At 46.4% G+C, this 253,034-nt stretch overlaps 4 protein-coding genes and 1 long non-coding RNA gene across 5 annotated transcripts in view; all 5 read left to right on the forward strand.

The window, feature by feature from the left end:
* LOC144497631 (uncharacterized) overlaps nt 1-23,475 on the forward strand; it is a 73,974-nt gene extending 50,499 nt beyond the window's left edge. Inside the window, exons 9-14 of the mRNA XM_078219073.1 lie at nt 1,529-2,007; nt 2,096-2,191; nt 2,285-2,518; nt 4,138-4,160; nt 5,288-5,403; nt 22,916-23,475. Coding sequence (XP_078075199.1) covers nt 1,529-2,007; nt 2,096-2,191; nt 2,285-2,518; nt 4,138-4,160; nt 5,288-5,403; nt 22,916-23,463 — 1,496 coding nt within the window. The 3' untranslated portion in view covers nt 23,464-23,475. The remainder of the gene's footprint in view (nt 1-1,528; nt 2,008-2,095; nt 2,192-2,284; nt 2,519-4,137; nt 4,161-5,287; nt 5,404-22,915) is intronic.
* A 33,017-nt stretch (nt 23,476-56,492) lies between these two features.
* LOC144497632 (uncharacterized) lies at nt 56,493-138,358 on the forward strand. Its single transcript, XM_078219074.1, has 13 exons — nt 56,493-56,922; nt 57,012-57,107; nt 60,271-60,504; nt 61,614-61,636; nt 62,767-62,882; nt 83,817-84,401; nt 97,169-97,252; nt 109,269-109,750; nt 109,839-109,934; nt 113,417-113,650; nt 115,297-115,319; nt 116,453-116,568; nt 137,545-138,358. Exons 1-13 carry the CDS (start codon nt 56,512-56,514, stop codon nt 138,138-138,140), a joined length of 3,096 nt encoding a protein of 1,031 aa, XP_078075200.1. The 5' UTR covers nt 56,493-56,511; the 3' UTR covers nt 138,141-138,358.
* Nucleotides 138,359-139,403: 1,045 nt separating this feature from the next.
* LOC144496811 (uncharacterized) lies at nt 139,404-148,355 on the forward strand. The gene is made up of 3 exons (XR_013498428.1): nt 139,404-139,620; nt 145,854-146,329; nt 147,134-148,355. It is a non-coding gene; the product is annotated as an uncharacterized LOC144496811 (long non-coding RNA).
* A 17,830-nt stretch (nt 148,356-166,185) lies between these two features.
* On the forward strand, nt 166,186-194,338 carry LOC144496798 (zinc-binding protein A33-like). The gene is made up of 6 exons (XM_078217349.1): nt 166,186-166,632; nt 166,721-166,816; nt 169,998-170,231; nt 171,341-171,363; nt 172,495-172,610; nt 193,516-194,338. Exons 1-6 carry the CDS (start codon nt 166,222-166,224, stop codon nt 194,106-194,108), a joined length of 1,473 nt encoding a protein of 490 aa, XP_078073475.1. The 5' UTR covers nt 166,186-166,221; the 3' UTR covers nt 194,109-194,338.
* Nucleotides 194,339-213,857: 19,519 nt separating this feature from the next.
* On the forward strand, nt 213,858-235,895 carry LOC144496783 (zinc-binding protein A33-like). Its single transcript, XM_078217325.1, has 6 exons — nt 213,858-214,292; nt 214,381-214,476; nt 214,570-214,803; nt 216,394-216,416; nt 217,544-217,659; nt 235,187-235,895. Exons 1-6 carry the CDS (start codon nt 213,876-213,878, stop codon nt 235,732-235,734), a joined length of 1,434 nt encoding a protein of 477 aa, XP_078073451.1. The 5' UTR covers nt 213,858-213,875; the 3' UTR covers nt 235,735-235,895.
* Nucleotides 235,896-253,034: the final 17,139 nt, after the last annotated feature.

Consider the following 253,034-nt stretch of genomic DNA (forward strand, 5'->3'; position numbering starts at 1 on the left):
GTACAACCACCCAGATCCCTTTCCACCGTGAATACCGAGGTAAAGTATTCATTAAGCAGCTCCGCCATTTCTAACGGTTCCGCACAAACTTTTCCCCCTTCACCTATTAAGGTTCCTATGCCTTCACATCTCATCCTTTTACTCTTGACATATTTGTATATGAAACATTTTACACCAGAATCACAGACAATATCTCTGCAATAAAACAAGATATTGATTTCCAATCCACATTGATCTCTCTACCTCCACCTGCCATTTTCCCAACTTTACAAAAATGCCTGTTAATGAATCTGATCCATCGGAAAACTTCACAGCCTGTGGTTTTTCTTGCTGGAATAGCGCGAGTGTAGGAGGAAACTCTTCAAATTCAATCCCAATAGGATGTCGTTTTACCCCCTCCCATTTCACATTGGTCTGTCCCACAGTCCTGTCCCCACACCCTGTGATGTGTTTCCTCTTTATCAGGGACTGGGAGGGCAGCACTGTCTGAGACGAAGGAGCAGCGCTCCGAAAGCTTATGGTATTTGCTACCAAAGAAACCTGTTGGACTTTAACCTGGTGTTGTGAGACCTCTTACTGTGAGACACCAATACACAGACCCCAAAATTCCCGAGACAGAGTTTGATTAACTCTGCATTTTTTTATTTCCGAAAATGAGCTCAATGTTCTCAAATAGACACAAAACAAACCATGTCCATTCTGTGCGGTTTAAAGTCACCGTGTAATTCAAGCCTCCCTGTGAATGTATCAACTCTCTCTCCCTCAGCCACTCCATGTGACAGCGAGTTCCACATTCTCACCACTCTCTGTGTGAAGAAACTTCGCCCAATATTGGAGGAGAGATTCCAGATCATCATCAAGTTCCCTCATCAGCAAATTACTGCGGATGCTGGAATCTGACGAAGAGACATCCAGACTCGAAACGTTAGCTCTGTTCTCTCTCCACAGATGCTGTCAGACCTGCTGAGATTTTCCAGCATTTTCTGTTTTTGCTCCGTCACCAGTTGATGTTTCTCTGGGTCCGGGTCCCCGGGAGGGATTCATAAACATTTATAAAACCGCAAGTTTTTCTTTCGAGAAAATAAACCAAACTTCACAGATCGAACCCGCGAAATATCTTCCCGATACCTGCTGTGTAAAATGTCTCCTTGACACTTATGGTATTTGATGTTTTAATGTGAGCGGCTGCAGTGATGAACACAATTCAGTTTCTGGATCCGGATTTCACACCGAGTTTCACCAGAGTGGTTTTAATCGGCAGTGGGTTCAGACTGAAGAAAAATGCGATGAAATCTCGATCCCTCCCATCTCCACCTCTTCTCCCCATTCTATCTCTCCAAATCTCTCTCTCTCTTTCCATTGGCAACATCCCCGGGAGCCCAACCCGCCGCCGACAGAGTTCAATGGTTCCCCTCCGTTATCCTTCAGACCGCGCCAGTTTTTATCTCCAGTGTGAAAGTGGAGAGGACATGACCCACTCTGTAGTAATAATTCCCTGAGTGATGCAGTGAACTTTATCGGGAAACAGCTGAACTGAGGATGTGCAGGAACATCGAAACTGAAAGCGGTTTGAATCAGGAAGTGCTGAGAATGACCATGGCTTCCAGACAACAGCTCCAGAGTTTGACCGAGGAGACAATTTGTCCCATTTGTCTCGATTTCTTCACTGATCCAGTTTCACTGGATTGTGGACACAACTTCTGCCGCTCCTGTATCACCCAGTGTTGGGAAAAGAAGGAGATAAACTCCTGTCCGGAATGTAGAGAGGAGTTTCCGGAAAGAAACCTCAGGATAAATCGGGCCTTAGCGAATCTGGCCGAGAAAGCTCGACAAATAAAGCTGCATCCGAAAGAGAAGAAAAGTAAACTTCACTGTGAGAAACATCAGGAAGAACTGAAGCTGTTTTGTGAAACTGACAAGAAATTGATCTGTCTGATTTGTAGAGATTCGCGGGAACACAGAGATCACCGCTTCCTGCCTATCGATGAAGCTGTTGAAATCTACAAGGTAAAAGGGAAATATTATTTACCTGATAGTTTGATCACATTTTCAACATCCAGCACTTTCATTCTGTGATTTTCTCTCCCAATCCCAGGATCAGCTGAAATCTTCCTTAGTTTCTCTCACAGAGAAGAAATCGGCGGTTCTGGAAACGGAACAGAAACAGAAAGGGAAGATTTCTGAAGTTAGGGTAAGGTCTCCCTGTGCTGATTTTCTGGGATCTCGGTTAGTTTTGTTCCCTTTATCAGGGGACATTAATTATGTTTCACATTTCATTGGGTAGGAACAGTCGAGCAGTCTGCAGACCCACATCACATCCGAGTTCACTAAAATGCACCAGATTCTCACTGAGAAAGAGCAGCGTTTACTCAGAGATCTCAGGGAAGAAGAGGAGAGGATTCTGGAATCAATTGAGAGAAACCTTCGAGAGATTCAGGAGAATTTAAATTCTATTGAGGAGAAACTCTCAAAGTTGCAGAAACAGATGGAGCAAAAAGACGAGTTGATATTTCTGAAGGTGAGGGAATATATTGCGGCTCAGTTCAGGGAAACTTCACAGTCACTAAATAACTGATGGTAACTGTGAAATTAATATAGGATTTACTGAAAAATACGAACCGAATTGAACAGAATTTTGTGTCTCTTCCTGAACGGTTTTCCTGTAGTCTCGGATCGAACGTCTCCCACACTGTCTGCAGATTCCCGGGAATACCTGTGACCTCCTAAGAATGAGTTTTCTTGATCTTCACACTTGCTTTGTGATTATTTCCGTGTTTAATTTCCTCCTGGAGCTCCCATTGTAATCCAGTTCCATGTTGTGAGTGTGTGGGTGTGTCTGGTACGGTGTGTGAGAGTCACTGGGGCCGATTGTCCCAAAACAATTCGAAGTGCTGAATTTGCGTAAAAACTGGAGTAACTCCCGCTGGGTTTTTTGTAGTGGGATTTTCAAAATGAATCGCCTCAGCGAGATTCACGCTGAAAATCAGGGAGCGGGCCCCATTCCCGTTGGAGAGGCCGGCAGCATAGCGCTGAGTGGGAAACTGCACATGCACCGATCTGTCAGAGCGGAGATCGCTGGCCAGCCCCGCGACCCCGCATCCCTGTCCCTTCGACCCCCCTTATTCCCTGATTGCTGGCCTCCGGGACCTCTCCGGGCATGCGCCGATGTCTCTTCCCCGCCCCTTCCGCCAACTGCCCTGTCCGCACCGATCTCCCTGAACACCAATCCCGCCAGTCCCCAACCCCCCAACCTGGATGGCCAGTCCTGATCACCCTCTTCCCTTCCTCTGCCACCGATCCCTGCGCAGAGTGGCAGTGGGACTCACGCACCTCCCCACCCACTCCCACCGATCGCCCTGACAAAAGGCCCCACCCTCATTGCCCTGCCCCCTCTGACCCGCCCCATTGGCACTGCTCGATGCCCAGTGGGCATTGCCACTTTGCCCCTTGGGCATTGACAGGGGGCCAGGCTGGCGCTGCCAAGCTGGCACTGCCCAGGGTGCACACCCCTTACCCCCGACCCCCTGTGGGGGCCTCCATGGCCTCTGTTCCTTCTGGTGGGGTCGAGCCGCCTGCTCCCCGTTAGTGGGAGCTGTTGTAAAACCCGCTGGAGTGAACCACTCCTGGCAGGGGGAGACACAATAGCGGGTCCGGAGACTCTAATCCCGGACCCACTAATTAGATGTAAATAGCAATTTTAATCTGGAAATCAGCTCGGCGGAGCTGATGACACCACAAATCTTCGTCTGGCAGATGCGTGGAGGCCGTGGCGCCGAGCGGGGAGCCCGCTAAACAACCTCCACTGATGTCCCCCAGCCTGTTGCATTGCTGGAGCATCGCAGTGGGCTGGAGAATAACCCCCACTGTCTGTCAGCAGGACTGATATCCAGTTCCAGTTCCATGTTGTGAGTGTGTGGGTGTGTCTGGTACGGTGTGTGAGGGTCACTGTGTCTGTGAGCGGGACTGATGTTCAATTCCAGTTTATTTGACTCTCCACAATCTTCCTTCCAAAATGCATCACTTTACATTTCCGTGTGAAATCTCATCTGCTCTGAGTCTGCTCATTTCACCAGCCTGTCGAACTGCTCCTGAAATCTGTTACTGTCACCCTCACTGTTCCTGATTCATTTCTTTCAGGAGGAAGCTTGTCGGGAGAGAAGGTAGGACATGTTCTTTACTGAAACTCTGCAGTTTGGTGAATAAACTCAGTGAAGTGTTATTATGTATTTATTTATTGTTTGTTGTCACAACTTAAAATGGTTGGTCATTAGTTCCCAAGACATCACACACTGCAGGAAATGATAAGCTCCGCGTATACACACTGACGAGAGCTTTATGATAACTCACTTTATTACAGTGATTTTACAGAACTGTTCTGCCATATTGTAATAAATAACCGGGAAGTGTAAATAATACAATCTGGTTCCCAGGCCGGAAGTGATCACTTGCCCGATGTTGGCTGTTAGTGTCTGTGACCTTCCCACTGACCCTGAGAATCGCACGGTCCATGTTTCCAAGGAGTGGGTCACCCATGTCCCTGCATGGAGCCTGACCAACCCGAGAAAGTCTCACATGAAAGGGGGGAACGGATTCTAATTTTATGCGAAATACAAACTGGCTCTGTGGCATGAACAACCACAACACTTGTATTTATATAGTGCCTTTATTGGAAATTAATATCCTAAGGAGTTTCACAGGAGCGTTATAAAGTAAATTGACACAGAGCCAAATAAGGAAATATTAATCTGGATGACGGAGATGGATTTCAGAGAGTGTCTTAAAGGAAGAAAGAGAATTAGAAAGATAGAGAGGATCAGAGAGGGAATTCCAGAGCTCAGGACCTCGGCAGCTGAAGGTCCAGCTCCCAATGGGGGAGTGACTGAAATCAGAGATGTTCAAGGTGCCGGAAGTAGAGGAGCGCAGGATTCTGGGAGAGTTGTGGGCCCAGGGATTGCAGAATTGGATATTCAGCTTTGGGATGTTTTCAGCCTTTGTCTTTGTTCTACAAACTTTGTTTATAATACAGCAAGCGGACAGGCTAAATGTTAATCACTTCCTGCAGTGTGTGATGGCTGTTATCAGGTTTTGAACCTTTTTCAAGACATGGCTGTTTCCATTCTCTGCCCTTGAATTTAAAAGTTATTCCTTTCTCAGTTAGAGAAACAAGATTAACATTTCACTTTGTACATTTTCTCTATCATCAAAATGTTGAAAACTTGACCATTTAAATAGGTTCTAAAATCTTCTAACAAAGACAAATTCATAGCATCATTTTTACCATTAACAGGATTGGTGATGAGAATCACAAACTCTCAGTATCTGCTGCCGCCCTGTCTATCAGGAAGTACAAAGACCTTTTACAGTACAGAGCATGGAGAGAAATGATAAACTTCATTAACCCCGGTAAATCTCATATTAATTTTCCTGGTGATAAATCCAGTTGTAAATATATTGAATGGGCTCCAAAGATCCAGATTAAATACTCACATTTCCGGTTGTTGATACCTGGAGTCTCCCCATTCACATATTTCTCTTTCTGTGGGTTCCTCTGGGTAAGTGTCGGAAGCCATCAGCGCTGTGTGTCAAAGCAGTGAAGGGATCTGTATAACCAGAGGAATAGAGCACCAATCTCAGGATGTGAAATGGAATTTCTCTCGGAGACTGGACTGGTCTCGTCTGTCATTCTGAGAAACATTTTTTTATCATTTCTCAGGAAGACACACAGGCATTAGAGAGCAAGTGATAAATGACAGATAATCTGTTTGGTGAAATTGGACACATTAATCAAGAGGAGGGACTGCAGAAACTGCGAGTCTGCACTGGATAAGAGAGGGAGTGTGGTGATCTTATTGAAATGTTCAAGGTTCAGAATGAAAGGGAGGTTAAAAACATCCACATGTTGAACACGGTCACAGAGTTTAGATCAAAGTAGGTATAGCTTTTAAATCTAGAATAGGGAGGGTGACAGGGCAGTTTGGATCGAGTGAGGTTGAGTTTTTTGAGCGAGTCCATTGAGGTAGTGAACCAGTGAACCCACCGCTCACTCTATGAATTTGATCAGAGGCCCAATCCATTCTGAGGGCTGATCTTCAGAACAGTATCACTGTCCAGTTTCCCACTGGTTTGCAGTGTGGGAAAAGGTTCTGTCGTTCCTGAGGAGGGAACAGGGGACAAGAAATCCTCATGAATATACAGCGGGGGTGAGAGAGAGAAAGGAGCAGTGAGCAGCAGTAAGAAAAATAACTCACCTCCTGGTTGCAGAGAAATCATCAAAAGCTCCCTTCATTCCTGCAGTGTGAGCCTAAACACTTCAGAACCAGTGAAATAATTTTGACGAGAGTGTAGAAAATGAGAAAACCAATTTCCAAACAACAAGATCACAGGAACAGCATTGTGATAATGATGAAGTTTTCTGTTTTGATGATGTTGTTTCCGGTATAAATATTAGGCAGGAAACAGAGCAAATAAACTCCTTACTTCATTTCCAATGGAGTTTCCAGTGGTCCCTTTAAGACCAGGGATTAAACCATTATATGGATTGTTCGTCTGGGTGGGGCATCACCATGCAATGGAAGATCAAGATTGTATTCAGTCTCCAGTTATATCAAATGTCTCCAGTTTGTACAGACAATGTGACTTCTCCTTATGTTTAGTGTGGGGACACTGGGTACCTATTTTGCTGCTGCTACATTATTGTGGGGGTTTTGATCTCTGCCATTCTTTACATTCTGATCAGTCATCTGACCTGCCATTCATCTTTGCTCAGTTATCAGCTTTTTCCATGAATTTGAGCCTTTCTTTAACTTCTTTCGTGAACCACAGATGGTGGATCCTCCCATTGGGGATTTTCTGTCCAGTAGGAATATATTTATTCCGAATATTCTGAAATATCGTCTTAAATATCTGCCATTGCTTCTCTATCGATATATCCCCAAGCCTGGGGACCCAGTTCACTACAACTAGCTTAGCTTTCATGACCAGATAGTTGCTCCGATTCAAGTTTAAAATACCGATCTTAGATCCTCTCTTTTCCCTTTCAAACTGGATTTCAAATTCAATCATATTGTAGTTGCTGCTACCTAGTGCTGCCTTCACTCTGAATTCACTCATTATTCCTGTCACAGTGCACAAAGCCAAGTCTAATATAACCTACTCTCTGGTTAGTTCCAGAACGTTCTGCTGTGAGAAACTTTCTCGAAAGAATTCTGTGAACTCCCCATCCAGGAAACTACAGCCTGATTTTTCCGGTTTATATTTAGATTAAAATCGCCCATGATTATTACTGTCTTTTCATCTGTGACCCACATTGTGGCTACTGTTGCGAGGATTGTAGACCACTCCCACTATTGACTTCTTTCCCCTCCTATTCCTCATCTCCAAACCAATTTTATATCCGGATCTCCTGAACCGAGGTCATCTCCAGCTATTGCACCAATGAGGTCCTTGATAAACAGTGCAACCCCTCCACCTTTACCGAGCTTTCTATCCTTCTTAAATGTCATTAAATGGTATCCTTTCCTGCTGCAGCAATGTCTCTGTAAAGTTATCAGATCATATTCATTTACTTCAATGTGTGTTATCAATGTGTTTACTTTGTTATGAATGTTGTGTACATTCACATACACAGCTTTTAGTTTTATGGTTTTATTATCTTTGTACCATCGAGTCTTGACTATTGGTGTATTCTTAGGTTTTATCTCTTTGTCTATTCCTGCTATTCTATGATCCTCATTTCCCATATTATTATGATGGTTTCTTGCCTTGAATCTACCCCTGGATTTACCACATATACGCAAGGTGGATTCTTCACCCTCCAAGTTTAGTTTAAAGCCCTCTTTACTTCCCGAGTTATGCAATTTGCTCGAACACTCACTCCAGACTGTCCCAACAATCAAGCAGTGTGCGGAGCAGCAAGGTAGCACTGGTTAGCACTGCTGCGTCACAGCGCCAGGGACCTGGGTTCGATTCCCGGCGTGGGTCACTGTCTGTGTGGAGTTTGCACATTCTCCCTGTGTTCGTGTGGGTTTCCCCCGGGTGCTCTGGTTTCCTCCCACATTCTGAAAGACGCGCTGGTTAGGTGCATTGACCCGAACAGGTGCTGGACTGTGGCGACATGGGGAATTTCACAGTAACTTCATTGCAGTGTCAATGTAAGCGTTACTTGTGACTAATAAATAAACTTTAACTTGACTGCCATTCGGTGGCCCTAACATCCATCATTATGAAATGCTTTGAAAGTTTAGTCATGACACAAATCAATTCCGGCCTCCCAGATTGCCTGGATCCATGATAGTTCACTTATCACCGCAACAGGTCCACAGCAGACGCCATCTCCCTGGCCCTGCACTCAAACCTGGATCACCTAGATAACAAAGACACCGATGTCAGACTCCTATTCATTTACTACAGCTCAGCCTTCAACACCATTATTCCGACAAAACTCATCTCCAAACTCCGTGGCCTATGGCTTGGCTCCTCCCTCTGCAACTGGATCCTAGACTTCCTTTCGTACAGGCCACAATCAGTAAGGATAGGGAACGACATTTCCTCAACGATCATCCTCAACTCCAGTGCTCCATAAGGCTGTGTTCTCAGCCCCCTACGATACTCCCTATACACCTATGACCACGTGGCCAAATTCCCCTCCAGCTCGATTTTCAAGTTTGCTGATGACACGACCATAGTGGGTCAGATCTCAAACAACGATGAGACGGGCTACAGGAAAGAGATAGAGAATCTGGTAAAATGGTGTGACGACAATAATCTCCCTCAATGTCAGTAAAACAAACGAGAGTCATCGACTTCAGGAAACGTAATAGAGGACATGCCCCTGTCTACAACAACAGTGAGGAAGTGGGAATGGTCCAGAGCTTCAGGTTTCAAGGTGTTCAGATCACCAACAACCTGTCCTGGTCCCTCCATGCCAACGCTATAGTTCAGAAAGTCCACCAACACCTCTACTTTCTCAGGAGGCTGAGGAGATTCGGCATGACCACCAGGACTCTCACCAACCTTTACAGATGCACCATAGAAAGCATTCTTTCTGGTTGTATCACAGCTTGGTATGGATCCTGCTCTACCAAGACTGCAAGAAACTACAAATGTAGCCTAATCCATCATGCAAACCAACCCCCCCCCCCAATCCATTAACTCCGTCTGCACTTCCCGCTGCCTCAGTAAAAGCAGCCAGCATAATCAAGGACCCCGTGCACCCCAGACATACTCTCTTCCACCTTCTTCCGTCGGGAAGAAGATACAAAAGTCTGAGAACACGTACCAACCAACTCAAGAACAGCTTCTTCCTTGCCCTCTTTTTAGGTGCCATCAGACTTTTGATTGGTGGTTTCATATATTAAGCTGGTCTTTCTCTTCACCCTATCTGTATCCTATCCTTTCCTTCTCTCATATGTACTCTATGAACAGTCTGTTTCATCTGTGCAGCCTGCAAGAAACAATATTTTTCACAGTATAAATGTGACAATAATAAATCAAATCAAAACAACCCCACTATCCCCAATACTGGTGCCAATGCCCATGATCCAGACACCAGCCTTTGAGCATTCATCTTTGTCAGCTCATTTTCCCTCTGCCAGTTTACATGTAGCTCAGGTAATGATCCAGAGATTATTACCTTTGAGGTTCTGCTTCTTAATTGGTACCGAGCCTCTCATGGTGACGATGCCCTTTACAGATATCCCAAATATCCCTGCTTGCGTGACCACTTCCCTCCAACCTCAGTGTTCCCACCCAGCCCACAATATCACCCTGATTGAACATTAGTGGAGTGGACCAGGACAATGTTCTTTGTTTGTCCTGTCTATGTCTTTGGTACCTACACAGACCATGCCAACTGGATCCTCCCACTTACAATGAAAATTCCTCTCCAGCTCTGAGCACATGCTCTGAATCCTGGTACTGGTCAAGCAACACAGCTGTCTGGGCTCTCGCTTTTGCTGCAGAGAACAGTATCTGTGTCCGACACTATATTGTCCCCGAGTGCCACCACATTCCTGTTTGTTATCCCCCACTTGATAGGCTTCCTGTATCATGGTGCCATGGTTAGACAGCTCATTCACTTTGCAGCCTTTGCTTTCATCCACACAGATTGTAAACACCTCAAATCTTTTCAACAACTGCAAAGTCTGAGGCTCCTCCATTACTCTCTGCTCAGTCCCTTTACCTGTCTCACTCTCGGTCACATCCTCCTGTCACTCACTGCTGACCAAAACAGATGGCCCTATTCTCAGAGGTGTGACCATATTCCGGAACAAATTGTCCAGCTATTTCTCCCATTCCCTTACATTGTGCAGTGTCTGCAGTTCAGCCTCTAACTCACTAATTCTGATCTGGAGGTCCTCCAGCTGCTTACACTTTCTGCAAATGTGTTTGTCATGGAACACCTGGACGTCCAAAATCACACATTCCTCAGCTGCAACATAACACCTGTCTTGCATTGTTCCTCATGTTATCCAGTTAAATTTAATTAAATTACTCACTTAATTAACTTAGAATAATTCCAATGATAACCACATTTCTTTCCCCTGTGCATTTCATTCCCGCATGAACCTAATTCGCTGCTCACTCAGTCTCCATTCCAGTCCAGCGCAGTCACCTGTCTCATGCACCTATTACTGGCCGTGCATTTTGAAAGGTGGGTCTTACTTATCGACTCTCTGATGAGTCACTTGCGAGTTTTACTTCCTGCTGCACTGATTAACACTCATGAACCAACTGCTTTCAGGTGATTGACAGATAACTGCCACTCCAGATAGTTCTCTCGTTTACATAGAAACGAGAAGCAGGTGTAGGCCATTTGGCCCTTCTAACATGCTCTGCTTTTTATTTTGACCATGCCTGATCATCAAATTCAATATCCTGATCCTCCTTCTCCCCATATCCCTTGATCCATTAGCCTCAAGATCTATATCTAATTTCTTCTTGAAATCACACAACATTTTGGCCTCAACTACATTCACTGGTAGTGAATTCTACTGATTCACCACACTCTGGGTGAAGAAATTTCTCCTCACCTCAGTTCTAAAAGGTTTACCCCTTGCCCTCAAATTATGACCCCTCGTTCTGGATTCCTTCAGGATTGGGAACATTCTTTATGAATCTACCCTGTCTGACCCTGTTAGAATTTTATAAGTTTCTATGAGATCCCCTCTCACCCTTCTAAACTCCAGTGAATATAATCCTAACCGACGTAGTCTCTCCTCATATGGCAGACCTTCCATCGCAGGAATCAGCCTGGTAAACCTTTGCTGTACTCCCTCTATAGCAAGGACATCCTTCCTCAGATAAGGACACCAGAACTGCACACAATACTCCAGGTGTGGCCTCACCAATGCCGTATACAATTGCAGCAAAACATTCCTATTCCGACACTCAATCCTCTCGCAATAAAGGCCAACATCTCAAAGAACAAAGAAAATTACAGCACAGGAACAGGCCCATCAGCCCTCCAAGCCTGCATCGACCATGCTGCCCGACTGAACTAAAATCCCCTACCCTTCCGGGGACCATATCTCTCCATTCCTCATGTATTTGTCCAGGCGCCCCTTAAAAGCCACGATCATATCTGCTTCCACTACCTCCCCCGGCAGGGAGTTCCAGGCACCTACCACCCTCTGTGTAAAAAACTTGCCTCGTACATCTCCGATAAACCTTGTCCTTTGCACCTTAAACTTATGCCCCCTCGTAATTGACTCTTCCACCCTGGGAAAAAGCTTCTGACTATCCACTCTGTCTATGCCTCTCATAATCTATCAGGTCGCCCCTCAAACTCCGTCGTTCCAGTGAGAACCAATCAAGCTTCTCCAACCTCTCGTCATATCTAATGCCCTCCATACCAGGAAACATCCTGGCAAATATTTTCTGTACCCTCTCCAAAGTCTCCACATCCTTCTGGTAGTGTGGCGACCAGAATTGAACACTATATTCCAAGTGCAGCCTAACTAAAGTTCAATAAAGCCAATTTTTAAACTCAATGCCCCAGCCAATGAAGGCAAGCATGCCATATGCCTTCTTGACTACCTTCTCCACCTGCATTGCAACTTTCAGTGACCTGTGTACCTGTACACCCAGATCCCTCTGCCTATCAATACTCTTAAGGGTTCTGCCATTTACTGTATATTTCCTATCTGTATTAGACCTTCCAAAATACATTACCTCATATTTGTCCGGATTAAACTTCAGCTGCCACCTCTCCGCCCAAGACTCCAACCGATCTATAGCCTGCTGCATCCTCTGATGGTCCTCACCTCTATCTGCAAATCCACCAACCTTTGTGTCGTTCACAAACTTACTCATCAAACCAGTTACATTTGGCTTCTTTACTGCCTGCTGTACCTGCACGCTTACATTCAGCAACTAATGTACGAGGACATCAAGGTCTCACTGAGTATCCGCCTCTCTCAATTTACACCCACTCAAGTAATAATCTGTCTTCCTATTATTGCTACCAAAGTGGATAACTGCGCATTTATCCACATTATACTGCATCTGCCAATCATATGCCCACACACTCAGCCTGTCCAAATCATGCTGAAGCATCTCTTCATCCCCCTCACAGCTGGGCCTACATTCATTTTTGTGAATCTTTTTCTCGTCACAAACCTATAGAAACTTTTACAGTCAGTTTTATGTTCCCCGTTAGCTTACTCCCATAGTCTATTTTACCCTTCTTAATCAATCTCTTGGTCCTCCTTTGCTGAATTTTAAACGGCTCCCAATCCTCAGGCCTATTGCTTTTTCTTGCCAATTTGTATGCATCTTACTTGAATCTGATACTATCTCTAATGTCCCTTGTAAGCCATGATTTGGGCACAATTCCCTTATCACTCCTGTACCAAACAGGAATAAACAACTTCTGGAGTTCACCTATTTGTTCTTTAAATGCTTGCCATTGCCTGTCCACTGTCTTTACTTTCAGTAATGTTTCCCAGTCCATCATGGCCAATTCATGCCTCATACCATCATAGTTACCTTTATTGAGATTCAGGACCCTGGTCTCAGAATTAACGACATCACTATCCACCTTGACAAAGAATTCTACCATATTATGGTCACTCGTCCCCAAGGGTTCTCTCACAACTAGATTGCCTTTCTCATTGCACAACACCCAGTCCAAGATGACTTCTACAAGTTACACAAGTCAGTATAACTTATTGAAGGTTAGTATCACATCCGATTTTGATTCTTAATCTATAGTTAAAAATGAAAAGGTGTCGCCATCTCCATGAGAGCACTTGAAATAGGAACAGGAGTAGGCCATTCAGCCCCTCAAGCCTGCTCTGCCATTCAATAGGATCCTGGCTGAGCTGACATTCCTCACATCCACTTTCCTGCCCTTTCCCCAAAGCCCTTGTTTCTATTCCTGATCAAGAATCTATCTATCTCAGCCTTATATATACACAAGGACTCTGTCCCCACAGCTCTCTGTGGCAAGGTGTTCCAAAGGCTCACACCCTCAACTCCACTTTCCCACCTTAACACCATAACCCATGATTCCCTCTCTGATTAATAATCTGTCTATCTCAGCCTTGGACATGCTGATCGACTCAGAATCTATAACTTTCTGCAGTTAAGAATTCCAGAGATTCGTTACCCTCTGAGAGAAGAAATTCCTCTTCATCTTAATCTTAAGCTGATGCCTCTTTTTCTGAGACTATGCCCTCTGGTCCTAGACTCTCCCATGAGGGGGAACATCCTCTCAGCATTTACCCTGTCAGGCCCCTTAATAATCCTCTATGTTTCATTGGGATTACATTTCATTCTTCTAAATTCCAATGAGTAGAGTCCCAAATTGTTTTAACTTTCCTCATGACAATCCCCCCGTACCGGGGATCATCCTGGTGAGCTTTCCCTGAACTGCCTCCAATGGAATAATAACTTTCCTTAAATAAGGGGAACCAAAACTGCTCACAGTGCTCCAGATATGGTCTCACTAGTACCTTGTACAGTAGCAGCAAGATTTCCCTGCGCTTATACTCCATCCCTCTTGCAATAAGGCCCAACATTCCATTAACCATCCTGATTTCCTGCTGCCGCTGTGTGCTAGCTTTCCGTATTCCGTGCACAAGAACCCGCAAGTCCCTTTGTGTTACAACTTTCTTCCATTTTTCTCCATTTAAATAATACTCTCTTCATTTGTTCTCCCTTCCAAATTGAACAACTTCACATTTTCCCACATTCTGCTCCATTTGCCAACTTTTTGCTCACTTACTTAACATATCAAGATCTCTCTGCAAACTGTTTCCCTCTCGCAACTTGCCTTTCCACCTATTTTTGTCATCTGCAAATTTGTCTACAGTACATTTTCTTCCTTCGTGCAAGTCACACTAAGAAATCTCACAACACCAGGTTAAAGTCCAACAGGTTTATTTGGTATCACGAGCTTTCGGAGAGTTGCTCCTTCATCAAGTTCATACAGTACATTTGCTCCCTTCATCCAAGTCATGTATATATATTATAAACAGTTGCGGTCCCAGCACTGATCCCTGTGGAACCCCACTAATTAGAGGTTGCCAACCTGAAAATGAACCCCTTATCCCCAATTGCTGTTCCCTGTCCCTTTGACAATTCTCTATCCATGCCAATATACTACTTCCAACACCATGGACTTAACCATCTTATGACTTAACCTCCTGTGAAGTATCTTGTCAAATGCCTTCTGGAAGTCAAAATACAACACATTCACTGGTTCCCCTCTGTCCAACTGCTTTAGATCTTCTCAAAAAACTGTAATAAATTCTTCGGACGTGATTTCCCTTTCATGAATCCGTGCTGACTCAGCCTGATTAGATTATGATTTTATAACTGTGCCCCTATTACATCCTTAATTGATTCCAACATTTTTCCAACAATAGATGTTAGGTTAATCGGCCGATAGTTACCTGCCTTTTGCCTCCTTCCCTCTAAATATAGCGGTGTCACATTGGCAGCTTTCCAATCCTCCGATACGTCTTCAGAATCAGAAAGGATTTTTGGAAAATTACAATATCTAATATCTGTGTAGCTACTTCCTTTAGGATCACTCCGGTGTAGTCACCTCCCTCCTCAGACACCCCTTACGGACAGCCCAAACACCTCTGGTTCCCTGACCCCAACCCCCACCTCTCTCTCTCCCCGAGTCCACAATGTCACCCTGATTGAACAACACTTGCTGACTGGACCAGGATGGCTTTCTGAGCCCAGCAATAGTGAGAATGTTTGTGGACACTATGGGTATGCAAGAGCTCCCCAAAGAGCTGGAACTATCACAGACAATGGGTCTGGTAAAGGACAGGCATTTATCCAAAGATCAGTGTTAAATTTACAAGTTGTGTTTTGGTCTTGGGATACCTTGACAATATCACAGCTGACCTGTCATTTCTACAGGAGTGTGAGATGCCACACCTCAGCACTTACAGTCCATGGTCATGATGGTGGTCTGATTGATCTGATCAGGAGGACATGATTCCTGTTCCTGCAGCCTGGATATTCTGCTGTGGAGAGGGAACTTCACCATCTCTGATGTTGTGGAGGTGATGGGCAGTCACCTCCTCATATCAGACGTATTGTACAAGAATGCTCCGCTCTGGTTATTCACTGTGTACACCCCAGCTCAAAACAGCAAGTGACCGGCCATCCTTCAGCAGCTCACACTGCTGCTGGTGAATTCCAGGCCGGTCACTCTGGACAGTGACATGAACATCCTCGATATAGCTGGACGATCCAGCAGTGCCAACAGCAAACTGTGTGTCACATCCAGTCTCATGATGAAAATGGTAAAAGACCCCAAGCTGCACAATGTCTTTGGCAGCCCAGTAGACAGAGTGCCGCGCAGATTCACCCACTCGAGGCCAGGTCCTGCCCATTCCAGGATAGAACATAGAACATAGAACAGTACAGTACAGAACTGGCCCTTCGGCCCACGATGTTGTGCTGAGCTTTATCTGAAACCAAGATCAAGCTATCCCACTCCCTATCATCCTGGTGTGCTCCATGTGCCTATCCAATAACCGCTTAAATGTTCCTAAACTGTCTGACTCCACTATCACTGCAGGCAGTCCATTCCACACCCCAACCACTCTCTGCGTAAAGAACCTACCTCTGATATCCTTCCTGTATCTCCCACCACAAACCCTATAGTTATGCCCCCTTGTAATAGCTCCATCCACCTGAGGAAATAGTCTTTGAACGTTCACTCTATCCATCCCCTTCATCATTTTATAAACCTCTATTAAGTCTCCCCTCAGCCTCCTCCGCTCCAGAGAGAACAGCCCTAGCTCCCTCAACCTTTCCTCATAAGACCTACCCTCTAAACCAGGCAGCATCCTGGTAAATCTCCTCTGCACTCTTTCCAGCGCTTCCACATCCTTCTTATAGTGAGGTGACCAGAACTGCACACAATACTCCAAATGTGGTCTCACCAAGGTCCTGTACAGTTGCAGCATAACCCCACGGCTCTTAAACTCCAACCCCCTGTTAATAAAAGCTAACACGCTATAGGCCTTCTTCACAGCTCTATCCACTTGAGTGGCAACCTTTAGAGATCTCTGGATATGGACCCCAAGATCTCTCTGTTCCTCCACAGACTTCAGAACTCTACCTTTGACCCTGTAATCCACATTTAAATTAGTCCTACCAAAATGAATCACCTCACATTTATCAGGGTTAAACTCCATTTGCCATTTTTCAGCCCAGCTTTGCATCCTATCTATGTCTCTTTGCAGCCTCCAACAGCCCTCCACCTCATCCACTACTCCACCAATCTTGGTGTCATCAGCAAATTTACTGATCCACCCTTCAGCCCCCTCCTCTAAGTCATTAATAAAAATCACAAAGAGCAGAGGACCAAGCACTGATCCCTGCGGCACTCCGCTAGCAACCTGCCTCCAATCCGAAAATTTTCCATCGACCACCACCCTCTGTCTTCGATCAGACAGCCAGTTACCTATCCAATCGGCCAACTTTCCCTCTATCCCACACCTCCTCACTTTCATCATGAGCCGACCATGGGGGACCTTATCAAACGCCTTACTAAAATTCATGTACATGACATCAACTGCCCTACCTTCATCAACACACTTAGTTACCTCCTCAAAAAATTCAATCAAATTTGTGAGGCACGACTTGCCCTTCACGAATCCGTGCTGACTATCCCGGATTAATCCGCATCTTTCTAAATGGTCGTAAATCCTATCTCTAAGGACCTTTTCCATCAATTTACCAACCACCGAAGTAAGACGAACCGGTCTATAATTACCATGGTCATTTTTATTCCCTTTCTTAAACAGAGGAACAACATTCGCCATTCTCCAGTCCTCTGGCACCATCCCTGCGGACAGCGAGGACCCAAAGATCAAAGCCAAAGGCTCTGCAATCTCATCCCTTGCCTCCCAAAGAATCCTAGGATACATTTCATCAGGCCCAGGGGACTTATCGACCTTCAGTTTATTCAAAACTGCCAGGACATCCTCCCTCCGAACATCTATTTCCTCCAGCCTGTTAGCCTGTAACACTTTCTCTTCCTCAAAAACATGGCCCCTCTCCTTGGTGAACACTGAAGAAAAGTATTCATTCATCACCTCTTCTATCTCTACTGACTCCATACACAAGTTCCCACTACTGTCTTTGACCGGCCCTAACCTCACCCTGGTCATTCTTTTATTCCTCACATAAGAGTAAAAAGCCTTGTGGTTTTCCTTGATCCGACCCGCCAAGGACTTCTCGTGTCCCCTCCCAGCTCTCCTAAGCCCCTTTTTCAGCTCATTCCTTGCTAACTTGTAACCCTCAATCGAGCCATCTGAACGTTGTTTCCTCATCCCTACATAAGCTTCCCTCTTCCTTTTCACAAGACATTCCACCTCTTTCGTGAACCATGGTTCCCTCACTCGGCCATTTCCTCCCTGCCTGACAGGGACATACCTATCAAGGACATCCAGTATTTGTTCCTTGAAAAAGTTCCACTTTTCATCAGTTCCTTTCTCTGACAGTTTCTGTTCCCAACTTATGCCCCCTAATTCTTGCCTTATTGCATCATAATTACCTCTCCCCCAATTGTAAACCTTGCCCTGCCGTACGGCCCTATCCCTCTCCATTGCAATAACAAAAGACACCGAATTGTGGTCACTATCTCCAAAGTGCTCTCCCACAACCAAATCTAACACTTGGCCCGGTTCATTTCCCAGTACCAAATCCAATGTGGCCTCACCTCTTGTCGGCCTATCCACATATTGTGTCAGGAAACCCTCCTGCACACACTGCACAAAAACTGCCCCATCCAAACTATTTGACCTACAAAGGTTCCAATCAATATTTGGAAAGTTAAAGTCCCCCATGACAACTACCCTGTGACCCCCACACATATCCATAATCTGCTTAGCAATTTCTTCCTCCACATCTCTATTACTATTTGGGGGCCTATAGTAAACTCCTAACAACGTGACCGCTCCTTTCCTATTTCTAACCTCAGCCCATATTACCTCAGTGTGCAGATCCCCCCCGAAGTGCCTTTCCGCAGCCGTTAAATTAGAATTCCTGTTTTATCCCAAGTGTTCACAGTGAGATCGAATGATGTCAGGCAGGTGTCGAGATACTGCTTTCGTTATATAGGATATTAATGGGACCATATCTGGAGCACGGTGAAAGGGTGGAGATCCTTGGAAGCCCTCTTTGATGTAGATTGTGAATAGCTGAGACCCAAGCACTGATCTTTGTGTTTCCCCACTAGTAACAGGCTGCTCACCTCAAAATGAGCATTTATCCCTACTCTCTCTTTTCTGTGTGTTAATCAGTTCCCATGTACATATACTGGCATGTACTGCATGCTAGTACATTCCACCAAATTTCATCTGCCCTAAAGTTATTTACTAACCTTTTGTGTGGGATCTTACTAAAAGCTTTCTGAAAATCTCAGTACACCAGATCCACCAGTTACACCTTATCTATTCTGCTATTACATTCTTCAAAATCTCCAACCAGTTTGTGAAACTGATTCCCTTTCATAAATCCCCATTGACTGCGCCCAAATTCACCAGTATTTTCTCAGTGTTCAGTTATTACATCATTTGTTACAGATTCTAGCATTTTCCCTCTGACTAATGTCGGGCTAACAAGTTTTTCATTCCCCATATTCTCTCCCTTCTTTCTGAAACATTGGAGTTACATTTGCACCTTCCAATCTGCAGGAACAATTCCAGAGTCTGTAGAATTTTGAAAGATAACCACCAATGCATCTACTTTCTCTCCAGTCACTACTTTCAGCATCTGAGACAGAGACCACCAGGTCTGGGGAAATTTATTTACTTCGAATCTCATTCATTTCTCTATTTCTACTATTCTTATAAGCATAAGAGCATCTTGTAGTTCCTCATTAATGCCAGTCACCTGATCCTCCATTATCTATGGGAGGTTTTTAATGGTGATCATTGACATTTGAACAGATTATTGAGAAAGTCTGTGTGTTCTGCCTTGGTCATGTCATCTAACATGAGGTTTGAGGTGTGTGTGAAACCAGTGCCTGGAGCTGTGAGGTAGTAACTTAACCAATGCACCACTGTGCCACCTCTAAAATTATTGTGTTTCTTTCAAATTATGGAATCTTATGGCTTCATCCTTTCAGTGAGTAATTAGGATTTCCTGTTGATTCATGCTTACCTCGTTCATTATTTATGTATACATTATATAGCATTAATTGTTTGCTTTATTGACTCTTTAATAGAAAAATTATTCCTCACTTCACCGCTTACTCTAATTCAGGGTCCTGGGGAGTCAGAGCCTATCCCGACAGGCACTAGGCGTTAAGCAGGGTACACCCAGAACGGGACACCAGTCCAGCACAGGGCACACACTCACACACAAAAACTGAGGGGCAATTAAACATGGCCAATCCACCTAACCCGCACATCTTTGGAGTGAGGAGGAAACCAGCGCACCCGGAGGAAACCCACGCAGACACAAGGAGAACTCAACGCAGACAGTGCCCCAGTGACCCAAGGCTGGAATTGAACCCATGTCCCTGGAGTTGTGAGGCAGCAGTGCTAACCATTGTGCCCTGATGCTGCCTCTAAAATTATTGTGTTTCTTTCAAATTATGGAACCTATGGCTTTATACCCTTCTTTCGTAACTGGGATTTCAAATTTGCTCTGTGCACCAAAAATCATTGATTGTTTTTATTCTGAACATAACGAAATATGCAGCCTCATCCAATATTGTAACATATTTGGGGCCTGGTCTGGTATCATTCCAAGAGAAACTGCAGAACTCTTGGGTAGAGAGGGATCTGGATGTCCTGGTGTACAAATCACAAAATGTTAGTCTGCAAGTAATTAGGAATATAAATGGGATGTTGGAGTTTATTGGAAGGAGAATCAAGTATAAAAATTGTGCCTGCAAGGGTACAGGGCCTTAGTGAGGCTGCATTTGGAGTAATGTGCACTATTTTGATCTCCTTACATCAGATCATGAGATCATAAGACACAAGAACAGAGGTAGGCCATTCGGCTCATTGAGTCTGCTCTGCCATTCAATGAGATCAGGACTGGTCTGATGTGATAATCCTCCAACTTCATTTTCCCACCTTATTTCCATAACCCCGATTCCATTACAGATTTAAAATCTGTCTATCTCAGCCCTGAACATATGAGCCAACCTCTACAGCTCTCTGTGGTAAAGATTCACTACCTCTGAGAGAAGAAATTCCTCCTCATCTCTGTCTTAAATGGACAACCCTTTGCTCTGAGAATATGCCCTTTGGTCCTGGACTCTCCCACAAAGGGAAACAACCGCTCAGCATCTACGCTGTCAAGCCCCCTGAGAATCCTATATGTATGTATAAGGTCGCCTCTCATTCTTCTAAACTCCAATGAATACAGGCCCATCCTACTTAACCTCGAATCATAAAAATATCCCTCCATATTTGGAATCAATCTAATGAACTTTCTCTGGACTGCCTCTAATGCTGGTATGTCTTTTCTGAGGTAAGGGGATGAAGACTGTGTTCCAGATGTGGTCTAACTAGTCACTTGTACAGTTCTAGCAAGACCTCCCTATTTTCATACTCCATTCCCTTTTCCATAAAGGTCAATATTCCATTTGTCTCCCCAAACACTTGCTGAACTTGCATGCCAGCTTTTTGTGATTTATACTCAAGGATCCCAAATCCCTCTGTGCTGCAGCTTTCAGCAGTCTTTCTCTATTTAAATAATATCCAGCTCCTTTATTCTTCCCACCAATGTGCATAACATCACATTTTCCTGCATTACTTTTCATTTGTCAAGCTTTCACCCACACACCGAAATTTTTTTTATCCCTCTGTAGACTCTGTCATCCTCACCACTTGCCTTCCCACCTATTTTTGTGTCATCCTCAAACTTAGCAATAGTACATTCACTTCCCTCATCCAAATGATTAATATAGATAATAGAAGAAATTACCATTGAATTAGAGACTGATTCCTGGGATGAAGGCGGTTATGTTATCATGAAAGCCTGAGCAGGTTTGGCCTATACCCATTGGAGTTTAGGAGAATGAGAGGTGATCTTATTGAAACATAGAAGACACTGAGAGGACTCGACAGGATTGATGCTGAGTGGATGTTTCGCTTGCGATGGCGTCTTGTACAATGGACAGTTTGAAAATGAGCAATCTCCCATTTAATACAGAAATGAGATTTTGTTTTCTGTCAGAGGGTGATTTGTGTTGGAATTCTCTACCCCAGTGAGCAGTAGAGGCCGGAGCACTGACAATATTCAATCAGATCAGTCATGATCTTGTTGAGTGGCAGAGCAGGCTCGAGGGGCCGAATGGCCTACTCCTGTTCCGAATTCTTTTGTCCTTGGAATTGATTTTTTGTGTGATATTTTACAGACTCGGATTGTGTACAATCTGTACAGTGACATCTACACGATGCTTCACAGATATCACCTCCCACCCACTCTCTCCAGTTTTGTCTCCTCCACCTCTGTCCCCTCTCCCTCTCTCCTCAACCTTGACCTTCCCTCCCACTCTTCTTCTCACAGTCTGTCTTCCCTCTCAAATTCTCCCTCCCCAACCCCGCCATCTCTCTCCTTCCACTCCCTGTCCTCTACTCACATACCCCCCACTTCTGCTCCCAAACTTCTTTCCACGTACATTCTCTCTCCCCTTTTTCCCTCCCTCACTCACCTCCCACTCTCCCTTTGTCTCTCCCTCTTTAATTCCTCTCTTCTTCTTACCTTGGGTGGCACGGTGGCACAGTGGTTAGCATTGCTGCCTCACAGTGCCAGGGACTCGGTTTCGATTCCCGGCTTGGATCACTGTCTGTGCGGAGTCTACACATTCTCCCCCACATCTGTGTGGGTTCCCTCCAGGTCTTCCGGTTTTCTCCCGCAGTTCGAAAGACGTGCTGGTTAGGTGCATTGGCCATGGTAAATTCTCCCTCAGTGTTCTTGAAAAGGCGTCGGAGTGTGGCAACTTGGGGATTTTCACACTAACTTCATTGCAGTGTTAATGTAAGCCTACTTGTGACACTAATAAACTTGAAACTCAATCTGTCCCGCAATCTCTCTCCCATTCCCCACAACCACCCCATCTCCCTGCCAGGCACTCATTTGTCCCTCCTGCTCCCTGTCCCTGCTCTCCACCCACGCTCCCTCAGCACCTTCCCACTCTCTTCCCAACTGCACCCCTCCACCTATCTTCTCATTCCCCCTCCCTATCTCTCTAGTCACTCACTCTCTTCCCTGCCTCTCCTTTCTGCTCTCTTCCCACTCCTCTCCCCTCCCTCTTGCTCCATGAACCCATCACATTTCTGCTGTTTCTCCCCCACCCCTCATTCTCCCCTCCCCCTCACAAACCTCTCTCCTCTCTTCCTCACTCCTCACACTCTCTCCCCTCCCCACCGGCTCTCTCTAAATCACTGACTGTGTTATTTTAACTTTCCCCCAGCTCCAGCCCCTCTGACTCTGGATCCCAACACAGCGAATCCCCAGCTCATCCTGTCTGAGGACCGGACCAGTGTGAGACTCGGAGATGAATGGCAGCCGCTCCCTGACAGCCCGGAGAGATTTGATTCCGGTCTCTGTGTCCTGGGATCAGAGGGATTCACATCAGGGAGACATTACTGGGAGGTGGAGGTGGGGGAGAAGACAGCGTGGATGCTGGGTGTGGCCCGAGAGTCTGTGAAGAGGAAAGGGAGAATCGACCTGAGACCTGAGTCCGGATTCTGGATTGTGAGGCTGCTTCCCGGAAGAGGTTATTTTGCCTTCACCTCCCCCTCACCGACCCCCCTCACCCTGAGTGTAAATCCCTGGAAGATCGGGGTTTTCCTGGACTATGAGGGTGGACAGGTGTCATTTTACAATGCGGACAACATGTCCCATCTCCACACTTTCACCCACATTTTCACTGAGAGAATCTTTCCCATCTTCAGTCCGGGATTGAATATCAGGAAAAACGTGGCGCCGCTGACAATCTGCGGGATTAAAGGTCACTAACAGATCCATCCCATATTTTCACACCGTCTCCCTGCCTCCTGCCAGCTGTAAACTGATGGAACCTGTTCATGTTGTGGTTATTATATAGAATTATAATTTACATTGGGGGCTCCATGGTTACATTTGTAAAATGATTCTTCAAACAAAACAATCTGAGAATCACTGGAAGAGAAACAGTTTTTCTCAAAGATTCCACAGTTCATCATTAAATCCAAGAAGGGGACAGTAATGTCTCCCTGATGTGAATCCCTCTGATCCCAGGACACAGAGAGGGCGGCGCGGTAGCACAGTGGTTAGCACTGCTGCTTCACAGCTCCAGGGACCTGGGCTTGATTCCCGGCTTGGGTCACTGTGTGGAGTTTGCACATTCTCCTCGTGTCTGCGTGGGTTTCCTCCGGGTGCTCCGGTTTCCTCCCAGAGTCCAAAGATGTGCGGGTTAGGTTGATTGGCTATGCTAAAGTTGCCCTTAGTGTCCTGGGATGTGTAGGTTAGAGGGATTAGTGGGTAAATATGTCGGGATATGGGGGTAAGGATTGGGTGGGATTGTGGTCGGTGCAGTCTCGATGGGCCGAATGGCCTCTTTCTGTGCTGTCGGGATTCCAAGATTCCAAGCAGAAACTCAACATGTTGTTTGTGTCTGTCACTGAGTGAGGGAGGCGGGATTTTGGGGAATGGAGAAGCCGATTGGTCGCAGATCCTGTCACTCTGCATGAGAGAGGCGGGATTCCAGATCCTTGGAAGGTGATTGGTTAGACCACACGTCACTTTGAGTGATGAAAACCGGTTTCCGGGGAGTCCGAAAACCGATTGGTCAAAGCGCCTGTCAATCAGAGTGAAGGTGCGGCCCACAGGGGAATTGGTAAACCAATTGGCCGAAGAGCCTTTCATTCAGATTGAAGGGCGGGGTTCGCGGGCCCCGGAAACGGATTGGCCAGAGCTCCTGTCACTCTGGGTGAAGGCTGCGGGGTTCCGGGGAATGGGGAAGCCGATTGGTCGGTGTGGCTGTCATTTACATTGAGGGAGGCGGTTCCGGGGAGGGACTGTCGATTGGTCGCTATAACTGTCAATCAGAGAAGAAGCCGGTGTTCTTGGCATCGGGGAGGCGATTGGGCCCTTAGACTGAGGGAGGCGGGTTTCATGAAGCTTAGAAGGCGATTGGTTCGCGCTCATGTCACTCCGAGCCTGAATACCGATTTCTGGAGAAACTGAAAGGCGATTGGTCAAAGCGCCTCCGAGTCATAGTGAGGGAGGCGGGATCTCGAGTAGTCCGTAAGGCGATTGGTTACAGCGTCTTTCAATCAGATTAAGGGGCGGGTTTCCGAGCAATGGGGAAGCCGATTGGCCAGTGCTGATGTCACTCAGACTGAGAGAGGCGGGAAGCCCGGAAGCGGATTGGCCGGAGCTCCTGTTACCCAGAGTCACGAGGGCGGGGCCTGTGCGAATTGGGGAGGTGGAGTGGCCGGAGCGCCTGTCACTCAGCTGAAGGGGGGCGGGTTTGCGGAACGTTGGAGGTGATTGGTTGCATCTCTTGTCCCTCTGTGCGAGGAATCCCGGTTTCCGGGTTTACTGAACTAGGATTGGTGAATGCCCCTGTCAGTCAGAGTGTGGGAGGCGGGTTTCTGCAGCATCCCGAAGCGGATTGGGCGGATGCCCTGTCACTCAGATGAGTTTCCGGAGGGGGGGGTGACTCGGCATTTGGACAGTGAGTTTTTGATTTGATTTGGTGCGTTATTGTCACATGTATTAGTATACAGTTAAAAGTATTGCTTCTTGCGCACTGTACAGACAACGCATACCGTTCATAGAGAAGGAACGGAGAGAGTGCAGAATGCAGTGTTACAGTCAGAGCTAGGGTGTGGAGAAAGATCAACTTAATCACAGCTTGGTCTGACTCCTGCTCTGACCAAGACTGCAAGTAATTATAAAGGGTTGTGAATGTAGCCTAGTCCATCACGCAAACCACCCTCCCATCCATTGACTCTGTCTATACTTTCCACTGCCTCAGGAAAGCAGCCATCATAATTAAGGAGCCCACGCACCCCGGACATTCTCCCTTCCACCTTTATCTGTCGGGTGAAAGATACAAAAGTCTAAAAATTGCTGAGAGTTGCAGCGGACATGCCAAATTTCCTTCGCCTCCTGAGAAAGTTGGTGGGTTTTCTAAACTATAGCGGCAACGTGGAGGGACCAGGACAAGTTGTTGGTGATCTGAACACCTGGAAACTTGAAGCTCTTAACCATGGCGACATGGTGACACAGTGGTTAGCATTGCTGCCTCACAGCGCCAGGGACCCGGGTTCGATTCTGGCCTCGGGTCACTGTCTGTGTGGAGTTTGCACATTCTCCCCGTGTCTGCGTGGATTTCCTCCGGTTTCCTCCCACAGTCCAAAGATCTGCAGGTTAGGTTGATGGGGCATGCTAAAATTAACCCTAGTGCCAGGGGGATTAGCGAGGTAAATATGAGGAGTTAAAGGAATAGGGTCTGGCTGGAATAGTGGTCGGTGCATACTTGATAGGCTGAATGGCCTCCTTCTGCATTTTAGGGACTCTATTTCGACTTCATCCCTGTTGATGTAGAGAACTTGTCCTCCACTGCGCTTCCTGAATAGCTCTTTCTCAAACTCTTTGCGTCCCTCCCACAATTTGCCTGTCCACCTATTTTTGTGTTGACTGCAAATTTGGCTCCAGTACATTCGCATCCTACTTCCCAAGTCATTAATATATATTATAAACAGTTGTGGTCCCAGCACTCATCCCTGTGGAACAGGTTGCCAACCTGAAACATAACCCCTTTTCCCCTCTCACTGTTTCCTGCCCATTAGCCAATTCTCTATCCATGCCAATAAACTATCTCTAACACCATTGGCTTTCTCTTATGACTTAACCTTTTGTGAGTTACCTTGTCGAACACCTTCAAGAAGTCCAGATGCAACACATCTGCCGTTTCCCTTTATCAACTCTGGTTGAGATTTCTTTGAATCATGCTAATAAATTTGTCAGACATGATTTCCCTTTCATGAATCCATGCTGACTCAGCTTGATTAGACTATGATTTTCTAAATGTGCCCTGTTACTTCCTCAATTGATTCCAACATTTTTCCAGCAATAGATGTTAGGCTCAGCAGGCTACAGTTACCTGCTTTTTGCCTCTTTCCCTTTTTGAATAGCGGTGTCATATTGGCAGTTTTCCAATACACCTTCAGAATCCAAGGATTTTTGGAAAATTACAACAAATAGTTATTTCATTTAAGGTTCTCGGATGCAATCAATCAGGGCTCGGGGACCTATCTTCTTTTAGCCTCATTAGTTTATCTGACACTACTTCTCTAGTGATGGTACATAGTTCCTCCCCCGTATTCTTTAGTATTAATGGGATGTTTCAAGTATCTTCCACTGTAAAGACTGATGATTTACCTGTTCCGCATAACTATCTCCCAGATTCATTTTCAAATTGCCCTATGTTCACGTTGACCCCCCTCTCCCTTTTCATGTATTTAAAGAAGCTCTGATTGTCAGTTTTTATATTCCTAAGCCTTCCTTTACAGCGCGTCTACACCGACAACACCCACCCAGACCCTATCCCCGAACCCCACGTATTTACCCTCCTAATCCCCCTGACCCTAAGGGGCAATTTAGCACAGCCAATTAACTTAACCTGCACATCTTTGGAGTGTGGGCGGAAACTGGAGCATGTGGAGAAAACCCACACAGACACAGGTAGAACATGCAGACTCCACACAGACCGTCACTTAAGCCGGAATTGCTGCTGTGAGGCAGCAGTGTTAGCCACTGTGCCACCGTGCTGCCCATAGGAAGTCCATTTCCGTATCCCTTTAACTGACCCCTCTGCCCAATTAATATCAGGGTAGTTGAAATCCCTCACCCCCTTCTCCATCAATTATTATTCTGTTTTTTCACTCAATTTCTAATTGTGTCCTTATATTTCCTACTCCATGTCCATTGCAGTTAATAATGTGATGGATCCCAAGAATGTTCTGGGAACTGACTTGGCATATTTTATCAAAGGCGCCATATAAATGCAGGTTGTAGTCAATTTCTGTGGTCATATTGTAAACTGTAAGCCTTCTCCAAATGTTTACTGAAATCCGCTGCCCTTACTCCAGTCAACAACACATGGCGTGGGAGTTCTGGGATTGGAGTTGAGTTGGTGACGAGAGCAGTAGCAAGGGGTTGTGTTGGTCCAGTGTCTTTACTGTAGAAAATCTTGTCAAAGTGTTCAGACAAATAGAGGAGCAACTCTACTTTCCTAGAATTTTAACTGAAGCAATTCCACTATCAAAGCATTTAAAATGATTTTGATTTGATTTATTATTGTTGCATGTAATAACATAGTGAAAATTATTGTTTCTTGCGTGCTGTACAAACAAAGCATGGTGTTCATAGAGAAGGCAACGAGAGAGTGCAGAATGTAGTGTTCCAGTCATAGCTCGGGTGTAGAGAAAAATCAACTCAATGCGAGGTAAGTCCATTCAAAAGTCTGACAGCAGCAGGGAGGAAGCTGTTCTTGTGTTGGTTGGTACATGACCTCAGACTTTTGTATCTTTTTCCCAATGGAAGAAGGTGGAAGAGAGAATGTCCAGGGTGCATGGGGTCCATAATTATGCTGGTTGCTTTACCGAGGCAGCGGGAAGTGTGGACAGAGTCAATGGATGGGAGGCTGGTTTGCATGATGGATTGGGCTACATTCACGACCTTTTGTAGTTCCTTGCAGTCTTATTATTATTATTTATATTTATGTTATTTTATTATTTATTTTTATATTATTTATATTAACCTGGTGTTGTGAGACTTCTTCCTGTGCCTACTCGAGTCCAACGCCGTCATCTCCACATCTTGCGGTCTTGGGCAGAGCAGGAAACATACCAAGCTGTGATACAACCAGAAAGAATGCTTTCTATGGTACATCTGTAAAAGTTGGCTGACATTCCAAATTTCCTTTGTCTTTTGAGAAAGTAGAGGCGTTGGTGGGCTTTCTTAACTATACTGTTGGCATAGTGGGGGTGTCCAGGACAAGTTGTTGGTGATCTGGACACCTAAAAACTTGAAGCTCTCGACCCTTGCTACTTCGTCCCCATTAATGTAGACAGGGGCATGTTCTCCTTTACGCTTCTGGAAGTCAATGACAATCTCCTTCATTTTGTTGACATTGAGGGAGAGATTATTGTTGCCGCACCAATTCACCAGATTCTCTGTCTCATTCCTGTATTCTGTCTCGTCATTGTTTGAGATCCGACCCACGACGGTGGTGTCGTCAGCAAACTTGAAAATTGAATTGGAGGGGAATTTGGCCACACAGTCATGGGTGTATAAGGAGTATAGTAGGGGGCTGAAGATGCTAAAGATGAGGTTCAGATGTTTGAGCCGCTCAGGGAGCGCAGAGAATGCTCCAGATCATCATTGTCTGCTGCACCCTGCACAACCTTGTGCTACAGACGGAGAATGTCTTTCCTGAGGGAGCGAGATGTCTCCTATGATGAGGGTAATAAAGTGGGTGGATCTCCCAGGGGCCAGGATGTCACTGAGCCACACGCAGGGTCTATCCCAGGGGAATGATGTGGCAGACAGGCCCATGTCAATCTGATAGCTTCCAGATTCCAGACACAGTAAGCTGCTGATACATCGATTGAATTTTTTTCTATCCTTTGCTGGCTGGACAGCCTCAGAATATTTTTCACTTTTTTACTGACGTTATTTTCCTCTCATGTACCTTGATTTATGAGAGCAGAATTAAATTTCAGTGGTTACCATCTTCCCTGCTGTGGGTTTGATCCTTTGCCTGCACTAAAGTATGTTACAATGCAGAGTCCTGATGCTAAATGCACACATTAGGACCTGCACAGCTCTCTGTTCCCCCACAATCTCAGACACCTGGCAGTAGAATTGTGATTTCACCCAAACACTCACAAAGTCCGTGTGTACAGCAGCTTGGAAACAATATCAAATCTAAACTCACCAGGGATACACTCATGTTACCCTGATACCTGCTCCTAATGGCAGGGGCGAGGTGGTGGGTGAACTGGCCGAGAGCTCTTTCAGGCAGAACCAGATAGATGGGCCCACAGAGAGGAGCAGCATGAGAACAACATTTGTCCCCTTGACATTGCTGCTTCATGCATATTGATGAGGGATGTTCATGTTCCTGCCCCTGATTGTCAGTCATAGGTCATAGAGGTTTACAGCATGGAAACAGGCCCTTCGGCCCAACTTGTCCATGCCGCCCTTTCTTTTTTAAAACCCATAAGCCAATCACAATTGCCCGCATTTGGCCCATATCCCTCTATACCCAACGTATCCATGTAACTATCTAAATGCTTTTTAAAAGACAATATTGTACCTGCTTCTACTGCTACCTCTGGCAGCTTGTTCCAGATACTCACCACCCTCTGTGTGAAAAATTCCCCCCTCTGGACACTTTTGTATCTCTCCCCTCTCAACTTAAACCTCTGCCCTCTAGTTTTAGACTCCCCTACCTTTGGGAAAAGACTATCCAGCTGATCTGTGCCCCTCATTTTTTTATAGATCTCTGTAAGATCACCCCTCAGCCTTCTGCGCTCCAGAGAAAAAAGTCCCAGTCTATCCAGCCTCTCCTTATAACTCAATCCATCAAGTCCCGGTAGCATCCCAGTAAATCTTTTCTGCACTCTTTCTCGTTTAATAATATCTTTTCTACAATTGGGTGACCAGTCATACATCATTAACCCATATCCATTGACATCTTCATCATGCCAATGTGTTTTGAAGTAACTTTGTAATCCGCTCACTGAGAGTCCCTTACCTGCACTGTGTTCTTGAGGTGCAACCACTCCAGATCCTCCAACCGCAGAGACCCCTCGAAGTCTCAGTCCTAAATGGCTTTAGCTTAAGTGTGAGACTGTGATCTGCCATTCTGTCTCCCACAGCAAAGATAAACGTCTTTCCTGCCTGGGCCCTATAGAGGCCTATTATTGCTGCTGATGCTTCACATCGATAGCCTGTCACTTCACAGCACGGTCCAGAACACAGGCCCATTCTACTCTTTCTCTCTCTCCTCATGTGCTTAAACCCTGATCCTTCAATGATGTCCACAGCAATTTGATTGCTTAAACCTTCATGCCAGGTCTACCAGGCAGATAAGCAAGGCACACAAATCTTCATGTGAGGTCTGAAAAAGACTTAGAAACGAGGAACAGGAGTAGGGCATTCGAGCCTGCTCTGCCATTTAATTTGATCACGGCTGATCCTCCTCTTGATGTCACACTCCCGTCTTCTCCCATACCCCATGATGCCTTTAGAGTGTAGAAATCTATTTCTTTCTTAAATATATTCAGTTATTTTGCCAACATGCCTTCTGTGGTAGAGAATTCCACAGGTTCACCACGCTCTGAGTGAAGATGTTTCTCCTCATCTCAGTCCTAAATAGCCTTCCCCGTATCCTGACACTGTGAACTCCTGTGACACACCCCCAGCCAGAGGAAACAACATCCCTGCATCCAGTCTGCCCAGCCCTGTCAGAATTATATATGTTTCAATGAGATCCCATCTTACCTCCTGTGAATGGCAAGAAGTGGGGACTTCTTTGAAGGTTCACTGGCACGATGGGCCGAATGGTCTCTTTCCATTGCGAGATCATGTTTTGATTTTTATATAATCTAATATTTGGATCAGAGAGTGTGTGTTTCTGGGGGATATGGGGGGAATATGTTGCTGGGGGGTCTGTGGGCGTATGGAGAGTGTGTGTTGCTGGGGGGCGTATGGGGAGCATGTGTTCCTGGGGGGGTCTGTGGGGTGGTATGGGGATTATGTGTTGCTGGGGGATCTGTGGGGAGGGTGGGGGGGCTATGAGGAGTGTGTGTTGCTGGGGTGGCCAGTTGGGGGATATGGGGTGTCATGGGTTTGGAGGCTTGGTGAGTTGCTGGGTGGTGAAGAAGCTTTGGTGATTACACCCACCGACTGGGTTACAAATTGGAAGTAGATTTTTTTTTAATTCATTCGTGAGATGTGGGCATTTATAGCCCATCCCTTATTGTCCTTGAACAGAGGCTATTTAAGAGTCAACCACATGCTATGGATCTGTAACAGCTGCAGGCCAGTGCGGGTAAGGATGAGCTGTGAATAATGAACTGGACTCAACCACACCAAAGATTCACCAAGTTACTGGATAGAGGTTGAAGCTTGGCACTATTTCGAAGACCAAGGATATCGTCCCCCGAGCCTGGGCAATATTTAACCCCCTTCCCCATAAACATCACAACATGACAGATTGTCTGATCATTATCATGTTCCGGCTTTTGGAAGTTTGCTGAGCACAAACTGGCTGCTGCATTCCAAGGACGAGCACGCTTCAAGAAATACTTCATTGATTGTAAAACATGTTAAGGCATCTCCACATGATGATAAGCGGGGCAGGAACGGTGTATTTTGTCACTCAGTTTCCTGTTCAGTGGGAAACACTTTCCTGCTGTGCTGCTGTTCCTCCAGCAGGTGGAGTCGTGTGCGTTTCTGCAGCAGCTCAACCCATCCCAGAACCCTGCTGCACCCGCAAAGCTTCACTCATAAATACAGTCGCTGTTCTCACATAGGAAAATGCAACAGCCTTGTTACACACAGCACCATCATCGACTTCAGAAAACGTAGTGGAGGACATGCCCCTGTCTACAACAACGGGAAGAAGTCGAAATGGTTGAGAGCTTCAAGTTTCTGGGTGTCCAAATCACGAACAACCTGCCCTGGTCCCTCCTCGCAGACGCTATAGTTAAGAAAGCCCACCAATACTTCCTTTCTCAAGGGGCGAAGGAAATTCAGCATGTCTGCGACACTCTCACCAATTTTTACAGATGAATAATAGAAAACATCCTCTCCGAATGTAATATATATAAATGATTTGGAGGAAAATGTAACTGGATTGATGAGTAAGTTTGCGGATTTGTGGATAGCGATGAGGACCATCAGAGGACACAGCAGGATATAAATCAGTTGGAGACTTGGGCGGAGAGAGGGCAGATGGAGTTTAATCCAGACAAATGTGAGGTAATTCATTTTGGAAGGCCTAATACAGATAGGAAATATACAGTAAATGGCAGAACCCTGAAGAGCATTGATAGGCAAAGAGATCTGGGTGTACAGGTACACAGGTCACTGAAAGTGGTAACGCAGGTGGAGAAGATAGTCAAGAAGGCATACGGCATGCTTGCCTTCATCGGCCGGGGTATTGAGTTAAAAAATTGGCAAGTCATGTTGCAGCTTTACAGAACGTTAGTTAGGCCACACTGGGAATACAATGTTCAATTCTGGTCACCACACTACCAGAAGGATGTGGAGGCTTTGGAGAGGGTACAGAAAAGATTCACCAGGATGTTGCCTGGTATGGAGGGCATTAGATATGAGGAGAGTTTGGAGAAACTTGGTTTGTTCTCACTGGAGTGACGGAGGTTGAGGGGAGACCTGATAGAAGTCTACAAGATTAGAGAGGCATGGACAGGGTGGATAGTCAGAAGCTTTTTCCCAGGGTGGAAGAGTCAATTACTAGGGGGCATAAGTTTAAGGTGCAAGCGGCGAGATGTACGAGGCAGATTTTTTACACAGAGAGTAGTGGGTGCCTGGAACTCATTGTCGAGGGAGGTAGTGGAAGCGGATATGGTAGTGACTTTTAAGGGGTGTCTTGACAAGTACATGAATAGGATGGGAATTGAAGGATATGGTCCCCGGAAGGGAAGAGGGTTTTAGTTAAGTCGGGCAGCATGGTCGGTGCAGGCCTGGAGGGTCGAAGGGCCTGTTCATGTGCTGTAATTTTCTTTGTTCTTTGTATCACAGCTTGGTATGGCTCCTGCTCTGACCAAGACTGCAAGAAACTACAAAGAGTTGTGAACATAGCCCAGTCTATCATGCAAACCAGCCTCCCATCTATTGACACTGACTACACTTCCTCGGAAATGCAGCCAGCATCATTAAGGACCCCATGCACCCCGGACATTCTCTCTTCCACCTTCTTCCATCGGGAAAAAGATACAAAAGTCTGAGGTCACATACCAACCGACTCAAGAACAGTTTCTTCCCTGCTGCCATCAGATATTTGAATGGACCTACCTTGCATTAAGTTGATCTTTCTCTGCACCCTAGCTATGACTGTATCAGTACATTCTGCACTCTCTCCTTCTCTATGTATGGTTGCTTTGACTGTATAGTGCGCAAGAAACAATGCTTTTCACTGCATACTAGTACGTGACAATAAATCAAATCAAAATTAGATGGGTGAGTAGTTAATCCCTCTTTGCCACTGTTGGCTCAAAGAGGAATGTTGACCAGGAAACTGGGAAAACTCCCCTGCTCCACCTTTGGCGGTGAGATCAAAAACACACACAGTTCGAACAATCATAGAATTATATAGCTTAGAAGAGGCCCTCTGGCCCATCGAGTCCGACCTACATATGAGAAACACCTGAACTCCCACCGAATAAAGAGCAAAGAAAATTACAGCACAGGAACAGGCCCTTCGGCCCTCCAAGCCTGCACTGACCATGCTGCCCAACTGAACTAAAACCCCCTACCCTTCCGGGGACCATGTCCCTCTATTCCCATCCTATTCATGAACTTGTCAAGATACCCCTTAAAAGTCACTACCGTATCCGCTTCCACTAACTCCCCAGGCAGCGAGTTCTAGGCACCCACTACACTCTGTGTAAAACATCTGCCTCGTACATCTCCTTTAAACCTTGCCCCTCGCATCTTAAACCTATCCCCCTTGTAATTGACTCTTCCACCCTGGGAAAAAGCTTCTGACTATCCACTCTGTCCATGCCTCTCATCATCTTGGAGACTTCTATCAGGTCTCCCCTCAACCTCCGTTGCTCCAGTGAGGACAAACCAAGATTCTCCAACCTCTCCTCATAGCTAATGCCCTCCATACCAGGCAACATCCTGGTAAATCTTTTCTGTACCCTCTCCAAAGCCTCCACTTCTGCCCATCTGCCAGCACTTGGCCCATAGCCCTGAATATCATGATGTGCTGATCCAGATACTTTTTAAAGGATGTGAGGCAATCCGCCTCTACCACCATCCCAGGCAATGCATTCCAGACCATCACCACCCTTTGGGTAAAAAAGTGTTTCCTCACATCTCCCCGCAACATCCTGCCCCTCAACAAGAGTGGGACATTCAGCCCATTTTTTCTTTCCATTCCAATACAGTAAGATTGCCCCTGTGCGGCAACTCCATTTACCCGCCTTAATTACAGAATCGCTTTCTACCCTGGATGTTCCACAAGAGGAAGTTCCACATTTCCATTCCCTTTTTTATGGGATGTGTACATGGATGACTGCACCAGCGCTTGTTGCCCATTCCTAATTACCGTTGAACTGAGTGGTTTGCTGGACCATTACACAGGACAGTTAATAGTCAAACATATAGCGGTGGGGCTGGTAGGCTAGACCAGGTGAAGATGGCAGATTTTCTTCCCTCTGAGGTTGCCACAAATGGCTTTGGTTGGGGTGGTACAGTGGTACATTGGTTAGCACTGCTGTCTCACAGCACCAGGAACACAGGTTCAATTCCTGGCTTGGGTCACTGTCTGTTCGGAGTCTGCACGATCTCCCCGTATCTACGTGGGTTTCCGCCCACAGTTCAAAAGACGTGCTGGTTAGGTGCAATGGCCATGCTAAATTCTCCCTCAGTGCACCCAAACAGGTGCCAAAGTGTGGTGACTCGGGAATTTTCACTGTAACTTCATTGCAGTGTTAATGTAAGCCTACTTGTGACACTAATAAATAAAATTAAAATCTATACTCCTGATTTATTGATTTAGGACGGCACGGTAGCACAGTGGTTAGCACTGCTGCTTCACAGCTCCAGGGTCCCGGGTTCGATTCCCGGCTCGGGTCACTGTCTGTGTGGAGTTTGCACATTCTCCTCGCGTCTGCGTGGGTTTCCTCCGGGTGCTCTGGTTTCCTCCCACAGCCCAAAGATGTGCAGGTTAGGTTGATTGGCCAGGTTAAAAATTGCCCCTCAGAGCCCTGGGATGTGTAGGTTAGAGGGATTAGCGGGTAAATATGTGGGGGTAGGGCCTGGGTGGGATTGTGGTCGGTGCAGACTCGATGGGCCGAATGGCCTCCTTCTGCACTGTAGGGTTTCTATGTAATTCTGTGGTGGGATTTGAACTTCTGTCCTGAGATTATTATCTGGGTTTCTCTATGTCAGCTCTGGTGACATTACCACGATCTCCCCCATAAACCAAAGATTCCTGATTTCTCTCCTGAATGACAGAGCTCTCATTCCGAAGATGATTCCCACTTATTCTGGACATGGCCCTTGTCATCTATCGCCACCTGCCGCCTCCAGAGCAACATTACAGGCAGGAAGGTCACCGGGTTCCTGCAGTTCACAGCTCATTCTACCCAGTAAATTCCTCTCTACAATTGAGCTTCTATTTCTCTTTTCTCCCCTTCCTTCTTTCCCCCAGCCCTAAGGGGTCCTTGCTGATCTTTCAATTCCCAGTTCCCACACAGGGATTATACCCGGAATGTTAACCTGGCTTCTCTCTCCACCCGTGACTGAGACCCACACCCATCAGTTTACAGCTGGCAGGAGGCAGGGAGACGGTGTGAAATTATGGGATGGATCTGTTAGTGACCTTTAACCCCGCAGCGGGGACCGAGGTTTTCCCGTCGCCATTCAGTTCCGGGTCTGAAGATGGGAAAGATGCTCTCAGTGAAAGTGTGGGTGAAAGTGTGGAGATGGGACATGTTGTCCGCATTGTAAAATGACACCTGTCCACCCTCATAGTCCAGGAAAACCCCGATCTTCCGGGGATTCACACTCGGGGTGAGGGGGGTCAGTGAGGGGGAGGTGAGGGCTGAATAACTTCTTCCGGGAAACAGCTCCAGAATCCGGGCTCAGAAAGATTAACCCTTTCCTGTTCACAGACTCTCGGGCCACTCCCAGACTCCACTGTGTCTCCCCCACCTCCACCTCCCAGTAATGTCTCCCTGATGTGAATCCCTCTGATCCCAGGACAAAGAGCCAGGGATCAAACCTCTCCGGGGTGTCCGGGAGCGGCTGCCGTTTGTCTCCGAGTCTCACACTGGTCCGGTCCTCAGACAGGATGAGCCGGGGATGCGCTGTGTTTGGAGCCAGATGTGGAGATCTCCGGGTAAGCGTTCTCTAAGGCGGTCTTCACGACACACGACAGCGCAGAGTCGCTGAGCAGAGACTGATAGCCAGGTTCCGCACACATGAGGACGGTCTCAACCGGGATATTGGGTTTATGTCACACTATCTGTAACCTCCACAACCTGCCTGGATGTGCAAAATCTCACAAGCTGTCCTTTAACCTGTGCTTAATGCTCCCTCCACTTACATTGTCTGTACCTTTAAGACTTGATTAGCTGTAAAGGCTCACATTCCAATCATTCTTCTGTAAATTGAGTTTGTGTCTTTGTGCCTTGTTTGTAATCAGAACTCCCACCCACCTGACGAAGGGACAGCCTGTTCCGAAAGCCAGTGGCTTTTGCTACCAAATAAACCCTGTTGGACTTTAACCTGGTGTTGTCAGACTTCTTACTTCGGATCCAGAGTCAGAGAGGCTGGAGCTGGAGGAAAGTTACAATAACACAGTCAGTGATTTAATTTCTTGCTGTGATTAATACAAAATCTTTCTCCTTTTTTAACATGCTCACTCGGGTTCTGAATTGCTGCCACTCGAGGGTTCAAACACGAGATCCGGATTTAAACCCGAGAATCATTGGAAATAGGAACAGGGTGAGGTGGATTGATGTTGATCACAGAGTGAGGAAGGAAGAGTCAGTGTGGAGTGAGGGTGAGAGAGCACAAGAGGAGAATGGAAGGTGCAGTAGAGGTGGTAAAGAGAGAGAGAGAAGGAAGAGGCTGCCATTTCTCTGGAGATTATTTCGTGTTTGTAATGTCCCTGGGTCAGTCATCCAGAGGCCCAGGCTAATGTTCTGGGGTCAAAGAACAAAGAAAATTACAGCTGCCCAACTGAACTAAAACCCCTCTATTCCCATCCAATATTAATATAATATAATATAATCATGGGTTAAACACCCCAACACTCTGCTGTTTGAATTTAATCGTAATGAATATATTTACAATATAAAGCTAGTCTCGGAACATAGGAACTAGGAGCAGAATTAGGCCATTCAGCCCTTCGAGCCTGCTCCGACATTCCATCAGAATATGGCTGATCCCTCCCTGGTCTCAAATCCACCTCCCCACCTGTTCCCATTTTAATAAACCCATTATTTTATCAGAAATGTGAAACCATTTAATGATTCAGACTCCACCGCGCTAAGGGGCAGCGAGTTCCACAAATTCACCACCCTCTGCAAAAAGTAGTTCCTCCTGATCATAGTTTTAAATCGACTGCCCCTCAACCTATACCTGTGACTTCTTGTGTGTGATTGCCCCGACCAATGAGGCGCCCGCTACCTCAGCCCTGCAGCCCTGCAGAATTTCGTCAGCGCCACAGGAATGCAGCACCTGGAGGGGGCTGACTGAAGGACACGTAAGAACTGACAAACCTTTTAAACATTAAAATGTCTTTAAAGTTTGCGTCTTTAAATGTTCGCAGTGTTAAAGACAGTCTGAGATGTGCGGCCAGCTTGTCCTACCTGGCCAAGATCAAGGCCGACCTGCTGTTCCTGCAGGAGTGTGGAATACCACACCTCAGCAACTACAGGCGCTGGTCGAGTGTGTGGTCCCACGGACCATCCATCTGGTCAGGTGGGAACGACTGCCGTTCATCCGGCCTAGGCATTCTGCTGCGGGGGGGCGACTTCACCGTCTCCGAAGTTAAGGAGGTGGTGGGAGGACGCCTCCTCGTAGCAGATGTCACGTACAAAAACTGCCCTCTCAGGCTGATTAATGTGTATGCCCCTGCCGTCAAGACCGAGCGGCTGGCACTTTTTGAACAGCTGCCACTGCTACTCACCACCTCCAGGCCAATCATACTGGGTGGGGACTTTAACTGTATCATTGACAAGGCCGGCCGATCCAACAGGGCCGAAAGTAAACTGGACGCTACGTCCAGGGCCCTGCTGGAAACAGTCAAAGATGCCAAGCTGCTCGACGTCTTCAGCGATCCAGCAGACGGAGGGAGGGCAGCGTAGATACACGTGGTCGCGGCCAGACGGGTCTGTCCGCTCCAGGATCGACTTCATGTTTGCATCCCGCGCGCTCACGGTCAGGTCCACCGACGTCAAGCCGGTGTTCTTCTCTGACCACTGCCTCCTGCTGGCAGACTGTCAGCTGGAGGAAAACCAGAAAGTGGGCAGGGGGTCCTGGAAGCTTAATGTAGAACTGTTGACCCCAGAGAACCTCGAGGAACTCAAGAGGGTTTACCACGGTTGGAGAACCGTGAAACCCTTCTTTGAGTCTCCATCGCTCTGGTGGGAAACCATCAAGGGCAACATCAAGAGATTCTTTATCCGAAAAGGGGTTCAGAAGGCCAGGGAGAGACGGGGGGAAATGTCCCGACTCCAGAAAAGCATGCAGGAGCTACTCCAACTGCAGTCGATGGGGGTGGATGTCAAGGAGGACCTCCGGGAGGTGAAGAGCCAGCGAGCCTCGCTCTTTGCCTCGGAGGCCTCCAAGGTTATCTTCCGGTCCAGGGTCCGCTCCGTGGAGCAGGACGAAACGTGCTCGCGCTTCTTCTTCCCGAAGGTGCACAGAGAAACCTCTGTGATCACAAGCCTGAAGGAAGAAGATGGCTCTGTAAGGTCATTGCAGTCTGACATTCTGAGGATTTGCAAATCCTTCTATGCCGGACTGTATGACCTGAAGCCAACAGACAGCACGGCCTCCCAGTCTTTCCTGTCGTCTATCACGCAAGTCTTGGACGACGGCGAGCGGGAGAGCCTGGACAGACCGGTAGCTCTGGATGAGCTGACAAAGGCAGTCGAGTCCCTTCAGAAGGGTAAAACTCCCGGTAGCGACGGCTTACCGGCTGAGCTTTACTCGGCGTTGTGGGACTTGACGGGCCCGGACCTCCTGGAAGTATACGAGAGTATGCTTCTGGAAGGCAGCATGTCAGAATCCATGAGGAAAGGCATCATTACCCTCATCTACAAGCAGAAGGGGGAAAGGGAAGAAATTAGAAATTGGAGACCTATTTCACTATTGAATGTGGATTACAAGATTCTGGCCAAGGTCATCACCAACCGGGTCAAGTCTGCTCTGGGGTCAGTGATCCATCCTGATCAAACCTGTGCTGTACCCGGCAGGAAGATCTCTGATAGCCTCGCGCTACTCAGGGATACGATCGCCTACGTGCAGGACAGGCAGGTGGACACCTGCCTCATCAGTCTAGACCAGGAGAAGGCGTTTGACAGAATATCGCACAGCTACATGATGGATGTGCTGTCCAAAATGGGATTTGGGGAGGAAATCTGCAATTGGATCCAACTGCTCTACACAGACATCAGTAGCGCAGTTTCAATCAATGGGTGGGAATCAGATATGTTTCAGATCAGGTCTGGAGTCAGGCAGGGCTGCCCTCTCTCCTCCGTCCTTTTTGTGTGTTGCATTGAACCCTTTGCCGAGGCCCTCAGAGCGACCCAGGCATCAAAGGGGTTACAATCCCAGGCAGCGGAAGGACGCAAGTCAAAGCCTCCCTCTACATGGATGACGTGGCTGTTTTCTGCTCGGACCCCTCGTCTGTTTGCAGGCTTCTTCGAGTCTGTGAGCAGTTCGAGCTGGCCTCGGGAGCCAAAGTCAACCAGGGTAAGAGTGAGGCCATGTTCTTTGGGAACTGGCCTGACACATCCTTTGTCCCCTTCACCATTAGGGTAGACTACTTCAAGGTGCTGGGGATATGGTTCAGAGCGGCAGGGGCATGCGCCAAAAACTGGGAGGAGCGCATCGCCAAAGCCAGACAAAAATTGGGATTGTGGGAGCAACGCTCCCTCTCCATTACTGGGAAGAACCTTGTGATCCGATGCAAGGTTCTGTCCGTGTTGTTGTACGTGACGCAGGTGTGGCCTCTCCCCAAGTCCTGCGCAGCAGCAGTGACCCGGGCCATCTTCAAGTTCATCTGGAGATCAAAGATGGATCGTGTCCGCAGGGAGGCGATGCACAAATCTCCAGAGAATGGAGGGAAAAGCGTTCCCAACGCCGCCCTCATCCTGATGGCCACCTTTGTGTGCGGCTGCATCAAGCTGTGTGTAGACCCTCGGTACAGTAACAGCAAGTGCCACTATTTTTTGAGGTTCTACCTGTCCCAAGTGTTGCGGAGGATGGGTCTGGCCACATTGCCGCGGAACGCTCCAAGTAGTTGGACCGTACCACACCACCTGTCCTTCGTGGAGAAATTCTTCCGGAAACACACCTTTGACCACATGGCTCTCAAGCAGTGGTCAGCACGTAAAGTCCTTGAGGCCCTGAGAGAAAAGGAGACGGCAGATCCTGTCGGATGGTTCCCTGAGTGGACTGTCAATGTCATTTGGCAGAATGCCTCATCACCAGAACTCACAAAGAAGCACCAAGACCTGGCTTGGCAGGTGGTGAGAAGGGCACTCCCCATCAGATCCTTTATGCGCACTCGAGGTCTCAACCTCACCGCACGCTGCCCTCGAAGCGGCTGCGGGGCTGATGAGACGGTCGCACACCTCCTTGTGGAATGTGCCTTTGCAAAGAAGGTCTGGAACGAGATGCAGTGGTATTTGTCGCGGTTCGTCCCGGGCAGCTCGGTGACGCAGGACTCTGTGCTCTACGGGCTGTTTCCGGGAACGCACACCGAGACAAATATCAACTGCTGCTGGAGGGTCATCAACTCGGTGAAGGACGCGCTTTGGTCCGCCCGAAACTTGCTGATCTTCCAGCTGAAAGAATTGTCCTCGACCGAGTGTTGCAGACTGGCACATTCCAAGGTCCAGGACTACGTGCTCAGGGACGCGCTCAAGCTTGGGGCAGCCGCCGCCAAGGCACAATGGGGAAAGGCCACCGTGTAAAGCGTCTCAACCGAGGCAGACCGAGGGCCGGGTAACTGCAGAATACCCTCGGCCTGCGTAACTGTGTGCCAACCTGAAAAATAACGGCACACAGTAAACTCTGACACATGTATATAGTTTTAAGAAGTGAAATGTAACGAAATGTAATGTTTTGTAAATAAGCACTGTATTGTACTGTAAAAATGTTTCTTTTTTGCACTGTTCATGACTTTTGGATCTGTAATTTTGCAATGTTTTATCGGAGAGTTTTTCTTTGTGAATAAAGTATATTTTTGAAATAAATAAAAAAAATGAGGCAAAAAGGAAAAAGGCTTCTTGGCCTTTTGGCTAAGATCAAGTGTATGGTCGGCACCCCATTGTCGGCCGCACTTGCTTGAGGTCATTGGGTTACACTGAGGCTTCATATGTTTCATATGAAGCAATTTTTAAAAGCGGTATCTCGGCCTTTTGGCTAAGATGCAAATGAGCTCAAGTCTTGGAGGAGGAACCTCCCCCTTCTCCAATCAGCTTGGCTCATGTAGATCAGGCCCAGGACAGGGTGGTTTGGTTGCTCGCCCTGTCTTGTCAGCCTGGATCTGAAATGTCTCAACTTGTTGAGACTCTGAATTGGATTTGATTTGATTGAATTGGAAAAGTATTTTTAAAAAATGAGGCAAATGTGGAACCGAGTAAGAAGAGTCTCAGTGAACAGGGAATTGAGTAGAGATGTTGCAGGATTGTGTTATTGACCATGTCAATGGCTGGAGTGAGATTGGGGAGCAGGAGGAGAGACAATGTTCGAGATTCACTCTCAATGGGAGGGACATTTCTAAACTGTTGCATTCTGGGTCCCTGCTTCTGATGAAAACTTGGTTAGATTCGATGACCGGAACTCTACCACCTCACCCACATGGAATCGGAGCGGGCGAGGGTCCAACAACTCTCCGTTGACCTCGGGCTGGAATTTCCGGTCTCGTCCGACCAAATTTGTAAAATCCCGCCCAATGTTTCAGGTGTGGGAATACGGAGATGGATTTCAGGGATTAGGAAAGCTCATGGATCCCACCATCAGACTCACCATGGACTACTCTCCGGAATCGTTTGCATTCTTGGACACACGCATCTCCATTAAGGACGGTCACCTCAGCACCTCACTGTACCGCAAGCCCACGGATAACCTCACGATGCTCCACTTCTCCAGCTTCCACCCTAAACACGTTAAAGAAGCCATCCCCTACGGACAAGCCCTCCGTATACACAGGATCTGCTCGGATGAGGAGGATCGCAACAGACACCTCCAGACGCTGAAAGATGCCTTCATAAGAACAGGGTATGGCGCTCGACTCATTGATCAACAGTTCCAACGCGCCACAGCGAAAAACCGCACCGACCTCCTCAGAAGACAAACACGGGACACAGTGGACAGAGTACCCTTCGTTGTCCAGTACTTCCCCGGAGCGGAGAAGCTACGGCATCTCCTCCGGAGCCTTCAACATGTCATTGATGAAGACGAACATCTCGCCAAGGCCATCCCCACACCCCCACTTCTTGCCTTCAAACAACCGCACAACCTCAAACAGACCATTGTCCGCAGCAAACTACCCAGCCTTCAGGAGAACAGTGACCATGACACCACACAACCCTGCCACAGCAACCTCTGCAAGACGTGCCGGATCATCGACACAGATGCCATCATCTCACGTGAGAACACCATCCACCAGGTACATGGTACATACTCTTGCAACTCGGCCAACGTTGTCTACCTGATACGCTGCAAGAAAGGATGTCCCGAGGCATGGTACATTGGGGAAACTATGCAGACGCTGCGACAACGGATGAATGAACACCGCTCGACAATCACCAGGCAAGACTGTTCTCTTCCTGTTGGGCAGCACTTCAGTGATCACGGGCATTCGGCCTCTGATATTCGGGTAAGCGTTCTCCAAGGCGGCCTTCGCGACACCCGACGGCGCAGAGTCGCTGAGCAGAAACTGATAGCCAAGTTCCGCACACACGAGGATGGCCTCAACCGGGATATTGGGTTCATGTCCCACTATTTGTAACCCCCACAGAGTTTCACTGGCTGTCTTGTCTGGAGACAATACACATCTTTTTTGCCTGTCTTGATGCTCTCTCCACTCACGTTGTTTTGTTTCTTAAAGACTTGATTAGTTGTAAGTATTCGCATTCCAACCATTATTCATGTAAATTGAGTTTGTGTCTTTATATGCTCTGTTTGTGAACAGAATTCCCACTCACCTGAAGAAGGGGCTTGCAGCTCCGAAAGCTTGTGTGGCTTTTGCTACCAAATAAACCTGTTGGACTTTAACCTGGTGTTGTTAAACTTCTTACTGTGTTTACCCCAGTCCAACGCCGGCATCTCCACATCATATTGTAGCAAGGACAGAGGGTGAGGGGTGAGTATTATTGGGAAGATTTTTATGAAAGTGGATATGTAAAGGAATTAGACATAGCATGAGGAGAGTGAACCATGGACAATGTGAGGCAGGTGGAACACAGGAAAGAAAGATGTGAGAGATGGAAGAGGAGGAGGGTCCAATAGAGAAACAGTCTCACTAAATAAAACAGCAGCTCTTGTGGAATTTACAGCAAACCCCAAAGACAGATGGAGTTCATCTCGGGAGAGAGGTTCTGTCCAGAAGCTGCACCGTATCAGAGTAAAACTCAGAGGGCAGCACTACAGTGAAATATTGTCCAGACAGTCTTGACTTTAAAATGTTTCCTTCAATTTACAGAGATTGAATGAAAGACCAGAGACACCAAAATGAAGGTTACTGGGGGTGAAATTGGAATTTGGGGGAGACACAAACTCAGTGAAATTGCAGTTTTCCATTGTTCGATAACTTGTCAGATATTCTGTCCAAGGAGGTGAATATCGGGCAGAGCGCAGAGAAGTGACTGATTCGCCAACTTTACAGCAATATCCAAGTTCTGTGTCACCAAATAGCTGTAAATAACTGAAACCAGATCAGAGGAAGTGGCTGAGAGTCTAGATTGAAGTGAGTGATAGCGGGTGACCCGGCAAATATTTATCTCTCAAACAACATCACAGAAATAAATGATTTAGCCGTTATCACATTGTGCAGAGACTGAGTGATTCCCACAGTGCAACAATGAATGTGATCAGTTTTGGTGAGTTATCCACAGATAACAGCACGGGAGCAGAAAAGGCAGGGTATATAAATGTAGTTCTTTGTTTTTGTTGTCTCTTCTAACAGTTTATATTCAGAATGCGAATGAGTTATCCTGCTTGCAGCTGATCACCCCTCACCTTTCCAGACACATTCACAACACTTTATTTTCCCCCCTCCCCCCTCCCCACTCCCCCCCCCCCCCCCCCCCCCTCACCTACCCCGACATACCACCACACACTTTACTTACCTCCATGGTCAATTTGCCTGAACTCCTTCCGTCGCCATCTCCATCATGGCTCATTGAGCACGTTTACAACATTGCAAATCTGTGGGTAACTCGCCAGCGATGTCGCGCTGCAGTCCACCTTTCTATCTTTCACCCCGCCAGTGGATTGGACGTTTCACAACGTTCATGGGGCAGGTTATATTCACAGCCGGGTGTCCCTGGTGAGGGAGCATGCAGTGTCCATGGACACCATTGAAGCCTTCCACGTTCATTGGGCACCGCAAGGGCTGGGGTGTGTTATTGACCCTTTTAATCACCTTTTGATTTGATGTTTTAAGTTTCATTTTTTATATTATTTATTAGTGTCACAAGTAGGCTTACATTAACACTGCAATGAAATTAATGTGAAAATCCCCTGTGAAAATCGCCACATTCCGGCGCCTGCTTGGGTACACTGAGGGAGAATTTAGCATAGCCAATATACCTAACCAGCACGTCTTTCAGACTGTGGGAGGAAACCGGAGCACCCGGAGGAAACCCATGCAGACATAGAACATAGAATAGTACAGCAAAGTACAGGCCCTTCGGCCCCCGATGTTGTGCCGAACCTTTTCCGAAACCAAGATCAAGCTATCCCACTCCCTAAAATTCTGGTGTGCTCCATGTGCATATCCAATAGCCGCTTGAAAGTTCCTAAAGTGTCCGACTCCACTGTCACAGCAGGCAGTCCATTCCACACCCCAACCACTCTCTGAGTAAAGAACTTACCTCATACATCCTTCCGATATCTTCCACCACAAACCCTATAGTTATGCCCCCCAGTAACAGCTACATCCACCAGAGGAAATAGTCTCTGAACGTCCATTCTATCTATCGCCCTCATCATCTTATAAACCTCTATAAAGTCACCTCTCAACCTCCTCCACTCTAAAGAGAAAAGCCCTCACTCCCTCAACCTTTCTTCATAAGACCTACCCTCCAAACGAGGCAGCATCCTGGTAAATCTCCTTTGCACTCTTTCCAGTGCTTCCACATCCTTCTTATAGTGAGGTGACCAGAACTGCACACAATATTCCAAATGTGGTCTCACCAAGGTCCTGTACAGTTGCAGCATAACCCCACGACTCTTAAACTCAACCCCCCTGTTAATAAACGCTAACACACTATAGGCCTTCTTCACGGCTCTATCCACTTGAGTGGCAACCTTCAGAGATCTGTGTATATGAACCCCAAGATCTCTCTGTTCCTCCACATTCCTCAGAACCCTACCTTTGACCCTGTAATCCGCATTCAAATTTGTCCTACCAAAATGAATCATCTCGCACTTATCAGGGTTGAACTCCATCTGCCATTTTTTGGCCCAGCTCTGCATCCTATCAATGTCTCTTTGCAGCCTACAACAGCCCTCCACCTCATCCACTACTCCACCAATCTTGGTGTCATCTGCAAATTTACGGATCCACCCTTCAGCCCCCTCCTCCAAGTCATTTATAAAAATCACAAATAGCAAGGGACCCAGCACTGATCCTTGTGGTACACCGCTGGTAACTTGTCTCCAGTCTGAACATTTTCCATCCACCACCACCCTCTGTCCTCTATGAGATACAGTAAGAGTTTTAACAACACCAGGTTAAAGTCCAACAGGTTTATTTCGTAGAAAATGCTATTAGCTTTCGGAGCGCTGCTCCTGAGCAGCTGATATATCTCATCTTATCGACCTTCAGGTTTTTCAAAATTGCTAACACATCTTCCCTCAGAACATCTGCCTCCTCCAGCCTCTCATCCTCAAAAACATGGCCCCTCTCCTTGGTGAACACTGAAGAAAAGTATTCATTCATCGCCCCTCCTATCTCTTCTGACTCCATGCACAAGTTCCCACTACTGTCCTTGACCGGCCCTAACCTCACCCTGGTCATTGTTTTATTCCTCACATAAGAGTAAAAAGCCTTGGGGTTTTCCTTGATCAGACCCGCCAAGGACTTCTCATGCCCCCTCCTAGCTCTCCGAAGCCCTTTTTCAGCTCATTCTTTGCTAACTTGTAACCCTCAATGGACCCAACTGAACCTTGTTTTCTCATCCTTACATACGCTTCCTTCTTCCTCTTGTCAAGACATTCAACCTCTTTTGTGAACCATGGTTCCCTCACTCGGCCATTTCCTCCCTGCCTGACAGGGACATACCTATCAAGGACACGCAGTATTTGTTCCTTGAACAAGCTCCACTTTTCATTTGTGCCTTTCCCTGACAGTTTCTGTTCCCATCTTGTGCTCCCTAATTCTTGCCTAATCGCATCATAATTACCCCACCCCCAATTATAAACCTTGCCCTGCCGTACGGCCCTATCCCTCTCCATTGCAATAACGAAAGGCACCAAATTGTGGTCGCTATCTCCTAAGTGCTCTCCCACAACCAAATCTAACACTTGGCCCGGTTCATTTCCCAGTACCAAATCCAATGTGGCCTCACCTCTTGTCGGCCGATCCACATATTGTGTCAGGAAACCCTCCTGCACACACTGCACAAAAACTGCCCCATCCGAACTATTTGACCTACAAAGGCCTCGAACAAGAAGTTTTCCTCGGACTCGAATAAGAACTTACCCCAGTCTTACTCTTCTCCGAATAGGAAGTCGCCCATGATAACTGACAGGAGCCGCCCCGAAAACAAGATAGATATTCCCAATTAACTGGCTGCCCCTCAGTTAACTCCCCGCTTCAATTACCATCGGCACGGCCCAACCCTCGGCCGGTGGCAATGCTCGAGAATTCAAAATATCGATGGGAGACGTAAAGACTCGGATAAAGCACTCGCCGGAGTGTTTCAAAATAGCAGATTAGAATTGACTTGTCCAAACCAGAGGCGGAACACCAAGGCTGACAGTGATCCTGTTTATTTCCTGAGTTCTCCAATCACTTGACTCCACCATTACTGAACTGAAATAGTTCTATTAGAACGACACCACCTTGATGTCAATCATATTCTTGTAGCTGAAATCAAATCCAGTTAAATGTTGCAGCAAATATCAAAGCTTACACATTGAAGTAAAATCATACTGCTTGTATATGTTCTCCATAATTGTAGATTTCAGTGTGAGCTTTCCAGTTAATCTTTCCCAGGTGCATGGGAAGTTTCAACAACGGGATTGAATGAAATCAGTTTTTGAAGGGGAATTGATTAGGTCGCAGTAGCAGAATGCATTAAAATCATTGGATGATCCAGCACAGGGGGAGACCATTCGGCTCAGAGTGTCCGGACCTTCAGAGACAGTCCCCACTTCTTGGGCCGTTTTTAATGGGGAATTCTTTCCTGCAGCACTGTGATTCTGTCGGCAGGTGGCAGCGGTGCGCTTTGTAACAATGAAAGACTTGAGCTCACACAGAGTCTGAATCCATCCCAGAAACTGACTGCACCCGCAATGAATCACTCAGAGCAGCAGCACCACCCGTCACAGTTAAATCCCACAGAATGTTCCCCGATAACGGCACTCTTTCATCATCTTCATTAATCCTGCAAATAAAATGACACTATAAATTCACAATGAACAGTGCAGATATTCTCTCCGGTAAATACTGCAGCCGATGAAGCAGATTGCGTTGTTCTGCAAGGTGCCGAATTTCGTGTGTATTGTTGGAGCTGCACTTTACCAGGCAAATGGAGAATATCACTTCACAATCCTGACTTGTGCCTTTTATAGGGGGCAAATTTTGGCAGATGAGTTACCTACTGCAGAATTCCCAGCCTCTGATCTTGTCCAGCAGTTTTTATATGATCCATCCAGCTAAGTTTCTGGTCAATGCCACCACAGGTTGTTGATGGTGAGGGACTCAGCGCCGGCGATGCTGCTGAATAACAAGAGGCGCTGGTTAGATTCTCTCTTGTTGAACGATGGCGTTTGAGTGACGCGAATGTTACTGACAACTTATCATCCCAAGTCAGGATGTGGCCCAGACACAGACTGTTTCAGTACCTGAGGAGGTGTGAATGGGACTGAGCACTGTGCAATCATCAGTGAACATCCCCACTTCAAACCTAATGTCGGAGAGAAGCTCAGTGAAACTCTCCGCCTGGTGTCTGGAAGCCATGGGGAGTTTCAGCGCTTTCTCATTCAAATTGCTGAGGTCACATTTCTGTGGGTGAATCTCGCCCCGGTTCTCTTCAGCTCCCTGCTGTGTTACTGTATTTACTCTGCAGTGAGTGAAGGTTATATATCAGACGTTAACCGACACAATCCTCAATAAAAACATAAAATACAGGAAGCACTCAACAGATCAGGCAGCATCAATAGAGAGAGCAACAGAATTCACTTTTCAAGTCGATGGTCTTTCATCGGAACTGGAATATTTTACAGAGTAAACAATTTCTCAGCAAGGACAGTGTCAGGGAAAAGGGCGGAGAGGAACAACAGGGAGAGGTCTATGAAATGGTGGAAGACAGGAGAGGTTAAATGTCTGAAGGTGTAACGGTACAAAGTCTAAGAGAATGGGGAATGGGACTGGTTCCAGAGCAGTGTTAATGGTTACAGCAGAATGGTAACGGTGGTTAGAATCTGAAGTTCCTGAATTCAATGCTGAGGCTGAAAGGCTGGAAAGGGCAGAATGGCAATATTCCTAATTCCTGTCAGGAACAACCAACACTGCATCACCAGAGCTGTGCATAAGCGGCTGTTGGAAAGAGAGACGTGTCGATGTCCTTTTAGCAACAGTTAATCAGTTAAAGGTGAACTAAGTAAATGAGGAATAATAATTATAGAAGAACGAACTTTAGATGGAACATATCGAGATCACAGTCGATTTTATTGTGTTCAGTGACTCTGTGATCCTCTGGGGTGTCTGAATGAAATCCGTGGAGAGTTCAGTGTCCAACATTTCATCCGGCAGAATGAATCCCATTGCGACATTCATCAGATGAACAGACAAACCAGGAGTGCAGTAGATTGGAGTTGACTTGCACAAGGCAGAGTCTTGATACCAGGCCTGCAGCGATCCTGTTCAGTTCCTGAGTTCTCCAAACACTTGTGCTCCACGATTACTGTTGTTAAATCCCCCTGTCAGCACAACAATTTATACTTAAATAGTTTTCACTGCGGGTTTCTAAGCCAACTAAATATAGCAGCACGTATTGAGTTTTTGCAGAATTTTAATGCGTAAATCCTTCTCACAGAATGGTGAATATTAATGTGACATTCTCCTGATAATCTTTCTCACAAATAGTCAGGGACCATCTCACCAAACAATGGGATTTACTGAATGGGATTTGTTAATCTGGATTTGATCAGATCCAAGTTTATGAATAAATAACAATCCCAGTCTGATACAACACAGAAGGAGGTTATTCGGTTCATCGAATCTGTGAATCTTCAGAGACAGTCCCCATTTCTTGGGCCGTTTTTCATGGGGAATTTTCCCTGCAGCACTGTGATTCCGTCAGCAGGTGGCAGCGGCGCGCTTTGTCACAATGAAAGACTTGAGTTCACAGAGTCTCAACCCATCCCAGAAACTTACTGCACCCGCAATGAATTACTCACAAGAACAGGAGCAGCCGTCAAGTACAGAGATTGTCACAAATGACAGAAACTTCCCAGATTTTTTTTGGCTGGAAATGAATGTCAGTAAATTCCACTGGGCTCCGCACCTTGTCACCCTGGAAAGTTACAATGTTCCCAATATCTACCCCCAGAGAGAATCCACATTTTCCGACACTTTAATGTATAAAATTGCTGCATGATTTCACTCATGAATGTCTCCGGTCAGATTTTAACGATGAAAACAGAACTCCCCCCAGTGCTGATGATGGGTGAGAGAATTTCCCAAAATCGAGGAGAATTCCATCCGGCGGGAGGATTGTCGCCAATGACACAAACTTCCCAGATTTTCCATGTGTTGAAATGAATGTCAGTAAATTCCGCTGGGCTGTGTAAGGGGTGTCCATGTCCCCCAGGACAGATTGCCCTTTCTGTTCTCCACACAGGAGCTGTTTAACACCCAGGCAGTAACAATAAAACCCAATGTTCAACACTGTCAGATATATGAAACATTTTACACCAGAATCAGACAATATCTCTGCAATTAAACAAGATATTGATTTCCAATCCACATCGATCTCTCTACCTCCATCCGCCATTTTCCCAGCTTTATAAAAATGCCTGTTAATGAATCTGATCCACCGGAAAACTTCACAGCCTGTGGTTTTTCTTGCTGGAATAGCGCGAATGTTGGGGGAAACTCTTCAAATTCAATCCCAATAGGATGTCGTTTCACCCCCTCCCATTTCCCATTGGTCTGTCCCACAGTCCTGCCCCCTCACCCTGTGATGTGTTTCCTCTTTATCAGGGACTGGGAGGGCAGCACTGTCAATGTTTCAACTCTCACTCCCTCAACCACTCGATGTGACAGCGAGTTCCACATTCTCACCACTCTCTGTGTGAAGAAACTTCGTGAGAGTTTTAACAACACCAGGTTAAAGTCCAACAGGTTTATTTGGTACCAAATACCATTCGCTTTCGGAGCGCTGCTCCTTCGTCAGATGGAGTGGAAATCTGCTCTCAAACAGGGCACAGAGACCCAAAATCAAGTCTAACTGTGCTTACCCCAGTCGAACGCCGGCATCTCCACATCATGAACAAGAACAACAAAGAACAAAGAACAATACAGCACAGGAACAGGCCCTTCGGCCCTCCAAGCCCGCGCCGCTCCCTGGTCCAAACGAAACCATTCTTTTGTATCCCTCCATTCCCACTCCGTTCATATGGCTGTCTAGATAAGTCTTAAACGTTCCCAGTGTGTCCGCCGCCACCACCTTGCCTGGCAGCGCATTCCAGGCCCCCACCACCCTCTGTGTAAAATATGTCCTTCTGATATCTGTGTTAAACCTCCCTCCCTTCACCTTGAACCTATGACCCCTCGTGAACGTCACCACCGACCTGGGGAAAAGCTTCCCACTGTTTACCCTATCTATGCCTTTCATAATTTTATACACCTCTATTAGGTCACCCCTCATCCTCCGTCTTTCCAGTGAGAACAACCCCAGTTTACCCAATCTCTCCTCATAACTAAGCCCTTCCATACCAGGCAACATCCTGGTAAACCTCCTCTGCACTCTCTCTAAAGCCTCCATGTCCTTCTGGTAGTGTGCGACCAGAACTGGGTGCAGTATTCCAAATGCGGCCAAACCAACGTTCTATACAACTGCACCATCAGACCCCAACTTTGATACTCTATGCCCCGTCCTGTAAAGGCAAGCATGCCATATGCCTTCTTCACCACCTTCTCCACCTGTGACGTCACTTTCAAGGATCTGTGGACTTGCACACCCAGGTCCCTCTGCGTATCGACACCCTTTATGGTTCTGCCATTTATCGTATAGCTCCTCCCTACATTATTTCTACCAAAATGCATCACTTTGCATTTATCAGGATTGAACTCCATCTGCCATTTCTTTGCCCAAATTTCCAGCCTATCTATATCCTTCTGTAGCTTCTGACAATGCTCCTCACTATCTGCAAGTCCTGCCAATTTTGTTTCATTCGCAAACTTACTGATCACCCCAGTTACACCTTCTTCCAGATCGTTTATATAAATCACAAACAGCAGAGGTCCCAATACAGAGCCCTGCGGAACACCACTAGTCACAGGCTTCCAGCCGGAAAAAGACCCTTCCACTACCACCCTCTGTCTTCTGTGACCAAGCCAGTTCTCCAGCCATCTAGCCACCTCCCCCTTTATCCCATGAGATCCAACCTTTTGCACCAGCCTACCATGAGGGACTTTGTCAAACGCTTTACTAAAGTCCATATAGACGACATCCACGGCCCTTCCCTCGTCAACCATTTTGGTCACTTCTTCAAAAAACTCCACCAGGTTAGTGAGGCATGACCTCCCTCTCACAAAACCATGCTGACTATCGTTAATGAGGTTATTCCTTTCTAAATGCGCATACATCCTATCTCTAAGGATCTTCTCCAACAACTTTCCCACCACGGACATCAAGCTCACCGGCCTATAATTACCCGGATTATCCTTCCTACCCTTCTTAAATAACGGGACCACATTAGCTATCCTCCAATCCTCTGGGGCCTCACCTGCGTCCAGTGACGAGACAAAGATTTGCGTCAGAGGCCCAGCGATTTCATCTCTTGTCTCCCTGAGCAGCCTTGGATAGATTCCATCAGGCCCTGGGGATTTGTCAGTCTTTATATTCTCTAACAAACCTAACACTTCCTCCTTTGCAATGGAGATTTTCTCCAACGGTTCAACACTCCCCTCCGAGATACTCCCAGTCAACACATCCCTCTCCTTTGTGAATACCGACGCAAAGTATTCATTTAGGATCTCCCCTACTTCTTTGGGCTCCAAGCATAATTCCCCACTTTTGTCCCTGAGAGGTCCGATTTTTTCCCTGACAACCCTTTTGTTCCTAACGTATGAATAAAATGCCTTGGGATTCTCCTTAATCCTGTCTGCCAAGAACATTTCGTGACCCCTTTTTGCTCTTCTAATTCCCCGTTTGAGTTCTTTCCTACTTTCTTCGTACTCCTCGAGAGCTCCCTCCATTTTTAGCTGCCTGGACCTAACATACGCCTCTCTTTTCTTTTTGACCAGTCCCTCAATTTCCCTGGTTATCCACGGTTCTCGAATCCTACCCTTCCTATCCTTTTTTACAGGCACATGCCTGTCCTGCAGCCCTAACAACTGTTCCTTAAAAGACTCCCACATGCCAGATGTGGATTTACCCTCAAACAGCCTCTCCCAATCAAGAGCTGCCAATTTCTGACTAATCCCACTAAAGTTAGCCTTCCCCCAATCCAACACCTTACCCTTGGGACACCACTCATCCTTTTCCATCACTATCCTAAAGCTAACAGAATTGTGGTCACTATTTGCCACATGTTCCCCTACCGAAACTTTGAAGACCTGACCGGGCTCATTCCCCAGTACCAGGTCCAGTATAGCCCCCTCTCTAGTCGGGCTATCTACATATTGTTCCAAAGAACCCTCCTGTACACATTTTACAAATTCCTCCCCATTCAGAGTCCCTGCTCTCAGCGATTTCCAGTCTATACCAGGGAAATTGAAGTCTCCCACTACAACAACCCTATTCTTCCTGCACCTATCCAGTATCTCCTGACATATCCGTTCTTCCACTTCCCTTGGGCTGTTGGGGGGCCTGTAGTACACCCCCAACATAGTGACTGCGCCCTTCCTGTTTCTAAGCTCCACCCAGAGTGACTCGTTACATGACCCCTCTGAATTGTCCTCCCTCTGCACCGCTGTAATATGCTCTCCAACTAATACTGCTACTCCCCAACCTCTTTTGGCCCCTCCTCTGTCTCGCCTAAAACACTTGTACCCCGGAATATTCAGCTGCCAGTCCTGTCCCTCTTTCAACCAAGTCTCCGTCACCGCAACCACATCCAAATTCCTCGTGAGCATTCAGGCCCTAAGTTCATCTGTCTTACCTGCTACGCTCCTTGCATTGAAGTATAAGCACTCAAGACCTCCAGGCCCAGTGAGGTCATCCTCCCCCAGAGTGCTCTTCTTCTTTGCCAGCCTTGTCCCAGCCCCAAGCTCGTCCCCAGCCTCTACACTTGTAGACCTAATATTTTGATCCCCACCCCCCTGCCATACTAGTTTAAACCCCCCCGAACTGCACTAGCAAAACTCCCAGCCAGGATATTCGTGCCCTTCCAACTTAGTTGTGACCCGTCCTCTCCTGAAAACTTCCTATTGATCTAGGAAAATGAAGCCCTCCCTCCTGGACCAGTCCTTTAGCCAAGCATTCAATTGTACTAACTCCCTATTCTTTGCCTCACTGGCACGAGGCATTGGGAGCAGCCCAGAGATGGCCACCCTGGAGGCCCTACTTTTTAGCCTATTTCCCAACTCCCTGAATTGCTCTCGTAGGATCCCCCTGCTCTTCCTATCTACGTCATTTGCACCAATGTGTACAATGCCATCCATTTGTTTATCTTCCCCTTTTAATATGCCTCCTATCCACTCAGAGACATCCATGACCCCAGCACCAGGTAGGCAGACTACCATCCTGGAGTCCCGTTCGCACCCACAGAATCACCTGTCTGTGCCTCTAACCGACGCATCCCCCACCACTATTGCTCTCCTAACCCCTCTCTTTCCTTTCCGGGCCACAGATCCTGACTCTGTGCCAGTGACCTGGTCACTGTGGCTTGCCCCTGGAGAGTCATCCTCCCCCACACTATCCAAAACAATATACTTGTTTTGGAGTGGGACAACCACAGGTGACCCCTCTCTAATTGCTCACTCCCCTCCCCTCTCACACCTGTCGCCGAGCCCTTCCTATTATGAGAGACAGCCACTGGAGTACTCTCTGGTACGTTACCCTTCTGACCTTTACTCCTCCTAACTGTGACCCACGTGTCTTCCTCCCGATGCCCCGGTGTAACTAGTTGCCTATAACTCATGTCAATTATTGTCTCATTCTCCCTGACGAGACCAAGGTCAGCAATCTGCAGCTCCAGTTCCGTGACACGGTCCCTCAGGAGCTGCAGTTCCACGCACCTGGCACAAATGTGAACCTCTGGGAGGCTAGGTGTTTCCAGGAACTCCCACATCCCACACTGGAAGCACCGAACTGGCCTATCACGCATAGTTACCCTTATCCTATATAGGTTTGGATAAAAATAACTTTCCTTGCCTCGCTCTGTGTTCTGAAGCCCTGTGAGCCAAAGCCCTTATAGCTCACACTCTGCTTCCCACACACTCTGCTGCCCGCTCCCGACGCTGCCCGCTGTATAGTGCGGCCTGCTTTTTATGCTCCAGTCGAACAAAGAGGTCGAACCCCCCAGGTAACTGACTTTTATACTAAGAACTCAACCTCCCAGACTCCCCTTCAGCTGACCTCACTTCCTTTAATTTAAAACCTTGAAAAAAACCCGCGAAACAAACAAGGAATACAATTAAATGAATAAATGAAGAAACTCCGCCGAATATTGGAGGAGAGATTCCACTTCAAATGTTCCCTCATCAGTTAAAAGCAAATTACTGCGGATGCTGGAATCTGACGAAGAGACATCCAGACTCGAAACGTTAGCTCTGTTCTCGCTCCACAGATACTGTCAGACCTGCTGAGATTTTCCAGCATTTTCTGTTTTTGCTCCGTCATCAGTTGATGTTTCTCTGGGTCCGGGTCCCCGGGAGGGATTCATAAATATATATGAAACTGAAAGTTATTATTTCTAGATAATAAACCAAACTTCACAGATCGAACCCGCGAAATATCTTCCCGAAACCTGCTGTGTAAAATATCTCCTTGACATTTATAGTCCTTGATGTTTGAATGTGAGCGGCTGCAGTGATGAACACAATTCAGTTTCTGGATCTGGATCTCACACCGAGTTTCACCAGAGTGGTTTTAATCGGCAGTGGGTTCAGACTGGAGAAAAATGCAATGGAATCTCGATCCCTCCCATCTCCACCTCTTCTCCCCATTCTATCTCTCCATCTGTCTCTCTCTCTTTCCATTGGCAACATCCCCGGGAGCCCAACCCGCCCCCGACAGAGTTCAATGATTCCCCTCCGTTATCCTTTAAACCCCGCCAGTTTTTATCTCTGGTGTGAAAGTGGAGAGGACATGGCCCACTCTGTAATAATAATTCCCTGAGTGATACAGTGAACTTTATCGGGAAATAGCTGAACTGAGGATGTGCGGCAGGAACACCGAAACTGAAAGCGGTTTGAATCAGGAAGTGCTGAGAGTGAACATGGCTTCCAGACAACAGCTCCAGAGTTTGACCGAGGAGACAATTTGTCCCATTTGTCTCGATATCTTCACAGATCCGGTAACACTGGATTGTGGACACAACTTCTGCCGCTCCTGTATCACCCAGTGTTGGGAAAAGAAGGAGATAAACCCCTGCCCGGAATGTCGAGAGGAGTTTCGGGAAAGAAACCTCAGGATAAATCGGGCCTTAGCGAATCTGGCCGAGAAAACTCGACAAATAAAGCTGAATCCGAAAGAGAAGGAAAGTAAACTTCACTGTGAGGAACATCAGGAAGAACTGAAGCTGTTTTGTGAAACTGACAAGAAATTGATCTGTTACACTTGTGTAGTTTCGCGGGAACACAGAGAGCACCGCTTCCTGCCCATCGATGAAGCTGTTGAAATCTACAAGGTAAAAGGGAAATATTATTTACCTGATAGTTTTATCACATTTTCAACATCCAGCACTTTCATTCTGTGATTTTTCTCTCCCAATCCCAGGATCAGCTCAAATCTTCCTTAGTTTCTCTCACAGAGAAAAAATCGGTGGTTCTGGAAACGGAACAGAAACAGAAACGGAAGATTTCTGAAGTTAGGGTAAGGTCTCCCTGTGCTGATTTTCTGGGATCTCGGTTAGTTTTGTTCCCTTTATCGCGGGACATTAATTATGTTTGGAAGGTTTGCTAAGGTTACTGGGGACGGTTTAAACTAGAATGGTTGGGGGGTGGGAATCAAAATGTGGTGACTGGGAGAGAGGAGGTTCGAGTAAAAATAAAAGGGGCTGGTCGGCAGTGTGAGAGGGAGGATAGGCAGGTGAAGGGGAAGGCGAGCTCTCAGACCGAAGGGTTGAGGTGTGTTTATTTTAACGCAAGGAGTATAGTGAACAAAATGGATGAGCTTAGAGCGTGGATCGCTGCTTGGAAGTGTGATGTGGTGGCCATTACAGAGACTTGGTTATCTCAGGGTCAGGACTGGGTACTTCAAGTACTGGGTTTCAGATGTTTCAAGAGGGACAGGGAAGGAGGCAAAAGAGGTGGGGGAGTGGCACTGTTGATCAGGGATAGTGTCACAGCTGTAGAAAAGATGGATGCCACAGAAGGATTGTCTACGGAATCTCTGTGGGTGGAGGCTAGGAACAGGAAGGGATCGGTAACTTTACTGGGTGTTTTCTATAGGCCGCCCAATAGTAGCAGAGATGTGGAGGAGCAGATTGGGAAGCAGGTTCTGGAGAGATGTGATAATCATGATGTGGAGATGCCGGATAATCATGATGTGATAATAACAGAGTGGTCGTGATGGGAGATTTTAATTTCCCAAATATCGATTGGAATATCCCTAGGGTAAGGGGTTTAGATGGAGAGGAGTTTGTTAGGTGTGTTCAGGAGAGCTTCCTGGCACAGTATGTGGATAAGCCTACAAGAGGATAGGCTGTGCTTGATTTGATATTAGCGAATGAACCTGGGCAGGTGTCAGATCTATCAGTGGGAGAGCATTTTGGGAATAGTGATCATAACTCTATCTCCTTTACACTACCATTGGAAAGAGATAGGATCAGCCGAGCTAGGAAAGTGTTTATCTGGAGTAAGGGCAACTATGATGCTATTAGGCAGGAAATTAGAGGCATAAATTGGAAGGAGGTTTTCTCAGGGAAATGTATGGAAGAAATGTGGCAAATTTTCAAGGGAAATTTGTCTGGAGCTCTGCACGGCAATGTTCCGGTGCGACAGGGGAGTTATGGTAGGTTACAGGAACCGTGGTGCACGAAAGTTGTAACGGATTTAGTCAGGAAGAAAAGAAAAGCTGACAAAAGGTTCAGGGAGCTAGGTAATGTTAGAAATCTAGAAGAGTATACGACTAGTAGGAAGGAACAAAAGAGGGAAATTAGAAGAGCCAGGAGGGGACAAGAGAAGGCCTTGGTAGACAGGATAAAGGAAAACCCCAAGGCATTCTACAAGTATGTGAAGAGCAAGAGGATAAGATATGAAGGAGTAGGACCAATCAAATGTGACGGTGGGAAAGTCTGCATTGAACCGGTTGAAATAGCAGAGGTACTCAATGAATACTTTGCTTCAGTATTCACAGTGGAAAAGGATCTTGGTAGTTGCAGTGCAGACTTGCAGTGGACTGAGAAGATTGAGCATGTGGACATTAGGAAAGAGGGTGTGTTGGAGCTGTTGAAAAGCATCAAGTTAGATAAATCGCCGGTACCGGATGGGATGTACCCCAGGTTACTGTGGGAGGCGAGGGAAGAGATTGCTGATCCTCTGGCGATGATCTTTACATCATCAATGGAGATAGGAGAGGTTCCGGAGGATTGGAGGATGGTGGATGTGGTTCCATGATTCAAGAAAGGGAGAAGAGATAGCCCAGGAAATTATAGACCGGTGAGTCTAACCTCAGTGGTAGGTAAGTTGATGGAGAAGATCCTGAGAGGCAGGATTTATGAACATTTGGAAAGGAATAGTATGATCAGAAGTAGACAGCACGGCTTTGTCCAAGGCAGATCATGCCGTACGAGTCTGATTGAGTTATTTGAAGATGTGACTAGACACTTAGATGGGGGAAGAGCGGAAGATGTGGTCTATATGGATTTCAGTAAGGCGTTTGATAAGGTGCCCCATGCAAGGCTTATGGAGAAAGTGATGGGGCATGGGATACAAGAGGACGTTGCTTTGTGGTTTCAGAACTGGCTTGCCCACAGAAGGCAAAGAGTGGTTGTAGATGGGTCTTTTACAGAGTGGAGGTCGGTCACCAGTGGGGTGCCCCAGGGATCTGTTCTGGGACCCTGGCTCTTTGTGATTTTTATAAATGACCTGGATGAGGAAGTGGAAGGATGGGTTGGCAAGTTTGCTGATGACACAAAGGTTGGTGGGGTTGTGGATAGTGTAGAGTGATGGCAGCAGTTGCAACAAGACATAGATAAGATGCAGGACTGGGCGGAGAAGTGGCAGATGGACTTCAACCCAGATAAGTGTGTGGTGGTTCATTTTGGCAGGTCGAATAGGATGGAAGAATATAATATTAAGGATAAGACGCTTGGCAATATGGAAAAGCAGAGGGATCTTGGGGTCCGGGTTCATAGGACGCTCAAAGCGGCGTCGCAGGTGGAGGCTGTGGTTAAGAAGGTGTATGGAATACTGGCCTTCATCAATAGAGGAATTGAGTTTAGAAATTCGGAGCTAATGTTGCAGCTGTATAGGACCCTGGTTAGACCCCAACTGGAGTACTGTGCCCAGTTCTGGTCGCCTCATTCCAGAAAAGATGTGGAAGCCATAGAAGGGTGCAGAGGAGATTTACGAGGATGTTGCTGGGATTAAGTGGTGTGCTTTATGAGGATAGGTTGAGAGCGCTAGGTCTATTCTCCTTGGAGAGGCGAAGGATGAGAGGTGACCCGATAAAGGTGTATAAGATGTTGAGAGGTATTGATAGAGTGGATTCTCAGAGGCTTTTACCCAGGGCTGAAATGGTTGTCACGAGAGGCCACAGGTTTAGGGTGCTGGGGAGTAGGTATAGAGGAGATGTTCGGGGTAAGTTTTTCACTCAGAGGGTGGTGGGTGTGTGGAATCGGCTGCCGGTAGTGGTGGTGGAAGCGGATTCGATTGAGTCTTTTGGATAGGTTCATGGAGGTTAGTAAGATAGAGGGTCATAGATGAGCCAAGAAGGCAAAGAAATTGTTCGGCGCAACTTGTGGGCCGAAGGGTCTATTTGTGCTGTAGCTTTTCTATGTTCTATGTTCTATGTTTCACGTTTCATTCGGTAGGAACAGTCGAGCAGTCTGCAGACCCACATCTCATCCGAGTTCACTAAAATGCACCAGATTCTCACTGAGAAAGAGCAGCGTTTACTCAGAGATCTCAGGGAAGAAGAGGGGAGGATTCTGGAACCAATGGAGAGAAACCTTCAAAAGATTCAGGAGAATTTAAATTCTATTGAGGAGAAACTCGCAAAGATACAGAAACAGATGGAGCAAAAAGACGAATTGATATTTCTGAAGGTGAGGGAATATATTGCGGCTCAGTTCAGGGAAACTTCACACAGTCACTAAATAACTGATGATAACTGTGAAATTAATATAGAATTTACTGAAAAATACTAACCGAATTGAACAGAATTTTGTGTCCCTTCCTGAACCGTTTTCCTGTAGTCTCGGATCTAACGGGCTCCCACACTGTCTGCAGATTCCCGGGAATACCTGTGACCTCCTGAGAATGAGTTTTCTTGATCTTCACACTTGCTTTGTGATTATTTCCGTGTTTAATTTACTCCTGGAGCTCCCATTGTAATCCAGTTCCAGTTCCATGTTGTGAGTGTGTGGGTGTGTCTAGTACGGTGTGTGAGAGTCACTGGGGCCGATTCTCCCAAAACAATTCGAAGTGCCGAATTTGCATAAAAACTGGAGTAACTCCCGCTGGGTCTTTTGTAGTGGGATTTTCAAAATGAATCGCCCAGGGGGCCAGGCTGGCTCTGCCCAAGGTGCACACCCCGACCTCCTGTGGGGGCCTCCATGGCCTCTGTTCCTTCTGGTGGGGTCGGGCCGCCTGCTCCCCGTTCGTGGGAGCTGTTCTAAAACCTGCTGGAGTGAACCACTCCTGGCAGGGGGAGACACAATAGCGGGTCCGGAGACTCTAATCCCGGACCCACTAATTAGATTTAAATAGGAACTTAAATATGGAAATCAGCTCGGCGGAGTTGATGACGCCACAAATCTTCATCTGGGAGATGCGTGGAGGCCGTGGCGCCGAGCGGGGAGCCCGCTAAACAACCTCCACTGATGTCCCCCAGCCTGTTGCATTGCTGGAGCATCGCAGTGGGCTGGAGAATAACCCCCACTGTCTGTCAGCAGGACTGACATCCAGTTCCAGTTCCATGTTGTGAGTGTGTGGGTGTGTCTGGTACGGTGTGTGAGGGTCACTGTGTCTGTGAGCGGGACTGATGTTCAATTCCAGTTTATTTGACTCTCCACAATCTTCCTTCCAAAATGCATCACTTTACATTTCCGTGTGAAATCTCACCTGCTGTGAGTCTGCTCATTTCACCAGCCTGTCTAACTGCTCCTGAGATCTGTTACTGTCACCCTCACTGTTCCTGATTCATTTCTTTCAGGAGGAAGCTTGTCGGAAGAGAAGGTAGGACATGTTCTTTACTGAAACTCTGCAGTTTGTTAAATAAACTCAGTGAAGTGTTATTATGTATTTATTTATTGGTTGTTGTCACAACTTTAAATGGTTAGTCATTAGTTACCAAGACATCACACACTGCAGGAAATGATAAGCTCCGCGTATACACACTGACGAGAGCTTTATGATAACTCACTTTATTACAGTGATTTTATAGAACTGTTCTACAATATTGTAATAAATAACCGGGAAGTGTAAATAATACAATCTGGTTCCCAGGCCGGAAGTGATCACTTGCCCGATGTTGGCTGTTTGTGTCTGTGACCTTCCCACTGACCCTGAGAGAACCGCATGGTCCATGTTTCCAAGGAGTGGGTCACCCATGTCCCTGCATGGAGCCTGACCAACCTGAGAAAGTCTCACGTTAAAGGGGGAACGGATTCTAATTTTACACTAAATACAAACTGGCTCTGTGTCGTTAACAACTACAACACTTGTATTTATATCGTGCCTTTCTTGGAAATTAATATCCGAAGGAGTTTCACAGGAGCGTTATAAAGTAAATTGACACAGAGCCAAATAAGAAAATATTAATCTGGTTGACGGAGATGGATTTCAGAGAGTGTCTTAAAGGAAGAAAGAGAATTAGAAAGATAGAGAGGATCAGTGAGGGAATTCCAGAGCTCAGGACCTTGGCAGCTGAAGGTCCAGCTCTCAATGGGGGAGTGACTGAAATCAGAGATGTTCAAGGGGCCAGAAGTAGAGGAGAACAGGATTCTGGGAGGGATGTGGGGCCCAGGGATTGCAGAATTGGATATTCAGCTTTGGGATGTTTCCAGCCTTTGTGTTTGTTCGACAAACTTTGTTTATAATACAGCAAGTGGACAGGCTGAATGTTTATCACATCCTGCAGTCTGTGATGTCTGTTATCAGATTTTGAACCTTTTTCAAGACATGGCTGTTTCCATTCTCTGCCCTTGAATTTAAAAGTTATTCCTTTCTCAGTTCGAGAAACTAGATTAACATTTCACTTTGTACATTTGCTCTATCATCAAAAATGCTGAAAACTTGACCATTTAAATAAGTTCTAAAATCTTCTAACAAAGACAAATTCATAGCATCATTTTTACCATTTACAGTATTAGTGATGACGATCAGGTACTCTCAGTATCTGCTGCCACCCTCTCTATCAGGAAGTACAAAGACCTTTTACAGTACAGAGCATGGAGAGAAATGATAAACTTCATTAACCCCGGTAAATCTCTCACATTAATTTTATTGATTATCAATTCAGTTGTAAATATATTGAATGGGCTCCAAAGATCCAGATTAAATACTCACATTTCCAGTTGTTAATACCTGGAGTCTCCCCATTCTCATATTTCTCTTTCTGTGGGTTCCTCTGGGTAAGTGTCTGAAGCCATCAGCACTGTGTGTCAAAGCAGTGAAGGGATCTGTATAACCAGAGGAATAGAGCACCAATCTCAGGATGTGAAATGGAATTTCTCTCGGAGACTGGACTGCTCCCTTCTGTCATTCTGGGAAACATTTTTTTATCATCATTTCTCAGGAAGACACACAGACATTAGAGAGCAAGTGATAAATGACAGATAATCTGTCTGGTGGAATTGGACACATTAATCAAGAGGAGGGACTGCAGAAACTGCGAGTCTGCACTGGATAAGAGAGGGGGTGTGGTGATCTTATTGAAACGTTCAAGGTTTGGAATAAAAGGGAGATTATAAACATCCACGTGTTTGACACGGTCACAGAGACTAGATCAAAGTAGGTATAGCTTTTAAATCGAGAATCGGGAGGGTGACAGGGCAGTTTGGATTGAGTGAGGTTGAGTTTTTGAGTGACTCCATTGAGGCAGTGAACCAGTGAACCCACCGCTCACTCTGTGAATTTGATCAGAGGCTCAATCCATTCTGAGGGCTGATCTTCAGAACAGTATCACTGTCCAGTTTCCCACTGGTTTGCAGTGTGGGAAAATGTACTGTCGTTCCTGAAGAGGGAACAGGGGACAAGAAATCCTCATGAATACACAGTGGGGGTGAGAGAGAGAAAGGAGCAGCAAGCAGCAGTGAGAAAAATAACTCACCTCCTGGTCACAGAGAAATCATCAAAAGCTCCCTTCATTCCTGCAGTGTGAGCCTAAACACTTCAGAACCAGTTGAATAATTTTGAGGAACAGTCAGTGTTTGAATGTAGAAAATGAGAAAACCAATTTCCAAACAACAAGATCACAGGAACAGCATTGTGATCATGATGAAGTTTTCTGTTATGATGATGTCATTTCCGGTATAAATATTAGGCAGGAAACAGAGCAAATAAACTCCTTACTTCATTTCCAATGGGGTTTCCAGTGGTCCCTTTCAGACCAGGGATTAAACCATTGTATAGATTGTTCTTCTGGGTGGAGCATCACCATGCAATGGAAGATCAAGATTGTATTGAGTCTCCAGTTATATCAAATGTCTCCAGTTTGTACAGACAATGTGACTTCGCCTTATGTTTAGTGTGGGGACACTGGATACCTATTTTGCTGCTACATTATTGTGGGGGTTTGATCTCTGCAATTCTTTACATTCTGATCAGTCATCTGACCTGCCATTCATCTTTGCTCAGTTATCTGCTTTTTCCATCAATTTGAGCCTTTCCTTAACTTCTTTAGTGAACCACAGATGGTGGATCCTCCCATTGGGGATTTTCTTTCCAGTAGGAATATATTTATTCTGAATATTCTGAAATATCGTCTTAAATATCTGCCATTGCTTCTCTGTCGATATATCCCCAAGCCTGGGGACCCAGTTGACTACAACTAGCTTAGCTTTCATGACCAGATCGTTGCTCCTATTAGAAACATAGAAAAATACAGCACAAACAGGCCCTTCAGCCCACAGGTTGTGCCGAACACGTCCCTAGCTTCTAGACCTACCTGTAACCCTCCATCCTATTAAGCTCCACGTACTCATCCAGGAGTCTCTTAAAAGACCCGATTGAGTTCGCCTCCACCACCACTGACGTCAGCCGATTCCACTCGCCCACCACCCTCTGTGTGAAAAACTTACCCCTAACATCTCCCCTGTACCGAACCCCCAGCACCTTAAACCTGTGTCCTCGCGTAGCAGACATTTCCACCCTGGGAAAAAGCCTCTGAGAGTCCACCCGATCTTTGCCTCTCAACATCTTATACACCTCTATTAAGTCTCCTCTCATCCTTCGCCTCTCCAAGGAGAAAAATCCGAGCTCCCTCAGCCTATCCTCATAAGGCATGCCACTCAATCCAGGCAACATCCTTGTAAATCTCCTCTGCACCCTTTCAATCTTTTCCACATCCTTCCTATAGTGAGGCGACCAGAACTGAGCACAGTACTCCAAGTGGGGTCTGACGAGGGTCTTATATAGCTGCATCATTATCCCCGGACTCCTAAACTCAATCCCTCGATTGATAAAGGCCAGCACACCATACGCATTCTTAACCACCTCCTCCACCTGCGGGGCCGATTTTAGAGTCCTATGGACCCGGACCCCAAGGTCCTTCCGATCCTCTACAATACTAAGAATCTTTCCCTTTATATTGTACTCCTTCATCCCATTTGACCTACCAAAATGGACCACGACGCATTTATCTGGGTTGAAGTCCATCTGCCACTTGTCCGCCCAGTCTTACATCCTATCTCTGTCCCTCTGTAACTTCTGACATCCTACCAGACTATCCACAACCCCACCAACCTTCGTGTCGTCGGCAAACTTACCAACCCATCCCTCCGCTTCCTCATCCAGGTCATTTATGAAAATGCCAAACAGCAAGGGTCCCAGAACAGATCCCTGGGGCACACAACTAGTGACCGACCTCCATTTAGAAAAAGATCCATCTAGACCCACTCTGCCTCCTTTGGGCAAGCCAGTTCTGGATCCACAGGGCAGCAGCCCCTTGGATCCCATGCCCTCTCACTTTCTCTAGAAGCCTTGCAGGGGGGACCTTATCGAACACCTTGCTAAAATCCATATAAACCACATCTACCGCCTTCCCTTCATCAATGTGTTCAGTCACATTTTCGAAGAACTCCAGCAGGCTCGTAAGGCACGATCTGCCCTTGACAAAGCCATGCTGAGTATTCTTGAGCATACTAAACCTCTCTAAATGCTCATATATCCTGTCCGTCAGGATCTTCTCCATCAGTTTACCAACCACTGAGGTTAGACTCACCGGTCGGTAATTACCTGGGCTATCCCTATTCCCCTTCTTGAAAATAGGAACAACATCCCCAATCCTCCGGCACTTCTCCCGTCTCCATCGACGATGCAAAGATCATTGCCAGAGGCTCTGCAATCTCTTCCCTCACCTCCCACAGTAACCTGGGGTACATCCCATCCGGACCCGGCGACTTATCTGTCTTGATGCCATTCAAAAATTCCAGCACAACCTCTTTCTTAAAGTCCACATACTCAATCCTTTCAGTCCACCGCACGCCCACAGTACATCCACCCAGGTCCTTCACCTCTGTGAAAACCGAGGCAAAATACTCATTGAGCACCTCTGCCATTTCAACTGGTTCCGTACAGACTTTCCCGCCTTCACCTTTTATAGGCCCTATTCCATCACGTCTCATCCTTTTACTCTTCACATATTTATAGAACGCCTTAGGGTTCTCCTTAATCCTACCTGCCTGGGCCTTCTCGTGACCCCTTCTGGCTCTCCTAATTTCCTTCTTTAGTCCCTTCCTACAAGCCATATACCGTTCTAAATCCCTATCTTCGCCAAGCTCTCGAGCCTTTTGAACGCTTTCCTTTTCTTCTCGACTAGAAATTCAAGTTTCAAATACCGATCTTAGATCCTCTCTTTTCCCTTTCAAACTGGATTTCAAATTCAATCATATTGTAGTTGCTGCTACCTAGTGCTGCCTTCACTCTGAATTCACTCATTATTCCTTCACAGTGCACAAAGACAAGTCTAATATAACCTACTCTCTGGTTAGTTCCAGAATGTTCTGCTGTGAGAAACTTTCTCGAAAGAATTCATTGAACTCCCCATCCAGGAAACTACAGCCTGATTTCTCTGGTATATATTTAGATTAAAATCGCCCATGATTATTACTGTCTCTTTATCTGTGACCCACATTGTGGCTACTGTTGTGAGGATTGTCGACCACTCCCACTATTGACTTATTTCCCCTCCTATTCCTCATCTCCAAACCAATTTTATATTCGGATCTCCTGAACCAAGGTCATCTCCAGCTTTTGCACCAATGAGGTCCTTGATAAGCAGTGCTACCCCTCCACCTTTCCCGAGCTTTCTATCCTTCTTGAATGTCATTAAATGTTATCCTTTCGTCCTGCAGCAATGTCTCTGTAAAGTTATCAGATCATATTCATTTACTTCAATGTGTGTTATCAATTTGTTTACTTTGTTATGAATGTTGTGTACATTCACATGCACAGCTTTTAGTTTTAACGTTTTATTACCTTTGTACCATCTAGTCTTGATTATTGGTGTATTCTAAGGTTTTATCTCTTTGTCCATTCCTGCTATTCTATGATCCTCATTTCCCATATTATTATGATGGTTTCTTGCCTTGAATCTACCCCTGGATTTACCACATGTACGCAATTTGGATCCTTCACCCTCCGAGTTTAGTTTAAAGCTCTCTTTACTTCCCGAGTTATGCAATTTGTTGGAACACTCATTCTAGCAGTTCAGTGTAGACCGTCCCAACAATCAGGCAGTGTGCGGGGCGGCAAGGTAGCACTGGTCAGCACTGCTGCTTCACAGCGCCAGGGACCTGGGTTCGATTCCTGGATTGGGTCACTGTCTGTGCGGAGTTTGCACGTTCTCCCTGTGTTAGCGTGGGTTTCCTCCGGGTGCTCCGGTTTCCTCCCACATTCTGAAAGATGGCTGGTTCGGTGCATTGACCTGAACAGGTGCCAGTCTGTGGCGACATGGGGAATTTCACAGTAACTTCATTGCAGTGTCAATGTAAGCGTTACTTGTGACTAATAAATAAACTTTAACTTGACTACCGTCCGGTGGCTCTGACATCCATCATTATGAAATGCTTTGAAAGGTTAGTCATGGCACAAATCAATTCTGGCCTCCCAGATTGCCTGGATCCATGATAGTTCACTTATCACTGCAACAGGTCCACAGCAGACGCCATCTCCCTGGCCCTGCACTCAAACCTGGATCACCTCGATAACAAAGACACCGATGTCAGACTCCTATTCATTGACTACAGCTCAGCCTTCAACACCATTATTCCGACAAAACTCATCTCCAAACTCCGTGGCCTTTGGCTTGGCTCCTTGCTCTGCGACTGGATCCTAGACTTCCTTTCGTACAGGCTGCAATCAGTAAGGATAGGGAACGACATCTCCTCAATGATCATCCTCAACTCCAGTCCTCCACAAGGCTGTTCTCAGCCCCCTACGATACTCCCTATAAACTTATGACCACGTGGCCAAATTCCCCTCCAGCTCGATTTTCAAGTTTGCTGATGACACGACCATAGTGGGTCAGATCTCAAACAACGATGAGACGGGCTACAGGAAAGAGAGAATCTGGTAAAATGGTGTGACGACAATAATCTCCCTCAATGTCAGTACAACGAACGAGAGTCATCGACTTCAGGAAACGTAATAGAGGACATGCCTCTGTCTACAACAACAGTGAGGAAGTGGGAATGGTCCAGAGCTTCAGGTTTCAAGGTGTTCAGATCACCAACAACCTGTCCTGGTCCCTCCATGCCAATGCTATAGTTAAGAAAGTCCACCAACGTCTCTACTTTCTCAGGAGGCTTCGGAAATTCGGCATGACTGCCATAACTCTCACGACCTTTTTGGTATGGCTCCTGCTCTACCAAGACCGCAAGAAACTACAAAGGGTTGTAAATGTAGCCTCATCCATCACGCAAACCAGATCCCCATCCATTGACTCCGTCGACACTTCCCGCTGCCTCAGTAAAAGCAGTAAGAGTTTTAACAACACCAGGTTTAAGTCCAAGAGGTTTATTTGGTAGCAAATACCATTAGCTTTCGGAACGCTGCTCCTTCGTCAGATGGAGTGGAAATGTCGAAGGAGCAGCACTCCGAAAGCAAATGGCATTTGCTACCAAATAAACCTGTTGGCTTTTCACCTGGTGTTGTTAAAACTCTTACTGTGTTCACCCCAGTCCAACGCCGGCATCTCCACATCAGTAAAAGCAGCCAGCATAATCAAGGACCCCATGCACCACAGACATACTCTCTTCCACCTTCTTCCGTCGGGAAGAAGATACAAAAGTCTGAGAACACGTACCAACCAACTCAAGAACAGCTTCTTCCTTGCTGCCATCAGACTTTTGAATGGTGCTTTCATATATTAAGCTGAGCTTTCTCTTCACCCTATCTGTAACTGCAACACTATATTCTGCATCCTACCCTTTCCTTCTCTCATATGTACTCTATGAACAATATGTTTCATCTGTGCAGCCTGCAAGAAACAATATTTTTCACAGTATAAATGTGACAATAATAAATCGAATCAAAACAACCCCACTATCCCCAATACTGGTGCCAATGCCCATGATCCAGACACCAGCCTTTGAGCATTCATCTTTGTCATCTCATTTTCCCTCTGCCAGTTTACATGTAGCTCAGGTAATGATCCAGAGATTATTACCTTTGAGGTTCTGCATCTTAATTGGTACCGAGCCTCTCATGGTGACGATGCCCTTTACAGATATCCCAAATATCCCTGCTTGCGTGACCACTTCCCTCCAACCTCAGTGTTCCCACCCAGCCCACAATATCACCCTGATTGAACATTAGTGGAGTGGACCAGGACAATGTTCTTTGCTTGTCCTGTCTATGTCTTTGGTACCTACACAGACCATGCCAACTGGATCCTCCCACTTACAATGAAAATTCTTCTCCAGCTCCGAGCACATGCTCACTTTTGCTGCAGAGAACAGTATCTGTGTCCCACACTATATTGTCCCCTACTGCCACCACATTCCTGTTTGTTATCCCCCACTTGATAGGCTTCCTGTATCATGGTGCCATGGTTACACTGCTCATTCACTTTGCAGCCTTTGCTTTCATCCACACAGAGTGTAAGCACCTCAAACCTTTTCAACAACTGCAAAGTCTGAAGCTCCTCCATTACTCTCTGCTCAGTCCCTTTACCTGTCTCACTCTCGGTCACATCCTCCTGTCCGTCACTGCTGACCAAAACAGATGACCCGATTCTAAGAGGTGTGACCATATTCCGGAACAAATTGTCCAGGTATTTCTCCCATTCCCTCACATTGTGCAGTGTCTGCAGTTCAGCCTCTAACTCACTAATTCTGATCTGGAAGTCCTCCAGCTGCTAACACTTTCTGCAGATGTGTTTGTCATGGAACACCTGGACGTCCAAAATCTCACATTCCTCAGCTGCAACACAACACCAGTCTTGCATTGTTCCTCATGTTATCCAGTTAAATTTAATTAAATTCCTCACTTAATTAACTTAGAATAATTCCAATGATAATCACATTTCTTTCCCCTGTGCATTTCATTCCCGCATGAACCTAATTCGCTGCTCACTCAGTCTCCATCCCAGTCCAGTGCAGTCACCTGTCTCATGCACCTATTACTGGCCATGCATTTTGAAAGGTCAGTCTTACTTGTAGACCCTCTGATGAGTCGCTTGCTAGTTTTACTTCCTGCTGCACTGATTAACACTCATGAACCAACTGCTTTCAGGTGATTGACAGATAACTGCCACTCCAGATAGTTCTCTCATTAACATAGAAACGAGAAGCAGGAGTAGGCCATTTGGCCCTTTGAACATGCTCAGCTTTTTATTTTGATGTGGAGATGCCGGCGTTGGACTGGGGTGAGCACAGTAAGAAGTCTCACAACACCAGGTTAAAGTCCAACAGGTTTATTTGGCAGCACAAGCTTTTGGAGCCCCAAGCTTTGACAATGTCTGGTCATCAAATTCAATATCCTGATCCTCCTTCTCCCCAAGTCTCTTGATCCATCAGCCCCAAGAGCTATATCTAATTTCTTCTTGAAATCACACAACATTTTGACCTCAACTACATTCAGTGGTCGTGAATCCCACAGATTCACCACCCTTTGGGTCAATAAACTTCTCCTCACCTCAGTTCTAAAACGTTTACCCCTTGTCTTCAAATTATGACCCCTCATTCCGGACTCCTCCACGATTGGGAACATTCTTTATGAATCTACCCTGTCTGACCCTGTTAGAATTTTATAAGTTTCTATGAGATCCCCTCTCACCCTTCCAAACACCAGTGAATATAATCCTAAACGACTTAGTCTCTCCTCATATGGCAGACCTTCCATCGCAGGAATCAGCCTGGTAAACCTTCGCTGGACTCCCTCGAAAGCAAGGACATCCTTCCTCAGATAAGAACACCAAAACTGCACACAATACTCCAGGTGTGGCCTCACCAATGCCCTATACAATTGCAGCAAAACATCCCTATTCCGATACTCAAATCCTCTGGCTCTGAAGGCCAACATATCAAAGAACAAAGAAAATTACCCCACAGGAACAGGCCCATCGGCCCTCAAGACTGCGCCGACCATGCGGCCCGACTGAACTAAAACCCCCGACCCTTCCTGGGACCATATCTCTGCATTCCCACACGATTCATGTATTTGTCCAAATGCCCCTTAAAAGCCACTATCACATCTGCTTCCACTACCTCCCCGGCAGAGAGTTCCAGGCACCCACGACCCTCTGTGTAAAAAATGTGCCTCGTACATCTCCAATAAACTTTGCCCCTTGCTTCTTAAACCTGTGCCCCCTAGTAATTGACTCTTCCACCCGGGGAAAAAGCTTCTGGTGATCCACTCTGTCCATCCCCCTCATAATCTATCAGGTCGCCCCTCAACCTCCGTCATTCCAGTGAGAACAAACCAAGTTCCTCGAATCTCTCCTCATAGCTAATGCCCTCCATACCAGGCAACATCCTGGTACATCTTTTCTGTACCCTCTCCAAAGCCTCTACATCTTTCTGGTAGTGTGGCGACCAGAATTGAACACTATATTCCAAGTGTAGCCTAACTAAGGCTCAATGAAACTGCAACATGACTAGCCAATTTTTAAACTCAATGCCCCGGCCAATGAAGGCAAGCATGCACCTGTACACCCAGATCCCTCTGCCTATCAATACTCTTAAGGGTTTTGCCATTTACTGCATATTTCCTATTTGTATTAGACCTTCCAAAATGCATTACCTCACTTTTGTCCGGATTAAACTCCATCTGCCATCTCTCCGCCCAAGTCTCCAACTGATCTATATAAAAACATAAAAACGAGGAGCAGGAGTAGGCCATCTGGCCCCTCGAGCCTGCTCAACCATTCAATAAGATCATGGCTGATCTTTTTGTAGACTCAGTTCCATTTACCCACCCGCTCACCATAACCCTTAATCCTTTACTGTTCAAAAATGTATCTATCCTTGCCTTAAAAACATTCAATGAGGTAGCCTCAACTGCTTCACTGGGCAGGGAATTCCACAGATTCACAACCTTTTGAGTGAAGAAGTTCCTCCTCAACTCAGTCCTAAATCTCTTCCCCTTATTTTGAGGCTATGTCCCCAAGTACTGGTTTCACCCACCAGTGGAAACAACTTCCCTGCTTCTATCTTATCTATTCCCTTTCTAATCTTATATGTTTCTATAAGATCTCCCCTCATTCTTCTGAATTCCAATGAGTATAGCCCCAGTCTACTCAGTCTCTCCTCATAAGCCAACCCTCTCAACTCCAGAATCAACCGAGTGAATCTCCTCTGCACCCCCTCCAGTGCCAGTATATCCTTTCTCAAGTAAGGAGACCAAAACTGTACACAGTACTCCAGGTGTGGCCTCACCAGCACCTTTTACAGCTGCAACATAACCTCGCTGTTTTTAAACTCCATCCCTCTCGCAATGAAGGACAAAATTCCATTTGCCTTCTTAATTACCTGCTGCACATACAAACCAACTCCTTGAGATTCCTACACAAGGACACCCAGGTCCCTTTGCACAGCAGCATGCTGCAATTTTTTACCATTTAAATAATAGTCCATTTTACTGTTATTCCTACCAAAATGGATGACTTCACATTTACCAACATTGTACTCCACCTGCCAGACCCTCGCCCACTCACTTAGACTATCTATATCCTTTTGCAGACTTTCAACGTCCTCTGCACACTTTGCTCTGCCACCCATCTTAGTGTCATCTGCGAATTTTGACACACGACACTTGGTCCCCAACTCCTAATCATCTATGTAAATCATAAACAATTGCGGTCCCAACACTGATCCCTGAGGCACACCACTAGTCACTGATCGCCAACCAGAAAAACACCCATTTACCCCCACTCTTTGCTTTCTGTTCGCTAACCAATCCTCTATCCATGCTAATACATTACCCGTAACACCGTGCATCTTTATCTTATGTAACAGTCTTTGGCACGGCACCTTGCCAACTGCCTTCTGGAAATCCAGAGACACCACATCCACAGATTCCCCATTGTTCACTGCGCACGTAATGTTCTCAAAGAATTCCACCAAATTAGTCAAACATGACGTTCCCTTCGTGAACATATGCTGCGTCTTACCAATGGGACAATTTATATCCAGATGTCTCGCTATTTCTTCCTTGATGATAGATTCAAACATTTTCCCTGCTGCAAAAGTGAAGCTGACCGGCCTATAGTCATCTGCCTTTTGTCTACCTCCTTTTTTAAACAATGGCGTCACATTTGCTGTTTTCCAATCTGCGGAAACCACCCCAGAGTCCAGCGAATTTTGGTAAATTACCACTCGTGCATTTGCTATTTCTCCCGCCATCTCTTTTAGTACCCTGGGATGGATTCCATCAGGACCAGGAGACTTGTCTACCTTTAGCCCCATTAACTTGCCCAACACTACCTCTTTTGTGATAATGATAGTTTCTAGGTTCTCACCTGCCATAGCCTTCCTGTCATCAATCTTTGGCATGGTATTTGTGTCTTCCACTGTGAAGACCGACACAAAATACCTGTTCAATGCCTCAGCCATTTTCTCATTTCCAGTTACTAGATCCCCCCTCTCATCCTCCAAAGGACCAATGTTTACTTTAGCCACTCTTTTTCGTTTTATATATTTGTAGAAACTTTTGCTCTCTGTTTTTATATTCTGAGCTAGTTTACTCTCATAATCCATCTTACTTTTCTTTATCGCTTTTTTCGTGGCTTTCTGCTGACCTTTAAAGATTTCCCAATACTCTGGGCTCCAACTAATCTTTGCCACTTTGGATGCATTTTCTTTCAATTTGATACCCTCCTTGATTTCTTTCGTATCCATGGCTGATTATCTCTTTTTCTATAGTCCCTCCTTATCACTGGTACATACTTTTGCTGAGCACTGTGAAAGATTGTTTTGAAAGTCCTCCACTGTTCCTCAATTGTCCCACCATAAAGTTTTTTCTCCCAGTCTACCTTAGCCAACTCCTCCCTCATCCCTTTGTAGCCTCCTTTGTTTAAGCACAAGACACTGGTATTGGATTTTACCTTCTCACGCCCCATCTGTATTTTAAATTCAACCATACTGTGACCGCTTCTTCCGAGAGGATCCCTAACTGAAAGATCATTAATTATTCCCGTCTCATTACACAGGACCAAATCTAGGATAGCTTGCTCCCTTGTCGGTTCCATTACATACTGTTCAAGGAAGCTATCGCGGATACATTCTATGAACTCCTCCTCAAGGCTGCCTTGACCGACCTGGTTTGACCAATTGATATGTAGATTATAATCCCCCGTGATAATTGCTGTACCATTTTTACATGCATCAGTTATTTCTTTGTTTATCCTGCTGTATCCTCTGATGGTCCTCACCACTATCTGCAGATCCACCAACCTTTGTGTCGTCCGGAAACTTACTAATCAAACCAGTTACATTTGGCTTCTTTACTGCCTGCTGTACCTGCACGCTTACATTCAGCAACTAATGTACGAGGACACCAAGGTCTCACTGAGTATCCGCCTCTCTCAATTTACACCCACTCAAGTAATAATCTGAATTCCTATTAGTGCTACCAAAGTGGATAACTGCGCATTTATCCACATTATACTGCATCTGCCATGCATATGCCCACACACTCAGCCTGTCCAAATCATGCTGAAGCATCTCTTCATCCTCCTCACAGCTGGGCCTACATTCATTTTTGTGAATCTTTTTCACTTTACAAACCGATAGAAACTTTTACAGTCAGTTTTTATGTTCCATGCTAGCTAACTTTCACACTCTATTTTTCCCTTCTTAATCAATCCCTTAGTCCTCCTTTGCTGAATTTTAAACTGCACCAAATCCTCAGGCCTATTGCTTTTTCTTGCCAATTTGTATGCATCTTCCTTGAATCTGATAATATCTCGAATTTCCCTTGTAAGCCATGGTTTCGGCACAATTCCCTTACCATCTCTTGCACCAAACAGGAATAAACAACTTCTGGAGTTCACCTATTTGTTCTTTAAATGCTTGCCATTGCCTGTCCACTGTCTTTACTTTCAGTAATGTTCCCCAGTCGATCATGGCCAATTCATGCCTCATACCATCATAGTTACCTTTATTGAGATTCAGGACCCTGGTCTCAGAATCAACGACATCACTATCCACCTTGACAAAGAATTCAACCATATTATGGTCACTCGTCCCCAAGGGCTCTCTCACAACTAGATTGCCAACTAATCCTTTCTCATTGCACAACACCCAGTCCAAGGTGGCCTGTTCCCTTGTTGGTTCTGCAAGTTATACAAGCCAGTATAACTGATTGAAGGAAATCAGGAAGGCTTATGGAATGTTGGGCCTTATTTCAAGCGGGATGGAGTATAAGAGAAGGGAAATGATCTGATTTTGATTCTGAATCTATAGTTAAAAATGAGAAGGTGTGACCAGAACTTACCATGTGAATTTAATTTGCTACTCACACAATCATTGTCTTCATGAGACCGCTAGAAATAAAAACAGGAGTAGGCCATTCAGCCCCTCAAGCCTGCTCTGCCATTCAATAGGATCCTGGCTGAGCCGACATTCCTCACATCCACTTTCCTGCCCTTTCCCCAAAGCCTTTGCTTCTATTCCTGATCAAGAATCTATCTATCTCAGCCTTATATATACACAAGGACCCTGTCCCCACCGCTCTCTGTGGCAAGGTGTTCCAAAGACTCACACCCTCATCTCAACTTTCCCGCCTTAACACCATAACCCTTGATTCCCTCTCTGATTAATAATCTGTCTCTCTCAGCCTTGAACATGCTGATCGACCCAGAATCTACAACTCTCTGCAGTTAAGAATTCCAGAGATTCATTACCCTCTGAGAGAAGAAATTCCTCTTCATCTTAATCTTAAGCTGATGCCTCTTTTTCTTAGACTCTGCCCTCGGTCCTAGACTCTCCCATGAGGGGGAACATCCTCTCAGCATTTACCCTGTCAGGCCCCTTAATAATCCTCTATGTTTCATTGAGATTACATTTCATTCTTCTAAATTCCAACGAGTCGAGTCCCAAATTGTTTTAACTTTCCTCATGGCAATCCCTCCGTACCGGGGATCATCCTAGTGAGCTTTCCCTGAACTGCCTCCAATGGAATAATGACGTTCCTCAAATAAGGGGAACCAAAACTGCTCACAGTGCACCAGATATGGTCTCACTGGTACCTTGTACAGTAGCAGCAAGATGTCCCTACTCTTATACTCCATCCCCTCTGAAATAAGGCCCAATATTCCATTAGCCTTCCTGATTTCCTGCTGCCGCTGTGTGCTAGCTTTCTGTGTTTCGTGCACAAGAACCCGCAAGTCCCTTTGTGTTACAACTTTCTTCCATTTTTCTCCATTTAAATAATACTCTGTTCATTTGTTCTCCCTTCCAAATTGAACAACTTCACATTTTCCCACATTCTGCTCCATTTGCCAACTTTTTGCTCACTTACTTAACCTATCAAGATCTCTCTGCAAACTGTTTCCCTCTCGCAACTTGCCTTTTCACCTATTTTTGTCATCTGCAAAATTGTCTACATTTGCTTCCTTCGTCCAAGTCACAGTAAGAAGTCTCACAACACCAGGTTAAAGTCCAACAGGTTTGTTTGGTATCACAAGCTTTCGGAGCGTTGCTCCTTCATCAGGTTCATACAGTCCATTTGCTCCCTTCATCCACGTAATTTATATATATTCTAAACAGTTGCTTTCCCAGCACTGATCCCTGTGGAACCTCACTAGTTAGAGGTTGCCAACCTGAAAATGAACCCCTTATCCCCAATTGCTGTTCCATGCCCCTTTGACAATTCTCTATCCATGCCATATACTACTTCCAACACCACGGACTTAACCATCTTATAACTTAACCTCCTGTGAGGTATGTTGTCAAATGCCTTCTGGAAGTCAAAATACAACATATCTACTGGTTCCCCTCTATCCACACTGCTTTAGACCTTCTCAAAAAACTCTAATAAATTATTCGGACATGATTTCCCTTTCATGAATCCGTGCTGACTCAGCTTGATTAGATTATGACTTTATAACTGTGCCCCTATTACATCCTTAATTGATTCCAACATTTTTCCAACAATAGATTCCTCGGGTGGATGGAGCTATTACAAGGGGGCATAACTATAGGGTTCATGGTGGGAGATATAGAAAGGATATCAGAGGTAGGTTCTTTACGCAGAGAGTGGTTGGGGTGTGGAATGGACTGCCTGCAGTGATAATGGAGTCAGACACTTTAGGAACATTTAAGCGGTTATTGGATCGGCACATGGAGCACACCAGGATGATAGGGAGTGGGATAGCTTGATCTTGGTTTCAGATAAAGCTCGGCACAACATCGTGGGCCAAAGGGCCTGTTCTGTGCTGTACTGTTCCATGAATCTATGAATAGATGTTAGGTTAATCGGCCGAAAGTTACCTGCTTTTTGCCTCCTTCGCTCTTTGTATAGCGGTGTCACATTTGCAGTTTTCCAATCCTCCGATACTTCTCCAGAATCAGAAAGGATTTTTGGAAAATGACAACCAATGAATCCACTAACTGTGTAGCTACTTCTTTTAGGATCACTCCGGTGTAGTCACCTTCCTCCTCAGACACCCCTTACGGACAGCCCAAACATCTCTGGTTCCCTGACCCCAAACCCCCACCTCTCTCTCTCGCCCAGTCCACAATGTCACCCTGATTGAACAACACTCGCTGACTGGACCAGGATGGCTTTCTGAGCCCAGCAATAGTGAGAATGTTTGTGGACACTATGGGTATGCAAGAGCTCCCCAAAGAGCTGGAACTATCACAGACAATGGGTCTGGTAAAGGACAGGCATTTATCCAAAGATCAGTGTTAAATTTACAAGTTGTGTTTTGGTCTTGGGATACCTTGACAATATCACAGCTGACCTGTCATTTCTACAGGAGTGTGGGATGCCACACCTCAGCACTTACAGTCCATGGTCACGATGGTGGTCTGATTGATCTGATCAGGAGGACATGATTCCTGTTCCTGCAGCCTGGATATTCTGCTGTGGAGAGGGAACTTCACCATCTCTGATGTTGTGGAGGTGATGGGCAGTCACCTCCTCATATCAGACGTATTGTACAAGAATGCTCCGCTCTGGTTATTCACTGTGTACACCCCAGCTCAAAACAGCAAGTGACCGGCCATCCTTCAGCAGCTCACACTGCTGCTGGTGAATTCCAGGCCGGTCACTCTGGACAGTGACATGAACATCATCGATATAGCTGGACGATCCAGCAGTGCCAACAGCAAACTGTGTGTCACATCCAGTCTCATGATGAAAATTGTAAAAGACCCAAGCTGCACAATGTCTTTAGCAGCCCAGTAGACAGAGTGCCGCACAGATTCACCCACTCGAGGCCAGACGGATCTGCCCATTCCAGGATAGAATTCCTGTTTTATCCCAAATGTTCACAGTGAGATCGAATGATGTCAGGCAGGTGTAGAGATTCTGCTTTCGTTATATAGGACATTAATGGGACCATATCTGGAGCACGGTGAAAGGGTGGAGATCCTTGGAAGCCCTCTTTGATGTAGATTGTGAATAGCTGAGACCCAAGCACTGATCTTTGTGTTTCCCCACTAGTAACAGGCTGCTCACCTCAAAATGAGCATTTATCCCTACTCTCTCTTTTCAGTGTGTTAATCAGTTCCCATGTACATATACTGGCATGTACTGCATGCTAGTACATTCCACCAAATTTCATCTGCTTTAAAGTTATTTACTAACCTTTTGTGTGGGATCTTATTAAAAGCTTTCTGAAAATTTAAGTACACCAGGTCCACCAGTTACACCTTATCTATTCTGCTTTTACATTCTTCAAAATCTCCAACCAGTTTGTGAAACTGATTCCCTTTCATAAATCCACATTGACTGCGCCCAAATTCACCATTATTTTCTCAGTGTTCAGTTATTACATCATTTGTTACAGATCCTAGCATTTTCCCTCTGACTAATGTCGGGCTAACAAGTTTTTCATTCCCCATATTCTCTCCCTTCTTTCTTAAACATTGGAGTTACATTTGCACCTTCCAATCTGCAGGAACAATTCCAGAGTCTGTAGAATTTTGAAAGATAACCACCAATGCATCTACTTTCTCTCCAGTCACTACTTTCAGCATCTGAGATAGAGACCACCAGGTCTGGGGAAATTTATCTACTTCAAATCTCATTCATTTCTCTATTTGTACTATTCTTATAAGCATCAGAGCATCTTGTAGTTCCTCATTAATGCCAGTCACCTGATCCTCCATTATTTATGGGAGGTTTTTAATGGTGATCATTGACATTTGGACAGATTATTGAGAAAGTCTGTGTGTTCTGCCTTGGTCGTGTCATCTGACATGAGGTTTGAGGTGTGTGCAAGACCAGTGCCTGGAGCTGTGAGGTCGCAACCTAACCAATGCACCACTGTGCCACCTCTAAAATTATTGTGTTTCTTTCAAATTATGGAATCTTATGACTTTATCCTCTTAGTGAGTCATTAGGATTTCCTGTTAATTCATGCTAACCTCGTTCATTATTTATGTGTAAGTTATATAGTATTAATTGTTCGCTTCATTGATTCTTTAATACAAAAATTATTCCTCACTTCACCACTTACTCTAATTCAAGGTCCTGGGGAGTCAGAGCCTTTCCCGACAGGCACTGGGAGTTAAGCAGGGTACACCCAGAACGGGACACCAATCCATCACAGGGCATACACTCACACACAAAAACTAAGGGGCAATTTAACATGGCCAATCCACCTACCCGCACACCTTTGGAGTGGGGAGGAAACCGGAGCATCCGGAGGAAACCCACGCAGACACAAGGAGAACGTGCAAACTCAACACAGACAGTGACCCAAGGCTGGAATTGAACCCATGTCCCTGGAGCTGTGAGGCAGCAGTGCGAACCATTATGCCTTGGTGCTGCCTCTAAAATTATTGTATTTCTTTCAAATTATGGAATCTTATGGCTTTATACCCTTCTTTCGTAACTGGGATTTCAAATTTGCTCTGTGCACCAAAAAATATTGATTGTTCCTATTCTGAATCGAACAAAATATGGAGCCTCATCCAATATTGTAACAAATTTGGGGTCTGGTCTGGTATCACACCGAGAAACTGCAGAACTCTCGGGTAGAGAGGGATCTGGATGTCCTGGTGTAAAAATCACAAAACGTTAGTCTGCATGTACAGCAAGTAATTAGGAATATAAATGGGATGTCGGTGTTTATTGTAAGGAGAATCAAGTATAAAAATTGTGCCTGCAGGGGTACAGGGCCTTAGTGAGGCTGCATTTGGAGTAATGTGCACTATTTTGATCTCCTTACATAAGATCATAAGACACAAGAACAGAGGTCGGCCATTCGGCTCATTGAGTCTGCTCTGCCATTCAATGAGATCAGGACTGGTCTGATGTGATAATCCTCCAACTCCATTTTCCCACCTTATTTCCATAACCCTGATTCCATTATTGATTAAAAACCTGTCTATCTCAGCCCTAAAGATATGTCCCAGCCTCTACAGCTCTCTGCGGTAAAGAGTTCCAAGGATTCACTACCTCTGAGAGAAGAAATTCCTCCTCATCTCTGTCTTAAATGGACAACCCTTTGCTCTGAGAATATGCCCTTTGGTCCTGGACTCTCCCACAAAGGGAAACAACCTGTCAGCATCCAAGCTGTCAAGCCCCCTGAGAATCCTATCTGTATCATTCTTCTAAACTCCAATGAGTACAGGCCCATCCGACTTAGCCTCGATTGATAAACATATCCCTCCATATTTGGAATCAATCTAATGAACTTTCTCTGGACTGCCTCTAATGCTGGTATGTCTTTTCTGAGGTAAGGGGATGAAAACAGTATTCCAGGTGTGGTCTAACTAGTCACTTGGACAGTTTTAGCAAGACCTCCCTATTTTCATACTCCATTCCCTTTTTAATAAAGGTCAATATTCCATTTGTCTTCCCTGACACTTGCTGAACTTGCATGCCAGCTTTTTGTGATCTTTGCACAAGGATCCCAAATCCCACTGTGCTGCAGCTTTCTGCAGTCTTTCTCTATTCAAATAATATCCAGCTCCTTTATCTTCCCACCAATGTGCATAACTTCACATTTTCCTGCATTATTTTTCATCTGCCAAGCTTTCACGCACACACTAATTTTTTTTAAATCCCTCTGTAGACTCTCATCCTCACCACTTGCCTTCCCACCTATTGTTGTGCCATCCACAACCTTAGCAATAGTACATTCACTTCCCTCATCCAAATGATTAATATAGATAATATAAGAAATTACCATTGAATTAGAGACTGATTCCTTGGATGAAGGCGGTTATGTTATCATGAAAGCCTGAGCAGGTTTGACCTATACCCATTGGAGTTTAGGAGAATGAGAGGTGATCTTATTGAAACATAGAAGACACTGAGGAGACTCGACAGGATTGATGCTGAGTGGATGTTTCCCTTGCGATGGCGTCTTGTACAATGGACAGTTTGAAAATGAGCAATCTCCCATTTAATACAGAAATGAGATTTTGTTTTCTGTCAGAGGGTGATTTGTGTTGGAATTCTCTACCCCAGTGAGCAGTGGAGGCCGGAGCACTGACAATATTCAATCAGATCAGTCATGATCTTGTTGAGTGGCAGAGCAGGCTCGAGGGGCCGAATGGCCTACTCCTGTTCTGAATTCTTTTGTTCTTGGAATTGATTTTTTGTGTGATATCTTACAGACTCGGATTGTGTACAATCTGTACAGTGACATCTACACGATGCTTCACAGAGATATCACCTCCCACCCGCTCTCTGCAGCTTTCTCTCCTCCACTTCTGTCCCCTCTCCCTCTCTCCTCAACCTTGACCTTCCCTCCCACTCTTCTTCTCAGTCTGTCTTCCCTCTCTCAAATTCTCCTTCCCCAACCCCACTGTCTCTCCCTCCTTCCTCTCCCTGTCCCTTATGCTCTCCTCTACTCACATACCCTCCCTTCTCCCCGCTAACTTCTTTCCACCAACATTCTCTCTCCCCTTTCTCCCTCTCTCACTCACCTCCCGCTCTCCGTTTGTCTCTCCCTCTTTAATTCCTCTCCTCTTCTTACCTTGGGTGGCACGGTGGCACAGTGGTTAGCATTGCTGCCTCTCAGGACCCGGTTTCGACTCCTGGCTTGGGTCACTGTCTGTGCGGAGTCTACACGTTCTCCCCCACGTCTGTGTGGTTTCCTCCAGGTGTTCCAGTTTCCTCCCACAGTCCGAAAGACGTGCTGGTTAGCCGTGCTAAATTCTCCTTCAGTGTACAGGCGCCGAAGTGTGGTGATTTTCACACCAACTCCATTGCAGTGTTAATTTAAGCCTACTTGTGACAATAATAAACTTGAAACTCAATCTGTCCCGCAATCTCACTCCCATTCCCCACAACCATCCCATCTCTCTGCCGGGCACTCACTTGTACCTCCTGCTCCCTGACCCTGCTCCCCACCCACTCTCCCTCAGCACCTTCCCACTCTCCCCCATCTACGCAAAATTTCTCTCCACCTCACCTCCTATCCCCTTCCCTCATCATTCTGCAATACTTCTCCCCCTCACTCTCCTCTCTTCAGACGCTCTCCCCTTTCCCTCTCTCCCACATTCTTCCCTGCCCCTCCTGCTTTATTTCCCATCCTGTCTTTCACACGGAAGCGTCTGTTTATTTCTTCAGAATAAACTTGAGCACGACTGGTCCAAAGTAAATACTCCTTTATTTAAGCGTCTTTTATAAGCATTTTACAGAAAGCGAAATAAAGATTACTTTCGTATAAGCAGTCTCCAGCTGCACCAACAACTTGTTTCTGTGACCATGAGTAAGCTTCTGTACATTGTACTTTCAGAGAATACAACTAAGTCTCCAGGCTCGACCCAGAATTTCAAGCTGATGTGACCAAATTAGCTGAAGTTAGCTTAAAGCACAGCACAATTAGTTACATTAGGCAGAAATAGCTTAAAATGAAGCGTTTTAACTGGGCAAACTATCTAGAAGATCCCACACAACATTCTCTCTTCTCTCCGACTCTCTCTCACACCATCCTATTCTTCCTCCCACGCTCTTGCTCTCATTAACTATCCTCGTTTCTCTTTCTCACACTCTCCCACTTTTGTTTTCATGCTCTCTCTCACTCTCTCTGCCACCCTGAGCTCTGTCCCCCTCCACCTTGATGTCTCACAGCCTCCCACACGACCTGCCTTCCAGATGCTCTCTCTTCTCTGCCCTTTCTTTCTCACCCACTCTCCCAATCCCTGTCATCTGCTCTGCCGTTCTCCCTCCTGCTTCCACTCAAAACGTCCCACTCTGACTTGCCCTCTCCCTCATCCCGCTCTCTCTCCCTCTTTATCCTCCTGCTCCCTCCAGTCCCTCTCATTACTGCCTGTTTTCTCTCTTCCCAACTGCACCCCTCCACCTCCTTCTCTTCCCCCTCCCTATCTCTCTGTCACTCACCCTCTCCCCTCTTCCCTGCCTCTCCTTTCTGCTCTCTTCCCACTCCTCTCCCCTCCCTCTGGCTCCATGAACCCATCACATTCCTGCTGTTTCTCCCCCACCCCTCATTCTCCCCCACCCCTCACAAACCTCTCTCCTCTCTTCCTCACTCCTCACACTCTCTCCCCTCCCCACCCCCTCTCTCTAAATCACTGACTGTGTTATTGTAACTTTCCCCCAGCTCCAGCCTCTCTGACTCTGGATCCGAACACAGCGAATCCCTGGCTCATCCTGTCTGAGGACCGGACCACTGTGAGACTCGGAGACAAACGGCAGCCGCTCCCTGACACCCCGGAGAGGTTTGATTCCTGGGAATGTGTCCTGGGATCAGAGGGATTCACATCAGGGAGACATTACTGGGAGGTGGAGGTGGGGGAGAGAGAGTGGATTCTGGGAGTGGCCCGAGAGTCTGTGAACAGGAAAGGGGGAATCGACCCGAGCCCTGAGTCCGGATTCTGGGTTGTGGGGCTGAATACAAGAAGATTGTTTGATTTTATGTTGCTGCCGATGGTGGGGCTGTTTCCCCGAAGAGGTTATTCAGCCCTCACCTCCCCCTCACTGACCCGCCTCACCCCGAGTGTGAATCCCCGGAAGATCGGGGTTTTCCTGGACTATGAGGGTGGACAGGTGTCATTTTACAATGCGGACAACATGTCCCATCTCCACACTTTCACCCACACTTTCACTGAGAGAATCTTTCCCATCTTCAATCCGGGATGGACTATCAGGAAAAACTCGGCGCCGCTGACAATCTGCGGGGTTAAAGGTCACTAACAGATCCATCCCATAATTTCACACCGTCTCCCTGCCTCCTGCCAGCTGTAAACTGATGGAACCTGTTCATATTGTGGTTATTATATAGAATTATAATTTACATTGGGGGCTCCATGGTTACATTTGTAAAATGATTCTTCAAACAAAACAATCTGAGAATCACTGGAATAGAAACAGTTTTTCTCAAAGATTCCACAGCTCATCATTAAATCCAAGAAGCAGAAACTCGACATGTTGTTTGTGTCGTCACTGAGTGAGGGGCGGGATTCCGGGGAATGGAGAAGCCGATTGGCCGGAGCTCCTGTCACTCTGAGTGAGGGAGGCGGGATTCCGGGGAATGGGGAAGCCGATTGGACGGAGCTCCTGTCACTGAGTGAGGGAGGCGGGGTTCCAGATCCTGGGAATGTGATTGGTTAGAACTCATCACTTCGATCGAACAAAACTGGTTTCCGGGGAGTCTGGAAGCTGATTGGTCAAAGCGCCTGTCAGGAACGTTTGGGAGGCGGACCTTCGGGGAATCCTGAAAGGCGATTGGTCAGCACGCCTGTCATTCACAGTGAAGGGCGGGGCTCGCGAATATGGAATTCGATTGCTCAGAGCTCCTGTCAGTCAGAGTAAAGGCTGAGGTTTTCCGGGGAATGGAGAAGCTGATTGGTCGGTGTGGCTGTCATTTCCATTGAGGGAGGCGGTTCCGGGGAGGGACTGTCGATTGGTCGCTATAACTGTCAATCAGAGAAGAAGCGGGTGTTCTTGGCGTCAGGAAGGGGATTGGGCCCTTAGACTGAGGGAGGCGGGTTTCATGAAGCCCAGAAGGCGATTGGTTCGCGCTCCTGTCACTCTGAGCATGAATACTGATTTCTGGAGGATTTGAAAGCCGATTGGTCAAAGCTCCTCTGAGTCATAGTGAGGGAGGCGGGATTTCGAGTAGTTCGTAAGGCGATTGGTTCACATTGGTTCGCCAGAGCTCACCCCCTCCCCAACCCGGACAGAGCTCAGCCCGTCCCCCACCCGGACAGAGCTCACCCCGTCCCCCACCCGGACACAGCTCACCCCCGTCCCCCACCCGGACAGAGCTCACCCCGTCCCCCACCCGGACAGAGCTCACCCCGTCCCCCACCCGCACAGCGCTCACCCCGTCCCCCACCCGGACAGCGCTCAACCCGTCCCCCACCCGGACAGAGCTCACCCCGTCCCCCACCCGGACAGCGCTCACCCCCGTCCCCCACCCGGACAGCGCTCACCCCCGTCCCCCACCCGGACAGAGCTCACCCCGTCCCCCACCCGGACAGAGCTCACCCCCGTCCCCCACCCGGACAGAGCTCACCCCGTCCCCCACCCGGACAGAGCTCACCCCGTCCCCCACCCGGACAGAGCTCACCCCGTCCCCCACCCGGACAGAGCTCACCCCGTCCCCCACCCGGACAGCGCTCACCCCCGTCCCCCACCCGGACAGCGCTCACCCCCGTCCCCCACCCGGACAGAGCTCACCCCGTCCCCCACCCGGACAGAGCTCACCCCGTCCCCCACCCGGACAGCGCTCACCCCGTCCCCCACCCGGACAGAGCTCAGCCCGTCCCCCCACCCGGACAGAACTCACCCCGTCCGCCACCCGGACAGAGCTCACCCCGTCCCCCACCCGGACAGAGCTCAGCCCGTCCCCCACCCGGACAGAGCTCACCCCGTCCCCCACCCGGACAGAGCTCACCCCGTCCCCCACCCGGACAGAGCTCACCTCGTCCCCCACCCGGACAGAGCTCACCCCGTCCCAGCTGGAATCAGTGAGAAAAACACCTCAAGTGGAACAGTCGCATTCAGAGAGCGAGACGGTGAGCGAGGAGGTCAGTCTCTGCTTTCAAAAAGCTCCATGCGGCTGAGGTGGGCGGGGGGGGGGGGGGGTTATTTCAAGGCGGCCATGTTGTGTTTTGCATTGGGGGGGCTGCGAGTGTGTTGGGGGGTTGCTGTTATTCACAGAGTTCCACTTCGGCCTCTCAGCATCGGACCGGGTCTTAGCGCTGACCCTGGGTCCTAGTGCTGGCAGCAGCAAAGACAGTTGCTAATGTTGGATGGGCTGGAAACTCTCTGAAGTGGCAGTGCTGCAGCTCAGGGCAAGCCTCAAGCAGCACTGGGGCCGCGACTGCATGGGTTCTGGGTGTGTGTTGTAAATGGGGGGGGCTGAGTACCCATGCTGGGGAACTGTGGAGGAAATATTGGGGGCTGTGTATCCATTCTGCGGCCGTGGGGGTCATGGAGAGTATGTGTTGCTGGGGGGTATGGGGGGGTGTGTTGCTGGGGGATATGGGGGGAATGTGTTGGGTGGTCTGTGGGGCTATGGAGAGTGTGTGTTGCTGGGGGTATGTGTGGGGCATGGGGAGTGTGTGTTGCTGTGGGGCGGGTATGGGGAGCATGTGTTCCTGGGGTGGGTCTGTGGGGGGGTATGGGGAGTGTGTGTTGCTTGAGGGTCTGTGGGGGAGTGTGTTACTGGGGGGTCTGTGGGCGGAGTGGTATGGGGAGTGTGTGTTGCTGGGGGGGTCTGTGGGGGGAGTGGTATGGGGAGTGTGTGTTGCTGGGGGGTCTGTGGGGGGGGGGTTATGGGGAGTGTGTGTTGCTGGGGTGGCCAGTGGCGGGTATGGGGAGTGATGGGTTTGGAGGCTTGGTGAGTTGCTGGGTGGTGAAGGAGCTTTGGTGATTAAACCCACCTACTGGGTTACAAATTGGAAGTAGATTTTTTTTACTCATTCATGAGATGTGGGCATTTATAGCCCATCCCTTATTGTCCTTGAACAGAGTCAACCACATGCTATGGATCTGTAACACCTGCAGGCCAGTGCGGGTAAGGATGAGCTGTGAATAATGAGCTGGACTCAACCACACCAAAGATTCACCAAATAACAAGTGACTGGATAGAGGAGGAAGCTTGGCACTATTTTGAAGACCAAGGATATCGTCCCCCGAGCCTGGGTAATATTCAACCCCCTTCCCCACAAACATCACAACATGACAGATTATCTGATCATTGTCATGTTACGGCTTTTGGAAGTTTGCTGAGCACAAACTGACTGCTGCATTCCAAGGACGAGCACGCTTCAAGAAATACTTCATTGACTGGAAAACACTTTAAGGCATCCCCTGGTGATGTAAAAGCAGTAACAAGTCTCACAACACCACGTTAAAGTCCAACAGGTTTATTTGGTAGCACAAGCCACCAAATGGCTTGTGGTTGCTTGTGCTACCAAATAAACCTGTTGGACTTTAAGCTGGTGTTGTGAGACTTCTTACTGTGCTTACCCCAGTCCCACGCGGGCATCTCCACATGATGAAAAGTGCGGCAGGAACGGTGTATTTTCTCACTCAGTTTCCTGTTCAGTGGGAAACACTTTCCTGCTGTGCTGCTGTTCCTCCAGCAGGTGGAGTCGTGTGCGTTTCTGCAGCAGCTCAACCCATCCCAGAACCCTGCTGCACCCGCAAAGCTTCACTCATAAATATAGTCGCTGTTCTCACATAGGAAAATGCAACAGCCTTGTTACACACATCACCATCATCGACTTCAGAAAACGTACTGGAGGACATGCCCCTGTCGGCAACAACGGGAAGAAGTCGAAATGGTTGAGAGCTTCAAGTTTCCAGGTGTCCAGATCACACACAACCTGTCCTGGTCCCTCCTCGCCGATGCTATAGTTCAGAAAGCCCACCAATACCTCTACTTTCTCAAGCGGCGAAGGAAATTCAGCATGTCTGCTACACTCTCACCAATTTTTACAGATGCACAAGAGAAAACATCCTCTCCGGATGTATCACAGCTTGGTCCGGCTCCTGCTCCGACCAAGACTGCAAGAAACTACAAAGCTTTGTGAACATATCCCAGTCTATCACGCAAACCAGCCTCCCATCCATTGACACTGACTACACTTCCTCGGAAAAGCAGCCAGCATAATTAAGGACCCCACACACCCCGGACATTCTCACTTCCACCTTATTCCGTCGGGAAAAAGATACAAAAGTCTGAGGTCACATACCAACCGACTCAAGAAAGTTTCTTCCCTGCTGCCATCAGACATTTGAATGGACCTACCTTGCATTAAGTTGATCTTTCTGACATCCTAGCTATGACTGTATCAGTACATTCTGCACTCTCTCCTTTCCTTTTCTATGTATGGTTGCTTTGACTGTATCGTGCGCAAGAAACAATGCTTTTCACTGCATACTAGTACGTGACAATAAATCAAATCAAAATTAGATGGGTGAGTAGTTAATCTCTCTTTGCCACTGTTGGTTCAAAGAGGAATGCTGACCAGAAAACTGGGAGAACTCCCCTGCTCCACCTTTGGTGGTGAGATCCAAACCACACAGAGTTGGAACAATCATAGAATTATACAGCTTAGTCGAGGCCCTCCGGCTCATCGAGTCCGCACCTACATATGAGAAACACCTGAACTCCCACCTAATAAAGGACAAAGAAAATTACAGCACAGGAACAGACCCTTCAGCCCTCCACGCCTGCACCGACCATGCTGCCCGACTGAACTAATACCCCCTACCCTTCCGGGGACCATATCCCTCTATTACCATCCTATTCTTGTACTTGTCAAGACACCCCTTAAAAGTCACTACCATATCCGCTTCCACTATCTCCCCCGGCAACGAGTTCCAGGCGCCCACTACTCTCTGTGTAAAACATCTGCCTCGTACATCTCCTTTAAACCTTGCCCCTCGCACCTTAAACCTATGCCCCCCCGTAATTGACTCTTCCACCCTGGGAAAAAGCTTCTGACTGTCCACTCTGTCCATGCCTCTCATAATCTTGTAGACTTCCATCAGGTCTCCCCTCAACCTCCGTCCACAAACCAAGTTTCTCCAACCTCTCCTCATAGCTAATGCCCTCCAGACCAGGCAACATCCTGGTAAATTGTTTCTGTCCCCTCTCCAAAGCCTCCACATCTGCCTATCTGCCAGCACTTGGCCCATAGCCCTGAATATTATGATGTGCTGATCCAGATACTTTTTAAAGGACATGAGGCAATCCGTCTCTACCACCATCCCAGGCAATGCATTCCAGACCGTCACCACCCTTTGGGTAAAAAAGTGTTTCCTCACATCTCCCCGAAACATCCTGCCCCTCAACAAGAGTGGGACATTCAGCCCATTTTTTCTTTCCATTCAAATACAGTAAGGTTGCCCCTGTGCAGCAACTCCATTTAGAAACATAGAAAAACTACAGCACAAAACAGGCCCTTCGGTCCCACAAGTTGTGCCGAATATATCCCGACCTTTTAGGCCTTAATTACAGAATCACTTTCTACCCTGATGTTCCACATTTCCATTCCCTTTTTTATGGGATGCGTACATCGATGACTGCACCAGCATTTGTTGCCCATTCCTAATTACCTTTGAACTGAGTTGTTTGCTGGACCGTTACACAGGACAGTTAATAGTTAAGCACATCGTGGTGGGGCTGGTAGGCTAGACCAGGTGAAGATGGCAGATTTTCTTCCCTATGAGGTTGCCACAAATAACTTTGGTTGGGGTGGTACAGTGGCACATTGGTTAGCACTGCTGCCTCAAAGCACCAGGAACCCAGGTTCAATTCCCGGCTTGGGTCACTGTCTGTGCGGAGACTGCACGTTCTCCCCGTATCTATGTGGGTCTCCTCCCACAGTCCAAAAGACGTGCTGGTTTGGTGTCATGGCCATGCTAAATTCTCCCTCAGTGCACCGGAACAGGTGCCGGAGTGTGGTGACACCTGTGGATTTTCACAGTAACTTCATTGCAGTGTTAATGTAAGCCTACTTGTGACACTAATAAATAAAATAAAAATCTATACTCCAGATTTATTTATGCAATTATGTGGTGGGATTTGAACCTCTGTCCTGCGATTATTATCCTGGGTTTCTCTGTCAGCTCTGGTGACATTACCACCATCTGTCCCATGTACCAAAGAGGTTCCTGATTCTCTCCTGAATACAGTAAGAAGTTTAACAACACCAGGTTAAAGTCCAGCAGGTTTATTTGGTAGCAAAAGCCACACAAGCTTTCGGAGCCTGAAGCCCCTTCTTCAGGTGAGTGGGGCTCCGAAAGCTTGAGTGGCTTTTGCTACCAAATCAACCTGTTAGACTTTAACCTGGTGTTGTTAAACTTTTTCCTGTTTACCCCAGTCCAACGCCGGCATCTCCACATCATCTCTCCTGAATGACAGAGCTCTCATTCCGAAGATGATTCCCACTTATTCTGGACATGGCCCTTGTCATCTATCGCCACCTGCTGCCTCTAGAGCAACATTACAGGCAGGAAGGTCACCGGGTTCCTGCAGTTCACAGCTCATTCTACCCAGTAAATTCCTCTCTACAATTGAGCTTCTATTTCTCTTTTCTCCCCTTCCTTCTTTCCCGCAGCCCTAAGGGATCCTTGCTGATCTTTCAATTCCCAGTTCCCACACAGGGTTTATACCCGGAATGTTAACCTGGCTTCTCTCTCCACCCGTGACTGAGACCCACACTCATCAGTTTACAGCTGGCAGGAGGCAGGGAGACGGTGTGAAATTATGGGATGGATCGGTAAGTGACCTTTAACCCCGCAGCGGGGACCGAGGTTTTCCCCGTCGCCATTCAGTTCCGGGACTGAAGATGGGAAAGATTCTCTCGGTGAAAGTGTGGAGATGGGACATGTTGTCCGCATTGTAAAATGACACCTGTCCACCCTCATAGTCCAGGAAAACCCCGATCTTCCGGGGATTCACACTCGGGGTGAGAGGGGTCAGTGAGGGGGAGGTGAGGGCAAAATAACCTCTTCCGGGAAACAGCTCCACAACCCAGAATCAGGGCTCAGGGAGATTCTCTCTTTCCTGTTCACAGACTCTCGGGCCACTCCCAGACTCCACTCTGTCTCCCCCACCTCCACCTCCCAGTAATGTCTCCCTGATGTGAATCCCTCTGATCCCAGGACACATTCCCAGGAATCAAACCTCTCCGGGGTGCCAGGGAGCGGCTGCCGTTTGTCTCCGTCTCTCACACTGGTCCGGTCCTCAGACAGGATGAGCCGGGGATTCGCTGTGTTCGGATCCAGAGTCAGAGAGGCTGGAGCTGGGGGAGAGTTACAATAACACAGTCAGTGATTTAATTTCTTGCTGTGATTTATTCAAAATCTTTTTCCTTTTTTAACATGCTCACTCGGGTTCTGAATTGCTGCCACTCGAGGGTTCAAACACAAGAGATCCGGATTTAAACCCGAGATTCACTGGAAATAGGAACAGGGTGAGGTGGATTGATGTTGATCACAGAGTGAGGAAGGAAGATTCAGTGTGGAGTGAGGGTGGGAGTACAAGAGGAGAGTGGAAGGTGCAGTAGAGGTGGTAAAGAGAGAGAGAGAAGGAAGAGGCTGCCATTTCTCTGGAGATTATTTCGTGTTTGTAATGTCCCTGGGTCAGTCATCCAGAGGCCCAGGCTAATGTTCTGGGGTCAAAGAACAAAGAAAATTACAGCTGCCCAACTGAACTAAAACCCCTCTATTCCCATCCAATATTAATATAATATAATATTCATGGGTTAAACACCCCAACACTCTGCTGTTTGAATTTAATCGTAATGAATATATTTACAATATAAAGCTAGTCTCGGAACATAGGAACTGGGAGCAGAATTAGGCCATTCAGCCCTTCGTGCCTGCTCCGCCATTCCATCAGATTATGGCTGATCCCTCCCTGGTCTCAAATCCACCTCCCCACCTGTTCCCATTTTAATAAACCCATTATTTTATCAGAAATGTGAAACCATTTAATGATTCAGACTCCACCGCGCTAAGGGGCAGCGAGTTCCACAAATTCACCACCCTCTGCAAAAAGTAGTTCCTCCTCATCTCAGTTTTAAATCGACTGCCCCTCAACCTATACCTGTGACTTCTTGTGCGTGATTGCCCCGACCAATGAGGCAAATGTGGAACCGAGTAAGAAGAGTCTCAGTGAACAGGGAATTGAGTAGAGATGCTGCAGGATTGTGTTATTGACCATGTCAATGGCTGGAGTGAGATTGGGGAGCAGGAGGAGAGACAATGTTCGAGATTCACTCTCAATGGGAAGGACATTTCTAAACTGTTTCATTCCGGGTCTCTGCTTCTGATGAAAACTTGGTTAGATTCGATGACCGGAACTCTACCACCTCACCCACATGGAATCGGAGCGGGCGAGGGCCCAACAACTCTCCGTTGACCTCGGGCGGGAATTTCCGGTCTCGTCCGACCAAGCTTGTAAAATCCCATCCAATGTTTCAGTTGTGGGAATACAGAGATGGATTTCAGGGATTAGGAAAGCTCAAGGATTTTGTAGCAAGGACAGAGGGTGAAGGGTGAGTATTTTTGGGAAGGTTTTTATGAAAGTGGGTATGTAAAGGAATTAGACATAGCATGAGGAGAGTGAACCATGGACAATGTGAGGCAGATGGAACACAGGAAAGAAAGATGTTCGAGAACAGTTTAGGGTGATGGGCGGTGGGAGAGGGGTCAATGGAAGAGGAGGAGGGTCCAATAGAGAAACAGTCTCACTAAATAAAACAGCAGCTCTTGTGGAATTTACAGCAAAGCCCAAAGACAGATGGAGTTCATCTCGGGAGAGAGGTTCTGTCCAGAAGCTACACAGTATCAGAGTAAAACTCAGAGGGCAGCACTGCAGTGAAGTATTGTCCAGGCAACCATGATTTTAAAATGTTTCCTTCAATTTACAGAGATTGAGTGAAAGACCAGAGACACCAAAATGAAGGAAAACTGGGGGTGAAATTGGAATTTGGGGGAGACGCAAACTCAGTGAAATTGCAGTTTCCCATTGTTCGATAATTTATCAGATATTCTGTCCAAGGAAGTGAACATCGGGCAGAGCGCAGAGAAGTGACTGATTCGCTGCCTCCATAGTACAAATTTTGTGCTCGTTTGAGATTTGGCTATTATGCATTCGTCAGTTGATGGACAGAGGAGGAAAAGTCTCGCCAACTTTACAGCAATATCCAAGTTCTGTATCACCAAATAGCTGTAAATAACTGAAACCAGATCAGAGGAAGTGGCTGAGAGTCTAGATTGAAGTGAGTGATAGCGGGTGACCCGGCAAATATTTATCTCTCAAACAACATCACAGAAATAAATGATTTAGTCATTATCACATTGTGCAGAGACTGAGTGATGCCCCCAGTACAACAATGAATATGATCAGTTTTGGTGAGTTATCCACAGATAACAGCACGGGAGCATAAAAGGCAGGATATATAAATGTAGTTCTTTGTTTTTGTTGTCTCTTCCAACAGTTTATATTCAGAATGCGAATGAGTTATCCTGCTTGCAGCTGATCACCACTCACCTTTCCAGACACATTCACAGCACTGTATTCCCCCCCCCCCCCACCCCCCCCCCCCACCCCCCCCCCCCCAACCCCCCCCCCCCCCCCCCCCATCTACCCCGACATACCACCACACACTTTACTTACCTTCATGGTCAATTTGCCTGAATTCCTTCCATCGCCATCTCCATCATGCCTGATTGAGCACGTTTACAATGTTGCAAATCTGTGGATAACCCGCCAGCGATGTCGCGCTGCAGTCCACCTCTCTATCTTTCACCCCGCCAGTGGATTGGACATTTCACAACATTCATGGGGCAGGTTATATTCACAGCCGGGTGTCCCTGGTGAGGGAGCATGCAGTGTCCATGGACACCATTGAAGCCTTCCACGTTCATTGGGCACCGCCAGGGCTGGGCTGTGTTATTGACCCTTTTACTCACCTTTTGATTTGATGTTTTAAGTTTCATTTTTTAATATTATTTATTCGTGTCACAAGTAGGCTTACATTAACACTGCAATGAAGTTACTGTGAAAATCCCCTGTGAAAGTCACAACATTCCGGCGCCTGTTCGAGTGCACTGAGGGAGAATTTAGCATGGCCAATATATCTAACCAGCACGTCTTTCAGACTGTGGGAGGAAACCGGAGCACCCGGAGGAAACCCACGCAGACATGGGGAGAATATGCAAACTCTGCACAGACAGTGACCCAAGCCGGGAATCGAAACCAGGTCCCTGCCACTGTGAGGCAGCAGTGCTAACCATTGTGCCATCTCACTTGTACTTTGTTTTTGTTTCAGGTGATCCCCCTTTCAGGGGTTGCCCTTCTTGCTTTAGCCCTCAATTTGTTCAGTTTACTTGGTTTGCCAACAAGGCTGGCAATGAAATTATTGATTCCAGTTTATTTATTAGTGTCACAAGTGCAATGAAGTTACTGTGAAAATCACCTACCATCTGAGTCTGGGTTCTCTGAGAAACTGAACATTCACTCTGCACTGCCTTCACATCATTCCTTTTTAAATTTAGGGTCTTGTTCAGCACAAGGATGTTTATTTTTATCTCTGCAGTTTCGGAGTTTGAACAATTGAATACAATACTCTCTGAACCTCTCTTATCCAGTGAAAAGATTCCTGAGTTTGATACTGCACACAGACATCAGTGGTTATTTATTCTGGGAGCCAGTTTATCCCTTTTCAGCTGTTTTTATAAATCAATAAAATGAATATTAAAACATACCTGGAATAACGGAGCCTATCATTTTCTCTGTGTTGTGTACTTTGTACTTCTCCACACACACTGTCCCTTTCTCAAACTAAAACAGAAAATGCTGGAAAATCCCTGCAGCTCTGACAGCATCTATGGAGAGAGAATAGAGCCAACATTTCAAGTCAGGGTGACCCTTCATCAGACTGTCCTTTTCTGTTGCTGACAGTTTTTGAAGGTCCTCAGTAATCCTTAAATGTTAAAGGATTGATGTGATAATTTGTGTTAATCTTATCATAAACACATATTTGATTTGATTTATTATTCTCACAGGTATTAACAGACAGTGAAAAGTATTGTTTCCTGCATGCTATACAGCCAAAACATACCGTTCATAGAGAAGGAAACTAGGGAGTGCAGAATGTTGTGTTACAGTCATAGCTAGGGTGCAGAGAAAGATCAAGTTAATGCAAGGTAGGTCCATTCAAAAGTCTGACAGCAGCAGGAAAGAAGTTGTTCTTGAGTCGGTTGGCACATGACCTCAGACTTTTGTATCTTTTTCCTGATGGAAGAAGTTGGAAGAGAGAATGTCTGGGGTGCGTGGGTTCCTTAATTATGCTGGCTGCTTTGCCAAGGCAATGGGAAGTGTAGACAGAGTTAAGGGATGGGAGGCTGGTTTGCGTGATGGATTGGGCTATATTCTCAACCTTTGTAGTTCCTTGCAGTCTTGGGCAGAGCAGGAGCCATACCAAGCTGTGATACAACCAGAAAGAATGCTTTCTATGGTGCATCTGGAAAAGTTGGTGAGAGCCGTAGCTGACATGCAAAATTTCCTTAGTCTGCTGAGAAAGTAGAGGCGTTGGTGGGCTTTCTGAACTATAGTTCTCACTATCTCACAGTATTTTACCAAATCTGTACAGTTTGAGTAAGTGTGTCCCACCTACCTACACATTTCCATTTGCAGAGGAGCAAGAGAGCTCTCCCACTGTCCTGGACAACATTCCTCCCTCAACCTGCAGCACGGATAAACCTGGATATCATGTCATTTCCTTTTGTGGAATCAAGTGCTATTCAAATGGCCCCCTCATTGTAACAAACACGATTATCAGTAAATCATTGTGGGTGCAGTATGTTTCTGGAACAAAACACGAAATGCTGGAAAATCTCAGCAGGTCTGACAGCGTCTGTGGAGAGAGAATAGACATGATGTGGAGATGCCGGCGTTGGACTGGGGTAAACACAGTCAGAAGTTTAACACCAGGTTAAAGTCCAGCAGGTTTATTTGGTAGCAAATGCCACAAGCTTTCGGACCCTGAAGCTCCTTCTTCAGGTGAGTGGGAATTCTGTTCACAAACAGGGCATATAAAGACACAGACTCAATTTACAGACTAATGGTTGGAATGCGAATACTTACAGCTAATCAAGTCTTTAAGATACAAACAATGTGAGTGGAGAGAGCATTAAGACAGGTTAAAGAGATGTGTATTGTCTCCAGACAGGACAGCCAGTGAGACTCTGCAGGTCCAGGCAAGCTGTGGGGATTACAGATAGTGTGACATGAACCCAATATCCCGGTTGAGGCCGTCCTCATGTGTGCGGAACTTGGCTATCAGTTTCTGCTCAGCGACTCCGTGCCGTCGTGTGTGGTGAAGGCCGCCTTGGAGAACGCTTACCCAAATATCAGAGGCCGAACGAGAGGTATATGAAAGGCATAAAAACAGAAATTGGTGACAAGGGTGGGCAGGCCCGGCAAAATCTATGGAGAGGGAAACGGGTTATATTGTAATTCATTTTACGGGATATGCGTGTTGCTGGCTGGGCCCATCGCTAATTGCCCTTGAAAAAGTGGTGGTGAGCTGACTTATTGAACCGCTGCAGTCCATGTGGTATAGGGAGAGAAGGAGTTTCAGGGTTTACATCCAGCCACAGTGAAGTGACGATTATATATCTCCAAGTCACGACAGAGTGATTTGGACGGGAAAGTCCAGATGCAGGTGTATCCATGTATCTGCTGCCCTTTGTAGCGGTCCTGAGTGCTATATAAGGAGCCTTGGTGACACATTGCATCTGGTGCAGATGGTGCGCACAGTTGGTAGATGTTGGGGGGATTGAATGTTTGAAGAATGGCTGCCAATCAAGCCGTCTTCTTTGCATTGGATGGTGTTCAATTTCTTGAGTGTTGTTGGAGCTGCACTCATCCAGGTAAATGGAGCGTATTCCATTATGCTCCTGACATTTGTCTTGTAGATTGTGGGCAGGCTCTGGGGAATGGGAAAGCGAGTTGCTCGCCGCAGGATTCAGAGTCTCTGACCTGTTCATGTCGCAGCCACGGTATTGATATGCCTCGTCCAGTTCAGTTACTGATTGACAGCCGCACTGCAACATTACATTGCGCTCTTCATCTGGTCATTCCTCTGTTCAGATCATTCCTGCCCAAAACACAGGAAATACCAACAAATTATCTCCAAGTTTAGTTGTCTGGCGGGATTTCAGCGGATTAACCAGCGTTTAATTAAATACAGTCCGAAGAACAAAGAACAAAGAACAATACAGCACAGGAACAGGCCCTTCGGCCCTCCAAGCCCGCACCGCTCCCTGGTCCAAACGAGACCATTCTTTTGTATCCCTCCATTCCCACTCCATTCATGTGGCTATCGAGATAAGTCTTAAACGTTCCCAGTGTGTCCGCCTCCACCACCTTGCCCGGCAGCACATTCCAGGCCCCCACCACCCTCTGTGTAAAATACGTCCTTCTGATATCCGTGTTAAACCTCCACCCCCCTCACCTTGAACCTATGACCCCTCGTGAACGTCACCACCGACCTGGGAAAAAACTTCCCACCGTTCACCCTATCTATGCCTTTCATAATTTTATACACCTCTATTAGGTCACTCCTCATCCTCCGTCTTTCCAGTGAGAACAACCCCAGTTTACCCAATCTCTCCTCATAACTAAGCCCTTCCATACCAGGCAACATCCTCTGTACTCTCTCCAAAGCCTCCACGTCCTTCTGGTAGTGTGGCGACCAGAACTGGGCGTAGTATTCCAAATGCGGCCGAACCAACTTTCTACACAACTGCAACATCAGACCCCAACTTCTATACTCTATGCCCCGTCCTATAAAGGCAAGCATGCCATATGCTTTATTCACTATCTTCTCCACCTGTGACATCACCTTCAAGGATCTGTGGACTTGCACAGCCAGGTCCCACTGCATATCTACACCCTTTCTGGTTCTGCCATTTATCGTATAGCTCCCCCTTACGTTAGTTCTACCAAAATGCATCACTTCACATTTATCTGGATTGAATTCCATCTGCCATTTCTTTGCCCAAATTTCCAGCCTATCCACATCCTTCTGTAGCCTCTGACAATGTTCCTCACTATCTGCAAGTCCAGCCATTTTCGTGTCGTCCGCAAACTTACTGATAACCCCAGTTACATAAGAACAGAAGAACGTAAGAAATTGGAGCAGGCGTAGGCCATCTAGCCCCTCGAGCCTGCCCCGCCATTCAATAAGATCATGGCTGATCTGAAGTGGATCAGTTCCACTTACCCGCCTGATCCCCATAACCCCTAACTCCCTTACCGATCAGGAATCCATCTATCCGTGATTTAAACATATTCAACGAGGTAGCATCCACCACTTCAGTGAGCAGAGAATTCCAGAGATTCACCACCCTCTGAGAGAAGAAGTTCCTCCTCAACTCTGTCCTAAACTGACCCCCCTTTATTTTGAGGCTGTGCCCTCTCGTTCAAGCTTCCTTTCTAAGTGGAAAGAATCTCTCCACCTCTACCCTATCCAGCCCCTTCATTATCTTATAGGTCTCGATAAGATCCCCCCTCAGCCTTCTAAATTCCAACGAATACAAACCCAATCTGCTTAGTCACTCCTCATAATCAATACCCCTCATCTCTGGTATCAACCTGGTGAACCTTCTCTGCACTCCCTCCAAGGCCAATATATCCTTCCGCAAATAAGGGGACCAATACTGCACACAGTATTCCAGCTGCAGCCTCACCAATGCCCTGTACAGATGCAGCAAGACATCTCTGCTTTTATATTCTATCCCCCTTGCGATATAGGCCAACATCCCATTTGCCTTCTTGATCACCTGTTGCACCTGCAGACTGGGTTTTTGCATCTCATGCACAAGGACCCCCAGGTCCCTTTGCACAGTAGCATGTTGTAATTTTTTTCCATTTAGATAATAATCCAATTTGCTATTATTTCCTCCAAAGTGAATAACCTCGCATTTGTCAACATTATACTCCACCTGCCAGATCCTCGCCCACTCACTCAGCCTGTCCAAATCTCTCTGCAGACCTTCTACACCCTCCACACGATTCACTTTTCCACTTATCTTTGTGTCGTCTGCAAACTTTCTTGCCCTACACTCAGTCCCCTCCTCCAGATCGTCTATATAAATGGTAAATAGTTGAGGCCCCAGTACCGATCCCTGCGGCACGCCACTAGTTACCATCTGCCAACCAGAAAAGCACCCATTTATTCCGACTCTCTGCTTCCTGTCGGATAGCCAATCCCCAATCCACGCTAACACCCTACCCCCAACTCCGTGTTCTTCTTCAGCAACCTTTTGTGAGGCACCCTATCAAACGCCTTTTGGAAATCCAAAAACACCGCATCCACTGGTTCCCCTTTGTCAACCGCACTAGTCACATCTTCATAAAAATCCAACAGGTTTGTCAAACACGACTTTCCCCTCATGAATCCATGCTGCGTCTGCTTAATCGAACCATTCTTATCCAGATGGCCTGCTATTTCTTTTTTAATGATGGATTCCAGCATTTTCCCAACTACAGACGTTAAGCTAACCGGCCTGTAGTTACCCGCCTTTTGCCTATTTCCTTTTTTAAACAGCGGTGTAACATTAGCCGTTTTCCAATCCACCGGCACTACCCCAGAATCCAATGAATTTTGATAAATAACCACTAACGCATCCGCTATTACCTCTGACATGTCTTTCAGTACCCTGGGATGCATTCCATCCGGGCCCGGGGACTTGTCCACCTTCAGTCCCGTTAGTCTACCAAGCACTGCCTCCCTGGTAACATTAATTGTATTGAGTACCTCTCCTCCTACCAACCCTCTATCGTTAATATTCGGTAAACTATTTGTTTCTTCCACTGTGAAGACCGACACAAAAAACGTATTTAAAGTTTCAGCCATTTCCTCATTTCCCACTATTAAATCCCCCCTCTCGTCCTCCAAGGGTCCAACATTCACTCTTGCCACTCTATTCCTTTATCGCTTTCTCAGTCGTTCTTTGTTGCAGGGAGACCAGGACTGGGAGATGAATATCCAGGGGTATCAGGCATTTAGGAAGAATAGACAGGAAGGAAAAGGTGGTGGGGTAGCTCTGTTAAGGAGAGTATTAAATTAAAGACCGATGCGTACAGAGTGGCCAAAAATAGTGGCGAATCGGAAGATTGGGAAAACTTTAAGAAACAACAAAGAATGACTAAGAAAGCGATAAAGAAAGGAAAGATAGGTTATGAAGCTAGGCTTGCTCTAAATATAAAAAATGATAGTAAAAGCTTTTACAAATATATATAAAGAGTGGCAAGAGTGAATGTTTGACCCTTGGAGGATGTGAGGGGGGATTTAATAGTGGGAAATGAGGAAATGGCTGAAACTTTAAATAAGTTTTTTGTGTCGGTCTTCACAGTGGAAGACACAAATAGTTTACCGAAAAACGGTGTCAATCTTAATATTTAAGGAGCATCTTAAAGGAGGGGAGGTCGGTCGGGAGGTTTTGATGGAATCACGGCCATAGGGCCGGGACAGCTGAAGGCACAGCCACCAATGTTGGAGCTAAGGGAATTGGGGTTTAGCAAGAGGTAGAATGGAGCAGCTCAGAGATCTTAGTAAGTTATCGAGCTGGAGGAGTTTACAAAGATAGGGAGCAGCGAGGTCAAGGGAGGTGATTTGAACACAAGGATGTGTTGAGGGAGCTGGATGTATTATCACACACAATTCACACCTCAGGCGCACCCAAACCCGTGTCTCCATCACAAATACAGACAACAGTCAGAAAACACTGAAACGGACAGGGAGATGATCCATTAGTTTCACTGTGTTTCAGGGTGAAAACTGTGTTATTGACCGACAGAAAATTATCCAAAAGGGGAATCACAGACAAGGCCGGAAGGAATAAGGGAATGGAGTAAGGAATGGGGAAGGACGCCAGAGTTAGAATAATCCCCATATCTCATAACATAACAGAATCGCCTCCGGAAAAGAGGAAAGTCAGGAAACTGACTAACTTGTTCCATTATGTTCACAAGTATTAGATGAATGCTGGAACTCTTATTTCTCAGTAAGAAGTCTCACAACACCAGGTTGAAGTCCAACAGGTGAAGGAGCAGCGCTCCGAAAGCTCGTGATTCCAAATAAACCTGTTGGAGTTTAACCTGGTGTTGTGAGACTTATTACTGTGCCCACCCCAGTCCAAAGTCGGCATCTCCACATCTTATTTCTCATTTTGACTCTAAGGAAATAATCACATCAGACAATCACCTTGAGACATTTCAAACAGTCTTATTGATTTTTGTGTATCGGTAACTCTGAGATTTCTTGATCATTAGAATCTCAATTCTCTTTAACTTCTCGATTTTTTTGATTGTTTCTGGAATCTTCTGTTCTTCCCTGAGATCTCCGAGTAAAATGTTTCTCGGTGAAATCCTGGTGCATTTTAATCAGCAGGAAGCGACTCGTGATTCTGTCCGTCTCTCCCAGCAGGACGCGTCTTGTCAGTTTCACAAAACAGCTTCAGTTCTTCCCGATAATTCCCACCTTTCATTCCCTTGTGGAATTCAGATTTAATTCACCGGGTTTTATTTTGTCTGAGTCTCCATGTCAGAGGAAACATCCTCCCAGCATTTACCCTGACAAACCCTGAAGAATTTGAGATGTTTAAATGAGACAACCTTTCATTTTCTCATCTCGATGAATTATAATTATAATAAAATTATCTCCTTATAAAAAGCCACCAGAATTTTGTTTCATGAATCTTCTTTGCACTCCCGCAAATACAACTGTATCCTACAATTCTGGTCTCCAGAACTGTAAACAGTAATAACAGCTGCCCACTCACCAAGGCCCTTTATAGGATCATAGAACAGAATCACCCAATCCCGACAGTGCAGAAGGAGGCTATTCGGCCCATCGAGCGTTCACCGACAACAATCCCACCCAGGCCCTCTCCAAGTATTTACCCTGTTAATCACACACTAAGGGGCCATTTACCATGGCCAATCAACCTAACCCGCACATCTTTGGACTGTGGGAGGAAACCGGAGCACCCGGAGGAAACCCACGCAGATACGGGGAGAACGTACAAAGCAGGCAGGAATTGTGAGGCTCTGTGAGGCAGCAGTGCGAACCATTGTGCCACCGTGCTTCTGTCTATTTACTGTGTGAAATCTTTGCTCCGAAATTCCAATCCCTTTGTAATCGACCGAAAGTCAGGAGTTAACAGTGACCCGAGTCAACGGTTTAAAATATAAAGAAATATTTTAGGTGGGAAACACGAGGCTTGTGATTGATCTTTTTGGTGCGGTGTCTCTGAGACGCTCTGTTGAGTCTCAGGAAGTTTGTAGAGTTGACCCTCACATCATTTTGCCCGGCAGAGGGAATCCCATTGCGATATTGGCTGGAGTACCAGACAACCCAGGAACCCAGGCGGGGGTAACTGTGACTCTTTTGGGCGGTTCTTCCCGGAGAGTCAGTTCTGGCGAGTTGTCTCTGTGGCGTTTTCTCCTGTTTTTGGCGACCACAGCGACAGTCGCGCCTCCCCGTTGGCCCCGCTGGTAAACTCAGTAATCCGCTACTGGGGGACTAAATCACTGCGAAAAAGTACGAGACGGCCGTGATCTGCGTGGATCAGAGACTTGGTCGCAAGATGGTATGAAAGAATGGAAATCCCGTTGTTGATGGATCAGAGCGGCTGGGATGCGTCCCGGTTAAACAACCTCCCCGCAGTGGCGTCTGCAGCAGCGCAATGTGCAAAATGTCAATGTCACCGCCACACATGTTCCAGCTCTCCGGAGCGAGTAACAAGATCGTCCGCAACTCCAACCCAAGAGGAGATCTTGAGATCCCCGCCCTGTTGGCAGCTGGGTTCGGGTCCCAGAGCAGAAGAGGCAGCCAACCCAGTCGCGGACGACACTGTTATAGAAGAGTCCGAGTGGACGGCCCATCCACCGGAAAATGCGACCTTTGTAACAACACAAACCTTCTATAAGAAGAAATATCGTGTTTCCAACAAGGGAACGGAAACTCCGGCCAATGAGGCGGCAATTGACACAAATGGAGAAATATCCGAGACGACCACCTTCATGGAAGGGGTCACTGTCGAGCCGACTTATGACAGAGCATCAGTCAGAGAGGTGATCACCCATTACCCCCATTGATGGGTTGTTCTGCAGCTCCTGTAACACCCTCCTCCCCACGATCGGCTTCTCCAACATCCACATGACCAAAGTGCCCCAGGTTATAAACATCAGAACCAGGTGTTGGTGCTGCGGCAAAACAGGAGAATATCAATCCATTGCCTGCCACTGTCCTCAGTGTAGCGGAGAAAGGCAACCTGTAGCAGTGGGGGAATAGCAATGCAGCGAGTGCGAGCTCAGCTTCACCACCAGGTCTGGGCTCAGCCAGCACGACAGGCAGAGACATGTCGCTTTGCGCACCCAGAAGCGCCCGGAAGCGCCTCAGGCCAATTCTAAGCCGGGGAGCCGTGCCCGTAAGTGGCCCCGGAGCAAGTTACACTCCTGAGGGAACTGGAGCCGAGATTTGCAGGATGCCGGTTCACCAATAAGGAAATCGCAAACATCCTTCAAACTAAAACACCCAAACAAATCTCAGACAAATAAATATATACAGCATTCCAAATGAAATCATCTCGCCTCAATAACAACTTACTTTTTCGAAGTAAGTTCTATCCCACAAGTTCATCCCTAACAAGGGGCCGATATCAAGCGCTGTCAAATCATATCAGTGATGCGAGGCAGCAAACAAAACCATTGCCCACATTTCTGGTTGCTGCCCGTTTGTAAAGAACGCAAGAATTAAACACCACAGCAAGGGATTCCAACAACTACACCGATATGTCAGTGAGTACTGCTGAACATCTTACAAGGAGCCAAGACTAGTGGCCAAGGACGGCTCCTGATGGAAATCTGACAAAATACTCACAGCAGATCAAAGAGTTGCAGTGGTGGGTGTCACAGTACGATACGAAGACGACTACAAGGCACCTGAGTTGCTTGGGAAGAAAAACGACACAAATACAGCCATCTGGGATCGGAGGTGAAGGAATTGCCGGGAGGTTCTGAGCCTGAGTACTTGGGCTTTGTGCTGAGAGCGAGAGGGAAATGGCTGGAAATGAACAACGCCTTACTAACATTCCTCAATATCCAGAAATACAAAGCGTTCGCCCGAAGATATCCAGACTCATAATATCCTTGACACTTGAAATGTTGCAATTTTTTAGCGACAAGTGAGTGAACTGGAGTTCCATTCTAAAGCCCAGCCTTTGGCTGGAGGGAGAGTCTGACCCTTGGTGCAGGGCGCGGCTCCAAAAGAAGACAAGTATAGTGGGCACCGTCACAGGGTGCAGAAAATGGTGACAGAAAAAAAGAAATATAAATGTACATAAATATAGAAAGCTAAAAAAATGATGGCGAATAATTCACAGAGCATGGTGATAATTTCCCAGGTTGTGCAGGAATTAATATGTCTGTTGGGTGCAGTGAACACATGGCGGTGGGAACTATAACCTCACACATATCAAATGATGAATTAAGGGGAAATGTCCTCGGACTCGAACAAGAACTTTCCCCAGTCTTACTCTTCCCCGAATAGGAAGTCGCCCGTGATAACTGACAGGAGCCGCCCCGAAAACAAGATAGATATTCCCAATTAACTGGCTGCCCCTCAGTTAACTCCCCGCTTCAATTACCATCGGCACGGCCCAACCCTCGGCCGGTGGCAATGCTCGAGAATTCAAAATGTCGATGAGAGACGTAAAGACTCGGATAAAGCACTCGCCGGAGTGTTTCAAAATAGCAGATTAGAATTGACTTGTCCAAACCAGAGGCGGAACACCAAGACTGACAGTGATCCTGTTTATTTCCTGAGTTCTCCAATCACTTGACTCCACCATTACTGAACTGAAATAGTTCTATTAGAACTACACCACCTTGATGTCAATCATCTTCTTGTAGCTGAAATCAAATCCAGTTAAATGTTGCAGCAAATATCAAAGCTTACACATTAAAGTAAAATCTCCATAATTGTAGATTTCAGTGTGAGCTTTCCAGTTAATCTTTCCCAGGTGCATGGGAAGTTTCAACAACGGGATTGAATGAAATCAGTTTTCGAAGGGGAATTGATTAGGTCCCAGTAGCAGAATGCATTAAAATCATTGGATGATCCAGCACAGGGGGAGACCATTCGGCTCAGAGTGTCCGTGAACCTTCAGAGACAGTCTTGGGCCGATTTTAATTGGGAATTCTTTCCTGCAGCACCGAGATTCTGTCAGCAGGTGGCAGCGGTGCGCTTTGTAACAATGAAAGACTTGAGTTCACACCGAGTTTCAATCCATCCCCGAAACTTACTGCACCCGCAATGAATTACTCAGAGCAGCAGCACCACCCGTCACAGTTGAATCCCACAGAATGTTCTCTGATAACGGAACTCTTTCATCATCTTCATTAATCCTGCAAATAAAATGACACTATGAATTCACAATGAACAGTGCAGATATTCTCTCCGGTAAATACTGCAGCCGATGAAGCATAGAAATCATAGAAACCCTACAGTGCAGAAGGAGGCCATTCGGCCCATCGAGTCTGCACCGACCACAATCCCACCCAGGCCCTACCCCCACATATTTACCCACTAATCCCTCTAACCTACGCATCCCAGGACTCTAAGGAGCAATTTTTTTAACCTGGCCAATCAACCTAACCCGCACATCTTTGGACTGTGGGAGGAAACCGGAGCACCCGGAGGAAACCCACGCAGACACGAGGAGAATGTGCAAACTCCACACAGACAGTGACCCGAGCCGGGAATCGAACCCGGGAGCTGTGAAGCAGCAGTGCTAACCACTGCGCTACCGTGCCGCCCGTTGCGTTGCGTTGTTCTGCAAACTCAAAGCGGGTTATGTTGTCCTGCAAGGTGCCGAATTTCGTGTGTATTGTTGGAGCTCCACTTTACCAAGCAAATGGAGAATATCCCTTCACAATCCTGGCTTGTGCCTTTTATAGGGATGATGTGGAGATGCCGGCGTTGGACTGGGGTGAGCACAGTAAGAAGTCTCACAACACCAGGTTAAAGTCCAACAGGTTTATTTGGCAGCACCAGCTTTCGGAGCCCCAAGCCCCTTCTTCACTCACCTGAAGAAGGGGCTTGGGGCTCCGAAAGCTAGTGCTGCCAAATAAACCTGTTGGACTTTGACCTGGTGTTGTGAGACTTCTTACTGTCCTTTTATAAGGGGCAGACTTTGGCAGATGAGTTACATACTGCAGAATTCCCAGCCTCTGATCTTGACCAGCAGTTTTTATATGATCCGTCCAGCTAAGTTTCTGGTCAATGCCACCACAGGTTGTTGATGGTGAGGGACTCAGCGCCGGCGATGCTGCTGAATAACAAGAGGCGCTGGTTAGATTCTCTCTTGTTGAAGATGACATTTGAGTGACGCGAATGTTACTGACAACTTATCATCCCAAGTCAGAATGTGGCCCAGACACAGACTGTTTCAGTATCTGAGGAGGTGTGAATGGGACTGAGCACTGTGCAATCATCAGTGAACATCCCCACTTCAAACCTAATGTCGGAGAGAAGCTCAGTGAAACTCTCCGCCTGGTGTCTGGAAGCCATGGGGAGTTTCAGCGCTTTCTCAATCAAATTGCTGAGTCACATTTCTGTGGGTGAATCTCGCCCCGGTTCTCTTCAGCTCCCTGCTGTGTTACTGTATTTACTCTGCAGTGAGTGAAAGTTATATATCAGACATTAACAGACCCAATCCTTAATAAAAACATAAAATACAGGAATCACTCAACAGATCAGTCAGCATCAATAGAGAGAGCAACAGAATTCACTTTTCAAGTCGATGGCCTTTCATTGGAACTGGAATATTTTACAGAGTAAACAATTTCTCAGCAAGGACAGTGTCAGAGAAAAGGGTGGAGAGTAAGAACAGGGAGAGGTCTATGAAATGGTGGAAGACAGGAGAGGTTAAATGTCTAAAGGTGTAACGGTGCAAAGTATAAGAGAATGGGGAATGGGACTGGTGAAGAAGCGCAAGATGGTTCCAGAGCAGTGCTAACGGTTACAGCAGAATGGTAACGGTGGTTAGAATCTGAAGTTCCTGAATTCAATGCTGAGACTGAAAGGCTGGAAAGGGCAGAATGGCAATATTCCTAATTCCTGTCAGGAACAACCAACACTGCATCACCAGAGCTGTGCATCAGCGGCTGTTGGAAAAAGAGACGTGTCGATGTCCTTTTAGAAACAAAGACATCAGTTAACAGTGAGCTCAGTAAATGAGGAATAATAATTATATAAGAACGCACTTTAGATGGAACATATCGAGATCACAGTCGATTTTATTGTGTTCAGTGACTCTGTGATCCTCTGGGTGTCTGAATGAAATCCGTGGAGAGTTCAGTGTCCAACATTTCATCCGGAAGAATGTATCCCATTGAGACATTCATCAGATGAACAGACAAACCAGGAGTGCAGTAGATTGGAGTTGACTTGCACAAGGCAGAGTCTTGATACCAGGTCTGCAGCGATCCTGTTCAGTTCCTGAGTTCTCCAAACACTTGTGCTCCACGATTACTGTTGTTAAATCCCCCTGTCAGCACAACAATTTATAATTAAATGGTTTTCATTGCGGGTTTCGAAGCCAACTAAATATAGCAGCATGTATTGAGTTACTGCAGAATTTTAATGCGTAAATCGTTCTCGCAGAATGGTGAATACTAATGTGACATTCTCCTGATAATCTTTCTCACTAATAGTCAGGGAACATCTCACTAAACAATGGGATTTACTGAATGGGATTTGTTAATCTGGATTTGATCAGATCCAAGTTTATGAATCAATAACAATCCTAGTCTGATACAACACAGAAAGAGGCCATTTGGTCCATCGAATCTGTGAATCTTCAGAGACAGTCCCCATTTCTTGGGCCGTTTTTAATGAGGAATTCTTCCCTGCAGCACTGTGATTCCGTCAGCAGGTGGCAGCGGTGCGCTTTGTAACAATGAAAGACTTGAGTTCACACACAGTCTCAACCCATCCCAGAAACTTACTGCACCCGCAATGGGTTACTCACAAGAACAGGAACAGCTGTCAAGTCAGAGATTGTCACAAATGACAGAAACTTCCCAGATTTTTTTGGCTGGAAATGAATGTCAGTAAATTCCACTGGGCTCCGCACCTTGTCACCCTGGAAACCCATCTGACGAAGGAGCAGCGCTCCGAAAGCTTATGGTATTTGCTACCAAATAAACCTGTTGGACTTTAACCTGGTGTTGTGAGACTTCTTACTGTGTTCACCCCAGTCCAACGCCGGCATCTCCACATCATGAAGAAACTTCGCCCAATATTGGAGGAGAGATTCCACTTCAAATGTTCCCTCATCAGTTAAAAGCAAATTACTGCGGCTGCTGGAATCTGACGAAGAGACATCCAGACTCGAAACGTTTGCTCTGTTCTCGCTCCACAGATGCTGTCAGACCGGCTGAGATTTTCCAGCATTTTCTGTTTTTGCTCCGTCATCAGTTGATGTTTCTCTGGCTCCGGGTCCCCGGGAGGGATTCATAAATATCTATGAAACTAAAAGTTATTATTTCTAGATAATAAACCAAACTTCACAGATCGAACCCGCGAAATATCTTCTCAATAACTGCTGTGTAAAATATCTCCTTGACATTTATGGGATTTGATGTTTTAATGTGAGCGGCTGCAGTGATGAACACAATTCAGTTTCTGGATCCGGATCTCACACCGAGTTTCACCAGAGTGGTTTTAATCGGCAGTGGGTTCAGACTGAAGAAAAATGCAATGAAATCTCGATCCCTCCCATCTCCACCTCTTCTCCCCATTCTATCTCTCCAAATCTCTCTCTCTCTTTCCATTGGCAACATCCCCGGGAGCCCAACCCGCCCCCGACAGAGTTCAATTATTCCCCTCCATTATCCTTCAGACCTCTCCAGTTTTTATCTCCGGTGTGAAAGTGGAGAGGACATGGCCCACTCTGTAATAATAATTCCCTGAGTGATACAGTGAACTTTATCGGGAAATAGCTGAACTGAGGATGTGCGGCAGGAAAACCGAAACTGAAAGCGGTTTGAATCAGGAAGTGCTGAGTGTGAACATGGCTTCCAGACAACAGCTCCAGAGTTTGACCGAGGAGACAATTTGTCCCATTTGTCTCGATATCTTCACTGAACCCGTTTCACTGGATTGTGGACACAGCTTCTGCCGCTCCTGCATCACCCAGTGTTGGGAAAAGAAGGCGATAAACTCCTGCCCGGAATGTAGAGAGGAGTTTCCGGAAAGAAACCTCAGGATAAATCGGGCCTTAGCGAATCTGGCCGAGAAAGCTCGACAAATAAAGCTAAATCCGAAAGAGAAGGAAAGTAAACTTCACTGTGAGAAACATCAGGAAGAACTGAAGCTGTTTTGTGAAACTGACAAGAAATTGATCTGTCTGATTTGTAGAGATTCGCGGGAACACAGAGATCACCGCTTCCTGCCCATCGATGAAGCTGTTGAAATCTACAAGGTAAAAGGGAAATATTATTTACCTGATAGTTTGATCACATTTTCAACATCCAGCACTTTCATTCTGTGATTTTCTCTCCCAATCCCAGGATCAGCTGAAATCTTCCTTAGTTTCTCTCACAGAGAAGAAATCGGCGGTTCGAAAAAAGGAAATGAAACAGAAACGGAAGATTTCTGAAGTTAGGGTAAGGTCTCCTGTGCTGATTTTCTGGGATCTCGATTAGTTTTGTTCACTTTATCGTGGGACATTAATTATGTTTGGAAGGTTTGCTAAGGTTACTGGGGACGGTTTAAACTAGAATGGTTGGGGGGTGGGAATCAAAATGGGCGGCACGGTAGCACAGTGGTTAGCACTGCTGCTTCACAGCTCCAGGGACCTGGGTTCAATTCCCGGCTCGGGTCACTGTCTGTGTGGAGTTTGCACATTCTCCTCGTGTCTGCGTGGGTTTCCTCCGGGTGCTCCGGTTTCCTCCCACAGTCCAAAGATGTGCGGGTTAGGTTGATTGGCCATGCTAAAATTGCCCCTTAGTGTCCTGGGATGCGTAGGTTAGAGGGATCAGTGGATAAAAGATGTAGGGCCTGGGTGGGATTGTGGTCGGTACAGACTCGATGGGCCAAATGGCCTCTTCTGTGCTGTAGGGTTTCTAAGATTTCTAAAATGTGGTGACTGGGAGAGAGGAGGTTCGAGTAAAAATAAGAGGTGCTGTTCGGCAGTGTGAGAGGGAGGATAGGAAGGGGAAGGGGAGCTCTCAGACCGAAGGGTTGAGGTGTGTTTATTTTAACGCAAGGAGTATAGTGAACAAAATGGATGAGCTTAGAGCGTGGATCGCTGCTTGGAAGTGTGATGTGGTGGCCATTACAAAGACTTAGTTATCTCAGGGTCAGGACTGGGTACTTCAAGTACTGGGTTTCAGATGTTTCAAGAGGGACAGAGAAGGAGGCAAAAGAGGTCGGGGAGTGGCACTGTTGATCAGGGATAGTGTCACAGCTGTAGAAAAGATGGATGCCACGGAAGGATTGTCGACGGAATCTCTGTGGGTGGAGGCTAGGAACAGGAAGGGATCGGTAACTTTACTGGGTGTTTTCTATAGGCCGCCCAATAGTAGCAGAGATGTGGAGGAGCAGATTGGGAAGCAGATTCTGGAGAGATGTGATAATCATGATGTGGAGATGCCGGATAATAACAGAGTGGTCGTGATGGGAGATTTTAATTTCCCAAATATCGATTGGAATATCCCGAGGGTAAGGGGTTTAGATGGAGAGGAGTTTGTTAGGTGTGTTCAGGAGAGCTTCCTGGCACAGTATGTGGATAAGCCTACAAGAAGATAGGCTGTGCTTGATTTGATATTAGCGAATGAACCTGGGCAGGTGTCAGATCTATCAGTGGGAGAGCATTTTGGGAATACTGATCATAACTCTATCTCCTTTACACTACCATTGGAAAGAGATAGGATCAGCCGAGCTAGGAAAGTGTTTATCTGGAGTAAGGGCAACTATGATGCTATTAGGCAGGAAATTAGAGGCATAAATTGGAAGGAGGTTTTCTCAGGGAAATGTATGGAAGAAATGTGGCAAATTTTCAAGGAAAATTTGTCTGGAGCTCTGCACGGCAATGTTCCGGTGCGACAGGGGAGTTATGGTAGGTTACAGGAACCGTGGTGCACGAAGGTTGTAACGGATTTAGTCAGGAAGAAAAGAAAAGCTGACAAAAGGTTCAGGGAGCTAGGTAATGTTAGAAATCTAGAAGAGTATACGACTAGTAGGAAGGAACAAAAGAGGGAAATTAGAAGAGCCAGGAGGGGACAAGAGAAGGCCTTGGTAGACAGGATAAAGGAAAACCCCAAGGCATTCTACAAGTATGTGAAGAGCAAGAGGATAAGATGTGAAGGAGTAGGACCAATCAAATGTGACGGTGGGAAAGTCTGCATTGAACCGGTTGAAATAGCAGAGGTACTCAATGAATACTTTGCTTCAGTATTCACAGTGGAAAAGGATCTTGGTAGTTGCAGTGCAGACTTGCAGTGGACTGAGAAGATTGAGCATGTGGGCATTAGGAAAGAGGGTGTGTTGGAGCTGTTGAAAAGCATCAAGTTAGATAAATCGCCGGTACCGGATGGGATGTACCCCAGGTTACTGTGGGAGGCGAGGGAAGAGATTGCTGATCCTCTGGCGATGATCTTTACATCATCAATGGAGATAGGAGAGGTTCCGGAGGATTGGAGGATGTTGGATGTGGTTCCATGATTCAAGAAAGGGAGAAGAGATAGCCCAGGAAATTATAGACCGGTGAGTCTAACCTCAGTGGTAGGTAAGTTGATGGAGAAGATCCTGAGAGGCAGGATTTATGAACATTTGGAAAGGAATAGTATGATCAGAAGTAGACAGCACGGCTTTGTCCGAGGCAGATCATGCCTTACGAGTCTGATTGAGTTATTTGAAGATGTGACTAGACACTTAGATGGGGGAAGAGCGGAAGATGTGGTCTATATGGGTTTCAGTAAGGCGTTTGATAAGGTGCCCCATGCAAGGCTTATGGAGAAAGTGATGGGGCGTGGGATACAAGAGGACGTTGCTTTGTGGTTTCAGAACTGGCTTGCCCACAGAAGGCAAAGAGTGGTTGTAGATGGGTCTTTTTCAGAGTGGAGGTCGGTCACCAGTGGGGTGCCGCAGGGATCTGTTCTGGGACCCTGGCTCTTTGTGATTTTTATAAATGACCTGGATGAGGAAGTGGAAGGATGGGTTGGCAAGTTTGCTGATGACACAAAGGTTGGAGGTGTTGTGGATAGTGTAGAGTGATGGCAGCAGTTGCAACAAGACATAGATAAGATGCAGGACTGGGCGGAGAAGTGGCAGATGGACTTCAACCCAGATAAGTGTGTGGTGGTTCATTTTGGCAGGTCGAATAGGATGGAAGAATATAATATTAAGGATAAGACGCTTGGCAGTATGGAAAAGCAGAGGGATCTTGGGGTCCGGGTTCATAGGACGCTCAAAGCGGCGTCGCAGGTGGAGGCTGTGGTTAAGAAGGCGTATGGAATACTGGCCTTCATCAATAGAGGAATTGAGTTTAGAAATCGGGAGATATTGCTGCAGCTGTATAGGACCCTGGTCAGACCCCACCTGGAGTACTGTGCCCAGTTCTGGTCGCCTCATTACAGAAAGGATGTGGAAGCCATAGAACGGGTGCAGAGGAGATTTACGAGGATGTTGCTTAGATTAAGTGGTATGCCTTATGAGGATAGGTTGAGAGAGCTAGGTCTATTCTCTTTGGAGAGGCGAAGGATGAGAGGTGACCTGATAAAGGTGTATAAGATGTTGAGAGGTATTGATAGAGTGGATTCTCAGAGGCTTTTACCCAGGGCTGAAATGGTTGTCACGAGAGGCCACAGGTTTAGGGTGCTGGGGAGTAGGTATAGAGGAGATATTTGGGGTAAGTTTTTCACTCAGAGGGTGGTGGGTGTGTGGAATCGGCTGCCGGTAGTGGTGGTGGAAGCGGATTTGATTGAGTCTTTTAAGAGACTTTTGGATAGGTTCATGGAGGTTAGTAAGATAGAGGGTTATAGATGAGCCAAGAAGGTAAGGAAATTGTTCGGCGCAACTTGTGGGCCGAAGGGCCTATTTGTGCTGTAGCTTTTCTATGTTCTATGTTTCACGTTTCATTCGGTAGGAACAGTCGAGCAGTCTGCAGACCCACATCACATCCGAGTTCGCTAAAATGCACCAGATTCTCACTGAGAAAGAGCAGCGTTTACTCAGAGATCTCAGGGAAGAAGAGGAGACGATTCTAAAACCAATGGAGAGAAACCTTCGAGAGATTCAGGAGAATTTAAATTCTATTGAGGAGAAACTCTCAAAGATACAGAAACAGATGGAGCAAAAAGACGTGCTGATATTTCTGCAGGTGAGGGAATATATTGCGGCTCAGTTCAGGGAAACTTCACACAGTCACTAAATAACTGATGATAACTGTGAAATTAATATAGAATTTACTGAAAAATACTAAAAGAATTGAACAGAATTTTGTGTCCCTTCCTGAACCATTTTCCTGTCGTCTCGGAATTAACGGCTCCCACACTGTCTGCAGATTCCTGGGAATACCTGGAACCTCCTGAGAATGAGTTTTCTTGATCTTCACACTTGCTTTGTGATTATTTCCGTGTTTAATTTCCTCCTGGAACTCCCATTGTAATCCAGTTCCAGTTCCATGTTGTGAGTGTGTGGGTGTGTCTGGTACGGTGTGTGAGAGTCACTGGGGCCGATTCTCCCAAAACAATTCGAAGTGCCGAATTTGCATAAAAACTGGAGTAACTCCCGCTGGGTTTTTTGTAGTGGGATTTTCAAAATGAATCGCCCAAACTCTGAGTATTGTCGAGTGCCTCAGTGCGATTCACGCTGAAAATCAGGGAGCGGGCCCCATTCCTGTTGGAGAGGCCGGCAGCATAGCGCTGAGTGGGAAACTGCACATGCACCGATCTGTCAGAGCGGAGATCGCTGGCCAGCCCCACGACCCCGCATCCCTTCCCCTTCGACCCCCCCTAATCCCGATTGCTGGCGTCCCGGACCACTCCGGGCATGCACCGATGTCTAACCCCCACCCCACCAACTGCCCCATAAGCCCCGATCTCCCTGAACCCCAATCCCGCCAGCCTCCCCCCGCTGCAACCTGGATGGCCGGTCCTGATCACCCTCTTCCCTTCCTCTGCCACCGATCCCTATGCAGAGTGGCAGTGGGACCCATCCACCTCCCCACCCACTCCCACCGATCGCCCTCACAACAGGCCCCACCCTCATTGCCCTGCCCCCCCTGACCCACCCCATTGGCACTGCTCGATGCCCAGTGGGCATTGCCACTTTGCCCCTTGGGCATTGCCAGGGGGCCAGGCTGGCACTGCCAAGCTGGCACTGCCCAAGGTGCACACCCCTTACCCCCGACCCCCTGTGGGGGCCGCCATGGCCTCTGTTCCTTCTGGTGGGGTCGGGCCGCCTGCTCCCTGTTAGTGGGAGCTGTTGTAAAACCTGCTGGAGTGACCCACTCCTGGCAGGGGGAGACACAATAGCGGGTCCGGAGACTCTAATCCCGGACCCACTAATTAGATGTAAGTAGGAACTTAAATATGGAAATCAGCTCGGCGGAGCTGATGACGCCACAAATCTTCGTCTGGGAGACGCGTGGAGGCCGTGGCGCCGAGCGGGGAGCCCGCTAAACAACCACCACTGATGTCCCCCAGCCTGTTGCATTGCTGGAGCATCGCAGTGGGCTGGAGAATAACCCCCACTGCCTGTCGGCAGGACTGATATCCAGTTCCAGTTCCATGTTGTGTGTGTGGGTGTGTCTGGTACGGTGTGTGAGAGTCACTGTGTCTGTGAGCGGGACTGATGTTCAATTCTAGTTTATTTGACTCTCCACAATCTTCCTTCCAAAATGCATCACTTTACATTTCCGTGTGAAATCTCATCTGCTCTGAGTCTGCTCATTTCACCAGCCTGTCTAACTGCTCCTGAAATCTGTTACTGTCACCCTCACTGTTCCTGATTCATTTCTTTCAGGAGGAAGCTTGTCGGAAGAGAAGGTAGGACATGTTCTTTACTGAAACTCTTCAGGATGGTAAAATAAACTCCCTGAATTGTTATTATGTATTTATTTATTGGTTGTTGTCACAACTTTAAATGGTTGGTCATTAGTTACCAAGACATCATCACTGCAGGAAATGATAAGCTCCGCGTATACACACTGACGAGAGCTTTATGATAACTCACTTTATTACAGTGATTTTACAGAACTGTTCTACAATATTGTAATAAATAACCGGGATGTGTAAATAATACAATCTGGTTCCCAGGCCGGAAGTGATCACTTGCCCGATGTTGGCTGTTAGTGTCTGTGACCTTCCCACTGACCCTGAGAGAGCCACACGGTCCATGTTTCCAAGGAGTGGGTCACCCATGTCCCTGCATGGAGCCTGACCAACCCGAGAAAGTCTCACATTAAAGGGGGGAACGGATTCTAATTTTATACTAAATACAAACTGGCTCTGTGTCGTTAACAACCACAACACTTGTATTTATATCGTGCCTTTCTTGGAAATTAATATCCTAAGGAGTTTCACAGGAGCGTTATAAAAGTAAATTGACACAGAGCCAAATAAGAAAATATTAATCTGGATGACGGAGATGGATTTCAGAGAGCGTCTTAAAGGAAGAATGAGAATTAGAAAGATAGAGAGGATCAGGGAGGGAATTCCAGAGCTCAGGACCTCGGCAGCTGAAGGTCCAGCTCTCAATGGGTGAGTGACTAAAATCAGAGTTGTTCAAGGTGCCGGAAGTCGAGGAGAACAGGATTCTGGGAGGGTTGTGGGCCCAGGGATTGCAGAATTGGATATTCAGCTTTGGGATGTTTCCAGCCTTTGTGTTTGTTCTACAAACTTTGTTTATAATACAGCAAGTGGACAGGCTCAATGTTTATCACATCCTGCAGTGTGTGTGATGGCTGTTATCAGGTTTTGAACCTTTTTCAAGACATGGCTGTTTCCATTCTCTGCCCTTGAATTTAAAAGTTATTCCTTTCTCAGTTAGAGAAACAAGATTAACATTTCACTTTGTACATTTTCTCTATCATCAAAAATGCTGAAAACTTGACCATTTAAATAAGTTCTAAAATCTTCTAACAAAGACAAATTCAGAGCATTATTTTTACCATTTACAGGATTAGTGATGACGATCAGAGACTCTCAGTGTCTGCTGCCGTCCTGTCTATCAGGAAGTACAAAGACCTTTTACAGTACAGAGCATGGAGAGAAATGATAAACTTCATTAACCCTGGTAAATCTCTCATATTAATTTGATTGATTATCAATTCAGTTGTAAATATATTGAATGGGCTCCAAAGATCCAGATTAAATACTCACATTTCCGGTTATTAATACCTGGAGTCTCCCCATTCTCATATTTCTCTTTCTGTGTGTCACTGTGTGTCAAAGCAGTGAAGGGATCTGTATAACCAGAGGAATAGAGCACCAATCTCAGGATGTGAATAGAATTGCTCCAGGAGACTGGACTGCTCCCGTCTGTCATTCTGGGAAACATTTTTTTATCATCATTTCTCAGGAAGACACACAGACATTAGAGAGCAAGTGATAAATGACCGATAATCTGTCTGGTGGAATTGGACACATTAATCAAGAGGAGGGACTGCAGAAACTGCGAGTCTGCACTGGATAAGAGAGGGAGTGTGGCGATCTTATTGAAATGTTCATGGTTTGGAATAAAAGGGAGATTATAAACATCCACGTGTTTGACACGGTCACAGAGTCTAGATCAAAGTGGGTATAGCTTTTAAATCTAGAATAGGGAGGGTGACAGGGCAGTTTGGATTGAGTGAGGTTGAGGTTTTGAGTGACTCCATTGAGGTAGTGAACCAGTGAACCCACCGCTCACTCTATGAATTTGATCAGAGGCTCAATCCATTCTGAGGGCTGATCTTCAGAACAATATCACTGTCCAGTTTCCCACTGGTTTGCAGTGTGGGAAAAGGTTCTGTTGTTCCTGAGGAGGGAACAGGGAACAAGAAATCCTCATGAATATACAACGGGGGGTGAGAGAGAAAGGAGCAGCAAGCAGCAGTGAGAAAAATAACTCACCTCCTGGTCACAGAGAAATCATCAAAAGCTCCCTTCATTCCCGCAGTGTGAGCCTAAACACTTCAGAACCAGTGGAATCATTTTGAGGAACAGTCAGTGTTTGAATGTAGAAAATGAGAAAACCAATTTCCAAACAACAAGATCACAGGAACAGCATTGTGATCATGATGGAGTTTTCTGTTTTGATGATGTCATTTCCGGTATAAATATTAGGCAGGAAACAGAGCAAATAAACTCCTTAAATCATTTCCAATGGGGTTTCCAGTGGTCCCTTTAAGACCAGGGATTAAACCATTGTATAGATTGTTCTTCTGGGTGGGGCATCACCATCCAATGGAAGATCAAGATTGTATTGAGTCTCCAGTTATATCAAATGTCTCCAGTTTGTACAGACAATGTGACTTCGCCTTATGTTTAGTGTGGGGACACTGGATACCTATTTTGCTGCTGCTACATTATTGTGGGGGTTTGATCTCTGCAATTCTTTACATTCTGATCAGTCATCTGACCTGTCATTCATCTTTGCTCAGTTATAAGCTTTTTCCATGAATTTGAGCCTTTCCTTAACTTCTTTAGTGAACCACAGATGGTGGATCCTCCCATTGGGGATTTTCTTTCCAGTAGGAATATATTTATTCTGAATATTCTGAAATATCGTCTTAAATATCTGCCATTGCTTCTCTATAGATATATCCCCAAGCCTGGGGACCCAGTTCACTTCAACTAGCTTAGCTTTAATGACCAGATAGTTGCTCCTATTAGAAACATAGAAAAACTACAGCACAAACAGGCCCTTCGGCCCACAAGTTGTGCCGAACACGTCCCTAGCTTCTAGACTTAGCTATAACCCTCCATCCTATTAAGCTCCATGTACTCATCCAGGAGTCTCTTAAATGACCCTATTGAGTTCGCCTCCACCACCACTGACGGCAGCCGATTCCACTCGCCCACCACCCTCTGTGTGAAAAACTTACCCCTAACATCTCCCCTGTAACTACCCCCCAGCACCTTAAACCTGTGTCCTCTCGTAGCAGACATTTCCACCCTGGGAAAAAGCCTCTGAGAGTCGACCCGATCTATGCCTCTCAACATATTATACACCTCTATTAGGTCTCCTCTCATCCTTCGCCTCTCCAAGTAGAAAAGTCCGAGCTCCCTCAGCCTATCCTCATAAGGCAGGCAACATCCATGTAAATCTCCTCTGCACCCTTTCAATCTTTTCCACATCCTTCCTATAGTGAGGCGACCAGAACTGAGCACAGTACTCCAAGTGGGGTCTGACGAGGGTCTTATATATCTGCATCATTATCCCCGGACTCCTAAACTCAATCCCTCGATTGATAAAGGCCAGCACACCATACGCCTTCCTAACCACCTCCTCCACCTGCGGGGCCGATTTTAGAGTCCTATGGACCTGGACCCCAAGATCCTTCTGATCGTCGACAATACTAAGAGTCTTTCCCTTTATATTGTATTCCTTCATCCCATTTGACCTACCAAAATGGACCACGACGCATTTATCTGGGTTGGAGTCCATCTGCCACTTCTCCGCCCAGTCTTGCATCCTATCTATGTCCCTCTGTAACTTCTGACATCCCTCCAGACTATCCACAACCCCACCAACCTTCGTGTCGTCGGCAACTTACCAACCCATCCCTCCACTCCTCATCCTGGTCATTTATGAAAATGACAAACAGCAAGGGTCCCAGAACAGATCCCTGGGGCACACCACTGGTGACCGACCTCCATTTAGAAAAAGACCCATCTAGACCCACTCTCTGCCTCCTTTGGGCAAGCCAGTTCTGGATCCACAGGGCAGCAGCCCCTTGGATCCCATGCCCTCTCACTATTTCTGGAAGCCTTGCATGGGGGACCTTATCGAACACCTTGCTAAAATCCATACAAACCACATCTAGTCACATTTTCGAAGAACTCCACCAGGCTCGTAAGGCACGATCTGCCCTTGACAAAGCCATGCTGAGTATTCTTCAGCTTACTAAACCTCTCTAAATGATCATATATCCTGTCCATCAGGATCTTCTCCATCAGTATTCCAACCACTGAGGTTAGACTCACCGTTCGGTAATTACCTGGGCTATCCCTATTCACCTTCTTGAAAATAGGAACCACATCCGCAATCCTCCAATCCTCCGACACTTCTCCCGTCTCCATCGACGATGCAAAGATCATCGCCAGAGGCTCTGTAATCTCTTCCCTTGCCTCCCACAGTAACCTGGGGTACATCCCATCCGGACCCGGCGACTTATCTGTCTTGATGCCATTCAAAAATTCCAGCACAACCTCTTTCTTAAAGTCCACATACTCAATCCTTTCAGTCCACCGCACGCCCGCAGTACATCCACCCAGGTCCTTCACCTCTGTGAAAACCGAGGCAAAATACTCATTGAGCACCTCTGCCATTTCAACTGGTTCTGTACAGACTTTCCCGCCTTCACCTTTTATAGGCCCTATTCCATCACGTCTCATCCTTTTACTCTTCACATATTTATAGAACGCCTTAGGATTCTCCTTAATCCTACCTGCCAGGGCCTTCTCGTGACCCCTTCTGGCTCTCCTAATTTCCTTCTTTAGTCCCTTCCTACAAGCCGTATACTCTTCTAAATCCCTATCATCGCCAAGCTCTCTGAGCCTTTTGAACACTTTCCTTTTCAAATTCAATCATATTGTAGTTGCTGCTACCTAGTGCTGCCTTCACTCTGAATTCACTCATTACTCCTGTCACAGTGCCCAAAGCCAAGTCTAATATAACCTACTCTCTGGTTAGTTCCAGAACGTTCTGCTGTGAGAAACTTTCTCGAACGAATTCTGTGAACTCCCCATCCTGGAAACTACAGCCTGATTTCTCTGGTTTATATTTAGATTAAAATCGCCCATGATTATTACTGTCTTTTCATCTGTGACCCACATTGTGGCTACTATTGCGAGGACTGTCGACCACTCCCACTGTTGACTTCTTTCCCCTCCTATTCCTCATCTCCAAACCAATTTTATATTCGGATCTCCTGAACTAAGGTCATCTCCAGCTATTGCACCAATGAGGTCCTTGATAAACAGTGCGACCCCTCCACCTTTACCGAGCTTTCTATCCTTCCTGAATGTCATTAAATGTTACCCTTTCGTCCTGCAGCAATGTCTCTGTAAAGTTATCAGATTATATTCATTTACTTCAATGTGTGTTATCAATTTGTTTACTTTGTTATGAATGTTGTGTACGTTCACATACACAGCTTTTAGTTTCAACTTTTTATTATCTTTGTACCATCTATTCTTGACTATTGCTGTATTCCCAGGTTTTATCTCTTTGTCCATTCCTGTTATTCTATGATCCTCATTTCCCATATTATTATGATGGTGTCTTGCCTTGAATCTACCCCTGGATTTACCACATGTACGCAATTTGGATCCTTCACCCTCCGAGTTTCGTTTAAAGCCCTCTTTACTTCCCGAGTTATGCAATTTGTTGGAACACTCATTCTAGCAGTTCAGGTGTAGACCATCCCAACAATCAGGCAGTGTGCGGGGCGGCAAGGTAGCACTGGTTAGCACTGCTGCTTCACAGCGCCAGGGACCTGGGTTTGATTCCCGGATTGGGTCACTGTCTGTGTGGAGTTTGCACGTTCTCCCTGTGTTAGCGTGGGTTTCCTCCGGGTGCTCCGGTTTCCTCCCACATTCTGAAAGATGGCTGGTTCGGTGCATTGACCTGAACAGGTGCCAGTCTGTGGCGACATGGGGAATCTCACAGTAACTTCATTGCAGTGTCAATGTAAGCGTTACTTGTGACTAATAAATAAACTTTAACTTGACTACCGTCCAGTGGCTCTGACATCCATCATTACGAAATGCTTTGAAAGGTTAGTCAGGGCACAAATCAATTCCGGCCTCCCAGATTGCCTGGATCAATGATAGTTCACTTATCACCGCAACAGGTCCACAGCAGACGCCATCTCCCTGGCCCTGCACTCAAACCTGGATCACCCAGATAACAAAGACACCGATGTCAGACTCCTATTCATTGACTACAGCTCAGCCTTCAACACCATTATTCCGACAAAACTCATCTCCAAACTCCGTGACCTATGGCTTGGCTCCTCCCTCTGCGACTGGATCCTAGACTTCCTTTCGTACAGGCCACAATCAGTAAGGATAGGGAACGACATCTCCTCAGTGATCATCCTCAACTCCAGTGCTCCACAAGGCTGTGTTCTCAGCCCCCTACGATACTCCCTATAAACCTATGACCACGTGGCCAAATTCCCCTCCAGCTCTATTTTGAAGTTTGCTGATGACACGACCATAGTGGGTCAGATCTCAAACAACGATGAGACGGGCTACAGGAAAGAGATAGAGAATCTGGTAAAATGGTGTGACGACAATAATCTCCCTCAATGTCAGTAAAACGCACGAGAGTCATCGACTTCAGGAAACGTAATAGAGGACATGCCCCTGTCTACAACAACAGTGCTGAAGTGGGAATGGTCCAGAGCTTCAGGTTTCAAGGTATTCAGATCACCAACAACCTGTCCTGGTCCCTCCATGCCAATGCTATAGTTAGGAAAGTCCACCAACGTCTCTACTTTCTCAGGAAGCTTCGGAAATTCGGCATGACTGCCATAACTCGCACGACCTTTTTCAGATGCACCATAGAAAGCATTCTTTCTGGTTGTATCACAGCTTGGTATGGCTCCTGCTCTACCAAGACTGCAAGAAACTACAAAGGGTTGTGAATGTAGCCTAATCCATCACCCAAACCAGATCCCCATCCATTGACTCCGTCGACACTTCCCGCTGCCTCAGTAAAAGCAGTAAGAGTTTTAACAACACCAGGTTAAAGTCCAACAGGTTTATTTGGTAGCAAATACCATTAGCTTTCGGAACGCTGCTCCTTCGTCAGATGGAGTGGAAATGTCGAAGGAGCAGCACTCCGAAAGCAAAAGGCACTTGCTACCAAATAAACCTGTTGGCTTTTCACCTGGTGTTGTTAAAACTCTTACTGTGTTCACCCCAGTCCAACGCCGGCATCTCCACATCAGTAAAAGCAGCCAGCGTAATCAAGGACCCCGTGCACCACAGACATACTCTCTTCCACCTTCTTCCGTCGGGAAGAAGATACAAAAGTCTGAGAACACGTACCAACCAACTCAAGAACAGCTTCTTCCTTGCTGCCATCAGACTTTTGATTGCTGCTTTCATATATTAAGCTGAGCTTTCTCTTCACCCTGTCTGTAACTGCAACACTATATTCTGCATCCTATCCTTTCCTTCTCTCATATGTACTCTATGAACAATATGTTTCATCTGTGCAGCCTGCAAGAAACAATATTTTTCACAGTATAAATGTGACAATAATAAATCGAATCAAAACAACCCCACTATCCCCAATACTGGTGCCAATGCCCATGATCCAGACACCAGCCTTTGAGCATTCATCTTTGTCAGCTCATTTTCCCTCTACCAGTTTACATGTAGCTCAGGTAATGATCCAGAGATTATTACCTTTGAGGTTCTGCTTCTTAATTGGTACCGAGCCTCTCATGGTGACGATGCCCTTTACAGATATCCCAAATATCCCTGCTTCCGTGACCACTTCCCTCCAACCTCAGTGTCCCCACCCAGCCCACAATATCACCCTGATTGAACATTAGTGGAGTGGACCAGGACAATTTTCTTTGCTTGTCCTGTCTATGTCTTTGGTACCTACACAGACCATGCCAACTGGATCCTCCCACTTACAATGAAAATTCCTCTCCAGCTCTGAGCACATGCTCACTTTTGCTGCAGAGAACAGTATCTGTGTCCGACACTATATTGTCCCCTACTGCCACCACATTCCTGTTTGTTATCCCCCACTTGATAGGCTTCCTGTATCATGGTGCCATGGTTACACTGCTCATTCACTTTGCAGCCTTTGCTTTCATCCACACAGATTGTAAGCACCTCAAACCTTTTCAACAACTGCAAAGTCTGAAGCTCCTCCATTACTCTCTGCTCAGTCCCTTTACCTGTCTCACTCTCGGTCACATCCTCCTGTCACTCACTGCTGACCAAAACAGATAATCCTATTCTAAGAGGTGTGACCATATTCCGGAACAAATTGTCCAGGTATTTCTCCCATTCCCTTACATTGTGCAGTGTCTGCAGTTCAGCCTCTAACTCACTAATTCTGATCTGGAAGTCCTCCAGCTGCTTACACTTTCTGCAGATGTGTTTGTCATGGAACACCTGGACGTCCAAAATCACACATTCCTCAGCTGCAACATAACACCTGTCTTGCATTGTTCCTCATGTTATCCAGTTAAATTTAATTAAATTCCTCACTTAATTAACTTAGAATAATTCCAATGATAACCACATTTCTTTCCCCTGTGCATTTCATTCCCGCATGAACCTAATTCGCTGCTCACTCAGTCTCCATCCCAGTCCAGCGCAGTCACCTGTCTCATGCACCTATTACTGGCCATGCATTTTGAAAGGTGAGTCTTACTTATAGACCCTCTGATGAGTCGCTTGCGAGTTTTACTTCCTGCTGCACTGATTAACACTCATGAACCAACTGCTTTCAGGTGATTGACAGATAACTGCCACTCCAGATAGTTCTCTCATTAACATAGAAACTCAAAGCAGGAGTAGGCCATTTGGCCCTTTGAACGTGCTCAGCTTTTTATTTTGATGTGGAGATGCCGGCGTTGGACTGGGGTGAGCACAGTAAGAAGTCTCACAACACCAGGTTAAAGTCCAATAGGTTTATTTGGCAGCACAAGCTTTTGGAGCCCCAAGCTTTGACAATGTCTGGTCATCAAATTCAATATCCTGATCCTCCTTCTCCCCAAGTCTCTTGATCCATCAGCCCCAAGAGCTATATCTCATTTCTTCTTGAAATCACACAACATTTTGACCTCAACTACATTCAGTGGGAGTGAATCCCACAGATTCACCACCCTTTGGGTCAATAAATTTCTCCTCACCTCAGTTCTAAAACGTTTACCCCTTGTCTTCAAATTATGATCCCTCATTCCGGACTCCTCCACGATTGGGAACATTCTTTATGAATCTACCCTGTCTGACCCTGTTAGAATTTTATAAGTTTCTATGAGATCCCCTCTCACCCTTCCAAACGCCAGTGAATATAATCCTAAACGACTTAGTCTCTCCTCATATGGCAGACCTTCCATCGCAGGAATCAGCCTGGGAAACCTTTGCTGGACTCCCTCTATAGCAAGGACATCCTTCCTCAGATAAGGACACCAAAACTGCACACAATACTCCAGGTGTGGCCTCACCAATGTCCTATACAATTGCAGGAAAACATCCCTATTCCGATACTCAAATCCTCTGGCTATGAAGGCCAACATATCAAAGAACAAAGAAAATTACCCCACAGGAACAGGCCCATCGGCCCTCAAGACTGCGCCGACCATGCTGCCCGACTGAACTAAAACCCCCTACCCTTCCTGGGACCATATCTCTGCATTCCCACACTATTCATGTATTTGTCCAAATGCCCCTTAAAAGCCACTGTCACATCTGCTTCCACTACCTCCCCGGCAGAGAGTTCCAGGCACCCACGACCCTCTGTGTAAAAAATGTGCCTCGTACATCTCCAATAAACTTTGCCCCTTGCTTCTTAAACCTGTGCCCCCTAGTAATTGACTCTTCCACCCGGGGAAAAAGCTTCTGGTGATCCACTCTGTCCATCCCCCTCATAATCTATCAGGTCGCTCCTCAACCTCCTTCATTCCAGTGAGAACAAACCAAGTTCCTCGAACCTCTCCTCATAGCTAATGCCCTCCATACCAGGCAACATCCTGGTACATCTTTTCTGTACCCTCTCCAAAGCCTCTACATCTTTCTGGTAGTGTGGCGACCAGAATTGAACACTATATTCCAAGTGTAGCCTAACTAAGGCTCAATAAAACTGCAACGTGACTTGCCAATTTTTAAACTCAATGCCCCGGCCGATGAAGGCAAGCATGCACCTGTACACCCAGATCCCTCTGCCTATCAATACTCTTAAGGGTTCTGCCATTTACTGCATATTTCCTATTTGTATTAGACCTTCCAAAATGCATTACCTCACTTTTGTCCGGATTAAACTCCATCTGCCATCTCTCCGCCCAAGTCTCCAACTGATCTATATAAAAACATAAAAACTAGGAGCAGGAGTAGGCCATCTGTCCCCTCGAGCCTGCTCCACCATTCAATAAGATCATGGCTGATCTTTTTGTAGACTCAGCTCCATTTACCCACCCGCTCACCATAACCCTTAATCCTTTACTGTTCAAAAATGTATCTATCCTTGCCTTAAAAACATTCAATGATGTAGCCTCAACTGCTTCACTGGGCAGGGAATTCCACAGATTCACAACCCTTTGAGTGAAGAAGTTCCTCCTCAACTCAGTCCTAAATCTCTTCCCCTTATTTTGAGGCTATGTCCCCAAGTACTGGTTTCACCCACCAGTGGAAACAACTTCCCTGCTTCTATCTTATCTATTCCCTTTCTAATCTTATATGTTTCTATAAGATCTCCCCTCATTCTTCTGAATTCCAATGAGTATAGCCCCAGTCTACTCAGTCTCTCCTCATAAGCCAACCCTCTCAACTCCAGAATCAACCGAGTGAATCTCCTCTGCACCCCCTCCAGTGCCAGTATATCCTTTCTCAAGTAAGGAGACCAAAACTGTACACAGTACTCCAGGTGTGGCCTCACCAGCACCTTATACAGCTGCAACATAACCTCGCTGTTTTTAAACTCCATCCCTCTCGCAATGAAGGACAAAATTCCATTTGCCTTCTTAATTACCTGCTGCACATACAAACCAACTCCTTGAGATTCCTACACAAGGACACCCAGGTCCCTTTGCACAGCAGCATGCTGCAATTTTTTACCATTTAAATAATAGTCCATTTTACTGTTATTCCTACCAAAATGGATGACTTCACATTTACCAACATTGTACTCCATCTGCCAGACCCTCGCCCACTCACTTAGACTATCTATATCCTTTTGCAGACTTTCAACGTCCTCTGCACACTTTGCTCTGCCACCCATCTTAGTGTCATCTGCGAATTTTGACACACGACACTTGGTCCCCAACTCCTAATCATCTATGTAAATCATAAACAATTGCGGTCCCAACACTGATCCCTGAGGCACACCACTAGTCACTGATCGCCAACCAGAAAAACACCCATTTACCCCCACTCTTTGCTTTCTGTTCGCTAACCAATCCTCTATCCATGCTAATACATTACCCGTAACACCGTGCATCTTTATCTTATGTAACAGTCTTTGGCACGGCACCTTGCCAACTGCCTTCTGGAAATCCAGAGGCACCACATCCACAGATTCCCCATTGTTCACTGCGCACGTAATGTTCTCAAAGAATTCCACCAAATTAGTCAAACATGACGTTCCCTTTGTGAACATATGCTGCGTCTTAGCAATGGGACAATTTATATCCAGATGTCTCGCTATTTCTTCCTTGATGATAGATTCAAACATTTTCCCTGCTGCAAAAGTGAAGCTAACCGGCCTACAGTCATCAGCCTTTTGTCTACCTCCTTTTTTAAACAATGGTGTCACACTTGCTGTTTTCCTATCTGCGGGAACCACCCCAGAGTCCAGCGAATTTTGGTAAATTACCACTAGTGCATTTGCTATTTCTCCCGCCATCTCTTTTAGTACCCTGGGATGGATTCCATCAGGACCAGGAGACTTGTCTACCTTTAGCCCCATTAACTTACCCAACACTACCTCTTTTGTGATAAGGATAGTTTCTAGGTTCTCACCTGCCATAGCCTTCCTGTCATCAATCTTTGGCATGGTATTTGTGTCTTCCACTGTGAAGACCGACACAAAATACCTGTTCAATGCCTCAGCCATTTTCTCATTTCCAGTTAGTACATCCCTCTTCTCATCCTCTAAAGGACCAATGTTTACTTTAGCCACTCTTTTTCGTTTTATATATTTGTAGAAACTTTTGCTCTCTGTTTTTATATTCTGAGCTAGTTTACTCTCATAATCCATCTTACTTTTCTTTATCGCTTTTTTCGTGGCTTTCTGCTGACCTTTAAAGATTTCCCAATACTCTGGGCTCCAACTAATCTTTGCCACTTTGGATGCATTTTCTTTCAATTTGATACCCTCCTTGATTTCTTTCGTATCCATGGCTGATTATCTCTTTTTCTATAGTCCCTCCTTATCACTGGTACATACTTTTGCTGAGCACTGTGAAAGATTGTTTTGAAAGTCCTCCACTGTTCCTCAATTGTCCCACCATAAAGTTTTTGCTCCCAGTCTACCTTAGCCAACTCCTCCCTCATCCCTTTGTCGTCTCCTTTGTTTAAGCACAAGACACTGGTATTGGATTTTACCTTCTCACGCCCCATCTGTATTTTAAATTCAACCATACTGTGACCGCTTCTTCCGAGAGGATCCCTAACTGAAAGATCATTAATTATTCCCGTCTCATTACACAGGACCAGATCTAGGATAGCTTGCTCCCTTGTCGGTTCCATTACATACCGTTCAAGGAAGCTATCGCGGATACATTCTATGAACTCCTCCTCAAGGCTGCCTTGACCGACCTGGTTTGACCAATTGATATGTAGATTATAATCCCCCGTGATAATTGCTGTACCATTTTTACACGCATCAGTTGTTTCTTTGTTTATCCTGCTGTATCCTCTGATGGTCCTCACCACTATCTGCAGATCCACCAACCTTTGTGTCGTCCGGAAACTTACTAATCAAACCAGTTACATTTGGCTTCTTTACTGCCTGCTGTACCTGCACGCTTACATTCAGCAACTAATGTACGAGGACATCAAGGTCTCACTGAGTATCCGCCTCTCTCAATTTACACCCACTCAAGTAACAATCTGTCTTCCTATTATTGCTACCAAAGTGGATAACTGCGCATTTATCCACATTTTACTGCATCTGCCATGCATATGCCCACACACTCAGCCTGTCCAAATCATGCTGAAGCATCTCTTCATCCTCCTCACAGCTGGGCCTACATTCATTTTTGTGAATCTTTTTCACTTTACAAACCGATAGAAACTTTTACAGTCAGTTTTTATGTTCCATGCTAGCTAACTTTCACACTCTATTTTTCCCTTCTTAATCAATCCCTTAGTCCTCCTTTGCTGAATTTTAAACTGCACCAAATCCTCAGGCCTATTGCTTTTTCTTGCCAATTTGTATGCATCTTCCTTGAATCTGATAATATCTCGAATTTCCCTTGTAAGCCATGGTTTCGGCACAATTCCCTTACCATCTCTTGCACCAAACAGGAATAAACAACTTCTGGAGTTCACCTATTTGTTCTTTAAATGCTTGCCATTGCCTGTCCACTGTCTTTACTTTCAGTAATGTTCCCCAGTCGATCATGGCCAATTCATGCCTCATACCATCATAGTTACCTTTATTGAGATTCAGGACCCTGGTCTCAGAATCAACGACATCACTATCCACCTTGACAAAGAATTCAACCATATTATGGTCACTCGTCCCCAAGGGTTCTCTCACAACTAGATTGCCAACTAATCCTTTCTCATTGCACAACACCCAGTCCAAGGTGGCCTGTTCCCTTGTTGGTTCTACAAGTTATACAAGCCAGTATAACTGATTGAAGGAAATCAGGAAGGCTTATGGAATGTTGGGCCTTATTTCAAGGGGGATGGAGTATAAGAGAAGGGAAATGATCTGATTTTGATTCTGAATCTATCATTAAAAATGAGAAGGTGTGACCAGAACTTACCATGTGAATTTAATTTGCTACTCACACAATCATTGTCTTCATGAGACCACTAGAAATAAAAACAGGAGTAGGCCATTCAGCCACTCAAGCCTGCTCTGCCATTCAATAGGATCCTGGCTGAGCCGACATTCCTCACATCCACTTTCCTGCCCTTTCCCCAAAGCCTTTGCTTCTATTCCTGATCAAGAATCTAACTATCTCAGCCTTATATATACACAAGGACTCTGTCCCCACCGCTCTCTGTGGCAAGGTGTTCCAAAGACTCACACCCTCATCTCAACTTTCCCGCCTTAACACCATAACCCTTGATTCCCTCTCTGATTAATAATCTGTCTATCTCAGCCTTGAACATGCTGATCGACCCAGAATGTACAACTCTCTGCAGTTAAGAATTCCGGAGATTCATTACCCTCTGAGCAAAGAAATTCCTCTTCATCTTAGTCTTAAGCTGATGCCTCTTTTTCTGAGACTATGCCCTCTGGTCCAAGACTCTCCCATGAGGGGGAACATCCTCTCAGCATTTACCCTGTCAGGCCCCTTAATAATCCTCTATGTTTCATTGAGATTACATTTCATTCTTCTAAATTCCAACGAGTGGAGTCCCAAATTGTTTTAACTTTCCTCATGACAATCCCTCCGTACTGGGGATCATCCTAGTGAGCTTTCCCTGAACTGCCTCCAATGGAATAATGACGTTCCTCAAATATGGGGAATCAAAACTGCTCACAGTGCTCCAGATATGGTCTCACTGGTACCTTGTACAGTCGCAGCAAGATTTCCCTGCTCTTATACTCCATCCCCTTTGAAATAAGGCCCAACATTCCATTAGCCTTCCTGATTTCCTGCTGCCGCTGTGTGCTAGCTTTCTGTGTTTCGTGCACAAGAACCCGCAAGTCCCTTTGTGTTACAACTTTCTTCCATTTTTCTCCATTTAAATAATACTCTGTTCATTTGTTCTCCCTTCCAAATTGAACAACTTCATATTTTCCCACATTCTGCTCCATTTGCCAACTTTTTGCTCACTTACTTAACCTATCAAGATCTCTCTGCAAACTGTTTCCCTCTCGCAACTTGCCTTTCCACCTATTTTTGTCATCTGCAAAATTGTCTACATTTGCTTCCTTCGTCCAAGTCACAGTAAGAAGTCTCACAACACCAGGTTAAAGTCCAACAGGTTTATTTGGTATCACAAGCTTTCGGAGCGTTGCTCCTTCATCAGGTTCATACAGTCCATTTGCTCCCTTCATCCACGTAATTTATATATATTCTAAACAGTTGCGGTCCCAGCACTGATCCCTGTGGAACCCCACTAGTTAGAGGTTGCCAACCTGAAAATGAACCCCTTATCCCCACTCGCTGTTCCCTGCCCCTTTGACAATTCTCTATCCATGCCATATACTACTTCCAACACCACGGACTTAACCATCTTATAACTTAACCTCCTGTGAGGTATCTTGTCAAATGCCTTCTGGAAGTCAAAAGACAACATATCTACTGGTTCCCCTCTATCCACACTGCTTTAGACCTTTTCAAAAAACTCTAATAAATTATTCGGACATGATTTCCCTTTCATGAATCCGTGCTGACTCAGCTTGATTAGATTATGACTTTATAACTGTGCCCCCATTACATCCTTAATTGATTCCAACATTTTTCCAACAATAGATTCCTTGGGTGGATGGAGCTATTACAAGGGGGCATAACTATAGGGTTCATGGTGGGAGATATAGGAAGGATACCAGAGGTAGGTTCTTTACACAGAGAGTGGTTGGGGTGTGGAATGGACTGCCTGCAGTGATAGTGGAGTCAGACACTTTAGGAACATTTAAGCGGTTATTGGATAGGCACATGGAGCACACCAGGATGATAGGGAGTGGGATAGCTTGATCTTGGTTTCAGATAAAGCTCGGCACAACATCGTGGGCCGAAGGGCCTGTTCTGTGCTGTACTGTTCCATGAATCTATGAATAGATGTTAGGTTAATCGGCCGAAAGTTACCTGCTTTTTGCCTCCTTCGCTCTTTGTATAGCGGTGAGACATTTGCAGTTTTCCAATCCTCCGATACTTCTCCAGAATCAGAAAGGATATTTGGAAAATGACAACCAATGAATCCACTATCTGTGTAGCTACTTCCTTTAGGATCACTCCGGTGTAGTCACCTCCCTCCTCAGACACCCCTGACGGACAGCCCAAACATCTCTGGTTCCCTGACGCCAAACCCCCATCTCTCTCTCTCCCCGAGTCCACAATGTCACCCTGATTGAACAACACTCGCTGACTGGACCAGGATGGCTTTCTGAGCCCAGCAATAGTGAGAATGTTTGTGGACACTATAGGTATGCAAGAGCTCCCAAAAGAGCTGGAACTATCACAGACAATGGGTCTGGTAAAGGACAGGCATTTATCCAAAGATCAGTGTTAAATTTACAAGTTGTGTTTTGGTCTTGGGATACCTTGACAATATCACAGCTGACCTGTCATTTCTACAGGAGTGTGGGATGCCACACCTCAGCACTTACAGTCCATGGTCATGATGGTGGTCTGATTGATCTGATCAGGAGGACATGATTCCTGTTCCTGCAGCCTGGATATTCTGCTGTGGAGAGGGAACTTCACCATCTCTGATGTTGTGGAGGTGATGGGCAGTCACCTCCTCATATCAGACGTATTGTACAAGAATGCTCCGCTCTGGTTATTCACTGTGTACACCCCAGCTCAAAACAGCAAGCGACCGGCCATCCTTCAGCAGCCCACACTGCTGCTGGTGAATTCCAGGCCAGTCACTCTGGACAGTGACATGAACATCATCGATATAGCTGGACGATCCAGCAGTGCCAACAGCAAACTGTGTGTCACATCCAGTCTCATGATGAAAATTGTAAAAGACCCAAGCTGCACAATGTCTTTAGCAGCCCAGTTGACAGAGTGCCGCACAGATTCACCCACTCGAGGCCAGACGGATCTGCCCATTCCAGGATAGAATTCCTGTTTTATCCCAAGTGTTCACAGTGAGATCGAATGATATCAGGCAGGTGTAGAGATTCTGCTTTCGTTATATAGGACATTAATGGGACCATATCTGGAGCACAGTGAAAGGGTGGAGATCCTTGGAAGCCCTCTTTGATGTAGATTGTGAATAGCTGAGACCCAAGCACTGATCTTTGTGTTACCCCACTAGTAACAGGCTGCTCACCTCAAAATGAGCATTTATCCCTACTCTCTCTTTTCAGTGAGTTAATCAGTTCCCATGTACATATACTGGCATGTACTGCATGCTAGTACATTCCACCAAATTTCTTCTGCTTTAAAGTTATTTACTAACCTTTTGTGTGGGATCTTATTAAAAGCTTTCTGAAAATTTAAGTACACCAGATCAACCAGTTACACCTTATCTATTCTGCTGTTACATTCTTCAAAATCTCCAACCAGTTTGTGAAACTGATTCCCTTTCATAAATTCCCATTGACTGCGCCCAAATTCACCATTATTTTCTCAGTGTTCAGTTATTACATCATTTGTTACAGATCCTAGCATTTTCCCTCTGACTAATGTCGGGCTAACAAGTTTTTCATTCCCCATATTCTCTCCCTTCTTTCTTAAACATTGGAGTTACATTTGCACCTTCCAATCTGCAGGAACAATTCCAGAGTCTGTAGAATTTTGAAAGATAACCACCAATGCATCTACTTTCTCTCCAGTCACTACTTTCAGCATCTGAGATAGAGACCACCAGGTCTGGGGAAATTTATCTGCTTCAAATCTCATTCATTTCTCTATTTGTACTATTCTTATAAGCATCAGAGCATCTTGTAGTTCCTCATTAATGCCAGTCACCTGATCCTCCATTATTTATGGGAGGTTTTTAATGGTGATCATTGACATTTGGACAGATTATTGAGAAAGTCTGTGTGTTCTGCCTTGGTCATGTCATCTAACATGAGGTTTGAGGTGTGTGTGAGACCAGTGCCTGGAGCTGTGAGGTAGCAACCTAACCAATGCACCACTGTGCCACCTCTAAAATTATTGTGTTTCTTTCAAATTATGGAATCTTATGACTTTATCCTCTTAGTGAGTACTTAGGATTTCCTGTTGATTCATGCTTACCTAGTTCATTATTTATGTGTAAGTTATATAGTATTAATTGTTCGCTTCATTGATTCTTTAATAGAAAAATTATTCCTCACTTCACCACTTGCTCTTATTCAGGGTCCTGGGGAGTCAGAGCGTATCCCGACAGGCACTGGGAGTTAAGCAGGGTACACCCAGAACGGGACACCAATCCATCGCAGGGCATACACTCACACACAAAAACTAAGGGGCAATTTAACATGGCCAATCCACCTACCCGCACACCTTTGGAGTGGGGAGGAAACCAGAGCATCCGGAGGAAACCCACGCAGACACAAGGAGAACGTGCAAACTCAACACAGACAGTGACCCAAGGCTGGAATTGAACCCATGTCCCTGGAGCTGTGAGGCAGCAGTGCGAACCATTATGCCTTGGTGCTGCCTCTAAAATTATTGTATTTCTTTCAAATTATGGAATCTTATGGCTTTATACCCTTCTTTAGTAACTGGGATTTCAAATTTGCTCTGTGCACCAAAAAATATTGATTGTTCCTATTCTGAATCTAACAAAATATGGAGCCTCATCCAATATTGTAACAAATTTGGGGTCTGGTCTGGTATCACACCGAGAAACTGCAGAACCCTAGGGGAGAGAGGGATCTGGATGTCCTGGTTTAAAAATCACAAAACGTTAGTCTGCATGTACAGCAAGTAATTAGGAATATAAATGGGATGTCGGTGTTTATTGTAAGGAGAATCAAGTATAAAAATTGTGCCTGCAGGGGTACAGGGCCTTAGTGAGGCTGCATTTGGAGTAATGTGCACTATTTTGATCTCCTTACATAAGATCATGAGATCATAAGACACAAAAACAGAGGGAGGACATTCGGCTCATTGAGTCTGCTCTGCCATTCAATGAGATCAGGACTGGTCTGATGTGATAATCCTCCAACTCCATTTTCCCACCTTATTTCCATAACCCTGATTCCATTATTGATTAAAAATCTGTCTATCTCAGCCCTAAAGATATGTCCCAGCCTCTACAGCTCTCTGCGGTAAAGAGTTCCAAGGATTCACTACCTCTGAGAGAAGAAATTCCTCCTCATCTCTGTCTTAAATGAAGGGGCTCAGAGCCTCGAAAGCTTGTGTGGCTTTTGCTACCAAATAAACCTGTTGGACTTTAACCTGGTGTTGTTAAACTTCTTACTGTGTTTACCCCAGTCCAACGCCGGCATCTCCACATCATTAAATGGACAACCCTTTGCTCTGGGGATATGTCCTTTGGTCCTGGACTCTCACACAAAGGAAAACAACCTGTCAGCATCCAAGCTGTCAAGCCCCCTGAGAATCCTATCTGTATCATTCTTCTAAACTCCAATGAGTACAGGCCCATCTGACTTAGCCTCGATTGATAAACATATCCCTCCATATTTGGAATCAATCTAATGAACTTTCTCTGGACTGCCTCTAATGCTGGTATGTCTTTTCTGAGGTAAGGGGATGAAAACTGTATTCCAGGTGTGGTCTAACTCGTCACTTGGACAGTTTTAGCAAGACCTCCCTATTTTCATACTCCATTCCCTTTTTAATAAAGGTCAATATTCCATTTGTCTTCCCAAACACTTGCTGAACTTGCATGCCAGCGTTTTGTGATCTTTGCACAAGGATCCCAAATCCCACTGTGCTGCAGCTTTCTGCAGTCTTTCTCTATTCAAATAATATCCAGCTCCTTTATCTTCCCACCAATGTGCATAACTTCACATTTTCCTGCATTATTTTTCATCTGCCAAGCTTTCACGCACACACTAATTTTTTTTAAATCCCTCTGTAGACTCTCATCCTCACCACTTGCCTTCCCACCTATTGTTGTGCCATCCTCAAACTTAGCAATAATACATTCACTTCCCTCATCCAAATGATTAATATAGATAATATAAGAAATTACCATTGAATTAGAGACTGATTCCTTGGATGAAGGCGGTTATGTTATCATGAAAGCCTGAGCAGGTTTGGCCTATACCCATTGGAGTTTAGGAGAATGAGAGGTGATCTTATTGAAACATAGAAGACACTGAGGAGACTCGACAGGATTGATGCTGAGTGGATGTTTCCCTTGCGATGGCGTCTTGTACAATGGACAGTTTGAAAATGAGCAATCTCCCATTTAATACAGAAATGAGATTTTGTTTTCTGTCAGAGGGTGATTTGTGTTGGAATTCTCTACCCCAGTGAGCGGTGGAGGCCGGATCACTGACAATATTCAATCAGATCAGTCATGATCTTGTTGAGTGGAAGAGCAGGCTCGAGGGGCCGAATGGCCTACTCCTGTTCCGAATTCTTTTGTCCTTGGAATTGATTTTTTGTGTGATATCTTACAGACTCGGATTGTGTACAATCTGACCAGTGACATCTACACGATGCTTCACAGAGATATCACCTCCCACCCACTCTCTGCAGCTTTCTCTCCTCCACTTCTGTCCCCTCTCCCTCTCTCCTCAACCTTGACCTTCCCTCCCACTCTTCTTCTCACAGTCTGTCTTCCCTCTCTCAAATTCTCCTTCCCCAACCCCACTGTCTCTCTCTCCTTCCTCTCCCTGTCCCTTATGCTCTCCTCTACTCACACACCCTCCCTTCTCCCCGCTAACTTCTTTCCACCAACATTCTCTCTCCCCTTTCTCCCTCCCCTCCCGCTCTCCGTTTGTCTCTCCCTCTTTAATTCCTCTCTTCTTCTTACCTTGGGTGGCACGGTGGCACAGTGGTTAGCATTGCTGCCTCTCAGGACCCGGTTTCGATTCCTGGCTTGGGTCACTGTCTGTGTGGAGTCTACACGTTCTCCCCCACGTCTTCGTGGGTTTCCTCCAGGTGTTCCAGTTTCCTCCCACAGTCCGAAGGCGTGCTGGTTAGCCGTGCTAAATTCTCCTTCAGTGTACAGGCGCCGAAGTGTGGTGATTTTCACACCAACTCCATTGCAGTGTTAATTTAAGCCTACTTGTGACAATAATAAACTTGAAACTCAATCTGTCCCGCAATCTCTCTCCCATTCCCCACAACCATCCCATCTCTCTGCCAGGCACTCACTTGTACCTCCTGCTCCCTGACCCTGCTCCCCACCCACTCTCCCTCAGCACCTTCCCACTCTCCCCCATCTACGCAAAATTTCTCTCCACCTCACCTCCTATCCCCTTCCCTCATCATTCTGCAATACTTCTCCCCCTCACTCTCCTCTCTTCAGACGCTCTCCCCTTTCCCTCTCTTCCACATTCTTCCCTGCCCCTCCTGCTTTATTTCCCATCCTGTCTTTCACACGGAAGGGTCTGTTTATTTCTTCAGAATAAACTTGAGCACGACTGGTCCAAAGTAAATACTCCTTTATTTAAGCGTCTTTTATAAGCATTTTACAGAAAGCGAAATAAAGATTACTTTTGTATAAGCAGTCTCCAGCTGCACTAACAACTTGTTTCTGTGACCATGAGTAAGCTTCTGTACATTGTACTTTCAGAGAATACAACTAAGTCTCCAGGCTAGACCCAGAATTTCATTCTGATGTGACCAAATTAGCTGAAGTTAGCTTAAAGCACAGCACAATTAGTTACATTAGGCAGAAATACCTTAAAATGAAGCGTTTTAACTGGGCAAACTATCTAGAAGATCCCACAAAACACTCTCTCCTCTCTCTGACTCTCTCTCACACCATCCTATTCTTCCTCCCACGCTCTTGCTCTCATTAACTACCCTCGTTTCTCTTTCTCACACTCTCCCACTTTTGTTTTCATGCTCTCTCTCACTCTCTCTGCCACCCTGAGCTCTGTACCCCTCCACCTTGATGTCTCACAGCCTCCCACACGACCTGCCTTCCAGATGCTCCCTCTTCTCTGCCCTTTCTTTCTCACCCACTCTCCCAATCCCTGTCATCTGCTCTGCCGTTCTCTCTCCTGCTTCCACTCAAAACGTCCCACTCTGACTTGCCCTCTCCCTCATCCCGCTCTCTCTCCCTCTTTATCCTCCTGCTCCCTCCAGTCCCTCTCATTACTTCCTGTTTTCTCTCTTCCCAACTGCACCCCTCCACCTCCTTCTCTTCCCCCTCCCTATCTCTCTGTCACTCACCCTCTCCCCTCTTCCCTGCCTCTCCTTTCTGCTCTCTTCCCACTCCTCTCCCCTCCCTCTGGCTCCATGTTCCCATCACATTCCTGCTGTTTCTCCCCGACCCCTCACAAACCTCTCTCCTCTCTTCCTCACTCCTCACACTCTCTCCCCTCCCCACCCCCTCTCTCTAAATCACTGACTGTGTTATTGTAACTTTCCCCCAGCTCCAGCCTCTCTGACTCTGGATCCGAACACAGCGAATCCCGGGCTCATCCTGTCTGAGGACCGGACCAGTGTGAGACTCGGAGACAAACGGCAGCCGCTCCCTGACACCCCGGAGAGGTTTGATTCCTGGTTCTGTGTCCTGGGATCAGAGGGATTCACATCAGGGAGACATTACTGGGAGGTGGAGGTGGGGGAAAAGACAGAGTGGAGTCTGGGAGTGGCCCGAGAGTCTGTGAACAGGAAATGGGGAATCTCCCTGAGCCCCGAGTCCGGATTCTGGGTTGTGTGGCTGAATTCAACAGGATTGTTTGCTTCTGTGTTGCTGCGGATGGTGAGGCTGATCCCCGGATTTGGTTATTCAGCCTTCACCTCCCCCTCGCGGACCCGCCTCACCCCGAGTGTGAATCCCCGGAAGATCGGGGTTTTCCTGGACTATGAGGGTGGACAGGTGTCATTTTACAATGCGGACAACATGTCCCATCTCCACACTTTCACCCACACTTTCACTGAGAGAATCTTTCCCATCTTCAGTCCGGGATCGAATATCGGGAAAAACTCGGCGCCGCTGACAATCTGCGGGGTTAAAGGTCACTAACAGATCCATCCCATAATTTCACACCGTCTCCCTGCCTCCTGCCAGCTGTAAACTGATGGAACCTGTTCATATTGTGGTTATTATATAGGATTATAATTTACATTGGGGGCTCCATGGTTACATTTGTAAAATGATTCTTCAAACAAAACAATCTGAGAATCACTGGAATAGAAACAGTTTTTCTCAAAGATTCCACAGCTCATCATTAAATCCAAGAAGCAGAAACTCAACATGTTGTTTGTGTCGTCACTGAGTGAGGGGGCGGGGTTCTGGGGAATGGAGAAGCCGATTGGCCGGAGCTCCTGTCACTCTGAGTGAGGGGGCGGGATTCCGGGGTATGGAGAAGCCGATTGGTCGGAGCCCCTGTCACTCTGAGTGAGGGGGCGGGATTCCGTGGAATGGAGAAGCCGATTGGCCGGAGCTCCCGTCACTCTGAGTGAGGGAGGCGGGATTCCAGATCCTTGGAAGGTGATTGGTTTGAAATCCTGTCACTTTGAGCGAAGGAACAGGTTTCCGGGGAGTCTGAAAGCCGATTGGTCAAAGCGCCTGTCATTCAGAGTGAAGGGCGGGGTTCGCGAATACCGGAAATGGATTGGTCAGCGCTCCTGTCAGTCAGAGTAAAGGCTGCGGTTTTCCGGGGAATTGTAAAGCTGATTGGTCTGTGTGGCTGTCATTTCCATTGAGGGAGGCGGTTCCGGTGAGGGACTGTCGATTGGTCGCTATCACTGTCAATCAGAGAAGAAGCGGGTGTTCTTGGCATCGGGAACGCGATTGGTCACTTAGACTGAGGGAGGCGGGTTTCATGAAGCTTAGAAGGCGATTGGTTCGCGCTCCTGTCACTCTGAGCCTGAATACTGATTTCTGGGGAATCTGAAAGCCGATTTGTCAAAGCGCCTCTCAGTCATCGTCTGGGAGGCGGGATTTCGAGTAGTTCGTAAGGCGATTGGTTACAGCGTCTTTCAATCAGAATAAGCGGCGGGTTTCCGAGCAATGGGGAAGTCGATTGGTCAGTGTGACTTATGACATTGAACGAAGCGGTCCCCGGCATGTGGAGGCCGATTGGTCAGTGCTGCTGTCACTCAGAGTGAGAGAGGCGGGAATCCGGGAGGTCCGGAAGGGGATTGGCCGGATGTCAACTAGAGTCACGAGGGCGGGGCCTGTGCGAATTGGGGAGGTGGAGTGGCCGGAGCGCCTGTCACTCAACTGAAGGGAGGCGGGTTTGCGGAACGTTGGAGGTGATTGGTTGCATCTCCTGTCTCTCTGTGCGAGGAAAACCGGTTTCCGTCCTCAGCATTTGGGCAGTGAGTTTTTGATTTGATTTGGTTCATTATTGTCACATGTATTAGTATACAGTAAAAAGTATTGCTTCTTGCGCACTATGCAGACAACGCATACCGTTCATAGAGAAGGAACGGAGAGTGTGCAGAATGTAGTGTTACAGTCAGAGCTAGGGTGTGGAGAAAGATCAACTTAATGCAAGGTAAGTCTATTCAAATGTCTGATGGCATCAGGGAAGAAGCTGTTCTTGAGTCGGTTGGTACGTGACCTCAGACTTTTGTATCTTTTTCCCGACAGATAAAGGTGGAAGAGAGAATGTCCGGGGTGTGTGGGGTCCTTAATTATGCTGGCTGCTTTTCTGATGTGGAGATGCCGGCGTTGGACTGGGGTAAACACAGTAAGAAGTTTTACAACACCAGGTTAAAGTCCAACAGGTTTATTTGGTAGCAAAAGCCACACAAGCTTTCCGAAAGCTTCTGTGGCTTTTGCTACCAAATAAACCTGTTGGACTTTAACCTGGTGTTGTTAAACTTCTTACTGCTTTTCTGAGGCAGGGAGAAAAGTCAATGGATAGGAGGGTGGTTTGCATGATGGACTGGGCTACGTTCACAACCCTTTGTAATTACTTGCAGCTTTGGTCCGAGCAGGAGCCGTACCAAGCTGTGATATATCCGGAAAGGGTGCTTTCTATGGTGCAGCTGTAACAATTGCTGAGAGTTGCAGCGGACATGCCAAATTTCCTTCGCCCCCTGAGAAAGTAGAGGCGTTGGTGGGTTTTCTAAACTATAGCGGCAACATGGAGGGACCAGGACAAGTTGTTGTAATCTGGACATCTGGACACCTGGAAACTTGAACCATGGCGGCACGGTGACACAGTGGTTAGCATTGCTGCCACACAGTGCCAGGGACCCGGGTTCGATTCCGGCCTCGGATCACCGTCTATGTGGAGTTTGCACATTCTTCCCGTGTCTGCATGGGTTTCCCCCGGGTGCTCCAGATTCCTCCCACAGTCCAAAGATGTGCAGGTTAGGTTGATTGGCCATGCTAAAATTAACCCTAGTTCCAGGGGGATTAGCGAAGTAAATATGAGGGGTTAAAGGAATACGGTTTGGCTGGAATAATGGTCGGTGCAGACTCGTTCGGCCGAATGGCCTCCTTCTGTATTGTAGGGATTCTACGATTCTATATCGACTTCATCCCAGTTGATGGAGAGGAGCGTGTCCTCCACTACGCTTCCTGAATATCTCTTTGTCAAACTGTTTGCGTCCCTCCCACAATTTGCCTGTCCACCTATTTTTGTGTTGACTGCAAATTTGGCTACAGTTCATTCGCATTCTTCCTCCAAGTCATTAATATATATTATAAACAGTTGTGGTCCCAGCATTGATCCCTGTGGAACAGGTTGCCAACCTGAAACATAACCCCTTTTCCCCTCTCACTGTTCCCTGCCCATTAGCCAATTCTCTATCCATGCCAATATACTATCTCTAACACCATTGGCTTTAATCTTATGACTTAACCTTTTGTGAGTTACCTAGTCGAACGCCTTCTAGAAGTCCAGATACAACACATCTACCGTTTCCATTTATCAACTCTGGTTGAGACTTCCTCGAATAATGCTAATAAATTTGTCAGACATGATTTCCCTTTCATGAATCCATGCTGACTCAGCTTGATTAGATTATGATTTTCTAAATGTGCCCTGTTACTTCCTTAATTGATTCCAACATTTTTCCAGCAATAGATGTTAGGCTAAGCAGGCTACAGTTACCTGCTTTTTGCCTCTTTCCCTTTTTGAATAGCGGTGTCATATTGGCAGTTTTCCAATCCTCCGATACATCTTCAGAATCCAAGGATTTTTGGAAAATTACAACAAATACAGTTATTTCATTTAAGGTTCTCGGATGCAATCAATCAGGGCTCGGGGACCTATCTTAGCCTCATTAGTTTATCTGACACTACTTCTCTAGTGATGGTACATAATTCCTTCTCCCCCCCCCCCCCCCTTATTCTTTAGCATTAATGGGATGTTTCAAGTATCTTCCACTGTAAAGACTGATGCAAAATATCTGTTTAACTCCTCTGCCATTTACCCGTTTCGCATAACTATCTCCCAGATTCATTTTCAAATTGCCCTATGTTCACGTTGACCCCTCTCTCCCTTTTCATATATTTAAAGAAGCTCTGATTGTCAGTTTTTATATTCCTAAGCCTTCCTTTACAGCGAGCCTACACCGACAACACCCACCCAGACCCTATCCCCGTAACCCCATGTATTTACCCTCCTAATCCCCCTGACCCTAAGGGGCAATTTAGCACAGCCAATCAGCTTTCCCTGCACATCTTTGGAGTGTGGGTGGAAACTGGAACACATGGAGAAAACCCATGCAGATACGGGGAGAACATGCAGACTCCACACAGACCGTCACTTGAGCCGGAATCGAAGCCAGGTCCCTGGCGTTGTGAGGCAGCAGTGTTAACCACTGTGCCACCGTGCTGCCCATAGGAACGCCATTTCCATATCCCTTTAACTGACCCGTCTGCCCAATTAATATCAGGGTAGTTGAAATCCCTCACCCCCTTCTCCATCAATTATTATTCTGTTTTTTCACTCAATTTCCAATTGTGTCCTTATATTTCCTATTCCACATCCATTGCAGTTAATAATGTGATGGATCCCAAGAACACTCTGGGAACTGCCTTGGCATATTTTATCTAAGGCGCTATGTTAATGCAGTTAGTAGTCAATTTCTGTGGTCATATTGTAAACTTTAAGCCTTCTCCTAATGTTTACTGAAATCCGCTGCCCTTACTCCAGTCAACAGCACATGGCGTGGGAGTTCTGGGATTGGAGTTGAGTTGGTGACGAGAGCAGTAGCAAGGGGTTGTGTTGGTCCTGTGTCTTTACTGTAGAAAATCTTGTCGAAGTGTGAAGACAAATAGAGGAGCAACTCTACTTTCCGAGAATGTAAACTGAAGCAATTCCAATATCAAAGCATTTAAAATGATTTTGATTTGATTTATTATTGTCACGTAATAACATACAGTGAAAAGTATTGTTTCTTGCGTGCTATACAGACAAAGCATAGTGTTCATCGAGAAGGAAATGAGAGAGTGCAGAATGTAGTGTTACAGTCATAGCTCGGGTGGAGAGAAAGATCAACTTAATGCGTGGTAAGTCCATTCAAAAGTCTGACAGCAGCAGAGAGGAAGTTGTTCTTGTGTCGGTTGGTACGTGACCTCAGACTTTTGTATGTTTTTCCCAATGGAAGAAGGTGGAAGAGAGAATGTCCGGGGTGCATGGGGTCCTTTACCGAGGCAGCGGGAAGTGTAGACAGAGTTAATGGATGGGAGGCTGGTTTGCATGATGGATTGGGCTACATTCACGACCTTTTGTAGTTCCTTGCGGTCTTATTATTATTATTTATATTTATGGTATTATACTATTATATTATTCTTATTTATTTTTATATTATTTATATTAACCGGGTGTTGTGAGACTTCTTCCTGTGCCGACCCCAGTCCAACGCCGTCATCTCCACATCTTGCGGTCTTGGGCAGAGCAGGAGCCATACCAAGCTGTGATACAACCAGAAAGAATGGTTTCTGTGGTGCATCGGTAAAAGTTGGTGAGAGTCGTAGCTGACATGCCAAATTTCCTTCGTCTTTGGAGAAAGTAGAGGCGTTGGTGGGGCTTTCTTAACTATACTGTTGGCATGGGGGTACCAGGACAGGTTGTTGGTGATCTGGACACCTAAAAACGTGAAGCTCTCGACCCTTTCTACTTTGTCCCCATTAATGTAGACAGGGGCATGTTCTCCTTTACGCTTCCTGAAGTCAATGACAATCTCCTTCATTTTGTTGACATTGAGGGAGAGATTATTGTTGCCGCACCAGTTCACCAGATTCTCTATCTCATTCCTGTACTCTGTCTCGTCATTGTTTGAGATCCGACCCAGTACGATGGTGTCGTCAGCAGACTTGAAAATTGAATTGGAGAGGAATTTGGCCACACAGTCATGGGTGTATAAGGAGTATAGTAGGGGGCTGAAGATGCTAAAGATGAGGTTCAGATGTTTGAGCCGCTCAGGGAGCGCAGAGAATGCTCCAGATCATCATTGTCTGCTGCACCCTGCACAACCTTGTGCTACAGACGGAGAATGTCTTTCCTGAGGGAGCGAGATGTCTCCTGTGATGAGGGTAATAAAGTGGGTGGATCTCCCAGGGGCCAGGATGTCACTGAACCACATGCAGGGTCTATCCCAGGGGAATGATGTGGCAGACGGGCCCATGTCAATCTGATAGCTCCCAGATTCCAGACAGAGTAAGCTGCTGATACATCGATTGAATTTTTTTCTGTCCTTTGCTGGCTGGACGGCCTCAGGATATTTTTCACTTATTTACTGACATTATTTTCCTCTCATGAACCTTGATTTATGAGAGCAGAATTAAATTTCAGTAGTTACTGTCTTCCCTGCTGTGGGTTTGATACTTTGCCTGCACCAAACTGTTAAAATGCAGAGTCCTGATGCTAAATGCACGCATTAGGACCTTCTGTTCCCCCACAATCTCAGACACCTGGCAGTAGAATTGTGATTTCACCCAAACACTCACAAAGTCCGTGTGCACAGCAGCTTGGAAACAATATCAAATCTAAACTCACCAGGGATACACTCATGTTACCCTGACATCTGCTGCTAATGGCAGGGGGTGGGTGAACTGGCAGAGAGCTCTTTCAGGCAGAACCAGATGGATGGGCCCACAGGGAGGAGCAGCATGAGAACAACATTTGTCCCCTTGAAATCGCTGCTTCATGCAGATTGATTAGGGATGTTCATGTTCCTGCCCCTGATTGTCAGTCATACATCATAAACCCATATCCATTGATATCTTCATCATGCCAATGTGCTTTGAAGTAACTTTGTAATCCGCTCACTGAGAGTCCCTTACCTGCACTCTGTTCTTGAGGTGCAACCACTCCAGATCCTCCAACCGCAGAGACCCCTTGAAGTCTCAGTCCTAAATGGCGTTTGCTGAAGTGTGAGACTGTGATCTGCCATTCTGTCTCCCACAGCAAAGATAAACGTCTTTCCTGCCTGGGCCCTCTAGAGGCCTATTATTGCTGCTGATGCTTCACATCGATAGCCTGTCACTTCACAGCACGGTCCAGAACACAGGCCCATTCTACTCTCTCTCTCTCTCTCTTTCTCTCCTCATGCGCTTAAACCCCGATCCTTCAATGATGTCCACAGCAATTTGATTGCTTAAACCTTCATGCCAGGTCTACCAGGCAGATAAGCAAGGCACACAAATCTTCATGTGAGGTCTGAAAAAGACTTAGAAACGAGGAACAGGAGTAGGGCATTCGAGCCTGCTCTGCCATTTAATTTGATCATGGCTGATCCTCCTCTTGATGTCACACTCCCGTCTTCTCCCATACCCCATGATGCCTTTAGAGTGTAGAAATCTAACTATTCCCTTCTTAAATATGTTCAGTTATTTTGCCAACATGCCTTCTGTGGTAGAGAATTCCACAGGTTCACCACGCTCTGAGTGAAGATGTTTCTCCTCATCTCAGTCCTAAATACCCTTCCCCGTATCCTGAGGCTGTGAATTCCTGTGACATACCCCCAGCCAGAGGAAACAACATCCCTGCATCCAGCCTGCTCAGCCCTGTCAGAATTATATATGTTTCAATGAGATCCCATCTTACCTCCTGTGAATGGCAAGAAGTGGGGACTTCTTTGAAGGTTCACTGGCACGATGGGCCGAATGGTCTCTTTCCATTGCGAGATCATGTTATGATTTTTATATAATCTAATATTTGGATCAGATTAAATCCACATTTTAAAAGTTGTCTTCAACTGAAAATTGTTTTATGAGAAGAGAATGAATAGACTCTGTCTCAATTCCCCAGGTTTAAATGAGAGGGAGTTTGACACAGGGTAGATGCTGGAAGGATGGTTCCCCTGGCTGGGGTCTCCAGAACCAGGGACTTTAGCAGCTTGATGGTGATGTTCCTGGAATAATAATCCAGACTCCAACCAGTGGAGAATTTTCCCCCTGATTGCATTGAGTTGGCTTTTGCTGGGGCTCCTTGATGCCACACTGGGTGAAATGCTGCCCGTTTGGAGAGAAGCCACAGGAAATGAGTCTGTGCCTGTGGACAAATAGAAGCGACCTGAGGAGGGCAGCTCCACTCAGCTGGATAGCCGAGAGCCGGCATTTCACAGGAGGATGGTCTGATCAGTGGGACGATGAAAGTGAGGAGGGATAGTTCACCAGAGCCAACCCCAGATAGGATGTGTTTTCTGAGTTTGATGCAGTGTGTTTTAGCACTGTGGCAGGGATGGATATCTGGAACTAGAAATTGTGACAAAGATCACACGAGTTAATGTGAGGAGTCAGCGTTAATGTCTACTTCCTCTTCTCCAGGTAGAACCTCAATCATTTGTCAGTTGCTGAATCAGGATTTTACTCTGGGACAGAGTGAGGAGGCAACGTCCAAGTCTACCTCAGCCCGAAAGGGGATCAGAGCCCGTCCTGTTGCTGCTATTCTGAACCATGCACGAACTGTCTGGAAAACTGGGTTAAAGATCACCGGGCAGAATTTTACCATCTCATTGTGCCCATTTTATGGCGGGAAAAAGTCATCAAATCGGTCATGGTGCAACTAGTGGAAACTGCGCCCATTCCCATTTTCCCACCAAAAATATCAGCACGATCGGGACCACGCCCAAAAATCGTATATTTGCATTTTTTTGCATTCATCACAATGTAATTAGCGAGTTTCACTCCCAATCGTCCCAGCTCACCTCCTTAACCACCTCGTTCGCTGCAGCTGGAATCAGTGAGGAAAACACCTCAAGTATAACAGTCGCATTCAGAGATCAGAGAGGGTGAACGAGGAGGTAAGTCTCTGCTTTCAAATAGCTCCATGCTGCTGAGCGGGGGGTGGTTATTTCATGGCGGTCATTTTGCGTTTTGCACTGGGGCGGGGGGGCTGCGAGTGTGTGGAGGGGTTGCTGTTATTCACAGAGTTCAACTTTGGCCTCTCAGCATGGGCCCGGGTCTGAGTGCTGACCTCAGGTCTTAGTGCTGGCGGCAGCAAAGACTGTTGCTGGTGTGGGATGGGCTGGAAACTCTCTGAAGTGGCAGTGCTGCAGCTCGGGGCAAGCCTCAAGCAGCACTGGGGCCGTGACTGCATGGGTTCTGGGTGTGTGTTGTGAATGGGGGCCTGTGTATCCATGCTGGGGAGCTGTGGAGGAAATATTGGGGGCTGTGTATCCATTCTGGGGGCCGTGGGGGGTATGGAGAGTGTGTGTTGCTGGGGAGTATGGGGGGATATGGGGGGTGTGTGTTGCTGGGGGGTCTGTGGGGGGGTATGGGGAGCGTGTGTTGGTTGGGGGGGGCCTGTGGGGGTTATGGGGAGTGTGTGTTCCCGGGGGAGGGTTTGTGGGGGGGTGGGGGTATGAGGAGTGTGTGTTGCTGGGGTGGCCAATTGGGAATATGGGGAGTCATGGGTTTAGAGGCTTGGTGAGTTGCTGGGTGGTGAAGGAGCTTTGGTGATTACACCCACCGACTGGGTTACAAATTGGAAGTAGATTGTTTTTACTCATTCATGAGATGTGGGCATTTATAGCCCACCCCTTATTGTCCTTGAACAGAGGCTATTTAAGAATCAACCACATGCTATGGATCTGTAACCCCTGCAGGCCAGTGCGGGTAAGGATGAGCTGTGAATAATGAGCTGGACTCAACCACACCAAAGATTCACCAAGTAGCAAGTTACTGGATAGAGGTTGAAGCTTGGCACTATTTTGAAGACCAAGGATATCGTCCCCCGAGCCTGGGTAATATTTAACCCCCTTCCCCATAAACATCACAACATGACAGATTATCTGATCATTATCATGCTACGGATTTTAGAAGTTTGCTGAGCACAAACTGGCTGCTGCGTTCCAAGGAAGAGCACGCTTCAAGAAATACTTCATTGACTGTAAAACACTTTAAGGCATCCCTTGGTGATAAAATGTGCCTGCATTTTCTTGCTCTTTCCAGTTCAGTGAGAAACACTTTCCTGCTGTGCTGCTGTTCCTCCAGCAGGTGGAGTCGTGTGCGTTTCTGCAGCAGCCCAACCCATCCCAGAACCCTGCTGCACTCGCAAAGCTTCACTCATAAATATAGTCGCTGTTCTCACATAGGAAAATGCAACAGCCTTGTTACACACATCACCATCATCGACTTCAGAAAACGTAGTGGAGGACATGCCCCTGTCTGCAACAACGGGAAGAAGTCGAAATGGTTGAGAGCTTCAAGTTTCTAGGTGTCCAGATCACAAACAACCTGTCCTGGTCCCTCCTCGCCGATGCTATAGTTAAGAAAGCCCACCAATACCTCTACTTTCTCAAGGGGCGAAGGAAATTCAGCATGTCTGCGACACTCTCACCAATTTTCACAGATGCACCATAGAAAACATCCTCTCCGGATGTATCACAGCTTGGTACGGCTCCTGCTCCGACCAAGACTGCAAGGAACTACAAAGGGTTGCAAAGATAGCCCAGTCTATCACGCAAACCAGCCTCCCATCCATTGACACTGACTACAGTTCCTCGGAAAAGCAGCCAGCATAATTAAGGGCCCCACACACCCCGGACATTCTCTCTTCCACCTGTTTCGATCGGGAAAAAGATACAAAAACCTGAGGTCACATTCCAACCGACTCAACAACAGCTTCTTCCCTGCTGCCATCAGATATTTGAATGGACCTGCCTTGCATTAAGTTGATCTTTCTCTACACCCCAGCTATGACTGTATCAGTACATTCTGCACTCTCTCCTTTCCTTCTCTATGTATGGTTGCTTTGACTGTATAGTGCGCAAGAAACAATGCTTTTCACTGCATACTGGTACGTGACAATAAATCAAATCAAAATTAGATGGGTGAGTAGTTAATCCCTCTTTGCCACTGTTGGTTCAAAGAGGAATGCTGACCAGGAAACTGGGAGAACTCCCCCACTCCGTCTTTGGCGGTGAGATCCAAAACACACAAAATTGGAACAACCAGAGAATTATACACCTTAGAAGAGGCCCTCCGGCTCATCGAGTCCACAACTACACATGAGAAACATCTGAACTCCCACCTAATCCCATCTGCCAGCACTTGGCCCATAACCCTGAATATTATGATGTGCTGATCCAGATACTCTTTTTCAAGGATGTGAGGCAACCCGCCTCTACCACCATCCCAGGCAATGCATTCCAGACCGTCACCACCTTTTGGGTAAAAAAATGTTTCCTCACATCCCCCTGAAACCCCCTGCCCCTCAACAAGAGTGGGACATTCAGCCCATTGAGTTTTTTTTCTATTCCAATACAGTAAGATTGCCCCCGTGCAGCAACTCCATTTACCCGCCTTAATTACAGAATCGCTTTATACCCTGGCTGTTCCACAAGAGGAAGTTCCACATTTCCATTCCCTTTTTTATGGGATGTGTACATCGATGACTGCACCAGCGTTTGTTGCCCATTCCGAATTACCGTTGAACTGAGTGGTTTGCTGGACCATTACACAGGACAGTTAATAGTCAAACATATAGCGGTGGGGCTGGTAGGCTAGACCAGGTGAAGATGGCAGATTTTCTTCCCTAGGAGGTTGTGACAAATGGCTTTGGTTGGGGCGGTACGGTGGCACAGTGGTTCGCACTGCTGCCTCACAGCAGCAGGAACGCAGTTTCAATTCCTGTCTTGGGTCACTGTCTGTGCGGAGTCTGAACATTCTCCCCGTGTCTGCGTGGGTTTCCTTCCACAGTCCAAAAGGCGTGCTGGTTTGATGCAATGGCCATGCTAAATTCTCCCTCCGTGCACCCAAACAGGTGCCGGAGTGTGGTGACTAGAGGATTTTCACAGTAACTTCATTGCAGTGTTAATGTAAGCCTACTTGTGACACTAATAAAATACAAATCTATACTCCTGATTTATTGATGTAATTCTGTGGTGGAATTTGAACCTCTGTCCTGAGATTATTATCCTGGGTTTCTCTATGTCAGCTCTGGTGACATTACCACCATCTTCCCCATAAACCAAAGATTCCTGATTTCTCTCCTGAATGACAGAGCTTTCATTCCGAAGATGATTCCCACTTATTCTGGACATGGCCCTTGTCATCTATCGCCACCTGCCGCCTCCAGAGCAACATTACAGGCAGGAAGGTCACCGGGTTCCTGCAGTTCACAGCTCATTCTACCCAGTAAATTCCTCTCTACAATTGAGCTTCTATTTCTCTTTTCTCCCCTTCCTTCTTTCCCCCAGCCCTAAGGGATCCTTGCTGATCTTTCAATTCCCAGTTCCCACACAGGGTTTATACCCGGAATGTTAACTTGGCTTCTCTCTCCACCCGTGACTGAGACCCACACTCATCAGTTTACAGGAGGCAGGGAGACGGTGTGAAATTATGGGATGGATCGGTAAGTGACCTTTAACCCCGCAGCGGGGACCGAGGTTTTCCCGTCGCCATTCAGTTCCGGGACTGAAGATGGGAAAGATTCTCCCAGTGAAAGTGTGGGTGAAAGTGTGGAGATGGGACATGTTGTCCGCATTGTAAAATGACACCTGTCCACCCTCATAGTCCAGGAAAACCCCGATCTTCCGGGGATTCACACCCGGGGTGAGGGGGCTCCGCGAGGGGGAGTTAGCGGCAAAATAAACACTCTGTTCTCAGCCGAATATCCGGTTTATGATCTCTGCTCCAATCTCCCTTTCCTGTTCACAGACTCTCGGGCCACTCCCAGAATCCACTCTGTCTCCCCCACCTCCACCTCCCAGTAATGTCTCCCTGATGGGAATCCCTCTGATCCCAGGACACAGAATCAGGGATCAAACCTCTCCGGGGTGTCAGAGAGCGGCTGCCGTTTGTCTCCGAGTCTCACACTGGTCCGGTCCTCAGACAGGATGAGCCGGGGATTCACTGCGTTCGGATCCAGAGTAAGAAGTCTCACAACACCAGGTTAAAGTCCAACAGGTTTATTTGGTAGCACAAGCCACGAGCTTTCGGAGCACTGCCCCTTCATCAGGTGAGTGGGAGTTCTGTTCACAAACAGGGCATATATAGATATAAACTCAATTTACAAGATAATGGCTGGAATGCGAGTCTTTATAGGTAATCAAGTCTTAACGGTACAGACAATGTGAATGGAGAGAGGGTTAAGCACAGGTTGTCTCCAGCAAGGACAGTTAGTGAGATTTTGCAAGCCCAGGCAAGTCGTGGGAGTGACATGAACCCAAGATCCCGGTTGAGGCTGTCCTCGTGTGCGGAATTTGGCTATCGGTTTTTGCTCAGTGATTCTGCGTTGTCGTGTGTTGTGAAGGCCGCCTTGGAGAACGCTTACCCGAAGATCAGAGGCTGGATGCCCGTGACTGTTGAAGTGTTCCCCAACAGGAAGAGAACACTCCTGCCTGGTGATTGTCGAGCGGTGTTCATTCTTCCGTTGTCATAGCGTCTGCATGGTTTCCCCAATGTACCATGCCTCGGGACATCCTTTAGTATCAGGTGGACAACGTTGGCCGAGTTGCAAGAGTATGAATCGTGTACCTGGTGGATGGTGGCATCTGTGTCGATTATCTGGCACATCTTGCAGAGGTTGATGTGGCAGGGTTGTGTGGTGTCGTGGTCACTGTTCTCCTAAAGGCTGGGTAGTTTGCTGCGGACAATGGTCTGTTTGGGGGCATCTCCACTTCGGACCCAGGGTCAGAGAGGCTGGAGCTGGGGGAAAGTTAAAATAACACAGTCAGTGATTTAATTTTTTGCTATGATTAATTCAAAATCTTTCTCCTTTTTTAACATGCTCACTCGGGTTCTGAATTGCTGCCACTCGAGGGTTTAAACACAAGAGATCCGGATTTAAACCCGAGAATCACTGGAAATAGGAACAGGGTGAGGTGGATTGATGTTGATCACAGAGTGAGGAAGGAAGAGTCAGTGTGGAGTGAGGGTGAGAGATAACAAGAGGAGAGTGGTGAAGAGAGAGAGTGAGACAGAAGGAGGAGGCTGCCATTTCTCTGGAGATTGTTTCGTGTTTGTGATGTCCCTGGGTCAGTCATCCAGAGGCCCAGGCTAATGTTCTGCGGTCAAAAAACAAAGAACAAAGAAAATTACAGCTGCCCAACTGAACTAAAACCCCTCTATTCCCATCCAATATTAATATAATATAATATTCATGGGTTAAACGCCCCACCACTATACTGTTTGAATTTAATCGTAATGAATATATTTACAATATAAAGCTCGTCTCGGAAGATAGGAACTAGGAGCAGAATTAGGCCATTCAGCCCTTCGAGCCTGCTCCGCCATTCCATCAGATTATGGCTGATCCCTCCCTGGTCTCAAATCCACCTCCCCACCTGTTCCCATTTTAATAAACCCATTATTTTATCAGAAATGTGAAACCATTTAATGATTCAGACTCCACCGCGCTAAGGAGCAGCGAGTTCCACAAATTCACCACCCTCTGCAAAAAATAGTTCCTCCTCATCTCAGTTTTAAATCGACTGCCCCTCAACCTATACCTGTGACTTCTTGTGCGTGATTGCCCCGACCAATGAGGCAAATGTGGAACCGAGTAAGAAGAGTCTCAGTGAACAGGGAATTGAGTAGAGATGTTGCAGGATTGTGTTATTGACCATGTCAGTGGCTGTAGTGAGATTGGGGAGCAGGAGGAGAGACAATGTTCGAGATTCACTCTCAATGGGAGGGACATTTCTAAACATTGTTTCATTCCGGGTCTCTGCTTCTGATGAAAACTTGGTTAGATTCGATGACCGGAACTCTACCACCTCACCCACATGGAATCGGAGCGGGCGAGTGCCCAACAACTCTCCGTTGACCTCGGGCGGGAATTTCCGGTCTCGTCCGACCAAGCTTGTAAAATCCCGCCCAATGTTTCAGTTGTGGGAATACGGAGATGGATTTCAGGGATTAGGAAAGCTCAAGGATTTTGTAGCAAGGACAGAGGGTGAAGGGTGAGTATTTTTGGGAAGGTTTTTATGAAAGTGGGTATGTAAAGGAATTAGACATAGCATGAGGAGAGTGAACCATGGACAATGTGAGGCAGATGGAACACAGGAAAGAAAGATGTGAGAGAACAGTTTAGGGTGATGGGCGGTGGGAGAGGGGTCACTGGAAGAGGAGGAGGGTCCAATAGAGAAACAGTCTCACTAAATGAAACAGCAGCTCTTGTGGAATTTACAGCAAAGCCCAAAGACAGATGGAGTTCATCTCGGGAGAGAGGTTCTGTCCACAAGCTACACAGTATCAGAGTAAAACTCAGAGGGCAGCACTGCAGTGAAGTATTGTCCAAACAGCCATGATTTTAAAATGTTTCCTTCAATTTACAGAGATTGAATGAAAGACCAGAGACACCAAAATGAAGGAATACTGGGGGTGAAATTGGATTTTGGGGGAGACGCAAATTCAGTGAAATTGCAGTTTTCCATTGTTTGATAACTTGTCAGATATTCTGTCCAAGGAGGTGAATATCGGGCAGAGCGCAAAGAAGTGACTGATTCGCTGCCTCCATAGTACAAATTGTTGTGGTCGTTTGAAATTTCGTGAAATTTCGTCAGTTGATGGACAGAGGAGGAAAAGTCTCACCAACTTTACAGCAATATCCAAGTTCTGTATCACCAAATAGCTGTAAATAACTGAAACCAGATCAGAGGAAGTGGCTGAGAGTCTAGATTGAAGTGCGTGATAGCGGGTGACCCGGCAAATATTTATCTCGCAAACAACATCACAGAAATAAATGATTTAGTCATTATCACATTGTGCAGAGACTGAGTGAATATGATCAGTTTTGGTGAGTTATCCACGGATAACAGCACGGGAGCATAAAAGGCAGGATATATAAATGTAGTTCTTTGTTTTTGTTGTCTCTTCTAACAGTTTATCTTTACCTCCATGGTCAATTTGCCTGAATTCCTTTCGTCGCCATCTCCATCATGGTTCATTAAGCACGTTTACAACACTGCAAATCTGTGGATAACTCGCCAGCGATGTCGCGCTGCAGTCCACCTTTCTATCTTTCACCCCGCCAGTGGATTGGACGTTTCACAACATTCATGGGGCCGGCTATATTCACAGCCGGGTGTCCCTGGTGAGGGAGCATGCAGTGTCCATGGACACCATTGAAGCCTTCCACGTTCATTGGGCACCGCAAGGGCTGGGGCGTGTTATTGACCCTTTTAGTCACCTTAAGATTTGATGTTTTAAGTTTCATTTTTAAATATTATTTATTAATGTCACAAGTAGGCTTACATTAACACTGCAATGAAGTTACTGTGAAAATCCCCTGTGAAAATCGCCACATTCCGGCGCCTGTTCGGGTTCGTTGAAGGAGAATTTAGCATAGCCAATATACCTAACCAGCACGTCTTTCAGACTGTGGGAGGAAACCGGAGCACCCGGAGGAAACCCACGCAGACATGGGGACAATGTGCAAACTCCGCACAGACAGTGACCCAAGCCGGGAATTGAACCCAGGGCCCTGCCGCTGTGAGGCAGCAGTGCTAACCACTGTGCCATCTCATTTGTGCTTTGTTTTTGTTTCAGGTGACCCCTCTTTCAGGGGTTGCCCTTGCTTTAGCCCTCGATTTGTTAATTTGGTTTACTTGGTTTGCCAACAAGAATGGCAATGAACTCATTGATTCCAGTTTATTTATTAGTGTCATAAGTGCAATGAAGTTACTGTGAAAATCAGCTACCATCTGAATCTTGGTTGTCTGAAAAACTGAACATTCACTCTGCACTGCCTTCACACCCTTCCTTTTTAAATTTGGGGGATTGTTCAGCACAAGGATGTTTATTTATATCTCTGCAGTTTCGGAGTTTGAATAATTGAATACAATCCTCTCTGAACCCTCTCTGAACCAGTGAAAAGATTCCTGAGTTTGATACTGCACACAGACATCAGTGGTTATTTATTCTGGGAGCCAGTTTATCCCTTTTCAGCTGTGTTTATAAATCAATAAAATGAATATCAAAACATACCAGGACTAACGGAGCCTATCATTTTCTCTGCGTTGTGTACTTTGTACTTCTCCACACTGTGGGATTTTCCGGTCTTGGGGCTGGAAAATCCCGCCGTGTGTGTGAACTCAAGTCTTTCATTGTTACAAAGCGCACCGCTGCCACCTGCTGACAGAATCTCAGTGCTGCAGGAAAGAATTCCCCATTAAAAACAGCACAAGAAGTGGGGGCTGTCTTCGAAGGTTCACAGGCAGGATGGGCTGAATAGTCTCTTTCCATTGCGAGGTCACATTATGATTTTTATACAATCTAATATTTAGATCTGATCAAATCCACATTTTTAAAAATTGACTTGAACTGAAGATTGCCATGTGAGATGAGAATGAATAGACTCGGCCTCTGTTCCCCAGAGTTTCAATGAGAAGGGGGTTGACACAGGGTAGGTGCTGGAAGGATGGTTCCCCTGGCTGGGGAACCAGGGACTTTAGCAGCTTGATGGTGATGCTCCTGGAATAATAATCCAGACTCTAACCAGTGGAGAGTTTTTCCTGATTGCCATAGAGTTGTGTTTTGCTGGGGCTCCTTGATGCCACACTGGGTGAAACGCTGCCTTGATGTTCAGGGCAGTCACTCTCACTCCACCTCTGGAATTCAGCTTCCTCCAGGAGCACTCGGCTCCACACCTCTTTGCAGCCTCGGTGCAAACTCTCAGGAGGCAATGGAATGGAGTGAAACTAGACATCCCATGAGAAAGTGTTGGCCTCATATGAAAGGAGGAGTTGAATGAGCGCCCATGATGCGGCTCCGGGCGGCTGAGGGGGGAAAGCGGGCGCGCGGGAGGAAAAGCTCCGGCCAGAGCGCGAGGAGCGGCCGCGCGCTGACCTCCAGTCCAAGGTCAGAGCGCGGGAAGAAGCGCGGCTCTGATTGGAGGATCAGGCAGCGTCAGCGGGGGCAGGGGGAGGGGCTGGACTCAGCACAGCATCACGTGTTCCACAGGAGCAGGCTGAGGGTAAGGGAGTTTGTTTCTGCATTTGATTTATTTATTTATTTTTCAGTTAAATTTGTGTTAAAAATCGGAGGGTTTTTTCCAAAACCAGAAGTAGGCCCAGGAGAATCCTGGGAAGGTTTTTGGAGGGTTTAAAAGCAGGCCGCACTTTTGAGCGGGCAGTGTCGGGAGCGGGCAGTGAAGTGAGTGGGAGGCAGAGTGAGAGTTGTAAGGGCTTTGGCTCACAGGGCTTCGGGGGAAAGGGCGAAGCAGTGTAGGTTTTTTCTTTTCCATTCCTGTAAAGGAAAAGGGTAGCTATGAGTGATAGGCCAGTTTGTTGCTTCCGGTGTGGGATGTGGGAGTTCCTGGAAACACCTAGCCACCCAGAGGTTCACATTTGCGCCAGGTGTGTGGAACTGCAGCTCCTGAGGGACCGCATCAGGGAACTGGAGCAGCGGCTTGATGACCTTAGTCTAGTCAGGGAGAATGAGAGACAAATAGACATGAGTTATAGGCAAGTGGTTACACCGGGGCCTCAGGGGGAAGACACGTGGGTCACAGGAGGAGTAAAGGTCATAAGGGTAACGTACTAGAGAGTATTCCAGTGGCTGTCTCTCGATTGGAAGGGCTCTGCAACAGGTGTGCGAGGGGAGGGGAGTGAACAATTAGTGGTGGGGTCACCTGTGGTTGTCCCACTCCAAAACAAGTATATTGTTTTGGACAGTGTGGAGGAAGATGACTCTCCAGGGGTAAGCCACAGTGACCAGGTCACTGGCACACAGTCAGGCTCTGTGGCCCGGAAAGGAAAGAGAGGGATTAGGAGAGCAATAGTGGTGGGGGACACATCGGTTAGAGGCACGGACAGGTGATTCTGTGGGTGCGAATGGGACTCCAGGATGGTAGTCTGCCTACCTGGTGCTGGGGTACTGGATGTCTCCGAGCGGATAGGAGGCATATTAAAAGGGGAGGATAAAGAAACGGATGTCATTGTACACATTGGTGCAATGACGTAGATAGGAAGAGCAGGGAGATCCTACGAGAGCAATTCAGGGAGTTGGGAAATAGGCTAAAAAGTAGGGCCTCCAGGGTGGCAATCTCTGGGTTGCTCCCAATGCCTAGGGCCAGTGAGGCTAGGAATAGGGAGATAGTACAATTGAACGCTTGGCTAAAGGACTGGTCCAGGAGGGAGGGCTTCATATTCCTGGATCATCTGGTTATTCCTCTGTTCAGATCATTCCTGCCCAACAAACACACAGGGAAAATCATCAAATGATCCCCAGTTTGACTTGTAAGGAGTGGTTACAGTGGATTATGATGTGGAGATGCCGGCGTTGGACTGGGGTAAACACAGTAAGAAGTTTAACAACACCAGGTTAAAGTCCAACAGGTTTATTTGGTAGCAAAAGCCACACAAGCTTTCGAAGCTCTAAGCCCCTTCTTCAGGTGAGTGGGAATTCTGTTCACAAACAGAGTTTATAAAGACACAGACTCAATTTACATGAATAATGGTTGGAATGCGAATACTTACAACTGATCAAGTCTTTAAGAAACAAAACAATGGGAGTGGGGAGAGCATCAAGACAGGCTAAAAAGATGTGTATTGTCTCCAGACAAGACAGCCAGTGAAACTCTGCAGGTCCACGCAACTGTGGGAGTTACAGATAGTGTGACATGAACCCAATATCCCGGTTGAGGCCGTCCGCGTGTGTGCGGAACTTGGCTATCAGTTTCTGCTCAGCGACTCTGCGCTGTCGTGTGTCGCGAAGGCCGCCTTGGAGAACGCTTACCCGAATATCAGAGGCCGAATGCCCGTGGCCCGCTCGACAATCACCAGGCAAGACTGTTCTCTTCCTGTTGGGGAGCACTTCAGCGGCCACGGGCATTCGGCCTCTGATATTCGGGTAAGCGTTCTCCAAGGCGGCCTTCGCGACACACGACAGCGCAGAGTTGCTGAGCAGAAACTGATAGCCAAGTTCCGCACACACGCGGACGGCCTCAACCGGGATATTGGGTTCATGTCACACTATCTGTAACTCCCACAGTTGCGTGGACCTGCAGAGTTTCACTGGCTGTCTTGTCTGGAGACAATACACATCTTTTTAGCCTGTCTTGATGCTCTCCCCACTCCCATTGTTTTGTTTCTTAAAGACTTGATTAGTTGTAAGTATTCGCATTCCAACCATTATTCATGTAAATTGAGTCTGTGTCTTTATAAACTCTGTTTGTGAACAGAATTCCCACTCACCTGAAGAAGGGGCTTAGAGCTTCGAAAGCTTGTGTGGCTTTTGCTACCAAATAAACCTGTTGGACTTTAACCTGGTGTTGTTAAACTTCTTACAGTGGATTAACCAGGATTCAATTAAATACAATCCTGATGCTGCCCACAAAATAATTATCAAAATAATTGTCAAAATTTTATATTGAGGCACAGAAAAATACCCATTTACCCCAGATATCGAAAAACGGTGTCAATCTTAATATTTAAAGAGTATCTGAAAGGAGGGGAGAGAGGTCGGGAGGTTTTGGTGGAACCGCGGCCTTAGGGCCGGGACAGCTGAAGTCACAGCCACCAATGTTGGAGCAAAGGGAATCAGGGTTTAACAAGAGGCAGAATGGAGCAGCTCAGAGATCTTAGTAAGTTATCGGGCTGGAGGAGTTTTCAAAGATGGGGAGCAGCGAGGTCACGGGAGGTGATTTGAACACAAAGATGTGTTGCGGGAGCTGGATGTATAATCACACACAATTCACACCTCAGGCGCACCCAAACCCGTGTCCCCATCACAAATACAGACAACAGTCAGAAAACACTGAAACGGACAGGGAGATGATCCATTAGTTTCACTGTGTTTCAAGGTGAAAACTGTGTCATTGACCGACAGAAAATTATCCAAAAGATAAGGCCGGAAGGAATAAGGGAATGGGGTAAGGAATGGGGAAGGACGCCAGAGTTAGAATAATCCCCATATCTCATAACATAACAGAATCGCCTCCGGAATAGAGGAAAGTCAGGAACGACTAACCTGTTCCATTATGTTCACAAGTATTAGATGAATGCCGTAACTCTTATTTCTCAGCAAGAAGTCTCAGAACACCAGGTTGAAGTCCAACAGGTGAAGGAGCAGCGCTCCGAAAGCTCGTGATTCCAAATAAACCTGTTGGAGTTTAACCTGGTGTTGTGAGACTTATTACTGTGCCCACCCCAGTCCAAAGCCGGCATCTCCACATCTTATTTCTCAAGGAAATAATCAAATCAGCCAATCACCTTGAGACATTTCAAACAGTCTGATTGATTTTTGTGTATCGGTAACTCTGAGATTTCTTGATCATTAGAATCTCAATTCCCTTTAACTTCTCGATTTTTTTGATTGTTTCTGGAATCTTCTCTTCTTCCCTGAGATCTCCGAGTGAAATGTTTCTCGGTGAAATCCTGGTGCATTTTAATCAGCAGGAAGCGACTCGTGATTCTGTCCGTCTCTCCCAGCAGGACGCGTCTTGTCAGTTTCACAAAACAGCTTCAGTTCTTCCCGATAATTCCCACTTTTCATTTCCTTGTGGAATTCAGATTTAATTCACCGAGTTTTATTTTGTCTGAGTCTCCATGTCAGAGGAAACATCCTCCCAGCATTTACCCTGACAAACCCTGAAGAATTTGAGCTGTTCAAATTAGACAACCTTTCGTTTTCTCATCTCTATGAATGATAATTATAATAAAATTATCTCCTTATAAAAATCCGCTAGAATTTTGTTTCATGAATCTTCTTTGCACTCCCGCAAATACAACTGTATCTCACAATTCTGGTCTCCACAACTGTAAACAGTAAAAACAGCTGCCCACTCACCAAGGCCCTTTATAGGATCATAGAATAGAATCACAGAATCCCTGCAGTGCAGAAAGAGGCTACTCGGCCCATCGAGCGTTCACCGACAACAATTCCACCCAGGCCCTATCCAGGTAACCGCACATATTTACCCTACTAATCACACACTAAAGGGCCATTTAACATGGCCAATCAACCGAACCCGCACATCTTTGGACTGTGGGAGGAAACCGGAGCACCCGGAGGAAACCCACTGAGACACGGGGAGAACGTGCAATCTCCACACAGACAGTTACCCGAGGCAGGAATTGAACCCGGATCCCTGGCGCTGTGAGGCAGCAGTGCTAACCACTGTGCCACCGTGCTTCTGTCTATTTACAGTGAGAACTCTTTGCTCCGAAATTCCAATCCCTTTGTAATCGACCGAAAGTCAGGAGTTAACAGTGACCCGAGCCAACGATTTAAAATATAAAGCAATATTTTAGGTGGGAAACACGAGGCTTGTAATTGATTTTTTTGGTGCAGTGTCTCTGAGACGCTCTGTTGAGTCTCAGGAAGTTTGTAGAGTTGACCCTCACATCATTTTGCCCGGCAGAGGGAATCCCATTGCGATATTGGCTGGAGTACCAGACAACCCAGGAACCCAGGCGGGGGTAACTGTGACTCTTTTGGGCGGTTCTTCCCGGAGAGTCAGTTCTGGCGAGTTGTCTCTGTGGCGTTTTCTCCTGTTTTTGGCGACCATAGCGACAGTCGCGCCTCCCCGTTGGCCCCGCTGGTAAACTCAGTAATCCGCTACTGGGGGACTAAATCACTGCGAAAAAGTACGAGACGGCCGTGATCTGCGTGGATCAGAGACTTAGTCGCAAGATGGTATGAAAGAATGGAAATCCCGTTGTTGATGGATCAGAGCGGCTGGGATGCGTCCCGGATAAACAACCTCCCCGCAGTGGCGTCTGCAGCAGCGCAATGTGCAAAATGTCAATGTCACCGCCACACATGTTCCAGCTCTCCGGAGCGAGTAACAAGACCGTCCGCAACTCCAACCCAAGAGGAGATCTTGAGACCCCCGCCCTGTTGGCAGCTGGGTTCGGGTCCCAGAGCAGAAGAGGCAGCCAAGCCAGTCGCGGACGACACTGTTATAGAAGAGTCCGAGTGGACGGCCCATCCATCGGAAAATGCGACCTTTGTAACAACACAAACCTTCTATAAGAAGAAATATCGTGTTTCCAACAAGGGAACGGAAACTCCGGCCAATGAGGCGGCAATTGACACAAATGGAGAAATATCCGAGACGACCACCTTCATGGGAGGGGTCACTGTCGAGCCGACTTATGACAGAGCATCAGTCAGAGAGGTGATCGCCCATTACCCCATTGATGGGTTGTTCTGCAGCTCCTGTAACACCCTCCTCCCCACGATCGGCTTCTCCAACATCCACATGACCAAAGTGCCCCAGGTTATAAACATCAGAACCAGGTGTTGGCGCTGCGGCAAAACAGGAGAATATCAATCCATTGCCTGCCACTGTCCTCAGTGTAGCGGAGAAAGGCAACCTGTAGCAGTGGGGGAATAGCAATGCAGCGAGTGCGAGCTCAGCTTCACCACCAGGTCTGGGCTCAGCCAGCACGACAGGCAGAGACATGTCGCTTTGCGCACCCAGAAGCTCCTGGAAGCGCTTCAGGTCAATTCTAAGCCGGGGAGCCGTGCCCGTAAGTGGCCCCGGAGCAAGTTACACTCCTGAGGGAACTGGAGCCGAGATTTGCAGGATGCCGGTTCACCAATAAGGAAATCGCAAGCCTCCTTCAAACTAAAACACCCAAACAAATCTCAGACAAATAACTAAATGCAGTATTCCAAATGAAATCATCTCGCCTCATTAGCAACTTACTTTTTCGAAGTAAGTTCTATCCCACAAGTTCATCCCTAACAAGGGGCCGATATCAAACGCTGTCAAATCATATCAGTGATGCGAGGCAGCAAACAAAACCATCGCCCACATTTCTGGTTGCTGCCCGTTTGTAAAGAACGCAAGAATTAAACACCACAGCAAGGGATTCCAACAACTACATCTATATGTCAGTAAGTACTGCTGGACATCTTACACGGAGCCAAGACGAGTGGCCAAAGACGGCTCCTTATGGAAACCTGACATAATACTCACGGTAGATCAGAGTTGCAGTGGTGGGTGTCACAGTACGATACGAAGACTACTACAAGGCACTTGAGTTGTGTGGGACGAAAAACGGCACAAATACAGCCATCTGGGATCGGAGGTGAAGGAATTGCCGGGAGGTTCTGAGCCTGAGTACTTGGGCTTTGTGCTGAGAGCGAGAGGGAAATGGCTGGAAATGAACAACGCCTGACTAACATTCCTCAATATCCAGAAATACAAAGCATTCGCCCAGTAAATATCCAGACTCACAATATCCTTGGCACTTGAAATGTTGCAATTTTTTAGCGACAAGTGAGTGAACTGGAGTTCCATTCTAAAGCCCAGCCTTTGGCTGGAGGGAGAGTCTGACCCTTGGTGCAGGGCGCGGCTCCAAAAGAAGACAAGTATAGTGGGCACCGTCACAAGGTGCAGAAAATGGTGACAGAAAAAAAGAAATATAAATGTACATAAATATAAAAAGCTAAAAAAATGATGGCGGATAATTCACAGAGCATGGTGATAATTTCCCAGGTTGTGCAGGAATTAATATGTCTGAAGGGTGCAGTGAACACATGGCGGTGGGAACTATAACCTCACACATATCAAATGACTCTGACCTGAACTTTTCCCAGTCTCACTCTTCTCCGAATTGGAAGTCGCCCGTGATAACTGACAGGAGCCGCCCCGAAAACAAGATAGATATTCCCAATTAACTGTCTGCTCCTCAGTTAACTCCCCGCTTCAATTACCATCGGCACGGCCCAACCCTCGGCCGGTGGCAATGCTCGAGAATTCAAAATGTCAATGAGAGACGTAAAGACTCGGATAAAGCACCCGCCGGAGTGTTTCAAAATAGCAGATTATAATTGACTTGTCCAAACCAGAGGCGGAACACCAAGGCTGACAGTGATCCTGTTTATTTCCTGAGTTCTCCAATCACTTGACTCCACCATTGCTGAACTGAAATAGTTCTATTAGAACGACACCACCTTGATGTCAATCATATTCTTGTAGCTGAAATCAAATCCAGTTAAATGTTGCAGCAAATATCAAAGCTTACACATTAAAGTAAAATCTCCATAATTGTAGATTTCAGTGTGAGCTTTCCAGTTAATCTTTCCCAGGTGCATGGGAAGTTTCAACAACGGGATTGAATGAAATCAGTTTTTGAAGGGGAATTGATTAGGTCGCAGTAGCAGAATGCATTAAAATCATTGGATGATCCAGCACAGGGGGAGACCATTCGGCTCAGAGTGTCCGGACCTTCAGAGACAGTCCCCACTTCTTGGGCCGTTTTTAATGGGGAATTCTTTCCTGCAGCACCGGGATTCTGTCAGCAGGTGGCAGCGGTGCGCTTTGTAACAATGAAAGACTTGAGTCCACACAGAGTCTGAATCCATCCCAGAAACTTACTGCACCCGCAATGAATTACTCAGAGCAGCAGCACCACCCGTCACAGTTGAATCCCACAGGATGTTCTCTGATAACGGAACTCTTTCATCATCTTCATTAATCCTGCAAATAAAATGACACTATGAATTCACAATGAACAGTGCAGATATTCTCTCCGGTAAAAACTGCAGCCGATGAAGCAGGTTGCGTTGTTCTGCAAGGTGCCGAATTTCGTGTGTATTGTTGGAGCTGCACTTTACCAAGCAAATGGAGAATATCCTTTCACAATCCTGACTTGTGCCTTTTATAGGGATGATGTGGAGATGCCGGCGTTGGACTGGGGTAAGCACAGTAAGAAGTCTCACAACACCAGGTTAAAGTCCAACAGGTTTATTTGGCAGCACTAGCTTTCGGAGCCCCAAGCCCCTTCTTCAGGTGAGTGAAGAAGGGGCTTGGGGCTCCGAAAGCTGGTGCTGCCAAATAAACCTGTTGGACTTTAACCTGGTGTTGTGAGACTTCTTACTGTCCTTTTATAAGGGGCAGACTTTGGCAGATGAGTTACCTACTGCAGAATTCCCAGCCTCTGATCTTGTCCAGCAGTTTTTATATGATCCGTCCAGCGAAGTTTCTGGTCAATGCCACCACAGGTTGTTAATGGTGAGGGACTCAGCGCCGGCGATGCTGCTGAATAACAAGAGGCGCTGGTTAGATTCTCTCTTGTTGAAGATGACATTTGAGTGACGCGAATGTTACTGACAACTTATCATTCCAAGTCAGAATGTGGCCCAGACACAGACTGTTTCAGTATTTGAGGAGTTGTGAATGGTACTCAGCACTTATCATCCCAAGTCATAATGTGGTCCAGACACAGGATGTTTCAGTATCTGAGGAGGTGTGAATGGGACTGAGCACTGTGCAATCATCAGTGAACATCCCCACTTCAAACCTAATGTCGGAGAGAAGCTCAGTGAAACTCTCCGCCTGGTGTCTGGAAGCCATGGGGAGTTTCAGCGCTTTCTCATTCAAATTGCTGAGTCACATTTCTGTGGGTGAATCTCGCCCCGGTTCTCTTCAGCTCCCTGCTGTGTTACTGTATTTACTCTGCAGTGAGTGAAAGTTATATATCAGACATTAACAGACCCAATCCTTAATAAAAACATAAAATACAGAAATCACTCAACAGATCAGGCAGCATCAATACAGAGAAGAACAGAATTCACTTTTCAAGTCGATGGCCTTTCATTGGAACTGGAATATTTTACAGAGTAAACAATTTCTCAGCAAGGACAGTGTCAGAGAAAAGGGCGGAGAGTAAGAACAGGGAGAGGTCTATGAAATGGTGGAAGACAGGAGAGGTTAAATGTCTAAAGGTGTAACGGTGCAAAGTATAAGAGAATGGGGAATGGGACTGGTGAAGAAGCGCAAGATGGTTCCAGAGCAGTGCTAACGGTTACAGCAGAATGGTAACGGTGGTTAGAATCTGAAGTTCCTGAATTCAATGCTGAGACTGAAAGGCTGGAAAGGGCAGAATGGCAATATTCCTAATTCCTGTCAGGAACAACCAACACTGCATCACCAGAGCTGTGCATCAGCGGCTGTTGGAAAAAGAGACGTGTCGATGTTCTTTTAGAAACAAAGACATCAGTTAACAGTGAACTCAGTAAATGAGGAATAATAATTATATAAGAACGCACTTTAGATGGAACATATCGAGATCACAGTCGATTTTATTGTGTTCAGTGACTCTGTGATCCTCTGGGGTGTCTGAATGAAATCCGTGGAGAGTTCAGTGTCCAACATTTCATCCGGCAGAATGAATCCCATTCCGACATTATCAGATGAACAGACAAACCAGGAGTGCAGTAGATTGGAGTTGACTTGCACAAGGCAGAGACTTGATACCAGGTCTGCAGCGATCCTGTTCAGTTCCTGAGTTCTCCAAACACTTGTGCTCCACGATTACTGTTGTTAAATCCCCCTGTCAGTACAACAATTTATAATTAAATGGTTTTCATTGCGGGTTTCGAAGCCAACTAAATATAGCAGCATGTATTGAGTTACTGCAGAATTTTAATGCGTAAATCGTTCTCACAGAATGGTGAATACTAATGTGACATTCTCCTGATAATCTTTCTCACTAATAGTCAGGGACCATCTCACCAAACAATGGGATTTACTGAATGGGATTTGTTAATCTGGATTTGATCAGATCCAAGTTTATGAATAAATAACAATCCCAGTCTGATACAACACAGAAAGAGGCCATTTGGTCCATCGAATCTGTGAATCTTCAGAGACAGTCCCCATTTCTTGGGCCGTTTTTAATGAGGAATTCTTCCCTGCAGCACTGTGATTCCGTCAGCAGGTGGCAGCGGTGCGCTTTGTAACAATGACAGACTTGAGTTCAAACAGAGTCTCAACCCATCCCAGAAACTTACTGCACCCGCAATGGGTTACTCACAAGAACAGGAACAGCCGTCAAGTAGAGAGATTTACAAACACTTGTGCTCCACGATTACTGTTGTGAAATCCTCCTGTCAGCACAACAATTTATAATTAAATGGTTTTCATTGCGGGTTTCGAAGCCAACTAAATATAGCAGTCTAACCGTACTTACCCCAGTCCAACGCCGGCATCTCCACATCATGAAGAAACTTCGCCCAATATTGGAGGAGAGATTCCACTTCAAATGTTCCCTCATCAGTTAAAAGCAAATTACTGCGGATGCTGGAATCTGACGAAGAGACATCCAGACTCGAAATGTTCGCTCTGTTCTCGCTCCACGGATGCTGTCGGACCGGCTGAGATTTTCCAGCATTTTCTGTTTTTGCTCCGTCATCAGTTGATGTTTCTCTGGGTCCGGGTCCCCGGGAGGGATTCATAGATATATATGAAACTAAAAGTTATTATTTCTAGAAAATGAACCAAACTTCACAGATCGAACCCGCGAAATATCTTCCCAACAACTGCTGTGTAAAATATCTCCTTGACATTTATGGGATTTGATGTTTTAATGTGAGCGGCTGCAGTGATGAACACAATTCAGTTTCTGGATCCGGATCTCACACCGAGTTTCACCAGAGTGGTTTTAATCGGCAGTGGGTTCAGACTGAAGAAAAATGCAATGGAATCTCGATCCCTCCCATCTCCACCTCTTCTCCCCATTCTATCTCTCCATTTGTCTCTCTCTTTCCATTGGCAACATCCCCGGGAGCCCAACCCGCCCCCGACAGAGTTCAATGATTCCCCTCCGTTATCCTTCAGACCGCGCCAGTTTTTATCTCCAGTGTGAAAGTGGAGAGGACATGGCCCACTCTGTAATAATAATTCCCTGAGTGATACAGTGAACTTTATCGGGAAATAGCTGAACTCAGGATGCGCGGCAGGAACATCGAAACTGAAAGCGGTTTGAATCAGGAAGTGCTGCGAGTGAACATGGCTTCCAGACAACAAGCAATGAGTTGGACCGAGGAGACAATTTGTCCCATTTGTCTCGATATCTTCACAGATCCGGTAATACTGGATTGTGGACACAACTTCTGCCGCTCCTGTATCACCCAGTGTTGGGAAAAGAAGGAGATAAACTCCTGCCCGGAATGTCGAGAGGAGTTTCCGGAAAGAAACCTCAGGATAAATCGGGCCTTAGCGAATCTGGCCGAGAAAGCTCGACAAATAAAGCTGAATCCGAAAGAGAAGGAAAGTAAACTTCACTGTGAGAAACATCAGGAAGAACTGAAGCTGTTTTGTGAAACTGACAAGAAATTGATCTGTTACACTTGTGTCGTTTCGCGGGAACACAGAGAGCACCGCTTCCTGCCTTTCGATGAAGCTGTTGAAATCTACAAGGTAAAAGGGAAATATTATTTACCTGATAGTTTGATCACATTTTCAACATCCAGCACTTTCATTCTGTGATTTTCTCTCCCAATCCCAGGATCAGCTCAAATCTTCCTTAGTTTCTCTCACAGGGAAGAAATCGGCGGTTCGAAAAAAGGAAATGAAACAGAAACGGAAGATTTCTGAAGTTAGGGTAAGGTCTCCTGTGCTGATTTTCTGGGATCTCGGTTAGTTTTGTTCCCTTTATCGCGGGACATTAATTATGTTTGGAAGGTTTGCTAAGGTTACTGGGGACGGTTTAAACTAGAATGGTTGGGGGGTGGGAATCAAAATGTGGTGACTGGGAGAGAGGAGGTTCGAGTAAAAATAAAAGGGGCTGGTCGGCAGTGTGAGAGGGAGGATAGGCAGGTGAAGGGGAAGGGGAGCTCTCAGACCGAAGGGTTGAGGTGTGTTTATTTTAACGCAAGGAGTATAGTGAACAAAATGGATGAGCTTAGAGCGTGGATCGCTGCTTGGAAGTGTGATGTGGTGGCCATTACAGAGACTTGGTTATCTCAGGGTCAGGACTGGGTACTTCAAGTACTGGGTTTCAGATGTTTCAAGAGGGACAGGGAAGGAGGCAAAAGAGGTGGGGGAGTGGCACTGTTGATCAGGGATAGTGTCACAGCTGTAGAAAAGATGGATGCCACGGAAGGATTGTCTACGGAATCTCTGTGGGTGGAGGCTCGGAACAGGAAGGGATCGGTAACTTTACTGGGTGTTTTCTATAGGCTGCCCAATAGTAGCAGAGATGTGGAGGAGCAGATTGGGAAGCAGATTCTGGAGAGATGTGATAATCATGATGTGGAGATGCCGGATAATGATGATGTGGAGATGTGATAATAACAGAGTGGTCGTGATGGGAAATTTTAATTTCCCAAATATCAATTGGAATATCCCTAGGGTAAGGGGTTTAGATGGAGAGGAGTTTGTTAGATGTGTTCAGGAGAGCTTCCTGGCACAGTATGTGGATAAGCCTACAAGAGGATAGGCTGTGCTTGATTTGATATTAGCGAATGAACCTGGGCAGGTGTCAGATCTATCAGTGGGAGAGCATTTTGGGAATAGTGATCATAACTCTATCTCCTTTGCACTACCATTGGAAAGAGATAGGATCAGCCGAGCTAGGAAAGTGTTTATCTGGAGTAAGGGCAACTATGATGCTATTAGGCAGGAAATTAGAGGCATAAATTGGAAGGAGGTTTTCTCAGGGAAATGTATGGAAGAAATGTGGCAAATTTTCAAGGGAAATTTGTCTGGAGCTCTGCACGGCAATGTTCCGGTGCGACAGGGGAGTTATGGTAGGTTACAGGAACCGTGGTGCACGAAGGTTGTAACGGATTTAGTCAGGAAGAAAAGAAAAGCTGACAAAAGGTTCAGGGAGCTAGGTAATGTTAGAAATCTAGAAGAGTATACGACTAGTAGGAAGGAACAAAAGAGGGAAATTAGAAGAGCCAGGAGGGGACAAGAGAAGGCCTTGGTAGACAGGATAAAGGAAAACCCCAAGGCATTCTACAAGTATGTGAAGAGCAAGAGGATAAGATGTGAAGGAGTAGGACCAATCAAATGTGACGGTGGGAAAGTCTGCATTGAACCGGTTGAAATAGCAGAGGTACTCAATGAATACTTTGCTTCAGTATTCACAGTGGAAAAGGATCTTGGTAGTTGCAGTGCAGACTTGCAGTGGACTGAGAAGATTGAGCATGTGGGCATTAGGAAAGAGGGTGTGTTGGAGCTGTTGAAAAGCATCAAGTTAGATAAATCGCCGGTACCGGATGGGATGTACCCCAGGTTACTGTGGGAGGCGAGGGAAGAGATTGCTGATCCTCTGGCGATGATCTTTACATCATCAATGGAGATAGGAGAGGTTCCGGAGGATTGGAGGATGGTGGATGTGGTTCCATGATTCAAGAAAGGGAGAAGAGATAGCCCAGGAAATTATAGACCGGTGAGTCTCACCTCAGTGGTAGGTAAGTTGATGGAGAAGATCCTGAGAGGCAGGATTTATGAACATTTGGAAAGGAATAGTATGATCAGAAGTAGACAGCACGGCTTTGTCCGAGGCAGATCATGCCGTACGAGTCTGATTGAGTTATTTGAAGATGTGACTAGACACTTAGATGGGGGAAGAGCGGAAGATGTGGTCTATATGGATTTCAGTAAGGCGTTTGATAAGGTGCCCCATGCAAGGCTTATGAAGAAAGTGATGGGGCATGGGATACAAGAGGACGTTGCTTTGTGGTTTCAGAACTGGCTTGCCCACAGAAGGCAAAGAGTGGTTGTGGATGGGTCTTTTTCAGAGTGGAGGTCGGTCACCAGTGGGGTGCCCCAGGGATCTGTTCTGGGACCCTGGCTCTTTGTGATTTTTATAAATGACCTGGATGAGGAAGTGGAAGGATGGGTTGGCAAGTTTGCTTATGACACAAAGGTTGGAGGTGTTGTGGATAGTGTAGAGTGATGGCAGCAGTTGCAACAAGACATAGATAAGATGCAGGACTGGGCGGAGAAGTGGCAGATGGACTTCAACCCAGATAAGTGTGTGGTGGTTCATTTTGGCAGGTCGAATAGGATGGAAGAATATAATATTAAGGATAAGACGCTTGGCAGTATGGAAAAGCAGAGGGATCTTGGGGTCCGGGTTCATAGGACGCTCAAAGCGGCGTCGCAGGTGGAGGCTGTGGTTAAGAAGGTGTATGGAATACTGGCCTTCATCAATAGAGGAATTGAGTTTAGAAATTCGGAGCTAATGTTGCAGCTGTATAGGACCCTGGTTAGACCCCAACTGGAGTACTGTGCCCAGTTCTGGTCGCCTCATTCCAGAAAGGATGTGGAAGCCATAGAAGGGTGCAGAGGAGATTTACGAGGATGTTGCTGGGATTAAGTGGTGTGCTTTATGAGGATAGGTTGAGAGAGCTAGGTCTATTCTCCTTGGAGAGGCGAAGGATGAGAGGTGGCCCGATAAAGGTGTAGAAGATGTTGAGAGGTATTGATAGAGTGGATTCTCAGAGGCTTTTACCCAGGGCTGAAATGGTTGTCACGAGAGGCCACAGGTTTAGGGTGCTGGGGAGTAGGTATAGAGGAGATGTTCGGGGTAAGTTTTTCACTCAGAGGGTGGTGGGTGTGTGGAATCGGCTGCCGGTAGTGGTGGTGGAAGCGGATTCGATTGAGTCTTTTAAGAGACTTTTGGATAGGTTCATGGAGGTTAGTAAGATAGAGGGTTATAGATGAGCCAAGAAGGCAAGGAAATTGTTTGGCGCAACTTGTGGGCCGAAGGGTCTATTTGTGCTGTAGCTTTTCTATGTTCTCTGTTCTATGTTTCACGTTTCATTCGGTAGGAACAGTCGAGCAGTCTGCAGACCCACATCACATCCGAGTTCACTAAAATGCACCAGATTCTCACTGAGAAAGAGCAGCGTTTACTCAGAGATCTCAGGGAAGAAGAGGAGAGGATTCTAAAACCAATGGAAAGAAACCTTCGAGAGATTCAGGAGAATTTAAATTCTATTGAGGGGAAACTCTCAAAGATACAGAAACAGATGGAGCAAAAAGACGAGCTGATATTTCTGAAGGTGAGGGAATATATTGCGGCTCAGTTCAGGGAAACTTCACACAGTCACTAAATAACTGATGATAACTGTGAAATTAATATAGAATTTACTGAAAAATACTAACCGAATTGAACAGAATTTTGTGTCCCTTCCTGAACCGTTTTCCTGTAGTCTCAGATCTAACGGGCTCCCACACTGTCTGCAGATTCCCGGGAATACCTGTGACCTCCTGAGAATGAGTTTTCTTGATCTTCACACTTGCTTTGTGATTATTTCCGTGTTTAATTTACTCCTGGAGCTCCCATTGTAATCCAGTTCCAGTTCCATGTTGTGAGTGTGTGGGTGTGTCTGGTACGGTGTGTGAGAGTCACTGGGGCCGATTCTCCCAAAACAATTCGAAGTGCCGAATTTGCATAAAAACTGGAGTAACTCCCGCTGGGTCTTTTGTAGTGGGATTTTCAAAATGAATCGCCCAGGGGGCCAGGCTGGCACTGCCCAAGGTGCACACCCCGACCTCCTGTGGGGGCCTCCATGGCCTCTGTTCCTTCTGGTGGGGTCGGGCCGCCTGCTCCCCGTTCGTGGGAGCTGTTGTAAAACCTGCTGGGGTGAACCACTCCTGGCAGGGGGAGACACAATAGCGGGTCCGGAGACTCTAATCCCGGACCCACTAATTAGATGTAAATAGGAACTTAAATATGGAAATCAGCTCGGCGGAGTTGATGATGCCACAAATCTTCGTCTGGGAGATGCGTGGAAGCCGTGGCGCCGAGCGGGGAGCCCGCTAAACAACCTCCACTGATGTCCCCCAGCCTGTTGCATTGCTGGAGCATCGCAGTGGGCTGGAGAATAACCCCCACTGTCTGTCAGCAGGACTGATATCCAGTTCCAGTTCCATGTTGTGAGTGTGTGGGTGTGTCTGGTACGGTGTGTGAGGGTCACTGTGTCTGTGAGCGGGACTGATGTTCAATTCCAGTTTATTTGACTCTCCACAATCTTCCTTCCAAAATGCATCACTTTACATTTCCGTGTGAAATCTCACCTGCTGTAAGTCTGCTCATTTCACCAGCCTGTCTAACTGCTCCTGAAATCTGTTACTGTCACCCTCACTGTTCCTGATTCATTTCTTTCAGGAGGAAGCTTGTCGGAAGAGAAGGTAGGACATGTTCTTTACTGAAACTCTGCAGTTTGTTAAATAAACTCAGTGAAGTGTTATTATGTATTTATTTATTGGTTGTTGTCACAACTTTAAATGGTTGGTCATTAGTTCCCAAGACATCACACACTGCAGGAAATGATAAGCTCCGCGTATACACACTGACGAGAGCTTTATGATAACTCACTGTATTACAGTGATTTTACAGAACTGTTCTACAATATTGTAATAAATAACCGGGAAGTGTAAATAATACAATCTGGTTCCCAGGCCGGAAGTGATCACTTGCCCGATGTTGGCTGTTTGTGTCTGTGACCTTCCCACTGACCCTGAGAGAACCGCATGGTCCATGTTTCCAAGGAGTGGGTCACCCATGTCCCTGCATGGAGCCTGACCAACCTGAGAAAGTCTCACGTTAAAGGGGGGAACGGATTCTAATTTTACACTAAATACAAACTGGCTCTGTGTCGTTAACAACTACAACACTTGTATTTATATCGTGCCTTTCTTGGAAATTAATATCCGAAGGAGTTTCACAGGAGCGTTATAAAGTAAATTGACACAGAGCCAAATAAGGAAATATTAATCTGGATGACGGAGATGGATTTCAGAGAGTGTCTTAAAGGAAGAAAGAGAATTAGAAAGATAGAGAGGATCAGTGAGGGAATTCCAGAGCTCAGGACCTTGGCAGCTGAAGGTCCAGCTCTCAATGGGGGAGTGACTGAAATCAGAGATGTTCAAGGGGCCAGAAGTAGAGGAGAACAGGATTCTGGGAGGGATGTGGGGCCCAGGGATTGCAGAATTGGATATTCAGCTTTGGGATGTTTCCAGCCTTTGTGTTTGTTCTACAAACTTTGTTTATAATACAGCAAGTGGACAGGCTCAATGTTAATCATTTCCTGCAGTGTGTGATGGCTGTTATCAGGTTTTGAACCTTTTTCAAGACATGGCTGTTTCCATTCTCTGCCCTTGAATTTAAAAGTTATTCCTTTCTCAGTTAGAGAAACTAGATTAACATTTCACTTTGTACATTTTCTCAATCATCAAAAATGCTGAAAACTTGACCATTTAAATAAGTTCTAAAATCTTCTAACAAAGACAAATTCATAGCATCATTTTTACCATTTACAGTATTAGTGATGACGATCAGGTACTCTCAGTATCTGCTGCCGCCCTCTCTATCAGGAAGTACAAAGACCTTTTACAGTACAGAGCATGGAGAGAAATGATAAACTTCATTAACCCCGGTAAATCTCTCACATTAATTTTATTGATTATCAATTCAGTTGTAAATATATTGATTGGGCTCCAAAGATCCAGATTAAATACTCACATTTCCAGTTGTTAATACCTGGAGTCTCCCCATTCTCATATTTCTCTTTCTGTGGGTTCCTCTGGGTAAGTGTCTGAAGCCATCAGCACTGTGTGTCAAAGCAGTGAAGGGATCTGTATAACCAGAGGAATAGAGCACCAATCTCAGGATGTGAAATGGAATTTCTCTCGGAGACTGGACTGCTCCCTTCTGTCATTCTGGGAAACATTTTTTTATCATCATTTCTCAGGAAGACACACAGACATTAGAGAGCAAGTGATAAATGACAGATAATCTGTCTGGTGGAATTGGACACATTAATCAAGAGGAGGGACTGCAGAAACTGCGAGTCTGCACTGGATAAGAGAGGGGGTGTGGTGATCTTATTGAAACGTTCAAGGTTTGGAATAAAAGGGAGATTATAAACATCCACGTGTTTGACACGGTCACAGAGACTAGATCAAAGTAGGTATAGCTTTTAAATCTAGAATAGGGAGGGTGACAGGGCAGTTTAGATTGAGTGAGGTTGAGTTTTTGAGTGACTCCATTGAGGCAGTGAACCAGTGAACCCACCGCTCACTCTGTGAATTTGATCAGAGGCTCAATCCATTCTGAGGGCTGATCTTCACAACAGTATCACTGTCCAGTTTCCCACTGGTTTGCAGTGTGGGAAAATGTACTGTCGTTCCTGAAGAGGGAACAGGGGACAAGAAATCCTCATGAATACACAGTGGGGGTGAGAGAGAGAAAGGAGCAGCAAGCAGCAGTGAGAAAAATAACTCACCTCCTGGTCACAGAGAAATCATCAAAAGCTCCCTTCATTCCTGCAGTGTGAGCCTAAACACTTCAGAACCAGTGGAATAATTTTGAGGAACAGTCAGTGTTTGAATGTAGAAAATGAGAAAACCAATTTGCAAACAACAAGATCACAGGAACAGCATTGTGATAATGATGAAGTTTTCTGTTTTGATGATGTAATTTCCGGTATAAATATTAGGCAGGAAACAGAGCAAATAAACTCCTTACTTCATTTCCAATGGGGTTTCCAGTGGTCCCTTTCAGACCAGGGATTAAACCATTGTATAGATTGTTCTTCTGGGTGGGGCATCACCATGCAATGGAAGATCAAGATTGTATTGAGTCTCCAGTTATATCAAATGTCTCCAGTTTGTACAGACAATGTGACTTCGCCTTATGTTTAGTGTAGGGACACTGGATACCTATTTTGCTGCTACATTATTGTGGGGGTTTCATCTCTGCAATTCTTTACATTCTGATCAGTCATCTAACCTGCCATTCATCTTTGCTCAGTTATAAGCTTTTTCCATCAATTTGAGCCTTTCCTTAACTTCTTTAGTGAACCACAGATGGTGGATCTTCCCATTGGGGATTTTCTTTCCAGTAGGAATATATTTATTCTGAATATTCTGAAATATCGTCTTAAATATCTGCCATTGCTTCTCTATCGATATATCCCCAAGCCTGGGGACCCAGTTCACTACAACTAGCTTAGCTTTCATGACCAGATCGTTGCTCCTATTAGAAACATAGAAACATAGAAAAATACAGCACAAACAGGCCCTTCAGCCCACAGGTTGTGCCGAACACGTCCCTAGCTTCTAGGCCTACCTGTAACCCTCCATCCTATTAAGCTCCACGTACTCATCCAGGAGTCTCTGAAAAGACCCTATTGAGTTCGCCTCCACCACCACTGACGTCAGCCGATTCCACTCGCCCACCACCCTCTGTGTTAAAAAATTACCCCTAACATCTCCCCTGTACCTAACCCCCAGCACCTTAAACCTGTGCCCTCACGTAGCAGAAATTTCCACCCTGGGAAAAAGCCTCTGAGAGTCCACCCGATCTTTGCCTCTCAACATCTTATACACCTCTATTAAATCTCCTCTCATCCTTCGCCTCTCCAAGGAGAAAAATCCGAGCTCCCTCAGCCTATCCTCATAAGGCATGCCACTCAATCCAGGCAACATCCTTGTAAATCTCCTCTGCACCCTTTCAATCTTTTCCACATCCTTCCTATAGTGAGGCGACCAGAACTGAGCACAGTACTCCAAGTGGGGTCTGACGAGGGTCTTATATAGCTGCATCATTATCCCCGGACTCCTCAACTCAATCCCTCGATTGATAAAGGCCAGCACACCATACGCATTCTTAACCACCTCCTCCACCTGCGGGGCCGATTTTAGAGTCCTATGGACCCGGACCCCAAGGTCCTTCCGATCCTCTACAATACTAAGAGTCTTTCCCTTTATATTGTACTCCTTCATCCCATTTGACCTACCAAAATGGACCACGACGCATTTATCTGGGTTGAAGTCCATCTGCCACTTGTCCGCCCAGTCTTACATCCTATCTCTGTCCCTCTGTAACTTCTGACATCCTACCAGACTATCCACAACCCCACCAACCTTCGTGTCGTCGGCAAACTTACCAACCCATCCCTCCGCTTCCTCATCCAGGTCATTTATGAAAATGCCAAACAGCAAGGGTCCCAGAACAGATCCCTGGGGCACACCACTAGTGACCGACCTCCATTTAGAAAAAGATCCATCTAGACCCACTCTGCCTCCTTTGGGCAAGCCAGTTCTGGATCCACAGGGCAGCAGCACCTTGGATCCCATGCCCTCTCACTTTCTCTAGAAGCCTTGCAGGGGGGACCTTATCGAACGCCTTGCTAAAATCCATATAAACCACATCTACCGCCTTTCCTTCATCAATGTGTTCAGTCACATTTTCAAAGAACTCCAGCAGGCTCGCAAGGCACGATCTGCCCTTGACAAAGCCATGCTGAGTATTCTTGAGCATACTAAACCTCTCTAAATGCTCATATATCCTGTCCGTCAGGATCTTCTCCATCAGTTTACCAACCACTGAGGTTAGACTCACCGGTCGGTAATTACCTGGGCTATCCCTATTCCCCTTCTTGAAAATAGGAACAACATCCCCAATCCTCCGGCACTTCTCCCGTCTCCATCGACGATGCAAAGATCATTGCCAGAGGCTCTGCAATCTCTTCCCTCACCTCCCACAGTAACCTGGGGTACATCCCATCCGGACCCGGCGACTTATCTGTCTTGATGCCATTCAAAAATTCCAGCACAACCTCTTTCTTAAAGTCCACATACTCAATCCTTTCAGTCCACCGCACGCCCACAGTACATCCACCCAGGTCCTTCACCTCTGTGAAAACCGAGGCAAAATACTCATTGAGCACCTCTGCCATTTCAACTGGTTCCGTACAGACTTTCCCGCCTTCACCTTTTATAGGCCCTATTCCATCACGTCTCATCCTTTTACTCTTCACATATTTATAGAACGCCTTAGGGTTCTCCTTAATCCTACCTGCCTGGGCCTTCTCGTGACCCCTTCTGGCTCTCCTAATTTCCTTCTTTAGTCCCTTCCTACAAGCCATATAACGTTCTAAATCCCTATCTTCGCCAAGCTCTCGAGCCTTTTGAACGCTTTCCTTTTCTTCTCGACTAGAAATTCAAGTTTCAAATACCGATCTTAGATCCTCTCTTTTCCCTTTCAAACTGGATTTCAAATTCAATCATATTGTAGTTGCTGCTACCTAGTGCTGCCTTCACTCTGAATTCACTCATTATTCCTTCACAGTGCACAAAGACAAGTCTAATATAACCTACTCTCTGGTTAGTTCCAGAACGTTCTGCTGTGAGAAACTTTCTCGAAAGAATTCATTGAACTCCCCATCCAGGAAACTACAGCCTGATTTCTCTGGTTTATATTTAGATTAAAATCGCCCATGATTATTACTGTCTCTTTATCTGTGACCCACATTGTGGCTACTGTTGTGAGGATTGTCGACCACTCCCACTATTGACTTATTTCCCCTCCTATTCCTCATCTCCAAACCAATTTTATATTCGGATCTCCTGAACCAAGGTCATCTCCAGCTTTTGCACCAATGAGGTCCTTGATAAGCAGTGCGACCCCTCCACCTTTACCGAGCTTTCTATCCTTCTTGAATGTCATTAAATGTTATCCTTTCGTCCTGCAGCAATGTCTCTGTAAAGTTATCAGATCATATTCATTTACTTCAATGTGTGTTATCAATGTGTTTACTTTGTTATGAATGTTGTGTACATTCACATACACAGCTTTTAGTTTTATCGTTTTATTATCTTTGTACCATCTAGTCTTGATTATTGGTGTATTCTAAGGTTTTATCTCTTTGTCCATTTCTGCTATTCTATGATCCTCATTTCCCATATTATTATGATGGTTTCTTGCCTTGAATCTCCCCCTGGATTTACCACATGTACGCAATTTGGATCCTTCACCCTCCTAGTTTAGTTTAAAGCTCTCTTTACTTCCCGAGTTATGCAATTTGTTGGAACACTCATTCTAGCAGTTCAGTGTAGACCGTCCCAACAATCAGGCAGTGTGCGGGGCGGCAAGGTAGCACTGGTCAGCACTGCTGCTTCACAGCGCCAGGGACCTGGGTTCGATTCCTGGATTGGGTCACTGTCTGTGCGGAGTTTGCACGTTCTCCCTGTGTTAGTGTGGGTTTCCTCCGGGTGCTCCGGTTTCCTCCCACATTCTGAAAGATGGCTGGTTCGGTGCATTGACCTGAACAGGTGCCAGTCTGTGGCGACATGGGGAATTTCACAGTAACTTCATTGCAGTGTCAATGTAAGCGTTACTTGTGACTAATAAATAAACTTTAACTTGTCTACCGTCCAGTGGCTCTGACATCCATCATTACGAAATACTTTGAAAGGTTAGTCATGGCACAAATCAATTCCGGCCTCCCAGATTGCCTGGATCAATGATAGTTCACTTATCACTGCAACAGGTCCACAGCAGACGCCATCTCCCTGGCCCTGCACTCAAACCTGGATCACCCAGATAACAAAGACACCCATGTCAGACTCCTATTCATTGACTACAGCTCAGCCTTCAACACCATTATTCCGACAAAACTCATCTCCAAACTCCGTGGCCTTTGGCTTGGCTCCTCGCTCTGCGACTGGATCCTAGACTTCCTTTCGTACAGGCCACAATCAGTAAGGATAGGGAACGACATTTCCTCAACGATCATCCTCAACTCCAGTGCTCCATAAGGCTGTGTTCTCAGCCCCCTACGATACTCCCTATACACTTATGACCACGTGGCCAAATTCCCCTCCAGCTCGATTTTCAAGTTTGCAGATGACACGACCATAGTGGGTCAGATCTCAAACAACGATGAGACGGGCTACAGGAAAGAGAGAATCTGGTAAAATGGTGTGACGACAATAATCTCCCACAATGTCAGTAAAACGAACGAGAGTCATCGACTTCAGGAAACGTAATAGAGGACATGCCCCTGTCTACAACAACAGTGAGGAAGTGGGAATGGTCCAGAGCTTCAGGTTTCAAGGTGTTCAGATCACCAACAACCTGTCCTGGTCCCTCCATGCCAATGCTATAGTTAAGAAAGTCCACCAACGTCTCTACTTTCTCAGGAGGCTTCGGAAATTCGGCATGACTGCCATAACTCTCACGACCTTTTTGGTTGTATCACAGCTTGGTATGGCTCCTGCTCTACCATGACCGCAAGAAACTACAAAGGGTTGTAAATGTAGCCTCATCCATCACGCAAACCAGATCCCCATCCATTGACTCCGTCGACACTTCCCGCTGCCTCAGTAAAAGCAGTAAGAGTTTTAACAACACCAGGTTTAAGTCCAACAGGTTTATTTGGTAGCAAATACCATTAGCTTTCGGAACGCTGCTCCTTCGTCAGATGGAGTGGAAATGTCGAAGGAGCAGCACTCCGAAAGCAAATGGCATTTGCTACCAAATAAACCTGTTGGCTTTTCACCTGGTGTTGTTAAAACTCTTACTGTGTTCACCCCAGTCCAACGCCGGCATCTCCACATCAGTAAAAGCAGCCAGCATAATCAAGGACCCCATGCACCACAGACATACTCTCTTCCACCTTCTTCCGTCGGGAAGAAGATACAAAAGTCTGAGAACACGTACCAACCAACTCAAGAACAGCTTCTTCCTTACTGCCATCAGACTTTTGATTGGTGGTTTCACATATTAAGCTGAGCTTTCTCTTCACCCTGTCTGTAACTGCAACACTATATTCTGCATCCTATCCTTTCCTTCTCTCATATGTACTCTATGAACAGTACGTTTCATCTGTATAGCCTGCAAGAAACAATATTTTTCACAGTATAAATGTGACAATAATAAATCGAATCAAAACAACCCCACTATCCCCAATACTGGTGCCAATGCCCATGATCCAGACACCAGCCTTTGAGCATTCATCTTTGTCAGCTCATTTTCCCTCTGCCAGTTTACATGTAGCTCAGGTAATGATCCAGAGATTATTACCTTTGAGGTTCTGCTTCTTAATTGGTACCGAGCCTCTCATGGTGACGATGCCCTTTACAGACATCCCAAATATCCCTGCTTGCGTTACCACTTCCCTCCAACCTCAGTGTCCTCACCCAGCCCACAATGTCACCCTGATTGAACATTAGTGGAGTGGACCAGGACAATGTTCTTTGCTTGTCCTGTCTATGTCTTTGGTACCTACACAGACCACGCCAACTGGATCCTCCCACTTACAATGAAAATTCCTCTCCAGCTCTGAGCACATGCTCACTTTTGCTGCAGAGAACAGTATCTGTGTCCCACACTATATTGTCCCCTACTGCCACCACATTCCTGTTTGTTATCCCCCACTTGATAGGCTTCCTGTATCATGGTGCCATGGTTACACTGCTCATTCACTTTGCAGCCTTTGCTTTCATCCACACAGATTGTCAGCACCTCAAACCTTTGCAACAACTGCAAAGTCTGAAGCTCCTCCATTACTCTCTGCTCAGTCCCTTTACCTGTCTCACTCTCGGTCACATCCTCCTGTCCGTCACTGCTGACCAAAACAGATGACCCGATTCTAAGAGGTGTGACCATATTCTGGAACAAATTGTCCAGGTATTTCTCCCATTCCCTTACATTGTGCAGTGTCTGCAGTTCAGCCTCTAACTCACTAATTCTGATCTGGAAGTCCTCCAGCTGCTAACACTTTCTGCAGATGTGTTTGTCATGGAACACCTGGACGTCCAAAATCACACATTCCTCAGCTGCAACACAACACCAGTCTTGCATTGTTCCTCATGTTATCCAGTTAAATTTAATTAAATTCCTCACTTAATTAACTTAGAATAATTCCAATGATAACCACATTTCTTTCCCCTGTGCATTTCATTCCCGCATGAACCTAATTCGCTGCTCACTCAGTCTCCATCCCAGTCCAGCGCAGTCACCTGTCTCATGCACCTATTACTGGTCATGCATTTTGAAAGGTGAGTCTTACTTGTAGACCCTCTGATGAGTCGCTTGCTAGTTTTACTTCCTGCTGCACTGATTAACACTCATGAACCAACTGCTTTCAGGTGATTGACAGATAACTGCCACTCCAGATAGTTCTCTCATTAACATAGAAACTCGAAGCAGGAGTAGGCCATTTGGCCCTTCGAACGTGCTCAGCTTTTTATTTTGATGTGGAGATGCCGGCGTTGGACTGGGGTGAGCACAGTAAGAAGTCTCACAACACCAGGTTAAAGTCCAACAGGTTTATTTGGCAGCACAAGCTTTTGGAGCCCCAAGCTTTGACAATGTCTGGTCATCAAATTCAATATCCTGATCCTCCTTCTCCCCAAGTCTCTTGATCCATCAGCCCCAAGAGCTATATCTAATTTCTTCTTGAAATCACACAACATTTTGACCTCAACTACATTCAGTGGTAGTGAATCCCACAGATTCACCACCCTTTGGGTCAATAAATTTCTCCTCACCTCAGTTCTAAAACGTTTACCCCTTGTCTTCAAATTATGACCCCTCATTCTGGACTCCTCCACGATTGGGAACATTCTTTATGAATCTACCCTGTCTGACCCTGTTAGAATTTTATAAGTTTCTATGAGATCCCCTCTCACCCTTCCAAACGCCAGTGAATATAATCCTAAACGACTTAGTCTCTCCTCATATGGCAGACCTTCCATCGCAGGAATCAGCCTGGTAAACCTTCGCTGGACTCCCTCGAAAGCAAGGACATCCTTCCTCAGATAAGAACACCAAAACTGCACACAATACTCCAGGTGTGGCCTCACCAATACCCTATACAATTGCAGCAAAACATCCCTATTCCTATACTCAAATCCTCTGGCTATGAAGGCCAACATATCAAAGAACAAAGAAAATTACCCCACAGGAACAGGCCCATCGGCCCTCAAGACTGCGCCGACCATGCTGCCCGACTGAACTAAAACCCCCTACCCTTCCTGGGACCATATCTCTGCATTCCCACACTATTCATGTATTTGTCCAAATGCCCCTTAAAAGCTACTATCACATCTGATTCCACTACCTCCCCGGCAGAGAGTTCCAGGCACCCACGACCCTCTGTGTAAAACACGTGCCTCGTACATCTCCAATAAACCTTGCCCCTTGCTTCTTAAACCTGTGCCCCCTAGTAATTGACTCTTCCACCCGAGGAAAAAGATTCTGGCTATCCACTCTGTTCATCCCCCTCATAATCTATCAGGTCGCCCCTCAACCTCCGTCATTCCAGTGAGAACAAACCAAGTTCCTCGAACCACTCCTCATAGCTTATGCCCTCCATACCAGGCAACATCCTGGTACATCTTTTCTGTACCCTCTCCAAAGCCTCTACATCTTTCTGGTAGTGTGGCGACCAGAATTGAACACTATATTCCAAGTGTAGCCTAACTACGGCTCAATAAAATTGCAACATGACTTGCCAATTTTTAAACTCAATGCCCCGGCCGATGAAGGCAAGCATGCACCTGTACACCCAGATCCCTCTGCCTATCAATACTCTTAAGGGTTCTGCCATTTACTGCATATTTCCTATTTGTATTAGACCTTCCAAAATGCATTACCTCACTTTTGTCCGGATTAAACTCCATCTGCCATCTCTCCGCGCAAGTCTCCAACTGATCTACATAAGAACTTAAAAACTAGGAGCAGGAGTAGGCCATCTGTCCCCTCGAGCCTGCTCCACCATTCAATAAGATCATGGCTGATCTTTTTGTGGGCTCAGCTCCATTTACCCACCCGCTCACCATAACCCTTCATCCTTTACTGTTCAAAAATGTATCTATCCTTGCCTTAAAAACATTCAATGAGGGAGCCTCAACTGCTTCATTGGGCAGGGAATTCCACAGATTCACAACCCTTTGAGTGAAGAAGTTCCTCCTCAACTCAGTCCTAAATCTCTTCCCCTTATTTTGAGGCTATGTCCCCCAGTACTAGTTTCACCCACCAGTGGAAACAACTTTTTTCTATAAGATCTCCCCTCATTCTTCTGAATTCCAATGAGTATAGCCCCAGTCTACTCAGTCTCTCCTCATAAGCCAACCCTCTCAACTCTGGAATCAACCTCGTGAATCTCCTCTGCACCCCCTCCAGTGCCAGTATATCCTTTCTCAAGTAAGGAGACCAAAACTGTACACAGTACTCCAGGTGTGGCCTCACCAGCACCTTATACAGCTGCAACATAACCTCGCTGTTTTTAAACTCCATCCCTCTAGCAATGAAGGACAAAATTCCATTTGCCTTCTTAATTACCTGCTGCACATACAGACCAACTCCTTGAGGTTCCTGCACAAGGCCACCGGGTCCCTTTGCACAGCAGCATGCTGCAATTTTTTACCATTTAAATAATAGTCCATTTTACTGTTATTCCTACCAAAATGGATGACTTCACATTTACCAACATTGTACTCCATCTGCCAGACCCTCGCCCACTTACTTAGACTATCTATATCCTTTTGCAGACTTTCAACGTCCTCTGTACACTTTGCTCTGCCACCGATCTTAGTGTTATCTGCGAATTTTGACACACTACACTTGGTCCCCAACTCCTAATCATCTATGTAAATCATAAACAATTGCGGTCCCAACACTGATCCCTGAGGCACACCACTAGTCACTGATCGCCAACCAGAAAACCACCCATTTACCCCCACTCTTTGCTTTCTGTTAGCTAACCAATCCTCTGTCCATGCTAATACATTACCCGTAACACCGTGCATCTTTATCTTATGTTACAGTCTTTGGTGCGGCACTTTGCCAACTGCCTTCTGGAAATCCAGAGACACCACATCCACAGATTCCCCATTGTCCACTGGACACGTAATGTTCTCAAAGAATTCCACCAAATTAGTCAAACATGACCTTCCCTTCATGAACACATGCTGCGTCTTAGCAATGGGACAATTTATATCCAGATGTCTCGCTATTTCTTCCTTGATGATAGATTCAAACATTTTCCCTGCTACAGAAGTGAAGCTAACCGGCCTATAGTCATCTGCCTTTTGTCTACCTCCTTTTTTAAACAATGGCGTCACACTTGCTGTTTTCCAATCTGCGGGAACCACCCCAGAGTCCAGCGAATTTTGGTAAATTACCACTCGTGTATTTGCTATTTCTCCCGCCATCTCTTTTAGTACCCTGGGATGCATTCCATCAGGACCAGGAGACTTGTCTACCTTTAGCCCCATTAACTTGCCCAACACTACCTCTTTTGTGATAATGATAGTTTCTAGGTTCTCACCTGCCATAGCCTTCCTGTCATCAATTTTTGGCATGGTATTTGTGTCTTCCACTGTGAAGACCGACACAAAATACTTGTTCAATGCCTCAGCCATTTTCTCATTTCCAGTTACTAGATCCCCCTTCTCATCCTCCAAAGGACCAATGTTTACTTCAGCCACTCTTTTTCGTTTTATATATTTGTGGAAACTTTTGCTCTCTGTTTTTATATTCTGAGCTAGTTTACTCTCATAATCCATCTTACTTTTCTTTATCGCTTTTTTCGTGGCTTTCTGCTGACCTTTAAAGATTTCCCAATACTCTGGGCTCCAACTCATCTTTGCCACTTTGTATGCATTTTCTTTCAATTTGATACCCTCCTTGATTTCCTTCGATATCCATGGCTGATTATCTCTTTTTCTACAGTCCTTCCTTATCACTGGTACATACTTTTGCTGAGCACTGTGAAAGATTGCTTTGAAAGTCCTCAACTGTTCCTCAATTGTCCCACCATAAAGTTTTTGCTCCCAGTCTACCTTAGCCAACTCCTCCCTCATCCCTTTGTAGTCTCCTTTGTTCAAGCACAAGACACTGGTCTTGGATTTTACCTTCTCACGCCCCATCTGTATTTTAAATTCAACCATACTGTGACCGCTTCTTCCGAGAGGATCCCTAACTGTAAGATCATTAATTATTCCCGCCTCATTACACAGGACCAGATCTAGGATAGCTTGCTCCCTTGTCGGTTCCATTACATACTGTTCAAGGAAGCTATCGCGGATACACTCTATGAACTCCTCCTCAAGGCTGCCTTGACCGACCTGGTTTGACCAATTGATATGTAGATTAAAATTCCCCGTGATAATTGCTGTACCATTTTTACATGCATCAGTTATTTCTTTGTTTATCCTGCTGTATCCTCTGATGGTCCTCACCACTATCAGCAGATCCACCAACCTTTGTGTCATCTAGAAACTTACCAATCAAACCAGTTACATTTGGCTTCTTTACTGCCTGCTGTACCTGCACGCTTACATTCAGCAACTAATGTACGAGGGCACCAAGGTCTCACTGAGTATCCGCCTGTCTCAATTTATACCCACTCAAGTAATAATCTGTCTTCCTATCATTGCTACCAAAGTGGATAACTGCGCATTCATCCACATTATACTGCATCTGCCATGCATATGCCCACACACTCAGCCTGTCCAAATCATGCTGAAGCATCTCTTCATCCTCCTCACAGCTGGGCCTACATTCATTTTGGTGAATCTTTTTCACTTTACAAACCGATAGAAACTTTTACAGTCAGTTTTTATGTTCCATGCTAGCTAACTTTCACACTCTATTTTTCCCTTCTTAATCAATCCCATAGTCCTCCTTTGCTGAATTTTAAACTGCACCAAATCCTCAGGCCTATTGCTTTTTCTTGCCAATTTGTATGCATCTTCCTTGAATCTGATAATATCTCGAATTTCCCTTGTAAGCCATGGTTTCGGCACAATTCCCTTACCATCTCTTGCACCAAACAGGAATAAACAACTTCTGGAGTTCACCTATTTGTTCTTTAAATGCTTGCCATTGCCTGTCCACTGTCTTTACTTTCAGTAATGTTCCCCAGTCGATCATGGCCAATTCATGCCTCATACCATCATAGTTACCTTTATTGAGATTCAGGACCCTGGTCTCAGAATCAACGACATCACTATCCACCTTGACAAAGAATTCAACCATATTATGGTCACTCGTCCCCAAGGGTTCTCTCACAACTAGATTGCCAACTAATCCTTTCTCATTGCACAACACCCAGTCCAAGGTGGCCTGTTCCCTTGTTGGTTCTACAAGTTATACAAGCCAGTATAACTGATTGAAGGAAATCAGGAAGGCTTATGGAATGTTGGGCCTTATTTCAAGGGGGATGGAGTATAAGAGAAGGGAAATGATCTGATTTTGATTCTGAATCTATAGTTAAAAATGAGAAGGTGTGACCAGAACTTACCATGTGAATTTAATTTGCTACTCACACAATCATTGTCTTCATGAGACCACTAGAATTAAAAACAGGAGTAGGCCATTCAGCCCCTCAAGCCTGCTCTGCCATTCAATTGGATCCTGGCTGAGCCGACATTCCTCACATCCACTTTCCTGCCCTTTCCCCAAAGCCTTTGCTTCTATTCCTGATCAAGAATCTATCTATCTCAGCCTTACATATACACAAGGACTCTGTCCCCACCGCTCTCTGTGGCAAGGTGTTCCAAAGACTCACACCCTCATCTCAACTTTCCCGCCTTAACACCATAACCCTTGATTCCCTCTCTGATTAATAATCTGTCTATCTCAGCCTTGAACATGCTGATCGACCCAGAATCTACAATTCTCTGCAGTTAAGAATTCCAGAGATTCATTACCCTCTGAGAGAAGAAATTCCTCTTCATCTTAGTCTTAAGCTGATGCCTCTTTTTCTGAGACTATGCCCTCTGGTCCAAGACTCTCCCATGAGGGGGAACATCCTCTCAGCATTTACCCTGTCAGGCCCCTTAATAATCCTCTCTGTTTCATTGAGATTACATTTCATTCTTCTAAATTCCAATGAGCAGAGTCCCAAATTGTTTTAACTTTCCTCATGACAATCCCTCCGTACCGGGGATCATCCTAGTGAGCTTTCCCTGAACTGCGTCCAATGGAATAATAACGTTCCTTAAATAAGGGGAACCAAAACTGCTCACAGTGCTCCAGATATGGTCTCACTGGTACCTTGTACAGTCGCAGCAAGATTTCCCTGCTCTTATACTCCATCCCCTTTGAAATAAGGCCCAACATTCCATTAGCCTTCCTGATTTCCTGCTGCCGCTGTGTGCTCGCTTTCTGTGTTTCGTGCACAAGAACCCGCAAGTCCCTTTGTGTTACAACTTTCTTCCATTTTTCTCCATTTAAATAATACCCAGTTCATTTGTTCTCCCTTCCAAATTGAACAACTTCACATTTTCCCACATTCTGCTCCATTTGCCAACTTTTTGCTCACTTACTTAACCTATCAAGATCTCTCTGCAAACTGTTTCCCTCTCGCAACTTGCCTTTCCACCTATTTTTGTCATCTGCAAAATTGTCTACATTTGCTTCCTTCGTCCAAGTCACAGTAAGAAGTCTCACAACACCAGGTTAAAGTCCAACAGGGTTATTTGGTATCACAAGCTTTCGGAGCGTTGCTCCTTCATCAGGTTCATACAGTCCATTTGCTCCCTTCATCCACGTAATTTATATATATTCTAAACAGTTGCGGTCCCAGCACTGATCCCTGTGGAACCCCACTAGTTAGAGGTTGCCAACCTGAAAATGAACCCCTTCTCCCCACTCGCTGTTCCCTGCCCCTTTGACAATTCTCTATCCATGCCATATACTACTTCCAACACCACGGACTTAACCATCTTGTAACTTAACCTCCTGTGAGGTATCTTGTCAAATGCCTTCTGGAAGTCAAAATACAACATATCTACTGGTTCCCCTCTATCCACACTGCTTTAGACCTTCTCAAAAAACTCTAATAAATTATTCGGACATGATTTCCCTTTCATGAATCCGTGCTGACTCAGCCTGATTAGATTATGACTTTATAACTGTGCCCCTATTACATCCTTAATTGATTCCAACATTTTTCCAACAATAGATTCCTCGGGTGGATGGAGCTATTACAAGGGGGCATAACTATAGGGTTCATGGTGGGAGATATAGGAAGGATGTCAGAGGTAGGTTCTTTATGCGGAGAGTGGTTGGGGTGTGGAATGGACTGCCTGCAGTGATAGTGGAGTCAGACACTTTAGGAACATTTAAGCGGTTATTGGATAGGCACATGGAGCACACCAGGATGATAGGGAGTGGGATAGCTTGATCTTGGTTTCAGATAAAGCTCGGCACAACATCGTGGGCCGAAGGGCCTGTTCTGTGCTGTACTGTTCCATGAATCTATGAATAGATGTTAGGTTAATCGGCCGATAGTTACCTGCTTTTTGCCTCCTTCGCTCTTTGTATAGCGGTGTCACATTGCAGTTTTCCAATCCTCCGATACTTCTCCAGAATCAGAAAGGATATTTGGAAAATGACAACCAATGAATCCACTAACTGTGTCGCTACTTCCTTTCGGATCACGTCGGTGTAGTCACCTCCCTCCTCGGACAGCCCAAACATCTCTGGTTCCCTGACCCCAAAGCCCCACCTCTCTCTCTCGCCCAGTCCACAATGTCACCCTGATTGAACAACACTTGCTGACTGGACCAGGATGACTTTCTGAGCCCAGCAATAGTGAGAATGTTTGTGGACACTATGGGTATGCAAGAGCTCCCCAAAGAGCTGGAACTATCACAGACAATGGGTCTGGTAAAGGACAGGCATTTATCCAAAGATCAGTGTTAAATTTACAAGTTGTGTTTTGGTCTTGGGATACCTTGACAATATCACAGCTGACCTGTCATTTCTACAGGAGTGTGGGATGCCACATCTCAGCACTTACAGTCCATGGTCATGATGGTGGTCTGATTGATCTGATCAGGAGGACATGATTCCTGTTCCTGCAGCCTGGATATTCTGCTGTGGAGAGGGAACTTCACCATCTCTGATGTTGTGGAGGTGATGGGCAGTCACCTGCTCATATCAGATGTATTGTACAAGAATGCTCCGCTCTAGTTATTCACTGTGTACACCCCAGCTCAAAACAGCAAGTGACCGGCCATCCTTCAGCAGCTCACACTGCTGCTGGTGAATTCCAGGCCGGTCACTCTGGACAATGACATGAACATCATCGATATAGCTGGACGATCCAGCAGTGCCAACAGCAAACTGTGTGTCACATCCAGTCTCATGATGAAAATGGTAAAAGACCCAAGCTGCACAATGTCTTTAGCAGCCCAGTAGACAGAGTGCCGCACAGATTCACCCACTCGAGGCCAGGCGGATCTGCCCATTCCAGGATAGAATTCCTGTTTTATCCCAAGTGTTCACAGTGAGATCGAATGATGTCAGGCAGGTGTAGAGATTCTGCTTTCGTTATATAGGACATTAATGGGACCATATCTGGAGCACAGTGAAAGGGTGGAGATCCTTGGAAGCCCTCTTTGATGTAGATTGTGAATAGCTGAGACCCAAGCACTGATCTTTGTGTTTCCCCACTAGTAACAGGCTGCTCACCTCAAAATGAGCATTTATCCCTACTCTCTCTTTTCAGTGTGTTAATCAGTTCCCATGTACATATACTGGCATGTACTGCATGCTAGTACATTCCACCAAATTTCATCTGCTTTAAAGTTATTTACTAACCTTTTGTGTGGGATCTGATTAAAAGCTTTCTGAAAATTTAAGTACACCAGATCAACCAGTTACACCTTATCTATTCTGCTTTTACATTCTTCAAAATCTCCAACCAGTTTGTGAAACTGATTCCCTTTCATAAATCCCCATTGACTGCGCCCAAATTCACCATTATTTTCTCAGTGTTCAGTTATTACATCATTTATTACAGATCCTAGCATTTTCCCTCTGACTAATGTCGTGCTAACAAGTTTTTCATTCCCCATATTCTCTCCCTTCTTTCTGAAACATTGGAGTTACATTTGCACCTTCCAATCTGCAGGAACAATTCCAGAGTCTGTAGAATTTTGAAAGATAACCACCAATGCATCTACTTTCTCTCCAGTCACTACTTTCAGCATCTGAGATAGAGACCACCAGGTCTGGGGAAATTTATCTACTTCGAATCTCATTCATTTCTCTATTTGTACTATTCTTATAAGCATAAGAGCATCTTGTAGTTCCTCATTAATGCCAGTCACCTGATCCTCCATTATTTATGGGAGGTTTTTAATGGTGATCATTGACATTTGGACAGATTATTGAGAAAGTCTGTGTGTTCTGCCTTGGTCATGTCATCTAACATGAGGTTTGAGGTGTGTGTGAGACCAGTGCCTGGAGCTGTGAGGTAGCAACCTAACCAATGAACCACTGTGCCACCTCTAAAATTATTGTGTTTCTTTCAAATTATGGAATCTTATGACTTTATCCTCTTAGTGAGTCATTAGGATTTCCTGTTAATTCATGCTAACCTCGTTCATTATTTATGTGTAAGTTATATAGTATTAATTGTTCGCTTCATTGATTCTTTAATACAAAAATTATTCATCACTTCACCACTTACTCTAATTCAAGGTCCTGGGGAGTCAGAGCCTATCCCGACAGGCACTGGGAGTTAAGCAGGGTACACCCAGAACGGGACACCAATCCATCGCAGGGCATACACTCACACAAAAACTAAGGGGCAATTTAACATGGCCAATCCACCGACCCGCACACCTTTGGAGTGGGGAGGAAACTGGAGCACCCGGAGGAAACCCACGCAGACACAAGGAGAACGTGCAAACTCAACACAGACAGTGACCCAAGGCTGGAATTGAACCCATGTCCCTGGAGCTGTGAGGCAGCAGTGTGAACCATTATGCCTTGGTGCTGCCTCTAAAATTATTGTATTTCTTTCAAATTATGGAATCTTATGGCTTTATACCCTTCTTTAGTAACTGGGATTTCAAATTTGCTCTGTGCACCAAAAAATATTGATTGTTCCTATTCTGAATCTAACAAAATATGGAGCCTCATCCAATATTGTAACAAATTTGGGGTCTGGTCTGGTATCACTCCGAGAAACTGCAGAACTCTCGGGTAGAGAGGGATCTGGATGTCCTGGTGTAAAAATCACAAAACGTTAGTCTGCATGTACAGCAAGTAATTAGGAATATAAATGGGATGTCGGTGTTTATTGTAAGGAGAATCAAGTATAAAAATTGTGCCTGCAGGGGTACAGGGCCTCAGTGAGGCTGCATTTGGAGTAATGTGCACTATTTTGATCTCCTTACATAAGATCATAAGACCCAAGAACAGAGGTAGGCCATTCGGCTCATTGAGTCTGCTCTGCCATTCAATGAGATCAGGACTGGTCTGATGTGATAATCCTCCAACTCCATTTTCCCACCTTATTTCCATAACCCTGATTCCATTATTGATTAAAAACCTGTCTATCTCAGCCCTAAAGATATGTCCCAGCCTCTACAGCTCTCTGCGGTAAAGAGTTCCAAGGATTCACTCCCTCTGAGAGAAGAAATTCCTCCTCATCTCTGTCTTAAATGGACAACCCTTTGCTCTGAGAATATGCCCTTTGGTCCTGGACTCTCCCACAAAGGGAAACAACCTGTCAGCATCCAAGCTCTCAAGCCCCCTGAGAATCCTATCTGTATCATTCTTCTAAACTCCAATGAGTACAGGCCCATCCGACTTAGCCTCGATTGATAAACATATCCCTCCATATTTGGAATCAATCTAATGAACTTTCTCTGGACTGCCTCTAATGCTGGTATGTCTTTTCTGAGGTAAGGGGATGAAAACTGTATTCCAGGTGTGGTCTAACTAGTCACTTGGACAGTTTTAGCAACCTCCCTATTTTCATACTCCATTCCCTTTTTAATAAAGGTCAATATTCCATTTGTCTTCCCTGACACTTGCTGAACTTGCATGCCAGCTTTTTGTGATCTTTGCACAAGGATCCCAAATCCCTCTGTGCTGCAGCTTTCTGCAGTCTTTCTCTATTCAAATAATATCCAGCTCCTTTATTCTTCCCACCAATGTGCATAACTTCACATTTTCCTGCATTATTTTTCATCTGCCAAGCTTTCACGCACACACTAATTTTTTTAAAATCCCTCTGTAGACTCTGTCATCCTCACCACTTGCCTTCCCACCTATTGTTGTGCCATCCTCAACCTTAGCAATAATACATTCACTTCCCTCATCCAAATGATTAATATAGATAATATAAGAAATTACCATTGAATTAGAGACTGATTCCTTGGATGAAGGCGGTTATGTTATCATGAAAGCCTCAGCAGGTTTGGCCTATACCCATTGGAGTTTAGGAGAATGAGAGGTGATCTTATTGAAACATAGAAGACACTGAGGAGACTCGACAGGATTGATGCTGAGTGGATGTTTCCCTTGCGATGGCGTCTAGTACAATGGACAGTTTGAAAATTAGCAATCTCCCATTTAATACAGAAATGAGATTTTGTTTTCTGTCAGAGGGTGATTTGTGTTGGAATTCTCTACCCCAGTGAGCAGTGGAGGCCGGAGCACTGACAATATTCAATCAGATCAGTCATGATCTTGTTGAGTGGCAGAGCAGGCTCGAGGGGCCGAATGGCCTACTCCTGTTCCAAATTCTTTTGTTCTTGGAATTGATTTTTTGTGTGATATCTTACAGACTCGGATTGCGTACAATCTGTACAGTGACATCTACACGATGCTTCACAGAGATATCACCTCCCACCCGCTCTCTGCAGCTTTCTCTCCTCCACTTCTGTCCCCTCTCCCTCTCTCCTCAACCTTGACCTTCCCTCCCACTCTTCTTCTCAGTCTGTCTTCCCTCTCTCAAATTCTCCTTCCCCAGCCCCACTGTCTCTCCCTCCTTCCTCTCCCTGTCCCTTATGCTCTCCTCTACTCACATACCCTCCCTTCTCCCCGCTAACTTCTTTCCACCAACATTCTCTCTCCCCTTTCTCCCTCTCTCACTCACCTCCCGCTCTCCGTTTGTCTCTCCCTCTTTAATTCCTCTCTTCTTCTTACCTTGGGTGGCACAGTGGCACAGTGGTTAGCATTGCTGCCTCTCAGGACCCGGTTTCAATTCCTGGCTTGGGTCACTGTCTGTGCGGAGTCTACACGTTCTCCCCCACGTCTGCGTGGGTTTCCTCCAGGTGTTCCAGTTTCCTCCCACAGTCCGAAGACATGCTGGTTAGCCGTGCTAAATTCTCCTTCAGTGTACAGGCGCCGAAGTGTGGTGATTTTCACACCAACTCCATTGCAGTGTTAATTTAAGCCTACTTGTGACAATAATAAACTTGAAACTCAATCTGTCCCGCAATCTCTCTCCCATTCCCCACAACCATCCCATCTCTCTGCCGGGCACTCACTTGTACCTCCTGCTCCCTGACCCTGCTCCCCACCCACTCTCCCTCAGCACCTTCCCACTCTCCCCCATCTACGCAAAATTTCTCTCCACCTCACCTCCTATCCCCTTCCCTCATCATTCTGCAATACTTCTCCCCCTCACTCTCCTCTCTTCAGATGCTCTCCCCTTTCCCTCTCTCCCACATTCTTCCCTGCCCCTCCTGCTTTATTTCCCATCCTGTCTTTCACACGGAAGGGTCTGTTTATTTCTTCAGAATAAACTTGAGCACGACTGGTCCAAAGTAAATACTCCTTTATTTAAGCGTCTTTTATAAGCATTTTACAGAAAGCGAAATAAAGATTACTTTCGTATAAGCAGTCTCCAGCTGCACCAACAACTTGTTTCTGTGACCATGAGTAAGCTTCTGTACATTGTACTTTCAGAGAATACAACTAAGTCTCCAGGCTAGACCCAGAATTTCAGGCTGATGTGACCAAATTAGCTGAAGTTAGCTTAAAGCACAGCACAATTAGTTACATTAGGCAGAAATACCTTAAAATGAAGCGTTTTAACTGGGCAAACTATCTAGAAGATCCCACACAACATTCTCTCCTCTCTCCGACTCTCTCTCACACCATCCTATTCTTCCTCCCACGCTCTTGCTCTCATTAACTATCCTCGTTTCTCTTTCTCACACTCTCCCACTTTTGTTTTCATGCTCTCTCTCACTCTCTCTGCCACCCTGAGCTCTGTACCCCTCCACCTTGATGTCTCACAGCCTCCCACACGACCTGCCTTCCAGATGCTCTCTCTTCTCTGCCCTTTCTTTCTCACCCACTCTCCCAATCCTTGTCATCTGCTCTGCCGTTCTCTCTCCTGCTTCCACTCAAAACGTCCCACTCTGACTTGCCCTCTCCCTCATCCCGCTCTCTCTCCCTCTTTATCCTCCTGCTCCCTCCAGTCCCTCTCATTACTGCCTGTTTTCTCTCTTCCCAACTGCACCCCTCCACCTCCTTCTCTTCCCCCTCCCTATCTCTCTGTCACTCATCCTCTCCCCTCTTCCCTGCCTCTCCTTCCTGGTCTATTCCCACTCCTCTCCCCTCCCTCTGGCTCCATGTTCCCATCACATTCCTACTGTTTCTCCCCGACCCCTCATTCTCCCCTCCCCCTCACAAACCTCTCTCCTCTCTTCCTCACTCCTCACACTCTCTCCCCTCCCCACCCCCTCTCTCTAAATCACTGACTGTGTTATTGTAACTTTCCCCAGCTCCAGCCTCTCTGACTCTGGATCCGAACACAGCGCATCCCCGGCTCATCCTGTCTGAGGACCGGACCAGTGTGAGACTCGGAGACAAACAGCAGCCGCTCCCTGACACCCCGGAGAGGTTTGATTCCTGGCCCTTTGTCCTGGGATCAGAGGGATTCACATCAGGGAGACATTACTGGGAGGTGGAGGTGGCGGGGACAGAGTGGGGTCTGGGAGTGGCCCGAGAGTCTGTGAACAGGAAAGGGTTAATCCCCCCGAGACCTGAGTCCGGATTCTGGATTGTGGGGCTGAATACTAGAGGATGGTTTGATTCTATGTTGCTGCCGATGGTGGAGCTGTTTCCCGGAAGTGGTTATTTTGCCCTCACCTCCCCCTCAGAGACCCCCCTCACCCCGAGTGTGAATCCCCGGAAGATCGGGGTTTTCCTGGACTATGAGGGTGGACAGGTGTCATTTTACAATGCGGACAACATGTCCCATCTCCACACTTTCACCCACACTTTCACTGAGAGAATCTTTCCCATCTTCAATCCGGGATCGAATATCTGGGAAAACTCGGCGCCGCTGACAATCTGCGGGGTTAAAGGTCACTAACAGATCCATCCCATAATTTCACACCGTCTCCCTGCCTCCTGCCAGCTGTAAACTGATGGAACCTGTTCATATTGTGGTTATTATATAGAATTATAATTTACATTGGGGGCTCCATGGTTACATTTGTAAAATGATTCTTCAAACAAAACAATCTGAGAATCACTGGAATAGAAACAGTTTTTCTCAAAGATTCCACAGCTCATCATTAAATCCAAGAAGCAGAAACTCTACATGTTGTTTGTGTCGTCACTGAGTGAGGGGGCGGGGTTCCGGGGAATGGAGAGGCCGATTGGCCGGAGCTCCTGTCACTCTGAGTGAGGGAGGCGGGATTCCGGGGAATGGGGAGGCCGATTGGACGGAGCTCCTGTTACTCAGTGAGGGGGGCGGGATTCCAGATATTCGGAAGGTGATTGGTTAGAACGCCTCACTTTGAGCGAAGGAACCGTTTTCCGGGGAGTCTGAATGCCGATTGGTCAAAGCGCCCGTCAGGAAAGTGTGGGAGGCGGACTTTCGGGGACTCCTGCAAACCGATTGGTCAGCGCGCCTGTCATTCACAGTGAAGGGCGGGGTTCGCGAATACCGAACATGGATTGGTCAGAGCTCCTGTCACTCAGAGTAAACGCTGCGGGGTTCCGGGGAATGGGGACGCTGATTGGTCGGTGTGGCTGTCATTTCCATTGAGGGAGGCGGTTCCGGGGAGGGACTGTCGATTGGTCGCTATAACTGTCAATCAGAGAAGAAGCGGGTGTTCTTGGCATCGGGGAGGCGATTGGTCACTTAGACTGAGGGAGGCGGGTTTCATGAAGCCCAGAAGCCGATTGGTTCGCGCTCCTGTCACTCTGAGCATGAATACTGATTTCTGGAGGATTTGAAAGACGATTGGTCAAAGCGCCTCTCAGACATCGTCAGGGAGGCGGGATTTCGAGTAGATGCGGATTAATCCGGGATCGTCAGCACGGATTCGTGCTGACTATACATTTAAATTAGTCCTACCAAAATGAATCACCTCACATTTATCAGGGTTAAACTCCATTTGCCATTTTTCAGCCCAGCTTTGCATCCTATCTATGTCTCTTTGCAGCCTACAACAGCCCTCCACCTCATCCACTACTCCACCAATCTTGGTGTCATCAGCAAATTTACTGATTCACCCTTCAGCCCCCTCCTCTAAGTCATTAATAAAAATCACAAAGAGCAGAGGACCAAGCACTGATCCCTGTGGCACTCCGCTAGCAACCTGCCTCCAATCCGAAAATTTTCCATCCACCACCACCCTCTGTCTTCGATCAGACAGCCAGTTACCTATCCAATCGGCCAACTTTCCCTCTATCCCACACCTCCTCACTTTCATCATAAGCCGACCATGGGGGTCCTTATCAAACGCCTTACTAAAATCCATGTATATGACATCAACTGCCCTACCTTCATCAACACACTTAGTTACCTCCTCAAAAAATTTCAATCAAATTTGTGAGGCACGACTTGCCCTTCATGAATCCGTGCTGACTATCCCGGATTAATCCGCATCTTTCTAAATGGTCGTAAATCCCGTCCCTAAGGACCTTTTCCATCAATTTACCAACCACCGAAGTAAGACTAACCGGTCTATAATTACCAGGGTCATTTCTATTCCCTTTCTTATCTGTGGATAACTCGCCAGCGATGTCGCGCTGCAGTCCACCTTTCTATCTTTCACCCCGCCAGTGGATTGGATGTTTCACAACATTCAAGAGACCGGCTATATTCACAGCCGGGTGTCCCTGGTGAGGGAGCATGCAGTGTCCATGGACACCATTGAAGCCTTCCATGTTCATTGGGCACCACAAGGCTGGGGTGTGTTACTGACCCTTTTAATCACCTTTTGATTTGATGTTTTAAGTTTCATTTTTTAATATTATTTATTAATGTCACAAGTAGGCTTACATTAACACTGCAATGAAGTTCCTGTGAAAATCCCCTGTGAAAATCACCACATTCCGGCGCCTGTTCGGGTACACTGAGGGAGAATTTAGCATAGCCAATATACCTAACCAGCACGTCTTTCAGACTGTGGGAGGAAACCGGAGCACCTGGAGGAAACCCACGCAGACATGGGGACAATGTGCAAACACCGCACAGACAGTGACCCAAGCCGGGAATTGAACCCAGGGCCCTGGCGCTGTGAGGCAGCAGTGCTAACCACTGTGCCATCTCATTTGTGCTTTGTTTTTGTTTCAGGTGATCCCCCTTTCAGGGGTTGCCCTTCTTGCTTTAGCCCTCAATTTGTTAATTTAGTTTACTTGGTTTGCCAACAAGAATGGCATTGAACTCATTGATTCCAGTTTATTTATTAGTGTCATAAGTGCAATGAAGTTACTCATAGAATCATCAAAACCATACAGTACAGAAAGAGGCCATTCGGCCCATCGAGTCGGCACCGACCACAATCCCACCCATATCCCACAATACCCCCATATTAAACCGCTAATCCTTCTAACCTACGCATCTCAGGACACTAAGGGCATTTTTTAGCATGGCCAATCAACCTAACCCGCACATCTTTGGACTGTGGGAGGAAACCGGAGCACCCGGAGGAAACCCACGCAGACAATGTGCAAACTCCACACAGACAGTGACCCAAGCCGGGAATCGAACCCAGGTCCCTGGAGCTGTGAAGCAGCAGTGCTAGCCACTGTGCTACCGTGCCGCCGTTACTGTGAAAATCACCTGCCATCCGAGTCTTGGTTCTCTGAAAAACTGAACATTCACTCTGCACTGCCTTCACACCCTTCCTTTTTAAATTTGGGGTATTGTTCAGCACAAGGATGTTTATTTTTATCTTTGCAGCTCCGGAGTTTGAATAATTGAATACAATACTGTCTGAACCCCCTCTTATCCAGTGAAGATTCCTGAGTTTGATACTGCAGTAAGAAGTTTAACAACATGGGAGATGAGTTTTACCCCAGTCCAACGCCGGCATCTCCACACTTTGATACTGCACACAGACATCAGTGGTTATTTATTCTGGGAGCCAGTTTATCCCTTTTCAGCTGTGTTTATAAATCAATAAAATGAATATTAAAACATACCAGGACTAACGGAGCCTATCATTTTCTCTGCGTTGTGTACTTTGTACTTCTCCACGCACACTGTGGGATTTTCCGGTCTTGGGGCTGGAAAATCCCGCCGTGTGTGTGACTCAAGTCTTTCATTGTTACAAAGCGCACTGCTGCCACCTGCTGACAGAATCTCAGTGCTGCAGGAAAGAATTCCCCATTAAAAACGGCCCAAGAAGTGGGGACTTTCGAAGGTTCACAGGCAGGATGGGCTGAATGGTCTCTTTCCATTGTGAGGTCACATTATGATTTTTATATAATCTAATATTTAGATCGGATCAAATCCACATTTTTAAAATTAACTTGAACTGAAGATTGCCATGTGAGTTGAGAATGAATCGACTCGGCCTCTGTTCAAATAAGGGGGTTGACACAGGGTAGGTGCTGGAAGGATGGTTCCCCTGGCTGGGGAACCAGGGTCTTTAGCAGCTTGATGGTGATGCTCCTGGAATAATAATCCAGACTCTAACCAGTGGAGAGTTTTCCCCTGATTGCCATTGAGTGATGTTTTGCTGGGGCTCCTTGATGCCACACTGGGTGAAATGCTGCCTTGATGTTCAGGGCAGTCACTCTCACTCCACCTCTGGAATTCAGCTCTTTGCTCCGGCTCGGGGAGATGTTCAGTTTGGCTTCCTCCAGGAGCACTCGGCTCCACACCTCATTGCAGCCTCGGTGCAAACTCTGAGGAGGCCATGGAATGGAGTGAAACTAGACATCCCATGAGAAAGTGTTGGCCTCATATGAAAGGAGGAGTTGAATGAGCGCCCATGATGCGGCTCTGGGCGGCTGAGGGGGGAAAGCGGGTGCGCGGGAGGAAAAGCTCCGGCCAGAGCGCGAGGAGCGGCCGCGCGCTGACCTCCAGCCCAAGGTCAGAGCGCGGGAAGAAGCGCGGCTCTGATTGGAGGATCAGGCAGCGTCAGCGGGGGCAGGGGGAGGGGCTGGACTCAGCACAGCATCACGTGTTCGACAGGAGCAGGCTGAGGGTAAGGGAGTTTGTTTCTGCATTTGATTGATTTATTTATTTTTCTGTTAAATTTGTGTTAAACATCGGATGGTCTTTTTTCCAAAAGCAGAAGTAGGCCCAGGAGAAGCCTGGAAAGGTTTTTGGAGGGTTTAAAAGCAGGCCGCACTTTTGAGTGGGCAGCGTCGGGAGCGGGCAGTGAAGTGAGTGGGAGGCAGAGTGAGAGTTGTAAGGGCTTTGGCTCACAGGGCTTCGGGGGAAAGGGCGAAGCAGTGGCGGTTTTTTCTTTTCCATTCCTGTAAAGGAAAAGGGTAGCTATGAGTGATAGGCCAGTTTGTTGCTTCCGGTGTGGGATGTGGGAGTTCCTGGAAACACCTAGCCACCCAGAGGTTCACATTTGCGCCAGGTGTGTGGAACTGCAGCTCCTGAGGGACCGCATCAGGGAACTGGAGCAGCGGCTTGATGACCTTAGTCTAGTCAGGGAGAATGAGAGACAAATAGACATGAGTTATAGGCAAGTGGTTACACCGGGGCCTCAGGGGGAAGACACGTGGGTCACAGGAGGAGTAAAGGTCATAAGGGTAACGTACTAGAGAGTATTCCAGTGGCTGTCTCTCGATTGGAAGGGCTCTGCAACAGGTGTGCGAGGGGAGGGGAGTGAACAATTAGTGGTGGGGTCACCTGTGGTTGTCCCACTCCAAAACAAGTATATTGTTTTGGACAGTGTGGAGGAAGATGACTCTCCAGGGGTAAGCCACAGTGACCAGGTCACTGGCACACAGTCAGGCTCTGTGGCCCGGAAAGGAAAGAGAGGGATTAGGAGAGCAATAGTGGTGGGGGACACATCGGTTAGAGGCACGGACAGGTGATTCTGTGGGTGCGAACGGGACTCCAGGATGGTAGTCTGCCTACCTGGTGCTGGGGTACTGGATGTCTCCGAGCGGATAGGAGGCATATTAAAAGGGGAGGATAAAGAAACGGATGTCATTGTACACATTGGTGCAATGACGTAGATAGGAAGAGCAGGGAGATCCTACGAGAGCAATTCAGGGAGTTGGGAAATAGGCTAAAAAGTAGGGCCTCCAGGGTGGCAATCTCTGGGTTGCTCCCAATGCCTAGGGCCAGTGAGGCTAGGAATAGGGAGATAGTACAATTGAACGCTTGGCTAAAGGACTGATCCAGGAGGGAGGGCTTCATATTCCTGGATCATCTGGTTATTCCTCTGTTCAGATCATTCCTGCCCAACAAACACACAGGGAAAATCATCAAATGATCCCCAGTTTGACTTGTAAGGAGTGGTTACAGTGGATTATGATGTGGAGATGCCGGCGTTGGACTGGGGTAAACACAGTAAGAAGTTTAACAACACCAGGTTAAAGTCCAACAGGTTTATTTGGTAGCAAAAGCCACACAAGCTTTCGAAGCTCTAAGCCCCTTCTTCAGGTGAGTGGGAATTCTGTTCACAAACAGAGTTTATAAAGACACAGACTCAATTTACATGAATAATGGTTGGAATGCGAATACTTACAACTGATCAAGTCTTTAAGAAACAAAACAATGGGAGTGGGGAGAGCATCAAGACAGGCTAAAAAGATGTGTATTGTCTCCAGACAAGACAGCCAGTGAAACTCTGCAGGTCCACGCAACTGTGGGAGTTACAGATAGTGTGACATGAACCCAATATCCCGGTTGAGGCCGTCCGCGTGTGTGCGGAACTTGGCTATCAGTTTCTGCTCAGCGACTCTGCGCTGTCGTGTGTCGCGAAGGCCGCCTTGGAGAACGCTTACCCGAATATCAGAGGCCGAATGCCCGTGGCCCGCTCGACAATCACCAGGCAAGACTGTTCTCTTCCTGTTGGGGAGCACTTCAGCGGCCACGGGCATTCGGCCTCTGATATTCGGGTAAGCGTTCTCCAAGGCGGCCTTCGCGACACACGACAGCGCAGAGTCGCTGAGCAGAAACTGATAGCCAAGTTCCGCACACACGCGGACGGCCTCAACCGGGATATTGGGTTCATGTCACACTATTTGTAACTCCCACAGTTGCGTGGACCTGCAGAGTTTCACTGGCTGTCTTGTCTGGAGACAATACACATCTTTTTAGCCTGTCTTGATGCTCTCCCCACTCCCATTGTTTTGTTTCTTAAAGACTTGATTAGTTGTAAGTATTCGCATTCCAACCATTATTCATGTAAATTGAGTCTGTGTCTTTATAAACTCTGTTTGTGAACAGAATTCCCACTCACCTGAAGAAGGGGCTTAGAGCTTCGAAAGCTTGTGTGGCTTTTGCTACCAAATAAACCTGTTGGACTTTAACCTGGTGTTGTTAAACTTCTTACAGTGGATTAACCAGGATTCAATTAAATACAATCCTGATGCTGCCCACAAAATAATTATCAAAATAATTGTCAAAATTTTATATTGAGCCACAGAAAAATACCCATTTACCCCAGATATCGAAAAACGGTGTCAATCTTAATATTTAAAGAGTATCTGAAAGGAGGGGAGAGAGGTCGGGAGGTTTTGGTGGAACCGCGGCCTTAGGGCCGGGACAGCTGAAGTCACAGCCACCAATGTTGGAGCAAAGGGAATCGGGGTTTAACAAGAGGCAGAATGGAGCAGCTCAGAGATCTTAGTAAGTTATCGGGCTGGAGGAGTTTTCAAAGATGGGGAGCAGCGAGGTCACGGGAGGTGATTTGAACACAAAGATGTGTTGCGGGAGCTGGATGTATAATCACACACAATTCACACCTCAGGCGCACCCAAACCCGTGTCCCCATCACAAATACAGACAACAGTCAGAAAACACTGAAACGGACAGGGAGATGATCCATTAGTTCCACTGTGTTTCAAGGTGAAAACTGTGTCATTGACCGACAGAAAATTATCCAAAAGATAAGGCCGGAAGGAATAAGGGAATGGGGTAAGGAATGGGGAAGGACGCCAGAGTTAGAATAATCCCCATATCTCATAACATAACAGAATCGCCTCCGGAATAGAGGAAAGTCAGGAACGACTAACCTGTTCCATTATGTTCACAAGTATTAGATGAATGCCGTAACTCTTATTTCTCAGCAAGAAGTCTCAGAACACCAGGTTGAAGTCCAACAGGTGAAGGAGCAGCGCTCCGAAAGCTCGTGATTCCAAATAAACCTGTTGGAGTTTAACGTGGTGTTGTGAGACTTATTACTGTGCCCACCCCAGTCCAAAGCCGGCATCTCCACATCTTATTTCTCAAGGAAATAATCAAATCAGCCAATCACCATGAGACATTTCAAACAGTCTTATTGATTTTTGTGTATCGGTCACTCTGAGATTTCTTGATCATTAGAATCTCAATTCCCTTTAACTTCTCGATTTTTTTGATTGTTTCTGGAATCTTCTCTTCTTCCCTGAGATCTCCGAGTGAAATGTTTCTCGGTGAAATCCTGGTGCATTTTAATCAGCAGGAAGCGACTCGTGATTCTGTCCATCTCTCCCAGCAGGACGCGTCTTGTCAGTTTCACAAAACAGCTTCAGTTCTTCCCGATAATTCCCACCTTTCATTCCCTTGTGGAATTCAGATTTAATTCACCGGGTTTTATTTTGCCTGAGTCTCCATGTCAGAGGAAACATCCTCCCAGCATTTACCCTGACAAACCCTGAAGAATTTGAGCTGTTCAAATTAGACAACCTTTCGTTTTCTCATCTCTATGAATGATAATTATAATAAAATTATCTCCTTATAAAAATCCGCTAGAATTTTGTTTCATGAATCTTCTTTGCACTCCCGCAAATACAACTGTATCCTACAATTCTGGTCTCCACAACTGTAAACAGTAAAAACAGCTGCCCACTCACCAAGGCCCTTTATAGGATCATAGAATCGAATCACAGAATCCCTGCAGTGCAGAAAGAGGCTACTCGGCCCATCGAGCGTTCACCGACAACAATTCCACCCAGGCCCTATCCAGGTAACCGCACATATTTACCCTACTAACCACACACTAAAGGGCCATTTAACATGGCCAATCAACCTAACCCGCACATCTTTGGACTGTGGGAGGAAACCGGAGCACCCGGAGGAAACCCACTGAGACACGGGGAGAACGTGCAATCTCCACACAGACAGTTACCCGAGGCAGGAATTGAACCCGGATCCCTGGCGCTGTGAGGCAGCAGTGCAAACCACTGTGCCACCGTGCTTCTGTCTATTTACAGTGAGAACTCTTTGCTCCGAAATTCCAATCCCTTTGTAATCGACCGAAAGTCAGGAGTTAACAGTGACCCGAGCCAACGATTTAAAATATAAATAAATATTTTAGGTGGGAAACACGAGGCTTGTAATTGATTTTTTTGGTGCGGTGTCTCTGAGACGCTCTGTTGAGTCTCAGGAAGTTTGTAGAGTTGACCCTCACATCATTTTTCCCGGCAGAGGGAATCCCATTGCGATATTGGCTGGAGTACCAGACAACCCAGGAACCCAGGCGGGGGTAACTGTGACTCTTTTGGGCGGTTCTTCCCGGAGAGTCAGTTCTGGCGAGTTGTCTCTGTGGCGTTTTCTCCTGTTTTTGGCGACCACAGCGACAGTCGCGCCTCCCCGTTGGCCCCGCTGGTAAACTCAGTAATCCGCTACTGGGGGACTAAATCACTGCGAAAAAGTACGAGACGGCCGTGATCTGCGTGGATCAGAGACTTGGTCGCAAGATGGTATGAAAGAATGGAAATCCCGTTGTTGATGGATCAGAGCGGCTGGGATGCGTCCCGGTTAAACAACCTCCCCGCAGTGGCGTCTGCAGCAGCGCAATGTGCAAAATGTCAATGTCACCGCCACACATGTTCCAGCTCTCCGGAGCGAGTAACAAGATCGTCCGCAACTCCAACCCAAGAGGAGATCTTGAGACCCCCGCCCTGTTGGCAGCTGGGTTCGGGTCCCAGAGCAGAAGAGGCAGCCAAGCCAGTCGCGGACGACACTGTTATAGAAGAGTCCGAGTGGACGGCCCATCCATCGGAAAATGTGACCTTTGTAACAACACAAACCTTCTATAAGAAGAAATATCGTGTTTCCAACAAGGGAACGGAAACTCCGGCCAATGAAGCGGCAATTGACACAAATGGAGAAATTTCCGAGACGACCACCTTCATGGGAGGGGTCACTGTCGAGCCGACTTATGACAGAGCATCAGTCAGAGAGGTGATCGCCCATTACCCCATTGATGGGTTGTTCTGCAGCTCCTGTAACACCCTCCTCCCCACGATCGGCTTCTCCAACATCCACATGACCAAAGTGCCCCAGGTTATAAACATCAGAACCAGGTGTTGGCGCTGCGGCAAAACAGGAGAATATCAATCCATTGCCTGCCACTGTCCTCAGTGTAGCGGAGAAAGGCAACCTGTAGCAGTGGGGGAATAGCAATGCAGCGAGTGCGAGCTCAGCTTCACCACCAGGTCTGGGCTCAGCCAGCACGACAGGCAGAGACATGTCGCTTTGCGCACCCAGAAGCGCCCGGAAGCGCTTCTGGTCAATTCTAAGCCGGGGAGCTGTGCCCGTAAGTGGCCCCGGAGCAAGTTACACTCCTGAGGGAACGGGAGCCGAGATTTGCAGGATGCCGGTTCACCAATAAGGAAATCGCAAACATCCTTCAAACTAAAATTCTGATCATAATTCTATCTCCTTCACGATAGCATTGGAAAGAGATAGGGTCAGGCAGGCTAGGAAAGTGTTTCTCTGGAGTAAAGGGAAATACAGTGTCATCAGGGAGGAAATTAGACGGGTAAATTGGAAGGAGGCATTCTTGGGGAAAAGTGCCGAAGGAAAGTGGAGGATTTTCAAGGAATGTTTGTCTGGAGCTCTGCATGACAACGTTCCGATGAGACAGGGGGGTGTTGGTAGGGTACGGGAACCGTGGTGCACGAAGGTTGTGATGAACCTGGTAAATAAGAAAAGAGAGGCGTACAGAAGGTTCAGAGAGCTAGGAGGTGTTAAGGATTTAGAGGAGTATACGCGATGTAGGAAGGAGCTTAAGAAGGAAATTAGGAGAGCGAGAAGGGGTCATGAGAAGACCTTGGCGGGTAAGATTAAGGAGAATCCCAAGGCTTTCTACAAATATGTCAAGAGTAAAAGGATGAGATGTGAAGGCATAGGACCCTTAAAAGGTGAAGGGGGAAAAGTTTGTGCGGAACCGTTAGAAATGGCGGAGGTGCTTAATGAATACTTTACCTCGGTATTCACGGTGGAAAGGGATCTGGGTGGTTGTACTGCTGGATTGCGGAGGACAGAAAGGATCGAGCATGTGGACATAAAGAAAGAGGATGTGTTGGAACTATTGAATGGCATCAAGGTTGGTAAGTCGCCGGGACCGGATGGGATGTACCCCAGGTTACTGTGGGAGGCGAGGGAGGAGATTGCGGAGCCTTTGGCGATGATCTTTGCATCGTCGATGGAGACGGGAGAGGTTCCGGAGGATTGGAGGATTGCGGATGTGGTCCCTATATTCAAGAAAGGGAACAGGGACAGCCCGGGAAATTACCGACCGGTGAGTCTAACCTCAGTGGTTGGTAAGTTGATGGAGAGGATCCTGAGAGACAGGATTTATGATCATCTAGAGAAGTTTAGTATGATCAAAAGTAGTCAGCACGGCTTTGTCAGGGGCAGGTCGTGCCTTACGAGCCTGGTTGAGTTCTTTGAAAATGTGACCAAGCACATTGACGAAGGAAGAGCGGTGGATGTGGTCTATATGGACTTCAGCAAAGCGTTCGATAAGGTCCCCCATGCAAGACTTCTTGAGAAAGTGAGAGGGCATGGGATCCAAGGGGCTGTTGCCTTGTGGATCCAGAACTGGCTTGCCTGCAGAAGGCAGAGAGTGGCTGTGGAGGGGTCTTTCTCTGCATGGAGGTCAGTGACCAGTGGAGTGCCCCAGGGATCTGTTCTGGGACCCTTGCTGTTTGTCATTTTCATAAATGACCTGGATGAGGAAGTGGAGGGATGGGTTGGTAAGTTTGCTGACGACACCAAGGTAGGTGGTGTTGTGGATAGTTTGGAGGGATGTCAGAAGTTGCAGCGAGACATAGATAGAATGCAGGACTGGGCGGAGAAGTGGCAGATGGACTTCAACCCGGATAAGTGTGTGGTGATCCATTTTGGCAGATCCAATGGGATGGAGCAGCAGTATAAAATGAAGGGTGCCATTCTTAGCAGTGTAGAGGATCAGAGGGACCTTGGGGTCCGGGTCCATAGGACTCTTAAATCGGCCTCGCAGGTGGAGGATGCGGTCAAGAAGGCGTATGGCGTACTAGCCTTCATTAATCGAGGGATTGAGTTTAGGAGTCGGGAGATAATGCTGCAGCTTTATAGGACCCTGGTTAGACCCCACTTGGAGTACTGCGCGCAGTTCTGGTCACCTCATTACAGGAAAGATGTTGAAGCCATTGAAAGGGTGCAGAGGAGATTTACAAGGATGTTGCCTGGATTGGGGGGCATGCCTTATGAGGATAGGTTGAGGGAGCTTGGTCTCTTCTCCCTGGAGAGACGAAGGATGAGAGGTGACCTGATAGAGGTTTACAAGATGTTGAGGGGTCTGGATAGGGTGGACTCTCAGAGGCTATTTCCAAGGGCTGAAATGGTTGCTACGAGAGGACACAGGTTTAAGGTGCTGGGGGGTAGGTACAGGGGGGATGTCAGGGGTAAGTTTTTCACTCAGAGGGTGGTGGGTGAGTGGAATCGGCTGACGTCGGTGGTGGTGGAGGCAAACTCGTTGGGGTCTTTTAAGAGACTTCTGGATGAGTACATGGGATTTAATGGGATTGAGGGCTATAGATAGGCTTAGAGGTGGGGATGTGATCGGCGCAACTTGTGGGCCGAAGGGCCTGTTTGTGCTGTGGCTTTCTATGTTCTATGTTCTATGTTCTAAAACACCCAAACAAACCTCAGACAAATAAATATATACAGCATTCCAAATGAAATCATCTCGCCTCAATAACAACTTACTTTTTCGAAGTAAGTTCTATCCCACAAGTTCATCCCTAACAAGGGGCCGATATCAAGCGCTGTCAAATCATATCAGTGATGCGAGGCAGCAAACAAAACCATTGCCCACATTTCTGGTTTCTGCCCGTTTGTAAAGAACGCAAGAATTGAACACCACAGCAAGGGATTCCAACAACTACACCTATATGTCAGTAAGTACTGCTGGACATCTTACACGGAGCCAAGACTAGTGGCCAAGGACGGCTCCTTATGGAAACCTGACATAATACTCACAGTAGATCAGAGAGTTGTCACAGTACGATACGAAGACTACTACAAGGCACTTGAGTTGTGTGGGACGAAAAACGGCACAAATACAGCCATCTGGGATCGGAGGTGAAGGAATTGCCGGGAGGTTCTGAGCCTGAGTACTTGGGCTTTGTGCTGAGAGCGAGAGGGAAATGGCTGGAAATGAACAACGCCTGACTAACATTCCTCAATATCGAGAAATACAAAGCATTCGCCCAGCAAATATCCAGACTCACAATATCCTTGGCACTTGAAATGTTGCAATTTTTTAGCGACAAGTGAGTGAACTGGAGTTCCATTCAAAAGCCCAGTCTTTGGCTGGAGGGAGAGTCTGACCCTTGGTGCAGGGCGCGGCTCCAAAAGACGACAAGTATAGTGGGCACCGTCACAGGGTGCAGAAAATGGTGACAGAAAAAAAGGACTAGAAATGAATATAAATCTAAAAAGCTAAAACAAAATGATGGCGGATAATTCACAGAGCATGGTGATAATTTCCCAGGTTGTGCAGGAATTAATATGTCTGTTGGGTGCAGTGAACACATGGCGGTGGGAACTATAACCTCACACATATCAAATGATGAATTAAGGGGAAATGTCCTCGGACTCGAACAAGAACTTTTCCCAGTCTTACTCTTCCCCGAATAGGAAGTCGCCCGTGATAACTGACAGGAGCCGCCCCGAAAACAAGATAGATATTCCCAATTAACTGGCTGCCCCTCAGTTAACTCCCCGCTTCAATTACCATCGGCACGGCCCAACCCTCGGCCGGTGGCAATGCTCGAGAATTCAAAATGTCGATGAGAGACGTAAAGACTCGGATAAAGCACTCGCCGGAGTGTTTCAAAATAGCAGATTAGAATTGACTTGTCCAAACCAGAGGCGGAACACCAAGACTGACAGTGATCCTGTTTATTTCCTGAGTTCTCCAATCACTTGACTCCACCATTACTGAACTGAAATAGTTCTATTAGAACGACACCACCTTGATGTCAATCATCTTCTTGTAGCTGAAATCAAATCCAGTTAAATGTTGCAGCAAATATCAAAGCTTACACATTAAAGTAAAATCATACTGCTTGTATATGTTCTCCATAATTGTAGATTTCAGTGTGAGCTTTCCAGTTAATCTTTCCCTTGTGCACGGGAAGTTTCAACAACGGGATTGAATGAAATCAGTTTTCGAAGGGGAATTGATTAGTTCGCAGGAGCAGAATGCATTAAAATCATTGGATGATCCAGCACAGGGGGAGACCATTCGGCTCAGAGTGTCCGGACCTTCAGAGACAGTCCCCACTTCTTGGGCCGTTTTTAATGGGGAATTCTTTCCTGCAGCACTGTGATTCCGTCAGCAGGTGGCAGCGGTGCGCTTTGTAACAATGAAAGACCTGAGTTCACACAGAGTCTGAACCCATCCCAGAAACTTACTGCACCCGCAATGATTCACTCAGAGCAGCAGCACCACCCGTCACAGTTAAATCCCACAGAATGTTCCCCGATAACAGCACTCATCTATCATCTTCATTAATCCTGCAAATAAAATGACACTATAAATTCACAATGAACAGTGCAGATATTCTCTCCGGTAAATACTGCAGCCGAATTTCGTGTGTATTGTTGGAGCTGCACTTTACCAGGCAAATGGAGAATATGACTTCACAATCCTGACTTGTGCCTTTAATAGGGGGCAAACTTTGGCAGATGAGTTACCTACTGCAGAATTCCCAGCCTCTGATCTTGTCCAGCAGTTTCTATATGATCCGTCCAGCTAAGTTTCTGGTCAATGCCACCACAGGTTGTTGATGGTGAGGGACTCAGCTCCGGCGATGCTGCTGAATAACAAGAGGCGCTGGTTAGATTCTCTCTTGTTGAAGATGGCATTTGAGTGACGCGAATGTTACTGACCACTTATCATTCCAAGTCAGAATGTGGCCCAGACACAGGATGTTTCAGTATCTGAGGAGGTGTGAATGGGACTGAGCACTGTGCAATCATCAGTGAACATCCCCACTTCAAACTGAGGTCACATTTATGTGGGTGAGTCTGGATATTTACTGGGTGAATCTCACAGTAAGAAGTTTAACAACACCAGGTTGAAGTCCAACAGGTTTATTTGGTAGCAAAAGCCACACAAGCTTTCGGAGCTCCAAGCCCCTTCTTCAGTCACCTGAAGATATTGCACATTGGAAGGACAAACCGAAGAAGAACGTACAGGGTAAATGGTAGGACTCTGAAGAGTGCAGTTGAACAGAGGGATCTGGGAATACAGGTACAGAATTCCCTAAAAGTGACGTCACAGGTGGATAGGGTCGTAAAGAGTGCCTTTGGTACATTGGCCTTTATAAATCGGAGTATCGTGTATAAAAGTTGGAGTGTTATGGTAAGGTTACATAAGGCATTGGTGAGGCCGAATTTGGAGTATTGTGTACAGTTTTGGTCACCTAGTTACAGGAAGGATGTAAATAAGGTTGAAAGAGTGCAGAGAAGGTTCACAAGGATGTTGCCGGGACTTGAGAAGCTGAGTTACAGAGAGAGATTGAATAGGTTGGGACTTCATTCACTGGAGCGTAGAAGATTGAGGGGAGATTTGATAGAGGTGTATAAGATTTTGATGGGTATAGATAGAGTGAATGCAAGCAGGCTTTTTCCGCTGAGGCTAGGGGAGAAAAAAACCAGAGGGCATGGGTTAAGGGTGAAAGGAGAAAAGTTTAAAGGGAATATTAGGGGGGGCTTCTTCATGCAGAGAGTGGTGGGAGTGTGGAATGAGCTGCCGGATAAAGTGGTAAACGCTTTTAACATTTCAGAAAAACTTGGACGGATTCATGGATGAGAGGGGTGTGGAGGGATATGGTCCAAGTGCAGGTCAGTGGGACGAGGCAAAAAATGGTTCGGCACAGACAAGAAGGGCCAAAAGGCCTGTTTCTGAGCTGTAATTTTCTATGGTTCAATGGTTAACGAACTTTAGATGGAACACATCGAGATCACAGTCGATTTTATTGTGTTCAGTGACTCTGTGATCCTCTGGGGTGTCTGAATGAAATCCGTGGAGAGTTCAGTGTCCAACATTTCATCCGGCAGAATGTATCCCATTGAGACATTCATCAGATGAACAGACAAACCAGGAGTGCAGTAGATTGGAGTTGACTTGCACAAGGCAGAGTCTTGATACCAGGCCTGCAGCGATCCTGTTCAGTTCCTGAGTTCTCCAAACACTTGTGCTCCACGATTACTGTTGTTAAATCCTCCTGTCAGCACAACAATTTATAGTTAAATAGTTTGCATTGCGGGTTTCTAAGCCAACTAAATGTGGCAGCATGTATTGAGTTACTGCAGAATTTTAATGCGTAAATCCTTCTCACAGAATGGTGAATATTAATGTGACATTCTCCTGATAATCTTGCTCACTAATAGTCAGGGAACGTCTCACCAAACAATGGGATTTACTGAATGGGATTTGTTAATCTGGATTTGATCAGATCCAAGTTTATGAATAAATAACAATCCCAGTCTGATACAACACAGAAAGAGGTTATTCGGTTCATCGAATCTGTGAATCTTCAGAGACAGTCCCCATTTCTTGGGCTGTTTTTAATGGGGAATTCTTCCCTGCAGCACTGTGATTCCGTCAGCAGGTGGCAGCGGTGCGCTTTGTAACAATGAAAGACTTGAGTTCACACAGAGTCTGAACCCATCCCCGAAACTTACTGCACCCGCAATGAATTACTCACAAGAACAGGAACAGCTGTCAAGTAGAGAGATTGTCACAAATGACAGAAACCTCCCAGATTTTTCTTGGCTGGAAATGAATGTCAGTAAATTCCACTGGGCTCCGCACCTTGTCACCCTGGAAAGTTACAATGTTCCCAATATCGATCCCCAGAGAGAATCCACATTTTCCGACACTTTAATGTATAAAATTGCTGCATGATTTCACTCCTGAATGTCTCCGGTCAGATTTTAACGACGAAAACAGAACTCCCTCCAGTGCTGATGATGGATGGGAGAATTTCCCAAAATCGAGGAGAATTCCATCCAGCGGGAGGATTGTCGCCAATGACACAAACTTCCCAGATTTTCCATGTGTTGAAATGAATGTCAGTAAATTCCGCTGGGCTGTGTAAGGGGTGTCCATGTCCCCCAGGACAGATTGCCCTTTCTGTGCTCCACACAGGAGCTGTTTAACACCCAGGCAGTAACAATAAAACCCAATGTTCAACATTGTCAGATATAGAACATAGAACATAGAAAGCCACAGCACAAACAGGCCCTTCGGCCCACAAGTTGCGCCGATCACATCCCCACCTCTAGGCCTATCTATAGCCCTCAATCCCATTAAATCCCATGTACTCATCCAGAAGTCTCTTAAAAGACCCCAACGAGTTTGCCTCCACCACCACCGACGTCAGCCGATTCCACTCACCCACCACCCTCTGAGTGAAAAACTTACCCCTGACATCTCCTCTGTACCTACCCCCCAGCACCTTAAACCTGTGTCCTCTCGTAGCAACCATTTCAGCCCTTGGAAATAGCCTCTGAGAGTCTACCCTATCCAGACCTCTCAACATCTTGTAAACCTCTATCAGGTCACCTCTCATCCTTCGTCTCTCCAGGGAGAAAAGACCAAGCTCCCTCAACCTATCCTCATAAGGCATGCCCCCCAATCCAGGCAACATCCTTGTAAATCTCCTCTGCACCCTTTCAATGGCTTCAACATCTTTCCTGTAATGAGGTGACCAGAACTGCGCGCAGTACTCCAAGTGGGGTCTAACCAGGGTCCTATAAAGCTGCAGCATTATCTCCCGACTCCTAAACTCAATCCCTCGATTAATGAAGGCCAGTACGCCGTACGCCTTCTTGACCGCATCCTCCACCTGCGAGGCCGATTTAAGAGTCCTATGGACCCGGACCCCAAGGTCCTTCTGATCCTCTACACTGCTAAGAATGGTACCCTTCATATTATACTGCTGCTTCATCCCATTGGATCTGCCAAAATGGATCACCACACACTTATCCGGGTTGAAGTCCATCTGCCACTTCTCCGCCCAGTCTTGCATTCTATCTATGTCTCGCTGCAACTTCTGACATCCCTCCAAACTATCCACAACACCACCTACCTTGGTGTCGTCAGCAAACTTACCAACCCATCCCTCCACTTCCTCATCCAGGTCATTTATGAAAATGACAAACAGCAAGGGTCCCAGAACAGATCCCTGGGGCACTCCACTGGTCACTGACCTCCATGCAGAGAAAGACCCCTCCACAGCCACTCTCTGCCTTCTGCAGGCAAGCCAGTTCTGGATCCACAAGGCAACAGCCCCTTGGATCCCATGCCCTCTCACTTTCTCAAGAAGTCTTGCATGGGGGACCTTATCGAACGCCTTGCTGAAGTCCATATAGACCACATCCACCGCTCTTCCTTCGTCAATGTGTTTGGTCACATTTTCAAAGAACTCAACCAGGCTCGTAAGGCACGACCTGCCCTTGACAAAGCCGTGCTGACTACTTTTGATCATACTAAACTTCTCTAGATGATCATAAATCCTGTCTCTCAGGATCCTCTCCATCAACTTACCAACCACTGAGGTTAGACTCACCGGTCGATAATTTCCCGGGCTGTCCCTGTTCCCTTTCTTGAATATAGGGACCACATCTGCAATCCTCCAATCCTCCGGAACCTCTCCCGTCTCCATCGACGATGCAAAGATCATCGCCAAAGGCTCCGCAATCTCCTCCCTCGCCTCCCACAGTAACCTGGGGTACATCCCATCCGGTCCCGGCGACTTACCAACCTTGATGCCATTCAATAGTTCCAACACATCCTCTTTCTTTATGTCCACATGCTCGATCCTTTCTGTCCACCGCAAACCAGCAGTACAACCACCCAGATCCCTTTCCACCGTGAATACCGAGGTAAAGTATTCATTAAGCAGCTCCGCCATTTCTAACGGTTCCGCACAAACTTTTCCCCCTTCACCTATTAAGGTTCCTATGCCTTCACATCTCATCCTTTTACTCTTGACATATTTGTATATGAAACATTTTACACCAGAATCACAGACAATATCTCTGCAATAAAACAAGATATTGATTTCCAATCCACATTGATCTCTCTACCTCCACCTGCCATTTTCCCAACTTTACAAAAATGCCTGTTAATGAATCTGATCCATCGGAAAACTTCACAGCCTGTGGTTTTTCTTGCTGGAATAGCGCGAGTGTAGGAGGAAACTCTTCAAATTCAATCCCAATAGGATGTCGTTTTACCCCCTCCCATTTCACATTGGTCTGTCCCACAGTCCTGTCCCCACACCCTGTGATGTGTTTCCTCTTTATCAGGGACTGGGAGGGCAGCACTGTCTGAGACGAAGGAGCAGCGCTCCGAAAGCTTATGGTATTTGCTACCAAAGAAACCTGTTGGACTTTAACCTGGTGTTGTGAGACCTCTTACTGTGAGACACCAATACACAGACCCCAAAATTCCCGAGACAGAGTTTGATTAACTCTGCATTTTTTTATTTCCGAAAATGAGCTCAATGTTCTCAAATAGACACAAAACAAACCATGTCCATTCTGTGCGGTTTAAAGTCACCGTGTAATTCAAGCCTCCCTGTGAATGTATCAACTCTCTCTCCCTCAGCCACTCCATGTGACAGCGAGTTCCACATTCTCACCACTCTCTGTGTGAAGAAACTTCGCCCAATATTGGAGGAGAGATTCCAGATCATCATCAAGTTCCCTCATCAGCAAATTACTGCGGATGCTGGAATCTGACGAAGAGACATCCAGACTCGAAACGTTAGCTCTGTTCTCTCTCCACAGATGCTGTCAGACCTGCTGAGATTTTCCAGCATTTTCTGTTTTTGCTCCGTCACCAGTTGATGTTTCTCTGGGTCCGGGTCCCCGGGAGGGATTCATAAACATTTATAAAACCGCAAGTTTTTCTTTCGAGAAAATAAACCAAACTTCACAGATCGAACCCGCGAAATATCTTCCCGATACCTGCTGTGTAAAATGTCTCCTTGACACTTATGGTATTTGATGTTTTAATGTGAGCGGCTGCAGTGATGAACACAATTCAGTTTCTGGATCCGGATTTCACACCGAGTTTCACCAGAGTGGTTTTAATCGGCAGTGGGTTCAGACTGAAGAAAAATGCGATGAAATCTCGATCCCTCCCATCTCCACCTCTTCTCCCCATTCTATCTCTCCAAATCTCTCTCTCTCTTTCCATTGGCAACATCCCCGGGAGCCCAACCCGCCGCCGACAGAGTTCAATGGTTCCCCTCCGTTATCCTTCAGACCGCGCCAGTTTTTATCTCCAGTGTGAAAGTGGAGAGGACATGACCCACTCTGTAGTAATAATTCCCTGAGTGATGCAGTGAACTTTATCGGGAAACAGCTGAACTGAGGATGTGCAGGAACATCGAAACTGAAAGCGGTTTGAATCAGGAAGTGCTGAGAATGACCATGGCTTCCAGACAACAGCTCCAGAGTTTGACCGAGGAGACAATTTGTCCCATTTGTCTCGATTTCTTCACTGATCCAGTTTCACTGGATTGTGGACACAACTTCTGCCGCTCCTGTATCACCCAGTGTTGGGAAAAGAAGGAGATAAACTCCTGTCCGGAATGTAGAGAGGAGTTTCCGGAAAGAAACCTCAGGATAAATCGGGCCTTAGCGAATCTGGCCGAGAAAGCTCGACAAATAAAGCTGCATCCGAAAGAGAAGAAAAGTAAACTTCACTGTGAGAAACATCAGGAAGAACTGAAGCTGTTTTGTGAAACTGACAAGAAATTGATCTGTCTGATTTGTAGAGATTCGCGGGAACACAGAGATCACCGCTTCCTGCCTATCGATGAAGCTGTTGAAATCTACAAGGTAAAAGGGAAATATTATTTACCTGATAGTTTGATCACATTTTCAACATCCAGCACTTTCATTCTGTGATTTTCTCTCCCAATCCCAGGATCAGCTGAAATCTTCCTTAGTTTCTCTCACAGAGAAGAAATCGGCGGTTCTGGAAACGGAACAGAAACAGAAAGGGAAGATTTCTGAAGTTAGGGTAAGGTCTCCCTGTGCTGATTTTCTGGGATCTCGGTTAGTTTTGTTCCCTTTATCAGGGGACATTAATTATGTTTCACATTTCATTGGGTAGGAACAGTCGAGCAGTCTGCAGACCCACATCACATCCGAGTTCACTAAAATGCACCAGATTCTCACTGAGAAAGAGCAGCGTTTACTCAGAGATCTCAGGGAAGAAGAGGAGAGGATTCTGGAATCAATTGAGAGAAACCTTCGAGAGATTCAGGAGAATTTAAATTCTATTGAGGAGAAACTCTCAAAGTTGCAGAAACAGATGGAGCAAAAAGACGAGTTGATATTTCTGAAGGTGAGGGAATATATTGCGGCTCAGTTCAGGGAAACTTCACAGTCACTAAATAACTGATGGTAACTGTGAAATTAATATAGGATTTACTGAAAAATACGAACCGAATTGAACAGAATTTTGTGTCTCTTCCTGAACGGTTTTCCTGTAGTCTCGGATCGAACGTCTCCCACACTGTCTGCAGATTCCCGGGAATACCTGTGACCTCCTAAGAATGAGTTTTCTTGATCTTCACACTTGCTTTGTGATTATTTCCGTGTTTAATTTCCTCCTGGAGCTCCCATTGTAATCCAGTTCCATGTTGTGAGTGTGTGGGTGTGTCTGGTACGGTGTGTGAGAGTCACTGGGGCCGATTGTCCCAAAACAATTCGAAGTGCTGAATTTGCGTAAAAACTGGAGTAACTCCCGCTGGGTTTTTTGTAGTGGGATTTTCAAAATGAATCGCCTCAGCGAGATTCACGCTGAAAATCAGGGAGCGGGCCCCATTCCCGTTGGAGAGGCCGGCAGCATAGCGCTGAGTGGGAAACTGCACATGCACCGATCTGTCAGAGCGGAGATCGCTGGCCAGCCCCGCGACCCTGTCCCTTCGACCCCCCTTATTCCCTGATTGCTGGCCTCCGGGACCTCTCCGGGCATGCGCCGATGTCTCTTCCCCGCCCCTTCCGCCAACTGCCCTGTCCGCACCGATCTCCCTGAACACCAATCTCGCCAGTCCCCAACCCCCCAACCTGGATGGCCAGTCCTGATCACCCTCTTCCCTTCCTCTGCCACCGATCCCTGCGCAGAGTGGCAGTGGGACTCACGCACCTCCCCACCCACTCCCACCGATCGCCCTGACAAAAGGCCCCACCCTCATTGCCCTGCCCCCTCTGACCCGCCCCATTGGCACTGCTCGATGCCCAGTGGGCATTGCCACTTTGCCCCTTGGGCATTGACAGGGGGCCAGGCTGGCGCTGCCAAGCTGGCACTGCCCAGGGTGCACACCCCTTACCCCCGACCCCCTGTTCCTTCTGGTGGGGTCGAGCCGCCTGCTCCCCGTTAGTGGGAGCTGTTGTAAAACCCGCTGGAGTGAACCACTCCTGGCAGGGGGAGACACAATAGCGGGTCCGGAGACTCTAATCCCGGACCCACTAATTAGATGTAAATAGCAATTTTAATCTGGAAATCAGCTCGGCGGAGCTGATGACACCACAAATCTTCGTCTGGCAGATGCGTGGAGGCCGTGGCGCCGAGCGGGGAGCCCGCTAAACAACCTCCACTGATGTCCCCCAGCCTGTTGCATTGCTGGAGCATCGCAGTGGGCTGGAGAATAACCCCCACTGTCTGTCAGCAGGACTGATATCCAGTTCCAGTTCCATGTTGTGAGTGTGTGGGTGTGTCTGGTACGGTGTGTGAGGGTCACTGTGTCTGTGAGCGGGACTGATGTTCAATTCCAGTTTATTTGACTCTCCACAATCTTCCTTCCAAAATGCATCACTTTACATTTCCGTGTGAAATCTCATCTGCTCTGAGTCTGCTCATTTCACCAGCCTGTCGAACTGCTCCTGAAATCTGTTACTGTCACCCTCACTGTTCCTGATTCATTTCTTTCAGGAGGAAGCTTGTCGGGAGAGAAGGTAGGACATGTTCTTTACTGAAACTCTGCAGTTTGGTGAATAAACTCAGTGAAGTGTTATTATGTATTTATTTATTGTTTGTTGTCACAACTTAAAATGGTTGGTCATTAGTTCCCAAGACATCACACACTGCAGGAAATGATAAGCTCCGCGTATACACACTGACGAGAGCTTTATGATAACTCACTTTATTACAGTGATTTTACAGAACTGTTCTGCCATATTGTAATAAATAACCGGGAAGTGTAAATAATACAATCTGGTTCCCAGGCCGGAAGTGATCACTTGCCCGATGTTGGCTGTTAGTGTCTGTGACCTTCCCACTGACCCTGAGAATCGCACGGTCCATGTTTCCAAGGAGTGGGTCACCCATGTCCCTGCATGGAGCCTGACCAACCCGAGAAAGTCTCACATGAAAGGGGGGAACGGATTCTAATTTTATGCGAAATACAAACTGGCTCTGTGGCATGAACAACCACAACACTTGTATTTATATAGTGCCTTTATTGGAAATTAATATCCTAAGGAGTTTCACAGGAGCGTTATAAAGTAAATTGACACAGAGCCAAATAAGGAAATATTAATCTGGATGACGGAGATGGATTTCAGAGAGTGTCTTAAAGGAAGAAAGAGAATTAGAAAGATAGAGAGGATCAGAGAGGGAATTCCAGAGCTCAGGACCTCGGCAGCTGAAGGTCCAGCTCCCAATGGGGGAGTGACTGAAATCAGAGATGTTCAAGGTGCCGGAAGTAGAGGAGCGCAGGATTCTGGGAGAGTTGTGGGCCCAGGGATTGCAGAATTGGATATTCAGCTTTGGGATGTTTTCAGCCTTTGTCTTTGTTCTACAAACTTTGTTTATAATACAGCAAGCGGACAGGCTAAATGTTAATCACTTCCTGCAGTGTGTGATGGCTGTTATCAGGTTTTGAACCTTTTTCAAGACATGGCTGTTTCCATTCTCTGCCCTTGAATTTAAAAGTTATTCCTTTCTCAGTTAGAGAAACAAGATTAACATTTCACTTTGTACGTTTTCTCTATCATCAAAATGTTGAAAACTTGACCATTTAAATAGGTTCTAAAATCTTCTAACAATGACAAATTCATAGCATCATTTTTACCATTAACAGGATTGGTGATGAGAATCACAAACTCTCAGTATCTGCTGCCGCCCTGTCTATCAGGAAGTACAAAGACCTTTTACAGTACAGAGCATGGAGAGAAATGATAAACTTCATTAACCCCGGTAAATCTCATATTAATTTTCCTGGTGATAAATCCAGTTGTAAATATATTGAATGGGCTCCAAAGATCCAGATTAAATACTCACATTTCCGGTTGTTGATACCTGGAGTCTCCCCATTCACATATTTCTCTTTCTGTGGGTTCCTCTGGGTAAGTGTCGGAAGCCATCAGCGCTGTGTGTCAAAGCAGTGAAGGGATCTGTATAACCAGAGGAATAGAGCACCAATCTCAGGATGTGAAATGGAATTTCTCTCGGAGACTGGACTGGTCTCGTCTGTCATTCTGAGAAACATTTTTTTATCATTTCTCAGGAAGACACACAGGCATTAGAGAGCAAGTGATAAATGACAGATAATCTGTTTGGTGAAATTGGACACATTAATCAAGAGGAGGGACTGCAGAAACTGCGAGTCTGCACTGGATAAGAGAGGGAGTGTGGTGATCTTATTGAAATGTTCAAGGTTCAGAATGAAAGGGAGGTTAAAAACATCCACATGTTGAACACGGTCACAGAGTTTAGATCAAAGTAGGTATAGCTTTTAAATCTAGAATAGGGAGGGTGACAGGGCAGTTTGGATCGAGTGAGGTTGAGTTTTTTGAGCGAGTCCATTGAGGTAGTGAACCAGTGAACCCACCGCTCACTCTATGAATTTGATCAGAGGCCCAATCCATTCTGAGGGCTGATCTTCAGAACAGTATCACTGTCCAGTTTCCCACTGGTTTGCAGTGTGGGAAAAGGTTCTGTCGTTCCTGAGGAGGGAACAGGGGACAAGAAATCCTCATGAATATACAGCGGGGGTGAGAGAGAGAAAGGAGCAGTGAGCAGCAGTAAGAAAAATAACTCACCTCCTGGTTGCAGAGAAATCATCAAAAGCTCCCTTCATTCCTGCAGTGTGAGCCTAAACACTTCAGAACCAGTGAAATAATTTTGACGAGAGTGTAGAAAATGAGAAAACCAATTTCCAAACAACAAGATCACAGGAACAGCATTGTGATAATGATGAAGTTTTCTGTTTTGATGATGTTGTTTCCGGTATAAATATTAGGCAGGAAACAGAGCAAATAAACTCCTTACTTCATTTCCAATGGAGTTTCCAGTGGTCCCTTTAAGACCAGGGATTAAACCATTATATGGATTGTTCGTCTGGGTGGGGCATCACCATGCAATGGAAGATCAAGATTGTATTCAGTCTCCAGTTATATCAAATGTCTCCAGTTTGTACAGACAATGTGACTTCTCCTTATGTTTAGTGTGGGGACACTGGGTACCTATTTTGCTGCTGCTACACTATTGCGGGGTTTTGATCTCTGCCATTCTTTACATTCTGATCAGTCATCTGACCTGCCATTCATCTTTGCTCAGTTATCAGCTTTTTCCATGAATTTGAGCCTTTCTTTAACTTCTTTAGTGAACCACAGATGGTGGATCCTCCCATTGGGGATTTTCTGTCCAGTAGGAATATATTTATTCCGAATATTCTGAAATATCGTCTTAAATATCTGCCATTGCTTCTCTATCGATATATCCCCAAGCCTGGGGACCCAGTTCACTACAACTAGCTTAGCTTTCATGACCAGATAGCTGCTCCGATTCAAGTTTAAAATACCGATCTTAGATCCTCTCTTTTCCCTTTCAAACTGGATTTCAAATTCAATCATATTGTAGTTGCTGCTACCTAGTGCTGCCTTCACTCTGAATTCACTCATTATTCCTGTCACAGTGCACAAAGCCAAGTCTAATATAACCTACTCTCTGGTTAGTTCCAGAACGTTCTGCTGTGAGAAACTTTCTCGAAAGAATTCTGTGAACTCCCCATCCAGGAAACTACAGCCTGATTTTTCCGGTTTATATTTAGATTAAAATCGCCCATGATTATTACTGTCTTTTCATCTGTGACCCACATTGTGGCTACTGTTGCGAGGATTGTAGACCACTCCCACTATTGACTTCTTTCCCCTCCTATTCCTCATCTCCAAACCAATTTTATATCCGGATCTCCTGAACCGAGGTCATCTCCAGCTATTGCACCAATGAGGTCCTTGATAAACAGTGCAACCCCTCCACCTTTACCGAGCTTTCTATCCTTCTTAAATGTCATTAAATGGTATCCTTTCCTGCTGCAGCAATGTCTCTGTAAAGTTATCAGATCATATTCATTTACTTCAATGTGTGTTATCAATGTGTTTACTTTGTTATGAATGTTGTGTACATTCACATACACAGCTTTTAGTTTTATGGTTTTATTATCTTTGTACCATCGAGTCTTGACTATTGGTGTATTCTTAGGTTTTATCTCTTTGTCTATTCCTGCTATTCTATGATCCTCATTTCCCATATTATTATGATGGTTTCTTGCCTTGAATCTACCCCTGGATTTACCACATGTACGCAATTTGGATCCTTCACCCTCCGAGTTTCGTTTAAAGCTCTCTTTACTTCCCGAGTTATGCAATTTGTTGGAACACTCATTCTAGCAGTTCAGGTGTAGACCGTCCCAACAATCAAGCAGTGTGCGGAGCAGCAAGGTAGCACTGGTTAGCACTGCTGCGTCACAGCGCCAGGGACCTGGGTTCGATTCCCGGCGTGGGTCACTGTCTGTGTGGAGTTTGCACATTCTCCCTGTGTTCGTGTGGGTTTCCCCCGGGTGCTCTGGTTTCCTCCCACATTCTGAAAGACGCGCTGGTTAGGTGCATTGACCCGAACAGGTGCTGGACTGTGGCGACATGGGGAATTTCACAGTAACTTCATTGCAGTGTCAATGTAAGCGTTACTTGTGACTAATAAATAAACTTTAACTTGACTGCCATTCGGTGGCCCTAACATCCATCATTATGAAATGCTTTGAAAGTTTAGTCATGACACAAATCAATTCCGGCCTCCCAGATTGCCTGGATCCATGATAGTTCACTTATCACCGCAACAGGTCCACAGCAGACGCCATCTCCCTGGCCCTGCACTCAAACCTGGATCACCTAGATAACAAAGACACCGATGTCAGACTCCTATTCATTTACTACAGCTCAGCCTTCAACACCATTATTCCGACAAAACTCATCTCCAAACTCCGTGGCCTATGGCTTGGCTCCTCCCTCTGCAACTGGATCCTAGACTTCCTTTCGTACAGGCCACAATCAGTAAGGATAGGGAACGACATTTCCTCAACGATCATCCTCAACTCCAGTGCTCCATAAGGCTGTGTTCTCAGCCCCCGACGATACTCCCTATACACCTATGACCACGTGGCCAAATTCCCCTCCAGCTCGATTTTCAAGTTTGCTGATGACACGACCATAGTGGGTCAGATCTCAAACAACGATGAGACGGGCTACAGGAAAGAGATAGAGAATCTGGTAAAATGGTGTGACGACAATAATCTCCCTCAATGTCAGTAAAACAAACGAGAGTCATCGACTTCAGGAAACGTAATAGAGGACATGCCCCTGTCTACAACAACAGTGAGGAAGTGGGAATGGTCCAGAGCTTCAGGTTTCAAGGTGTTCAGATCACCAACAACCTGTCCTGGTCCCTCCATGCCAACGCTATAGTTCAGAAAGTCCACCAACACCTCTACTTTCTCAGGAGGCTGAGGAGATTCGGCATGACCACCAGGACTCTCACCAACCTTTACAGATGCACCATAGAAAGCATTCTTTCTGGTTGTATCACAGCTTGGTATGGATCCTGCTCTACCAAGACTGCAAGAAACTACAAATGTAGCCTAATCCATCATGCAAACCAACCCCCCCCCCCAATCCATTAACTCCGTCTGCACTTCCCGCTGCCTCAGTAAAAGCAGCCAGCATAATCAAGGACCCCATGCACCCCAGACATACTCTCTTCCACCTTCTTCCGTCGGGAAGAAGATACAAAAGTCTGAGAACACGTACCAACCAACTCAAGAACAGCTTCTTCCTTGCCCTCTTTTTAGGTGCCATCAGACTTTTGATTGGTGGTTTCATATATTAAGCTGGTCTTTCTCTTCACCCTATCTGTATCCTATCCTTTCCTTCTCTCATATGTACTCTATGAACAGTCTGTTTCATCTGTGCAGCCTGCAAGAAACAATATTTTTCACAGTATAAATGTGACAATAATAAATCAAATCAAAACAACCCCACTATCCCCAATACTGGTGCCAATGCCCATGATCCAGACACCAGCCTTTGAGCATTCATCTTTGTCAGCTCATTTTCCCTCTGCCAGTTTACATGTAGCTCAGGTAATGATCCAGAGATTATTACCTTTGAGGTTCTGCTTCTTAATTGGTACCGAGCCTCTCATGGTGACGATGCCCTTTACAGATATCCCAAATATCCCTGCTTGCGTGACCACTTCCCTCCAACCTCAGTGTTCCCACCCAGCCCACAATATCACCCTGATTGAACATTAGTGGAGTGGACCAGGACAATGTTCTTTGCTTGTCCTGTCTATGTCTTTGGTACCTACACAGACCATGCCAACTGGATCCTCCCACTTACAATGAAAATTCCTCTCCAGCTCTGAGCATATGCTCTGAATCCTGGTACTGGTCAAGCAACACAGCTGTCTGGGCTCTCGCTTTTGCTGCAGAGAACAGTATCTGTGTCCCACACTATATTGTCCCCGAGTGCCACCACATTTCTGTTTGTTATCCCCCACTTGATAGGCTTCCTGTATCATGGTGCCATGGTTAGACAGCTCATTCACTTTGCAGCCTTTGCTTTCATCCACACAGATTGTAAACACTTCAAATCTTTTCAACAACTGCAAAGTCTGAGGCTACTCCATTACTCTCTGCTCAGTCCCTTTACCTGTCTCACTCTCGGTCACATCCTCCTGTCACTCACTGCTGACCAAAACAGATGGCCCGATTCTAAGAGGTGTGACCATATTCCGGAACAAATTGTCCAGCTATTTCTCCCATTCCCTTACATTGTGCAGTGTCTGCAGTTCAGCCTCTAACTCACTAATTCTGATCTGGAAGTCCTCCAGCTGCTTACACTTTCTGCAAATGTGTTTGTCATGGAATACCTGGACGTCCAAAATCACACATTCCTCAGCTGCAACATAACACCTGTCTTGCATTGTTCCTCATGTTATCCAGTTAAATTTAATTAAATTACTCACTTAATTAACTTAGAATAATTCCAATGATAACCACATTTCTTTCCCCTGTGCATTTCATTCCCGCATGAACCTAATTCGCTGCTCACTCAGTCTCCATTCCAGTCCAGCGCAGTCACCTGTCTCATGCACCTATTACTGGCCGTGCATTTTGAAAGGTGGGTCTTACTTATCGACTCTCTGATGAGTCACTTGCGAGTTTTACTTCCTGCTGCACTGATTAACACTCATGAACCAACTGCTTTCAGGTGATTGACAGATAACTGCCACTCCAGATAGTTCTCTCGTTTACATAGAAACGAGAAGCAGGTGTAGGCCATTTGGCCCTTCTAACATGCTCTGCTTTTTATTTTGACCATGCCTGATCATCAAATTCAATATCCTGATCCTCCTTCTCCCCATATCCCTTGATCCATTAGCCTCAAGATCTATATCTAATTTCTTCTTGAAATCACACAACATTTTGGCCTCAACTACATTCACTGGTAGTGAATTCTACTGATTCACCACACTCTGGGTGAAGAAATTTCTCCTCACCTCAGTTCTAAAAGGTTTACCCCTTGCCCTCAAATTATGACCCCTCGTTCTGGATTCCTTCAGGATTGGGAACATTCTTTATGAATCTACCCTGTCTGACCCTGTTAGAATTTTATAAGTTTCTATGAGATCCCCTCTCACCCTTCTAAACTCCAGTGAATATAATCCTAACCGACGTAGTCTCTCCTCATATGGCAGACCTTCCATCGCAGGAATCAGCCTGGTAAACCTTCGCTGTACTCCCTCTATAGCAAGGACATCCTTCCTCAGATAAGGACACCAGAACTGCACACAATACTCCAGGTGTGGCCTCACCAATGCCGTATACAATTGCAGCAAAACATTCCTATTCCGATACTCAATCCTCTCGCAATAAAGGCCAACATCTCAAAGAACAAAGAAAATTACAGCACAGGAACAGGCCCATCAGCCCTCCAAGCCTGCATCGACCATGCTGCCCGACTGAACTAAAATCCCCTACCCTTCCGGGGACCATATCTCTCCATTCCTCATGTATTTGTCCAGGCGCCCCTTAAAAGCCACGATCATATCTGCTTCCACTACCTCCCCCGGCAGGGAGTTCCAGGCACCTACCACCCTCTGTGTAAAAAACTTGCCTCGTACATCTCCGATAAACCTTGTCCTTTGCACCTTAAACTTATGCCCCCTCGTAATTGACTCTTCCACCCTGGGAAAAAGCTTCTGACTATCCACTCTGTCTATGCCTCTCATAATCTATCAGGTCGCCCCTCAAACTCCGTCGTTCCAGTGAGAACCAATCAAGCTTCTCCAACCTCTCGTCATATCTAATGCCCTCCATACCAGGAAACATCCTGGCAAATATTTTCTGTACCCTCTCCAAAGTCTCCACATCCTTCTGGTAGTGTGGCGACCAGAATTGAACACTATATTCCAAGTGCAGCCTAACTAAAGTTCAATAAAGCCAATTTTTAAACTCAATGCCCCAGCCAATGAAGGCAAGCATGCCATATGCCTTCTTGACTACCTTCTCCACCTGCGTTGCAACTTTCAGTGACCTGTGTACCTGTACACCCAGATCCCTCTGCCTATCAATACTCTTAAGGGTTCTGCCATTTACTGTATATTTCCTATCTGTATTAGACCTTCCAAAATACATTACCTCATATTTGTCCGGATTAAACTTCAGCTGCCACCTCTCCGCCCAAGACTCCAACCGATCTATAGCCTGCTGCATCCTCTGATGGTCCTCACCTCTATCTGCAAATCCACCAACCTTTGTGTCGTTCACAAACTTACTCATCAAACCAGTTACATTTGGCTTCTTTACTGCCTGCTGTACCTGCACGCTTACATTCAGCAACTAATGTACGAGGACATCAAGGTCTCACTGAGTATCCGCCTCTCTCAATTTACACCCACTCAAGTAATAATCTGTCTTCCTATTATTGCTACCAAAGTGGATAACTGCGCATTTATCCACATTATACTGCATCTGCCAATCATATGCCCACACACTCAGCCTGTCCAAATCATGCTGAAGCATCTCTTCATCCCCCTCACAGCTGGGCCTACATTCATTTTTGTGAATCTTTTTCTCGTCACAAACCTATAGAAACTTTTACAGTCAGTTTTATGTTCCCCGTTAGCTTACTCCCATAGTCTATTTTACCCTTCTTAATCAATCTCTTGGTCCTCCTTTGCTGAATTTTAAACGGCTCCCAATCCTCAGGCCTATTGCTTTTTCTTGCCAATTTGTATGCATCTTACTTGAATCTGATACTATCTCTAATGTCCCTTGTAAGCCATGATTTGGGCACAATTCCCTTATCACTCCTGTACCAAACAGGAATAAACAACTTCTGGAGTTCACCTATTTGTTCTTTAAATGCTTGCCATTGCCTGTCCACTGTCTTTACTTTCAGTAATGTTCCCCAGTCCATCATGGCCAATTCATGCCTCATACCATCATAGTTACCTTTATTGAGATTCAGGACCCTGGCCTCAGAATCAACGACATCACTATCCACCTTGACAAAGAATTCTACCATATTATGGTCACTCGTCCCCAAGGGTTCTCTCACAACTAGATTGCCTTTCTCATTGCACAACACCCAGTCCAAGATGACTTCTACAAGTTACACAAGTCAGTATAACTTATTGAAGGTTAGTATCACATCCGATTTTGATTCTTAATCTATAGTTAAAAATGAAAAGGTGTCGCCATCTCCATGAGAGCACTTGAAATAGGAACAGGAGTAGGCCATTCAGCCCCTCAAGCCTGCTCTGCCATTCAATAGGATCCTGGCTGAGCTGACATTCCTCACATCCACTTTCCTGCCCTTTCCCCAAAGCCCTTGTTTCTATTCCTGATCAAGAATCTATCTATCTCAGCCTTATATATACACAAGGACTCTGGCCCCACAGCTCTCTGTGGCAAGGTGTTCCAAAGGCTCACACCCTCAACTCCACTTTCCCACCTTAACACCATAACCCATGATTCCCTCTCTGATTAATAATCTGTCTATCTCAGCCTTGGACATGCTGATCGACTCAGAATCTATAACTTACTGCAGTTAAGAATTCCAGAGATTCGTTACCCTCTGAGAGAAGAAATTCCTCTTCATCTTAATCTTAAGCTGATGCCTCTTTTTCTGAGACTATGCCCTCTGGTCCTAGACTCTCCCATGAGGGGGAACATCCTCTCAGCATTTACCCTGTCAGGCCCCTTAATAATCCTCTATGTTTCATTGGGATTACATTTCATTCTTCTAAATTCCAATGAGTAGAGTCCCAAATTGTTTTAACTTTCCTCATGACAATCCCCCCGTACCGGGGATCATCCTGGTGAGCTTTCCCTGAACTGCCTCCAATGGAATAATAACTTTCCTTAAATAAGGGGAACCAAAACTGCTCACAGTGCTCCAGATATGGTCTCACTAGTACCTTGTACAGTAGCAGTAAGATTTCCCTGCGCTTATACTCCATCCCTCTTGCAATAAGGCCCAACATTCCATTAACCATCCTGATTTCCTGCTGCCGCTGTGTGCTAGCTTTCCGTATTCCGTGCACAAGAACCCGCAAGTCCCTTTGTGTTACAACTTTCTTCCATTTTTCTCCATTTAAATAATACTCTCTTCATTTGTTCTCCCTTCCAAATTGAACAACTTCACATTTTCCCACATTCTGCTCCATTTGCCAACTTTTTGCTCACTTACTTAACCTATCAAGATCTCTCTGCAAACTGTTTCCCTCTCGCAACTTGCCTTTCCACCTATTTTTGTCATCTGCAAATTTGTCTACAGTACATTTTCTTCCTTCGTGCAAGTCACAGTAAGAAGTCTCACAACACCAGGTTAAAGTCTAACAGGTTTATTTGGTATCACGAGCTTTCGGAGAGTTGCTCCTTCATCAAGTTCATACAGTACATTTGCTCCCTTCATCCAAGTCATGTATATATATATTCTAAACAGTTGCGGTCCCAGCACTGATCCCTGTGGAACCCCACTAATTAGAGGTTGCCAACCTGAAAATGAACCCCTTATCCCCAATCGCTGTTCCCTGTCCCTTTGACAATTCTCTAGCCATGCCAATATACTACTTCCAACACCATGGACTTAACCATCTTATGACTTAACCTCCTGTGAAGTATCTTGTCAAATGCCTTCTGGAAGTCAAAATACAACACATTCACTGGTTCCCCTCTGTCCAACTGCTTTAGATCTTCTCAAAAAACTCTAATAAATTCTTTGGACATGATTTCCCTTTCATGAATCCGTGCTGACTCAGCTTGATTAGATTGTAATTTTATAACTGTGCCCCTATTACATCCTTAATTGATTCCAACATTTTTCCAACAATAGATGTTAGGTTAATCGGCCGATAGTTACCTGCCTTTTGCCTCCTTCCCTCTTAATATAGCGGTGTCACATTGGCAGTTTTCCAATCCTCCGATACGTCTTCAGAATCAGAAAGGATTTTTGGAAAATTACAATATCTAATATCTGTGTAGCTACTTCCTTTAGGATCACTCCGGTGTAGTCACCTCCCTCCTCAGACACCCCTTATGGACAGCCCAAACACCTCTGGTTCCCTGAGCCCAACCCCCACCTCTCTCTCTCCCCGAGTCCACAATGTCACCCTGATTGAACAACACTTGCTGACTGGACCAGGATGGCTTTCTGAGCCCAGCAATAGTGAGAATGTTTGTGGACACTATGGGTATGCAAGAGCTCCCCAAAGAGCTGGAACTATCACAGACAATGGGTCTGGTAAAGGACAGGCATTTATCCAAAGATCAGTGTTAAATTTACAAGTTATATTTTGGTCTTGGGATACCTTGACAATATCACAGCTGACCCATCGTTTCTACAGGAGTGTGAGATGCCACATCTCAGCACTTACAGTCCATGGTCACGATGGTGGTCTGATTGATCTGATCAGGAGGACATGATTCCTGTTCCTGCAGCCTGGATATTCTGCTGTGGAGAGGGAACTTCACCATCTCTGATGTTGTGGAGGTGATGGGCAGTCACCTCCTCATATCAGACGTATTGTACAAGAATGCTCCGCTCTGGTTATTCACTGTGTACACCCCAGCTCAAAACAGCAAGTGACCGGCCATCCTTCAGCAGCTCACACTGCTGCTGGTGAATTCCAGGCCGGTCACTCTGGACAGTGACATGAACATCCTCGATATAGCTGGACGATCCAGCAGTGCCAACAGCAAACTGTGTGTCACATCCAGTCTCATGATGAAAATGGTAAAAGACCCCAAGCTGCACAATGTCTTTGGCAGCCCAGTAGACAGAGTGCCGCACAGATTCATGCACTCGAGGCCAGGTCCTGCCCATTCCAGGATAGAACATAGAACATAGAACAGTACAGTACAGAACTGGCCCTTCGGCCCACGATGTTGTGCTGAGCTTTATCTGAAACCAAGATCAAGCTATCCCACTCCCTATCATCCTGGTGTGCTCCATGTGCCTATCCAATAACCGCTTAAATGTTCCTAAACTGTCTGACTCCACTATCACTGCAGGCAGTCCATTCCACACCCCAACCACTCTCTGCGTAAAGAACCTACCTCTGATATCCTTCCTGTATCTCCCACCACAAACCCTATAGTTATGCCCCCTTGTAATAGCTCCATCCACCTGAGGAAATAGTCTTTGAACGTTCACTCTATCCATCCCCTTCATCATTTTATAAACCTCTATTAAGTCTCCCCTCAGCCTCCTCCGCTCCAGAGAGAACAGCCCTAGCTCCCTCAACCTTTCCTCATAAGACCTACCCTCTAAACCAGGCAGCATCCTGGTAAATCTCCTCTGCACTCTTTCCAGCGCTTCCACATCCTTCTTATAGTGAGGTGACCAGAACTGCACACAATACTCCAAATGTGGTCTCACCAAGGTCCTGTACAGTTGCAGCATAACCCCACGGCTCTTAAACTCCAACCCCCTGTTAATAAAAGCTAACACGCTATAGGCCTTCTTCACAGCTCTATCCACTTGAGTGGCAACCTTTAGAGATCTCTGGATATGGACCCCAAGATCTCTCTGTTCCTCCACAGACTTCAGAACTCTACCTTTGACCCTGTAATCCACATTTAAATTAGTCCTACCAAAATGAATCACCTCACATTTATCAGGGTTAAACTCCATTTGCCATTTTTCAGCCCAGCTTTGCATCCTATCTATGTCTCTTTGCAGCCTCCAACAGCCCTCCACCTCATCCACTACTCCACCAATCTTGGTGTCATCAGCAAATTTACTGATCCACCCTTCAGCCCCCTCCTCTAAGTCATTAATAAAAATCACAAAGAGCAGAGGACCAAGCACTGATCCCTGCGGCACTCCGCTAGCAACCTGCCTCCAATCCGAAAATTTTCCATCGACCACCACCCTCTGTCTTCGATCAGACAGCCAGTTACCTATCCAATCGGCCAACTTTCCCTCTATCCCACACCTCCTCACTTTCATCATGAGCCGACCATGGGGGACCTTATCAAACGCCTTACTAAAATTCATGTACATGACATCAACTGCCCTACCTTCATCAACACACTTAGTTACCTCCTCAAAAAATTCAATCAAATTTGTGAGGCACGACTTGCCCTTCACGAATCCGTGCTGACTATCCCGGATTAATCCGCATCTTTCTAAATGGTCGTAAATCCTATCTCTAAGGACCTTTTCCATCAATTTACCAACCACCGAAGTAAGACGAACCGGTCTATAATTACCATGGTCATTTTTATTCCCTTTCTTAAACAGAGGAACAACATTCGCCATTCTCCAGTCCTCTGGCACCATCCCTGCGGACAGCGAGGACCCAAAGATCAAAGCCAAAGGCTCTGCAATCTCATCCCTTGCCTCCCAAAGAATCCTAGGATACATTTCATCAGGCCCAGGGGACTTATCGACCTTCAGTTTATTCAAAACTGCCAGGACATCCTCCCTCCGAACATCTATTTCCTCCAGCCTGTTAGCCTGTAACACTTTCTCTTCCTCAAAAACATGGCCCCTCTCCTTGGTGAACACTGAAGAAAAGTATTCATTCATCACCTCTTCTATCTCTACTGACTCCATACACAAGTTCCCACTACTGTCCTTGACCGGCCCTAACCTCACCCTGGTCATTCTTTTATTCCTCACATAAGAGTAAAAAGCCTTGTGGTTTTCCTTGATCCGACCCGCCAAGGACTTCTCGTGTCCCCTCCCAGCTCTCCTAAGCCCCTTTTTCAGCTCATTCCTTGCTAACTTGTAACCCTCAATCGAGCCATCTGAACGTTGTTTCCTCATCCCTACATAAGCTTCCCTCTTCCTTTTCACAAGACATTCCACCTCTTTCGTGAACCATGGTTCCCTCACTCGGCCATTTCCTCCCTGCCTGACAGGGACATACCTATCAAGGACATCCAGTATTTGTTCCTTGAAAAAGTTCCACTTTTCATCAGTTCCTTTCTCTGACAGTTTCTGTTCCCAACTTATGCCCCCTAATTCTTGCCTAATTGCATCATAATTACCTCTCCCCCAATTGTAAACCTTGCCCTGCCGTACGGCCCTATCCCTCTCCATTGCAATAACAAAAGACACCGAATTGTGGTCACTATCTCCAAAGTGCTCTCCCACAACCAAATCTAACACTTGGCCCGGTTCATTTCCCAGTACCAAATCCAATGTGGCCTCACCTCTTGTCGGCCTATCCACATATTGTGTCAGGAAACCCTCCTGCACACACTGCACAAAAACTGCCCCATCCAAACTATTTGACCTACAAAGGTTCCAATCAATATTTGGAAAGTTAAAGTCCCCCATGACAACTACCCTGTGACCCCCACACATATCCATAATCTGCTTAGCAATTTCTTCCTCCACATCTCTATTACTATTTGGGGGCCTATAGTAAACTCCTAACAACGTGACCGCTCCTTTCCTATTTCTAACCTCAGCCCATATTACCTCAGTGTGCAGATCCCCCCCGAAGTGCCTTTCCGCAGCCGTTAAATTAGAATTCCTGTTTTATCCCAAGTGTTCACAGTGAGATCGAATGATGTCAGGCAGGTGTCGAGATACTGCTTTCGTTATATAGGATATTAATGGGACCATATCTGGAGCACGGTGAAAGGGTGGAGATCCTTGGAAGCCCTCTTTGATGTAGATTGTGAATAGCTGAGACCCAAGCACTGATCATTGTGTTTCCCCACTAGTAACAGGCTGCTCACCTCAAAATGAGCATTTATCCCTACTCTCTCTTTTCTGTGTGTTAATCAGTTTCCATGTACATATACTGGCATGTACTGCATGCTAGTACATTCCACCAAATTTCATCTGCCCTAAAGTTATTTACTAACCTTTTGTGTGGGATCTTACTAAAAGCTTTCTGAAAATCTCAGTACACCAGATCCACCAGTTACACCTTATCTATTCTGCTATTACATTCTTCAAAATCTCCAACCAGTTTGTGAAACTGATTCCCTTTCATAAATCCCCATTGACTGCGCCCAAATTCACCATTATTTTCTCAGTGTTCAGTTATTACATCATTTGTTACAGATTCTAGCATTTTCCCTCTGACTAATGTCGAGCTAACAAGTTTTTCATTCCCCATATTCTCTCCCTTCTTTCTGAAACATTGGAGTTACATTTGCACCTTCCAATCTGCAGGAACAATTCCAGAGTCTGTAGAATTTTGAAAGATAACCACCAATGCATCTACTTTCTCTCCAGTCACTACTTTCAGCATCTGAGACAGAGACCACCAGGTCTGGGGAAATTTATTTACTTCGAATCTCATTCATTTCTCTATTTCTACTATTCTTATAAGCATAAGAGCATCTTGTAGTTCCTCATTAATGCCAGTCACCTGATCCTCCATTATCTATGGGAGGTTTTTAATGGTGATCATTGACATTTGAACAGATTATTGAGAAAGTCTGTGTGTTCTGCCTTGGTCATGTCATCTAACATGAGGTTTGAGGTGTGTGTGAGACCAGTGCCTGGAGCTGTGAGGTAGTAACTTAACCAATGCACCACTGTGCCACCTCTAAAATTATTGTGTTTCTTTCAAATTATGGAATCTTATGGCTTCATCCTTTCAGTGAGTAATTAGGATTTCCTGTTGATTCATGCTTACCTCGTTCATTATTTATGTATACATTATATAGCATTAATTGTTTGCTTTATTGACTCTTTAATAGAAAAATTATTCCTCACTTCACCGCTTACTCTAATTCAGGGTCCTGGGGAGTCAGAGCCTATCCCGACAGGCACTAGGCGTTAAGCAGGGTACACCCAGAACGGGACACCAGTCCAGCACAGGGCACACACTCACACACAAAAACTGAGGGGCAATTAAACATGGCCAATCCACCTAACCCGCACATCTTTGGAGTGAGGAGGAAACCAGCGCACCCGGAGGAAACCCACGCAGACACAAGGAGAACTCAACGCAGACAGTGCCCCAGTGACCCAAGGCTGGAATTGAACCCATGTCCCTGGAGTTGTGAGGCAGCAGTGCTAACCATTGTGCCCTGATGCTGCCTCTAAAATTATTGTGTTTCTTTCAAATTATGGAACCTATGGCTTTATACCCTTCTTTCGTAACTGGGATTTCAAATTTGCTCTGTGCACCAAAAATCATTGATTGTTTTTATTCTGAACATAACGAAATATGCAGCCTCATCCAATATTGTAACATATTTGGGGCCTGGTCTGGTATCATTCCAAGAGAAACTGCAGAACTCTTGGGTAGAGAGGGATCTGGATGTCCTGGTGTACAAATCACAAAATGTTAGTCTGCAAGTAATTAGGAATATAAATGGGATGTTGGAGTTTATTGGAAGGAGAATCAAGTATAAAAATTGTGCCTGCAAGGGTACAGGGCCTTAGTGAGGCTGCATTTGGAGTAATGTGCACTATTTTGATCTCCTTACATCAGATCATGAGATCATAAGACACAAGAACAGAGGTAGGCCATTCGGCTCATTGAGTCTGCTCTGCCATTCAATGAGATCAGGACTGGTCTGATGTGATAATCCTCCAACTTCATTTTCCCACCTTATTTCCATAACCCCGATTCCATTACAGATTTAAAATCTGTCTATCTCAGCCCTGAACATATGAGCCAACCTCTACAGCTCTCTGTGGTAAAGATTCACTACCTCTGAGAGAAGAAATTCCTCCTCATCTCTGTCTTAAATGGACAACCCTTTGCTCTGAGAATATGCCCTTTGGTCCTGGACTCTCCCACAAAGGGAAACAACCGCTCAGCATCTACGCTGTCAAGCCCCCTGAGAATCCTATATGTATGTATAAGGTCGCCTCTCATTCTTCTAAACTCCAATGAATACAGGCCCATCCTACTTAACCTCGAATCATAAAAATATCCCTCCATATTTGGAATCAATCTAATGAACTTTCTCTGGACTGCCTCTAATGCTGGTATGTCTTTTCTGAGGTAAGGGGATGAAGACTGTGTTCCAGATGTGGTCTAACTAGTCACTTGTACAGTTCTAGCAAGACCTCCCTATTTTCATACTCCATTCCCTTTTCCATAAGGGTCAATATTCCATTTGTCTCCCCAAACACTTGCTGAACTTGCATGCCAGCTTTTTGTGATTTATACTCAAGGATCCCAAATCCCTCTGTGCTGCAGCTTTCAGCAGTCTTTCTCTATTTAAATAATATCCAGCTCCTTTATTCTTCCCACCAATGTGCATAACATCACATTTTCCTGCATTACTTTTCATTTGTCAAGCTTTCACCCACACACCGAAATTTTTTTTATCCCTCTGTAGACTCTGTCATCCTCACCACTTGCCTTCCCACCTATTTTTGTGTCATCCTCAAACTTAGCAATAGTACATTCACTTCCCTCATCCAAATGATTAATATAGATAATAGAAGAAATTACCATTGAATTAGAGACTGATTCCTGGGATGAAGGCGGTTATGTTATCATGAAAGCCTGAGCAGGTTTGGCCTATACCCATTGGAGTTTAGGAGAATGAGAGGTGATCTTATTGAAACATAGAAGACACTGAGAGGACTCGACAGGATTGATGCTGAGTGGATGTTTCGCTTGCGATGGCGTCTTGTACAATGGACAGTTTGAAAATGAGCAATCTCCCATTTAATACAGAAATGAGATTTTGTTTTCTGTCAGAGGGTGATTTGTGTTGGAATTCTCTACCCCAGTGAGCAGTAGAGGCCGGAGCACTGACAATATTCAATCAGATCAGTCATGATCTTGTTGAGTGGCAGAGCAGGCTCGAGGGGCCGAATGGCCTACTCCTGTTCCGAATTCTTTTGTTCTTGGAATTGATTTTTTGTGTGATATTTTACAGACTCGGATTGTGTACAATCTGTACAGTGACATCTACACGATGCTTCACAGATATCACCTCCCACCCACTCTCTCCAGCTTTGTCTCCTCCACCTCTGTCCCCTCTCCCTCTCTCCTCAACCTTGACCTTCCCTCCCACTCTTCTTCTCACAGTCTGTCTTCCCTCTCAAATTCTCCCTCCCCAACCCCGCCATCTCTCTCCTTCCACTCCCTGTCCTCTACTCACATACCCCCCACTTCTGCTCCCAAACTTCTTTCCACGTACATTCTCTCTCCCCTTTTTCCCTCCCTCACTCACCTCCCACTCTCCCTTTGTCTCTCCCTCTTTAATTCCTCTCTTCTTCTTACCTTGGGTGGCACGGTGGCACAGTGGTTAGCATTGCTGCCTCACAGTGCCAGGGACTCGGTTTCGATTCCCGGCTTGGATCACTGTCTGTGCGGAGTCTACACATTCTCCCCCACATCTGTGTGGGTTCCCTCCAGGTCTTCCGATTTTCTCCCGCAGTTCGAAAGACGTGCTGGTTAGGTGCATTGGCCATGGTAAATTCTCCCTCAGTGTTCTTGAAAAGGCGTCGGAGTGTGGCAACTTGGGGATTTTCACACTAACTTCATTGCAGTGTTAATGTAAGCCTACTTGTGACACTAATAAACTTGAAACTCAATCTGTCCCGCAATCTCTCTCCCATTCCCCACAACCACCCCATCTCCCTGCCAGGCACTCATTTGTCCCTCCTGCTCCCTGTCCCTGCTCTCCACCCACGCTCCCTCAGCACCTTCCCGCTCTCTTCCCAACTGCACCCCTCCACCTATCTTCTCATTCCCCCTCCCTATCTCTCTAGTCACTCACTCTCTTCCCTGCCTCTCCTTTCTGCTCTCTTCCCACTCCTCTCCCCTCCCTCTTGCTCCATGAACCCATCACATTTCTGCTGTTTCTCCCCCACCCCTCATTCTCCCCTCCCCCTCACAAACCTCTCTCCTCTCTTCCTCACTCCTCACACTCTCTCCCCTCCCCACCGGCTCTCTCTAAATCACTGACTGTGTTATTTTAACTTTCCCCCAGCTCCAGCCCCTCTGACTCTGGATCCCAACACAGCGAATCCCCAGCTCATCCTGTCTGAGGACCGGACCAGTGTGAGACTCGGAGATGAATGGCAGCCGCTCCCTGACAGCCCGGAGAGATTTGATTCCGGTCTCTGTGTCCTGGGATCAGAGGGATTCACATCAGGGAGACATTACTGGGAGGTGGAGGTGGGGGAGAAGACAGCGTGGATGCTGGGTGTGGCCCGAGAGTCTGTGAAGAGGAAAGGGAGAATCGACCTGAGACCTGAGTCCGGATTCTGGATTGTGAGGCTGCTTCCCGGAAGAGGTTATTTTGCCTTCACCTCCCCCTCACCGACCCCCCTCACCCTGAGTGTAAATCCCTGGAAGATCGGGGTTTTCCTGGACTATGAGGGTGGACAGGTGTCATTTTACAATGCGGACAACATGTCCCATCTCCACACTTTCACCCACATTTTCACTGAGAGAATCTTTCCCATCTTCAGTCCGGGATTGAATATCAGGAAAAACGTGGCGCCGCTGACAATCTGCGGGATTAAAGGTCACTAACAGATCCATCCCATAATTTCACACCGTCTCCCTGCCTCCTGCCAGCTGTAAACTGATGGAACCTGTTCATATTGTGGTTATTATATAGAATTATAATTTACATTGGGGGCTCCATGGTTACATTTGTAAAATGATTCTTCAAACAAAACAATCTGAGAATCACTGGAAGAGAAACAGTTTTTCTCAAAGATTCCACAGTTCATCATTAAATCCAAGAAGGGGACAGTAATGTCTCCCTGATGTGAATCCCTCTGATCCCAGGACACAGAGAGGGCGGCGCGGTAGCACAGTGGTTAGCACTGCTGCTTCACAGCTCCAGGGACCTGGGCTTGATTCCCGGCTTGGGTCACTGTGTGGAGTTTGCACATTCTCCTCGTGTCTGCGTGGGTTTCCTCCGGGTGCTCCGGTTTCCTCCCAGAGTCCAAAGATGTGCAGGTTAGGTTGATTGGCTATGCTAAAGTTGCCCTTAGTGTCCTGGGATGTGTAGGTTAGAGGGATTAGTGGGTAAATATGTCGGGATATGGGGGTAAGGATTGGGTGGGATTGTGGTCGGTGCAGTCTCGATGGGCCGAATGGCCTCTTTCTGTGCTGTCGGGATTCCAAGATTCCAAGCAGAAACTCAACATGTTGTTTGTGTCTGTCACTGAGTGAGGGAGGCGGGATTTTGGGGAATGGAGAAGCCGATTGGTCGCAGATCCTGTCACTCTGCATGAGAGAGGCGGGATTCCAGATCCTTGGAAGGTGATTGGTTAGACCACACGTCACTTTGAGTGATGAAAACCGGTTTCCGGGGAGTCCGAAAACCGATTGGTCAAAGCGCCTGTCAATCAGAGTGAAGGTGCGGCCCACAGGGGAATTGGTAAACCAATTGGCCGAAGAGCCTTTCATTCAGATTGAAGGGCGGGGTTCGCGGGCCCCGGAAACGGATTGGCCAGAGCTCCTGTCACTCTGGGTGAAGGCTGCGGGGTTCCGGGGAATGGGGAAGCCGATTGGTTGGTGTGGCTATCATTTACATAGAGGGAGGCGGTTCCGGGGAGGGACTGTCGATTGGTCGCTATAACTGTCAATCAGAGAAGAAGCGGGTGTTCTTGGCATCGGGGAGGCGATTGGGCCCTGAGACTGAGGGAGGCGGGTTTCATGAAGCTTAGAAGGCGATTGGTTCGCGCTCCTGTCACTCTGAGCCTGAATACCGATTTCTGGAGAAACTGAAAGGCGATTGGTCAAAGCGCCTCCGAGTCATAGTGAGAGAGGCGGGATTTCGAGTAGTCCGTAAGGCGATTGGTTACAGCGTCTTTCAATCAGATTAAGGGGCGGGTTTCCGAGCAATGGGGAAGCCGATTGGTCAGTGCTGATGTCACTCAGACTGAGAGAGGCGGGAAGCCCGGAAGCGGATTGGCCGGAGCTCCTGTTACCCAGAGTCACGAGGGCGGGGCCTGTGCGAATTGGGAAGGTGGAGTGGCCGGAGCGCCTGTCACTCAGCTGAAGGGAGGCGGGTTTGCGGAACGTTGGAGGTGATTGGTTGCATCTCTTGTCCCTCTGGGCGAGGAATCCCGGTTTCCGGGTTTACTGAACTAGGATTGGTGAAAGCTCCTGTCAGTCAGAGTGTGGGAGGCGGGTTTCTGCAGCATCCCGAAGCGGATTGGGCGGATGCCCTGTCACTCAGATGGGTTTCCGGAGGGGGGGGTGACTCGGCATTTGGGCAGTGAGTTTTTGATTTGATTTGGTTCATTATTGTCACATGTATTAGTACACAGTTAAAAGTATTGCTTCTTGCGCACTATACAGACAACGCATACCGTTCATAGAGAAGGAACGGAGAGAGTGCAGAATGCAGTGTTACAGTCAGAGCTCGGGTGTGGAGAAAGATCAACTTAATCACAGCTTGGTATGACTCCTGCTCTGGCCAAGACTGCAAGTAATTATAAAGGGTTGTGAATGTAGCCTTGTCCATCATTCAAACCACCCTCCTACCCATTGACTCTGTCTATACTTTCCACTGCCTCAGGAAAGCAGCCATCATAATTAAGGAGCCCACGCACCCCGGGCATTCTCCCTTCCACCTTTATCTGTCGGGTAAAAGATACAAAAGTCTAAAAATTGCTGAGAGTTGCAGCAGACATGCCAAATTTCCTTTGCCTCCTGAGAAAGTTGGTGGGTTTTCTAAACTATAGCGGCAACATGGAGGGACCAGGCCAAGTTGTTGGTGATCTGAACACCTGGAAACTTGAAGCTCTTAACCATGGCGACATGGTGACACAGTGGTTAGCATTGCTGCCTCACAGCGCCAGGGACCTGGGTTCGATTCTGGCCTCGGGTCACTGTGTGGAGTTTGCACATTCTCCCCGTGTCTGCTTGGATTTCCTCCGGTTTCCTCCCACAGTCCAAAGATCTGTAGGTTAGGTTGATGGGGCATGCTAAAATTAACCCTAGTGCCAGGGGGATTAGCGAGGTAAATATGAGGGGTTAAAGGAGTAGGGTCTGGCTGGAATAGTGGTCGGTGCATACTTGATAGGCTGAATGGCCTCCTTCTGCATTTTAGGGACTCTATTTCGACTTCATCCCTGTTGATGTAGAGAACTTGTCCTCCACTGCGCTTCCTGAATAGCTCTTTCTCAAACTCTTTGCGTCCCTCCCACAATTTGCCTGTCCACCTATTTTTGTGTTGACTGCAAATTTGGCTCCAGTACATTCGCATCCTACTTCCCAAGTCATTAATATATATTATGAACAGTTGTGGTCCCAGCACTCATCCCTGTGGAACAGGTTGCCAACCTGAAACATAACCCCTTTTCCCCTCTCACTGTTTCCTGCCCATTAGCCAATTCTCTATCCATGCCAATAAACTATCTCTAACACCATTGGCTTTCTCTTATGACTTAACCTTTTGTGAGTTACCTTGTCGAACACCTTCAAGAAGTCCAGATGCAACACATCTACCGTTTCCCTTTATCAACTTTGGTTGAGATTTCTTTGAATCATGCTAATAAATTTGTCAGACATGATTTCCCTTTCATGAATCCATGCTGACTCAGCTTGATTAGATTATGATTTTCTAAATGTGCCCTGTTACTTCCTCAATTGATTCCAACATTTTTCCAGCAATAGATGTTAGGCTCAGCAGGCTACAGTTACCTGCTTTTTGCCTCTTTCCCTTTTTGAATAGCGGTGTCATATTGGCAGTTTTCCAATCCTCCGATACATCTTCAGAATCCAAGGATTTTTGGAAAATTACAACAAATAGTTATTTCATTTAAGGTTCTCGGATGCAATCAATCAGGGCGAGGGGACCTATCTTCTTTTAGCCTCATTAGTTTATCTGACACTGCTTTTCTAGTGATGGTACATAATTCCTCCCCCGTATTCTTTAGTATTAATGGGATGTTTCAAGTATCTTCCACTGTAAAGACTGATGATTTACCTGTTCCGCATAACTATCTCCCAGATTCATTTTCAAATTGCCCTATGTTCACGTTGACCCCCCTCTCCCTTTTCATGTATTTAAAGAAGCTCTGATTGTCAGTTTTTATATTCCTAAGCCTTCCTTTACAGCGCGTCTACACCGACAACACCCACCCAGACCCTATCCCTGTAACCCCACGTATTTACTCTCCTAATCCCCCTGACCCTAAGAGGCAATTTAGCACAGCCAATCAGCTTAACCTGCACATCTTTGGAGTGTGGGCGGAAACTGGAGCATGTGGAGAAAACCCACGCAGACACGGGTAGAACATGCAGACTCCACACAGACCGTCACTTAATCCGGAATTGCTGCTGTGAGGCAGCAGTGTTAGCCACTGTGCCACCATGCTGCCCATAGGAAGTCCATTTCCGTATCCCTTTAATTGACCCCTCTGCCCAATTAATATCAGGGTAGTTGAAATCCCTCACCCCCTTCTCCATCAATTATTATTCTGTTTTTTCACTCAATTTCTAATTGTGTCCTTATGTTTCCTATTCCACCTCCATTGCAGTTAATAATGTGATGGATCCCAAGAATGTTCTGGGAACTGACTTGGTATATTTTATCAAAGGCACCATATAAATGCAGGTTGTAGTCAATTTCTGTGGTCATATTGTAAACTGTAAGCCTTCTCCAAATGTTTACTGAAATCCGCTGCCCTTACTCCAGTCAACAACACATGGCGTGGGAGTACTGGGATTGGAGTTGAGTTGGTGACGAGAGCAGTAGCAAGGGGTTGTGTTGGTCCAGTGTCTTTACTGTAGAAAATCTTGTCAAAGTGTTCAGACAAATAGAGGAGCAACTCTACTTTCCTAGAATTTTAACTGAAGCAATTCCACTATCAAAGCATTTAAAATGATTTTGATTTGATTTATTATTGTTGCATGTAATAACATACAGTGAAAATTATTGTTTCTTGCGCGCTGTACAAACAAAGCATGGTGTTCATAGAGAAGGCAACGAGAGAGTGCAGAATGTAGTGTTCCAGTCATAGCTCGGGTGTAGAGAAAAATCAACTCAATGCGAGGTAAGTCCATTCAAAAGTCTGACAGCAGCAGGGAGGAAGCTGTTCTTGTGTTGGTTGGTACATGACCTCAGACTTTTGTATCTTTTTCCCAATGGAAGAAGGTGGAAGAGAGAATGTCCAGGGTGCATGGGGTCCATAATTATGCTGGTTGCTTTACCGAGGCAGCGGGAAGTGTGGACAGAGTCAATGGATGGGAGGCTGGTTTGCGTGATGGATTGGGCTACATTCACGACCTTTTATAGTTCCTTGCAGTCTTATTATTATTATTTATATTTATGTTATTTTATTATTTATTTTTATATTATTTATATTAACCTGGTGTTGTGAGACTTCTTCCTGTGCCTACTCGAGTCCAACGCTGTCATCTCCACATCTTGCGGTCTTGGGCAGAGCAGGAAACATACCAAGCTGTGATACAACCAGAAAGAATGCTTTCTATGGTACATCTGTAAAAGTTGGCTGACATTCCAAATTTCCTTTGTCTTTTGAGAAAGTAGAGGCATTGGTGGGCTTTCTTAACTATACTGTTGGCATAGTGGGGGTGTCCAGGACAAGTTGTTGGTGATCTGGATACCTAAAAACTTGAAGCTCTCGACCCTTGCTACTTCGTCCCCATTAATGTAGACAGGGGCATGTTCTCCTTTACGCTTCTGGAAGTCAATGACAATCTCCTTCATTTTGTTGACATTGAGGGAGAGATTATTGTTGCCGCACCAGTTCACCAGATTCTCTATCTCAATCCTGTGCTCTGTCTTGTCATTGTTTGAGATCCGACCCACGACGGTGGTGTCGTCAGCAAACTTGAAAATTGAATTGGAGGGGAATTTGGCCACACAGTCACGGGTGTATAAGGAGTATAGTAGGGGGCTGAAGATGCTAAAGATGAGGTTCAGATGTTTGAGCCACTCAGGGAGCGCAGAGAATGCTCCAGATCATCATTGTCTGCTGCACCCTGCACAACCTTGTGCTACAGACGGAGAATGTCTTTCCTGAGGGAGCGAGATGTCTCCTGTGATGAGGGTAATAAAGTGGGTGGATCTCCCAGGGGCCAGGATGTCACTGAGCCACATGCAGGGTCTATCCCAGGGGAATGATGTGGCAGACGGGCCCATGTCAATCTGATAGCTCCCAGATTCCAGACAGAGTAAGCTGCTGATACATCTGTTGAATTTTTTTCTATCCTTTGCTGGCTGGACAGCCTCAGGATATTTTTCACTTATTTACTGACGTTATTTTCCTCTCATGTACCTTGATTTATGAGAGCAGAATTAAATTTCAGTGGTTACCATCTTCCCTGCTGTGGGTTTGATCCTTTGCCTGCACTAAAGTATGTTACAATGCAGAGTCCTGATGCTAAATGCACGCATTAGGACCTTCTGTTCCCCCACAATCTCAGACACCTGGCAGTAGAATTGTGATTTCACCCAAACACTCACAAAGTCCGTGTGTACAGCAGCTTGGAAACAATATCAAATCTAAACTCACCAGGGATACACTCATGTTACCCTGACATCTGCTCCTAATGGCAGGGGCGAGGTGGTGGATGAACTAGCCGAGAGCTCTTTCAGGCAGAACCAGATAGATGGGCCCACAGGGAGGAGCAGCATGAGAACAACATTTGTCCCCTTGACATTGCTGCTCCATGCATATTGATGAGGGATGTTCATGTTCCTGCCCCTGATTGTCAGTCATAGGTCATAGAGGTTTACAGCATGGAAACAGGCCCTTCGGCCCAACTTGTCCATGCCGCCCTTTCTTTTTTAAAACCCATAAGCCAATCACAATTGCCCGCATTTGGCCCATATCCCTCGATACCCATCGTATCCATGTCACTATCTCAATGCTTTTTAAAAGACAATATTGTACCTGCTTCTACTGCTACCTCTGGCAGCTTGTTCCAGATACTCACCACCCTCTGTGAAAAATTCCCTCCTCTGGACACTTTTGTATCTCTCCCCTCTCAACTTAAACCTCTGCCCTCTAGTTTTAGACTCCCCTACCTTTGGGAAAAGACTATCCAGCTGATCTGTGCCCCTCATTTTTTTATAGATCTCTGTAAGATCACCCCTCAGCCTTCTGCGCTCCAGAGAAAAAAGTCCCAGTCTATCCAGCCTCTCCTTATAACTCAATCCATCAAGTCCCGGTAGCATCCCAGTAAATCTTTTCTGCACTCTTTCTCGTTTAATAATATCCTTTCTACAATTGGGTGACCAGTCATACATCATAAACCCATATCCATTGACATCTTCATCATGCCAATGTGTTTTGAAGTAACTTTGTAATCCGCTCACTGAGAGTCCCTTACCTGCACTGTGTTCCTGAGGTGCAACCACTCCAGATCCTCCAACCGCAGAGACCCCTCTAAGTCTCAGTCCTAAATGGCCTCAGCTTAAGTGTGAGACTGTGATCTGCCATTCTGGCACCCACAGCAAAGATAAACGTCTTTCCTGCCTGGGCCCTATAGAGGCATATTATTGCTGCTCATTCTTCACGTCGATAGCCTGTCACTTCACAGCACGGTCCAGAACACAGGCCCATTCTACTCTTTCTCTCTCTCCTCATGTGCTTAAACCCTGATCCTTCAATGATGTCCACAGCAATTTGATTGCTTAAACCTTCATGCCAGGTCTACCAGGCAGATAAGCAAGGCACACAAATCTTCATGTGAGGTCTGAAAAAGACTTAGAAACGAGGAACAGGAGTAGGGCATTCGAGCCTGCTCTGCCATTTAATTTGATCACGGCTGATCCTCCTCTTGATGTCACACTCCCGTCTTCTCCCATACCCCATGATGCCTTTAGAGTGTAGAAATCTATTTCTTTCTTAAATATATTCAGTTATTTTGCCAACATGCCTTCTGTGGTAGAGAATTCCACAGGTTCACCATGCTCTGAGTGAAGATGTTTCTCCTCATCTCAGTCCTAAATAGCCTTCCCCGTATCCTGACACTGTGAACTCCTGTGACACACCCCCAGCCAGAGGAAACAACATCCCTGCATCCAGTCTGCCCAGCCCTGTCAGAATTATATATGTTTCAATGAGATCCCATCTTACCTCCTGTGAATGGCAAGAAGTGGGGACTTCTTTGAAGGTTCACTGGCACGATGGGCCGAATGGTCTCTTTCCATTGCGAGATCATGTTATGATTTTTATATAATCTAATATTTGGATCAGAGAGTGTGTGTTTCTGGGGGATATGGGGGGAATATGTTGCTGGGGGGGTCTGTGGGCGTATGGAGAGTGTGTGTTGCTGGGGGGCGTATGGGGAGCATGTGTTCCTGGGGGGGTCTGTAGGGTGGTATGGGGATTACGTGTTGCTGGGGGATCTGTGGGGAGGATGGGGTGGCTATGAGGAGTGTGTGTTGCTGGGGTGGCCAGTTGGGGGATATGGGGTGTCATGGGTTTGGAGGCTTGGTGAGTTGCTGGGTGGTGAAGAAGCTTTGGTGATTACACCCACCGACTGGGTTACAAATTGGAAGTAGATTTTTTTTTAATTCATTCGTGAGATGTGGGCATTTATAGCCCATCCCTTATTGTCCTTGAACAGAGGCTATTTAAGAGTCAACCACATGCTATGGATCTGTAACACCTGCAGGCCAGTGCGGGTAAGGATGAGCTGTGAATAATGAGCTGGACTCAACCACACCAAAGATTCACCAAATAACAAGTTACTGGATAGAGGTTGAAGCTTGGCACTATTTTGAAGACCAAGGATATCGTCCCCCGAGCCTGGGCAATATTTAACCCCCTTCCCCATAAACATCACAACATGACAGATTATCTGATCATTATCATGCTACGGCTTTTGGAAGTTTGCTGAGCACAAACTGGCTGCTGCATTCCAAGGACGAGCACGCTTCAAGAAATACTTCATTGACTGGAAAACACTTTAAGGCATCTCCACATGATGATAAGCGCCGCAGGAACGGTGTATTTTCTCACTCAGTTTCCTGTTCAGTGGGAAACACTTTCCTGCTGTGCTGCTGTTCCTCCAGCAGGTGGAGTCGTGTGCGTTTCTGCAGCAGCTCAACCCATCCCAGAACCCTGCTGCACTCGCAAAGCTTCACTCATAAATACAGTCGCTGTTCTCACATAGGAAAATGCAACAGCCTTGTTACACACAGCACCATCATCGACTTCAGAAAACGTAGTGGAGGACATGCCCCTGTACAACAACGGGAAGAAGTCGAAATGGTTGAGAGCTTCAAGTTTCTGGGTGTCCAAATCACGAACAACCTGTCCTGGTCCCTCCTCGCAGACGCTATAGTTAAGAAAGCCCACCAATACCTCCTTTCTCAAGGGGCGAAGGAAATTCAGCATGTCTGCGACACTCTCACCAATTTTTACAGATGCATAATAGAAAACATCCTCTCCGAATGTAATATATATAAATGATTTGGAGGAAAATGTAACTGGATTGATGAGTAAGTTTGCGGACGACACAAATGTTGGTGGATTTGTGGATAGTGATGAGGACCATCAGAGGACACAGCAGGATATAAATCAGTTGGAGACTTGGGCGGAGAGAGGGCAGATGGAGTTTAATCCAGACAAATGTGAGGTAATTCATTTTGGAAGGCCTAATACAGATAGGAAATATACAGTAAATGGTAGAACCCTTAAGAGCATTGATAGGCAAAGAGATCTGGGTGTACAGCTACACAGGTCACTGAAAGTGGTAACGCAGGTGGAGAAGATAGTCAAGAAGGCATACGGCATGCTTGCCTTCATCGGCCGGGGTATTGAGTTAAAAAATTGGCAAGTCATGTTGCAGCTTTACAGAACGTTAGTTAGGCCACACTGAGAATACAATGTTCAATTCTGGTCACCACACTACCAGAAGGATGTGGAGGCTTTGGAGAGGGTACAGAAAAGATTCACCAGGATGTTGCCTGGTATGGAGGGCATTAGATATGAGGAGAGTTTGGAGAAACTTGGTTTGTTCTCACTGGAGTGACGGAGGTTGAGGGGAGACCTGATAGAAGTCTACAAGATTAGAGAGGCATGGACAGAGTGGATAGTCAGAAGCTTTTTCCCAGGGTGGAAGAGTCAATTACTAGGGGGCATAAGTTTAAGGTGCAAGCGGCGAGATGTACGAGGCAGATGTTTTACACAGAGAGTAGTGGGTGCCTGGAACTCATTGTCGAGGGAGGTAGTGGAAGCGGATACGGTAGTGACTTTTAAGGGGTGTCTTGACAAGTACATGAATAGGATGGGAATAGAAGGATATGGTCCCCGGAAGGGAAGAGGGTTTTAGTTAAGTCGGGCAGCATGGTCGGTGCAGGCCTGGAGGGTCGAAGGGCCTGTTCATGTGCTGTAATTTTCTTTGTTCTTTGTATCACAGCTTGGTATGGCTCCTGCTCTGACCAAGACTGCAAGAAACTACAAAGAGTTGTGAACATAGCCCAGTCTATCATGCAAACCAGCCTCCCATCTATTGACACTGACTACACTTCCTCGGAAATGCAGCCAGCATCATTAAGGACCCCATGCACCCCGGACATTCTCTCTTCCACCTTCTTCCGTCGGGAAAAAGATACAAAAGTCTGAGGTCACATACCAACCGACTCAAGAACAGTTTCTTCCCTGCTGCCATCAGATATTTGAATGGACCTACCTTGCATTAAGTTGATCTTTCTCTGCACCCTAGCTATGACTGTAACAGTACATTCTGCACTCTCTCCTTCTCCATGTATGGTTGCTTTAACCGTATAGTGCGCAAGAAACAATGCTTTTCACTGCATACTAGTACGTGACAATAAATCAAATCAAAATTAGATGGGTGAGTAGTTAATCCCTCTTTGCCACTGTTGGCTCAAAGAGGAATGTTGACCAGGAAACTGGGAGAACTCCCCTGCTCCACCTTTGGCGGTGAGATCAAAAACACACACAGTTTGAACAATCATAGAATTATACAGCTTAGAAGAGGCCCTCTGGCCCATCGAGTCCGACCTACATATGAGAAACACCTGAACTCCCACCGAATAAAGAGCAAAGAAAATTACAGCACAGGAACAGGCCCTTCGGCCCTCCAAGCCTGCACCGACCATGCTGCCCAACTGAACTAAAACCCCCTACCCTTCCGGGGACCATGTCCCTCTATTCCCATCCTATTCATGAACTTGTCAAGATACCCCTTAAAAGTCACTACCGTATCCGCTTCCACTAACTCCACAGGCAGCGAGTTCTAGGCACCCACTACACTCTGTGTAAAACATCTGCCTCGTACATCTCCTTTAAACCTTGCCCCTCGCATCTTAAACCTATCCCCCTTGTAATTGACTCTTCCACCCTGGGAAAAAGCTTCTGACTATCCACTCTGTCCATGCCTCTCATCATCTTGGAGACTTCTATCAGGTCTCCCCTCAACCTCCGTTGCTCCAGTGAGGACAAACCAAGTTTCTCCAACCTCTCCTCATAGCTAATGCCCTCCATACCAGGCAACATCCTGGTAAATCTTTTCTGTACCCTCTCCAAAGCCTCCACTTCTGCCCATCTGCCAGCACTTGGCCCATAGCCCTGAATATCATGATGTGCTGATCCAGATACTTTTTAAAGGATGTGAGGCAATCCGCCTCTACCACCATCCCAGGCAATGCATTCCAGACCGTCACCACCTTTTGGGTAAAAAAGTGTTTCCTCACATCTCCCCGCAACATCCTGCCCCTCAACAAGAGTGGGACATTCAGCCCATTTTTTCTTTCCATTCCAATACAGTAAGATTGCCCCTGTGCAGCAACTCCATTTACCCACCTTAATTACAGAATCGCTTTCTACCCTGGATGTTCCACAAGAGGAAGTTCCACATTTCCATTCCCTTTTTTATGGGATGTGTACATGGATGACTGCACCAGCGCTTGTTGCCCATTCCTAATTACCGTTGAACTGAGTGGTTTGCTGGACCATTACACAGGACAGTTAATAGTCAAACATATAGCGGTGGGGCTGGTAGGCTAGACCAGGTGAAGATGGCAGATTTTCTTCCCTATGAGGTTGCCACAAATGGCTTTGGTTGGGGTGGTACAGTGGTACATTGGTTAGCACTGCTGTCTCACAGCACCAGGAACACAGGTTCAATTCCTGGCTTGGGTCACTGTCTGTTCGGAGTCTGCACGATCTCCCCGTATCTACGTGGGTTTCCGCCCACAGTTCAAAAGACGTGCTGGTTTGGTGCCATGGCCATGCTAAATTCTCCCTCAGTGCACCCAAACAGGTGCCAAAGTGTGGTGACTCGGGAATTTTCACTGTAACTTCATTGCAGTGTTAATGTAAGCCTACTTGTGACACTAATAAATAAAATTAAAATCTATACTCCTGATTTATTGATTTAGGACGGCACGGTAGCACAGTGGTTAGCACTGCTGCTTCACAGCTCCAGGGTCCCGGGTTCGATTCCCGGCTCGGGTCACTGTCTGTGTGGAGTTTGCACATTCTCCTCGCGTCTGCGTGGGTTTCCTCCGGGTGCTCTGGTTTCCTCCCACAGCCCAAAGATGTGCAGGTTAGGTTGATTGGCCAGGTTAAAAATTGCCCCTGAGAGCCCTGGGATGTGTAGGTTAGAGGGATTAGCGGGTAAATATGTGGGGGTAGGGCCTGGGTGGGATTGTGGTCGGTGCAGACTCGATGGGCCGAATGGCCTCCTTCTGCACTGTAGGGTTTCTATGTAATTCTGTGGTGGAATTTGAACTTCTGTCCTGAGATTATTATCTGGGTTTCTCTATGTCAGCTCTGGTGACATTACCACGATCTCCCCCATGTACCAAAGATTCCTGATTTCTCTCCTGAATGACAGAGCTCTCATTCCGAAGATGATTCCCACTTATTCTGGACATGGCCCTTGTCATCTATCGCCACCTGCCGCCTCCAGAGCAACATTACAGGCAGGAAGGTCACCGGGTTCCTGCAGTTCACAGCTCATTCTACCCAGTAAATTCCTCTCTACAATTGAGCTTCTATTTCTCTTTTCTCCCCTTCCTTCTTTCCCCCAGCCCTAAGGGGTCCTTGCTGATCTTTCAATTCCCAGTTCCCACACAGGGATTATACCCGGAATGTTAACCTGGCTTCTCTCTCCACCCGTGGCTGAGACCCACACCCATCAGTTTACAGCCGGCAGGAGGCAGGGAGACGGTGTGAAATTATGGGATGGATCTGTTAGTGACCTTTAACCCCGCAGCGGGGACCGAGGTTTTCCCGTCGCCATTCAGTTCCGGGTCTGAAGATGGGAAAGATTCTCTCAGTGAAAGTGTGGGTGAAAGTGTGGAGATGGGACATGTTGTCCGCATTGTAAAATGACACCTGTCCACCCTCATGGTCCAGGAAAATACCGATCTTCTGGGGATTCACACTCGGGGTGAGGGGGGTCTCTGAGGGGGAGGTGAGGGCTGAATAACTTCTTCCGGGAAACAGCTCCAGAATCCGGACTCAGGGCTCAGAAAGATTAACCCTTTCCTGTTCACAGACTCTCGGGCCACTCCCAGACTCCACTGTGTCTCCCCCACCTCCACCTCCCAGTAATGTCTCCCTGATGTGAATCCCTCTGATCCCAGGACAAAGAGCCAGGGATCAAACCTCTCCGGGGTGTCCGGGAGCGGCTGCCGTTTGTCTCCGAGTCTCACACTGGTCCGGTCCTCAGACAGGATGAGCCGGGGATGCGCTGTGTTTGGAGCCAGATGTGGAGATCTCTGGGTAAGCGTTCTCTAAGGCGGTCTTCACGACACACGACAGCGCAGAGTCGCTGAGCAGAGACTGATAGCCAGGTTCCGCACACATGAGGACGGTCTCAACCGGGATATTGGGTTTATGTCACACTATCTGTAACCTCCACAACCTGCCTGGATGTGCAAAATCTCACAAGCTGTCCTTTAACCTGTGCTTAATGCTCCCTCCACTTACATTGACTGTACCTTTAAGACTTGATTAGCTGTAAAGGCTCACATTCCAATCATTCTTCTGTAAATTGAGTTTGTGTCTTTGTGCCTTGTTTGTAATCAGAACTCCCACCCACCTGACGAAGGGACAGCCTGTTCCGAAAGCCAGTGGCTTTTGCTACCAAATAAACCCTGTTGGACTTTAACCTGGTGTTGTCAGACTTCTTACTTCGGATCCAGGGTCAGAGAGGCTGGAGCTGGGGGAAAGTTACAATAACACAGTCAGTGATTTAATTTCTTGCTGTGATTAATACAAAATCTTTCTCCTTTTTTAACATGCTCACTCGGGTTCTGAATTGCTGCCACTCGAGGGTTTAAACACAAGAGATCCGGATTTAAACCCGAGAATCATTGGAAATAGGAACAGGGTGAGGTGGATTGATGTTGATCACAGAGTGAGGAAGGAAGATTCAGTGTGGAGTGAGGGTGAGAGAGAACAAGAGGAGAGTGGAAGGTGCAGTAGAGGTGGTAAAGAGAGAGAGAGAAGGAAGAGGCTGCCATTTCGCTGGAGATTATTTTGTGTTTGTAATGTCCCTGGGTCAGTCATCCAGAGGCCCAGGCTAATGTTCTGGGGTCAAAGAACAAAGAAAATTACAGCTGCCCAACTGAACTAAAACTCCTCTATTCCCATCCAATATTAATATAATATAATATTCATGGGTTAAACACCCCAACACTCTGCTGTTTGAATTTAATCATAATGAATATATTTACAATATAAAGCTCGTCTCGGAACATAGGAACTAGGAGCAGAATTAGGCCATTCAGCCCTTCGAGCCTGCTCCGACATTCCATCAGATTATGGCTGATCCCTCCCTGGTCTCAAATCCACCTCCCCACCTGTTCCCATTTTAATAAACCCATTATTTTATCAGAAATGTGAAACCATTTAATGATTCAGACTCCACCGCGCTGAGGGGCAGCGAGTTCCACAAATTCACCACCCTCTGCAAAAAGTAGTTCCTCCTGATCATAGTTTTAAATCGACTGCCCCTCAACCTATACCTGTGACTTCTTGTGTGTGATTGCCCCGACCAATGAGGCGCCCGCTACCTCAGCCCTGCAGCACTGCAGAATTTCGTCAGCGCCACAGGAATGCAGCACCTGGAGGGGGCTGACTGAAGGACACGTAAGAACTGACAAACCTTTTAAACATTAAAATGTCTTTAAAGTTTGCGTCTTTAAATGTTCACAGTGTTAAAGACAGTCTGAGATGTGCGGCCAGCTTGTCCTACCTGGCCAAGATCAAGGCCGACCTGCTGTTCCTGCAGGAGTGTGGAATACCACACCTCAGCAACTACAGGCGCTGGTCGAGTGTGTGGTCCCACGGACCTTCCATCTGGTCAGGTGGGAACGACTGCCGTTCATCCGGCCTAGGCATTCTGCTGCGGGGGGGCGACTTCACCGTCTCCGAAGTTAAGGAGGTGGTGGGAGGACGCCTCCTCGTAGCAGATGTCACGTACAAAAACTGCCCTCTCAGGCTGATTAATGTGTATGCCCCTGCCGTCAAGACCGAGCGGCTGGCACTTTTTGAACAGCTGCCACTGCTACTCACCACCTCCAGGCCAATCATACTGGGTGGGGACTTTAACTGTATCATTGACAAGGCCGGCCGATCCAACAGGGCCGAAAGTAAACTGGACGCTACGTCCAGAGCCCTGCTGGAAACAGTCAAAGATGCCAAGCTGCTCCACGTCTTCAGCGATCCAGCAGACGGAGGGAGGGCAGCGTAGATACACGTGGTCGCGGCCAGACGGGTCTGTCCGCTCCAGGATCGACTTCATGTTTGCATCCCGCGCGCTCACGGTCAGGTCCACCGACGTCAAGCCGGTGTTCTTCTCTGACCACTGCCTCCTGCTGGCAGACTGTCAGCTGGAGGAAAACCAGAAAGTGGGCAGGGGGTCCTGGAAGCTTAATGTAGAACTGTTGACCCCAGAGAACCTCGAGGAACTCAAGAGGGTTTACCACGGTTGGAGAACCGTGAAACCCTTCTTTGAGTCTCCATCGCTCTGGTGGGAAACCATCAAGGGCAACATCAAGAGATTCTTTATCCGAAAAGGGGTTCAGAAGGCCAGGGAGAGACGGGGGGAAATGTCCCGACTCCAGAAAAGCATGCAGGAGCTACTCCAACTGCAGTCGATGGGCGTGGATGTCAAGGAGGACCTCCGGGAGGTGAAAAGCCAGTAAGCCTCGTTCTTTGCCTCGGAGGCCTCCAAGGTTATCTTCCGGTCCAGGGTCCGCTCCGTGGAGCAGTACGAAACGTGCTCGCGTTTCTTCTTCCAGAAGGTGCACAGAGAAATCGCAGTGATCACAAGCCTGAAGGAAGAAGATGGCTCTGTAAGGTCATCGCAGTCTGACATTCTGAGGATTTGCAAATCCTTCTATGCCGGACTGTATGACCTGAAGCCAACAGACAGCACGGCCTCCCAGTCTTTCCTGTCGTCTATCACGCAAGTCTTGGACGACGGCGAGCGGGAGAGCCTGGACAGACCGGTAGCTCTGGATGAGCTGACAAAGGCAGTCGAGTCCCTTCAGAAGGGTAAAACTCCCGGTAGCGACGGCTTACCGGCTGAGCTTTACTCGGCGTTGTGGGACTTGACGGGCCCGGACCTCCTGGAAGTATACGAGAGTATGCTTCTGGAAGGCAGCATGTCAGAATCCATGAGGAAAGGCATCATTACCCTCATCTACAAGCAGAAGGGGGAAAGGGAAGAAATTAGAAATTGGAGACCTATTTCACTATTGAATGTGGATTACAAGATTCTGGCCAAGGTCATCGCCAACCGGGTCAAGTCTGCTCTGGGGTCAGTGATCCATCCTGATCAAACCTGTGCTGTACCCGGCAGGAAGATCTCTGATAGCCTCGCGCTACTCAGGGATACGATCGCCTACGTGCAGGACAGGCAGGTGGACACCTGCCTCATCAGTCTAGACCAGGAGAAGGCGTTTGACAGAATATCGCACAGCTACATGATGGATGTGCTGTCCAAAATGGGGTTTGGGGAGGAAATCTGCAATTGGATCCAACTGCTCTACACAGACATCAGTAGCGCAGTTTCAATCAATGGGTGGGAATCAGATATGTTTCAGATCAGGTCTGGAGTCAGGCAGGGCTGCCCTCTCTCCTCCATCCTTTTTGTGTGTTGCATTGAACCCTTTGCCGAGGCCCTCAGAGCGACCCAGGCATCAAAGGGGTTACAATCCCAGGCAGCGGAGGGACGCAAGTCAAAGCCTCCCTCTACATGGATGACGTGGCTGTTTTCTGCTCGGACCCCTCGTCTGTTTGCAGGCTTCTTCGAGTGTGTGAGCAGTTCAAGCTGGCCTCGGGAGCCAAAGTCAACCAGGGTAAGAGTGAGGCCATGTTCTTTGGGAACTGGCCTGACACATCCTTTGTCCCCTTCACCATTAGGGTAGACTACCTCAAGGTGCTGGGGATATGGTTCGGAGCGGCAGGGGCATGCGCCAAAAACTGGGAGGAGCGCATCGCCAAAGCCAGACAAAAATTGGGATTGTGGGAGCAACGCTCCCTCTCCATCACTGGGAAGAACCTTGTGATCCGATGCGAGGTTCTGTCCGTGTTGTTGTACGTGGCGTAGGTGTGGCCTCTCCCCAAGTCCTGCGCAGCAGCAGTGACCCGGGCCATCTTCAAATTCATCTGGAGATCAAAGATGGATCGTGTCCGCAGGGAGGCGATGCACAAACCTCCAGAGAACGGAGGGAAAAACATTCCCAACGCCGCCCTCATCCTGATGGCCACCTTTGTGTGCGGCTGCATCAAGCTGTGTGTAGATCCTCGGTACAGTAACAGCAAGTGCCACTATTTTTTGAGGTTCTACCTGTCCCAAGTGTTGCGGAGGATGGGTCTGGCCACATTGCCGCGGAACGCTCC

The sequence above is a fragment of the Mustelus asterias genome, chromosome 8 (assembly GCF_964213995.1).
Source record: "Mustelus asterias chromosome 8, sMusAst1.hap1.1, whole genome shotgun sequence".
In the NCBI taxonomy this organism is placed as follows: domain Eukaryota; kingdom Metazoa; phylum Chordata; class Chondrichthyes; order Carcharhiniformes; family Triakidae; genus Mustelus; species Mustelus asterias.

Coding starts and splice junctions, on each gene's coding strand:
- LOC144496783 (XM_078217325.1), top strand. CDS start 213,876: ATGACCATGGCTTCCAGACAACAGCTCCAGAGTTTGACCGAGGAGACA. Junction 216,417..217,543: donor GAAGCTTGTCGGGAGAGAAG/GTAGGACATGTT, acceptor TACCATTAACAG/GATTGGTGATGAGAATCACA. Junction 217,660..235,186: donor GATAAACTTCATTAACCCCG/GTAAATCTCATA, acceptor ACTTTCCCCCAG/CTCCAGCCCCTCTGACTCTG.
- LOC144496798 (XM_078217349.1), top strand. CDS start 166,222: ATGGCTTCCAGACAACAAGCAATGAGTTGGACCGAGGAGACAATTTGT. Junction 171,364..172,494: donor GAAGCTTGTCGGAAGAGAAG/GTAGGACATGTT, acceptor TACCATTTACAG/TATTAGTGATGACGATCAGG. Junction 172,611..193,515: donor GATAAACTTCATTAACCCCG/GTAAATCTCTCA, acceptor AACTTTCCCCAG/CTCCAGCCTCTCTGACTCTG.
- LOC144497632 (XM_078219074.1), top strand. CDS start 56,512: ATGGCTTCCAGACAACAGCTCCAGAGTTTGACCGAGGAGACAATTTGT. Junction 56,923..57,011: donor AAGCTGTTGAAATCTACAAG/GTAAAAGGGAAA, acceptor TCCCAATCCCAG/GATCAGCTCAAATCTTCCTT. Junction 60,505..61,613: donor ACGAATTGATATTTCTGAAG/GTGAGGGAATAT, acceptor CATTTCTTTCAG/GAGGAAGCTTGTCGGAAGAG.